Source organism: Nomascus leucogenys, chromosome 18 (assembly GCF_006542625.1).
Source record: "Nomascus leucogenys isolate Asia chromosome 18, Asia_NLE_v1, whole genome shotgun sequence".
NCBI lineage: Eukaryota > Metazoa > Chordata > Mammalia > Primates > Hylobatidae > Nomascus > Nomascus leucogenys.
The window spans coordinates 50390991-50661269 of NC_044398.1; the positions used below are offsets into that span (position 1 = coordinate 50390991).

At 36.1% G+C, this 270279-nt stretch overlaps 1 protein-coding gene across 18 annotated transcripts; it reads right to left on the reverse strand.

Annotated features, from left to right (window-relative positions):
• Window positions 1-10064: 10064 nt before the first annotated feature.
• Window positions 10065-226762, reverse strand: ZEB1 (zinc finger E-box binding homeobox 1). Of its 18 annotated transcripts, none has more exons than XM_030798920.1 (11): window positions 226638-226723; window positions 91440-91640; window positions 62669-62731; window positions 55770-55931; window positions 47359-47561; window positions 43510-43615; window positions 36293-38103; window positions 34102-34282; window positions 30970-31502; window positions 22456-22619; window positions 10065-10080 (listed from the first exon to the last, which is right to left on the reverse strand). In XM_030798920.1, the coding sequence occupies exons 1-10, from the start codon at window positions 226693-226695 to the stop codon at window positions 22605-22607; spliced, it is 3333 nt and encodes a 1110-aa protein (XP_030654780.1). In that variant the 5' UTR covers window positions 226696-226723; the 3' UTR covers window positions 10065-10080; window positions 22456-22604. The 18 variants fall into 18 exon arrangements, with proteins under 18 accessions (XP_030654780.1, XP_030654788.1, XP_030654785.1 ...); XM_030798928.1 differs by lacking the exons at window positions 10065-10080; window positions 22456-22619 and adding exons at window positions 158523-158665; window positions 172592-172747 and having other exon boundaries at window positions 28381-31502; window positions 62669-62728; window positions 226638-226732; XM_030798925.1 differs by lacking the exons at window positions 10065-10080; window positions 22456-22619 and adding exons at window positions 158523-158665; window positions 172592-172747 and having other exon boundaries at window positions 28381-31502; window positions 226638-226732.
• Between the last annotated feature and the right edge of the window lie 43517 nt (window positions 226763-270279).

Here is a 270279-nt window from a genome sequence, read left to right on the forward strand (position 1 = left end):
TTTATTCCTTTTCCTTTTTGCTCCTCTAAAGATAATTTCAAATGTTCTGTCTTTAAGCTCAGTGATACTTTCTTCTGCTTAATCAAGCCTGCTGTTGAAGCTTTCTATTGCATTTTTCAGTTGTGTCATTATATTCTTCATCTCTAAGATACCTACTTGTTTTATTGTTGTTTTTAGTTCTTTGTCAGACTTCTAATTTTGATCATGTATTGTTTTCCAAATGTTATTTGATTTTTTTTCTGTATATTCTTGTAGCTCAGCAAACTTCTTTAAGAAGATTATTCTGAATTCTTTGTAATTTCAAATATCTCCATTTCCTTAGGATCCATTGTTGGAGTTTTTTACATTTCTTTTGCAGGTGTCATAATTTCCTGAATATTTGTAATCCTTATGTTCTTGCATTGGTGTCTATGCATTTGAGAAGACAGCCACCTCTTCTGGCTTTTATAAGTGTCCTTTGGCAGGGGTAGACCTTCACTATTTAGTCTAACCTGTGATTCCGGATGGGCCAGCTGGTAATAACTGTGGGCAGCCAGATCTCGCTTTTGCATTCTCTAGATGGGTGGGCCACTGCCTTTTCTCTGAGTTCAGGTTGGGCAGCCAGCTGGGCTCTGCAGTCTGACAAGACCACTGACTGAAGTCTGCCATCAGGTAGATATACTTGTTGGGCACTGCAATCACTTCTGATCAGGCTAGGGCCTCAGGGTGTATTCCCTGGCCAGGTGATATGGCTGTCTGAGTTCTGCAGTTGGACAGGGTTGCAGAAGGGGCCCTGAGGTTAAGTGAAGTTGTTGCTCAGGGTGGAAAGCACCAGTTGCTATTTCAGTATAAATGCGTGGTTGAGGTTTGCCTCCATCCTTAGGTGAGAGGCTTGGGTGGGAATTGAAATATGAGCTGAGTGCTGTTTAAACTTCTGGATGTGGCAGAATTAGCCCCTGCACTTTACCAAAATGTGCTGTGGTGGTCATGTCTTTACACTAGCCCCTGTCTTTTACCAAAATGTGCTGTGGTGGTCATGCCTTTGTGTGGGGTCTTGCAGTGGGCTTTGAGGCCCCACTAAGGACTTTTTAAGCTACCATGTGTGGCAGACCTAGCCCCTGTTCATTGCCAAAATGCAGTGGCAGGCATCTTTCTCACTAGGTCAGGCTTTGGGGAAGAATCTGAGGCTGGGCCTGGAGGTTGGCTATCTAGGGATTCAAGTCAGGTAGAACTTCCCATCACTTCTGGAATGTCCAGCTTGGCTTTGCAGGTAGACTATGCTGTTAGCTAGTACCTCTGACTGGGCACCACCACTAGCAGGTGCAACATAGACCTACCACCAAGATCTACAAGCTGATTTTTGTGGCTCAAACTTCTTGCTTTGTTTCTACCTGACCCCAGGTTGTCTAGTCATGTTGTTACCCCCCGTATTTTCTGCAGTGTGAGACCAAAATGAGATTCCTAAGAAGTGTCTTGGAATGCCAGGGATGCCAAATGTCCACTTCTACTTCTCTTTTCCTACTGTATATACCATGAGCCCTGCGAAATCCTCTCTGTGTGGCACTGTGCAAACTTGAGGGAAGGAGAAGGGTGACGCAGTCAAAGTGAGACCATTTCATTTATCCTCCGAATGCAGTTTTTATTTAGTTCCTTGGTCCATGCAGGTGTCTCAGGCTTATTCCCAAGTTTAGAAATCTTCACCAAGACGTTCTTATACGTGGATAGTTGCTAGCTGGACTTGCTGTGAAGGGTAGTGAAGCCTGGGACCTCCTATTCCACCATCTTGCTCTGTTGCTATTAATATTTTGAACCAGCTGTCATCTGTTAGACCAATTAAGAGTAATACAATAATTTTTTTAAATTTTACTTTCACTTATTCTTTCTTCAATGTTCTCCCTTTCTTTATGTAGATCCAATTTCTGACCTATATTATTTTCCTTCTCTCTAAAAAACTTCTTTTAACATTTCTTGCTAGGCGGGTCTACTGGCAACAAATTATCTCAATTTTGGTTTGTCTGAGAAAGTCCATATTTCTCCTTCATCTTAGACAAATAATTTTCTGAGGCACATAATTCTACCTTGGTGTTTTTTCTCTTTCAACATTTAAAATATTTCATTCTACTGTCTTTTTATTTGCATGGCTTCTGAGGAGTTGGATATAATTCTTATTTTTGCTCTTCTGGAAGTATGGTGTTTTTCCTTTCTGGCTTGTTTTAGGACTTTTAATCTTAATTTTCTGTAGTTTGAAGAGGATATACCTAGGTCTAGGGTTTTAGAAAATATTTATTCTGCTTGGTGTTCTCTGAGCTTCCTGAATATGTAGTTTGGTGTCTGACATTAATTTGGGGGAATTCTTTGTCATTATTGTTTGAAGTATTTATTCAATTCCTTTCATTCTTGTTTTTCTAATATTTCCATTATGCATATATTTCATCTTTTGTAGTTACCCCACAATTCTTGGATATTCTTTTCTGTTTTTGTCTTTATCTCTTTACATTTCAGTTTTGGGGGTTTCTATTGAGATATCCTTATGAACAGATATTTTTTTTTCTCAGCCATGTCTAGTCTACAAATAAGCCCATCAAAGGCATTCTTCATATTTTTTACAGTAGTTTTGATCTATCGCACTTCTTTGTAGTTCTTTCTTAGGATTTCGATCTCTCTGCCTAATTAATCATCTTTTCTTGCATGTGGCCTACTTTATTCATTAAAGCTCTTAGCATATTAATCATAGTTGTTTTAAATTCCTAATCAGATAATTTCAACATCTGCGTCTGCCATGTTTGGTTCTGACTCTTGCTCTGTCTCTTCAAGCTATGTTTTTTGTTTGTTTGTTTGTTTGTTTTTGTTTTTTGAGACAGAGTCTTGCTGTGTCACCCAGGCTGGAGTGCAGTGGTGTAATCTCGGCTCACTGCAACTTCTGCCACCTGGGTTCAAGTGATTCTCTTGCCTCAGCCTCCTGAGTAGCTGGGACTACAAGCATGCCACCATGCACGGCTAATTTTTGTATTTTCAGTAGAGACAGGGTTTCACCATGTTGGTCAGGCTGGTCTCGAACTCCTGGCCTCAGGTGATCCACCCGCGTCAGCTTCCCAAAGTGCTGGGATTACAGACATGAGCCACCACACCAAACTAAGCTATGTTTTTACTTTTTATTATGCCTTGTAATTTTTCTCGATAGCTGAATTCTAATGTACTGGATGAAAAAGAAGTACTGTAAATAGGCTTTGTAATATGGTGGCAGAGGGAGAAGTATTTCATAGTCCTGTGACATGGTATGTCTTTTAGTGACCATATGTCACTGGACTTTGAAATTCACAAATGTTTCTTGGTTCTTTTTTCATCTACTTAAGATGGATAGAGTAGGCTGAGATTCGATATTTCCCTTCTCCTAGATTACTCATGCTCTGATAAAATCCCAGCAGGTTAGAATGTGGTTAACCACTTTCTCAGGAGGGCAGACCTTGTTAAGAAAAGAAGGTTCTGTTACATTTCAAAATGGTTCCTTTGCCCCTTCCCCTACTGGAAACACAAGGGGATCTTTCTCTGATATTCACCATGGGAACCTGGTCAAGCTCCTGGAAGTAAAACTCATAAAAGTGTGAGGGCCTTTCCGCGACCGGATCCCCTAGAGTGTTCAACTCTCTGACTTGCGCACACTGAGCCTCCAGCAATTCATCAATTGCAGTTCAGGTGTTCCTACCCTGGCACTGGTTCCCATGGAGGTTTCTGGTCTGGTATGTTATGATTCTCTGTATCTGTATACATGTCTCTCCAATTTTGGGGGAAGTGGTTTGCCCTCAAGAGTTATTAATAATAATCCATAAGAGTTATTGATTTTTCACCTTGTTCAACTTTTTACTTGTTGTTAGGATGAAGTGGTGACTTCTAAGCTCCTTACATGTGGAGCTGAAAACTGAAAGTTCTCTGTTGATTTTTCTATGTAGATTATCAAATCTGCAAATAAAGACAGTTTTATCTTTTTTCTTAAAATTCTTCTAGTTCTTATTTTGTTTTCTTGTCTCATAGTGATTGCCAGTACTTCCAGGTTTATATTAAGTAGTAATGGCAGTGGTAGCCATTTCCAATCATTAAGGAAATATTTGGGTTTTCCTATTAAATTTGATATTTTTGTTGACTAAGTATGTTGATTTTTTGGTATACAGTTTTTGTCACTATACAAAAATACTATTATATTTCTAGCTTTGAGATTTTTAGAAAATAAAAATCATCAATAGACATTGAATGTTATCTAGTACTTTTCTGTGTATGTTACCGTAATCCCATGTTTTTTTCCCCTTTTAGTCCTTTACTAAGAAGTTAATATGACTGCTTTGATGATGTTAAATTATGCTCGAATTTCCAGGATAAACCCTTCTTTATGATATAGCAATATTATCAATAACCACTGTTACTGTTTAGCTAATGTTTTGCTTGGGGGTCATAAGTAGAAAGAACTATGAATTTTTTTGTATTCTTATTTTCAGAGTTTGGTAGGATGCACCCATAAGACCCTTTGGGTCTGGGTACTTTTGGAAATTTTAATTTAATTCCTCTAATAATTGTTGTTCTATTTTGTATTTCTCTATCTTCCTGTGCCATTTTCTTGCATTATATATTTTTTCCAGAAATTGATTCATTTTGTATAGATTTTCTACATTACTTAAGTTCTTAATACTTCTATCATTGCTATATCTCCATTGTGTCATAGTTATTCCACCTTCTAATTCAGCATTTATTTCATTTGCATCATCTTTGATTTTCTTGTGCAGATGTGCCAGCAGTTTGTCTACTTAATTAGACAGATTTGTCTCACAATATATTTCCACTGGCCAAAGAGATCCAATGTTCTTTATTTTATTCATTTTTATTTATTTATTTTTTGAGACAGGGTCTTGCTCTGTCGCCCAGGCTGGAGTGCACCAGCATGATCTTGGCTCACTGCAACCTCTGCCTCCCGGGTTTAAGTAATTCTACTGCCTCAGCCTCCTGAGTAGCTGGGATTATAGGTGCCTACCACCACGACTGTACAATTTTTGTATTTTTAGTAGACATGGGGTTTCACCATGATGGCCAGGCTGGTCTGGAACTCCTGACCTCAAGTGATCAACCCACTTTGGCCTCCCAAAGTGCTCAGATTACAGGCGTGAGCCACCGTGCTCGGCCCATTGTTCTTTAAAAATCAGCAAAACTTGGCCAGGTGCGGTGGCTCACGCCTGTAATCCCAGCACTTTGGGAGGCCAAGGCTGGTGGATCACGAGGTCAGGAGATCGAGACCATCCTGGCTAACACGGTGAAACCCCCTTCTCTACTAAAAAAAAAATACAAAAAAAATTAGCCGGGCGTGGTGGCAGGCGCCTGTAGTCCAAACTACTCGGAGAGGCTGAGGCAGGAGAATGGCGTGAACCCGGGAGGCAGAGCTTGCAGTGAGCCAAGATAGCACCATTGCGCTCCAGCCTGGGTGACAGAGCAAGACTCCGCCAAAAAGAAAAAAAAAATCAGCAAAACTTTTCCATCTATTCGGTAGAGCTTGCTCTCTTTTCAGTTTTCTTTGGGAAATTTCTAAAGTAGACAACTTCTTGGGAATCCTATTAAAGCGGTTTAAGTATATATATATAAAATCTAATTTCATATACTATATTATAGTAAAGACAACCAGATTCATTATCTTAGGGAGATTAGAATCCAGAAGAAATCAGGCTACTATTAACCACACAAGCACAAAATTTGCAACTGTTATGCATTCTAAAAGTAAATGCAAAGAGAGATGATAAAAGAAGCACTGATTCCATTATGACAGGGAAGGTTTCTCTGAGTAAGTGATGGGAGTTAACCTGGTGAGGAGGAGAAGAAACAACGTCTTACATAGAGGAAAAAGAATGAACAAAGCTCCTGGGGTCAGGCAGCCAGCGTGACTGAGTGAAGAGAAAGTGAAAAAAAATACATTCAGGGATTCCTGTGGCCATGGGTTTCTCTTTGACATTAGTCTGACACAGTGGAGTTGGTTGTATGTTTAGATAGAGAATGGTTGGGGAAAAATCTTAGCTTATAAACTAAAAGAGATAAGCATTAACATTGGAAAAGCAAAATGTCAAATTGAAAGATATAAATCTTATTTGCATTCTAAGAAGAACAGTTGCAAAGACATATTTTAGTCATTGAAGATACTTTCAGGAAACACTCCTGTCTAACTCACCACAAGTGCCATAACAAATGTTGGCGTATTAGTCCATTTTGTGTTGCTATAAAGTACCCATACGATATGGTTTGGCTGTGCCCCCACCCAAATCTCATCTTGAATTCCCACATGTTGTGGGATAGACCTGGTAAGAGGTAATTGAATCATGGGGGCAGGTCTTTTCCATGCTGTTCTCGTGATAGTGAATAAGTCTCATGAGATCTGATGGTTTTAAAAAGCGGAGTTTCTCTGCACAAATTCTCTTCTCTTGTCTGCCACCATGTGAGACGTGCCTTTCACCTTCTGCTTTGATTGTGAGGCCTCCCTAGCCACATGGAACTGTAAGTTGATTAAACCTCTTTCTTTTGCAAATTGCCCAGCCTTGGGTAGGTCTCTATCAGCAGCATGAAAATAGACCAATACACCATACTTGAGAATGGGTAATTTATAAAGAAAAAAGGTTTATTTGGCTCATGGTTCTGTAGGATGTACAAGAAGCATGGTGCTGCCATCTGCTTGGCTTCAGGTGAGTCCTCAGGAAGCGTTTACCCATGGCAGAAGGCAAGGGGAGGCAGCATGTCACACGGCAAGGGGTGGGCACCAGGCTCTTTTAAACAACCAATTCTCACATGAACTAATAGAGCAAGAATTCACTCATTACTGTGGGGACGGCACCAAGCTGTTCATGAGAGACTCACCCCCATCACCCAAACACCTCTCACTTGGCCCCAACTCCAACACTGGAGATCAAATTTCAATATGGGATTTGGAGGGGACAAATATTCAAACCATATCAGTTGGCTTTGGACAGATAGAAAGTGCAGCCTGAGGAGGTAAATGCTTGACCTAACTCCAACCCAAAAGGGTCAATAAGCACCCGTGGATTTCAAACCCCAGCGCAGAGATGGACAGATAGAACTAGTTGACTTTGGAACAATTTGAAATTGTTCCTACTTTGATTTGAATAGTTTAAGCCCAAAATGTTGAAGTGCAAAATTAAAAATAATTTAAGTTTAAATTAATCCCTTGAGATCATATAATCCAAGGGAGAATCTGCAAACATGAGACTTGCTTAAAAGCACAAACTCAGCAGCAATGCATGCTGCTGCGACACTTTGATCTACTGAGGAAGTGATGGGCATGCACTGGCACTTGAATCTGCATTGTGCTATATATCAGCATTTTGGTTTCAAGATAACACCCACAAGCACTAAATATCTCTTGAAGTTAACAAAATTAAGGATTACTTAAAGTATATAAACTGTAGCTGTATAGTGTACAAGTGTACCAAAGATGTGACTGCAACTTACCAATTTGAGTCACAAAAGAACCAGGAATTTGAGGGGATGTGATTTACCACTTCTGTTCCTTAAAAGTTGATGCAAAAGAATTTGTTCATCCTTGGCCGGGTGCGGTGGATCATGCCTGTAATCCCAGCACTTTGGGAGGCCAAGGTGGTGGATCACCTGAGGTCAGGAGTTCAAAATCAGCCTGGACAACATGGTGAAAAGCCATCTCTACTAAAAATACAAAAATTAGCCAGGCGTGGTGGCAGGCACCTGTAGTCCCAGCTACTTAAGAGGCTGAGGCAGAAAATCAGCTGAACCCAGGAGGTTGTAGTGAGCCGAGATCATGCCACTGCACTCCAGCCTGGGTGACAGAGCGAGATTCCATCTCAAAAAAAAAAACAAAAAACAAAAAACAAAAAAAAGAATTTGTTCATCCTCGTAGGGTTTTAATAGATTCTTTCCATGACACCTATTGCAAACTAGAACATTAAGCATAACAGAAGCCTTATTATGACTATGGATTTAGTAATGTGACAAACAAATAGCCTTGGATATAAAACTTGAGATTGCTTCATTTGTTCTTGCAACATATGGAATTTTTCTTGCCAAGTCATTACACATGCAGTATGCCTTTCTAATTAAAACTAGTGATTCCCTTTGTCACCATTTATTCCACCATTTCCCGGTGCAAAAACCTTCATCGCATATGATAAAATGCCAATATCGTAGTCTGAATACAGCTCCTTCATGACCTTTGCTCTTGGCCTTGCTATCCTTCTGTCTCCTATAGAAACCTGGTAGATAAACAGTCTGCATGATCTTCCATGAATATGTCTTGTGCTTTCCTGCCTCTGTAGTGTAAGAAATGTTGCCTGGAAAGTCCTTCTGTTTCTTTCTTCAATCTTGAAATCCTTACAATTCAAGACTCAAGCGCCATGCCTCTGGAAGCTTTACCTGTCCTTCCTAATTACATGAACCCAAAATGGGTTCCACAGAACACCAAGCCTATGATCACACAAGGACTGTGCCTCCTGGAGTGTCACAAAACAGAAGTAGCACCTTAAATGCCCAGAGAATTCTTACAGTAGACACCTGTTAATTTTTGTTTGCTTCATCCGTTCCAAAATTTATTTGACTGTGGGATTCTGCTTTTTGTTTTTCTTCAAATAACACTCATTAATATCCCAGTAAGCACACTTTGAGAAATGTTTCCCTGCCTCACTGTGTTGCCTCATCTCACATCTTTATTTACCTACCCATTTAGTCAACAAATATTTATTGACATCTGCCAGATGTAGAGAAGAATAAAAAAATGATTCAGACTTAGAGCCTTGAGAGAAGCTTCTGGTCCAGTGGAGGAAATAAGACAGTACTGGCAGCTTAAGGTAGACTGTTATGTGTCATGAGAGAGGTGCTGAAGAGGCACTCTGGGGGCTCAGAGAGCAAAAGCATAATTTCAACCCAGGGGAGTGTGTTAGTATGGGTCCTTCAAGAAGCAGAGTCCGAGATAGAACTAAATGTGCAGGGATTCAATCAGGAGGTATAGCTGCAGAGAAATGGGGGGTGTATTAGTCCATTTTCACTCTGCTATAAAAAATACCTGAGACTGGGTAATTTATAAAGAAAAGAGGTTTAATTGGTTCATGGTTCTGTAGGCTGTACAAGAAGCAGGGTGGCATCTGCTTCTGGGGAGGCCTAAGGGAGCTTTTACTCATGGCAGAAGGCAAAGCCTGAGCAGGTGTCTTACATGGCATGAGCAGGACCAAAAGCTGGGGGGTGGGGGTAGGTGTTATACACCTTTAAAAAACCAGCTCTCATGAGAACTCTATCACAAGACAGTACCAAAGGAATGGTGGGCCAGAATAATTTCCTTTGACTTCATGTCTCACATCCAGGGTATGCTGATGAAAGAGGTGGGCTCCCAAAGCCTTAAGCCACTCTGGCTCTGTGGCTTTCCAGGGTTCAGCCCCTGTGGTTGCTTTCACAGGCTGGTGTTGAATCCTTATGGCTTTTCCAGGCATAGGGTGCAAGCTGTCAGTGGATCTACCATTCTGGGGTCTGGAGAACAGTGGCCCTCTTCTCACAGCTCCACTATCAGTGCCTCAATGGAGAACTTTGTGTGGGGGCTTCAAACCCACATTTTCCCTTCACGTTGCCCTAGTAGAGGTTCTCCATGAGTGCTCCGCCTCTGCAGCAGACTTCTGCCTGGACATTCAGGCTTTTCCATACATCCTTTGAAATCTAAGTGGAGGCTCCCAAGCCTCAACTTTTGCACTCTGCATAACCACAGGCTCCACATCATGTGGAAGCTGCCAAAGCTTACAGTTTGTATCCTCTGAAGGAGTGGCCAGAGCTGCATCTGGGCACCTTTGAGCCAAAGCTGGAGCTGGAGTGGCTGGGATGCAGGGAGCATGTCCTGAGGCTGCATAGGGTAGCAGGGCCCTGGGCCTGTTCCACAAAACCATTCTTTCCTCCTAGGACTCTGGGCCTGTGATGGGAGGAGCTGCTGCAAAGGTCTCTGAAATGCCTTCAAGGTCTTTTCCCCATTGTCTTAGATTGATATGGTTTGGCTCTGTGCCCCCATCCAAATCTCACCTTGTAGCTCCAATAATTCCCACGTGTTGTAGGAGGAACCTGGTGGGACATAATTGAATCATGGGGGTGGGTCTTTCTTGTGCTGTTCTTTTGACAGTGAATAAGTCTCACAAAATCTGATGGTTTTAAAAAATGGGAGTTTCCCTGCAAAAACTCTTCTCTTGTCTGCTGCCGTGTGCCCAGTTCTTGTATCCCCATTGTATCTTGGAAGTAACTAACTTGTTTTTTATTTTACAGACTCATAGGTGGAAGGGGCTTGCCCTGTCTTAGATGAGATTTTGGACTTTTGAGTTAATCCTGGAATCAGTTAAGACTTTGGGGAACTATTGAGAAGGGAGGATTGTATTTTGCAATTTCACCTTCTGCCATGATTGTGTGGCCTCCCCAGCCAGGTGGAACTGTAAGTCCACCTTTCTTTTGTAAATTGCCCAGTGTTGAGTTTGACTTTATCAGCAGCATGAAAATGGACTAATACAATAAATTGGTACCAGCGAAGTGGGGCATTGCTGAAAAGATACCCAAAAATGTAGAAGCGACTTTGGAGGTGGGTAACAGGCAGAGGTTGGAACAGTTTGGAGGGCTCAGAAGAAGACAGGAAAATGTGGGAAAGTTTGGTACTTCCTAGAGACTTGTTGAATGGCTTTGACAAAAATGCTGATACTGATATGAACAATAAGGTCCAAGCTGAGGTGGTTTCAGATGGAGATGAGGAACTAGTTGGGAACCGAAGCAAAGGTGACTCTTGTTATGCTTTAGTAAACAGACTGGCAGCATTTTGCCCCTGCCCTACAGACTTGTGAAACTTTGAACTTGACGGAGATGATTTAGGGTATCTGGTGGAAGAAATTTCTAAGCAGCAGACCATTTAAGATGTGTCTTGGGTGCTGTTAAAAGCATTCAGTTTTAGAAGAGAAGCAGAGCATAAAAGTCCAGAACATTTGTAGCTGGACAGTATGATAGAAAAGAAAATCCCATATTCTGAGGAGAAATTCAAGCCAGTTGCAGAAATTTGCATAAGTAACAAGGAGCTGAATGTTACTTCCAAGACAATGGGGAAGATGTCTCTAGGGCATGTCAGACGTTTTCACGGCAGCCCCTCTCATCACAGGCCTGGAGGCCTAGGAGAAAATGGTTTCATGGGCTGGACCCAGGATTCCTGTTCTGTGTGCAGCCTAGGGACTTGGTTCCCTGGGTCCCAGCTGCTCCAGCCATGGCTAAAAGGGGCCAGTGTAGAGCTGGGGCCATGGCTTCAGAGGGTGCAAGCCCCAATCCTTGGCAGCCTCCATGTGGTGTTGAGCCTTGTGAGTGCACAGAAGTCAAGAATTAAGGCTTGGGAACCTCCATCTAGATTTCAGAGAATGTATGGAAATGCCTGGATGTCCAGGCAGAAGTTTGTTGCAGGGGTGGGGCTGTCATGGAGAACCTCTGCTAGGGCAGTGCAGAAGGAAAATGTGGGGCCAGATCCCCCACACAGAGTCCCTACTGGGGCACCACCTTCTGGAGCTGTGAGAAGAGAGTCACCATCCTCCACATCCCAGAATGGTAGATCCACTGACAACTTTCACTGTGCTCCTGGAAAAGCTGCAGACACTCAATGCCAGCCCTTGAAAGCAGCCAGGAGGGAGGCTGAACCCTGCAAGGCCACAGGGGTGGAGCTGCCCAATACCATAGGAACCTACCTCTTGCATCAGCATGATCTGGATGTGAGACATGGAGTCAAAGGAGATCATTTTGGAGCTTACAGATTTGACTGCCCCCCTGGATTTTGGACTTGCATGGGGCCTGTAGCCCCTTTGTTTGGCCAATTTCTCCCATTTGAAACGGCTGTATTTACCCAATGCCTGTATCTCTATTGTATCTAGGAAGTAACTAACTTGCTTTTGATTTTATAGGCTCATAGGTGGAAGGGACTTGCTTTGTCTCAGATGAGACTTTGGACTGTGGACTTTTGAGTTAATGCTGAAATGAGTTAAGACTTTGGGGGACGGTTGAGAAGGCATGATTGGTTTTGAAATATGAAGACATGATATTTGGGAGGGGCCAGGGTGGAATGATATGGTTTGGTTCTCTGTCCCCACCCAAATCTCATCTTGTAGCTCCCATGCTTCCCATGTGTTGTGGGAGGGACCTGATGGGAGATAATTGAATCATGGGGCAGGTCTTTCCAGTGCTGTTCTCCTGATAGTGAATAAGTCTCACTAAATATGATGGTTTTAAAAAATGGGAGTTTTAGGCCGGGCGCGGTGGCTCACGCTTGTAATCCCAGCATTTTGGGAGGCCGAGGCGGGCGGATCACGAGGTCAGGAGATTGAGACCACGGTGAAACCCCGTCTCTACTAAAAATACAAAAAATTAGCCAGGCGTGGTGGTGGGCACCTGTAGTCCCAGCTACTTGGAGAGGCTGAGGCAGGAGAATGGCGTGAACCCGGGAGGTGGAGCTTGCAGCGAGCCAAGATCGTGCCACTGCACTCCAGCCTGGGTGAGAGAGCGAGACTCCGTCTCAAAAAAAAAAAAAAAAAAAAATGGGAGTTTTCCTGCACGAGCTCTTCTCTTGCCTGTCGCCATGTGAGACATGCCTTTCACCTCCATGATCATGAGGCCTCCTCAGCCACGTGGGATTGTAAGTCCAATAAACCTCTTTCTTTTATAAACTGCCCAGTCTCAGGTATATCTTTATCAGCAATGTGAAAACAGATGAATACATGGATATTAGCACTTGGCTCCTCTTTATTTATGCAAATTTCTGTAGCTGGCTTAAATTCCTGTCTTGAAAATGAGATTTTCTTTTCTGCCACATGGGCAGGCTGCAATTTTCCAAACTTTTACTCTCTGCTTCCTTTTAAATGTAAATTCCAGTTTCAGGTCATGTTTTTACTCACATATGTAAGCATAGGCTGTTAGAAGTAGCCAGGCCACATCTTGAATGCCTTGCTGCTTAGAAATTTCTTCCACCAGATACCCTAAATCATCACTCTCAAGTTCAGAGTTCCACGGATCCTTAGGGCAGGGGCATAATGCCTCCAAATTCTTTGCTAAAGCATAACAAAAGTGACCTTTGCTCCATTTTCCAATAAGTTCCTGATTTCCATTTGAGACCTCCTCATCCTGGACTTTGCTGTCCATATCACTACCAGCATTTTGGTCAAAACCATTCCACAAGACTCTAGGAAGCTCCAAACCTCCCCTCATCTTCCTGCCTTCTGAGTCTTCCAAATATTTCCAGCCTTTACCTGTTACCCAGTTTGAAAGTTGCTTCCACATTTTCAGGTCTCTTTATAACAATGCCCCACTCCCAGTACCAATTTTCTGTATTAGTCCATTTTTGCACTGCTATAAAGAAATACCTGAGACTGGATAATTTGTAAAGATGAGAGGTTTAATTGGCTCATGGTTCTGCAGGATGTGCAGGAAGCATGGTGGCATCTGCTTCTGGGGGGGCCTCAGGGTACTTTTACTCATGGAAGAAGGCAAAGCAGGAGTGGGCATCTTACATGGCAGGAGCAAGATCAAAGCGGCGGGAGGGGCCACACACTTTTAAACAACCAGATCTCATGATAACTCTGTCACGAAACAGCACCAAGGGACGATGCTAAACCATTCATGAAGGATCCACCCCCATGATCCAATCACCTTGCACCAGGCCGCACCTCCAACATGGGAGATTATAATTTGAAATGAAATTTAGGTGAGACACAGATCTAAACCAGGCAGGAAGCTGAGAAAGCCTGGGACAGCCATAGAGCTACCATGCAAGCCTGACCCTGAGTGAAGGAAAGAGGAGGGGGTTAGGTGGAAGTGTGTGCAGCCCAAGGAAGACTTGGTAAGGCTATCAAGAGTTCCTGTGCCAAGTCAGTGTCCGAGTTGACTCGAACCTCCCAGTATTGAGCCTGCCTTAGTCTGTCACACTGGGAGCAGCCTGTGGGTAGCGTAGCCTCATTGCAAATACAGCAGTGAATTCGTGAGTGAAGCTGTGGGTCTGTCATGGCATGTAAATGAGGTGCATTACTTGGCCGTAGCACAGAATGGTGTAGAATTTGTGTAGAAGATGGCATTGGTGTTTGATCTTAATGTATCATGAGAACATAGGGATGAGAGAGAAGAGTGTTTCAGGAATTTTTATCAAGGCTTCACTACATAGGCATGATTGAGTATGTCATTGGCCACTGCTGATTGAACTCAATATCCAGACCCATTCCTCTCCCAGAAGGTCAGGGTGTGGGGCTGAAACTTCCAACCATCTAATTCTCTGCAGGATTATTCTGGCAGGGCCAGCTGCTCCCTCTGAGCATCTGAGGGGCCACCTTAAATCACCTTGTTAGCATAAACTCAGATATAGTTGAAAAGACCTCATTATGAATAACAAAAGACACTCCTTTAGTTCAGGAAATTCCAAGGGTTTTAGGATTCTGTGCAAAGACCAAATCTACAGTATATTTTTGTGATATTAAAAAATATATGCTTGGTTCTCATCCCAGTCTCCTGGCATACAACTCCTAAAATCCTTGGAATCTTTAAAGTGATAAGTGTCTTTTTGTATGCTAATGATTGACTGATGGTTGGCAGCCTCTAGTTAGTTAGCTCCTGGATGGGGGCTGGTCACCAGAAAGACTGAAGCATGATTAGAGGGTTGGGACTTCCAATCACACACTCATCCCACTCTCACCTTCAGGGAGTGGAGAAGCACTGAAGTGTAGCTGAAGTTGATCACCAATGGTCAACGATCTAATCAATCATGCCCATGTAATGAAGCCTTCATAAAACCCAAAAGAACAGGGTTCACATGAACTTTCGGACAGCTGAACATGTAGAGCTTCTTTGAGGGTGGCATCCCAGGGAGGGCCTAGAAACTCCAGGCTCTTTCTACTATACCTCACCCTACTCTTCTTTTCATCTGCACCCTTTTTAATATTCTTTATAATGAACTGGTAAGCATAAGTGTTTTCCTGAGCTCTATGAGCCACTCTAGCAAGTTAATCCAACCCAAAGAGAGGAGTTGTGGGAACCCCGATTTATAGCAGTTGGTCAGAAGCATGGGTGGTAATACAACCTTGTGATTGGCATCAGAAGTGGGGACAGTCTTGTGGACTGAGCCCTCAACCTGTGGGATCTGACACAATGTGCCCAATACTATCTTCAAATAATGTTAGAATTGAACTGAATTAGAGGACAATCAGCTGGTATCCACTGTGGATGTGTGTTGTAAGAGTATAGTAGAAGAAACTACAAAAAATTGTTTTCCTTGCAATTTTTCATTATATCACAGGCACCTATCTCAAAGAGTTGTTATGAGGATTAAAGAGTTCATAAGAGTGATACACTTAGCCCAGTGCCTGACAAAAGTGAGTGCTCAATAAATATTAGCCATTGTTAATAAAAATAATCAAATGCTGTAAAATATTTGAAGAGATTTATTCTGAGCCAAATATGAGTGACAAATGTCCTGTGACCAGCCCTCAGGAGGTCCTGAGAACATGTGCCTGTGGTGGTCGGCCTACAGTTTGGCTTTATACATTTTAGGGAGACATGAGACATCAATCAATACATGTAAGACGTACATTGGTTGGGTCCAGAAAGGCAGGATGACTTGAAGCAAGGGCTTCCAGGTCATAGGTAGATTCAAACATTCTCTGATTGGCAGTTGGTTGAAAGAGTTAAGTTATTGTCTAAAGACTTAGAACCAATAGAAAGAAATGTCTGGGTTAAGATAAGAGTTGTGAAGACCAAGGTTCTATCACTTAGCCTCCATCATAGCAGGTTTCAGAGAGAATAGATTGTAAATGTTTCTTATCAGACTTAAAGAGTCTGTTCTACCAGTCTTCACGTCTGTGTTGATGATAATGCTGGTCAACTTTTCCTGAATTCCAAAAGGAGGGTAAAATTAGGCATGTCTGACCCCCTCCCCAATCTTACTCCCATCATGGGCTGAACTAGTTTTTCAGGTTAAGTTTGGGGTGCCCTTGGCCAAGAGGACAAGTCCATTCAGATGGTCTGGGACTTAGAATTTTATTTTTAGTTTACATCATTAATATTATTATTGAAAATAAGGTGGAAATGCTGAGGAATTTAGATTCTACTCCATAGGCAGTGGTCAAACATGCTTGAGGAGCTGTAATCAAGTTGTCCTTACGGAAAAGTATTTGCACAGCACATAGAAGACAAATAGGGGAGGAAGCTTCTATTTATTGAATACCTACTGTATGTAGCACATGCTGAAATTATGCACACATTTTCTCATTTAATCTTCAAAAGGAACATATTAAGTACATTTTACAAATGAATCTGACAAGTGATTTCTTGCATTTCCAGGTTTAAACTTAGATCTATCTGACTGGAAGAAACCAGTGGGAGGTTTTTTGTGTGTGCGTGTGTGATAGGAAGACAGGTTACAAAGAGATTTGGTTGTGTGAAAGAGGAGAAAGACGCAAATGACGGAGAGGCAATGGGAAAGAAACTAGGGTGGTTTCCATGTGTTGCCCCATGTTACACGTCTTTTTTTTTTTTTTTTTTTTTTTGAGACAGAGTCTCCCTGTCGCCCAGGCTGGAGTGCAGTGGCGCAATCTCGGCTCACTGCAGGCTCCGCCCCCCGGGGTTCACGCCGTTCTCCTGCCTCAGCCTCCCGAGTAGCTGGGACTACAGGCGCCCGCCACCTCGCCCGGCTAATTTTTTTGTATTTTTAGTAGAGACGGGGTTTCACTGTGTTAGCCAGGATGGTCTCGATCTCCTGACCTCCTGATCCGCCCCCCTCGGCCTCCCAAAGTGCTGGGATTACAGGCGTGAGCCACCGCGCCCGGCTGCATGTCTTCTTTGTATGTGTGACAGTCTGCTTCAGTACACTAAGTTATTTTACACGTGAATCTTTCACGGTGCCTGCCTCATAATAGATAAAAACAGCTGGCATTCATTATCAACAATGTGCCCAACACTGCTCTAAGGGTTCAATCCATGAACTCATTGAATGATCACAACAGCCTTCCAAGTGGGTGCTATTAATATCATCTCCATTTTACTAGAGAGGAGACTAAGGCACTAAGGTGTTCAGTAGTGATCATTGTCCAAGCTAGGATGGGAACATGGCGGTTTGGTTCCCTATTCTGCATTTACTATGACATCCACTGCCTTCCAACTCCATTTCAACAAATACTCACTAAATTACATGATAGCTCTACTTTCTGATGTCTTGATTTTTACCTTGCTTAATATTTGTAACTAAAATAATGGAGCATATGGGAATCAGAAAAATCAAGATTGCTGTTTTCTCCTCTGAAAGGAAGAATAAGACAATCAGATCTCCTGAAGATATTCTGCAGGAAAGAGGCTCTCTCCTTCAGTGCCTGCTCCCTACTTTTAGGATTTGGCTTGAGTCCCTGGGTAGAAGGCACTGGTTTTTATTGGGATGGGGGATGGCTGGGAATACGTTGAGGGTAAGGGTGGGGAAGTCAAGAGTCAGTTTGGACCTGGTTAAGTTTCAGATGTCTTTTAGTCATCTAAGTGGACTTATTAAGTGGGTAGCCTGGAACTCAGGGGGCTAGAGATACACATTTGAGAGAATAGGCTGTTAATTAATCAGGCAACCTTAGAGGGCTTATAAGGGGGTCACGGATATTCCAGTATTTTGAGATAAGGTAGTGGTAGAGGGGCTGGCAGAGGAAACAAAAGAATATGTATGACTACTAGGTGAACATAGTAGGAAAATGAAGGTGTAAAGCAGCTAATGAAAACTGTATACAGTTTCAGTTTACAAACTTACGTATGTCCAGATGAGAAGATAAAGCAGCATTAGTTGATCAATATCAATAGAAAAGGTGACTGTCTCACAGCATCTTCCAATGTAGGAGAGAAGAACTATTGAGATATTACAATTGCCCTAAGTAATAATGAACCTGTATATAGTAAGAAACAATATATGAATAGAGTTAGCTAAATAAATACTCTGCTAAACTATTAGGCTGGGATCAAAACAAAACAAACAAATAAGGAAGCAAAGCTCCCAAACAGTTCATAACTGCTAGTCCTTCTTTGATGAAATTTAAGCCAAATTCACTCTGTGTCAGTTCTTTTTTTCTTTTACTGGGGGACTAGAAATATAAGACTTACAATGCAATAGAGCATAATCACCAACCCTTCAAAACAATATTAAAGAAGAAAGCTAATGTATGCTGGGCTTAATACCTAGGTGACGGGTTGATAGGTGCAGCAACCACCATGGCACATGTTTACCTATGTAACAAGCCTGCACATCCTGCACATGGATCCTGGAACTTAAAATAAAATAAAATAAAATAAAATAAAACAATATTCCAGGAGGAAAATATCCTTTTCAGATTTAAAATTTTGTGACTCATCTTGACCTAATATTTAGTAAAAGAGAAAGACCACCTACTGTAGGTTCTTGTCTTCAACACATTCTATATCTCCTTTTTCTTATTTTTGGAGCAAGAATGAATTTGAGAAGAGACATAAAGAAAGCCCAGAGGCCGGGCACGGTTTCTCACGCCTGTAATCCCAGCACTTTGGGAGGCTGAGGCGGGCAGATCACCTGAGGTCAGGAGTTCAAGACCAGCCTGACCAACATGGTGAAACCCCATCTCTATCAAAAATACAAAAATTAGCCAGGTGTGGTGGTGGGCACCTGTAATCCCAGCTACTCAGGAGACTGAGGCAGGAGAGTTGCAACCTGGGAGGCAGAGGTTGCAGTGAGCCAAGATCACACCATTGCACTCCAGCCTGGAGCAAGGATCTGTCTCAAAAAAAAAAAAAAAAAAAAAAAGCCCAGAAATGAATTCTTGTATAATGGTGAATGAATTTTCGAGATCAGATGAGATCAGACACGTTCGGGGTGGTATTGCCATAAATAAATGGATTTTCCACAAGGGTGTCCAGACTATGCAATGTCTTTTCAACGAATGTTCTGGGAAAAATATCCACATGCCAAAGAATGAACTTGAACTCTTACCGTACACCATATACAAAAAAAACCACAAAATGGACTATAAATGTAAGAGCTAAAACTGTGAAACTCTTAGATGAAAACTGATGAAAAGCTTTATGACATTGTATTTGGCAATGATTTATTGGATATGACACCAAAAGCACAGGCAACAACAACAACAAAAAAGCAGAAGCTAGGACTTCATCACAATTATAAATTTTGTGTATCAAAGGACACTATCAAGAGTGAAAAGACAACTCACAAAATGAGAGAAAATATTTGCAAATCATATATCTGATAATGGATTCATATTCAGAATATATAAAGAACCCCTACAACTTAACAGCAGAGAAAACTCAGACAACCCTATTCAAACATGGGCAAAGGACCTGAATGGACATTTCTCTAAAGAAGATATAAAAATGGTCAATAAACACATGAAAAGATGTTCAACACCACTAGTCAGAAGAAAAATGCAAATCAAAACTACAGTATCACTTCACACCTGTTAAAATGGCTCTTATCAACAAAACAACAGAAAATAACAAGTGTTGGTGAGGACGTGGAGAAATTGAAATTCTTGTGCATTACCGAAGGTCACGTAAAATGGTGCAGCCACTGTGGAAGACAGTTAGATAGTTCCTCAAAAAATTAAACTTAGAATTATCATATGATCTAGTAATTCCACTTCTGAGTACACATGCCCCAAAATTGAAAGCAGGGACTCAAACAGATACTTGCAAGCCATGTTCATAACAGCATTATTCACGGTAGTCAAAATGTGGAAACAATTTAATGACCATCAAAAAATAAATAAGGTGGCTCACACCTGTAATCCCAGTATTTTGGGAGGCAGAGTTGGGAGGCTTGCTTGAGGCCAGGAGTTCAAGACCAGCCTTGGCAGCATAGAGAGACTCTGTACAAAAACAAATAAAAAATTAGCTGGGTATGGTGGTGTGTACCTGTAGTCCCAGCTACTCAGGAGGCAGGGGCCGGAGGAGTCTGTAGCTGCAGTGAGCTATATAAATAGGTAAGCAAGATGTGGTGTATACAAAATGGATGGAAATTCTGACATATGCTACAATATAAGTGAAGCCTGAAAATATTATGTGAAGTGAAATAATCTAGAACCAAAAGGATATTGTATGATTCTGCTTATGTGAAATATCTGGAACAGGCAAATTAATGTGACAGAAAGTAAAATAGAGGTTACCAGAGCCTGGGGATAGAAGAGAAGGGGTAGTTAGTATTTCAAGGGTACAAAGCTCCAGTGTGGAATCATGAAAAAGTTCTGGAGATGGATGGGGGTGATGAATGCAGAACGCTGTGAATGTACTTAGTGCCAATGAAGTGTATACACTTAAAAATGGTTAACATGGTAAATTTTACCACAATAAAAAAAGAATACACAATCCCCAAAAAGAAATAATGGATTTGAGAATCTTTGATCACCGCTGGCCAGCAAGTCTCTTCTCTTTGTTCTGTTGGAGGGCTAGCTCTCTTCTGAACTTAGTGACTACCTCAACGAAGGGGAAAGACATCTATTACAACCTTCTTTGTTTGTCGGCCTTCCCTCAATAACATGTGCCAGAGTAAAGCAATCTTTACATTTAATCATAGTCCCCTCAGTGGCTTCTAGAGAGAGCCTTGCTCAAGCAGTCTGCTTTGTGAGTAGTTACTACCTGCAGAATTTGTGTTCCACTACCTTGTCCACTTCATAGGAACGTTGTAACTAATTCCTAACACAGCGATACCTACAGCATTCCAGTATTAACCTTGACACCTGATGAGGACTACATATTTCTACTTTTTTCAGCTTCTGTTTGTGCAGCTGAATCAAAGCCAAGATACGATTGTCCTCCTGGGATGGCTAGATGTCCTTATCACCTGTTAGTAGAGAACAATAAGTTGATGTATACTTGTGTATGTGTAAGCACATGTGTATATGTGTGCATAGAGACACACACAGGCACACACATGGTATTAGAGTTCTTCGTCTAATTTTCCAAGCGTACTTTCATAGATCTTGCCATGTATTTTAGTATATCTCTGAGAAGTAGGTTGGAGCAGAAAATTTCCCCTCATTTAAGTCTGTGAAAAATAAAATTACTGCTGAAAAATTACACGAGTTAATACTGACACAAGCTCTATGATTTGTTTACATTGGGAATCATGTTTGTCAGATGAAATTATTGTGCTTAATTCATAGGATTTCTGGTGATTTTATATGATGACCCTGAACATTTTCTAGTCATAATTCCTTATTTTGAAGATCTGGAAAGCAAAAACTTCTTGAGTTTCTAATATTAAAAATGAGTTGTATGCTATCATCCTCTAAAATTAACTATACTCTTGAGGAAAGCATTTTCTAAAACTCACTGTATTTCTAAAATCCTGTCTTTTTCAAATGCATAAGCATCTCAGGTGAATGTCAAGCCAGTATACATTGCCAGGCCTGCCTCAGCAGTCTGGGTGTTCAGATCTTGGCTTCCATTTGGGCCAATCTAGGGCAGGTCTGGAGAAGCTCCAGGACTTGTAAACTCAGTTAGCACCCTCAACCCCCCAGGAACGTTTGCTGTAGGAAACAGTTCTCGAACATGAACTGCTGGGTTTGGGTTCTGCCCCACCTCCTTCTCTTCCACCAGAACAGCTCCACTTGTACATGCTTCACACATTGGATTTCCATCTCCTTTTTCAAAAGTTTGAAAATTATTTCCCTAAAGTAAGCCAGGTTTGGACTAGCTCCAGAACTGACCTAATGCTCTGGACAATCTTTGGATCAGAGATGACATGAGGACAACATCACAGGTCTAGGTTTCAGCAATAGAAGAACACAGCATTTTCTGAAGATACAGATGATTAAAAACATATAACTTGTAATTTGCCTTGAAGATGCCTGTACTGAAGATATTTTCTCCCTTCCCACCTTCTAGTATTCTAAGACTGAAAGAAAAGCAAACCTAATCCAATAACAGAAATATGAGTTACTGAACAAAAAAGGCAACAAAGCTCAAAACGTATTATTAGAACATAAAAAGAGTGCTTACTATTACCCTTAGAATATAAAACAAGTACTTTTGGTCTGTTTTTAATTAATAAAGGAAGTGAGGGTTATGTGAAGTTGACATCTAAAAGGATAATCTGTCCTCCAAATTATAAATTATATACCTCTGTTATTCTGATGCACTATAACCTTTTCTATAATTTGGATATTACATAGAATTAAATCTACTTTAGCCAAAACAAAAAAACCCAACATCTAAAAGCGGGTGTCATTAGAATGTCTATCTTAGCCAAAGTAACATCCCAACAAGTTATACTCACAAATGCTTAGCTTTCAGAAAGGGATAGTTTTCAAAGGTAAGTTGTGAAATGTACAGCAAAGTCACTAAGTGAGATAATTCATTGTACGGAATTATTATTTATAAAGCAGATTAAAGTTAAAAATGTTTTTCCAAGACTTAACTTTAGAATAACATACCTACCTTCTTTTGAATAAAATCAGATGATTTTTATGTAAAAGTGCATTTGTATTTCTGTTTGAACTTGGAACTTTTGCTTTCTTATAGCTTCAGGGATTGAATTCATTTTTTGATTGTCTTAATACATTCTCCTGTGTGTTTAAAAATCAGCCCTATTGAGCTCCAACCTGCATGCAAAAAAACATGATTTTAAACACACTAATTTATTTAGTTTTGACAAATTTGTATACCTATATAACCACCACACCATCATGTTATACTTAGCATATCTGTTTTTGATATTCATCCATGTCGTTTGTTGTTATTTATTGTTATGGTATTCCGTTGCACGGATATAATGCAATTTGTTTATTCGTTCACTGGTTGATAGACATTTGAGCTATCTCCGGTTTGGCTATTATGACTAAAACTGCTAAAACTGCTATGAACATATTAATACAATACTTCAGGTGGATAGATGTTTTCATTTATCTTGGATGAATACCAAGGGGTGAGATTTTTGGGTTGTATATACGTTAAATATGTGGGTTTTTAATAAGAGACTGACAAACTATTTTACCATTTTAAATTCCTACCACCCATGTACAAAAGTTCCAGTTGCTCTATATCCTGGCCAACATTTGGTGTTTGTTACCGACAGTCTTTTAAATTTCAGCCATTCTATCAGTTGTGTAGTGATAGCACAGTGTTTTTTTTTTTTTTTTTTTTTTTTGTCTATTGGTTGTGTAGTGATAGCACAGTGCATTTATTTTTTTTTTGAGACGGAGTCTCGCTGTGTTGCCCAGGCTGGAATGCAATGGTGTGATCTTGGCTTACTGCAACCTCTGCCTCCTGGGTTCAAGCAGTTCTCTGCCTCAGCCTCCTGAGTAGCTGGGATTACAGGTGCCCGCCACCACACCCAGCTAATTTTTGTATTTTTAGTAGAGACGGGGTTTCGCCATGTTTGCCAGGCTGGTCTTGAACTCCTAACATCGTGATCCACCTGCCTCGGCCTCCCAAAGTGTTGGGATTACAGGCGTGAGCCACCGCGCCAGGGTCAGTGTATGTTTTGTCTTTTCCTAGTGACTAATGGTGTTGATCATCTCTTCATATGCTTATTTCTCTCTTGAATGTCTTTTGGTAAAGTGTCAGTTTAAAATTTTGCCCAATTAAAAAAGTGTTTTCTTCTTTTTATTTAGTTGTAAGAGTTTTCAGATATTCTTTATATATTCAACATGTATAAACACATATTTTAACAGCTTTATTAAGATACAGTTCACATACCATAGTTAACCCCTTAAAATATATAATTACATGGATTAGTATCCTCACAGAGTTGTGCAAATATCACCACAATCTAATTTAGAACACTTTCATCACCCCCAAAAGAAACTCATACCCATTAGTAGCCAGTCACTCCCCATTCTCTCCCCACCTCGAGCACTACGCAGCCACTCATCTACTTTCTGTCTATATCGATTTACCTATTTTGGACATTTCATATAAATGAATAATAGAATACGTACTCTTGTGACTGGTTTCTTTCACTTAGCATAATGTTTTCAGGATTCATCTATGTTGTAGCAGGTACAAGAATTTCATTCCTTTTTAAGGCTCCATAGTATTCCATTGTATGGATATACTACATTTTAACTATTCATCACTTGATGGATTTGGGTTGTTTACATTTTTTGGCTATTATAAGTAGTGCTGCAATGAACATTCATATATAGATTGTGTAGACATGTTTTAAACGTCTCTTGGGTATATGCACATCTGTTTTGCAAATACTTTCTCCCCATCTGCGTATCCCATTCTGATTTTCTTAACGGCATCTTCCTAACAGATTTACATTTTGATGAAGTCCAATCCAACAATTCTATGATTCATGCTTTTAGTGTCTTATCTAGGAAACCTTTGTCTAACTCAAGATCACAAAGAGCTTATTTCCTCTAGAAGTTTTATAATTTTAGCTCCTATATTTAGGTCTATAATCCATTTTGAAAAATTTTTGTATACGGTATAAGAATCAAGTTCATATGGATATCTAATATCATACAGATATCTAATATCAGCATTGCTTTTAGAAAGGACGATTGTGTCACCATTTATACCTTGAAACATTTGGCAAAAATCAATTATGTATATGTGGGTCTTTTTTCTACTGTTATTTGTTTTCTTGATCTATGTGTCTATTCTCACACCCAATATAACTTTGTCTTGATTACTGTAGCTTTATAAAAATGTCTCTAGAAATCAGGTAGTGTAAGTCCTCCAACTTTTTTTTTTTTTTCAAAATTGTTTTGCCTACTTGAAGTCTTTTGCATTTCCATGTAAGTGTAGAACCAGCCTGTCAATTTCTACAGATATGTTGCTGAGATTTTTAGTGCAATTGCACTGAGTCAATAAATCTTGGGGAGAATTGACATCTTAATGATATTGAGTCTTCTGATCGATGAACATACAGTATCTCTCAATTTTCGTTGCATCTTTAATTTCTTCCCAGCAACATTTTGTAGTTTTCAGTGTACAGGCTTTGCCCATATTTTATCAAATATAAGTATTTTATACTTTTGATATTTAAAACATTTCCATTCTTATCGCCAGATAGAATATGATTGACTTTTGCATAATGACTATGTATCTTGGAACTTTACATTCACCTTTTCTAGTTTTTTGCAAATTCCTGTTTTCCATTCTTATCACCAGATAGTATATGATTGATTTTTGCATAATGGCTGTGTATTTTGTAACCTTACATTTACCTTTTCTAGTTTTTTTTGCAAATTCTTGTTTTCTACACAGCCACACTATCTGCAAATAAAGTTTTACTTATTTTTTCCCCAATGTGTATTTCTTTCATTATTTTTGTCATGTTTCCCTGGGTGGGACCTCCAGTACAATGTTCAATAAAGGTGTGAGAGCAGATATTCTTGCCTTGTTCCTAATTTTAGGGGGAGAGCATTAGATCCTACACACTGAGTATGATGTTAACTGTAGGTTTTTTGTTGATGCTCTTTATTAGGTTGAGAAAACTCCCTTCAATTCCTGGATTGCTGAGAACATTAATGGCTTGGTGTTTAATTTTGTCAGATGCTTCTTCCACACCTATTGAGATGATTTTTTTTCTTTTTATGCCGTAAATACAGTGAATTACACTACAAACGGTCCTGCCTTATGATGACTTGACTTTGTATCTTTCATCTTTATGATGGTGCAAAAGCAATACATTCAATAGCAACCATATTTTGATCAAAATATTTTTTGATTAACCATAATTCTGATATTTTTTGGGCTAGCAATATGCAGTACAATACTCTTGTGATGTTGCAAAGCAGCAGTGAGCCACAGCTTCCAGTCAGCCACATGATCACGAGGGTAAACAACTGATACGCCACAGTGTACTGTGTTGCCAGCATTCAACACTTTCTTATAAAATAGGATTTGTGTGAAATGATTTTGCCCAACTGTGGGCTAATTAAGTGTTTTGAGCATGTTTAAGCTAGGTTAGGCTAGGCTATGATGTTCAGTAGGCATACTAAATGCATTTTTGACATGGTATTTTAAACTTATGATGGGTTTGTCGGGCTGTAACCCCTGGGAAGAAAAATCTGCAACTGATTTTTGAATGCTTAAAAAGCTTGCACTCCTAGGATAAATCTCATTTGGTCATGATCTATTTTCCTTTTGATATATGGTCCAAATTGATTTCCTAAATTTTGTTAAAAATTTTTGTATCCATGTTTACAAGCAACATCAATGTGTAGATTTGTTTCTTGTAACGTTATTGACTTGTTTTGGTATTACGTTAACGCTGGCTTTACAGGCTGAAGTGGGAAGTGTTTTCTCCTCTTCAATTTTATAGATAAGTTCGTGTAGAATGGGTACAGTTATCTTCCTTACATGTTTGGTAGAATTCACCAGTGAATTTGTTTGGGCTGGGAATTTTCTTTTTGGGAAGATTTTTAACTAGAAATGTAATTTCCGTTGATAATAAAAATTTAGGTTATCTATTTCTTCTTGAGTGGATGTTGGTAGTTTGAGTCAAGAAATATGTCATTTTCATCTAAGTTGCCAAATTTACTGGCATAAAGTTCATTAATATTTCCTTATCATTTCTTTATAGGCTCTGTAATGATGTGCCTCTCTCAGTCCTGGTATTAGTAATTTGTATCTCTTTTCTTCTGGTAGAGGTTTATCAATTTTACTAATCTTTAAAAAAAATTCTGATTTCATTGATTTACTCTATTTTGTTTTCTGTGCTATTGTTATTATTTCCTCTTTCCTGCTTGGTTTGGGTTTGTTTTAATTTCTTAAGATGGAAGCTTAGATAAGATTCAATCCTTTATTATTTTCTAATATAAGCATTTAATACTATACATTTTCTTATATTCACTGCTTTTGCTGCAAGCTACTAGTTTTGATATGTCGTATTTACTTTTAGCTCATATTTTATAATTTATTTTTAACCACATCTGGGCTAATGTATTGTCAATTTTCCAATAATTTGGGCGATTTTTCAGATACATTTGATTTACTGATTTCTAGTTTAATTCTTTTGTAGTCAAATAAAATACTTTATTTGCAATTCTTTTAAATCTGAGAGTTGACTTATGGCCCATAATATGGTCCCTCTTCATGAATGTCCCATGTGTTAGGAAAAAAGTGTGCATTCTGCTATTGTTGAATAGAATGTGAACTAGAGCAGAGGACAACATTCACATATTGAACGTCCTAATATATTCTTCCACTGATAGGACGAGATGAAATCTGCTTTACGTTTTCATGTCAACATAATCAGTGCACTTTAATAGTATCCTTTTCAAAGTTCTTTTTAAGTTTGCACACAGATTTGAAAAATCTCATTCCCCATCCATTCTTTTCCACCAGGCTATGAAATGTATATTGGTCTTATATTTTCTATCCATATACTTCAAGGCGAAGATTGAGATACTGTAAACTATTCTCATGAGATGTGATACAGGCTAGATAAGAGCATGGATTTCAGGCTGAACATGGTGGCTCACGCCTATAATCCCAGCACTTTGGGAGGCCAAGGCAGGAGGATTCCTCCAGCCCAGGAGTTCAAGACCAGCCTGGGAAACAGTGAGACTCCCTGACTCTCCAACAAACAAACGAACAAACCAACAAACAAACAACAAAAAGCCAGGTGTGGTGGTGTATGCCTGTTGTCCTAGCTACTCAGGAGGCTGAGGTGGGAGAATCACTTGAGCCCAGGAGGTTTGAGGCTGCAGTGAGTCATGTTCACACCACTGTACTTCAGCCCAGGCAATAGAGCAAGACTCTGCCTCAAAAAAATAAAAAAAAGAAGCATGGATTTTGGACTCAGATAAGCCTATGTTCATATCCCCATTCTGCTACTTAATATGTATGTGTTCATGGGCACATGGTCTTTATTTCTATTTTTTATGAGGCTTTTGTGAACATTTTGATAGTAGTGAAATACCTGTGCATGACATGAATAAATAATATATGGCTCTGCTATTATTTTTGTTGTATGTCGTATGAGGGAATACTGGGAAAGGTCCACGTACATTTTCTTTCTGAAAAGTTCTGGTAATGCCTAAATTCCTTTATTAGCCATTTATCCATACATATCAAGCACTGCCCTCATTGAGCTTTGTGGATACCCCCTAAGAAGAGTTTCTAATTCTTAGTTCCTAATCCTTTTCAGTGAATCTGTTTATTGGTAGCTGCTCTCAGTGACAGGGGAAATCAGGCAACATGGTAACGAGCACCTAGGAATGTGGGGTCCTAGAAAGGGAAGTGAATTCTACAAAAGGAGAGCCGACTAGGATTGGTCCTATCACTCCTATTGGAGGTAGTCATTTCCACAAGCCAGCAATACCTGTGCCATATACCATGAGGTTAAGCACCAGGAAGACACCTAGAAATACACTTTCAAAAAATCAAAATAGTAAGGCAATAGAAAAAGAAGGCATAATTTATTGTGTCTATTATGACTAGTGTTTAATAAGACTTATAAGAAAATAATCAAATTATTAGATCATTTAACATATATATTCTGGAATTAGAAGCAAAAAAAGTGAGAACATAGCTGAGCCCCATAAACATGCAAATTATATTTTTATTCAACAAATATCTGTTGTCCCAACTTATGCCAGGCACCCTGTTAGGCAGTGAGGAATGTGAGAGTGACTATGACAAACGTGGTTCCTGTCCTAGTGGGGAAGGAATATAAATAATAGTATCAGAGGTAGGATGACAGAAGTGCAGGAGCTGAGAGTCAGAAAGGCATCTAAACCCAGGCTTCCCTGAAATGACCTGAAGCATGAGATGTGGAGGATTAAGGATTTCAGGAAAGAAAGAGCAACCTATGAAGAGGTTTTGTCAACTCTGACCTCTCCAGAAACATTTAGCCACAAGAAAATCCATAATTTAGTGGAGAATGTCTAAAACATTTAGTGTTACCCAAATTCAGCTCAAGATGAATCAAATGCAGGATGACAATGTACCCCATTTCACAGTTTTCCGAAGAAAATACTGATAATGATGAAAAGAATGACAGCAGTTCAGGCTTGTTGATGCATTTTATTGTGAGATGGGGGGAGTCTGGTAAAAAACTAGAAAATGACCATGATGTAACAAGGAACTTAAAAATGAAGAGTCATCTGTAACTTACATACATGAATACAGGAACAAATTGGCACAAAATGTTAAACATTGTTCCCAACACTGTTTATAGAAGGTAATCCTAATTTGGCTTACTAAGGAAATGAGAGTTTTATGGTTAGGCTAATTTCTTAATAAAACTGCAGAGCATCATGCTATTAGTCACACAGTGAATTTCAAAATTTAAGTTTTATATTAAAAACTGGGTAAAGGTAAAATGACTTGATTGTAGTTGTAAAACTAGTACATTCCCATTTAAGTTCTGTTCTACAGTCCAAGGCAAGTATAAATGTTAACATAACACTGTTAAATCAAATCTCAATGCAGGAGAACCAATTGCATCTCTACTTTAAATCTTATCAACTTTCCAAATTTTCATACTAAAATATATTATTGTATTAATACAAACTACAGTATTATACACTACACTGTGTAATAAATAAAGAAATATAAAAATAAGACACATAAATATAAAAGTTTTCTAAAACTAAAAGTACATATGTCAGTAAGAAGGGTATTAATACTGCCAGGTTTGAAGACATACAGTACAAAAATGTTGCACAGATCTATAAACTAAAAGAAATAAAATAATACTGATAGGTAAAAATCAGCTAATGTTGTTAATAAATTGGGTCCATAATAACTAACATTTGGAAACAGTTATGAGCCAAATAACAATGGCATGTCCATGTCTGAAATGCAAGTACATGGATAAAGCAGATTAGAAAATTTCCCTTTCATTTCTGTAGAGAAATTCTGAAAATCAATTAACATAAAATCAATACCGAGGAATTGAAGGATGAAATGTCCCAGTGTTTCAGTTTCTCTGACAGAGTCAGTGGTTTTAAGTTTTATTTGGGAATTTTGACACAACAAACAAATCAACAAATGCTAGTTATTGTAGGCCACACATTGGATGAAGGCGGGTTAGAGCCTTGAAAATACTGAGAAATGGCACTTACAGCACACAGGTCTTGCTTAAGGCCAAAGGAGATACAAAGCTTCATGTCATATCCTTCATATGTTACCACATATTCAAACACAATCACAAACACTGATTCTGATGATTTTGCTGTCCTTATTAGATTAACATTGTTAGTCCCTGCAATCAGAACTCAATGGCAATCTTTTGAACTCCATTTTAAACCACATGAGTAAGAAACTTCAGTTCTTCTATCAGCTGCTTTCTTAAGGCTAACGATACACTTTAAATGATAATACGCTCTACTAAGACATCTAAATATTAGAAATTACTACCTTCTAGATTGAATTTATAAAAGGTAGTTAGCACGGGTTGGAACTACATTATACTTCTCTGTGAAGGGAATTTTGTAGTGCAGAAGTTCTCACATTTTAAAAAACATAATAAAATACTGAAGCGGATTTAGCATATGTTTACCAATAAAAAATTATAAAATTTCTCCCAATTGTACAGCTTAAGAATAAACCAACATAAGAGTGATAATTAATACTGATAAGATAAAACAATGCCAGATGCATATATAATTAATCAGCTTCCTTTAACCTCTTGTATCATTGCTCTCTGAGTCATTAGGTTTTCTAATCTGCTGCATGTTACAAACTTGTCCCTAACTTTGAAAACTGCATGAAAAATTACTAGGTCTGAGGTTCAGGCACACCCGGATTTATTGTGTGTGTGTGTGTGTTTGTGTGTGTGTGTGTGTGTTTGTATTTTGTATTTTTTAGTTTTTACTTTACACAGTAGTGAACAGGAATCACAGCATACAGGTTACTGTGTTTCCATGAAAAGCAAGGATAATATTGAACAAAATTCATTATCAATTAGAATTTATTTTCCTTCTAGAAAAACGATTAGGCTTCATTTGTCTTTTCTTCAGACACTTGCTCACTACTCTCACTTACTTTTTGTCCTAAGCTGCTTGCTTGACTTTCAGCCCTGTCATCCTTCATCAGACCTTCAGTTTTTGCTTCTTCTCCCTCATTCTCTGCCTCTTCTGCCTCTTCTTCCACTTCTTCTTCCTCCTCCTCCTCATCCCCTTGTGGTTTTTCACATTCTTTTTCTTCCTGCAATTCTTCTACCTCTTTATCCTCCTCCTCTTCCTCTTTTTCACTGTCTTCATCCTCTTCCCTTGTCAAACTCTCTCTCTCGTCCGAGTCACCCTGTGAGGGAGACGCCCTGGCACCCACGTGCTCATTCGAGAGGATTTCAGGCCCTGCCTCTTCCTGCTCTGTGCTGTCACGTTCTTCCGCTTCTCTCTTACAGTAGGAGTAGCGATGATTCATGTGTTGAGAGTAAGACCCAGAGTGTGAGAAGCGCTTTCCACATTTGTCACATTGATAGGGCTTTTCTCCAGAATGTAATCGCATGTGTTCAATCAAATGATGTTTGTGTTTAAATGCCTTTTTACAGATTCCACACTCATGAGGTCTTTTACCTGCAAAATAAGAATTCTGTTAAATAAAATGGTGGTATTCAGCAAATAAAATCCTTATACGGTTTTTGGGGTACTTCATGTTGTAGAAAGGGGAGGGTTATTAGTTTCATTTTTAAAACATTTCCAGGTCCCCAAACTCTTTGTAATATAACACTGCAATTTCGTTTGTTCTTTACATTAAAAAACGTAGTGCTCTACACTCTTGCTGTGCAGATGATTAGGTCAATGGGAGCTACATGAGATTGAAATGCCAAAAATACAAGCATCATGACAGCGAGGTGGAAAATGGGCCAAGTGCAGCTGGGAGGAGATGTCTGGTAGTGAGCGAGCACAGTGAGGGCAGGCAGAGACAGACGTGCTGCTCACCTTGTGTTCTTCATTATCACTACAAGGTCTCTTTTTAGTCATTTTGTTTTCCTAGTCACAGCTCTGCCCCCCAGTGAAATTTTAATGTTTACTATATACTTTTATACACGATAAAACTCATAAATATACAGTGTATATACGGAGCTTCTTTAGAAAACCACAGCCATTGTAGTATCTCAGATTTTTTTGCCCCCTAAGAAACAAGTTTTGGCCCATGAGGGCAATATTGCCCCTCCTGAGAACGCACAGGCTAGAGGAGTGCTGCTGCCCAGACATGAAAAGGACTGGCAACAACTGATCATAGTTAGGACTGATAATGTCCAATTTCAGAGCTATGAAGCAGTTAACACTAACAAATGCAGAAATGATTTTTAATTTCAGAAATAGTGTAGTTTTTCATATATATTTTTCACTTTGATATTTGCTAATATTTAACTTTGCCTGAAGAGGAAGGGGATTTTATAACTTTTCTTAGATCTCTGAAAACCAGAGGACTGAGTTACAAGGGGCTGATTTTGAGAGGTGTGACTTTCTCTTATGTAATACTAGTTTTTAGCTCCAAGAACCTTCCAAGTGTCACTGTATGAATCCACAGATTGAAGAAAGAAAAACAATTCTATCTTTTCTCACAAGAGTAAAAAATACACTGAAACAGTTAAGAATATGAAAGATAAATACGGATACTGTAGTCATAATGGCTGGTAGTGGGGGCAGGGAAGAGCAGGTAGGGGATTAAAGAGCTCAGGATGAATCCAGCCCCTTCTACAGCAACCCATGTTAGAGAGAGACACAGGAGTGTGCCGGAGCCAGTTTGTACTGGCTAGAGAGAGTCTACTGCTAAATTTTCAGGAATTCTGCAAGCTGACTGACATCACACTCAAGCTCGAAATCCACCATGATGGGAGTATTTATGCCACAAAAAGCTGCAAACACTACAAATCAGGGCTTCCCCACCCTTCAGAGAACCAGGTGTTAAAATTTATCAGTACTTCACTGATGGAAGGAATGAAATAGGCCAGGAGTTGGCAACTATTTTCTGTAAAGGGTAGTGAGTATTAAAGGCTTTGCAGGCCAAATGGTCTCTGTAGCAGCTTCTCAATCCTGTCATTGTAGAACAGCATGAAAGCTGACATAGACAAAATGTAAATGAATGGGCGATACTGTCTTCCAACTAATTTTATTTAGGGATGCTGATATTTGACTTTCACATAATTTTCATCAGTCACAAATATTCTTTTCATCTTTTTCAATCATTTAAAAATGTAAAAACAAAATCAAAAACTACCATTCTTACCTCATAGGCCTTAGAAAAACATGGGTATGCTCACATTTGGCCTGTGAGCTATAGTTTGCCATCCCTGAGTCAACCTAAGGAGGCATATTTTGTGGCAGAATTACAGGATCTTAGAATCTTCTAGTCCAACCTCTTAGGCAGAACTTCTTACTTAAAAGATCTTGATTTGCCAGGACAGCTTGCTGCATGCTTATGAAGCAGCTTTTTCTTTTATGAAGCAGCTTTTTCTTTTATGAAGCCAGATCTTGTCTCCCTATGACTTTAGCCTACTGGTCTCATATTTTTTATTAATGGGTACTATGTACTATGTTTTTATTAATATAGCATAAACTTGCATTAAATGAACGTGGACAGAATAAATGCTGTGTCAGCTTAAAGGAAACAAGTCATGAAAAAAACAAAAAAAACCCCAAAAAAACAGATGAAGCAAAAAACCAAAAGAAAGGCACAGACCTTAAGTACAAGGTAGAAGTGGGCAAACAGGTGAAAATGGCCAGATCAGAGAAGTAAAAAATAAGAAAATTAATTCTGGGTCGAGCGTGGTGGCTCATGCCTGTAATCCCATTAGTTTCTGAGGCCGAGGTGGGTAGATGGCTCGAGCTCATTAGTTCAAGACCAGCCTGGGCAACATGGCAAAACCTGTCTATATCAAAATTGGCCGAGTGTGGTGGTATGTGCCTATAGTCCCAGCTACTCAGGAGGCTGAGACGAAAGGATGGCTTGAGCCCGGGAGGCAGAGGTTGCAGTGAGCCGAGATCGAGATTGTGTGCCACTGCACTCCAGCCTGGGTGACTAGAGTCAGACCTCATCTCAAAACAAAATAAAAAAAAAAAAAAAAAAAGAAGAAGAAGAAAGAAAATTCTAAAACTTTAGTTTTTAATTTTGCATCTTCCAGTATATCATATCATGGACACTTTATGTTTGTGTTCACTGACATACCTGTGTGTTCATATTTATGTCTCAATAATGAACTACTCTTTTGGAATATCTTATCACACAAATCACAAGCATACATTCCATTTTCTGTCTTCCGCATTTTCTTTTTGGGCGGTGTAGAATCAGAGTCATTCTGATCCTCTACATTTGATACTCCTTCTGAGCTAGTATCTTGTCTTTCATCCTAGAGGGAGAAAGGTGTGAGAAAACTAATTTAACATTAAAAGATAAATAAGAGATATACATAAAAGCATGAGATAAAGAACTACTTTAACTTATATTTTTATACTTTCAAGGACTTGACCAAAGCAAGCACACTGATCTTCACTGCACATGCGCCCCAAGGGTGGGGCCAGATCACAGGTGGAGGTGACAAAGACAAGAGTGAGGTTGGGGATAACAGTCAAAACTATAGCAAAGACATATACTCAACTGGTACTGGAAAGAAAGCAAGGACACCCAAAAGAAAGCATGTAAAATATATAGTAACAGAGTTTACCTAGTTTCATGTGAATCATTATGAGAAATTTGCAGAAGGTTTTAACTTTTAGTTTGCTAATTAGTCACTCATTACTAACTGCATCGTTTGCCTTCATTTTTTTCATTCTGGGTTTCACTAAGCAAAAGCTAACATTCTGTTTTTAAAACCTGGTCTTTCAATTGTATCCTCCAGAACTTCAGGGTTCTTTAACCTCCACGGTCTCCTTGAAAAGAGAGAGGTGTGCTCTACCACTTGTCTAAGGAGCAAGATGGAAAAACAATGCAGGAGGGTCTATCTTTTTAACAGAAATAATTGCTAGTCAAAATGAACCTTTAGAATTCCAGGGTGATAAAAAGAAACTCCAGGCAGTCTCACGGAGATAATTTTGGGCAGCACACTCTTACGTAAGCCAAATAACCCTGCAGGGAGCCTGTTGTGGAACTGGGTCCCCTAAGATCTTTCTACCTTATCTAGAGTGTTCCATGCCATTGCCTCAAACCCACAGATTTTCTAAAAGTTGAAGGTTTTTCACAACATTTCTTATGGCTTTATGAGGCAAGAGAGGTGCAGCCATTTGTCCCTGTCATTTGTGAGTGGCCTTGGTGCTGAAGTAACTTGATTCTACTTTCACTGCTACTTGATCTAGTCACATGACACATGAGTCTATGAAATGCTAAGGATGGCTCTCTTTCTACTCAAAGGCATGCAAAGTGTTCTGTACACTAAAAATTTGGAGGAATTCAATGATCATGTCAGAAATTTTTTTCAAGAGTTATCACAATTACAGGAAACCCAATCAGTAGCAATATTTAAGGGAAAACAAAAACAGCAAATACAAGTTTGAGCAGGATATTGAAATTATTATACTTATAGAAAATATTTGCATAAAATATCAAATTTGTTTCTAGCATTCATTTGATTCCATCAGAAATTGATGGAAAAAATGGGAAAACATCAACATCAGTGACATGGAAAAAGTCTGGACAATGAGGCATACAATAGCTCTATCCAAAACTTGTGGATTTTGGGGGTAAGACCAGTTCAAGGGTTCTTCCTGGACTTAGAATAAACACTGTTCTGGTAAACACTAATGATAGTTAAGGAGGAAAATGCATATGTATTTTTAGGTTCACAGCCACACTTCCTCATATACATTACGACTGAACACTGTTTATGCACAGTTCATAAAATGATCAGTAAATTCACAAGATGCATTCTTTGTATACTTCATTCCTGTTTATTTAATTAAAACCTTTTATAAACAGATGTATTAGTATATAAAAGTGATAGATAAGTTTGCCTGGTATGAACCTGTGAATGGGAACATATTTCCATTTATTAATGACCATAATCAAGGCAGAAACTATTACTATTTTAGGAATTTAGCTATAAAAACAGAAACCCAATTAGCAAGTATTTCAATTTTGTTTTTTGATTTCTAACTTCAAACAGGTTTTTAGCTGAGACTTATAAATCATCTTTCACAGTAGAATAGCATTTCAAACTTTAAGTTGGTAACAATACCCTGGATTAGCAAACAACCAACTGAAGACATCATGCCAGAAAAGTTAAAGCAAACATTGATCCTTTTAAAAATGACAGTTTGTAATAATCTAGTTGGCTCTACAGGACTGATATTTATTAGACAAAGTTAATTGAAATTAGTCAAATAGCATATTAATAGCCAGGTTCAGGATGGGGGTTATTTTTTACCTGATTTCCATTTGGCTGGATCACTTTCAAGGGTGGTTCTTGGACTGCAGGGCTGACCGTAGTTGAGTATGTGTATGCCACCTGGGGAATCAGAATCGTTTGCTTATTGGCAGCTAGTGCTCGTAAGCATGGAACACTGTTCTGGTCAGCAATGGCCACGATTGTGGGTAACTGGGCAGTGACGGTAGGTATAGCGATATTTATGGGGTTGGCACTTGGTGGGATTACATTTACAACTGGTTCTGAGTCTGTAACACAACTGTCCTTTTGTGGCTCCTTTTTTGCGCAAGACAAGTTCAAGGGTTCTTCCTGGACAGAATAAACACTGTTCTGGTAAACACTAGTGATAGTTGACCTTTCTAATAATTCTCCCTGTTGCTTTGGTAGTGAAAGATCAAGAGGTTCTACTTGTGGCTCTTCTTGTGCACCCTCAGCTGTGTACAAGTAACCCTGTGTATTTCTGGATGAGGAAAGGTTTAGAGGTGATGGGGATGGTGTACTACTTCTGGAACCATTGGTGGTTGATCCCAGTGGTAAAACTGGGGAGTTAGTCATCTTCAAAGGACTTTGTAGATTTACTGTGCTGTCCTGGGGTTCATTTGCATTTGCAGATTGAGGATGATCATTGTTCTTGGCAGGGATATTTACTTTGCCTGGTTCAGGAGAAGATGGTTCAGAAGATTGCACTGAAATCTGTCCAGCTTGCATCTTTTCAAACCACTTTTTTACTACATCCAGTGGTAGGTTTACTGAATCGGCAATTTTTGAGAGCTCTTCTGCACTTGGTTGTGCATTCAAAGCATAATATGCTTTTAGGAGAGACAAGAGGTTCTTTAAAGGTGGCTGACTGGGAGACAAATTGCCATCTCCAGTAGCTGATGAAACAGAGGACTCAGGCTTCTCAGCTTCTGCTGCAGGGAGTGGAGGAGGCTGAGTAGGCTGCTTTAGGTCATAGTGCTTTAATTCTGGAAGTGCATTAATATCTCCTGGACAATCATCACACAGAAGACAAGTGCTATCATTCACCCCCCCTTCAAAGCTTTTGTCCTTCTCAGACTTAACAGTAAGATCTTCTGGTAACTTTTCACTTTTACAACTGCTTGTTGCGACTGGATTTTCTTTTTTTAAATTTTGAGGAACAACTTGAAGTTGGCTAGGCTGCTCAAGACTGTAGTTGATGATAATTTTGGTTGTTCCATCTTGATCAACCAAAGGAAGACTGATGGCTGAAATAACAGAATGGCCACCTTGTTGTATGGGTGAAGCATTGATTGTTTCTTGTTCTTTGGATGCAAGATTTGCTTGATTATTCTCCAACACTTGCCTTATTACATTACCATCTACTGCCACTTTAAGTACATTCTGAATATCACTTAAATTGATACTTATGGGAGACACCAAACCAACTGTTGGCAGAACAACAGCTTGCACCACGCCCTGAGGAGAACTGGTTGCCTGTAATGGGCCACCACCAGTGAAAACCCCATTTTGTAAAGGGGTTGAACAGTTGATTCCTGAAGCAACCACTATGGGTTTGAATTCATAATCCACAGGTTCAGTTTTAATTTGGTTAACAGAAAGTTGTTCTTGAAGGGGTTTATTCTCTATCTTTTGCCGTATCTGTGGTCGTGTGGGACTGCCTGGTGATGCTGAAAGAGACGGTGAAGAACACTGAGATGTCTTGAGTCCTGTTCTTGGTCGCCCATTCACAGGTATCAAGCTGATACATTTCTTACTGCTTATGTGTGAGCTATAGGAGCCAGAATGGGAAAAGCGTTTCTTGCAGTTTGGGCATTCATATGGCTTCTCTCCTAAACAAACAAACAAACAAATTATATTCACTGAATTATTACATATAAATTTTTATGTATCCTCATTTCCCTAAAACAAGCGGTATCAATTTTAAAAAGAAGACTGCCATGCGTGCTTGTGACAGAATTGTATTTAGAATAATCTTTTTAGCTTCAAAACCTATATAGATGTGATGAATGCTAGTAACTAAGTCTGAAGTACATGTTCTGCTAACCAATCACGGAATCTTCTCAGCATATGTGTATAATATTTCTGCCAATCTTTATAACTTCAAATAATTCTCAAGTACCAAAAGTAATTACATTCTACTCTTTCAAGTATGTTTTTTCTTATCCCGTTTCACCGACCTATATAATTTTCTATATTTTACTCTACTCAACCATCTGTAGGAGAAATATTAAAGAAAAGTAAGTAAAATGTCTCATATGACTTAACAAGTATGAATATCTATCTTTGATTAATAAAAATTCCTGTACCCATAGGGCTTTCTTGAAAATAGTTTTTCCCTAATGGGAGGAAAACTTTAAATATAAGATATTATATAAGCATTGGCTTATTTAACTGGAATGTATATACCCCCAGGATAAACACTGTAGTGGGTATCAAAGCAGCTTGGAGTTTCAATTTTAGTGACAGTGGATATGACAAAACATTATTTTTATATTAAAACAGAGAAAAACACATTTGTGTGACTTGCTAGGAAAAGCCACGCACTGTTAAAGTAGCCTTTAGCTTCCAGAGGCTTCCCTCAAGCTGCTTCCCTAGACTCTGTGGGGTACAAGGCATTTATTCTCCTTGGCTGTTGGGGATACTTCAGTAGAAAATTTTGAAAGCACCGAGCTAAATGGAGTATTTTCCTACAAACCTAATGTTTCCTTTGAGTTTTAAGTTATAGTTCACTAATTTATAATTTAAAGGTTACAGACTATAAGCTTCAGTAAGGCAGGAGCCTCTGAGGCTTCTTTGCCATTTATCCCTTGCACCTATCAAAGCACAGGTTGCAAGGATGCTCATTAAACCTTTTTTGGATGAATGAATGGCTAATTGTTGAATGATGAGATGTGATGACACTGATTTGTCTACTTAGTATCAAAATAAAACTCTCCATCTGCTGCTCTTTTTAAGAATTAAAATGAAAGCAGTTAGGAAGTCAATTTAAGCCCTATTAAAAATTGCTTCAATAGTAATTTCAATGCTATAGTTTAAAAATGTGAGTTATATTTTCTAATAAATATGATTATTTGAAGAATCATATGTAAGAATTGGAAGAGATTTAAGAAGCCCTGTAGTGCAGCCACCTTTTCAATGAAGAGTTCATTTCATATCATTCTTGACACCAGCTAATCTCTGCTTGAGCTTCTTTAATAAAAGGGGAGTTAGGACCTGCTGGACAGCCCTGCACAAGAGGGTCCTGTCTGGTTCTGCTGAGGTCCATGGATTTGGGTTCAAATCCTGGCTCTATCACATAGTATTTTCTTAACCTGTCCAAGCCTTAGTTTTTCAATGTGCAAATGCAGATACATTCTCATTGGACTGTTATAGGGGTCATATGAGATTATATAGCAAAACTCTTAGTATGCTCTCAACGAATGCTAGTCACTTTTTAAAAAGGGAATTCTACTAAGAGACAGGCTGAGTTTGAGCCAAAGTCGGCTTGCTATGATGCCTATTTCCCTATTCTAGTTTGTCCTGATGCCACACAGAACAAGTGTAACTTTTCTTCTCAAGTCAAACCTTCAAATGGATCAAGAGCTGCTATATGTATTCTTAAACTTCTCTTATGTAGGTTACATATACCTAGGTCCTTCAAACATTCTGCACAGGATGTGGTTTTTAGAACCCTTACCTGCTTGTTAACCCACCTCTGGAGATTCTCCAATTTATCAATATTTTTCCAATGCGATGCCTGGAATAGGATTCAATTCTCAAAATACATCAGACAAAAGTTTCCAGTGGGGGTAAAACAAGGAATATACTCTAGTATATCTCTATTTTAACACTTTTAATTACTTGATAACATTTTTACATGAATTACATGCTTATTTTCCTTCTAGAGACGCTAGAAAGATAAACATCTGTAATACGGACTATTTCATTTTTTAAAACGGGGGACAGAAACGGTAGGAAAGGGAATGACTTTGGGTCAGGATGACTACATCATAGCCCTAGCTTTGCCATGTACTACCTGAGTGACCCTGGACAAGTTAATCAAGCCCTCTGAGCCTCAATTTTCTCATCAGTAAAAAGAAGAAAATAATAAAACCTACTCCATAGGGTTATCCTGAGGACTATATGAATTAATGCATACAAATAACTAACATGTGGCTGTACATAGCTAAGGATCCAATAAGTGCTAGTTATCATTATTATTGTTAAAAATTATCTTGATATTTTATCATTGCCAGAAAGAAAGTTTACACAACAATTATTCTAAAGTCAAAGTCACTATATTTGTTAATTTAAAACTCCTTGTTTCTAGCTTCACAGCTTTATAGTTTATAGCTTAGGCATATCATTAATTTATCTATCGAGGTTAGGGTTTACAAGTAGTTTAGCCTGAAGGTTACATCAGGAAGTTTCACTACTCAAAGTTTGGTATACTATGTATACTGACTTTTTTTTTTTTTTTTTTTAATGGCCGAGGTGGGTGTTTGGCTGCATCTGATGTAAAAATTTTCCAGGCAAAAATTACTAAGACCATGGAAAATTATTTTTGGGGGTGGACCACAGCCATGTGCAGGTGTTCTTCTGTCTCTAATCTGAGTGGAGGTCTGGTGGCCTTTTCCTCATGATAGCTCAATTCCTACATGTAGAATCAACTAATTATTAACACACATGGTTCTACATAGGGTCATGATCAAAATTTTTTGGGTACCAGTATTTAGTAACAATATAGGTAATTTTAAAGGGTATAATTTTGGATCCTGATTCTCAACATCTTTTAAAAAGTCAGGTAAAAATAAAGTTATGGAGGTTTCCTAAAGTATATTCAGCTCTTCCGTTATTAGATACTCTAAGCAGAGCTTTTCAAACTACTTGTGATGAACGATCATTTGGCTTTGTTTGGTTCTTTTTTAAATTTCCAATCTACTGTGGACCAGTATTTTATAAAATACAGTAAAATGTCACAAAGTCTTGGTATAATAAATGCTAAATGCTTACTCTCAATTTCTGTACTTATCTCAGGAATGAGTAACACATGGTTTGCAGACTGGTACCAGTCCTGAGATGACACTTTGGGTAGGCTTTGCTCGAAAATATTCTCTTGTTATCAACCAGACCATCAGAGAGCTGTGTACTTAAACTGCATCTACGTGGCCACCCTGGAGCAATGCTTTTCCTAAATCGCACTTTGGTGAACTATGACTGGCTTCTATTGAATAATCTGATTTAAAAAAGAAACCCTATCAAATTCTCTGCTGTGTTATTTTAAGGATATTTCTGAGGATTATATAACCTCTGTTTTACTCTTTTCTCTTTATGTTGTTCCAAGGAATAACGTTTTCTGTGGACTTGGTATCAGGAAGGAAGAATAGTCCTTTCTCTAGCAACTATTTTTTTTTTTTTTTTTTTTACTTACAGACACCCTGGGTCTTGGTTACTGACTGTCATTTTCTTACTTCCTAAACCTTAGAGCTTAATTTGTGGTCCACTTCCAGCAAATGTATGGCATTTCACAGCATTCATTTTGTCCCCCCCACAATTTACTTCATGTTAGTCTTTCTTAATTTTTCTTACATATTTTTAAATTAAAATTACTTGCTATGTTAAAGGTATACAAGCATCACATTAGATGTTTTAAAAACAAGACAGAAATAAGTACATAATGAGTGGACAGTGCAGAGTACAGTGGGAGCTTTATGTTCCATGATCTGGCCTAAATTTGCATTTGCTTTTGAGCAGTAGCAGCATACAGTCAGCTCCTATTAAGCTCTGGGCCATTGAAATTTACCACTTGACTGAGACTGATTTTTAAATACCAATGCTTAACTTTCAACTTATTTCTAGACCAGTATTTCAATCCTTGTTCTGATTTATACTTTCCAACTTTGTATTATTTATAGATCTGATAAATCTTCCTCTATGACTGTAATATGACAAAATGAATATGACTCATTATATACATGAATCTTCCTGTTAGCTTTATTTTCCTTCCTCTGCCCTGATTTCAACATTTAAAAATCCCTCTTGAATTAGCTATATCTCTATTAACAACTTTAAATCATCTCTGGTAAGAAGGTAGGCTGTTAAAATATATTATTATTGATAAAAATTGTTCAATAGCATAGGAGCTAAGAAATAGGATATTGTGGCAGGCTGCAAAAGACAACCTCTACTTTTTAGAAACAATAATCAATGTGTGAAAATAAATGTTTTGGTAAGGATCTTGGTTTGAGCATTTTCAAGTGGTAACTTCAGTACATTTAACACTGAGGGTTAGCTTTAATGAGCAATACAGTAAAACTTCTAGAAACGCAGTTCCAAAATAAAACATAAATATCACCAACTACGCTTTACAAAGCTATCCAACTATACTTTTTTTGTAGGAAGATGTTTGTAAAATGTAAATGTCAATACATAATTTTCACAAAATAAGCAATGTGTGAAAACCCATAATTTCCCATTCATGGTTAATATTTTTTCATTAAAATTATTTAAATCTAAAATAACATATCAAAATTTATCAGGAGATGAACAGATTTCATATGGCATCGTGGGATGCTAGCAAGTTCTCCTTTTGCGCTTTTGTTCAAGCAGAGTCTCCAAAGAAATGCAAATATAGCTCTCTGTTTACTCTGAGTTCCTAAAATAGACACAACACTTTCATCACATAATAGTATTAACCTTGTAAGTAATAATTTAGAGAATGACATGGAATAGACAGGTGAAGATGGTGGGTGAGCACATTTTTCTTTTAGATTCTCATCAATGCTGTAATCCTTTCACCCCCTCTCATTGCCTCTACATCATCTCTCCAATATTTTCTAATCTTGAGTTCCATTTCAACTTTTCTCAAATAAAGGATATCTTCACTTCCCTATTCTCTTGTGCAAATCGTATCTCTATACTCTTTTTCCATTCCCCTGTTAATTGTGCAAAGGAGGCAATGACATTTACATTCATCAGAAAGCTAATATGTTTTCAGGTTGTACTTACTACAACATGCTGTATTATCTTCTGATTAGGAAATCTGGAGTATGTCATGCTATATTAATTCGATATACTTTAGTCAAAGGTTAAGACTCTAATAAAACATAAAATAAACATAAAATTTCTCCCAATTAGTGTATGCCAAAAGAAATGCAAGGAGTTTCTGATCATGTACGTAGATTACATGTTATGATATTTATTTATTACCACATATGCTATGATAATCAGGGTGTAGAAAGAAAAAAAATATTTACCACTGTGAATTCTTAAGTGCTCTTTTAGGTGATGTTTGTATTTGAAAGCTTTTCCACACTCAGTGCACTTGAATTTACGATTACACCCAGACTGCGTCACATGTCTCTGTAAGAAAAGAATTGGTATTTTATTTGTAGGCAAAAGATCTTTAGACTAAAGAACATCCAATCTGCTAAGAGTAACATTTTGGTGAGCCTGATGGTTGTTTTGTTTCATTTCTTAAAGACCTCAAATTGCAGCAGTCACAAAAATCTAACTCTTGAAATTATTAGCAGTTGTACCAGTCACAAAAATGTAACTCTTGAAATTATTACCAAAAAGGATAGTGATAGTGGGGACAGAATTTGATACAGAAAAATATCAACTTTCTAAATTATCAGAGTTCATCCTTTATTAAACAATATTCAAAATTAGTAAAAATAAAGTAATATATACTTTGCTAGGAACTAGAGGTTAACTTGTTTGAATTCCAATTTATAGATATAGAAACCGCATCCACAAATACTGAATAACCTGTCTAAAGCTTATTCAATAGAACAAGGTCCTGAATAGAAGAAAAAGACAGGCTTTTTCCTGTACTTTATCCTGTCTCTTCTATTTGATATTTCCAAAATGTACTTTAATCTGATGATTAAAAAAATACTTCCAGTTTTTTCAGCCAAATGTGGATTATTATAATAGCTTTCTGTATGGCTTATCAAATTCCCATTTTCACATATTTCAAATGTATTCTTCATACTTAGATTAATCTTACAAAAGCACTGCTTGAATTGCATTCTATCAACTCCTGCTCATAAACCTCTGAAGGATCCCCACTAACCCCTCAATAAAGATTCCAAGTCTACAGATTCCAAGATTATAGTCCCTGAGTTTCCAAGATGATTCTTCACCAGTTTTTTATGACAAGTCTATGCCTCAGTCATTTAGCGAGCCATGGTTTTCTGCACACACATTGCTCCTCTTTATCTTTTGGCTTTGGTTTACATAATTCCTTACTCCTTCACTGTGTTTTCCCATAATTTTGACTACTAAGATTCTACCCAGCCTTTAACGGCTTAACTCAACTACTGCTTCATGCTCTTCCAACTGGAATCTCCCTTCCTTTGCCTTTTATACAGGAAGGAAAGAGAATTAGTACTTACGCTGAAACAGGTCCTACTTCATTAAAACCCATGACTTAAAATACCAAATATATGGTGATAACTCCCAAATTTGTATCTCTAAACCTCTCCCCTTAATTCCAGACTTTTACAACCAACTGCTTCTTTGATATTGCCAGTTGGAAGGTGATAGAGATCTGAAACTTAACATGATTAACACCAAACCCTTAATTTCCCTCCTGCAAGCCAGCTCCGTCTTTAGTATTTCCTATCTCTGTGAATAGCACTCTCGTTTATTCGGTTATAGCTTAGGCCTTAAACTTTGGAGTTATTCTTGATTACCTCTTACTCGTGTACCCTCACCCAATCCATCAGCATGCATATGAACATATTCTGAAGCCAATAATCTTATTTATCTGTCTGCCACCAAAACCTCTGGCCTAGATTACAGCAAAAGCCTCTAAATGTTCTCCCTGCTTCCGTTCTTGTCTCTCTTACCTATCATCCAACAGTCAGTGTTCCCCTAAAAATAAAAATTAAAAATTCCAGGATCCTTGACAGGCATCCCCACTGCACTTTAGAATACAATGCAAAATCTTTATCTTGGCCTACAAAAGGGCCTATGATATGTAGCCCCCAACACCTCTCTGGCCTTACCTTTCTCCCTTTCACACTGGCCTCTGCTCTTCTCAGGGTGTGCCCGGCGGGTTCTGGCCTCAAGGCTTTCTTATGTTTCACTGTTTCCTCTGACTGGAATGCCCTTCTCCAATATTCCATGACTGGCTCCTTCACTGTATTCATATATCCCATTCTCAGAAAAGTCTCCCTTCTCTGTGAAACCTAGCAGCTTTCATCACTTTCTATCCTCTTATCCTGCTGTATTTTTCTTCATAGTACATATTATTTTATTTCTGTTTTATATAATCTACTAATGTATGGTCCCTACTATCAGGGACTTTCTTTTTCACTACTGTGCCTTTAACACCCAGAAGAGGGCCTCACATATAAAAGAAACACAAATGTTTGTTGAATAAACAAGTTAGTAAGACTTGAAAATGCTTATTTGTTAGTCACAGTATGATTCTCAAGGGCCAGCAAAATATACATTCTACCTTTTAGTTTGCTGCCTTGCAAACTAAATTGTTTCCAAGACTTCCCAGTTATATTTCCTCACATTACTGGTCCCCATATTTATCACAGCTCCTTCCTGACCTTAGTCTGACCCACGGTTTATATGTAAATCTTACTACATTAGCACCCACTGGAAAAATCTTCATAGAACTGTTTTTCATGCTCATCAAAGATTTTGGAGTTTGTTTTTATAATGGCATCTTCTGCTTTCACCACCAGTTCAATCTGTCCTCTCCTTTCACGATGGCCCTTGGAGTAGAGGGAATATGGTGGCAGCAGCTGCAGGATGGGTCTGCTTCCTGAATGTCACGTGAGTAGGCTCTTTCCCAAGCCTTGTCTACACTGTCACCACATCACAGTGCTAAGGTATAAAACATACTCTTCTGTTGGTCTGTCTCTAATAAGACTCATTAATAGGGGCACTTGGAAGGAGATGGCATTTGCCCTCCATCGTCCCTTCTCTGTATTAATTTCGTCCTTCTCTTGGAGATCTCACCTGTTTCAAGTGCTCCTTCATGGGATTATCGACCATTAACCTATAAAATCTTGGTTCTATTCTCCCTGATTGCCACCCTCTTCTTATTATCTTGTTATTTCATGAGTACTGTTGCCAAAGTACTAAGGAAATAGGTTGACTCTGCTCAGTCATTCTTTTTCTGTTACAATATTTTGTTGTTGTTTGTTTGGCCTAGCCATCACCTTAGCAAATGGTCTAATTTGTTCTCTATGGGATATGTGACACATATTAGGTACATCCATAGGGCAGAGTTCAGGTATGTAAATATACATCATTCTTTGATGTAAGAAACTGGAAATGTGGCCTAACCCCAACATGTACCCTCACAAACCCTGTGTGGTTGAAAATTTATTTAATTTTTAAAGTTAGAATTAAGGCAATATTAATTTCATTGTTGATGGTTGATAGCTGAGGACTTTATAAAAGAAGAACAACTGATAAAAGCTTTTTTGACTTTAATCCTAAATATAGAACCGGCAATTTAAATGTAACTTATAGTTACAAAACAGTCTTGGTTTATACTTCTCAAAACTGGGGCACAGTGACATAGAAGCAGAATAAACCATACAAAAATTGAGTCTTCAGAATAAAAAAATCTAAACTTTAGATTTTTAGAGGAGGCAACTCCCTTTACTATGGGGGAAAAACCACGTAGCTTATACTGAGAATAAATAGTAACTGGTTCAAAGAAAATTAAACTTTTTAATTTGACTTTCTTGTCAATTTGGTTAGTATAATGTGGTTTATATAGTCAGTATTTATTTTTCCTACACTGAACCTTTTAATAGAATGCAATTTAACACCTTCTAAACTTGAAGAATTATCTGTTATGGCATAAGTAAAATAATTAAGTCAAGATGGAAAGGGTCTTACCTGAAAAAAAAAAAGTTACCTCTAAAGTAACATTCATATGTGGTTTTTAATCTCAGGAATGACTAGGTAACTCAAATAAATAATCATTTTCACTTTTATAAGGCTGCAGATATGGCACTGTTTAGTACATTCTTTTAACTTTTAAATATATTAAAACCCTTGCCTTCCATTGAGGGCTGAGTTGTCAAAATCTGGAAAGTTAGTGAACTCTCAGTCATTGCACTTACTTGATCTCTTCCTGATTTATGTGATGTCATGTGACGTTCAAGTTGGGTTCTGTATGCAAAGGTGTAACTGCACAGGGAGCAACTAAAGTTATCTTCATTCTTTTCATGACGATATTTAATGTGTTCTTTCAGAGAGGTAAAGCGTTTATAGCCTCTATCACAATATGGACAGGTGAGTAATTGTGAAAATGCATCTGGTGTTCCTGTAAAAGAAAGATCATTTATTTTAAACTTAAAACATTCAGAAAATATTACCAAAGTTTCCACTGAGTCCCTATGCTATGTTCCAGATATCGTGCTACGATCCTCAAAACAATACAATGATACTCATCTCTATTTTATAAGAGAGAGAACAGTGGTGCCCAGGAAGGTTAAATAACTTAAAAGAAAAGTCACAGAGCCAGACAATGATGAAGTCAGGGTTCAAATATGGGCTGTCTGACCTTCAAGTCCCATCTTTTTCCCTAAACCATAATTCTTCCCTTTTGTCATGTGATTAGCTAGAAAAGAAAACAAAAGTAAAATTAGAACCTAGGTTGCCTTTGTAAGTGTATACAGATTAAAGGGGAATTGTGCTCTACAACAGAGTCTATTGGTAACAATGGTATGTATCATTATTTATTTAATGTTTATTCCTCTGACTTTGAAAATGAAACTACCAAGTCATTATCATCAAAGAGTAAACAGTACACACACTATGTTTCCAAGAGTCCCTTGCAGGTAGGTGTGGCCATAGGACTGAGTTCAGACCAAAAAGACAGTGTGTAAGGTGGGGAAGGAAAGACTGATGGGGGCCAGATCTAGACCTGTTACATAAACACATCCCATGCATGACCCTGCTTGTAATTTCCCCTATTGAAATACACTGGCAAATCTGCTATATAACTGTATATGTATGAATATATATAGCTTTTAGAAAACAAAGGCATTATGAATAAATTAGTTTACCAAATGGACTTTATTTTTACACTTGGAGCTGTCTAAGCCTGACAATCCTAAAATGTAATATTTTGCCAATTAATATGATTTAACGAAGAGTAGTTTTCCATATTTGACATTTCTTCAATGAAATAAGTTAAGTAATATCTTTTTGTAAATATCATCTCTATTTTCATTTTGAATTCACTATAGAAAAATGAACCACCAAAGATAATTTCATAAAATCTCCAAGTGCTTTCTAAACATATATTCCTTTATTCAAGTCCATATAAATCAAATGTCTTGGTCAAAGACCAGACTGCAAATAATAGACTGAGCACCTGAATGTTAAATAGTTGGTCAAATATGTTGAGAGAGGGGCTTCAAGATGGCCGAATAGAGGCATCTGGTACTCACCTCCTCTACAAGGAAAAACCAAAATAATGAGGTGATAATCACACTTCACATAGATCATCTAAGAGAGAAAACTGGAATTCAACAGAAAAGTAACAGGAAACACCTCAAATAAGGAAGAAGAAAGTGAAGCAACCTGCAAAGGCTCTCCAATGCAGGGAAAGAGTAAGTGAGAGACCCCCAGGGGTCCATATTCCCACCATGGACTCCTGCAGTCTTAGCCATGGGAGAACCCTTGGACCATCGTGGGCTCTGAGACTAACACGAGAGGTACGTGGAGACCACATGACAATGCTGCTCCAGAGAGGGAGCTTATGCTGAATCTGTACACCCCCTGAGTTCTAAGTAGCTACAGCACAGCACTATCTTGAGAGCCCAACCCCCAACAGACTACATCCTGTTGAGCCCCACTGACATACCTCCCTTCACAGTCACCACTGATGCTGGCTGTGGCTGCTAAGGCTGAAGTGCAAGCCATTGGCAGTGACCATACCTCCCCCCAGCAGAGGAGCTGCACACATTTTTACACACCCCAAGGACAGACTCCCCAACAGACTGCTGCCACTGTGGGCTTCCACTACTGGGGACAAAGTGCTAGCCATTGGCAGTGACCCCAATTTCCTCAGCAGCTGAGCTGCTGTGCATTTATAAGGGACCTGAGGACAGGCTACCCCATCCACAGCCGCTGTCTGGGGCTAAAGCACACATTTCCCAGCTCCCTCCCTATGGCTGCTGCCACCGAGAGCAACCTTGCCCTCCCCAGTAAGAAGGCCACAGTGCAACCACTGATGTCCTTACCTGAGCACTCTGCTGGTGGCCTGGGATCATCCTGCCCCTGCCATGATAGCCAATGCCTACATACACCACCAAGGGGCCTGAGGACAGGTCCATCTGGCCCAGCTTACCTCCTCCCCAGTTTCTGAGCATGCTATTCAGGGACGTGGGGATGACCCAGCCCAGTCCAACACTATTGTCACCTGAACGCTCCTCCTGGAGGCCTGAGGTTGGGTCCACCCAACCTGCTACTATCACCATAGCTGGCACCCTCCTGCATGCACCACCGGTAGGCCTGGGGACTGACTCACCTAGCCCATTGCAGTCACTGCCAACACCAGTGTGAATCACTAGGGAACCAGAGGGTGTCCTGCCACTGCTACTGCCATTGCCCAAGTGACATCCACTGCCCAGGAGCCTGAGAACCTGCCCACCTGCCCAGCTTACCACCGCCACTACGAGCACCCAAGCAAGCCACCTGGAGGTCCAAGGATCAGCCCAACTGGACCTGCTAACACAAGGTGTCAATGTGCCACCCTGTGGTCTAAGGACAGGTACCGTAAGCCCATTACTACCACCACTAGGGCCCAAGGAATGGTCCACCTGGCATCCCTGTCCCAGCCAAACTTCACCTCCACTAACAATTGCACCTAAGCCAACGAGGAAATCACAGACCCTACTCACACTATTTATAACCAAAGATTTCATACAGAAATTACACTACCACATGTACCCAGAATCAAAGCCAAAGTGCCCTACTCAACCAATGAAAGCAAATCCAAAAAACCAGAATAATTGACCATTACACAAGATGTGTAGATATCAACCTAAGAACACAAGAAACATGAAAAAGGAAGGAAATATGACACCTCCAAAAAATACAATAATTATCCAGCAACAGATTCCAATCAAAATAAATTTATGAAATCCTGGAAAGTGATTCAAAATAATGACTTATAAAAGCTAAGTGAGATACAAGAAAACACAGAAAAGCAACACAAAGGAACCAGAAAAACAAATCAGGATATGAATGAGAAATTTACCAAAGAGATAAGTATCATAAGAAAGAACTAAACAAATTCTGGAATTGAAGAATTCACTGAATCAAAGACGAAGGATAACTGAAAGCTTCAGCAATAGACTAGGTCAAGCAGAAGAAGAATTTTAGAACTTGAAGACAGGTCTTTTAAAATAACCTAGTAAGAGAAAAAAGAATAAAAAAACAATGAACAAAGCCTGCGTGACATATAAGAAACTATAAAGTAACCAAATATTTGAATTTTTGATGTGTTATAAGGCAAAGAGGAAAAAAAAGGGATAGAAAACCTATTTAATGAAATAATACCCAAAAATTTCCCAAGTCTAGCAAAGGATTTAGATATCCAGATACAGAAAGCTCAGCGAATCCCCAAATAGATACAATTCAAAAAGATCTTCTCCATGGTACCTTATATTCACTGTCAAAAGTAAAAGACAGAGATATTCTAAAAACAACAAGAGAAAAGTGTCCAATTACTTGTAAGGGAACCTCTATACGACTAATAGCAGTTTATCAGCAGAAACTTTATAGGCAAGGAGAGAAAGAAATGATATACTTATTCAAAGTATTGAAAGAAAAAAACCCTGCCAGCTAAGAATATCATACCCAGAAAAATTATCCTTCACAAATGAAAGAGAAATAAAGTCTTTCCTAAACAAGTAAAAGTTGAGAGCATTCATGACCACTAGATTGGCCCTAAGAAATGTTTAAGGGAGTCTTATCCCTGGAAGTGACAGGAAAATATCTACCACAATGAAAACACATGAAAATATAAAACCCACTGGTAGAGCAAGTACAAATAAGAAAGAGAAAGAACTCAAATATTACCACTACAGAAAACTACCAAACCACACTAAAAATCAGCAAGAAAGAAAGGAACAAATAATACACAAAACAACCAGAAATCAAAATGACAGAAATAGGCTCTAACATATCAATAATAATAACCTAAATAGATTAAACTTTCCACTTAAAAGATACAGATGGGCTGAATGGATAAAAACTATGACCCAGCTATGTGCTGCCTACAAGAAATTCATCTCACCTGTAAAGATCCATACAGATTCAAAGTAAAGGGACAGAAAAAGATGTCCATGCAAATGGAAACCATAGTGAGCAGGAGTAGCTATAATGAGATAAACTCTTAAATCCCGTAAACAAAATAGTACAAGCAGACAAAGAAGGTCATTAAATAATGACAAAGGAATCAATTCAGTAAGAGGATGTAACAATTCTTAACATATATGCACCCAAGACTGGAGCACCTGGTTATATAAAGGAAATATTATTAGATCTAGAGGGAGAGACAGATTCTAATACAGTAATAGTTAGGGACTTCAACACCCCTATCAGCATTAGACAGATCATGTAGAAAGACACTTAACAAAGAAACACTGAATTTAAACTGCATTTTATACCAAATGGATGTGAGACATTTACAGAATATTTTAACCAACTACTAAAGGACTACATATTCTTCTCATCAACACACAGAACATACTCTAGGATAGACTGTATGTTGGGACCCATGACAAGTCTCAAACAAATTTTTAAAAATCAAAACCAAGTACCTTTTAGACCACAAAGTAATACAACTATAGATTTTAATAATAAGAGGAACTTTGGAAACTCTACACACACATGAAAATTAAACAACATGCTTCTGAATAACCACTGGGTCAAGGAAGAAATAAGGAGGAAAATTTAAAATTTCTTTAAATGAAATTAAAATAAAAAATTTCTTTAAATGAAAATGAAAATCAAAACAGAACATACCAAAATCTATGAAATATAGAAAAAGCACTACTAAGAGGAAGTATATAGCAATAAATACCTACATCAAAAAACAGAAACATTTCAAATAAATAATCTAACAATGTGCCTCAAGAACCTAGAAAAGCAAGAACAAAACAAACCCTAAATTAGGATTTAAGAAGGAAAGAAATAATAACTATCAAAACAAAATAAATGAAATGAAGACTAAAAAACAACACAAATAACAAAACAAAAAGTTGGTTTTTTTTGAAAAGGTAACAAAACTGATAAACCACTAGCTAGACTAAGAAAAGAACAGAGAAGATGCAAATAAAAAATGAAAAAGAAGACTTACAAATGATACCACAGAAATACAAAAGAGACAATTATGAACAACTATACATGAAAAAACTGAAAAACCTAGAGGATATGGATAAATTCCTGGACACAGCCTACCAAGATTAAATTAGAAAGAAATAGAAAACCTGAACAGACCAATAATGAGTAATGAGATCGAATCCATAATGAATATTTCAAGTCCAGGACTGAAAGGGTTCACTGCTGAATTCTACCAAACTATCAAAGAAGAGCTAACACTAGTTCTCTTCAAACTATTCCAAAAAATTGAAGAGGAAGGAATTCTCCCTACTTCATTCTATAAGTTCATCACTATCTTGATACCCAAACCAGAGAAAGATGAAACAAAAAAAGGAAAACTATTCAGGTCAATATCCCTGATGACAATAGACACAAAATCCTCAACAAAATATTCACAAACTAAATCTAACAGCACGTCAAAAAGATAATGCAATATGATCAAGTGGGATTTATCCCAGGGATGCAAAGATGGTTCACCTCCATATAATAAAGGCCATGTACGACAGAACCACAGCATACTGCATGGAACAAGCTGACAGACTTCCCTCTAAGAAGTGTAATCAGAAAAGGATTTCCACTCCTTCACCACTCCTATTCAACATAGTATTGGAAGTCCTAGCCAGAGCAATTGGGCAAGAGAAAGAAATAAAAGCCATCCAATTTGGAAAAGAAGTCAAATAGTCTCTCTTTGCAGACTATATGATCTAATATCTAGAAAAACCTAAAGACACGACCGAAAAACTCCGCAATCTGCTAAATAAACTGAAAGTTGCAGGATACAAAAATCAACATAAAAATGAGCAGTGTTTCTGTACACCAATAATCAACTAGACAAGAAATAAATCAAGAAGACCATCTCATTTATAGTAGCTACAGAAAAGTAAAATACCTAGGGATAAATTTACCGAAGGAGGTGAAAGACCTCTCCAAGGAAAACTACAAAATATTGATGAAAGAAATTGAAGAAGACACAAGTAAATGGAAAGACATCCCATGCTCATGGGTCAGAAGAATTAACGTCATTAAAATGATCATATTGCCCAGAGCAATCTACAGATTCAATCCAATCCCTATCAAAATATCTATGTCATTTTTCACAGAAGCAGAAAAAACAATCCTTTTATGGAACCACAAAAGACCAATATAGCTAAAGCAATCCTGAGCAAAAAGCACAAAGCTGGAGACATCGCACTACCTGACTTCAAAATACAATAGAAGGTACAGTAAGCAAAACAGCATGGCATTAGTATAAAACAGACACACAAACCAGTGGAAGAGAATAGAGAACCCAGAATTAAATCCACATTATGAACAGCCATTTGATTTCGACAAGGCACCAAAAACATACACCAGGAAAAGGACACACTCTCCAATAAATGGTGCTGGGAAAACTGAATATTAACATGCAAAGAATGAAACTGGACTCCTATCTCTCACCACATACAAAAATCAACTCAAGATCAATGAAAGACTTAAACATAAGACACAACACCATAAAACTACTAGAAGAAAACATACAGAAAACACTCAGGACATTGGGGTAGGCAAAGACTTTATTGCTAAGACCTCCAAAGCACAGGTAGCAAAAACAAAAATAGACAAATGTGACTATATTAAACTAAAAAGCTTTTGCACAGCAAAGGAAACAACAGAGTGAATATCTGCAAACTACTCTTCTGACAAGGGACTAATATGAAGAATATACAAACTATTCAACAGATTTAAAAAACCCAAATAATCCTATTGAAAAGTGGGCAAAGGACATGAATAAACGTTTCCTAAGACATAAAAATGGCCACAGATATACAAAAAAATGCTCACCATCACTAATCAATAGAGAAATGCAAATCAAAATCACAATAATATATCATTTCATCCCAGTTAGAATTGCTATTAAAGACAAAAACTAATGAATGCTGGTGAAGACGTGGAGAAAAGGGAACTCTCATATATTCTTGGTGGGAATGAAAATTAGGACAGCCACTGTGAAAATACTATGGAGATTTCTCAAAAAAACTAAAAATAGAACTATTATATGATCCAGCAATTCCACTACTGGGTATTTATCCAAAGGAAGTCAGTATATCAAAGAGATGCCTGGATCTTCATGTTTATTACAGTACTATTCACAATAGCAAAGATATGCAATCAACCTCAGTGTACATCAATGGATGAAGAAAATGTGGCATATACACACAAATGAATACTATTTGGTTATAAAAAGGGATAAATATGTAAACAAATGTCGCTGATATGACAGAATACTTCAAAATGCTTTATTAGCATTTAATTAAATTACATTAAATATCTGAAAGTAATGAATAACAAAATCAACAACTTATTCTATAATTCAAACTAATTCAGAACGGTAGCTCCTCAATTTTTAGATTGTACTGTGTGGACTTGACAAACTTTAAAAGGTTTAACCTTTATTAGAACTACATAATGGATCATTTCTTTAGGTTTCATTGTTTCTTTTCAGTGAGGCTTTTTGAAAGCCTTTTGTCACATAAAAATTTTACATAAATACATATATATTTTTAAATTTTGTATTTCTCTTTCATTTCTTTGATAACCTAGTTTCTTCTGGTGAAACGATAACATAGTCTTTTCCTCCCAAATTGTAACACAGCCTATGTCTTCTCAGGAGAGTCTGAACACATTTTTATTGCATTTTCCACACTGTACACTGACTATTCACATCAGAGTCGACTAAGGCAGATCCAGAAAAACCACTGTTTCCAAATTAGTATGTTCTGGTATAAAGCAGACAACCATATTTTTATTTGTTAAAAGAATAGTGGGAAAGAATCCAAAGGGCAGTAAAGGTTATTCTAGTTCTCACTTCTACTGCCTACTACCATGTAAGTAAATGGAATTTGATGTCCCGACACTGTTCTAAGCATTTCACATGCAGTGGCATTACTACCACAATACATGAGCAGCTAATAATTTATTACTGCGTGGTCATCATAGTGTTCCATTAATAAAACAGATTACTCTCTATAGGCACCTGTAATAAAGTTTGGTCTTCAAGAATGTTCCCTATAGTAGAGCAGGTTCCCATAGTAGAACGGTAGAAACAAGAATCCTTTAAAGAGGGAAAGAAACACAACTGTTAAGATCCATTTACCATTTTCATCATGACCACTGGCTTCTGGTGTGCCCTGCCTCTGGTCCTCTTCAGGTGCCTCAGGAAAAATGACAGCAGTGTCTTGTTGTTGTAGAAACTCTTCAACATTAGGATCATGGTTTTGCTCATTTTCTGCATCTGACTCGCATTCATCATCTTTTACTAAAAAAAAATGCATACTTTTAAGACAGCAATCTCACCACTAAGTTAATTACAAAGGTTTTCTAAATAAGAAGTTATTTATCTTGAGAGAACATATGATTGTTCTTGAATCTTCAGAAAATATTTCTTGAAAATTAAAAATGAATTCCACTCATTTTGTTGTAATCTATTAAGATACATCTTTGCTTTATAAGTTTAAAGTATTACAAATGTGTGAAATTCTCACAGTATCCCTTTTAAATGTTAAAGTCATACTTCTATTGCATTTTACTAATAAAACACAGAGAAGGAAATATAGTTGACTGAATTCTTTCTCAATTAATGATAAAGCAAGAAAAAAACTTTAGTTCTCAAAGGTCACCTTCTTAGCAACCTATCATATCATAATATTTATTTAAAGTTGGACAATAGACAGCCCCTTATCTGTGGCTTCATTTTCCATGGTTTCAGTTACCTGTGGTCAACTACAATCTGAAATCAGGTGAACACAGTACAAGAAGAATAATTTGAGAGTGAGCGAGGGAGACCACATTCACATAACTTTATTACAGCATATTGTTATAACCGTATTTTATTATAGTTTTTGTTGCAACTCTGTATAAAATTTATTAATTAAACTTTATCATAGGTATGTATAGGAAACAGTATAGTATATATAAGTATTTATTTCAGACACTCAATGGGGGGGTTGTGGAATTTATCCCCCACAGATAATGGGGGGGGGGAGCTGCACTTTAAATCTGAATCATTCTCATATAAACCACTCTGACGTTCAGTTCAGTTATATGATTTCTCAGAAAATAGTTTTTAATAATAATCTATAGTTAGAAGGATTTCTAATAAGCATCAAAGGGTATCAAATCTATGAAAATTGTTTCTTAGCTACACTAGTATTCATATAAAACAAGGCTATTCTTTCTCTATTTCTGCCTCGGTAAATGTTTAACTGTGGGATTAAGGCAGAGGCAACTTTTCTTGAATTAGAAAGGCTTATGCTTTGAGAAGGTAGCCCAGAGTGCTGCCAAGTTTCTAAAGCAGTATTGCTGCACTATGGTTTTCCTCCATTTCCTCCACTGGCTCCAGAGGAGGGCCTCTACTCCATGCTGGTAACTGCAATGCCTTAGTATGGCTCCCGAATGCCTCAGGGATGACTTCTTTATAGACTCTGACTGAACTGTCAGGTCTAAATTTTAAAACAGCATTTCCCAGCAGGCTGAAGTTTGGCCAAATTAAAATGGGGATGTATGGGCATCTGTTTGTTTGATGGTTATTAAAACAATCTTGCTACATCTCCTGCACGGTAGTGGTAACCGAACTCATCAGGGTGACTGCTGTTTAAAACCTGAGAACTAATGACAGTAACAAATGGTGATCCTAATTTTTTTCCCCACTTTTCAATAACTATCGATTATTTAGCATTTGCTATATACTAAGAACTGCATTATTCAGTTCATGTCAGTAGTTACCAAACTGGGATTATTGGATCCAGAGGTAAGTGAAGACTTTTAAAAGGTAAGCTGGACTGTTGGTTTTAAAGGAATCAACTCCCAGATCCTCAACTTCCATGTAAACTATTTTCTAGCATCCTTGAAAATTCTTCTCCCTGCTCTCCCTTTTACACAGTATACCTTGTTCTCTCTTTCTTAAAAGAAAAAAAGAGAAAAGGCATATTCCTCTATCCATCCATGACATGATTATGGTACACTGCTTTGAGTGTAAAGTCCTCCAGGGTGCCAAAGGAGTAAAGTTCAAAATACTGATTAGAGAAAGCCTTCTTTACTGACAAATCAAGGCAACATAGAATCACTATAGGTTTTCTGGTCTTTCCTGTTTACATGAATTTCTATTAGGCATAAAGCACAACTGAAATGGGGGTATGCTGGTCCTGGTTGGGAAGCTGAAATTAACTATATAATATGGCCAGAGGGAGTGAGGGTAATTTTCCCTTAATGACCTCCCTAACTATTATTTAAAAATTCATTGCTTTTCAGGAGACTGATAAGAGTAAAGCAAATAATATTCTCAAACATCATTCCTAGGATTTGTCATTAGGTAGAACAATAAGCATTTCTGAAGAGCTAAAGCAGAACAAATCAATGGCATTCTTTTCAAAGCAACTTCAATTTTTCAATTTAAACTAGATAAAAGTCAAAAATGAAATTAATATTTTATGTGATATCTTACAGATTCCATGTAGAGTTGCTAAGATAGTTAAAATTATTTTTATCAAATTATATTATAAAATATTTCAATTAAGCAAGTTCCATCTTATATTTTCTATATCCTAATAAAAATTATAAGTGTGCTAGCTGTTGGAATAATGTTTTTAAATAGTATACACTTTTCAGAATTGCATGATCTGTATTTTATATATGAATTTTGCTACTTCAATAAATTCTAGCTTTCCTATACATTGATTAGGTCTAAATGTACACATTTGGAGATAAAGATTTTTTTAACATACAAATTAGATTAGATCTACATAATCTTAATCTTGACTTTACTACTTAGTATTATTATAAGATGTATTTACTTATACTTTATGTTTTCTTCATTATTGATAATTTCTTTTTTTTTTTTGAGACTGAGTTTCACTCTTGTCGCCCAGGCTGGAGTGCAATGGCGCGATCTCGGCTCACTGCAACCTCCACCTCCTGGGTCCAAGTGATTCTCCCACCTTAGCCTCCCGAGTAGCTGGGATTACAAGCATGCACCACCACGCCTGGTTAACTTTTGTATTTTAAATATATCCTTCATACACTTCCTTATTGATGAGATTTTATTGAATTCCTCAAAATACGTATTGACACACTGAGTTCAAAAAATGAAAAAATGCTTTTTTTCCTGACAGAAAGTAAGTCTGACTTGGCTGGCTGCTGTGATGTTGATAACTGGCTTTGCTGGGTAGGTTATTGGAAATTTTCCAGAAATTGGGTGAGCCAATAAGGTATTGCTCAAAATACAGTCCATGTAATAAAAGTGTTTTTCATGAAAAATATACTGATAAAAGATACGAAATTAACCATATTTCAGTTTCCTCAATCATTTCTGAATACATTAAACAAAGTGACTGTGAGAAAAAAAAAATTTAAAGCCCAAAACAGTATCATTAGTCCTTTGATAAATAACTATTGGTAAAGTCTTTCTGGTATATGTCCCAGAAAATGAGGGAATAGATGATTGTAATGACTGGGAAACAAATCTTTTTGCAAATTAGATGGCTTTAAATTTTTGTTTTCAACGAAATTGAAGAAATACTTAAAGTATAAGCTGACAGGACATTAAAATATTTTCATTGACAAATAACTTTTGACATTGTATCTGAAGATGCATAAAAACTGAGCAACTCAGTTATAACATAAAATTTTATTTCATCTTTTTATTTGAGAATAAAGGTACCTCAATGCAAAAAAAAATAGAAACTGAATGATGAACACTTTTCCTTCTAGAAGTAATATTAAGCTATTACAATTAATTACTATTTATGAATTAAAAAATTTAGCTCCTTTAATCTCATTTCTAGTAATGTTTTTAATAATTAAAATTTAAAATATGTTGTGATCAACTATGAACTACTAATAATTAAATGGTAAATCCCTGAATTTTCTAAAAAACTAAGATCCTTGTGGTCCCTGGAAATTAAAAAGAAATTTTAATTTATACATATGTTTTTCTTGTAAAGAAATATGACAGTTGATCAAAAATACCTTCAAACAGGAAATATATGTTTACATAAAATTCTATAGTGTATACAGAATGGAAATATGAGCTCAAAAAGTAAACATTATGACATAACATTTCTTACTCTTAAAAGAGCATTTTCATATTTAAAAAAATGATAATAGGTATTAATATACTATGGATTTCATATGTAATAGTGATGTTAAAATGTCAATGTTTCATTATGCCAGAAATTAAATTGTAACTACTGACATTTAAAATGAAAAATTTTATATGTCCATTAAGAAATCTGTGAGGCAGTATATAATCAGTTTACATCCTATAAAATTTATATAACAGTACCTCTTAGGGTTGTTGTAAGAATTAAATTAATTAATACAGTAATGTACTTATTAGTAGGGTACCTGGTATGTAGTAAGTACTACGTAATTGTTAGCTATTTACACCTTAAAGAAGTCCTGAAAGGTGAACATCATAATTTTATAATTAAAATTTTTCCTCAATAAAAAAATTAGGGTCAGAAAAGCTTTTCTGAGATCACAGACAGAAAATATATTACTATTAGAGCAGACAAATTGGTATTAGGTGTCAGGTATAAAATCTGAGCTCTTTCCATTAATCTACACTCTATCTTCACGAACCCACATTTACCAGGCCCAATTTCAAACTGAGACCAGAATTTCTGCAGTTTTTTAAAATTTAAAGTGTTGGGAAATGCACATCTTGAAAAGGTCAATTATAAAGCAAATATCCTGGTCTTTAGATGATAAACTTATATATTTAAATATTAGGGAGATGAGCAAATATACAGAGCATAAAAGGTAATTGGATTTTCTTTAAATATGACAAAACTCAAAATTGACAATCAAAGTATAGAATTAAATGACTATATACATGTATTTGAGAGAGCAAATATTTAATATAAACACTGAATATTTTTAAATCTATCTATCTATCTATCTATCTAATTTTTCCATCCTGAATAAAGTATCCTCAGGCTTCCTCTTATCTTTATCCTCCATGTTTGAAACTTCCTAAAATTATCAACTATATAAACAAAAAAAGGGATGCTCAGAAGGAACAAAGGATGTTTTCAATGAATTTTTTACTCTGATTACTAAGTTCAGACTATAGTTCCTTAACTGCACGAGCTGCAAAAGGAAGTCTGCTATAAAAAAGATCTGACAACATTTTGAACTAATGATGGTGACTGCTGTACAATGCTTTTGCTCATTTTGTCAGCATATTATTCCCTAGAAGTCAAGGAAGTAACAAAAGCAAAGGCAGGACATAATTTTACAGTTTAACTGCTCAAAAGTCTCAAAAGTTAAATTTCCTTTTAAAGTTACACTCACTAGAGCTTTAATGGAAGTTTGCTTACTCCTAACTCCCCATGTTCCAGGCGAATAATGCAGCAGGGATCATCATCGTGTACGTGGGGGAGATTTTACATTTCAGCAGCAACTTTTGTTAAACACAAATTTGAGAAGGTTACTCTGCCTTCCAGAGGCAATTTTTTTGAGGAAATTTACATACTATTCAGTACTTCAAACTGAAAGAATTCATTTATTTTTATACTGAAGAGCAGCATGACAGATAAAATACTGTAAACCTGTGAGTATCTTTTTGGATAGCATTTTACCTAGAAAGGCAAGTTGTCTTCTGTAACTCTGGTAATATAAGTCATCAAGGTTTAATGATTCTAGGTAAAAGTAAATAGCATACACTTATGTTTATTAACCCTACTGTATTACTACTAACAAATGTCCAGCTTAAATATTTTACATATTCTATAGCTTAGCATGGCAAATATTTGGTAACAAGCATATCTGAATACATTATTCACGCAAGTTACACAGAACCAAGTTAGGGGCAAAACATAAAATCGTAGGCTATAGGCACCACGAATTATCACATACTCCATTATTATTTAATTAATTTGGAATTCACTTTTAATAACAGCACAAAGATTTACTCTGTTTTACAGAAATGACTGACGAGTATAGGAGTGCTATTGTTTATATTACAGATAAAAATCTAATCTTGACACTTATTAGCCATGAACCATACCTCATCTTACCTAATGAAAGATAATTTGTAAGCCTTTATGGAATATTCCTAAAATGCACAGCAAAGTAAAAAAACAAATCTATAAATGATAACTCATAGAAGAGAAGGAAAAAGAAAATGTAATGAAAACTGTATGACAGAAATATCTAATTTATGGTTGAATATACAAGGTACAATTACACTACGTTTAAGTATAATATTTTGAGGAAATGTTTTAAAAATCTGGAATGTATTTTTGAAGTTTACATTTTAACAGTTCTGGCTCTCTTAGGGAACACAATAAAAAGTGACTGGCATTACTATACATAAGATCTGATTTAATTTTTCCACCTACTCTTTTGCTTCTTAAATCTGATCTGAAGCCATTACAGAGGAATAGCCTTAAGTTTCAGGGAATATGTACTTTTTAGTCACCTAAAAGCAAATTTCCTTGTTTATTAGAATTCAACTTCATTTTACCCTTTTTCAGTCACAGAAAATTTAAGAAAAATTTTTGATTCTCGTTTGCTGTGACATGTTCACTCAACTCATTAATATTCATGATTCTCATCTGATTTATAGATAAATCCATGCTTTTTCTATTTTCTTCTGCTTTTTGTCTTGTGGGCAATTCAAAGCAGACCCAGGTAACTAATAACAAAACTCAAAAGTTAGATCTGCATTTCTCTAACTTTGCTCAAAAACTTGATAGAAGTTCAAATCATCATTTAAACACTTATTTTTTGGATTATCTGTAGGTTATACTTGTCATTCTTATAGAATGGAGAAATCTGCTATGTAATATGAATCTGTAAGTTACTCTGTATTTAAGGAATATTTACTTCTTTTTATGTAGTGCACCATACGCCTCAGTACTTAAACATTTAAGGAAGGTAAGATAAAAGAGAAGGAAATGGACTAAATTCAGGACTCACAAATGCGAAATCAGTGACATAAAAGACCTTCTTTTAAAGGCTATGGTATGAAAGAAAGTCACAGCAGAGTACCTGTACATCCTGCTTCATCTGCCTGAGCTTCAGGCCCCAGGATTTCTTGCCCTTCCTTTCCTGCTGAAATCAAAGAAGAAGAAATTAAAATAGATCTATAGTGTTCCTAATACAAATGAAAGACAAATGTTTAAAGTTTTGGATATCCCAATTACTCTGATCTGATCATTACACATTGTATACATGTATCAAAATATCACATGTACTCCCCAAATATATACAGCTATTATATATCAATAAAAGATTAAAAAAAGCAAATCCAGGTGTCACAAACATTTTAACTTCCAGAAATCTGAAAAGGAAACTTTCAGTACAGATTATATTTAATTTGGATTTTTTCCTTTTATGAATATGGTAATGTGTCTTTGAAAAGTAAAGCTGTTTAAAGAAATTAAGTGGACAGTCTTATCAAACTCACAAAGATATGTTAGTGAAGTAAAAGCAGTATAGATTTAGATATTCCGGAATTATATATATTTTAGGATTATAAGCAAACTGGAATTTTAGTACTATTTTGGGAAAAGAGCTCTACTTATAGATGGTAGAATTATATATTTTTATTTCTTCTCTAAAGCACAAATTCTATGTTCTAGGCACTGTGCTAGTAACTTACTTCTTTTAAGCTTTGTAACAACATATTTTATAAGTTAAAATACTTGAGGCTTGGAGAAGTTAAATAACTTGCCCAAAGACATGCAGCTATTAGGTGGTACAAATGAAATATAAATGCAGGTCTGATTGACTCCAAAGCCCACTTTCCATCACACTGTTGCTCATTTAACTAGGGTACCAGAAAACTAGAAAGATGACTGGACCAAATGTTACTGTGCCCAAAGTAAACACCTAAGGCATTATGCTTTTTCTTTCACTTTATTCATTATTCTAACTACTTATATGTAGTAATCAACAATATAGTGCTACTAACAAATATTTTTAAGATATCTGTCATCTTCCCTTGCTACCTCTACATTTACAGTGGGCTATCATACAGCATAGGTTCAGAATAAATATTTTGTATTATAAATAAATGCATACTTTTTGAACAAGCAAAAAGTATGTTTTATATTTTCAGGTACACTTTATTTATTATAATAGTGTATTAAGAACATGTGCATATATGAAAGGCATGAAGAAGTTAAAAACTGTTCTTTTTCTAACTAGTAGCAGAGTATATGTCATAATTATGATCAGAATACTTATACAGTCACACCGAAATACTATAGTTATCTGCACCCTAATCAAATTGCACTGAATATTTTAGTCAAAAGTCTTGATTTAGATTTCTCTTAGGTTTGATTGTTAAATTGAGAAATAGAGCACTAATCAAGTAAAATCTTTGCATCACATTATAGCATGTATTTCTTTTAAGTGCCTTGGATTATCAGGTGGATTTATTCAGCAGATTTTCTTTACTCATTAACTTTCATACTAGTACTTAAAGATGATCATATAGGAAAAACAGTTAAAATATGCACAAACCTCTTAGATCAATGTAAAAAACACTTTTTTAAGTAGATGATGAGATTAACTTCTGCTTAAGTCTCATTTTACACTTTCCATCAGTAAAATGACAGTTTAAAAATTCTTGGTAAAGTGTTTACAAAGCTGTAGGATAAATACAAGTGTTTGCTAAGTGTCTGCAAACCTCTAGCACCCCCTTTTTCTCACTTCAATGTGTCTCCTTAAACTACGATAATAAACAGGATGCCAACCGGGTAATTATATGATGGTAATATAGTTACTGATTATTGTAAACCTATGTTCCTTATTTTTCTAAAATGAAAATCCAAACAGCCAGAGTTACTACCTGGTAAGATGGAATATGACATTGATATTAAAGGTTAAAATGACATTTTTGGACATTGCTAGTTTTTCTACTTATAACTATTTTAGGAACTGCAATTTGATTAATTTATTTGTTTCTTCATTTCTTCGTCCCCCCTTGGGATAAATTCTAGGCTCTTTAGATGAGTATTTAACATACTTCAGAATCTGCTCCCAGGCCTATTTCCCACAATTTAAAAACTAGAAGTATATTTTTTTCCCTCATTATTGAGGCTGGAGTTTTGGTTGAACAACTAAGACCATGGTGCCTAATGAAAATAGACAACATTCTAATGTTGGCCTTTAGCACTGCAAAAAAATGCTGCCTCGGGATAGGCTCCTTTCTGCATCATCCGTGGACTAGCATGAGTGTGTCTGCAAACAGGCTGTGCTAAGTATTTTTCAAGCAGCAGTATCTCTCATGTGTTCTGATGTGTTCTGGATTTAGGAATTAAAACGGGAGTAAAGTAATAAAATCTACTTGTACATATTTTTTTCCTGTAAGACGTAATAATGTCAACAGATTGACTGGTTAACCTAAATGCAATTTTAAAAAGAACACTAGAATGCTCCTAAGGTTTTTGTTTTTAGTATAAATCCTAAAGCAAATATATAAGTGAGAAAAATGCCTGAGTAATAAGACTTTGTTTTTTCAAAATGAAAAATAATGGAAAAAGGTGGCCTAAAAAATGTCATGAAATACTACTCAGCAATAAAAAAGAACAAACTATTGATACAAGCAACAGCTCAGATGAATTTCCAAGGATTTATAGAGAATGAAAAAGCCAGTCTAAAAGGTTACATACTGTATGATTTCATTTATGTAACTTTCTTCAAATAACACAATTGTAAAGATGGAGATTAGTGGTTGCCAGGGGTAAGGAATGCCACAAGGTAGAGGGACAGGGGTGAACATGTAATGAGAAATGAGAGTCTGTTAGTGACAGAACTGCTCTGTATCTTGACTGTATCAATGTCAATATGCTTGTTGTGACATTATATTATGTTACCACTGGAGGAAACTGGGTAAAGGGTACATAGGATTTTTCTGTATCTGTATTATTTGTGAATCTATTATTATGTCAAAATAAAAAGTTTAATTTAAAAATAAGTCAAAGGCAAATATTGCAAATTTAGACCAAAAGAGCTTATGGCTTGTTCTTTTTAGTCATAAGATGAAATTCCTAGTAAATAAAAACAAGGATGGAAAATGTGATTCATTCTAATAAAACTCCAGAAGACTTACTATCATTTGCAGGATAGCACAGTTTAAGCTGAAGGACTGATTATTTAGCATATGTGTTAAATTCAAAAACTTGTATTTTTTGAAATTCACACCCATGTGTCTCTAACCATTTCAAATATGTTCATGGGAATATCTTATTGCAACCTCTAAGAAGGCACAGTAAATGCTTAACTGAATCAGATTTCCCTTTCCTGGTTTGTCTACTCCTCTTTGACACACATTCACACACGCCATGCACATTTATACCTGTATAGATACTCCTTGACTCATGATGAGGTTAGATATTGATAAACCCCGTTATAAATGCAAAATATCATGTCAAAATGCATTTAATACACTGGTCCTACTGAACAACACAGTTCAGCCTAGTCTACCTTAATGCTCAGGACAATTACAGTATCCTACAGTTGGGCAAAGTCATCTAACATGAAGCCCATTTTATAATAAAGTATTAAAATCTCATATAATTTATTGAACACTATATTGAAAATGAGAAACGATTACACAGGTCCTTGGAGTGTGGTTTCTATTGAATACATATTTCTTTCACACCACTGTAAAGTTCAAAAGTCTTAAGTCAATGTCGTAAGTTGGGGACCTTCTCTATACCTTTTCTGAAGTTGTTCCCTCTGCCTAGAAAGCCGTTACCCAGTCCAAATGAGTAACTTCCACAGATTTTTAAAAGGCCAATTCACATCTCTCTCATTCTGTAAGTCATCGCTGAGCCAGCTTTCTGCTATTCCTGCTAAGGGAAAACTATCAAAAAAGCGAATGCCAACAGATTCCTGAATTCAAACCTAAATGTGTTCAAACTTTAGAGATGAAATGTTTCACTGTATACTTTTCCTGATAGTTTCATTTTCCCACTCTTGTATCTTCCAATTTATAATATGTATGTGAATATTTGGGGTATAACTGTCTAGCAAAGTTAAAACAAATATAACTCACAACCTCCATGAATACCCATTAACTTAGATAATGATTAAAAATATATACCTGAGGTCAGATCCAGTTAAGATGGAGAATCCACAAACTGTTTATGTCTGCTACTGAATCTAGCTAATAAAACTTGAGGAGAATGAAGAGAACAGTTACTTAAAGACTCTAAAGGGTAAGTCACAGCAGGTGGACTGGAGAAGATGACATGACAAGAATTCAGAGTAGCACAGAGTGATTCCCCTTACCTTTTTCTTTCTTCTTCTTTTTTTAAAAGGTACCCCTGGCCTGGATTCAAGGGAGCTTAAAACCTGAAAGTGGGCCCTGGGGCATAGCAGTGAAGGCTCTAGGAGAATCCTTCTAGTTTAGGCTCAAGGAGCAGGAAAAGGCTTAAAGAAGAGAAAAATTGCCCTTTTCTCCCTTATTCTCTTGCATCCTAGCTTTCAAGGTAGTAGCAGAGATAATGATAACTGCAAGAATTTAAAACTTTGAGGGAGGGAAAACTTCCTCTCCAGTAGGAGGAGCTGTGGCCCTAACAGTATAATATAAACTCCACTGAGCTCTTTCTCTCTCTGTCTTCTTTCAGCTCTTCTACAGGCATAGATTCAGGAAGTATGTAGCAAAGTAGGGTAAATAAAGTCCCAGAGTTTTGGCTAGAGGACTGAAAAGCAGAGTCTCCAGGAACTCAAAGTACTGAGATCATGAAAGAGAGAGGCTCAAGAAAGTGACTTCATAAGGCTGTTTATGAACTCTTGGGTTTATGCTCAAACTTTTCATGTGTGAATCTGATCACAGACTGTGAGAAACTAAGTATAGACAGACAATTACCCATGTTCTAGATTGGACCCTGGGTGGTACATGAAGGACAGATCTGAACAGCATTTCAAAGGCTTTGAACCAGTTGTGGAATCACAACCTATATACTGGCTGGAGACTGCATCCCAAATACAACTGGATAAATTGCCTGTTAAGCAAAAAATATCAAAATTCTCAATAGGATTTAAATAAGATGAAGTATTAGTCTTATTTAACTTATTAATCTCATAACATAAAACTTGAAATATCCAGGATATAATCTCAAATTACTTGGCATGTGAAGAATCAGAAAAAGTCTCAAGTCACACAGGAAATGATGATCAAAAAATGGCAACATTGGGGAAAAAAAAGATGTTAGAATTATTAAACTAAGACATTAAGACAACTATTATAAAAATGCTCCAAGAAGTAAGGGTAAACACTGTTGAAAAGAATGGAAAGATAGAATGTCTCAGCAAATGGAAGATATTTAAATAAAAACTAAAAGAAAATTTTAGAACTAAACATACAGTAACCAAAGTTTAAAAATCACTGGATGGGCTTAATAGTAAAATGGAGATGACAGAGCAAAGACTGGTGAACTTGACAGTACATCAATGGAAACTATCCACTTTGAACAAGACAGAGTAAAAATATTTATTAAAAAATAAAGAGTCTCAGGATATGCAGGACAATAATAAAATATCTAACTTTCATGTCACTGGAGTCCCAGAAGGAAAAGAAAGCTGTAGTGCAGAAAAAAAACTAAATAATGTTTAAAAATTTCCCAAATTTAGTGAAAGACATAAACCAACAGATTTAAGAACTGAACCTCAAATAGTAACCTCCTAACCCCCCAAATCTAGGCTCAAATCCATTAATCAAACACTAGGCTCAAATCCATCAATCAAACCAGTTTAAAAAAATACTAAAAAGAGTCAGAGGAAATAATATATAATTATAGGGGATCAATGATTTAAAAGACTACAGAGTTATAATCAGAAATCATAGATTCCATAAGAAAGTGGAACATGTTTAAAACAAAAAATATCTGTCAGCTCAAAATTCTAAATTCAATGAGAATATCCTTTAAAAAATGAAGGTAAAATAAAGACATTCTCAGATAAAAAGTATAGTTCATTGCTGGCAGATCTGTTCTAAAAGAATTACTAAAGGAAGACTGTCATAAAGAAGGTGAAATGAGGGACACTAGGAATGTCGGGAATAAAAGAAGAAGAGAAATGATGTAGTACATATAAAAACTAAAATAAAGGAGGGAGAATAAGAAGACTTACAAGAAAGATTTATACAATCCACTTGGCACGGTAAAAGATCGATTCTAAATAGACTGTGAAAAGGATGTACATTCTAATCCATAGAGCAACCACTAAAAGAAATCTATACAAAGATAGTCAAAACTAAAATAAATTAAAATGGAATATTAAAAAATATTCAAATGATCCAAAACAAGACAGAAAAAGAGGACCAGAAGAGTGAAAATACAGAGAGAAAAACAAAAAACAAATAATAAAATGATAAACCCAAATCCAAACATCAAACATTTTATGAAATATAAATGGCCTAAACAAACCAATTAAGGGCAGAGATTATCAGAATAGACCAAAAATAATAAAAACAATCTCCATTAATATCCTATCTACAAAAATTACTTCAATTATAATGACATAGTTTAAAAGTAAAAGGATAAAAAATTGTATCATGAAAAATTATATCATTAACCAGAAGAAAGCTAGCGTGATTACAGTAATATCAGACAAAGTAGACTTCAGTGATAAGAAAATTATCAGAGATCAAGAAAAACATTGCATAATGATAAGAGGGTCAATTTGCCAAGAAAACAGAGCGATCTTAAATGTGTATGCCTTTAACAACAGAGCTTTAAAATAAGCAAAGCAAAAATGAACAGAACAAAAAGTAGAGACAAATCTACAATATTCTTGCAGACTTCTAAGACTCCTCTTGCATTAACTGACAGAACAAGTAGACAAAAAATTAGCAAGGATATAGAAGAACAAGGCAACATTAACAACTAGATCCAAATAACATTTATAGAACACTCACTCCAATGACGGAATTCACATTCTTTTCAAATGTACACAAAATATTCATGTAGACATACCACTTCCAAGATCATAAAACAAATTTTAAAGGATTGAAATTCTATAAAGTATGTTCTATGATCATAATGACCAGATGTCAATAGGAAAAGGATAAGAAAATCTCCAAACATTGGAAATTAATAAACCAATTTAGAGAGAATCTATGGATCAAAAAGGGAAATAAAAAACACATCAAAATTTGTGGAATGTCCCTAAAACAGTGTATAGAGGGGAATTTATAGCATTAAATGCTTGTGCTCACGCCTGTAATCCCAGCACTTTGGGAGGCCGAGGCGGATGGATCATGAGGTCAGGAAATCGAGACCATCCTGGCTAACATGGTGAAACCCCGTCTCTACTACAAAATACAAAAAAAATTAGCCAGGCATGGTGGTGGGCGCCTGTAGTCCCAGCTACTTGGGAGGCTGAGGCAGGAGAATGGTGTGAACCCAGGAGGCGGAGCTTGCAGTGAGCCGAGTTCACGCCACTGCACTCCAGCCTGGGCGACAGAGCGAGACTCCGTCTCAAAAAAAAATAAAATAAAATAAAAAAATAAAAGAAAGGTCTCAGATCAAAATTCTGAATTGTGTATTAAAAGAACAGTAAACGAGGAGCAAAATAAACCCAAACCAAGCAGAAAGAAGTAATAAAAATCAGAAAGCAATAAAATTAAAAAGAAAAACAAAACGGTGAGACAAAAAGCTGGTTCTTTGTAAAGATCAATGCAACGGACAAAGCTTTAGTAGGATTGGTAAGCAAAAAAAGAAGCCACAAATTGCTACTATCAGGAATGAAAAGAGGATACCACTGTAGAACCAGCAGATATTAGAAGGGTATAAAGGAATGCTCTGAACAACTGTGTAAACATAAACCTAAAGAAGTGAAATAAGTAAATTCCTTGAAAATCAGACACTAAACACATCCAAGATGAATACAAAACCTGAATATTCCTGTAAATATTTTAAAATTGAATTTAAAAAACCTTCCTCCCAAGCAAAACAAAACTCCAGGCCCAACTTGTTTCACTTGCAAATTTTATCAGATATTTAAAGAAGAAATAACACCAATTTAAATATTTTGTTTAAGGCCAGGATTACTCTAATACCAAAACCATAGGACAATAGTACAAAGAAAATAAAAGAAAAAGAAAAAAATTATAGACTAACATCCCTTATAACATTGACACAAAAATCTTCAACAAAATATTAGCAATACACAAAAAGAAAATGATCAAGTGAGGCTTTTCAGAGAATAAAGCCTGATTTAATATTTGAAATTGATTAGTGCATTCCTCCATATTCACAGATTAAAGAAGTAAAACCGTATGATCATTTCAATTGATGCAGAAAAAGCATTTGAAAAAAAGCAACATTTATTCATGATGAAAACTTACAGCGAACCAGGAATAGAAGGGAAGTTACTCAATTTGATAAAGCATATCTACAAGAAACCTACAGTTAACATTATACTTAAAGGAGAAAGACTATGCTTTCTCCTCAAGATTAAGAAAAAGCCAAGAATGTCCATTATCACCACTCTTGATGTCTTGCAATAAGTCAATAAAAGAATTATAGGCATACGCATTAGAAAGGAAGAAATAAAAATGTCCCTATTTGCAGAAAACAAGACTGTCTACATAGGCAATGAACTGGAAACCAAATTAAAAGAAAAAAACTTCAAGCCATTCACAGTTCTTACCTCCAAAAAAGAAATACGTAGGTGTAAATTTAACAAACTATGTACATGATCTGTATTCTGAAATTATGAAACACTGACGTAAGAAAAAGAAAACCCAAATAAATGTAAACACGCACCATGTTCATTAATTGGAAGACTCCTCAACATTTTAAGGAAGATGTCAGTTCTCTCCAAATTGATCTGCATATTTAACACAAATCAAATCAAAATTTCAGCATGATTATTTTTTAATATAAATAAGATTATCTAAAATTTATATGAAAAGGCAAAGGAACTATAATAGCCAAAATGATTTTGAAAAATAAAATTAGAGAAATAACGTCCTCCAATTTTAAGACTTACTATCAAGCTACAGTAATCAGGATTACGTGGTATTGGCAAAAGGATGGATGTACAGATCAACAGAACAGAACAAAGTCCAGAAACTGATCCACATAAATACAGACAATTAATTTCTGACAAAAATGCAAAATATATTCAATAGAGAAAGAACAGTCTTTTCAACAAGCAGTATTGGAACAATTGGACATCCATATTGAAGAAATGAAACTTCACCTCAATCTAACATCTTACAAAAAAAATTAGGTCAAAATAGAACAAGCCCTAATAAAAAGGTGAAGAAAACAAAGAGAAAATCCTGATGATCTGGAGTTAAGCAGAGTTCTTGCACATGACACCAAGCATGATGAAAATCATGATCCATAAAAAGAAAAAGTGATAAACTAAATCTCAATTAAAACTTTTGTTCTGTGAAAGACAAGGATAAGAGAATGAAAAGACAAGCTACAGTAGTCTTTACTACAACTCTAAAGAACTCTCAAAATTTAATAAAATAAGTAACTCAACTAGAAAATACATGTATACATATGTAACAAACCTGCACATTGTGAACATGCACCCTAGAACTTAAAGTATAATGAAAAAAAGAAGAAAAACACTACAGAAAAAAAAGAAAAGAAAATACACAAAAGGTGTTAAGCAGACACTTCACTGAAGAGGACATAGTGTAACAAACACATGATAAAATGTTTAACTTCATTAGCCATTAGGGAAATGCAAATGAAAACCAAACCTATTATGAAAACACACCTATTAGAATGGCTAAAGTAAAAAATATGATAAAATAAAATGCCTGTGGCCATGTAGAGAAAGTGGATCATCTCTTATTTATTACTGGTGGGATGGTACAACCACTCTGGAAAAGTTTGGCAGTTTCTTGAAACATTAAACATATACAACATATTATGCAACAATCACACTTCTAAATATTTACCCTAGAGAAATGAAAACTTAACTTCACCCCCCAAAACCTGTATACTAATGTTTATAGCAACTTTACTCATAATCTCTGTAAATTGGAAACAACCCAAATGTCCTTTCACTAGTGAATGGATAAACTGTGGCACACCCATACAATGAAATACTACTCATTAATAAAAAGGATCAAACTATTGATACATGCAACAACTTGAATACATCTGAGCGAAATAGAAATGTTTCATATTGCATGCTGAGTGAAACAGATTATGTTCCATGTTGTATGATTTCATTTTTATAACATTTTCAAGAAGAGAAAATGATAGCAAAAGATCACGGTTGCCAGAGTTTGTGGTGGAATGAAAATGTGACTAAAAAGGGGTAGCATGATAGTGCTCTGATGATAGAACTGTTCTGTGCCCTGATTGTCATGGTTGCTACATGAATACACTTATGTGTGTGTGTGTGTGTGTGTGTGTGTATTAAAGCTCAAATAAATATCAAGTCAATTTTATAGTATGTTAATTAAAAAATATTTCCTGAGATCTTAACGCTCAGAAAAAAAAGAAACTTACTTTTCTAGTTCTAGGTGCTAATTCTGTAAGTAGAAATCCAGAAGAATAGGAGTGTTTACAGATTTTTAAAACTATTTTAATGTTTTGGTCTCAGTTATTTGAAAGACTAACATAATAATACACAATAATGTTTTTCTATTTAATCAATCCACAAGTAGTACAGAAATCAGATCCAGAAATCTTATGAGTAGTTTTATTTTAGGAATAAAAAGAAATGAGGCAGTGGATAAGGGCAAAAGCTTTAGAGTCAATTATTCCTAGGTGAAGACATTGGCTCTACTGGGTCTGTGAGTAGACTCTGGGGAGTGATACAACTCAGTTAGTCCTTAGTTTCCACATGTATACGACTAGAGCATTACATCATAGGACTGTTGTGAATACTGAACTCTCGTTTAGCCCAATGCCTAGCAGAGTGCAAATGGCCATTATTAGGGATTCTATAAATATACAAATTGTTTTGAGACTCTTAAAATTATCTTTATTACATGTAGAATTTGAAGATCATCTTGTCCAAAAGATTTTCACCTGAAATTAATTCATTAAATTTTAAGAGCAGGGTATAAATGGATTGACAATTATAGGAATGATTTAATTAATTAACTAATCCATTCATCCAATTCAGTATTTGAGGACCCATGAGCCAGAAATTCTGTAGATGTTGAAATACAAAATTGGAGAAACCACTAACATCAAAGAACAAAGGTTGGGGGAGAGAGAGACAGAGAATTATAACATCATTGCAAGTGCTGCAACAGAGATGTATAACATTGGATTACATGATAACCTAATTACCATATTTTTTTTCTCTAAGCTGTTCTGAAGGAACTTATTTAACAAACAGTGACATATTCTTATACAACAGTGATAATGAGTAAAATAATCTAAGGAAATAACATTCAATTTCAGTCATCCGTGTACCCTCATTATCATTCCTTTTCTCTCAGCCAGCAAGAAAAAAATATTCATTTACCAAAAAAACTAAGAATAACCAGCCCATATACAGTACAGGCTTGCTAAACATTTTGACCCTAATTAGTTAAGTAAAATATCCAAAGTTCTGAATCATCTGAGTGACTTATGATAGTACAGAAGTTAATGGCATAGTTTATAGACTCAGACCACCTGGTTGAAATTACAGATGATACTATCAGTGACTCTGGTAAATTACCTAATGTCTTTTGTACTTATTTTTTCTCATCTATAAAATGGGGCTAAGTAACCTGCCTCATTACAGTATTGCAAGGATTAGACTAATATATAAAACACAATTTAGAACATTACTTGACACAAACTGCTCAGTAAAGTTAGTTATGATTATTAATATTAGCCAGTGGTTTATGAATTTGTGTGATTTTTTTTTTACATTGTGGTCTGCAGAATAAGGGATCCACAAAGATGTCCACATCTTAGTACTCTGACTCTGTGACTATATTACTTTAAATGGTGAAATGGACTTTGCAGATGTGATTAAAATTATGGACCTCAAGGTGGGGAGATTATCCTGGATTATTTGGGTGGGCCAGTTAATCACATGAGCTCTTAAAAGTGAAAGAGAGGGAGGCAGGAGTGGAGACACGATATGAAAGAAACTTGATCTGTTTTCCTGGCTTTAAAGTTAGAGAAAAGAAGTCACAAGCCAAGGAATGCAGGTAACTTCTAGAAGCTGGGAATGGCCTTCAGCCAGCAAGGAAATGGGGTCCTTGTATGACCAAAAGGATCTGACCACACCACCATCTGAGGAAGAAAATCAATCTTCCCCATGAACTTACAGAAAGGAATACAACACTTAGATTTCAGCCTAGTGAGACCTGGGATAGACTCACAACCCACAGAGCCGAAAGAAAATAAATTGGTGTCGTTTAAATCGTAAGTGTGTTGTCATTTGTTATGGCAGCAACAGAAAACCAATACAGGTGGTTAAATATTTATAGAACAGAGAGAAGAATGAAGGTAACAGCAATCTGCCAGCTAGCTACACATAAGATTGCTCTGTAGAGGTCAATATTGTTTTCTTTTTGCTGTTTTAGTTTCATCAGATACTATGAATCTGAAAATCAACAGTAATGTAGTAATTACTGGATTCTAGCCTTATTGGAGGCCATGGGAAAGTAAAAAGAATATATGATATGGTAACTTCTCTTAAGATGTTTCTATATGGATGGGCATTGATACTGACAGAATTAACTCTGCACTGCTCTATTATATGTATGGATGTCATATTTAATGTATATGTATTTTTCTGTTGGACCTATAAGAAAACAAGAATAGCATGCTTTGGAATCAAATAGACCTGGGTTTGAATCTTGGCTTTCCATTACTTAATGTACCATCTTGGCAAGATATTTAACCTTTCTGAGCCTCATTTTCCTTATTTTTAAAAAGGGGCCAACATCTATCTCACAGAGCTATTCTAAGTATGAAGATAAATAATATTTGGGAAAGCAATTAGCATTAGGTCTGTACAGGTACACTCAGTATTATTTTTCTTACCAAATATGTGAAATGTGGGATTGCCACTGATTGTTAATTTATTGTGTCAGCCTTCCCAGTCCTCCAGTGTTTTAGAGAAGAGGCATATTCTCTCAAACCCCAACCAGGCCTGAACAGAAAAGCCTAATGAAAGCAGAATTAGCCTGATTTATCCTTGCCCCCGAAGTTCAAGGTATTGCAACCAGGTCTGAAATGGGCGGAAGTAAGCTGGCACTCTGCAACATGGAGGCAGATCAGGAAAAGTATAAAAAACTTTCCTTTGGGGCAAGATATCTGACATTCTATTAGGCTAAGGAATGGGACAAGAGTCAGAGATCTAGGAATGATCCTCTGACCTACCATGCATTTTGTAAGCTGAATTATTACTATATTCCAATATTTTTCCTTTTATTTTATTACTGCTTATTAAAATATGTTTGAAAATTCCAACTTTTTTCAGATAATATATACTAACAAAGCCCAAGGAAAGGGTTTTGCTTCATTTTGATCAGAAATTTTCAAAGTATCTCAATTTGAAAAATTTCAGACTTACAGAAAAGCTGTAAAAAATTAGAGTTCTTGTATACCCTTTAACCAGTATCCCCTAAAGAGAACATGACATAATCACAGCAGTGTTATGAAAGATATAAAATTAACATTATACAATGCTATTAACTTATCTAGGGACCTTATTTGCCCTTTTCCAGTTTCCCCACTAATAATCCCTTTTTTTTTTTCTGGCCCAGGAGCCAATTTAGTATGCTACATTGTATCATGTGTCCATAATCTCCTGTAACCTCTACCAAAATTTGATAATCCAATCTGTTTGTCTTTGACAAGTTGCTTCTGTCTTTATTTGTATTTTATGACCTTGACATTGACACTTTCGAAGAGTACTGGGCACTTATTTTGTCGTATGCCCCTCAACTTGGATTTCTCTGATGTTTTCTAATTATTAGATTGAGGTGATGCATTTTGAGCAAAAATATGACTAAAGCAATAGGTGTCCTTGTCAATATACCACACTAGTGGCACATGTATGTCACTATGTCTTATTGCTGGTGATATTATCACCTGTAATTGATCATCTGGTTAAGGTGATGCCTGCCAGGTTTTTTTTTTCCACACCAGTTATGATGTTTCTCTCAGCAATTATTAATTATCTTCTGGGAAAATACTTCAAAATTATGCAAAAAATCTTCTTTCTCGTTACACTTTCACCCACTTATTTTAATATCCATTGATATTAAAAGTTCTTTTAAACAATTATTACCATGATATTTGCCTAATGGTGAGTCTCCATTTCCATATTTACTTATTAATTTATAATTGGATTTCTACTATAAGGAAGACCTGTCCTTTCTCTCCCAGGTGTTTAAGTATTTATATCAATAGAGATGGATAGATATTTCTTTTATTTTCTGGATTATAATAATGCTATCATTATTTATCTTGCTGCTAAAATTTTTCCAGAATTGGCTATTGGGAACTCCTTCAAGTTGGCTCCTGTGTTTTTTTGACATGCTCTCATCATTCATTCATTTAGTCATTCATTTTTTGAGATGGAGTCTTGCTAAGTTGCCCAGGTTGGTCTCAAACTCTTGGTCTCAAGCAATCCTCCTGCCTCAGCCTCCTGAGTAGTTGGGATTACAAAGCCTCCTGAGTAGCAGGGATTGCAGGTGCATGCCACTGCACCTGTAATTTATTTATTTTTTTACTTATTTATGTGTACTTACTATTCCAGGCTCATCTTCCATTTTCCCTGCCCTAGATATAGAATCAGCCATTTCTCCAAGGAGGCCTAGTACCTTCTACTGGAGAATGGTATTTGAATCCTAGATCTGGGTATTATCTATGTTCACTACTACCGGGTGTCACTGCTTTCATGTCTTGTTAGTAGGCAGGGTTTGGAAATATATGTATGTACACTAACATATCCCATCGATATTTTCATATTTATCTGTTTTTATATATATTCAGAACTGTAAGTTCATACTGATACCTCCAATTCCAACTGAACACCATAGCCCTGAACACACTAGCCTTTTATCTTACAGTGAGAAACCTGGGTCTTATTATCTTAAACATATTTACTTACTTGTTATATCCCAGTATACACTTAAATAGTTTCAGAACAACCCAAATCTCTATGACAAATTTAATAACTGCAAGGAGAATGGAAACAGGGTAGTAGGCATAGGGGGAGGAGTGACACTTCCCTGAGCACACCTTTTTGTAGAGCTTATTTATATAACTATGGCAATGTTTCCTATTCCCCCCCAAAATAAATAATTTAAATCATCCAGCAGACAGGGAGAATGAAAAATACAATACCAACAGTAATAAAACTATTATGAATGAGGTATGGAAAACAAGAAATTACCTAAGTAACTTTGGAAAATATTTTAAATGACTACCTATTATAAGGCTAATGACCAAAAGACCTATACACACCGTACTCTAGATAGCAAATTTGTTTGACTGGTTTTTTAAAGAAGACAGAATGTACACCAAGGTTCAACATTGTAGGGAAAGCCTACACTCCTTCATTAGTGCCACCTCTGAATACTCAGATACCCAGAAATACTTAAATATTCATACAGTACATTTAGTGCAAATGGAAGTGTTCCCTTGTAAGTAGAGCTAAAAAATAAAACAACACTCAGGGGTCATCTGGCCCATTGCTTTCATTTTACATATGTACAAGTGGAACTCAAGAGACGGTACAGCGAAGACTAGAAGCCATGTGCTCAACCTTTTCTAAATCATACACCACCTCTGGTTGAAAATGATTCCAAAGAGTAGGTTCAACTCAATCTTGAAGGATGAATACAATTTGTTTCAAGGCTTAGATAGTGACTGATACATTCTTTACATTGCTTATAGTATTTTATTATAATTTATGCCCAAGAAAGCGTTATTACTATGTGCTATATGATCAGAGTTTTAAACATTTTTAACATAAAGAAGTTTAATTGTCTTGGCAGTTTTGTAAACATGTAAATTTCTAGAGAGCTTTAAAAACTACATGTGAGAAAAATGTTTTTAAATCACTGTTAATGGGACAGTTTTAAAACTCATCAACTGCAAAATATTAAGAAATAGCTAACATGTTAAACAATATTTCACATTATCAGATTAGTTTTATACATGTTTTAAAAACTGAAAGCATAAGGAAGCCTTTAAGACAGGTGTTTCAAAAGTTATACTTAAAAAGTTTAACTGACACAAGCATGAGAATTTTTGGCTGAACCACAAGATCTTGTAAGATTAATACAGACATGTTGGAACATTGCCAACTTACACTTTCTTCTCTACAGAGAATAAAGTTGATAGTATTTTAAGTCAATAGCACTTACTGTATAAATTTTATTTTTAATAACAAATGTGTCCTAGTTTAATATTTACAATAAAATACTCCTTTTTCCATATAATTCTTCTTTTAAGAACTTAATCCTAATTTGGAGTTTCATTCACAGATAATAGCTTTTTAAAGGTACTTACTACATACTTACAATTTCAATAGCATATTATATTTCCCAATATAATTTAGATCTTTGACATTATGTTACAGATCAGTGAATATCAGAATATTAATGTGTTATGTCACATTTTTATCTGCATAGGTTAAACCATTCTTGCATCCCAGGAGTAAGTCCCAGTTGATCATGGTGTATGATATTTTAAATTTCCTACTGAATTCAATTTGCTATTATCTTGTTGAGGATTTTTGCATTTACCTTCACCAGAGATGCTGGCCTATAATTTTCTTGTGTTCTTATTTGAATTTGATATCATAACAATGCTGGTCTTACAGAATGAGTTTGGCAGTATTCTTTTATCTTCAAATTTCTAGAAGAATTTGAGAAGAACTGATTCTACAAGTTGATCACTTGTCATTAATTCTTCCTTAAATGATTAGTACAATTAACCAATGAAGCCATCTCATCTTGACTTTTCTTTGTTGGGAGATTTTTGATTACAGCTTCAATCTCCTTCCTTGGTCTGTTAATATTTTCTGTTTCTTCATGGTATATCTTGGTAGGTTGTACGTTTCTATTCATTTATCCATTTCTTCACGATTATCCAATTTGTTAGTGTATAACTGTTCATAATAGTCTCCTATCATTCTCTGTCTTTGTTTAGTATCAGTTGTTGTGTACTCTTTTCCTTTTAAATATCTTTTTTTTTAATTTTATATTTGGGGGGCACACGTGCAGGTTTATCACATGGATATATTACATAATAGTGAGCTTTGGGCTTCTAATGTACCCATAATCCAAACACAGAACAGCTGTACCAAATAGGTAATTGTAAAAATCCGAATTCCCCTTTTACCTTCCCCCTTTTTGGAGTCTCCAACGTCTGATATTTACATCTTTACATCTATATGTACCCACTGTTTAGCTCCCACTTACAAGTGAGAATGTGCAGTATTTGCTTTTCTGTTACTGAGTTATTTCACTTAGTATAGTGGCCTCCAGCTCCATCCATGTTTCTACAAAGGATATAATTTCATTTGTTTTTATGACTGCATAGTACTTCATGGTATATATGAACCACATTTTCTTTATCCAATTATCCACTGATATACACTTAGGTTGATTCCATGACTCTACTATTGTGAGGAGTTCTGCGATAAACATACAAAAAGGTGTCTTTCTCATACAATGATTTCTTTTCCTTTGGGTAGATGCCCAGTAGTGGCATTGCTGAATTGAATGGTAGTTCCATTTTTAGTTCTTTCAGGAATCTCCAAACTGTTTTCCATAGCGGTTGTACTAATTTGCATTCCCACCAACAGTGGGATCCATGCCAACATCTGTTGTTTTCTGACTTTTAATCATAGCCGTTCTGACTAGTATAAGATAATATCTCATTGTGGCTTCAATTTGCACTTCTCTGATGATTAGTGATATTAAGCATTTTTAAAATGTTTGTTGGTAACTTTATGTCTTCTTTTAAGAAATGTCTGTCAATGTCCTTTGACCAATATTTAATGGGGTTGTTTTTCTCTTGCTGAGTTATTTGGGTTCATTGTAGATTCTGGATATTTGTTCTTTGTTGGAGGTATGACTTGCAAATGTTTTCTCTCATTCTGTAGGTTGTCTGCTTACTCTGTTATTTCTTTTGCTGTGAACAGGCTTTTTGGTTTAATTAAGTCCCACTTGTGTACTTTTGTTCTTGTTTTATTTTCTTTTGGGGTCTTAGTCATAAATTCTTTGCCTATGCCAATGTCCAGAATAGTTTTTCCTAGGTTTTCTTTCAGGATTTTAAGTTTCACATCTTACATTTATGGGTCTTTAATCCATCTTGAGTTAATTTTTGCATATGATGAGACACAGAGGTCCAGTTTCATTCTTCTGCATGTGGTTAGCCAATTTCCCAGCACCACTTACTGAATAGGATGTCCTTTCCCCATTGTTTATTTTTGTTGAATCTGTTGAAAGTCAGTTGGTTGTAGGTATGTCCCTTTATGAGTTCTTTGTTCTACTCCTCTGATCTACGTGTCCATCTTTATCATGGTATCATGATATCAGTATCATGCTGTTCAGCCTTGTAGTATAATCTGAAGTTAGGTAATGTGATGTCTCTGGCTTTGTTCTTTTTGCTTAAGATTGCTTTGGCTATTCAGGCTCTTTTTTTGGTCCATATGAACTTCAGGATTGTTTTTTCTAATTCTGTGAAGAATGACATTGGTAATTAGGGATTGCTTTGAATCTGCAGATTCCTTTGGGCATTATGGTCATTTTTAACAATATTGAGTCTTCCAATCCATGAGCATGAGATATTTTTCCATTTGTGTAATCTTCCTGTAGAGATCTTTCACCTCTTTGGTTCAACGTATTCCTAGTTATTTTATTTTTGTGTGTGACTACTGTAAATGGGATGGAGTTCATGATTTGGTTCTCAGATTCAGTAACAGTATACAGAAATGCTACTGGTTTATGTACATTCATTCTATATCCTAAAACTTTACTGAAGTTGTTTATCAAGTCTAGGAGTCTTTAGGATTTTCTAGGTATGGGGGGCATGTCATCAGCAACCAGAGATAATTTGATTTCCTCTTTTCCAATTTGGATGCCTTTTGTTTCTTTCTCTTGCCCAACTGCTCTGTCTAGGACTTCCAGTACTATGTTGAATAGAAGTGGTGTGAGTAAGCATCCTTGTCTTGTTCCAGTTCTTAGGGTGAATGCTTTCAACATTTCCCCATTCAATATGATGTTGGCTGTGACTTTGTCATATATGATTCTTATTATTTTTAGGTATGTTCCTTCAATGCCTAGTTTTTGAGGGTTTTTAACATAAAGGGATATTGAATTTTACCAACAGCCTCTTCTGCATCTATTGATTGACATGATCATATCATTTTTCTCTTTAATTCTGCATATATGGTGAATCACATTTACTGACTTGCAAATGTTGAACCATCTTTGCATCCCTGGAATAAAACACACTTGATTGTGATACATTTTGTTTTTGATGTGCTGATATATCTGGTTTGCTAGTATTTTGTTGAGGATTTTTACATTTATATTCATCAGGGAGATAACAAGTATCACAGAAAGAGTTAGGGAGGTATCCTTCCTGCCTTGGTATTTTGTAATAGTTTCTGTAAGACTGGTACCTGCTCTCCTTTGTAGATATGGCAAAACTGTCCTGTAAATCTCTCTGGTCCTGGGCTTTTTTGTTGTTGGAAGGTTTTTTTACTATTGATTCAATTTCCTTACTCATAATTTGTCTGTTCAGGATTTCTATTTCTTCCTGATTCAATTTCAGGAAGTTGTGTGTTCCAGGAATTTACATATTTCTTCTAGGTTATCTAGTTTGTGCACACAGAGATGCTCATAGCAACCCCTGATGAGCTTTTGTATTTCTGTTGTATCAGCAATACTGTCACCTTTATCATTTCTGATTGTGCTTATTTGAATTTTCTCCCATTTTTCTTCATTAAACTAGCTAGTGGTCTACCAATTTTGTTTATCCATTCAAAGAACAAACTCTTCATTATGTTGATCCTTTTCATCACTTTTTTTGGTCTCAATCTCATTTAGTTCTGCTCTTTGTTATTTCTCTTCTTCTGCTAGTCCCTTTACTTTGAGTCTGTAGTTGTCTTTTGCCACTAGGTGGGTCTCTGGTAGGCAGCAGATGGTTGAGTCCTGCTTCTTTTATCCAATTTGCTAGTGTTTATCTTTTAAATGGAATATTTAGGCCATTTATGTTGAAGGTTAATATTAATATGTGTGTTTTTTTCTCATCATAGTTTTGTTAGCTAGGTGTCTTGGAGTCTCAGTTGTGTAACTGCTTTATTGGATCTTTGAGGTTTCTACTTACCTGTGCTTTTATGATGGTGAGTATTATCCTTTCATTGCCATGTTCTGAACTCCTTTGAGCATTTCTTGTAAGATGGTGTAATGGTGATGAATTCTCTTTATGTGTGCTTATCTGGGAAAGACTATTTCTCCTTCAATTATGAAGCTTAGTTTGGCAGGATATAAAATTCTTGGCTGACATTTTTTCAGGGTGGCTAAAAATAGGCCTCTAATCTCTTCTGTTTTACAAGGTTTCTGCTGAGATGTCTACCATTAGGCTGATGAGCTTCCTTCATAGGTGATTTGACACTTGTCTCTAGCTGCCTTTAAGATTTTTCTTTCATACTGACCTTGAATAGCCTATTACTATATGCCTTGGTCATGTTAATGTTGTACAGTATTTCTCAGGTGCTCTCTGAATTTCTTATATGTTGATGTCTACATCTCTAGAAGATTGGGAGATTTTCCTAAATTATTTCCTCAAATATCTTTCCAAGCTTTTTACTTTTTCCTCTTCTCCATCAAGAATGCCTGTAAGTCGTAGGTTTGGTAGCTTTAAATAATCCCATATTTCTTGAAGGCTTTGTTCATTTAAAAAAATTATTTTTTCTTTGTCTGATTCGGTTAATTTGAAAGACTAGTCTTCAAGCTCTGAAATCTTTCTTCTGGTTGGTTTAGTCTATTGTTAAGGCTTTCAACAGTGTTTTGACGTTCCTTCAGCAAATTTATCATTTTCAGAGATTCCATTTGTTTTTTAAAAAATATATCTATGTTGTCTTTCATCTCTTAGATTGTTTCTCTAGTTGCTTTGGTTTTCAACTTTCTCTTGGATCTCACTAGGCTTCTTTACAGTCCATATCTTAAATTCTTCATCTGTCACTTCAAAGTTTTCATTTTCATTAGGATTCATTGCTAGAGAGCTAATGTGGTCCTTTAGGGGTGTCACAACATTCTATTTCTTTCTGGTGTTGGAGCTCTTGTGCTGGTTCCTTCTTATGTGTAGAAGTTGGCACTTTTTATTTTTGGATTTATCTTAATTTGGGTGGGATTATTTTTCTTTGCCCCTTGAGGGTGTGACTCTTGCATATGTTGGGTTGTGTCCTTTGGCTTTGCTTCTATGTGCTTTTAGGGGGCCAAGGCTCTGTATAAATTCCTTGGTTACAGATAGCCTTAGTGTAGTCGTTTTCCCAAATGTTAATTGTTTGTAGTTTGTAGTAGTGGTATGCTGTATATGTGGTAAGGCTCACTGTCTCCTATAGAGATGCAAAGTTGGAGGTCTTTTGGGGGAAGCTTATCTCATTCCTTAGCGCTGTGTACTTGTCAGCAGGAATTATACTGGGTTGTGCAGTTCACCCTACAGGCCAGCCGGTGATGCCTGCAGGTAAGAGCCGTCTGAGTGCTGTGCAATGATATCAACAGTTGCTGCAACAGGCCATGCAGTTTGACCTCCTGGCCAGTAGGTGATGCTGGCAGGTGAGAGGCAGCTGCAGTGATGACAGTGGGATTTTTGTTTGGCATTTGTTGATAAGAAATACAAGAGTGTCCCTGGTGATGGGTGGGGGGTGTGGAGCTCTCAGTGGTCCCATCCCATGCTCTGCTCCCAAGGCTGGCTAGAGGGGGCAAAGCTGGGTGGGACTGGGTCTCATGAGCCCGTGATCAGGCTCTCTGAGGCAGATGTGACCTTGGTAGGGCTGTAGGGGCAGTTCTCAGGCAGCTGGAACAACACTCTAGGGAGGGGTGGAGGCACCTCTTCTGTGCCACAAGAGCTGGTTCAGGGTAAGAGGGCTAGCCCTGCGTTTTCATTCCAGCAGATGGCCATGAGGCCCACCCAGCTTCTACACCCCTGACTGGTGGGTCTCCCTCCAGTGTCCACCCTGGCAGCCGGCCCAATTAGTTATGCAAATCCCAAACCACCTGTTCCCAGACTGCCTTGCCATCCCAGGCATTCCAGAATGCAAGACTCCCTGCAGCAGAAACCAAGGCTATGAGGGAACACCCTTCCTAGTCTATTCTCATGAAGGGAGGGGGTGCCCAGCTTCTGTACCACCTGAAAAACCTGCACCACACTCTTCTCTGTGTTCTGACACTGGGGGTTCCTCCCCTGCTTGAGATCAGGCCACAGATCTCATCCCCATATTCCTGGGTGGTATGCTTGAGTCCTGGCAAACTGAGACCAGGCCAGTGGATTTGTCCTCTGGCTCCTTAGGATCAACCACTGGCGGTGATAGGAGGAGTGAAGTGTTCCCAGGTAGCCAATAAACCACTCAGGTGGGGGCAGTGGAGGCTATGCTGTGGGTCTCACTCCACAGCAATAGCCAGGCAGGCAATCTTAGGAGGGACTGGCAGGCATGGTTGTGTGTGGTTTAGATTCACCTCAGTCCTGCAGGAATGGTGGTGGATCCTGAATTGGGCATGTGAGCATGCATGGGCCCCACTCTATCCTGGTGTGGCACACAGCAGATGTAGCCGCTCAGATGCAGGACACTGGGGGGTGGGTGCCCAGAGTCATGTTTTGCTGCAGCTGCCTAGCACACTGAAGCCTTTTGGGCTCCTTGTGGCTTCAAGTAGTGCCTCTGTATGGTCTCCAGGCAGCTTCTCCTACCAGTCCAAATGTATTCAGGGTTTGTGGGAACTCCTCTAGAATTTCAGAGGTCGACAGTGGGAAAGTGTTCCCGGGTTTCTTCACTCACACCTTCCTTGGGTCCATTCTGGTCCCAAGGTGCCTGGCAATACTGAACCAGCAGCGTTGCTTCCTACTTCTTCAATCATGTTGTCTGTCATGGCCTATATATTAAATTTCAGTGTTTTCTCTCAAAAGATCTGTTCAAAGTGTGAAGGTTTACTCAATATTTTGGTTCCTCTCTGTGGAAGAGGTGCATCCCAGATCCACCTAGTCGGCCATCTTTAATCCCTCTCCTCATTTTTCATTTATTATTCTATTTGGATATTCCCTCTTTTTTTTTAATTCTAGCTAAATGTTTGTTGATTTTATCTTCTCAAAAAACTAACTCAGTTTTGTTGATCTTTTGTATTGTTTTTCTACTCTTTATCTCATTTATTTGTGCTCTAATCTTTATTATTTCATTCCTTTTTCTAACTTTCGTTTTACTTTGTTCTTATTTTTCTAGTTACATGAGGTGCAATATTACGTTGTTTATTTAAGATCATTCCTTATTCTTAATGTAGGCATTTATTGCTATAAAATTCTCTTTTAGAACTGCTTTTGCTGCATTCCATGTTTTGGTATGTTTCCATTTTTGTTTGTTTCACGATATTTTTTACTTCCCCTTTGATTTCTTCTTTGACCTTTGGTTGTTCAGGAGTGTGTTGCTTAATTTCCACATATTTGTGAATTTTCCAATTTTCCTCCTGTTACGGATTTATGGTTTCATGCCACTGTTGACAGAAAAGATACCTGATATAATTTTAATCTTAAATTTGTTAAAACTTATTTTGTGGCCTAACAAATGATCTGTCCTGGAGAATGTTACATGTTTGAGTGAGAAGAATGTGTGTATTCCGCTACTGTTGAATGGAATGTTCTGTATATGTATATCAGGTCCATTTTGTCTAGTGTTGTTCAAATCCACTGTTTCTTTATTGATTTTCTGTCTAGATGATTTGTCCATTATTGAAAGCACTGAAGAACCGTATGATTACTGTACTGCTATTTCTCCCTTCAGTTATATTAATATTTTCTTTACATATTTATGTGCTCCAAAATTGGTGGCAAATATATTTAGAATTGTATCATCTTGATAAATTGACCTCTTTATCATTATACAATGACCTTCATTGCCTCTTGTGACAATTTTTTACTTAAAATTTATTTTGCCTGGCATAAATATGGCCACCACTGCTCTCTTTTGGTTCCACTTACATGGAACATATTTTCCCAACCTTCCTCTTTCATCTTATCTGTATCTTTAAAGGTAAAGTAAGGCTCATGTAGGCAGCTTGTAGTTGGGTCAGTTTTAAAAAATGCATTTAAAGCCTGAGCAACATAGCAAGATCCCATCTTTCCATAAAAGTTTCTTTTCTTTTTTTTTAAATTAGCCACATGTGGTGGCATATGCCTGTAGTCCTAGCTACTCAGGAGGCTAAAGTAAGAAGATTGCTTGAGCCCAGGAGGTTGAAGTTACAGTGGGCTGTGATTGCATCACTGCATTCTACCCTGGTGACAGAGCAAGGCCCTATCTCTGTATAAAAATATGCATAGTAACAAGTATTTTGATTATTGAGTTTAATCTATTTGCATTTAAAGTAATTATTGATACGTAAAAACTACTGACATTTTATTGTTTTCTGAAAAGTTTTAAGTGCCTTTGTTTCTTCTGCTGCTTCCATTGATATTTTATATATATATATATATATATTTTTTTTTTTTTGCAATGGTATGGTTTGATTTATCTTTTGTGTATCTAACACAGTTTTTTAAATTATCCAAAAGGCTTACAAAAACCATTTTATAGTCATAACAATCTATTTTAAACTGATAAGAACTTAATTTCCATCACATATAAAAACTACACTTTTACGTCTCCCCTCCCACATTCTGTGTTAATTTATACCACAATTTACATACTTGTATATTGTATATCTATTAAAAATTATTGTAGCTATATTTTAATACCTTGTTTTTTATTTTTATATTAGAGTTACAAGACATTTACACAACATCATTATAGTATCACAGCATCCTGAATTTATTTCTTTTTTAACTATCCCCTCAGGTATTTATCCTTTGAGTTACAAACAATCCAATTACACTCTTTTAAGTTATTTGAAAATGTAAAATTAAATTATTATTGACTGCAGTCACCCTATTGTGCTATCAAATAGTAGGTCTTATTCATTCTTTCTCACTATATAGAATAGTATTTATAGTTTTGAACTTCTTTACTAGTGAGTTTTATTCTTTCATGTTTTCATGTTGCTAATTAGTGTTCTTTTGTTTCAACTTGAAAAACTGCCTTCGGCTTTTCTTACAAAGCAGGTTTAACAGTGACAAAATCCCTCAGCTTTTGTTTTTGGGAAAGTATTTCTTCATTTCTGAAGTATAACTTTGCTGGGTATAGTATGCTTGGTCAGCAGTGTTTTTCTTTTGGCACTTTGAATATATCATCCCACTTTCTCCTTGCTTGACAGGTTTCTGCACAGAAATCTGCCTACAGTCTTATGGGGTTTGCAACTTTTCTTTTGCTGCTTTCAAAATTGTCGTTGACTTTTCATAATTTGATTGTAATGTGCCTTGGTGAAGACCTTTTTATGTTCAATCTATTGGACTTCTTTGATCTTTACAGATCTGAATGTCCATTTGGGCTTTTTGAATCTGTAGTATGGTGTTTTTCACTGATTATAAATAAAAACCTCAGCCATTATTTCTTCAACTATGGCTGCTGCCCTAGTATCTTTTCTCCTGACATAAGATGTATTGGATCTTCATGTATCTTAAACTGTTTTTCATATCTTTTCTTTTTTCTTTTTTTTTTGGAGATGGAGTCTTGCTCTGTCGCTCAGGCTGGAGTCCAGTGGTGCCATCTCAGCTCACCACAAGCTCCGCCTCCCGGGTTCATGCCATTCTCCTGCCTCAGCCTCCCGAGTAGCTGGGACTACAGGCGCCTGTTTTTCATATTTTTTCTATGTGTCTCTCTGAGTTCCATTTAGTGTAATTTTTCTCTATCTTCCAAATTATTAATTTTTCTTTAACCCTGTTTAATTTGCTGTTAAATGTATCCTCTGCATTTCAAATTCCTACTATTCAATTTTTTATTTTTAGTTCTATTAGATTATTCTTAAAACACACTGGTTATATTTTATCATATCATAGCAGATAATCATCTGATTTTTCTTTAAACAAGACACTAGTCATTTTATAAATCTGTATCACATAACTCTAGTAATTAGCCTTTATGGGTCAGTTTCTGCTTCCTTTTGTTTCTGGTAATTCTCACTCATGTTTCTACCTTCTTGCTAAATTATTTGGGAGACTTCTATAGTACTAGGATGAAGGTATATTTCTCCAAAAGACTTGTGTTTACTTCTGCGTGGTGCCAATAGATATTTGTAGCAGTTCACTTTAAACTCAAATATGGCTTGAGATTTTTCAGGCTACACAGCAATGTAAATTTGGACTTCAAATCAGTGTGAGACAGCTTGTGGTTACTACTTCTCAAAGACAATCCTCCATGCCCTGAATACCTAACCAGGGAAACTTTGCTTGCTCACTCTCAAGGATGGTAGAGATGGTGAATAGTTTGCTTTTACTTCATCCTCACAGTCGAGACATAATCCATACTGCTACTAAACTATCTTTGGTGGTCTTGGGCTTTGTTTCCTCTCAGAAGCCTGAAAATCACCTTACATTTCCCTGGCTAGGCAAATGTATTCAGGACCAAAGTGTCTTCTATGATCTGCTCTGATTACTTCTATGGGTTCCTTTTTTCACTTAGATTTTGACAAGGTGATGTCTTACTTAGCTCTTTAGAACTGCTAAGAAGTTTTTTGTTTTTGTTTTTAATCTAGCACCATTAGTTGTTTTCAGTAAAAAGGGTTAGTTCAAATAATCGAACCCAACATATTCTCAGAAGCAGAACCTGTTCACTGATTTTTTCACCTTTCTTTCTCCCTTCATCTACCTTATTCTTCTTATTGCCCCCTTTTTTCCCCAGACAGATCATTTCCTTCTTGATTACCTATTAAGACTCTGGATCAACTACATAATTCAGGCCACAGATAAGAAATACATAAGAAACCCTTGCTCCAAAAATGTTTGAGCTTAGTGTTAACAGTAACAGGTTCATAGCTCTACCATTAACCAGCTGTCATAAGTGAGCAAGTCAACTTCTCTGAGTCTCAATTTCTAGAAACCTGGGACTATATCTAAAAACAGCCCTTTCCAATTCTTATATATTCTATTTCCTTTCTGTCTTTCAATTATCTCCCTTCTATTCCCACCCCATGGGCAACTACTTTAACCCAAAAACCCTTAACACTGCCTATTATAGCCTCCTCATTGAAGACACTACCTCAGCCTCCCTCCCTCTAAAATTCTTTTTCCATATTACACCAGACTTATTTATATATTACATTAATGATGTTCCTCTCATAGTTTCCATGATAAGGTTCAAATTCCTTGACATAGTACACAAATCACTTCATATTTTTTCCCTTATTTACTTCTCTGATCTCATTTTCTGTGAACACTTTGCTCAAGCCTCTGTGGCTTCATGTATGTTGCCTCTTTTACCTGAAACACCTTATATTCACTCTACTTTGTCTAATTAATCTCCATCGGTCCTTAAAAACTAAAGACCAACTCTGTTTCACTCAGAACTCTTCTAGGACTTCTCCTTCCTTCTCTAATTCGGATGCTCCTCCTTGATGCTGCCACATAATGTATACCTAAATAAAACTATAATGTATTTGTGACTTATTTATCTCTCTTCTCCATTAAGCCATATAAACACCATTCATGCAGAGAGTCTTATCCACAGTTGCAACCAATTTCTACAGAGGTTGCTGAATGGACAAATGAACAGCACTATAAAATGAAAGGGCTGATTACATTATTTCAAAAGTCCCTTGTTAACCATTAGATTTGTCATATTGTAGAAATCTTAACTTCTGCCAATCTGTGCCTATTATCTGAGCTTTTATCTACACTTCCATATTTCATTATCCAGATAATATTCTGACCTGCATGCCTGACCCACTTTTCCAGATTTTAGTTTTGATATCTTGTCTAGACGACCTCTTTGAACTTGAACTCTTGCTGGGAAGCTTCTCCTTTGACTGGTCTTGGATTTGATTTATTGCATGCACTTGTTTACCTTTTCTGATGCCCTTGTTTCTGATCCCCAGCCTCTCTAATTAATACTATGCCACTTCCATATCCTATTTTTATATCATTGGTGCTTAACCTGGCAAGACAGGCTAAATAATTTAATTAGTTTATTAGGAAAAGTAGAAAGAAGAAATTTTAGAGCTAGAATAAAAGACTAAGTCCAATTTCTCCATTTGACAGATGAGGAAGAAGATTAAACTTTCAGTGTTTACTCACTGAAAGTGCAGCAAGTAGAGGGTCTCCTTACTTTCACCGCTCCTTCCACTCAGCCACACTTTGAGTAAAAGTAAAAATTTAAAGTGAAAAAAACCACCTTACTTAAAGGATTCTGATGTATGTATAGAGAGGTTTACAAGCACTAAAAATACCTTTATGATTTATATGTGTTTGGGATTTTTGCACATTGAATTATAATTTCACTGTATCTATATAATATTTATTGGTTTCTAAGTAGAGTATTCATTTGGGGTTACAATAAAAATTAAAGGTAGGTTCAATTATATCAACAATATTTGGAAAACTTGATCCTGGTTAATAAGTTCTACTAAATGTCAATACCTTATATGCATTGTAAATGATTGATAACCAAATTTACTATTGATTTCAAACTTTTCATCCAATTTATCTTTTCAGTTAATATATATTTTAAAAAGCGAATCATGAGAATATTACAAAAAAAAAATCAGACTTACTGTCATCCTCCCAGCAGTTCTTAGCATTCCCTTCTCTTTCACTGCTCCTCCCTGGTAACACTGTCTGGTCTGTTGGCAGGTCATCCTCTGGTACACCTTCACAATCAGCTGCATCTGTAACACTTTCTTCTTCCACAATATGGAGTTTGTCTTCATCATCTGAATCTGAGTTTGTTTCTACCACAGTATTATAATTTGTAACTGTAATACAAACAAGAAACAAATAATCAAAACCAACTAGTAAAAAAAAATCAGTTTTTACATCTCAGAAAAATAAAAGTAAAAAAGATGCTTAAAACAGATTGTAATTTGATAATGTTTTCTTTTAAATAATATGTAAACAACTAATTTATCTGACAACACACATATGTAACACTAGGTATTACATGACCAAAATGACAAATAGTAGCTACCCTTATTGAACACTATATACAGACCTGCTTTATAAATACTAACCCATTAAATTCTTACAGCAATCTTATAACAGCCTTATGAAATAAGAGTTCTACCACTTACTACTTATATCCTTGTTTTACACGTAAGAAAATCAAGGCAGAGAGAGAATAACTCGTCTAAGATCACAGCTAGGAAGTGGCAGAGCCAGGATTTTAACACTAATGGTCTGATTCCATATTTTGTGCTCTTAAACTCTATATTAAACTTCCCCTCCAATGATAATGAGCCTACAGCATACGATATTGCTTATGTACAATTAGGGCTTTGAATCCTTAAAGGATTGCAACTTAAGAAAAGAGGTCATCTTGCCTAACAAAATAGCATTACATCATCAAGTTTACCACAAGTATTTTTAAGTTGTCAATAGACCCATGCATTACATTATTAATCCCACACTGACTTTAGAAAGAATCAACCAATTTAGTCAATTTCTATGTAATTAAGTTTGTCATTCTGAATAACCGACATTTGGAAGTTTTCAAATGAGCACCTTTTTCTATAATTTTAATGAATTTCAATAAAATATAACATCAGCATTTTATTATTTTGAGTGAGTTCTATAGTTCATAGAACCAGGAGTATAAGCTGAGACTAAAATTCTATAAAATAAATAATCTAGTATAATCAATGTTTTCCTTTAGAGTCCTTGTAATAATCACTCTAACAGGATGAATATTTAGTACTTCACTGGGTATGGTCACTAGAATATCTCTTTTCAACTACTTTCAGGGTGATTCTTATTTGCTAAGAAAAGATTCGGAAGAAGACAGAAAAAGAAGCTTCACTTTATTTAGATAACTAGGCAGTAATTACTATCAGTTATTCTTTCCATTACTTCCTTAAATTTTCCAACAATTCTTGAAAAATAATCACCTAAATGCTTAAATAATATGTATACATATCCCTCTACACACACACACACACACACACACACACACACACACACACACACTCACTCCTGAGAACACGAAGGAAGAAATACAATTAAAAATACAGGTAGATATTTAAAGGTGAAAACAAATAACCAAAACTCCAAAGCTGCTTTTATAGACTTTAGGAAGACTCCTTGTCCAAAAGAGTACCAGAGGTCACCACTGTGCTCACATATTAGGAGTTCTTCAATATCTTGTGTCAGAAGAAAAATGTCAAGTTTCGTCATGTCAGTAATATTTTAGTGTGAATATGCTTTTCCAGATCTTTTCCCAAGAGTAAATGGTTTTCTCTTATTTTATTATAAAAGTAATGCATGTAAAATCAGTCAATGCAAAACATGTAAAGACAGCCCTATTTTTCCTTCCTCAATCCACTCCATAAAGGTGAAAATAATGGCAAATTTTATTAATTATTTCAATGCACTAAGTAGGCATGATGTAACTCATTTTATATACCTTTTCTTAGTTGTAACACAAACCTCATCTTATATTTAATATAAATCCAGCATCACCTATATACAAATGTGTATATATATAATTCAAAATACACATGATCACATCATACTGCTTTGCCACTTTTATTTTGCCTCTTTATAACATGTTTTGGAAGCCTTTCTATGTCAGTACAGACAGTCCCTGACTAACTATGGCTTGATTTACAATGTTTTGACTTTATGATGGTGTAACACCATTCTGTTTTTCACCCTCGGTACAGTATTCAATAAATGACAAGAGATATTTAACATCATATTAAAACATAGGCTTCATGTTATGATTTGCCCAACTGTAAGCTATAAGTGTTCCAGGCATATTTAAGGCAGGCTAAGCTCAGCTATGATGTTTGATAGGTTAAGTATATTAAATCCATTTTCAATTTCACAGTATTTTCAACTTATGATGAATTTATCGGGACATAACACCATCATAATTCATAAGTTGAGCGGCATCTGTATACATAAAGCTTTCTTATCTCCCTCCGGATAGCTACACAGCATTCTATTGTACAGATATACTTCAACCTATGATCCATTGATAATTTTTTTGCCTCTGTTAAGCACTAGCCAACAATGCCATAATTTTTCTTGTAAATATGTATAATTTTGGCCATTCCTTAAATATACTTATCAGATGAGTAGGGGTGAACTCTTGAGTAAAAGGGAAGACTTATGAAGTAGATACTGTTAAACTGCCTTTCGGAATGGTTTTATGTTTCCATAAATATTATCTGAGGTCTATTCAGTATATCAATATAATAAAGAAAAAAGTCACTTTAATATAGTAATGAGAAAATATGTGTCAAGATGGCAAAACAGCCACACTATGAGCAGCCACACTATAAGCAGAGTGAAGTCTGTGTGTGGGTAAGGGGAATGACTTCAAAAGGCTGTTTCACAGCTGACTATAAGCTTAAGTTTCCTGACTATAAGAGTTTCCTGATGGGCCCTTAACTCATAGCAAGAGGCAAATACACACACACACACACACACACACACACACACACACACACACGCACACACTTGGAGTGGAGATGCTTACTGGCAAATGATGCACAATGCTATTAACTTTCATTTTTACTTTCAGTACTTACTAGCAACCTACTTGTTAAAGTCATTTTAAGTTGGCATTTATATATGACAAGCTAAAATTAGAACATGGTAAGTATTTGCTGAGGATTAATCAATTCTATACTCCACTAAGATCTGGCTATCATGTAAGGTCTGGCTCACTGCAAGGCTCTCAAATATGCTTGACCAGTGAAACTGCATGCCTAGATAGCTGACATTCCTGCTGTTTCACAAAGGGAGGCTTCCGGACATCTCTGGTATCTTGAGTTGGCCATGGTTTTATGCTGGTGCCATTCTTACCTTTTAATGATGCAATATTGCAGCTTGGCATTATATTATCAATTTTGTTAGCCGTAGGTTCTCTGGTTGACCTTGGATTGCACATTTAACACATTTATATCTAGAGTATTTTGGGCTTGAAAACTTCCCCCAAATTAGGCTTTAAGACATATATGCATTCTGGTTCAAATGCTTGCTCGCATGGTTCATATTTTTTTACTGAGTTCTTTTTAACCAGAGATACTGGGTGTTCTATTCTGCCCGAGTCAACCATAGCTCAAAGCACTCTTAAAGACTGCCTATTACTTTCTGGGACTCTAGCAAAATTCCTTCCTCTCCCCTGTATAAGCTGCCATTGTAAGATAGAAGATTGTCATAAACCCAAAACACAGAGATTGTATATATTTTATAACTATCTTGTGAATTTTCCCAGAGCATGTTTGATATGTGTCATAAAATGGGAAAAATCTAAAAAATCAATGTATTTTATCTGCTGAGATGGAAAAAAAGACCAATAACTATTTTCCAAGATTTTTACTGTCTTTTGCTTCTGTCACTTAGCTGAGAGAAAAAAAAAACAGTGAAAACTGCTGATATTAATGACTGAAACTTAAATTAATAGTCAAGCTTACTTGTATTTCTGAATCTATCATTTTGTTTGTGGATCTACGCAGCTTATTTAAAAAATGGCCTACCACCAAAAGCATACAGAGTAATGCAGGCCCTTGATAAATTCTAGTAGTCAATGAGGGCTTCAGTTATCTAAATGTTCTGTCCAATGATCTCTATACCCCTGAACTGTTTAACCTGTGGCTGAAAATATAGTATAGTTTATCTGAAGATAACAATCATAGGTGATCATCACATCTTGATTCTGATTTTAATTAAAATATCAAGAAAGCAAGGGTAAAAAATACAGTAAACAGTTTTAAAAATCTTTAAACATGACTTAAGATAGATAATATGAATTTAAACTTCAATAGAAGATGGTAGTAACACTTTCAATGCATTCTTATTGTCATCAGAATGTAGTTAAAGACATGTTGACTTCTTGATGGTGGTAGTTGTTGGTATTATTTGCTAATATTTAATGCCAGACACAACAGTACCCACTGCATACAGTGGTTGTGAAGATATAATGATTTTTAAATGTACTGTGCTTAGATCAGTGTCTGGTACACAGTAAAGACTAGAGAAGTGTTTTCTGCTACTACTATTAGCTTGGTAAATCTTTACAGCAGCTCCTAAGAAGTAGGTATTATTATATATCCCTCTGACAGACAAAAAAAAATAGCATACCTAAGTAGCCTGTCTGAGGTTATGTAGCTACTAAGTAGAAGAGTGAAAGCCAGGTTGTCTAGATTCCACAGCCTACATACTTCATTATGTGCAAAGGCTCCTGACTGAAAATCGTTGCACTGATGAAAAATATTCTTAAACTTTTGAGTGTATACTTATTTTGGGGTACTGAAATTCCATACTTAACAATTTACCACTGCAGATATTTTCAAATGACTAAACAATTTTAACCATTAGAATCTCATAATATGTGAACAGTATATTGCAGCATAATATCATCCTTACAGTCAATAAATCTTTTTATTATTATACTTTAAGTTCTGGGGTACATCGCAGAACGTGCAGGTTACATAGGTATACACATGCCATGGTGATGTGCTGCTCCATCAACCCGTCACCTACATTAGGTATTTCTTCTAATGCTGTTCTCCCCTAGACCCCCACCCTGCCAAAAGGCCCTGGTGTGTGATGCTGTCCTTCCTATGTCCATGTGTTCTTATTGTTCAACTCCCACCTATGAGTGAGAACAAGCGGTGTTTGGTTTTCTGTTCTTGTGATAGTTTGCTGAGAATGATGGTTTCCAGCTTCATCCATATCCCTGCAAAGGAGAGGAACTCATCCTTTTTTAGGGCTGCATAGTATTTCATGGTGTATATGTGCCACATTTTCTTTATCCAGTCTATTACTGATGGACATCTGGGTTGGTTCCAACTCTTTGCTATTGTAAATAGTGCTGCAATAAACGTACATGTGCATGTGTCTTTATAACAGCATGATTTATAATCCTTTGGGTATATACCCAGTAATGGGATGGCTGGGTCAAACGGTATTTCTAGTTCTAGATCCTTGAGGAATTGCCACACTGTCTTCCACAATGGTTGAACTAATTTACACTCTCACCAACAGTGTAAAAGTGTTCCTATTTCTCCACATCCTCTCTAGCACCTGTTGTTTCCTGACTTTTTAATGACCACCATTCTAACTGGCGTGAGATGGTATCTCATTGTGGTTTTGATTTGCATTTCTCTAATGACCAGTGATGATGAGCGTTTTTTCATATGCCTGTTGGCTGCATAAATGTCTTCTTTTGAGAAGTGTCTGTTCATATCCTTTGCCCACTTTTTGATGGGGTTGTTTTTTTCTTGTAAATTTGTTTAAGTTCTTTGTAGATTCTGGATATTAGCCCTTTGTCAGATGGATAGATTGCAAAAATTTTCTCCCATTCTGTAGGTTGCCTATTCATTCTGATGATAGTTTCTTCTGCTGTGCAGAAGCTCTTTAGTTTAATTAGATCCCATTTGTCAATTTTGGCTTTTGTTGCCATTGCTTTTGGTGTTTTAGATGTGAAGTCTTTGACCACGCCTATGACCTGAATGGTATTGCCCAGGTTTTCTTCTAGGGTTTTCATGGTTTTAGGTCTTACGTTTCAGTCTTTGATCCATCTTGAGTTGATTTTTGTATAAAGTGTAAGGAAGGGGTCCAGTTTCAGTTTTCTGCATACGGCTAGCCAGTTTTCCCAACAACATTTATTAAACAGGGAATCTTTTCCCCATTTCTTGTTTATGTGAGGTTTGTCAAAGATCAGATGGTTGTAGATGTGTGGTGTCACTTCTGAGGACTCTGTTCTGTTCCATTGGTCTATATATCTATTTTGATACCAGTACCATGCTGTTTTGGTTACCGTAGCCGGGTAGTATTTGAAGTCAGGTAGTGTGATGCCTCCAGCTTTGTTCTTCTTGCCCAGGATTGTCTTGGCTATGTGGGCTCTTTTTTGGTTCCATATGATGTTTAAAGTAGTTTTTTCCAATTCTGTGAAGAAAGTCAGTGGTAGCTTGATGGGGATAGCATAGAATCTATAAATTACTTTGGGCAGTACGGCCATTTTCACGATATTGATTCTTCTTATCCATGAGCATGGAATGTTTTTCCATTTGTTGTGTCCTCTCTTATTTCCTTGAGAAGTGGTTTGTAGTTCTCCTTGAAGAGGTCCTTCACATCCCTTGTAAGTTGTATTCCTAGGTACTTTATTCTCTTAATAGTAATTGTGAATGGGAGTTCACTCCTGATTTGGCTCTCTGTCTGTTATTGGTGTATAGGAATGCTTGTGATTTTTGCACATTGATTTTGTATCCTGAGACTTTGCTGAAGTTGTTTAATAGCTTAAGGAGATTTTGGGCTGAGACAATGGGGTTTTCTAAATATACAATCACGTTATCTGCAAACAGAGACAATTTGACTTCCTCTCTTCCTATTTGAATACCCTTTATTTCTTTCTCCTGCCTGATTGCCCTGGCCAGAACTTCCAATACTATGTTGAATAGGAGTGGTGAGAGAGGGCATCCTTGTCTTGTGCTAGTTTTCAAAGGGAATGCTTGCAGTTTTTGCCCATTCAGTAAGATATTGGCTGTGGGTTTGTCATAAATAGCTTTTATTATTTTGAGATATGTTCCATCAATACCTAGAGCTCGTGGAGAGTTTTTAGCATGAAGGGGTGTTGAATTTTATCAAAGGCTTTTTCTGCATCTATTGAGATAATAATGTGGTTTTTGTGATTGGTTCTGTTTATACAATGGATTACGTTTATTGATTTGCGTATGTTGAACTAGCCTTGCATCCCAGGTATGAAGCTGATTTGATCGTGGTGGATAAGCTTTTTGATGTCCTGCTGGATAAGCTTTTTGATGTCCTGCTGGATTTGGTTTGCCAGTATTTTATTGAGGATTTTCACATCGATGTTCATCAGGGATATTGGCCTGAAATTTTCTTTTTTTGTTGTGTCTCTGCCAGGTTTTGGTATCAGGATGATGCTGGCCTCATAAAATGAGTTAGGGAGGATTCCCTCTTTTTCTATTGTTTGGAATAGTTTCAGAAGGAATGATACTAGCTCCTCTTTGTACCTCTGGTAGAATTCGGCTGTGAATCCGTCTGGTCCTGGACATTTTTTTTTATTGGGAGGCTATTAATTACTGCTTCAATTTCAGAACTTGTTATTGGTCTATTCAGGGATTCGACTTCTTCTGAGTTTAGACTTGGGAGGGTGTATGTGTCCAGGAATTTATCCATTTCTTCTAGATTTTCTAGTTTATTTGCAAGGTCAAGAAATCTTTACAAGAACTTTCACATATTATTTTTAGCACATGATCACATGCAGCACTGTATCAACTATAGTAATTAAAGTCTCATGTAAATATCTGTTTCTTAAGTAATGTACAATCATAAAGAAAGCATTAGATAACTTGTATGAGTATGGTTCCAAAACAAACCAATACATTCTCAATTTTTTATTCATTGGTATGAAAGCAAGATCACCTAAATGCTTCATAAAGAATCTCACTATCATCATTTACTCTGACTTGGAATAGCAGGATAGGCCCATGTAGAGGAAGAAACTTAGGGAAGTGGGGAAGGAGGATGGAAAAGATTAACTTTGAGGTCTTCACTTCTTATCCGATGATAACTGTGGCATGTATTGATTAAAGCCACAGGCGAAGGCCACATTTTTACCTATTTTTGGTTGTGCAAAGGCTTTTCTTTCCAGTGGACACTCTTATTATGTTATGCCTTTAATATGTGCTTAACTATATCCCATTCATTGCCACCATGCCCCTAAGCATGCACTCATTCACATGTTAGAAAAGAAAGAGAAAATCTTTCTTAGAAAAGAAGACTAATCCTTAAAAACTAACAGACTACTTTTAGCAAGCTGGTTCCACATATATCAGATTAGCATATTGTCATAATTTAAGAAAGACCTAGAAAAATACATACACTTTGAGTTGGTTCTACAGAGCCAACAGACTGTACTCATATTAAGTATTAGAATATTTTACACGTTAGCACAATGCTGAGAACACCACAGATTTAGGCATGAATGCTGAGTGATGCAAAGATACGGTGGAGACACTGACCAAGTGTTTCCATCCATTATTCTTTAACATCGATTGGGACTACAATAACATCACACACACACACACACACACACACACACACACACACACACACACACACACATTTTATCCTGAATACAGTCACTGGCATACTGCCTTCTACATAGTAGGTATAGAATTATTTGCTGAATTGAATATGGGACCACACTTTTTTCTTTTCTCAGTGAAGAAACAAGTCAATATACTTAAGTGTTAGCAATAATTCAGGAAAATAAAAACAAAACTGCAGTCATAACCAGACCAGGCAAACAGGCACACAAAATGGAAAGGAGAGGTCATGTGATAATTCATAGGATCAGAGAAAACTTCTGCATATAATATTACTCCAGGAAAGAGCAGCTTAAGTTGTCTATAAATACTAAGCATGTACTGTAAATTTTAGTTAATCTGGCTTTTGACCGAACTGATAATGTTAGCTTACTGTCTCTATATATTTTACTGTATAATGAAGGATATAATGTAATATACAAATGTAAATTTATATAATAATGTACAATGTGTATATTATCTAATTTTAAGTACTCGAAAAACAGGTATTGTAATGGTTTTAGAGTACCCCAAATACCATGAACATGTTAGATTTTAGTAATTCTAATGATTCAGTAAATTTTGGGTGAAATTTTTAAATCCTTCTCTAGGTAAAATCTTCATAAACTCTTTTTATATTTTCAAAATATCTTTTAAAACATAACTCCAATAAAAGTCAATTATTCTAAATTTTACCCCTGCAAAAGGGTTGGTGGTTTTTAATATCTTCAGATACACGCTATTAATTGAATGAAAACTGATAGGCAAAGGCAGGGAAAGGGTTGCCATTGCTCACAGAATCCTAGTTCTTATTTTCTCCTGTCTCTCATTACATGAAAGTTACTAAGGATTTGTAGGATTTCTTTGTTACTCTCTCAGTTCTTGTTCTGGCCTTTCTCTCTTCCTCCACAGATCCTGTATCTATCTGCCCCCAACAAGAGCCATCCTCCCAAATTACCTTCCCCTTTTCTTGCCTTATCTAAACTGCTATCCACTCAATAAGCTAATTTCAGCCAGTGTTCGTACAACTCACAGATAGATGAAACAGTGAAAAAGCAAAGTCCTCAGGAGATTAAATTAAATTCAGTCCCCAAAAAGATGATTCCTTTTTGTGTTGAGGAAAGTATTTGGATTAAAATAATTCACACTAAATTACCTATAACTAATATTTCCTTCATAAGTAAAGTCCGCATTTATGAAAGGATGCTTTTCAATTCATAGAAACTGTTACTTATGGAAGATAGGTAGTATGACAAAATCTAAGAAAAGTGTGAAGACAAAATCAAAAATACAAATGCGGAAAGTACTTAGTCAAAAAACAGAGAAGCCATGTAATTGATATATCATTCCAAAAGCCCAAACTTTAAAGAGTCAAGAAAACAGATAAATCACCAGCCTACTTAATCCTAAAGAAAAAAATTAAGCGGCAGGAATGTTCAATATTAAAATGCAAATGGAGTTAACTGCAACTATAAAGAAATTTAGGAAACTTACTTTTAAAATATTTTGTCCAAACCTAAGCAAATAAATTTGAAAACCTAGATGAAAACCCTTTCTAGGAAAATGTAAATAATTATCACTATATTATAGAACTTGGAAAATTATTTAAGAGACATAGACAGACACATAATAGAATAAATTTAGGAAGATACTAGTTAACCACCTAAAACTGCCAGGTGTTTTCACAGGTAAATTTCTTCAGATCTTTAAAGGACTGATAATTTTGCAACTTTTTAGAGAGAGAGGAAAATGAAAAGTCTAAATTCTAGGAAGTCAACATAATAATAATTAAAATCTGAGAAAGGATACACATGCATGTGCACACACACACAGGCACATGCGCACACACACACACACACACACACACGCTCAGTCCTAAATAAAATATGCAATGGTCCTAAATAAAATATTAAATTAAAAGAATGAAACAAACATTACTTAACATTAGAAAATATATGAGCTTTTACTATATTAACATAAAGGACAAACGACATCTATAGATACAGAAAGGCATTTGAAAAAAATTCACCATTCCCTTGCTGATACTTTTGCATGAAAAGAAAACTGAAGTTAGTATCATAATAAATGATTATGAATGAGAGGCATTTGTAAGATAAAGATGCTTAGTTTCATCATTAGTTAACAATGTTTCAAAAGAATAAACCAATTTTTAAAAAGAATAAAAGAGAAAGTATAAATATTAGAAAGGAGAAGCAAAATTATTTGCAGAGTAACATTTATAGAAAATTCAGGAAAAATCAAGTAAAAAACTACTAGCAGTAAGAACATTTGGCAAATGGTTAATCACAAATTTAAAAGAAAAAAAATCAATATCTTTCCAACAGAAAGAAATCAACAGCTTTCCAATATATCAACAATAACCAGCTAGCTAAAAACAAGAAAGAGGAAAAAATTCTATTACTAGCAACACAAATGAAACACATGAAGGAAAAAGCTTAAAATAAAACATGGAGGACCTACATGAAGAAAACTAGCATTCTATGTAAAAGTCATCAAATATTTGAATAAATGGAAAGCTATATCTTGGTTTTGAATAGAATGATTTTGTATCATAAATATGTCAATTCTACCTAAAATTTTCTATAAATTCAATGCAGTTTTGATCCAAATGCTACACATGGTATCTTGGATTCTAAATCTAAATGACTTAGATCAATACGTCTACAGTTTATATAGAGAAGTAGGAGCATGGTCTCTGGAACCTAACTGCCTGGCTCAAATCACAGCTTCACTGCTTACTAGCCTTGTCACCTTGGGCACGTTATATATTCTTCTAATGTCTCGGTTTCCTCATTGCCAAGATTGAAATAATAATAGTATATCCCTGACATGGTTGTCACAATGATGAAAATAGGTATATATGCAAAACACCTAGTAATACTGCACATATATTCTTGATACGTACTGTTGGTATTATTATCTGAGAAAATAAACACATTAAAACATTCATGAAAATTCAGAAAAATAATAGTAATGGTGGTGGTAGGAGAACATGAACTAGATATACTAGAGAGTAAACTTTATCTTGAAGCTACAGAAATGGAAATAGATTTGTACTATTACAGGGATGGGCAATCAATGGACTTGAACATAATACAAAATAGACCCTAAACAAATAGGAGTCTTGCAAATTAGTGGGGGGAAAGATGCATTATTTAATAAAAATCATTTGGAAAAAAATTAGATCCCCACCCCATGACTTTCACCAAAATGAAACCCACACGAATCAAAGACTTTAACTTAGAAAAAAAAACTGAAACCATAGAAGTATTAGAAGAAAATATAGGCAAATCCTTTTACAAACCTGGAATAAGAAGGCCGTTATAAGCATGACATGATACCCATAACTATACACAGAAAAAAATCAAGTCAAAAGACAAACGACAAATTGTGAAAAATATGTGCAACACATATGACTAAAGGCGGACATCTTTATTATACAGAGAATTCTTAAACACTCATAAGATGAACCACCCAGTAAGAATATGCACAAGCAATTCACACACACAAAAATGAATGCCCAATAAACATGTAAAAAGATGCTCAACCTCAGTAACAGAAGAAATATCCATTTTAATCCTATATTTTTATAATCACTTCTCACATAAACTCTCAACTTTCTTGCTCTCTCTGGCTTCAAAATCTCTATTCTGGCTAACTTCTTACCTTGATTAAACTCCAGCACTCCTAATTCAATATCTCAGTCTCTCTATACTTCAAAGCTTTTTGGAAAAGTTGCCTACATGTGTCTCTAATCTGTTTCTTCCTATTTTATCTTAAATTACTCCAATGACAACACTCCACCAACATTGTTCTTGTCATGACTGTGAGCACTGCTAAATGCAACGACAATTATCAGTCCTCATTTGACTTGATCTTTTAGCAGCATTCGACATAATTCATTACTCTCTCCTTTTCAAAACAATCTCTTCTCTTGACTCTATCAGTTTTCCTCTTAACTCACCAACTGCTTCTTTTTCATTTCTTTCCTCCACTTCCTCAATCTGTCTCATGGCTCTAAGTACCATTTGTTGACTCCCAGTTTTATATCCCAGGTGACTTCTCCTATGAATCCCAGACTTACATAGCAAATTGTCTACTTGATATCTCCACTTTGATTTCTTTTTTTTTTTATTATTATTATACTTTAAGTTCTAGGGTACATGTGCACAACGTGCAACTTTGTTACATATGTATACATGTGCCATGTTGGTATGCTGCACCCATTAACCCATCATTTACATTAGGTATATCTCCTAACGCTATCCCTCCCCGCTTCCCCCACACCACGACAGGCCCCGGTATGTGATGTTCCCCACCCTGTGTCCAAGTGTTCTCATTGTTCAGTTCCCACCTATGAGTGAGAACATGCGGTGTTTGTTTTTTTTGTCCTTGCGACAGTTTGCTGAGAATGATGGTTTCCAACTTCATCCATGTCCCTACAAAGGACGTGAACTCATCATTTTTTGTGGCTGCATAGTATTCCATGGTGTATATGTGCCACACTTTCTTAATCCAGTCTATCACTGATGGACATTTGGGTTGGTTCCAAGTCTTTGCTATTGTGAATAGTGCCACAGTAAACATATGTGTGCATGTGTCTTTATAGCAGCATGATTCATAATCCTTTGGGTATATACCCAGTAATGGGATGGCTGGGTCAAATGGTATTTCTAGTTCTAGATCCTTGAGGAATCACCACACTGTCTTCCACAATGGTTGAACTAGTTTACAGTCCCACCAACAGTGTAAAAGTGTTCCTATTTCTCCAAATCCTCTCTAGCACCTGTTGTTTCCTGACTTTTTAAATGACTGCCATTCTAACTGGTGTGAGATGGTATCTCATTGTGGTTTTGATTTGCATTTCTCTGATGGCCAGTGATGATGAGCATTTTTTCATGTGTTTTTTGGCTTCATAAATGTCTTTTGAGAAGTGTCTGTTCATGTCTTTTGCCCACTTTTTGATGGGGTTGTTTTTTTCTTGTAAATTTGAGTTCTTTGTTAGCCCTTTGTCGGATCAGTAGATTGCAAAAATTTTTTCCCATTTTGTAGGTTGCCTGTTCACTCTGATGGTAGTTTCTTTTGCTGTGCAGAAGCTCTTTAGTTTAATTAGATCCCATTTGTCAATTTTGGCTTTTGTTGCCATGGCTTTTGGTGTTTTAGATATGAAGTCCTTGCCCATGCCTATGTCCTGAATGGTACTACGTTTTCTTCTAGGGTTTTTATGGTTTTAGGTCTAACATTTAGGTCTTTAATCCATCTTGAATTAATTTTTGTATAAGGTGGAAGGAAGGGATCCAGTTTCAGCTTTCTACATATGGCTAGCCAGTTTTCCCAGCACCATTTATTAAATAGGGAATCCTTTCCCCATTTCTTGTTTTTCTCAGGTTTGTCAAAGATCAGATAGTTGTAGATGTGTGGCATTATTTCTGAGGGCTCTGTTCTGTTCCATCGATCTATGTCTCTGTTGTGGTACCAGTACCATGCTGTTTTGGTTACTGTAGCCTTGTAGTATAGTTTGAAGTCAGGTAGCATGATGCTTCCAGCTTTGTTCTTTTGGCTTAGGATTGTCTTGGCAATGTGGGCTCTTTTTTGGTTCCATATGAACTTTAAATTAGTTTTTTCCAATTCTGTGAAGAAAGTCATGGGTAGCTTGATGGGGATGGCATTGAATCTATAAATTACCTTGGGCAGTATGGCCATTTTCATGATATTGATTCTTCCTATCCATGAGCATGGAATGTTCTTCCATTTGTTTGTATCCTCTTTTATTTTGCTGAGCAGTGGTTTGTAGTTCTCCTGTAAAAGGTCCTTCACATCCCTTGTAAGTTGGATTCCTAGGTATTTTATTCTCTTTGAAGCAACTGTGAATGGGAGTTCACTCATGATTTAGCTCTCTGTCTGTTATTGGTGTATAAGAATGCTTGTGATTTTGCACATAGATTTTGTATCCTGAGACTTTGCTGAAGTTGCTTATCAGCTTAAGGAGATTTGGGGCTGAGACAATGGGATTTTCTAAATACACAATCATGTTATCTGCAAACAGGGACAATTTGACTTCCTCTTTTCCTAATTGAATACACTTTATTTCTTTCTCCTGCCTGATTGCCCTGGCCAGAATTTCCAACAATATGTTGAATAGGAGTGGTGAGAAAGGGCATCCCGGTCTTGCGCCAGTTTTCAAAGGGAATGCTTCCAATTTTTGCCCATTCAGTATGATATTGGCTGTGGATTTGTCATAAATAGCTCTTATTATTTTGAGATACGTCCCATCGATACCTAATTTATTGAGAGTTTTTAGCATGAAGGGCTGTTGAATTTTGTCAAAGGCCTTTTCTGCATCTATTGAGATAATCACGTGGCTTTTGTCTTTGGTGATATCACCACTTGGATTTCTAATGGGAAATTTTTTACCATAGCTAAATCCAATTCCTGGTCTCTCAGTCTTCTCTATTTCAGTAAACAGCAATTCCATTCCTCCAGTTGTTCAGGCCAAAAGTCTCAGTGATAGTTTTGACTCCTCTTTTTCTCTCATATCCCATGCATCTAATCTGGAAGGAAATACCTATAAAAATATATTCAAGATCTGACCACTCACTACCAATTCCCTGCCACTAGCTACCTGGTGGTACCATCATCTCTCACTTCAAATACTGTCAGTGGCTCCTATCTGGTCTCCGTGCTGCCACCCTTGTCTTCCTGTAGTCAGTTCTCAACACAGCAGACAAAGAAAACCTTCTAAAGCATCAATGGAATCTTGTCAAACCATCTAACGACTTCCCATCCTGTTCACTGTAATCCAAGGCCCTTCATGGGCTGACTCTCCTCACCTGTCTCTCTCAGACTTTGCCTTCTACTTTAACCCTGGCTCCCTGCACTCCAGGTACACTGGCCTCTTGCTCCCAGGCTTTTGGGCTTCATATCACTCTGCCTGTAATATTCTTTATCAATTGCCCAATTCCACCTCCTCAGGGAGGTCTCCTACGACTGCTCTATTTAAATACCACCCCCTGCCCCCATTGCACTCCCTACTCTCTCCCTCAATTTATTTCTTTTAAAAATACTTGTCACTATAATATCTTATTGATTGTCTACTACACTACAATGCAAGTTCCATTTGGACAGGAATTTTTTCTGTTTTGATCACCACTCTTCCCCTCATCTAGAGCACTGGCTGTAGATACTAATCCCTAGATAAATGATGTTTAGTAAATTGGCAAAAAAGTCCCAGTAATGCCTGACATATGCAAGGTTTAAATAAAAGAGTACACTCTTATATGCTGTGTTACTTTGGCAATATTTATCAAAATTTAAAATGCTGACCTGTTGATCTAACAATTTCTTGGCACCCTACAAATTAACACATGTATGCAAATATGCATACACATGTTTATCTGAAAACTTGTTTTTAACTATAAAAAAACTTAATAGTCATCTAAGATATATTGTTTGGTACTGATACAGAAAGTCTTCCACAATAGTTTGATTCCATCCTTGAAGAAAATACAGTGGATGCAGTATAGTATCCATACTATACATGTACATTAACATCAATTCATGATGTCTAGGACATACAAATGAGGAAATCAGGTACCAAAAGAGCGACTTGTTTTTCTGCCTTATTCCTTTGATATTATTTGAATGTTTATATTACTTTAAAAAAATTTAAAGATGTATTTTAAATGTGCAAAGAAAAAGCCAAATAATTTTCAGCATAATGTTGCTAGTGGCAAACTTTAGAAAACTGAACTGGGATTGGGCAAAACATTTGCTTCCTCTCTATGTAGGTATGTATGTACGTATGTATATGTGTATATTTCTATATACGTATGTATATTTTAGACACGAGGTCTCTGTCACCCAGGCTGGAGTGCAGTGGCATGATCGTAGCTCACTGCATCTGTGTACGGCTAGGCTCAAGCGATCCTCTGTGCCTTAGTCTCTCAAGTAGCTGGGACTAAAGGTCTGTGCCACCACACCCAGGTAATTTAAGGAATTTTTTTTTTTTTTTTTTTTTTTTTTTTTTATAGAGACAGGGTCTCACTATGTTGCCCATGGTGGCCTTGAGGCCCTGGCCTCAAGCAATCCTCCGGCCTCAAGCAATCCTCCGGCCTGGCCTTCCAAAGTGTTAGGATTACTGGTATGTGCCACTGCACCCAGCTCTCTTCCTTAACATTTTTATGTTATTTGAATTTGTTATCACAGTGAATAGGAGGTATAATTAAAAACACTAATCAGGATACTGTAATAAAATCTAAAGAATAATGAAAGGTAAAAAGGACATTTATTAGTTGATGAATACTATGTTGTAAATACGTATCTGTGGATTTTGAAATAAAAGGATTTTTATTTTATGGTTTTATGAGACAATAATAAGATCTATTTTCTTATTTTTGAAAGACAGTAGTCTATTTAAAGTATGAAAAACATTTACCTTTCCTATTCATGGCCACATAACGTTATATAATACTTGCTGAACACCAAGACAAGTGACTTCTCCTTCCAGCTAGTGCTGAGGGAAGCTGCTCTCTTACTGCACAGATGCCAGGAGGGAGACCTCGTGGAGAGCGCATGCTTTCACTTGTCAAGGGCAATGAGCATCCCCAAAGTACAGGTTATAGTATCTCACATACACCCAAACACACAGTTAATTATTTAAATAGTTTAAACCACAGGAATTGGCATGATTTTCAGTTTTTCTCATTTTATGAAAAAATTTTAAGAAATATTTTGACATTTACTAATCCCAGAAGGTAATTTTCCTTTGACTGGCTTTGAGGCTCATCGATTAGTAGCAGAACTGGTTGTGAAAAATAAGATAAAGGAAGAGGACAAGAATTATATTCTAATTCATTTCATTTGGTTCTCCAAGATTCCTTCAAACTAGTAATTCTTTATGTGTAATTTAAAACTCCTGACCATGGGAAGAGAAATCAAAGGAAAAGTGAAAAGAAAAAGATCATGAACCCCAAGGATGTAGTTTGAGGACGGATCCTCCCTTACTTCCATGGGAATGACAACACATAGTAATCTAAGTAAGGCTTATTGGTTGCCAACTAGGAGACTTCCTTTCTGGGAGCTTTCCTGAGAGCCAAATTTCAACATGGGGTACTAATTCCCTGAGTCTAGCTTTGTAAAGAAAGTCTTTCTACTCTTTCATTGGAAAGACATGAAAGAACAAGGGGGATAATTAACGAAATTTTAATTGGAATTTATTTCCTGATGAAGTATTAAAAACAAACAATTTATAGGTAACCAGAGTTTAGTTTTACTGAGCTCTTCTAAGCATTATAATATGTTACAAGCTTGTGAGTTGTCAAATTAGAACGAATAATTTAGTTCCTCTGACTTAAGTGCTTCAGAAGATAGGAGAATGAAGACATTTAATTTCTAGTCTCCACCTCTGAGATACATGTAATCTTTGCAAATATGAGTAATATACATGAAGTATTATATAGAGAAATGTCACAGTACACAATTAAATGCTAAATTAAAAGTGATGCAGAAAATAAATACTATGAGTCCTTACCTAATTACATTAATCTCTCTTTTATGCCTTGCTAATGTGCCACAGAGGTAAAATTGAGTATTTTCTTTTTGATTTGAAATATGTTGTTGGGAAGTTAAATAAATTTGAACTGTAGTACCAAAAAATCCTGATGTTTTGTTTTACCTAAGTTACCTGAGTAGCAGTGTGAATTATAATAATCTCTGGACATGACTTATTCCAGAAAATAAATAATATCCAATAAAGCAGAAGATCATGCAAACTAACTACTCATTTTCTTATATAAACTTTTTGGAGAATAAGTGGGCTTTGTGTGAAAGAAGTGGACATTCTTGGAAAATGCACATAAATAGCAAACTTAATACCATATATAAAAATGAAGTGGGAAATAGGTATTTTAAATGTACCTTAAAGAAATTATGACCTGTCACATTTCTACTACTGATAAATAGAAAAGCTTACAACCAATGCTCCTCGTGTACTTCTGCACCCTGCTCCAACCTTGATCCACAAAGTGTTTATTACATATTCAGTGCTTTATATGCACTGAATCCATTAATCCTTACAGGAGCCACTTGAAGTAAGAATTATTATTATCCTTATTTTATAGATAATGAAACTAAGACTTAGATTACATAACTTGCCAAAGGTTGACCAGTTAGTACTGGTAGCCAGGATTGTACCCTAGGCCATGTGGCTCCAGACATGCTCTGAACAGGTTACTGTGCTGTCTCTCCAAAGACAGAAGAAGCGTAGAGCCCATAAATGAAAAAAAAAAAGCCTTACAAAAAAACAAAACAGAATAAAAGTGTGGTTCCCAATGAATTATTAAAGACTTCATTGACAAGTACTTAATCAAATCTTTCTGAACTTCTCAGAATCTAAGATGATAAAATTTAAAGCACCCTTATTATTCTCCTTTACTTCAGAATGAAAATGAAGGACATACATAATAATCACAAAACTTCAGGTCAAGAGATTGTTTTGTTCTCTTGATTCTAAATTTCAGATGGCTATCCATTGCATATGCCATAAATTCCAAACTCCCATGCATGGCAAATAAAGGTCTCCTGACTGCATACATTATCGCTTAAACAATCCCTTCATCTTCACTTGCTATTGTTCTGCAGAGTATATTCAATTTCCCAGACATCCTGAACTTTCGTGCTTCTGCTATGTATTCTTCCTCTTCTCTAGGGCCAAATTCCTACTCATCTTCTGGAACTCATATCCCGTCTATCATCAACAATCCTCTCCAGGCACCAATGCCACTAATTTGTTTCCACCTGTAAACTTCCTCCTCTGGACTACAGTACCATGTCATTGGTCCTTTGTTTCCATTTACCACACAGCAGCCGGGGTGATCTTTCAAAAATGTGAAGCAAAATGTATCACTCTCCTTCTTAAAACCTTTCAATGGCTTTCCATTGTTCCATCATTCCTGCAAGGCTCCACATTTTTGGGCCTGCACCTTTTCCACTATTCTATTCATTCTCGCTAAATGACCTGTTTGTGTTCTTTATAAATGGCAAGCCTTCTCTACTCCATGCCCTTGCACTTGCCTTTCCCTCTGCCTGGGATTCTGTTTCCAACTCCACATGGCTGGGTCTTTCTTTTCCACTCCAGTGTCATGGTTCCAAAGAAGACTTCCATGATCACCTAAACTAACATGCTCTATACTTTACTCTTTCACATCATCCTATTTATTTCCTTCAAAGCATCCATCGCAGTCTGTAATTATCTTGTTTAGTTACTTGTTTACTTTCTTTTACTCTGTATTAGTTTTCTATTGTTGATGTAACAAATTAACATACCCCTAAGAGGCTTAAAATAGCATACATTTATTATTTCACAATTAGATGCCCAATATGGGTCTCACTGGACTAAAATCAAGGTGTTGGCAGAACTGTGTTCTTTCTGGAGACTCTAGGGGAAAATCCACTTTCCTGCCTTTTCCAGCTTGTAGAGGCTGCTGCATTCCTTGGCACATGGCCCCTTCCATCTTCAAAGCCAGAAATGGCCAGTTGAAACTTTCTCACGTCGCATCATTCTGACACTGACCCTTCTTCAAACTCCAGCTTCCACTTTTAACATTGCATTTTGCCTAGCCACGTAACCCGAAGTAATCTCCCTATTCCTTTGCTACTTAATAATCCTTTGTTAAGTAATGTAACATATTCACAGGTTTTAGGGATTAGGACATAGACATATTTGGGAGGCCACTATCCTACCTACCACACTCCCCCACCAAAATGTAAGCTCCATGAGGGCAAGGACATCATTTTGTTCCCCCCGTAGTCTAAATTCCAAGCTTTATAGTGCATAACAAGGGAATATAAGACATCTGTTGAACTAATGAACAAACTAAAACACTGCTGCTTTATTGATGCTCTTCTTGACCTTTCCTGACTCTTGTTCTTTGTGCTTTTGTATTATTTTTTATTCCGCTACAATAGTGACTGTATCCCATCATGTTTACATTATCTTCCCATCTATCATTAGGTCTTTGGTCAAGTGTTCAGTGTTCTGATCATGTGTCAGTAAAGGATTAAGTGCTATGAAAAATGTATTGACTTAATGAATTTTAAAATGAAAGGGACATAAAGTTTCAAAAAGTTTATGTTAATGATTTGGTAATTGTTTTTATGGCTTCCTAATCAAATTTGGAGTATTCTGATAATGTGTCAATAAAGGGTTATCCTGCTGTGAAATATGTGTTTATTTAATGAATTTTAAGCCTGGTAAGCATCTGAAGATATGTCTCAGCTTCGTATTTTAAACTTGAGAAAACTGAAACCCAAAGAAGCTAAGTAATTTATCTAGTTATACAAAAATTGTGAGCCGGCACTAATTCCAGTTAACTTTGTATAAAACCTACCTCTTAAGGTTACCATGAAGATTCCGTGAATGCATTTAAAAGCACATAAACACAGTGCCCAGCACATAGCAGTGCTCTATAGTGGGGGCACAGATGCTTTATTGGCATGATCATTATTCTAAACATTACATATTGCCCACTTATCAACAACAAAATGCAAAATAGTTAATAATTGCTGAATCAAAGAATGATTTTAAAAGTAACATGGCTAAATAATTTTTAACATGCGAATTGCTTTCCTACTTTTATTTTTATAGAAAAAAGTAGGTAAAGAAAAATAAAGTAGGGCATGCATATTACACTGATCTTTATCATGGAGTCTTCTTTAACTTATTTGAACTAAAAGCAATTTCTTGCCTCCATTATTGTCTTTCCAGCAAGGTCAAAACCATTTTTATAATAATACTAAGGCAATACTTGCCCTTTTCACTTCTTTGGCATTTGCACTGATGATACAAAGACAATGGTAGGTCAAACTGTTGGCATCTTAGCACTTACCAAGGCAGCAGCAGCAAACTATATCCTTGCAGCCCTCACTGCCACTCATTTCCAGTTAAAAAATTTGCCAGTTTCACTGAAGTACATCCTTGATGAAGTAGTGAAAATTATTTTAATAAGTTTTGACCCTGTAGTGTATGTCTCTTTAGTGTTCTGTACAACAAAATGGGATGTATACACAAAACACTTCTGCTGGACATCAAAGTATAACAGATGTCTTATGGAAAATCACTCCTGGAATTGTTTAAGTTGCTACCGAACTAGCTGCTTTTTTCATGGTACATCGATTTAACTTGAAAGAATAACCAACTGACAAACAATCGTTATTCAGGTTTGAGTATTTGGCAGATATTTTCTCAAAAATAAACCAAATAAGCCTGTCATTTAAGGAAAACAAATTGGCCAAATTTGTTGCCAATAAAATTTGAGCTTTCAGATGTAAATGAGAATTTTGGAAAACATGTTAACTGCAGCTGAGTTGAATTTTGCAATTTCCTGATTTTGAAGACTCTTCTGAAGAGACTGGTGCTGTTATTAGTGATTTTTTGATTGGGTAAAATGGAATGTGTCAACATTTGGAAGATCTGGACAATTCAGTGAACCAATATCTTCCAAATAACTAATGCATGATGTTGCAAATTAATAAGTGGGTAAAAGGCACACTCAAAGTTCAAGAGAGCAGTGATTTTTTAATGTAACAAACTATAAAATTCATTGATATGGTTTCATATTTTACATCACAACTAAACTTTAAGAAACTGCTACTTGGTGAGTTTTGGTATAGTAATCAAAGAATATCCACAATTATCTACAAAGGCTAATTCCAACTACGTATCTATGTGAGGTTAGGTTTTAATACAGTTCAACACATTGCAACAGCTAGAATGTAGAAGCAGATACGAGAATTCAACTGCCTTCTATTAACCCACACATTAAAGAGATTTGTAAATATGTAAAACAATGCCACTCTTTTTAAAAAATACAGTTGTTCCCCAAAGATATTTTATGTTAGCATGTAGTAACTTTATTATTAAGAATAAATATTTAAAATTTTTCTATTTTTAATGCTGTAAATATCAATAAATACAACCCACATAGTCAAAAGCACTCTGGGGCCGTAAATCACTTTTAAATGAAGGGTTCCTGAGACAAGCATCTTTCGAGAATTGTAGAATTTAATAAGGTTAGCCACTAATCAAATGTATCTATTCACACTGAATTAAAAAAAAATTGAGACAGGGTATTGTGCTCTGTTGCTCACACTGCAGTGCAGTGGCATGATCACAGCTCATTGCAGCCTCAACCTTCCAGGCTCAAGTGATCCTTCTTCCTCAGCTTCCTGTGTAGCTAGGACCACAGGCACACAACACCACACCTGGCTAATTTTTAAATTTTCTGTAGAGACAGGGTTTTGCCATGTTGCCCAGGCTAGTCTCAAACTCCTGGGCTTAAGCAATCCACCTGCCTTGGCCTCCCAAACTGCTAGGATTATAGGTGTGAGCCACCATGTCTATCCTTAAATTAGTTAATTAAATTTCTAAATAAAATATAAAATTAAATTCCTCATTCATACATCATACATTTCAAGTGCTCAAATAACCACAGGTAGCCAGTGGCTATTAGATAAAATAGAGAACATGTCTTTCATCCAAGAAAGTTTTACTGGACAGTGTTGGTCTATAGTATATTCTGAAGGTCGTTATTAGCACTTACTAAGTATCACTGGTATTATTCTTTCAGTATTTTATCATATCTGTGTTAACTCCTTAAAAAGAACATATGCTTTTTGAGGGCAGGAACCAGAATACTGATATCTGTATCCACATACACACGATATTTCAATATATTCCTTTCTAAATTTACAACCACCGAGTCTCCACCTTTTCTGTTCTTATGTGTTTAAAATAAACTATTTTGTCAACAAATTAGTGTTTATGTTGCTTCATTTCATGTTTTCATAAAGATTTAAAGACAAACCTTTTATCTGTTAGTTATACTACGTAGGTCTTACAGTTATAATTAAGAATTTTCAAGTTTTCCTATGAGTTCTGTACACCTGTTGAAAGTAATGTTTTCATTAAAGTATTAAAATTATTCCATTAGATTATATCCATAAATAATAAAATGATTAAATTTATCTTGAATTAGTAGCACCTAGGTTCAGAGGATTTTATTTTCTGTATGGCCTTTGTAGAGTTTCTAACTTTTTGAAGTGTGATTTGATAATCCTTATATCCCACTAAAAGTAGGATGTGGAGTTTAAAAAAGCTTATTAAAACTAAAATTTAAAATAAATTTTGTTTATGCTTCTGAGATTTTTACATACTAGGATCCCTGCGACATACTCCGGGATGTCAAAATACTAGGCATGTCCTGTAGTGATATATCTGCCCTCTATTACTCCTCATACAATAGGGATTTATAATATAATGAATGATTGCTTCTTGGCCTTTTGGCTAAGATCAAGTGTACAGTATAATGAATGCTGCTTCTTATTTCCAGTTTAGTTTAAGGCAATGCTCCCTGGCAGGCAAGGCCACATTTATAGGAAGGAAAATAACAGGAGAGGTATGTGGACTTCTGGTCAGGCACTTTTCTGGTCAACAACCAAGATATGTACCTGGAACTCGGTGGGAGATAAGCTGCTTATATACACACCCAAGCTCTCTGCCAATTTAGGGTTGTGGATCAACCCCTCCACATACCCCAATGGATTCCTTTTGGAAACAAGAAAATTTTTCCTTTTAAATTTTTGTTCTGGGTGAAAGAACCAGAAACATGATCCATAAAACAAATACACTCTTTGTACTGATTTAAGCAGTACTGATTTGGGCCTTACAAAATCATCGCTCCATGCAAAAAGACTGTATACTGTAAGCTGAATCATAGGATTTTATTTCTTTAATGAAAGTAAATAAAAATAACTGCTATTTGGAGATATACCTAATGCTAAATGACGAGTTAATGGGTGCAGGAAATCAACATGGCACATGGATACATATGTAACAAACCTGCACATTGTGCACATGTACCCTAAAACCTAAAGTATAATAAAAAAAAAACTGCTATTTAAATGAAGTAATTTTTGTAAATTGTAAACTTTATATTACACTAGCTTCTAAAGCCTGTTTTCAATTTTGTCTTGCTATGTAAGTTCATTCTAAACAATTTTGTTTCTGTAGCTAAAAAGGCTTATAATCTAAATATATTTCCATAGACTGATTGATTTCCTATATAAATTATGTGTGTAAATGTGTAGCAATTTATTTCCAAAGTAACATTAATCTTAAGCTAAGCCTAAAAATTTTACATTATATTAGCAGTGGTAGAAATTGTTTTTGTTAAAGTAAATTCAAAGTTCATAGTTCAAATAGGTTTACATTTTAACATGGCAAAATCAGGAAATTTAGATAAGGGCCATATTACTAAGTAACTATTAAACTGAAAAAAGACAATACTTAATAAGTTCTAGTCATGTCTGCAGGTAGTAGCAGTCTAAGATGCTAAGTTTAAAGGCAGTGTTTGGTTTGCAAAAGGAAGCAGTTTCTCGTATTTTCCTCACATATAATGAGAGAATAATAACTATTTATAAGATTTTTTAAAGACTGAATGAGCAATTTATATAAACTGCCTATCTCAGTAACTAATTAACAGATGACCCTATAAACCACCCCCACACATAGTTTCCCCAGTACACAAACACACACAGTTTACCCTGAATTCATTCTAACAGTCTATACCTTAACCAGTATTAAATCTTAAACTGCATACGATTACAAACATCATTTAGAAGTTTAATAAGAAATTTAAAAGATTTATATTTCAAAATCATATGCAATTACATACAAAGAACATAAAAAACAGAATGTCAGAATCTTATATCAATCCTTCCCTCAAGTAAAAGTTCTGCCTATGGCTGGGCGTGGTGGCTCACGCATAATCCCACCACTTTGGGAGGCCAAGGCAGGTGGATCACCTGAGGTCAGGAGTTCAAGACCAGCCTGTCCAACATGGTGAAACCCTGTCTCTGCTAGAAATACAAAAATTATCCAGGCATGGTGGCAGGCTCCTGTAATCCCAGCTACTCGGGAGACTGAGGCAGGAGAATCGCTTGAACCCGGGAGGCGGAGGTTGCAGTCAGCCGAGATCATGCCACTCCAGCCTGGGGGACAAGAGTGAGACTTCGTCTCAAAAAAAAGTTCTGCCTGTAAGTATTCACAACAGATTCACTGGCCATTTTTTTTTTAACTTTTAAATTCAGGGGTACAAGTGCAGGTTTGTTACATAGTTAAACTTGTGTCATGAGGGTTTGTTGTGCAGATTATTTCATCACCCAGATATTAGGCCCAGTAACCATTAGTTATTTTTTCTGATCCTCTCCTTCCACCCTCCACCACTGGTAGGCCCCAGTGTCTGTTGTTCCCCTCTGTGTGCCCATGTGTTCTCATCATTTAGTTCCTACTTACATGTGAGAACATGCAGTATGCCTGTGTTAGTTTGCTAAGGATAATGGCCTCCGAAACCCTACAAGCCAGAAGAGATTGGGAGTCAATATTCGACACTCTTAAATAAATTCTAACCCAGAATTTCATATTTAGCCAAACTAAGCTTCATAAGTGAAGGAGAAATAAGATCCTTTTCAGACAAGCAAATGCTGAATTTGTTACCACCGCATCTGCCTTACAAGAGCTCCTAAAGGAAACATTAAATAGGGAAAGGAAAGACCGTTACCAGATACTACAAAATCATACTGAAGTACACAGACCATTGGCACTATAAAGTCAACTACATAAACAAGTCTGCAAAGTAACCAGCTAACATCATTATGACAGCACCAAATCCACACATATCACTATTAACCTTAAATGTAAATGGGCTCAATGACCCAATTAAAAGACACAGGATGGCAAATTGGATAAAGAACCAAGAACCATTGGTATGCTGTATTCAAGGGATCCATCTCACATGCAGTGACACACATAGGCTCAAAATAAAGGGAATGAGGAAAATCTACCAAGCAAATGGAAAACAAAACAAAACAAAAAGCAGGGGTTGCAATTCTAGTTTCTGACAAAACAGACTTTCAATCAAACAAAGATTTAAAAAAGACAAAGATGGGCATTATACAATGGCAAACATTTACATTCAACAAGATCAAACTATCCTAAATATGTATGTACCCAACACAGGAGCACCCAGATTCATAAAGTAACTTCTTAAGAGACCTTCAAAGAGACTGAGACTCTCACACAATAATAGTGGGAAACTTAACACTCTACTCACAATATGAGATCACTGAGACAGAAAATTAACGAAGATATTCAGGACCTGAACTCAACACTGGATCAAATGGACCTGATAGATATTTACAGAACTGTCCACCCAAAAACAACAGAATGTACATTCTTTTCATTGCCACATGGCCCTTTCTCTCTAAAACTGCTCACATAATTGGAAGTAAAACCCTCCTCAGCAAATGTAAAAGAACTGAAATCTTAACAGTCTCTTGGACCACAGTGCAATCAAATTCAAAAACAAGACTAAGAAATTCACTCACTCATACAATTACATGGAAACTGAATAACTTACTCCTGAATGACTTTTGGGTAAATAATGAAATTAAGGATGAAATCAGAAAGTTCTTTAAAACTAATGGGAACAAAGAGACAATGTACCAGAATCTCTGGGATGCAGCTAAGGCAGTGTTAAGAGGGAGATTTATAGCAACAAATGCCCACATCAAAAAGAGAGAGAGATCTCAATTTAGCAACCTGACATCACAACTAAAATAACTAGATAATCAAGAGAAAACAAATCTCAAAGCTAGCAAAAGATAAGAAATAACCAAAATCAGAGCTGAACTGAAGGAGACAGAGACAAGAAAAACCATTCAAAAGATCAACGAATCCAGGAGCTAGTTTTTTTGAAAAAAATTAATAAAACAGACAGCTAGCTAGACAAATAAAGAAGAAAAGACCAAAAATTCAAATAAACACAATCAGAAACAACAACAAGGGGGATATTACCACTGACCCCACAGAAATACAATCAATCATTAGAGATTCATTGCCTTTTTTTTTCTGAGATGGAGTCTTGCTCAGTTGCCCAGGCTGGAGTGCAGTGGCGCAATCTCGGCTCACTGCAAGCCCCACCTCCTGGGTTCATGCCATTCTCCTGCCTCAGCCTCCCAAGCAGCTGAGACTAAAGGCGCCTGCCAACACATCCAGCTAATTTTTTTGTTTGTATTTTTAGTAGAGACGGGGTTTCACCATGTTAGCCAGGATGGTCTGGATCTCCTGACCTCGTGATCCACCCACCTCGGCCTCCCAAAGTGCTGGGATTACAGGCGTGAGCCACCGTGCCCGTCCAAGATTCATTGCCTTTTAAAGCAATCAGTATGTCTTAGACGGAGGAAAGGGAAGAAGAAATACAAGGGAGGTGGGGGGAGAGAAACAGAGTGAGTCATAATATAGTTTGAGCCCTGGTATCAACCAGGGCTCACTGAAGCTATCATTTTTTATACTTTTCAGTCCTTCCCTTTTTTGGCTTATACCTACTAACTGAGTTGGAGTTCCAAAACAAATGATTAATTTTGAATAATTCACAAATTATGGCTAAGAATACGGCAATTAGAAGAAAGGTTTTATTTCCACCATGCCTGGTAGAATTCTTTAGTAAGTGGTGGCTTTAGCATTTATACCCAGGATACTGACTCTAGAGCTTGTGCCCTTTATCACAATGCTGTAGTAAATGCTAGCACTATTACACGTCTTTGAAATGTAACAATGGATTTTTTTTCTGAATTATGACAAGCTTGCACACACCTATATGCATCTGGGTTTTTTTTTAACATATTTTGATATCTTGTAAAGAGAACCCAAGAAGTAAGAGAGACTACAATGATGCAAATGGTATATTCCTATTCTTAATAATTTAGATAAAAAAAAAATTTAAGAAGAAATTATTTCTTTTCCTACAAAGCTGTCTTCTATATTCATGGGAAGAGGTATACAACTCAAAATCTACTGCTTCAGTTATACAGAAAAACAACACCCTGAAATTGTATTTTACATATGTCTCTGATCCAGATCAATGGGAGTACCATCCAAAGCATGACTATGGAAACAGAACTAGGGATCTATGTTATATAATCTTGCCTTTTTGAGAATAGAGGCTCACCTATGAGAGGTGTTTGTTTAGGTAGAGGGTAGATCAACTCAAACTACAGATTTCTGTTGTAGAAGGCACTATACAATCTGGCACTAGATTTTCCAGGCATCCATCCAATTACTCACAAACAGGATATGGGTGGGATTAGCTTGTGTACTAGGAACAGTCAGATCACAGGATGTCCCCAGTTGGAAAACCTAAACAACATGAGAGTTCTCTGTACTACTCCAGGGTTATAAAGTTAGACTGACTCTATAATCAGAATGTCCTATTATTCTACAGACTTTAGAGTGAAGTTACCGATACAAAACCGTCTTTTGAGAAAAGTGTCTGAGAAGACCAAAATGAACTACGAGTCAATGAATATCTACAGAAGTTCTCTAAACTGTCCTCTTTTCCCCAAGTATCTCTTAACTAAGAATAGCTGGCAACCTGAGTCATGGGGGTGGGATGAGGGTAGGGGGCAGAGTAATGTCTTCTCTAGGTCACATACTTTGTATTCAGCTTATAGCTTGAATCTTCAGATTGGCAACAAGTGCAACATTGGCAAATCTTACAATTCCCTCGCAATTTGCAAGTTACAAAGCACTTTAACCAGAACATCCTTAGAACAATATACTATAACATTGGTAGAGTTGGTATTATCATCACTTTTTAAGGAAAAGATACAGGAAGCTTAGTAAAGTTAAGCAAACTATTCAAATTCACACAGAGAGTAATTAGAAGAAAAGGATTAAAAACAGGTCTCTAGAGTTCTCTCCAAGGTACCATGGTACTCCAGAAATAAATTATTGCAGAGTTCTTTGAATATATCATCACACTTCATTTTTATAAAACATTTGGGCCATTTATATGTATGCATATACAACTGATACTTTCAACAATTATACCATCCTTTCATAAACACTTGTACTCCAACTTTTTAATAAATGAGGTCAGGTCTAGAAAAATATACCCTTAAGTTCTACCAAAATATAGACGGCTACACAATAATTTCTCAGACTTGAAAAATAAAACAAGAGGAAATCAAGAGAAAAATTAGGTTTCAAGCCAGATAGTTTAAAAACTTAAAAATGGGTGTAATTTACATAATTCAAAATTTGTGGGTGACTAATGCTACAGATCACAACTGAGTAAATGGGTCCAGTGATGAATTAGTCTAGGAAGTTTTTCATGTTGAGAAATGTGGTTAATTTTGGATTTTTTAATAAAGAACTTCTCGGGTTTATTGTAGAATATATACATAGTAATTTTTACTTTTATTTCTCTAAACTTTATTGTCTATGAGGCCTGATTTTCTCTGCCACAGTTTTCCCAACCACATTCTTTTTAGAAACATTACCTCCTGGCTGGTTAGGGAAAACTGAATTGCGATTATTAAGATGCATCTTAGTAAATCTTGAGAATACTTGAGAGTCCTACCAAATGACAATGCTCTGAATCCATGAGAACTAACAGTGGAAACTCATTAAGTAATGGTTTACTCAAAATTTTAAAAATGCTTTCCTAGATTTCTTTTTATTCTCAAATAAAAAGGCTGTCTAACTCAAATTCAATTGATTCAAATTCGTGGTTTTCTGGTCTTTGTATTTAAAATTAGTAAAGATTTAATGAAATACCAAATACGCACCTCTTCTTTTTATGGATATATTGGCTATCCCAAATTTCTTCAGGAGTTCTAACATTCTTCCCAGAGTAACAACTGCTGAATGTTAACCTACCAAATGTTTTCAAATTTTCTGTAAGAAAAGAGTTTTTTTCCCATTTAAAAAAACCTTGATTGTGTTTATTTTATAGGATAGCTTGAAATGGAAGGCTGATGCTCCACTTAAGGATCGTACTCTGTCTATACTGACTGTTTTGTTTATAGCCTGTACCAAGGTTATTCTTATTAAGCATAAAATGCTGATTCATCAGGCTGAAAATGTAAAATAAGGCAATAAAATATCAAGATTTGGTAAACCACTTAAAAGAGAAAAACCTATGCAATATATTATATCAACAAACCACACGTCAGAAATTCTCACCTAAGGAAAATAAGGTACATCTGAGCAGCATAAATGTTCTAACACTAGTTTAGCAAACTATGAGCTGTCAAGTTCCAATAACCTATTATTCACACCTCTTCAATCACTTCCACAGAGTTGATTATAAATAGCCTCATACATTTTTAAATAAGGTCATTCTGAAATGAAACAAAGAAGGTAGTAAACATTTTTGTACATAAGGGACTCAAATCCTAACGTACAACAGAACTGTGTACTACTCAAATATTCAATATAAAGAAAAGTAACAAAACCTTTTCTTAACTATGTCAAGTATGCACTATATGTAGATTCAATGGAATACCTAAATTGCAGCACCATTTAAATATAGCAGCTTAAATAAAATATCATCCCCAGTAAGTTTCACTCATATTACTAAGCCTTTGGGCATTATTCATGATATAGTAAAATATAATAATCAATTTGTTGATCTAGCTGGAACAATGTTATGCAAAGTCATGATGAAAAGACTAGTCTACAAAAAAAAATTTATAGTCTCACTGATGATGGCACTGGTTTGCAATAACTCCATAAAGCTGATGGTATAAATGCATTTCTTCAAAGTGAATTTACATAAACACATATTAGAGAAAATGTAAAATGTTGTAATGAAATGGAAGAACATTTTTCAAAACAATTAAGTTAAAATTGAGTATAATTGGGTAAAGTACCATTTAGTAGGCAAGGGTCAAAAACAAGCTGAAATCAACCAAACAAAAGAAAAACAACAACAAAAAGCAAATATTTGGCTTTGTATGAAGTGTACTTTCTAAAAATTGATCAATACAGAATCTCTAAGAAACATATAAACTATCCTTATTATTCTGGAGTTGTTTTCTATCATGACAGCATATCTGTTGAAATTAGAGTAGCATACTCCTAAAATTTCTCTTTTAAGAACTAGGCCTGAAGAACAACTGATAACAAGTAGCTACAATTACAGCTGCTTTTAACTATTTAAAAATTTCTAATGAAGGTTTCAAACTAAAAACCCTGAAGTTTTCCAGATGAATAAACTTGCTATATAGCCAACTTTTCTCATTTTTTCCTACAACTGGCTGCTTATAGATAACTCAAGAGATAATACGTTACATTTGGGAAGAGGTAAATTAGAGGTTTTGACTAATTGCTTAAACACTGATCCTCATGCATTTACATTATATAGTAACACCTTTTGGGAGTATACCTATTGCATAAACCTTTGTTACTGGAATTTGAAAATAGAAAAGAAGTTGGACACATGCATGATATTAACAAGTTTCACAATCCTTTAAAAAATTACATGCAAGTCCCAATTTCTACTTAATCATTTCCTTCACCTGGTTGTAGAAATGTTTACTTAAAAACATTTACTGCACACAAAAAATTAGTCACCTCTGTTCTGTTTTCCATAAGACATACTTTTTAAACAAAAGCTTTTAGTTAATTGTGGTAAATTAAATATCTTCTGACAAGGTGAGTATAACAGAAAATGGTTGACCATAGAGAAAACCATGAGACTAATTTGCCCACATTCCAGAAGAGCTGCATGAAGATTTCTGAAATGTGGGCGTTGTTATCCATAACAAGCACTTCTAATTTTACACTCCTATGCCACAGTCATCAATATTTTATTGGAAGAATTCTCACATGAAACAGTACATTTATATATACATTTATACATGTACATGTATACACACACACACACACACACACACCGTGAAATGCTACGCAGCCATAAAAAAGAATGAAATCATGTCCTTTGCAGCAGCATGGATGCAACTGGAGTCCGTTATCCTAAGCAAATTAACACTGGCACAGAAAACCAAATACTACATGCTTTCACTTCTAAGTGGGAGCTAAGCATTGGGCACACATAGACATAAAGATCGGAACAGACACTGGGGACAACCAAAGGGGGAACAAAAGAAAAGGAGTAAGGGCTGGAAAGGTATCTATTGGGTACTATGCTCAGTATTTGAGTGACAGGATCATTTGCACCCAAAACCTTAGCATCACACAATATATCCACATAGCAAACCTACACATGTACCCCCAACTCTAAAATGAAAGCTGAGATTATAAAATTATTAAAAAGGAAATATAGATTTTTTGAAAAGTACATTTCTGATATGAAAGCTATGTTCTTCCAAGGCCATACATCTAATGATGCTACTGCACCATCTTTAATGCTGTTTAATTCAACAGTTTAATTTTCTTGTTTAATTCAACAGTAAAACCAGGTAAGGGTCTTTGGGGGAGATGATAATCTGAAGATACTGTCTCTAACTTAGTTCTCTTTTAAGAATGAATATAAAATTCTCCTTAGAGCCAATATTCTACAACCTTAAACATGTACTGCACATTTCACAATATGAAGATTCCTGAACATTTTCTTTGGTCCACATATCAAAACTAAGGTAACTGAGATGATAATTCCTACTTTCTATTTCATAGCTTCAGAACTTTACTCAAATGTGAAGAACTATAATTAAGATCCTCTGCTACTACCGCACCCTATGCCAAGCACTTTGCTTTTCCCATACCCTCTGGAGTGACTTACAGGGCTTCAAGACAAAAAGGCTTTGCCCCATTCAAAACATCTATTTGAAAGACTGGTCTTCTGACTTTAAAACATGCTGGTCAGTGGGGAGAAAAAGAATAAAGAACTGTAGGCCAGAGTAACAAAACCCCCTCTGGAAAGGACGGCCAGTAGTTCAAATGTGTATCTATGGATCAAAGCAAACACAGGTTTAATCAGGGTCAATGTTTGTGTCTAAGGGGATCAGAGGTGGTCACTTGAAATCAGCGGGAACGGGGGGAATACTGTGATTTGAGTTGGTGCAGTGATTGATTTACTCAAAACATGTATTGAGCTTTTGTCACATGTCAGGCACTTTATAGTTAAGAAAATTAATAAATCAGTTTCTATCCCCAAGGATCTCACTAGTAGGGGAGACAGACATGTAAATAAATTATAATAAAATATGGTAGTTTTAATTGACAGAAACAACTTCAATCCAGGTAGAGAACAAAGAGAGAAAAGAAGGATTGACTTTCTCAAGAATGGACACTGGAGATAGGTTTCTAGAAATGGAAAGGCTTTAGCAGGGAGGCAATGTCTAAGCTTTCTTTTTCCTAAGCTGGGTTTTAACGGATAAACCAATCAGATAAAAAGAGAGATGAAGGTCATTTCAGAAAGAGAAAAGAGAACTGCTCCCTCCATGCAAATTCCACCAAGCTATCCTTAAATTAGCAGCAGAAGCCTGACAGCCTTAAGTTTGCAAGATACTGAATTTTGCTAGATAGCAGATGATTGAACTCAGGTGTAAAGGCTACACTTAAATTGTAAGAATGTATCTGTTTTATCAATACAACTTGAAACCATTGGTAGATTAATACCACATGGTTGTCCCAACCCATGCATGTGTAGCCCCTCTCATAAGTCACAAGCCACACCCATACTCTTCTAAGGTACCCTGGCATAAAAGGACAATACTCCTCCATGCTATGGAGGGTGCATCTGCTAGAACTCACTGACACAACTGCCTGTCCCCCATCTAGTAAGGTTCTCCCAATCATCCATGCACAGTTTTCCCTACCTGGAGTGGCTGGAGCTAAAACCAGTCATTTTCCCCTAGGCTTCTCCCTAAATTGGTACAAGGCTGGCAAGAAATAGCATTTGTTTTATTATCTGATGAGTTTATGTTTTTCAGCAAATGACTGGAGGAAAAAGTGCCTGCTCTTAGCTTTATTTTTAGAACAAGAAAATTGGTCCTCAGCCAATGAAAAATAAGAGGTACAGGGTCAAGAAACAGGCTGGATTGTTGATGAGGTGTTTTGAGAAATCTCAATATCTACGGAATGAAGGAAGAGAAAGAATGGTGAAGAATCATCAAAGATATGATGAGACTGAGACAAGCATCACTTGTGGGAAACTAAAAGATGTGAGAGTTTTTACAAAAAAGCAAGTGAGGTGGCCAGAATTCTAAGATGACTGACCTCCAATGACCCATGGTCTTCTATCATCCCCCTACCCTTGAGTATAGGTAGGATCTGAGAATATGATGGAATATTACTGTTGTGATTATGTTATCTGGCAAATGTGAAGTGATTCTGCATATGTAATTAAGGTATCCAAACAGCTATTTGTGTTTATCAAAGGAGATTATCCCGGGAGAGCCTGATTTAATCAGGTGAACCCTTAAAAGAGGAGTTAGGCCTTCCCTGAATTCAGAGAGGCAAAGCAGTAGACTCTCTCTATTCTGCCACTTTTGAAAAGGTGAAGAGCCATATTGTGAACTGTCTGTGGAGAGACGCAACCTTCCTACAAGTGCAAGGGAACGAATTCTGTCAAGAACCTGAATGAGCTTGGAAGAGGACCCTGAGCTAGATATGAGAATGTAGCCTGGCTGGTACCTTGATTGCTGCCTTAAGCAAAAGAGCCAGCTAAGCAGTACCTGGACTCCTGACCCATGGAAACATGAGATAATAAATACGTGTTGTTTAAATCACTAAATTTGTTGTCATTTGTTATGCAGCAATAGAAGGTTAATCCATTAAGAAGGTCCCAGCTTTTCTAAGAGTAAAGAAGAATTAGGACTTAATTTTTAGGTTGTCAGGTCCTGGGCACATGTGTTATAGGACTTAAGAGTGGCTTATTTTCAGCAAAGGTCATCAAAGTAGAAATTTAGTAGTATACATTAGAACAAAGAGGAGGTAGGAGAAAATGTAATTAAATTGTTAAGAGATCTCATCTTCATCTAGGATATTTCAGATACTGAGGCTGAGACAACAGACTGGCTAATTCCACACATACTACTTCGGAGGTATGAGGCCAATGTACTGCCTGCTCTACTCAGCTCTGGTTACCCAGACTACAAGCCACTTGATGGCAGATATCATGCCTAACTTACTCATTCAGTCTGTATCCTCAGCTCTCAGCCAGTACCTGACACAGCTTAAGCACTTCTCGAATGAATGAATAAATGCCTTGTTTTCGCCCTGGGCAAGATGAAGCAGCAGTTCAAAATATCTAAAGTTTTATGAGGAAAAATTAGTACAAATCAGCAACACTTCATGATTCCTCAAAAATATCCAACTTAACTCATGGCTAAAGCACAAATAATTTGAGATGTTACAACAGAGGCAGTGATCTAGTCATCATCCAGCTAACCGCAAAACAGTGAATGAGTGCCCACTATGTGGCAGATATAATATGACTCCTGTAACTGATGTCCCCGTACTCACTCATTCTACCTGTTCTCTTAGCCAATCTCCATACATTAGCCATAGTAATTAATATTTTAATAAAACAAGTCATCTTATATTATTCCACTATTCAAAACCTTTTGATGATTTTTTCATTACACTGAGGATAAAATCCAAATCCTTAACTTGGCTGTCCATAATCTGGGTTCTACCTCCCTCTCCAGCTTTACTGCTGCCACAAACCTTATCACCCCAGGGCATTCATGCATGTTACAGCCCCTGCCTACAGCACTGTCTATCACCAGCTCATTGTTCAGCTCTCCACTTAAGTTTCTATCTAAATGTCATTTCTTTACAGATCTCTCAATGTAAGTGACCTCTTCTGTACAGCATTTATCTCACAGCTTATAGTTACAGGATTACTTTTTAATATCCATCTCTGGCATTATACTGGAAACTCCATGAGGTCAGGGATTGTATCTATTTTGCTCAGAGAGTTGAGCATACCTTATCCAAAATCCTTGAGAAAAGAAGTGTTTGGATATCAGATTTTTTTTTGGAATATGTACATTATACTTACTGGTTCAGCATCCCTAGTCTGAAAATCTGAAATCTAAAAATGTTCCACTGAGCATTTCCTTTGAGCATCATATTGGCACTCAAAAAGTTTCAGATTTTGGAGCATTTCAGATTTGGGACGCTCAACCGGTATACACATTTTTGTTGAACAGATGAAAGTAAAGGCCTAGGAGACTACTCAATCATAAAGGATGAAACCTATTGTTACCACCAGTCAGAACACAGAGCCCCAGTTAGTAACATGATGGGACTCTAGAACACAATTCCTAACCTCAGGAGAGTACAGAGAAAAGCAAGCAACCAAGGAAACTAACACCTCTACCACCCCACCAAAACACACAACAAAATAAACCTTAAACAACATCAAAACCAAAGTAGTTCTGTTTTTATTATTTTTTAAATATTGAGCTGAAGTTAAAATTTCAAAATTTTTAAGAATTCTACTGTTAAGAAAATAAAAGTTTTAAAAAATCACTGATTTAAAATCCTTTATGACCTGGCTCCTGCCTTCTTCTGCAGCTCAATAACTGTGCCTATATGCCCCCATCCACTCCGTCCAACCAAATCTACATTCTGGCCTTGGAAAATGACTTCTTCCAACTCACCTTGGTGTTTTGTTTTGTTTTTGCCACTGGGCATTTGTTCATATTCCCCTTGCAGGAACCTCCTACTCTTGTCTGCTGCTTGCCTCTGTTTAGCCATCCCTTCCTCTCAGAGGTGGCGCTGGCATTCCTACATGGGAAGGTTTAGGGTGGCACTCTTTAGGGAGTGCATGCTGGATATTTGACTTCCAGGTGTATTCCCATAGCAAACACACACTGTTACTTTGTTTCATTTGGTATAATTTAGGAGACTGAAGGAGATAATCAGACACTAAAATTTCCTAATTCCCTCCTTGGTGCAGAGGCTGCTTCTACTAAAAAAGTTTGCTTGACACCCCTAGAAGAGACTAGGTACCCTATACTCTTGTATTTACCTGTATTCAAGGACTTATACTATATTAGGGCTGTCAACCTATCTTTCCCACTAGACTATAAGCAGGCTGAGAGAACAGACTGTCTTTTCATGATTGTAGTCCAGAAATCCAGCAAAATGCCTGGAACATAGTAGATGTTCAATATTTTTTTGACTGAATCAAGCACTTTATGAAACCCTATTATGTTCAAAGTACCATATTAGGTGTTCAGAATGAGGAACAGAGATACTGCCTGGTTAAAAATATGAAATGCAAAATATTTAAAATAGCTTAAAATAAACAAAACATCAGAAAATATGGAAGACAGTAAATATTAGAAACTTCTATTAACCAGCATTCTTACAAATCTAAATTTCTAAGTAGAACACCTTATATATCACCAAAGAAGCACTAAATACATTATAATATATTTTCTTATGCTGTGAACTTTTACTGAATAAAGAGTGCTTAGTGTTGTTAAGACAGTATGTGATAAGCCACTCATTAACCAGAATACACAATTTCCTCTAGATACTCTCAGGATCCAGAATAGAAAGAATGATCCAAATCAGATGACTACACCAACCTAAACCTCACACCTCACAGGGCAGTTTTAGCTGTGATTTTTAAAATTTTAAGGAGGAGAAGGAGTACATCCTTGACGAGGAAAGATGATACACTAGGACAAGAAGTGGGAACAGACACACATTGTGCTAAGAATGAATGTTACCATGAGGAGACAGGCATGAAAGAACAAGAATAAGTGAGATTCGGAGAACTCTAAATTTTTAGGCTGAGTTTAGTTTAGATTTGATAACCAACTGGGGACTATAAGTCCTAGCCTGGGATGGAAAATATACAAATATTGTTTAAATAAATTGTTGGCACATTGTAGGTCCTCAAAGATCTGCTGAATAAATAAGTTCATGACTAAATGTATTTGAGTAGTGCAAGACTGAGGCATGGTTCTCAGCATGGATGCTGATGTGGTAAACCAGGTATAAAAAGATGAGAGCCAGGGACTAGGGTAGCAGCTATAGAACTGGACAATAATGGTTTTGTGAGTATTCTAACAGCCCAAGTTTTTGCACTGAAGCTCATTTCATTGATCAGAGCAATGCTACCAATAAAAACTTTGGGGGCTTTTATGGTATAGTCAAGAAGATGTTTGATGAAAGTATTTAATTTGGTTAAGTATGTGCCCATGTTGTTGAGTCATTGGATTAAATACAAAATGTGCAACTGAATTTATTCCTTCCATGCACTTCTATTTTTCTCTCTGGTGCTCTAAAACAAGACTTAGGTACATTATAATATCTTTATAAGGCACTTTGATATCTTTAGTCAAATGGCATATTTTAAAATTTGCTTCAATATCTAATAGGAAGAATGACTAAAGAGTTGAGGATTCACATTCCACATTTTACACAAAAACCTACATAATAGTCTTGCACCACACTAATTAAAATGGAAGACCAGAAATGTTGTCTTCCATTTAATCGTTTGGTTCAAGACCATTATGTAGGTAATTGTGAGCTTATGACAAGACTGGAAAATATACATCAGCACAACATCATCCGAGGGTAAGAAACAAATTAGTATTCTATTCCACTTTGCATTAAAGTAGTAAGCCATAAAAAATGAAAATGCTTAACATTCAATTATATCAATTTTAACTTAGAAGTCTACAGCACACAAAAAATTAGGAACTCACTTATAAATATATTTAGAACTAAATCGTCTTTCCTAAAATATGAAGTATTAAATCATAATCAAGAACACCAAAAATAGTCATGATAGTCTTTGTAACTATATGTTAGTATTAAACAATACTTCATATTTGAAATCTGAAAAAAAATCACTTCTTAATCACACGTCTACACAGGGCATAACTGTAACTGAGAAAATAATTTCAAATGTTTCAACCATTTTTATACCAGCAAAGATAAGAAGACTAATAAGACATTAGTATTTACATCTAAGATTATTAGAAATAATTCTAGTCTCAATTAACAATTAGATATCCCGTGTTCTAATGCTCTCTTAAATTTTTAGATGTCAACCTGGACAGCTCTTAAAACACTGGAGAAATTCTGGTAACTTTTTTGTTATTGTTTACAATGAAAGAGAAATCAACCATTTTTGCCAAGAATCAACTATAAATTATTATGAAACAAAATAACCAATTCTAGATTACCCTTTAGAAGGCAAAAAGACAACAATATCCCAAATACAGATTTTGCTTTCAAATGAAATTTTCCCTTTATATATATTTAGAACAATCCTTTCAAACTGTATTTATAAAACTGATAAAGGTATGTTAAAGCAGAGCAAATGGTAAAAGTCTAGGTATGCCAGAAACCAATTACATAACTGAAAAATATCTGATAATTTAAACAAGTCCAATAAGATGTTATTTTTTAAATTATAATTTTTTTAAAAGTATAGAAGAATCTTTTACTTGAGAAAAATTAGAAAACGAACATGGTCGAAAAGACTTTAAAATATATGTGATCCCACCACCCATAGATAATGGCTTCTCCTAAAAACTTACCACCACACACACAGGATCAAAGATATATTTTTCTATACTCGTGATTAGTAGAAGTATTAGTAGCAATAGTTGCAGCAGCATCAACAGCAGCAGCTAGAATTCTTAGGGTATCATCCTTGCTTAATGTATACAGTAAAGGGGCCTATATATTTTACTAGCACTGTACTATCGTTGCACAGAAATCCTGTTCTTTCTCTGTTGAACAGTTAATTCTATTGAAAACATAGACTTTATATTCCAAAGGGAAACCTTAAAGGCATGGCATTCTACCATCAGCAGTGCCTAGCAGATCAAAGTTCTTTGTAACGTAAGGAAGATGGAGGTGGGCAAAGTGGATTGTGAAATGATTTTGAACAAGAAACAATGTACGACTGATAATTTGAATTGAATGAAATCTATGATTCCTGGTTCTCAATAATCTTCTGTGAATGAGTCTGATCCCTTCATGTTGTTTCAGTTTCAATCTCTAATCAATGATTTTTACAAAGTATGAACAATGCTTTTATCATTCTTTGAGATTTGTGTGCTTTATTTAAATCAAAAATATGGTTTATAATGCTATTTATAACCAAGTGAGGACTGAATTTGACTTTGCTGAGGGAATTTGCAAAACAGAAAGGAGACAGTTATGACAGGTAAAGGGTTTAGCAGAAATATCATGAAGTGTCCACTATGATGCTACACAGAACAGGATATCATGATCAGACATTCTGTAATGAGTTATCATAGGTAGAAATGTGAAAATATCAACTCACAACCTCTAAAATCACTGAGTCATCAATGCAGATACAGAATTAGAGATTTTGCCTTAGTTGAGAAATAAATTTCATAACTAAAATTAGAACTATAACCAGTTGCATGTAGTAGCCCCTCTAATTTTCAAATTTATTTTAAAGTATTTATGTTTTTATAGGAGCTACATAGGATAGTGATGCATTTGTTATGCTCCAATTAACCTTTTAACAAAACAACTAAAGTAAAGAGAAAACACCTGACAATCTCATGAGGACAAATTTATAAAACTGTAATCCAGTGTATACACACAAACCAAAAATTTTGGCAAACACCACAATGTATTTAATTTTTTTCATTAAATTACTACCTTTTCAGTAGAGTTATTACCAGTTGAGAAGAGAGAAAAAACAAGTAACATGCACAGTTAAAGCTCAACTATTATGTGCCATGCACTATGTTGGGTGCTTTTACACATTAATTCATTGAATTCTGAAAATGACAAAATTGTTTTATTAACTCCATGTTATATATGAAAAAACTAAGGTCAGAGAGATTAAGCAACTTGCAAAAGATTGTACCTAGGATTAAAAAGGGTAAAAGGAAACGATAAGTCAAAAATGATTCCGAATTTGCTAGTGCTTGGATGTACCATCAAGAGGAGAAGGCAATTTGGAAGGGGCAGTCTTTGCAGGGCTGATAGGAAAAGAGGCGCTTGTGGCCATGGACAAGCTCTAATGCAAGAGCAGGAAACCAACAGAGTTGTTTAGGGTCAGTTAGAAACACAGATTGGCAGAAAGACCAAGAAATTTTACCTTTTTTAAGAATATCAAGTTAATCGCTATGAAATTATAAAAATGTTCAGCCTATAAACAAAATTAAATTGTACTAAATCGCAGTCTTAAAGATAGACTGTATCTATATTCTTAATAGTCAATATTTTTTATAAGTAGTGCTATTTAGAGATCATATTTTTCTCTTTCAAACATTTTGCCCTGAAGGAAAACCACTAAATGCCTCTTGGTGGACTCTGCTATCAGTGAGCTCACCAGCCTGTATCAGCTTACTCCTTATTTTTCATACTTGTTTGTCCCATTCCTTTTTCTTTTGACAAATCTGTTCAGTTCCTTTGTCCAATAGGTTTTGCTTTCTATTTCTACACCACTACCAGTCTATGACCAACTACCAGTGTTTCTCTCCCTCTCTATCTGCAATGACACATTCCCTTCCTTTTTCACTGAAGCTTATCAAAAGCAATTTCTCCCATCATCTACACAATACCTAAAACTCCATCACCTGTGAAAAGTTTCCCTAGGCTAAAGAAAAAAATGCATTTTTTGCTAGACTATTCTGGCAGATACAAGGGCTTATTACCTAAGAAGCCCAAAATGCACTTACCACTTTATCAGTATAATCTTTGATTTACACTACTTGTTTAGTTGCTTGCAGATCCTTCTATATGTCTATACTAATGTTGTATGTTTTAGGCATCTGGTGAACAGATATTATATTTACTTCATTTTTACAGTTAATACCTTGTAATAATGTCACGCAAATGAGGTGTAGAAATAATGCTTCTTTTTTTTATTTTATTATTATACTTTAGGTTTTAGGGTACATGTGCACAATGTGCAGGTTTGTTACATATGTATCCATGTGCCATGTTGGTTTGCTGCACCCATTAACTCGTCATTTAGCATTAGGTATATCTCCTAATGCTGTCCCTCCCCCCTCCCCCACCCCACAACAGTCCCTGGAGTGTGATGTTCCCCTTCCTGTGTCCATGAGTTCTCATTGTTCAATTCCCACCTATGAGTGAGAACATGCGGTGTTTGGGTTTTTGTCCTTGTGATACTTTACTGAGAATGATGGTTTCCAGTTTCATCCATGTCCCTACAAAGGACATGAACTCATCATTTTTGATGGCTGCATAGTATTCCATGGTGTATATGTGCCACATTTTCTTAATCCAGTCTATCGTTGTTGGACATTTGGGTTGGTTCCAAGTCTTTGCTATTGTCAATAGTGCCGCAATTAACATACATATGCATGTGTCTTTATAGCAGCATGATTTATAGTCCTTTGGGTATATACCCAGTAATGGGATGGCTGGGTCAAATGGTATTTCTAGCTCTAGATCCCTCAGGAATCGCCACACTGACTTCCACAATGGTTGAAGTAGTTTACAGTCCCACCAACAGCGTAAAAGTGATCCTATTTCTCCACATCCTCTCCAGCACCTGTTGTTTCCTGACTTTTTAATGATGGCCATTCTAACTGGTGTGAGATGGTATCTCATTGTGGTTTTGATTTGCATTTCTCTGATGGCCAGTGATGATGAGCATTTTTTCATGTGTTTTTTGGCTGCATAAATGTCTTTTGAGAAGTGTCTGTTCATGTCCTTTGCCCACTTTTTGATGGGGTTGTTTTTTTCTTGTAAATTTGTTTGAGTTCATTGTAGATTCTGGATATTAGCCCTTTGTCAGATGAGTAGGTTGCAAAAATTTTCTCCCATTCTGTAGGTTGCCTGTTCACTCTGATGGTAGTTTCTTTTGCTGTGCAGAAGCTCTTTAGTTTAATTAGATCCCATTTGTCAATTTTGGCTTTTGTTGCCATTGCTTTTGGTGTTTTAGACATGAAGTCCTTGCCCACGCCTATGTCCTGAATGGTATTGCCTAGGTTTTCTTCTAGGGTTTTTATGGTTTTAGGTCTAACATGTAAGTCTTTAATCCATCTTGAATTAATTTTTGTATAAGGTGTAAGGAAGGGATCCAGTTTCAGCTTTCTACATATGGCTAGCCAGTTTTCCCAGCACCATTTATTAAATAGGGAATCCTTTCCCCATTGCTTGTTTTTGTCAGGTTTGTCAAAGATCAGATAGTTGTAGATATGTGGCATTAAGAAATAATGCTTCTAATGCTGATTTTCCATATAACCTAAGTATATAATCAATCTTGTGACTCTGGATTAAGATAAATGAAAATCATTTTGTCCATAGATTCTATGGCATTTAAAAATTCCTAAATATATGAGTCTTTAAAAATTGTCTGTTTGCCAGACAAGCAATTGCAGGGTAAGTCAGCTGGCTTTATATAGGGCCTCTCTCTCTCAGTTAGTTATACTTCCAGGATACAGGAGAGTTTTACCACCTTCGCTGGATGAATAGCAATACTCCCTGCTTAAACCTTCAGCCAGATGCTTTCTGATATCTGTTGGTATTCTTTACACATCCAGGAGAAACTTTCTGAAAAGCTTATTACACTTTGTACTGAAACCAAGGAAATAAAAAACCAAGCCAATGAGTCCACAGCATTCTATAAGCAGTCTTAAAGAGGTGTGTTTTATCCCATCAATGATAGACTGGATTAAGAAAATGTGGCACATATACACCATGGAATACTATGCAGCCATAAAAAAGGATGAGTTCATGGCCTTTGTAGGGACATGGATGAAGCTGGACACCATCATTCTCAGCAAACTATTGCGAGGACAGGAAACCAAACACCGCATGTTCTCACTCATAGGTAGGAATTGAACAATGAGAACACTTGGACACAGGAAGGGGAACATCACACACCAGGGCCTGTCATGGTGTAGGGGGAGTGGGGAGGGATAGCATCAGGAGATATACCTAATGTAAACGATGGGTTAATGGGTGCAGCACACCAACATGGCCATTTATGCATATGTAACAAACCTGCATGTTGTACACATGTACCCTAGAACTTAAAGTATAATAATAAAAAAAGAGGTGTATTTTATCAATTTTAAAACAAATTCTACAAGTGACATCATAATTTAAAAATTAGTATTCCCTTCTTATTTAGTTTTTAAAAGTTAGTTCTCTATTATATGTGTAAAAAAGAGAGGAAAATAAGACATTTTGTAAAAGTAGGACATACTTTCACTAAATCTGCAAAGAAATAAGTAATGTTGTAAATATTTATCCCCATCCTTTTTACAACTGTGCTCCTGAAAAAATGTTTTAGTCTATATCAGGTGGTTTAAACATAATGAATTCTGGTTGAGATCGTGAAATGGAATTACGAATTTTCAAAAAATAATCTGACATCGACACATTCAAGTTTGCAAGAATCCTTATGAACTTAAGCAATTCCCTCCCCAACCCCAGTTATTCCACAGTTTATTAGCATAAAAGGTAACTCTCATATGAAATGATGTAAAAAATCTGGTTTTAGTTGGATTGTGCAGTAAATAAAATAAGCGAAACTTTAGCAAGAAAGAGACCTAGAAAAAGAGCCTAGGTTAGGGTGTCGATTTTAGTTCTTTCCTGCTTTCTCTTGAGGGCATTTAGTGCTATAAATTTCTCTCCTAACACTGCTTTAACTGTGTCCCAGAGATTCTGGTATGGTGTATCTTTGTTCTCATTGGTTTCAAAGAACTTATTCATTTCTGCCTTAATTTAATTATTTACCCAGTAGTCATTCAGGAGCAGGTGGTTCAGCTTCCATGCAGTTGTGAGGTTTTGAGTGAGTTTCTTAATCCTGAGTTCTAATTTGATTGCACCGTGGTCTGATAGACTGTTATGATTTCCATTATTTTGCATTTGCTGAGAAGTGTTTTACTTCCAACTATGTGGTTGATTTTAGAATAAGTGCATCACAATTAAAAGAACTAGAGAAGCAAGAGCAAACAAATTCAAAAGCTAGCAGAAGACAAGAAATAACTAAGAACAGAGCAGAACTGAAAAAGATAGACACGAAAAACCCTTTAAAATAATCAATGAATCCAGGAGCTGGTTTTTTGAAAAGATTAACAAAATAGACCGCTAGCCAGGCTAATAAAGAGAGAAGAATCAAACAGACACAATAAAAAATGATTAAGGGGATATCACCACTGATCCCACAGAAATACAAACTACCATCAGAGAATACTATAAACACCTCTATGCAAATAAACTAGAAAATCTAGAAAAAAATGAATAAATTCCTGGACACATATACCCTCCAAGACTAAACCAGGAAGATGTCAAATCCCTGAATAGACCAATAACAAGTTCTGAAATTGAGGCAGTAACTAATAGCCTACCAACCAAAACAAGCCCAGGACCAGATGGATTCACAGCTGAATTCTACCAGAGGTACAAAAAGGAGCTGCTACCATTCTTTCTGAAACTATCTCAAACAACAGAATAAGAGGGACTCCTCCCTAACCCATTTTATGAGGCCAGCATAATCCTGATACCAAAACCTGGCAGATACACAACAAAAAAAGAGAATTTCAGGCCAATATCCCTGATGAACACTGGGGCAAAAATCCTCAATAAAATATTGGCAAACTGAATCCAGCAGCATATCAAAAAGCTTATCCACCACAATTAGGTCGGCTTCATACCTGGGATGCAAGGCTGGTTCAACATATGCAAATCAATCAACATAATCCATCACATAAACAGAACCAATGACAAAAACGACATACTTATCTCAACAGATGCAGAAAAGGCTTTTGATAAAATTCAACACCCCTTCATGCCAAAAACTCTCCACAAACTAGGTATTGATGGAACGTATCTCAAAATAATAAGAGCCATTTATAACAAACCCACAGCCAATATCATGCTGAATGGGCAAAAGCTGGAAGCATTCCCTTTGAAAACTAGCACAAGACAAGGATGCCCTCTCTCACCACTCCTATTCGACATAGTATTGGAAGTCTGGCTTGGGCAATCAGGCAAGAGAAAGAAAGAAATAAAAGGTATTCAAAAAGGAAGAGAGGAAGTCAAATTGTCCCTGTTTGCAGATGACATGATTGCATATTTAGAAAACCTCATTGTCTCAGCCCCAAATCTCCTTAAGCTGATAAGCAACTTCAGCAAAGTGTCAGGATACAAAATCAATGTGCAAAAATCACAAGCATTCCTACACACTAATAATAAACAGAGAGCCAAATCATGAGTGAACTCCCATTCACAACTGCTACAAAGAGAATAAAGTACCTAGGAATACAACTTACAAGGGATGTGAAGGACCTCTTCAAGGAGAACTACAAACCAGTGCTCAAGGAAATAAGAGAGGACACAAATAAATGGAAAAACATTCCATGCTCATGGATAGGAAGAATGAATATCGTGAAAATGGCCAAACTGCCCAAAGTAATTTACAAATTGAATGTTATCCCCATCAAGCTACCATTGACTTTCTTCACAGAATTAGAAAAAACCACTTTAAATTTTATACGGAACCAAAAAAGAGCCTGTACAGCCAAGACAATCCTCAGCCAAAAGAACAAAGCTGAAGGCATCATGCTACCTAACTTCAAACTATACTACAAGGCTACAGTAACCAAAACAGCATGGTACTGGTATCAAAACATATAGACGAATGGAACAGAACAGAGGCCTCGGAAATAACACCACACATCTACAACCATCTGATCTTTGACAAACCTGACAAAAAACAAGCAATGGGGAAAGGATTCCCTATTTAATAAATGTTGTTGGGAAAACTGGCTAGCCATATGCAGGAAACTGAAACTGGACCCCTTCCTTACACCTCATACAAAAATTAACTCAAGATGGATTAAACACTTAAACATAAGACCTAAAACCATAAAAAACTCTAGAAGAAAAACTAGGCAATACCATTCAGGACACAGACATGAGCAAACACTTCATGAACAAAACACCAAAAGCAATGGCAACAAAAGCCAAAATTGAATCTAATTAAACTGAAGAGCTTCTGCACAGCAAAAGAAACTATCATCAGAGTGAAAAGGCAACTGAGAGAATGGGAGAAGATTTTTGCAACCTATCCATCTGACAAAAGGCTAATATCTAGAATCTACAAGGAGCTTAAACAAATTTACAAGAAAAAAACAACTCCATCAAAAAGTGGGCAAAGGATATGAACAGACACTTCTCAAAAGAAGACATTTATGTGGCCAACAAATGAAAAAAAAAAACTCATCATCACTGGTCATTAGACAAATGCAAACTCATCAAAAAAAAACTCATCATCACTGGTCATTAGAGAAATGCACATCAAAGCCACAATGAGATATCATCTCATGCTAGTTAGAATGGCGATCATTAAAAAGTCAGGAAACAACAGATGCTGGAGAGGATGTGCAGAACTAGGAATACTTTTACACTGTTGGTGGGAGTGTAAATTAGTTCAACCATTATGGAAGACAGTGTGGCAATTCTTCAAGGATCTAGAACTAGAAATACCATTTGACCCTGAAATCCCATTATTGAGTATATACCCAAAAGATTATAAACCATTCTACTTATAAAGACACATGCATACGTATGTTTACTGTTCACTGAGCAGCACTGTTCACAATAGCAAAAACTTGGAACCAATCCAAATGTCCATCAATGATAGACTGGATAAAGAAAATGTGGCACATATACACCATGGAATACTATGCAGCAATAAAAAGGATGAGTTCATGTCCTTTGCAGGGACATGGATGAAGTTGGAAACTATCATTCTCAGCAAACTAACTCAGGAAAAGAAAACCAAACACTGCATGTTCTCACTCATAAGTGGGAGTTGAACAATGAGAACACATGGACACAGGGAGGGGAACATCACACACTGGGGCCTGTTGAGGTGTGGGAGGCTAGGTGGGGGATAGCATCAGGAGAAATTCCTAATGTAGACAACGGGTTGATGGGTGCAACAAACCACCATGACACATGTATACCTATGTAACAAACTGCAGATGTATCCCAGAACTTAAAAAAAAAAAAAAAAAAAGAGCCTAGGTGTAATAGAAACACCTTCCACTTTAAATAGGTGCGTATTAGATAGCTATCAAATAAAACTAGTAAACTGACAGGCCTGTGTAAAAACCACAATGTTTGGGCTTATAAATTTCTAAATTTTAATTTCCAAAATCTTTAAAAAATAAAGTTTACAAGCACTATAAAGGCAAGAAACAATTACCACTTTAGAAATAATACTAGGAAGGAATAATTACTAAATAATAAAGTACTGTACTGAATATAAAGCATCAGGCTTTATGTGTAAAGAAACACTTTTCTGGGTAAAGCCCAGCACGTAGTAGGTAATTCAGACATACAATTCTGTAATACAAATTGTTTTTACTTCTCAAACTATGTATATTACATATTGACTTGGTAAAGTCTATTGGAAGTTTGACCACCTTTGACACTTCTATAAGGAAATTTTAACAAGCTCCTTTTTCCCCTCTCCAATACTTGGGTAAATTACTAAATAACATACATACACACACAACTGCTTTCAAATTAGGTTAATTTTCCACATTTTTTTAATGTCCATAAATCATCATTTAAAAAATAATTCCCATTTTGGCTAATCTGGGAAAAGGAATTAATAACCAAAGAAACAAGAAATTTCTGCTTCCTGTTATTTCTCATCTGCAGAACTGGCTAGATAATTTGTGAGACTCAGTGCAAAATAAAAATTCAGAGCCTCTTGTGTGAAATTTATTAAGAATTTCAAAATAGCAATAGCAGAACATTAAAAAAGCTGAGCCCTGTGTAACTGTACAGGTTGCACACCCATGAAGCCAGCCTGCTCTTTTTCTCCCTGTGACCTTGACTTTGGTTCACACCATCACCCAGTCCATTCTCCTGTCAAACACTTATTTCCTCTGAAGTCATCCATCTCTGCCTTCTCTATCTTAGCCACCACATGGCTTACATTCATGCTCTAAGCATGCTACTATCTTCAGATTGAAAAAAATAAAAGGAGCGATGCAGTTTGAACAAGACAAAAGGCAAGATCCAACCCACAGTTTAATGCAGTACCTCCCAATGATCTTTGAATTATTTTAATTGTAACCTAATCTTTACAAGAAAAGGAGATATAAAATGCATACAAAGATGAACTTGCTAGAAAACTATATAAAGTGATTACTATGTCAAAATAAGTAGTGTTTAAAATACAACTAAATATGTATTTTTTTCAGTAAAGGTGAAAACAAATTCCTTCAAGTAGAAGGTATGCATTTTGCTTCTAACCAGAGTATTCAAGTCAGTTAACATATTTTTAAAATGATTTCAAGGCTACAAAGTTGGTAACTTTTTCAGTAAATGAATACTTGCATAGGCAAGTGCTACGTACGGTCAGGTAAAGAATGTATAAAGCAGGTAAGCAGAGGCCTACATTAATTATTAACAAAAAACTATTCATTTATTCTTTTAGAAACAAGAAAAAGAATCACTGTAGTAGAGCACAGACTTTAAGAGTTAAAAAAAAAACGGCTGTAGAAAAGGGTACACAGCAATCAGAGAAGCAAGGGATTATACTGATATATAATCTTCAACTCTAATTGCAATCATAAATTTGTTGCTTCAAGTACATTGTTCCTGCTCTTAAAAAGAATGTGTTTTACTATTTTTTAAATTTCCAAAAGGATAATATACTGAATCATTATAACTTGGTGAAAATTTAATATAGTAAATATAGACTAGTCTGTTCACAGTCAACACGTACATAGTTTATTCCTTAAAGACTATGTGAATTTCCAGCAGCAATCTACCTTTCACATTTTCTGCATCTGTTTTAAAATGTATTTTTATTATTTCAGAAATAAAACATGACTTCTGCAGACCTAACAGTTTTACCATATAATTAGCATTATCAATGTGTTTTTATTTAAGGCAAAAGTATAAGAGATGTTAAGAAGTACCTAGTTTGAAACTATTTCTTGGAAATGTTTAAAATCAATTTATAAAAGGAAAGCTGAATATATAATATACATAATATACTAGTAATCACTTTTTAATATCCACAATATTGGGCATCTTTTAAAGGAGGCAGTGTAAACCAAAATCTGTAAGAATGTTGATTCTATTACTTTGTCTGAGCTAGCAGATAATTAGGATGAAGATTCTTACTTTTAAAAATGAACTTTTTACATACTAGTCTCATCTCTTTAAAGATCATTATTCCATCTAAGAATTGAATATGTTGACACTCTAAATATTTTTAAAATAACTCTTTAGTTTTGTCAAATGTTTTAATCTGCCAGAAAACTGAGTATTACAGAACCCATCATTACACACATGCACACGAGATTCTGATTACAAGAAGAGAATGTAGGGTAAGTGTTTAATACAGGTAAGAATTTGAAAAATTTTTTACGAAGTCCTCATACTACAACAATAACTATTACCTGGTAACTGATAAAGGTTACTGTTTATTAAGTATCAGGTTGTGTACTCAGTTCTTTACAAACATTCTCTCTAATCCTCACAACAATTCTGAAACTTAGTATTACTATTTCCATTTTACACAGAAAGAAATAAAATCCTCCTCCAAAATAAAGCTTTTCATTTCTGTTTACCTAAGGTTACACAGCTAGTAGAGAAATAAAACTAATATTTGAATTCAAGCTAATTCCAAAGCCTGCACCTTTTCTATGGTAAGCCTCTCCTAGATTATATTTGCTATATACATGTACTTCTATAACATTATTATATTTGTACTGAATTTCTTTCCGAATAATTTATTGGGATTTCTGACAGCTAATAACAAATAGAGCCCCAAAAGATTGTATTAAGAAAAATTGCAGAATGCTTTTTCCAAGTTTGGCTTTATACATCCAATTCTCCTTGCTCCCAATTTTGATCTACAAGAAGCTTCCTTTGGCAGAAAAAAGATAAAGTGAGATGGCAGTTGTGGCACTTCCGGTGTCAAGTCAAGCATTTCAGGAGTCGGGAGAGTTTAATCTCCAACAGACTCAGGACTGAGCATTTTATCCTTGTTTCATTATAAACCAAAGTCTTCATAAAAGGTCACTAGACAGCAATCATGAAGAAACAGTAATAAAGTTCAAATAAAAAAAAACACACAGCAATTGTTTCAAAGCTGGAAGAAACTTCAGCCGTCACAAGTAGTTCAATACTTATTTTACACGTGAGAAAACTGAAAGCCAGAGAAGTATACTACTGTCCAGGGCTCCACCAGTAATTAATCAAAAATTTTCTTAATGCTCAATCAGGGGCTGCGTCCACTCAGTCAGGCTTCCTTTCCAACTAATCATTTCAGGAATACCTTCTCCTCCCACTCATACAGCTCTTCTTCCTGATCACCAATTTTTTTTTCTAGGATTGCTATCCTTTAGCCACTCAGGATAATACTTTGGAGTAATCTTAGACAAACATTTATTTTACATCTTCTTTATCATTTAATCAGGAGGTAAATACTACTGCTAACAAAACCCTTACATTTATACTTTCTTTTCTGTTCTTATTGGATGGTAACCATACCATCTCCTACCCACACTTTTCCTATGTCCTCCTCCTTTCTTCCTTATCTGGTCTTTCATCTTTCCTGTTAACAACAACAACAACAACAACAACAGCAGCAACAAAATACTGACTTTTGGTTGCCTTCTGAAAGTTGAAACTTTAATCTGGTATTCAAGGCACTGCTCTACCTAGGTACAAACTCCCTTTGCAGGTTTTAGGGTTTTTTTTTCTCCTTCTTCTTCGTCTATTTTCTCTAACCTCTATTCTGGCTTCAGTCATTCTTGGAAGAAACCTGTCCTCCATTTTTTCTTGTCTCTGTGCAATTAACCAAGCTTTATTATTATTTTAAAATAACATCTCTACTGCCTATTATGGTTGGAGTTATATCTGTAAGACTGCACCAAACTGTATTCTAAAGGCATTTGGTTAAAAATATATCAGAAAAATTACCAAATAAAAGCTTAAAAACCTAGCACGATGTTAAAATTGCAGTAAAATTGGTGGGATAACAAATTAGTGTAGTCTCTTCTGCCATAACACTAATTTTGAAAATGCAAATTTGTTTCAGTGCAGTTGGTTTATTAGAGAACTACGTGAGCATGAAGAGAATTTCACCTTTGCTTATGCATGATTTTATCTGCGAGAAACACCAAGTGAACACAGAAAATTGCTGCCAGCTTAACTAAGTCACATAAGAATAAACAAAAAGCACACCTGCACACATCTCAAGTTACCAGCCACTTCAGTTCACTGTGCTTCTGTTACGAGCCACACCCATCACATGCAATGTTACAACTTGCCTTCTGCTTTCAGATAATCTTCCTTCTACCACTTCACATTAACTTGGAGATAACAATCCCATACCTACTTCCACAAGCAAACATCAGGGTTTGTTCAAGGTAAAGTGTCACATGTGTAATAGTGATTATGTATTTCTTAACCATTTATGTACCATATGTAAAACTGTGCTGCACTTGTTATTAGTTTTCTGTCTTTTTAAAAATGTGTCACTGACAAAATTATTGTGGGCTGCACTCCAACCCCATTTTCCTCATAAGCTCTATGATTTTTATTGCCCAATCTAATTCTGGGTAATTAGCTAAAGGAAATAATTCAGGCAAATGCAAGAAGTTACATGCACAAATATATCACCTACCATATTATTAATAACAGTAAAACAAAACAGCCTTAAGATGTCCAACAGGAAGAAAATAACTTATTAATAATGATACATCAGCAAGACGGTCTATTATTAGTCATTTAAAAAGACTATAGTGAAACATGAAGAAATGTATGTCATAATTGAGAAAATTTGGATTATGACTCTAAATCAGTTATGCATACAGTCAAGACAAAATTCATATGAAATTTGAAAATAATTATTTGGTAGTTTTATGTATTGAAAAATTATTTTAAAAAGCAGTTACTTCAACAAAAGCTATGTTGGTAGGCTGAATTAGTATTTGTTCCATGCTTTTTGAAGATGTAAACTTATAAGACACAGAACAAGGATCCTGAAAAGTTCAGTCTCTGTATTGCCTTTGAAACTCTTCTGGAAATTTAAATTATTTTATAAGTTTTTTTGTAAAGAAAATTCCTACTGTACTAAATGACTACTTTTAATGATAAAAGATTCTTTTAAAAAGTATCCACATCATAGCATACTCAAATAGTAATCATATTTAAGTTCAAATAACATTTTTTGAGTATTCCATACTTTAAAAATAGAATAAATGGTCAAAGCTAAGGATCTGTGCAAAAAAGCAAGTTCTACATATATAATGATATCAATGTATACAGTCATATTTCTAATACCTTTAGCTCCATGCATGTCATTTACTGGAATATTTGAATGCTTATTCAATGATCCCAGGAGCTCTCAAAAATCCCTGAACTATGTTAAAATTTTGTGTTGGCTATTTTTAAATTCCACTTATTTATTAATTATTCATCAATATTAACTAAGTGTATAACGTGGGCCAAACACTATATTTGTATGTGCTGAGGACAGACCAGTGAACAAAGGAAACAAAAAGCCTTTATATTCTAGCGGAAGAAGATAAAAAATAAATGAAAAAAGTAGGTAAAATATATGGGATGGTAGATGGTAATAGGTCTTCAAGAAAAGAAACATAAAGCAGGAAGGAAAATTGGGGTGAAGTAGGAGAAATCTGCAATTTTACATCACGTGGCTAAAGAAAGCTTCATTAAATTGACATTTGAGTAAAAATCGCAAGTAATGAGAGAATGATCCCTGTAGATATACAGGGAAAGAGTATACAGAGAAGAGCTAGTGCAAAGGCTCTAAAGCAAGAACTTGCCCGGCATGTTCTAAGAACAGCAAAGAAGCCAGTGTGGATGACTAGAGCAAAGTGGGTGTGAGCAGGCAGGAGTGGTTGGCAGTGGCTGTCTGGGAATGACAGCCCAGAGCACAGAGCCTGGTAGGCTATTTTAAGAACTTTAGTTTTTATTCTGGTTGAGATGAAAAGTCAATGGAGGATTTTCATCAAAAGAGTGACATAATATGGCTTATATTTAAATATAACTACTTTACCTGCTATATTAAGAATGGACTGAAGTAAGTCAACAGGAAGAAACAGGAAGAACAATTACAGGAGGCTTTTTGCATCAATACAGGTAAGAGATGAAGGTGATTTGGATCAGGGTTGCAGGAGTAGAGATGGTGAGCAATAACTGAATCTCAGAAATATTTTTGGGACAGAAGCAAGACAGTATTTTGGTAACAGAAATGTGAAGAATTATCATACGTGGAATGAAAGGAGGACAGGCATCCTTGGTGACACCAAGGCTGATTAAAAGACAGCAGGTGCTGTTACGCAGATGGGAAAAACTGCCGGAGGAGGTTTTGGTGGGGGAAAGACGAGGAATTCAGTTTACTATATTACATTCTAAGAAGACTAAAGGGGCCGGGCACAGTGGCTCACACCTGTAATCCCAGCACTTTGGGAGGCCGTGGCAGGCAGATCACCTGAGGTCAGGAGTTCAAAACCAGCCTGGCCAACATGGTGAAACCCCATTCCTACTAAAATTACAAAAATTAGCTGGGTGTGCTGGCACATGCCTGTAATCCCCACTACACGGGAGGCTGAGGCAGGAGAATCGCTTGAACCCAGGAGGAGGAGGTTGCAGTGAGCCGAGATCGTGCCACTGCACTCACTCCAGCCTGGGAGACAGAGCAAAACTCCATATCCAAAAAAAAAAAAAAAAAAAAAAAGACTAAAGGACTTCTGATCATTAGCAAATGGATGATGATATAAAGCCATGGTATTATATGAAGTCACTAAGGGAGTGAACGTGCAGTTTTAAAGGCCTCAAAATTCCAAATGTTGAAGCATTCCCAATTTAGAGATGGGGGAGGCAAGAAGAAATCAGCAAGAGACTGAAAAAGCAGCAGCCAGAGGGGTAGGAGAAAAAAAAAACAGGAGAGTGTAGTATAGTATCTAAAAGGCCAAACAAGGAGTGTTTAACACCATTGCCAGGTCAAGTAAGAGGAAGACTGAGACGACCATCTGATTGGCAGCATGGTAGTCATTAAGAAGTGCAGTTCTGGTGAAATGGCAGGGGTTATAGGAACTGAATTCAGACAGCACAGGCAACTACATACTTCAGAGATACTGGCTTTAAATGAAAGACGTGGGGTAGTAACTAAAGGAGGAATTGGGAGTAAGATTTTTTTTTTAAGATGGGGAAAAAACCCAACATTATTTGTATGTTGGTGGACAAGATCCAGTAGTGAAGGAAAAATAATGATACAGAGAGAGAAGGCAGAATTGCCCCAATTTTTTGAGACTCACTAATTATGACATATCCCCCATTAAAAATAATTTCAATATTTATCCAAAATTTAGAGTCATAGTATCTCATACAATAATATTACTAAAATATAATACAAAGAAGCCAATATATGTAATGGTTCTAAAAATAAGTATAAATGTTGAATAAACCAATGAATAGTAAAATGTTTAATAGCTGCCCTTTCCAACACATTAACAGGTACACGTTTTCTTTTGCCTTATTTGCCTTAAGTGGTGTCTTCTAAAACAAAGATTATATTTTAATATTTTTTACTTGATCTGAATTGTGGTTGTTGTGTAATATATTCATGAAAAACAAAATCTACTTTCATATTCACATAGTTCTTTGAAGTAGATTACTAAGTCCACATTTTGTTCATACACTTTCAAATCCAGACTTTAGAAAGCTAAACCATTAGCTGAATATTCAGTATAGAAAACAGGTTATCTTATTCAGTCAACTTTGCTAAAATTATATAAATATACTCCCAACTTCAAAAATAGTATCTATCCACAAGCATTGTATCTGCTTGTAGAATAACAGATGCATCTAGGAGAACTTAAAAACTGTACTTTAAACCATGGATTGGCATTTAAAAAAAGGGCCAGTTAGTAAACACCACAGACTTTGAGGGCCACATAAAATCTCTGTTGCATATTCTCCTTTTTATAATCCTAATCCCTTACAGTCCTTTTTTAAATTTAACAATTTTAAAATGTAAAAACAATTCTTAGGTCACAGGCCATACAAAAACAGGTTGAGGGCTGGATTTGGCCCATGGGCTATAATTTGTTGACTCCTACTTTAAACAGTTGTACAAAAGATTAAATATGATCCAGGTGAGTCAAATTTCAGGACTGAAGCTGGACACATTGAAAATTCTTTACATTCTGCAGAAAGTAGATATATGCCTGTCTAAAAATAGGAAGGAATTTCTACTCGAAATAGCATATTCAGAAACATTCTGTATCTAAAAAGGCAATTGAGCTGTCCTTTTACTGAAAGCCGCTGAACTGATAAAATAGCCACTATCTCTGGTTATATAATCAACCCAACTGATATACTTTTCAGGATTCTCTCTTAAATACTGTATCAGTAAATAGTGAAATAAAGGAAAAGCATCTAACGTGTTTTAATTTCCCCATTTTAATTGACTGCATTAAAAAAACCCCAAGATGTTGTGTACATGCACCCTAGAACTTAAAGTATAATAATAATAATAATAATAATAATAATAAACCCAAGATGAAGCTTCTTGGGAGGCTGAGGCAGGAGAATTGCTTGAACCCGGGAGGTGGCGGTTGCAGTGAGCCGAGATCACACCACTGCACTCCAGCTTGGGTGACAGAGTGAGACTCCATCTCTACAAAAAATAATAATAATAATAATAAATAAAAAAGTTTTAAGTTAGGAGAGCTCGAGCTATTTTATTAACTTCTTCTGGACTGTTACATACTCATAAAGGCAATGGATCCTTCCTCCAGAAAAAGAAATACATCCAAACTTTTGCTTTAATTTCAGAGAGATCCAGAGTCCCTGAAGCCTATCCATGGATCCTGAGTGAAGATACTCTTAATTTTTTTTTTTTTTGAGACAGTGTCTCACTCTGTTGCCCCGGCTAGAGTACAGTGGTGCAATCTCAGCTCACTGCAACCTCCGCCTCCCGGGTTCAAGCGATTCTCCTGCTTCAGCCTCCTGAGTAGCTGGGACTACAGGCATGCACCACCACGCCCGGCCAATTTTTGTATTTATAGTACAGATGGGGTTTCACCATATTGGCCAGGCTGGTCTCGAACTCCTGACCTTGTGATCCGCCCAACTCAGCCTCCCAAAGTGCTGGGATTACAGGCATGAGCCACCGCACCCGGCTGAAGATACTCTTAACTTAAAACCACACTGACTTCATTCCTTCAGGTAATTTCATATCAGGTTTCTAAAAAGATAAAAATCTACATAATTATCACATGGTAGTGAGTAAAGTAAAATTACATTTATAGATAATCTAAACAGCAAGACAATAATCCATGCTCTTATGACTGGTGAATTTTTCAGTAATTCAAAGCTTCCTTAATGAAGGTTTTCTCTCTCTCCTCACACCAGCTTGTGATTTCTGTCCGGCCAGTTTCTCACTCTGCCAATATATGCTATATTTTTTTCTGCATCAATTCTCATGAGATGTTACCCTTGCCTGCAGTGTTCTTGCCATACATGTTCAAATCCTATTTGTCAGGACCCAAATTTAATTCTACCACTTCCATCATTTCTTTTTTGATATTGTAGCCCATAGTTTATTTTTCTGGGATTCACTGCTTTTGTAAACACTATTAAAACAGCGAGTCATATAATAATTTGTGTTATCACACTGTTTTTGTTTGTTCTGAGTATCGCCACCATCATGCCAGTAACAAAAGTAGGAATACTTCTCACCATCATCATCTTAGGCTATAGCACTATTATACATGACATATTTCATAAGTAATTATTAAATAAATGAATTAACTTCAATGGCTTCTGAAAATACTGATTTGGTTGCTCAACGTAAACCTGAATTAGAGGCAAAAATTTAAAAGAAAAAACAACTCAATGTATATTTACAACGTTGTGCAACAACGACAAAAAACCTCAGTGAAATGAAATTGAGCATTTAATTTTTAAAACTGCATTGTCTGTTAAGTGACAATGCCCAAAGCTAGAGAAAACTATAAACTGAAGTGCATGATCATGATTACTTAATTGTTCCTCTCCACCCCATGGACACGATGGGATAAGAATAAACTGCCTTGATTTTAGTTCAAATTTTGTGGTCTAAATATAGCACTGAATCATAACTGGCTGGCATAAAAGTCTATTTAATGTTCCAGTAGGTCTCAGGCATTTGTTTCATTCAGTGCTAGACTTATTAGTTATCTTCACATAAAATTTTCCAGAAGTGTAACTAGTCCCAGGCAGCACTGAAAAGAGGTGAAGTCCCTCCTTTACAACTCCTACGTCACTCTTTTGGCATCATCTTCCTTTAAAATCAGGTGCATTCAACCTGCTCTCTGATGCTCAGGGTTCCCCCTGTGGCACCCTGCTTAGGTTTGTGCTCAGGTCAGACCTCATTCCTATCTTTCTTTTCTTTCCCCTGCCCAAATCTCATGAATATTTACTTCAGTCCATTAAAGTCTTACTAAATAAGTAGGTTATTTCCTATAACAAACTCATTTTAAGGTGTCTTTATTGTGCTAAAGGAAAGACCATAATGTTGGAAAAACAATGTTTTTAAGTACGAAGGCATTTCACCAATGCCTTTCATATCATATACCTAGGAAGTGCTGCTCTTCTTGCAAATAGTACTAGTTTAGAGGAAGTATATTCTATAAATAAAAAGAAAAAAAAGCATGAGATGCAACAAAACCACTCTTAACACAATTAGGAAAAGAGTATCTCATGAGATTCAGAGGTGAAGAACAGTGAGAATAGACAAGATTTGCAGTTTCCCATATGTAGAACTATTTGTTAGCACACTGGTATTAATGAAGGTAAAGTTATTCATTAATTCAGTTAATAAAACAGTTAATTAGTTGTATAAAGCAGATGTGTGCAATGTTTCACAGATGCCTTAACTGTATCAGAAATTGAATTTGTTAATCCCCCGTATCACTAAAGCATGAGCAACAACCCACTTCCTCTCCAGTATTTGGATTTAATGAAGGGCACTGCCATTAACCCCTGCCCAAGTCAGGACCCAGGAGTTATCTCTGGTGTATCTGATTCTTCATCCCCTTATCCAATTAAGTTCTAACTTGTAAATATCTCTCTATATACCCACCTCTCTTCATCCTCATTGTCACCACACTAGCTCAAGCCCCAGTATCTCTTTCCTAGATTTACTGTGAAGCTTACTAAATTCACACCCTTCCATCCTTCATAATGCAGATTCAGCAATCTCAGAAAAATGCAAATCTGTGGTACATGCATACGACGGAACATTATACAGCTATGAGAACAATTAGCAACCATAGTCAACAATATGGATAAATCTCATAATCATAATGCTTCTTTCACCCAAGTGAATACACATTGTATGCCCCTATTTATATAAAGTACAATGTAGGCAATACCCTCCATATACAGTGAGAAGTCAGGCAAAAGGTCTCCCTTGGTGGGCAAGAGGCAGGACTGACTGGGAGGAAAATGAAGGGGAACTTTTAGGATGCTGATATTGTTATTTTTCTTCATCTAGGTGTGTTAAGTCTGTGAAAATTCATGAGGCAGTATGCTCACGCTTCTATATGTATTAGGCATTAATAAAAAATTTTAGAAAAAATACAAATCTGATCGTCAATGTCTTCCCACTGTGCTCAAGCTAAAGCCCAAAGGCTAGTATCTAATATTGACTTGCAAGATATTTCACCATACAGTGTCATCTTTCCCTCTCTCCGTGTCTTTTATCTTGTATGTGTTTTGTTCTTCCTTTATGACTCTCACATCTGCTGTGCCCTCAGCTCAAAACACCACCTTGCCTTCTCATTTGGTTTGATTAAATCTAATGTCCCTCAGATTCAGTTAACATTTCATTTGTGCAACCTGAAATAGATTGTAGTTTTGTTTTCTGACCCCAGATTGGGTTCTGATCACTTCCATTTTCCCACCATCACTCCTCTTTAGCTGTGAGGGCAGGCAATGTGTTTTGTTTACCACTCTATTCTCACAGTTCTCTATAGATTTGATGACTGAATATATTTACTTATATCCTATACAAGGAGATGGCAGGTAGCTGTGGCAAAGTTTCAAAGTCTAAGTACTCCAGTATAAATGATGAGATTGCTAAGAGTGTTTGATATGCAAACGTAAAGGAAATAAAATTTAAACGTTAAATTGTTTATACACAAAAAGATATAAGCTATGCATGTATCTTTCAAGCACAGGGAGAAGTCACTTTTAATCGTTCTTAAATGTATTTGAAAGTTCTATTTTAAACAATAATCTATGGTAATAAAACTCTGAAACAAAATCATAAAGTTTTAGTCATTGTCTACACACAGATGTTGAATTATTTTTAATGTCACAAAAACTAGGAACCCAGCACTGTTTTAATGAATTGAGTGAGGTCAACTAATTGCTTCAGTTTCTTTTGATGAGAAGTCACAAAAATATTTAATATCTACCTCAACTTTTTTGAAAAAAGCTATTTACAAATATTTGCAAACATTCCTAAGAAGAATTTAAGCTTTTCTAAATTAAACATAAAATAATTTGATGAATACAAAGTAAAAATATAACTTTGTTAGAAATACCCATGGAAAATAACACAGGTGGCCTATCAAGTGGCATTCACAAACTGTTCTTCCTGGATAAAAAAGCAAAATCTGGTCACTTTTTATAACAGCAGAAAAGCATGAGTGATAATTACCTTAAGTGAAAATGTCCAAAGGAATAAAAACAAAACCAAAACTATGTTTCAGAATTCAATACCATTTTCTATAATGAGCTTTATACTATACATTTTAGAATCTTTAAGCATAATTTAATTTAAATAAAAAATATAAATAGTTCAGCTGGGCATGGTGGCTCATGCCTGATAGTCCCAGCTCTTTGGGAGACCAAGGTGGGAGGACTGCTTGAGCTCAGGAGTTTGAGACCAGCCTGGGCAACATGATGAGACCCCCATCTCAACAAAAAACGCAGAAAGATTAGCTCAGCATCTTGGTGCACACCTGTAGTTCCAGCTACTTGGGAGGCTGAGACAGGAGGATGGCTTGAGCCTCAGAGGTCAAGGCTCCAGTGAGCTGTAGTTGTGCCACTGCACTCTAGGCTGGGTGACAGAGTGAGACCTTGTCTCAAAATATATATATATATATATATATATATATATATATATATATATATATATATATGGATATATATCATCTATATAAAAGTATATTAATATATTTTACTTCTATATATATGTAGTGTTCCAAGTTGCCTTGTTTTCTACTCCTTTCAGAAAATACTTGTCTTTTATATATCATCCTCTATATTTTTTTCATTCTAATATTCAGTTTATGGTATAAATGCACTAGATCTTAAACTAGGCAGACTTTACTGGTTAGTACCAAGAAAAGAAAAAGAAAAAATAATATTTCCTTTATTTTGAGAAAAAGGTATTAGTTTCCCTAATTAATACAGAACTTGCTTACTTACCATTTTAAAGTCCTACTATAACATTAAAAGCATTCTATGATCAAAAAGACCTTAAAATGCCCTTATCACTGAAAAACAACAGGAAGTATATATAGGCTACTGAAGAATTACTTTAACTAGGGTTCAGAACCTAAAACTGTCCCAATAATGCCCAGTGTAATGTTTATTAAGGCAATTACCTACTTTTTTAATATTCTGGAAATACAAAAATAACATTATTCACCTATTTTCTTGAGTTTTAGTTTTGGAGACAGAATGTGAAAAGAGAAAAAGGGATTTAAATTATAATGGATAATTCATTTTCTTTTTCATCTATCTTCAAGAACTTATCACATAGTCTCATACTTTACTGGAAGGCCATTTTAGTGTTAACTAGTAGAGTCCACTCAAAGGGCAGAACAGAAGAAACCATTAGCAAACTAAGTGCTCCCATTTAGGCTGGTATTTTCAAGTTTAATTAATTGAAGTTAAATGTATTTTTCTTTTAAAAATCAGTATGAATTTTAAAGAAATAAACTTTAATTTTCACAAGTATTAAATTTCAAATGAATGAAGATAAGTTAAATTCTTTCAACTTCAGTTTATCAGTAAAATGATCACATTAGACTAGATCACAGTGGTTGTTGACCAAATTTTTTGTTATGAAATCCTCTGAGAATATGATGAAAATTATGGACATTCTCCCCAGTAAAAACACATATATACAAAATATGACTGTAATTTTAGGGGATTCACAGAATCTCTGAAATCCAAGGATCCCCAGGTGAAAAGGATACTAGATTGTATTTCAGGTCTTTTGTATCTTTAAATTATGGTTTCAGAAATAAGGCAAAAGCCTTTAAACAAAAGGAAGTCAGTCTTCAGAATAAAAGTGAAAATGCAGACACAACTCATTAGTTTAATCGTTGCTGTTGAAAACATCAGCTAAGCAAGGCTGAACACCTTACTCATATATAGATGTGTTAATCTGACAAAATAATTCATACCTGAGACATTAGAGGTTAGGCAAAATCAGATTCTTACATAAACCCAGGATATTTCTAGACATGAAAATGTGTGACATTCACAGCTTTCAAATGACAGTAAATTGTCTCCCTCATCCCAACTCCACCATCACCACCAACTCCAATACCTTCCTTCTTAGAGTGAGGAAGAAAAATATTATATACTGAAAGCTATATTTGAGACCTTTCAGGTGACTGTTTTGGGGGAGGGGCAATATTTTCAGATTCTGAAATTTCTTATTTAAAAATAGTTATTGGATCACACACACACACACAAAAAAAAACTTACCTGTGGTTCTTGTTCTCTGAAGGAAATGCAGTAATTGAAAACATCCCCACACTCTTGGGTACACTCTCCTAAGTGTGAATGGATTTGGAATGCACCATAGCTTAACTTTGGAACTGCTAACTTACGCCACCCTGCACTGGCAGTTGGCATCCACCTGCCTACATAAATAATAATGTAAGCCTGTCACCGAGAGTCATGCACCTTGTGAAGGAAAAGTACTCTCTGGAGGGAGGTGGTGCAATGACTGTCTTTCGAGACAAATAGTCTCTTCTATAGTGCTTAAGGAGGGTAGATCCACACTACTAAACAGGTGATTGTATGCTTCAAAAATGTACTAAAATAAATACATTAAAAATGTTAAAGAATGAAAACGGAAAGATGTTCCTCTGTAAAAGAGGCTCTTAGGAGACTGATTGCTGAACTGGTCAGGATCCAATGGTCAACACCAGAACTAAGGATTACAAGTACTTAAATACTTGTAATGAAGTAAGCCTAATCCCGGCATTCAGTAGCCTTGTATTTTGTGTTCTTGCTTGACTACCAGAGGTTTAAGTGACAGATGCAATGGAAACCAATGGTAGGAAAATACCTTGAAATGGCCAAGACCCTGAAAACTGCTGTGGTTACTGTCAAAGGAGAATTATTTCTCAAGAGAAATGATAGCAGCAATGTGCTGTTAGATGATCTACATTTTATAAATTCAAGTAATCATTCAAATTGTAAAATTTCGTAAACCTTATACCTTAATGTAATAATTTAGATTTAAAATGTTTAAATATGTATGGACTAAATCCTTGCCATTTGAGCCCCTCTTCTGTCTTAAACGTACTAGGTCATTAGGAAGAAATGGGCTAGAGATATTTTCTAGTTTACAGGCTGATTTTTGGAGGATTATTAAAATCCTGCGCAGAGGAAGAGATGCTCTATTTTCCAGTCCTCCAAGATTCCAGGCAGCCTGATGTCTTCTTCTCAAGTTAAACCAGAGAAGGGTTGTCAGATAAAATATAGGACACCCAGTCAAATTTGAATTTTGAATAAGCAGTAACTTTTTTGGTAAAAGTTTGCCCCAAATATAGCATGGGACATAATTACACTAAACCATTATTCGTTATTTACTTGAAATTCAAATTACACTGGACATCCTGTTTTGTTTTGTTTTTTCCTTCTGCTAAATTTGGAAACTCTAAACAAGGGGAGTTTGCAGGGTCATCTAGTGGATTTTAGCATGTATGAGGCTAAAATGAGAATTCCACTCATTGTCTAGATCTGAACTGTGGAATATGGTAGCTACTAGCCACGTGTGGCTATTCAGCACTTGAACTGTGGCTAGTCCAATATAAGATGTGCTGTGAGTATAAAATACACAGATTTTGAATGCTGAGTATGAAAAAAATCTCATAAAACATTCTATTAATTATATGTTGGAATAACATTTTTGTATATATTGGGTTAAATAAAATGTAATGAAAACTAATTTTGCCACTTTATTTTCTTAATATGGCCATTAAGAACTTGAAATTACATATGTAGCTTCTATTTAGGCTCGAATTATCTTTGTACCATATAGTGCTGGTCTAGATGCCTCTAAAGGCTAGAATTTCTTTGTTGTCCCATCTCTAAAAAAAAATCAGTATTGGTAAACACATAAGACTGCTTCTCTCACCTCCCTCCAGCTATCAGAGTAGGTAAAGAGCATGATCACGCCAGGGAAACAAAATTTCTATTAGGGACTAGCATGAACTGGCTAGGAACACTTCAAAAACAAAAACAAAATGTGGCATACTGATACAGATGAAAGACAAATCAGAAACCTGATCTTTGACAAATCATTCTTACATGATTAGAAAAAAGAAATAAACACTAATATGGGTATGTGTATATGTACACATGAAAATCAAATCTTCTCCCAGATATTAGTTTCAATGGAAGAAGCCCTCGGTACCATTATTTTGGGTTTTCCCTCCTACATATGATCAAAATCATAGAACAATAGTTGATTTTGTCACCTACTATGAATTGAGATGGATAAGCTATTAATAATAATTGTTAGGAAATGATCTTATTTTTGATACTGTAGATACAGACGGCAAGATCTCATAGGTCCCCATTTTATTTATACATCCTACAAAACTGATCTGAAATTAGAACACGAGTTCTAGGATAGTGAAATAAACTTTTCTTTTCTAAAATATGTTGCTAAAATATGTACTATCATAAAACAAAGCTCACTTTAAAAAAGATGTATGTTTAGGGAGACTTCTTAGATTACAAGTATTTTAGTTAGAATAAACCTTTAGTTTGGTTAAGAAATAATAACCTGTTATTTCTATAACCCACCTTATAATTTTCATTAGATTGGAGATTTAATTCAAAGTGTTTTCTCAACTGGCAAAACGAGATAACACATTTGTCCATTCTATTCTACGCTATTATAAAGGCTAAGATATTTAGCATGCTCCTGCAAATAAAAATTAAAAAAAAACTGTGTACATATATATAGGTTATCTCCATACACCCAATAATCTATATTTCTTTTCTAATAAAACCTACATGATATCTGTTTTGAAGATTTAAATCTTTTAAGTTTACCTGCAGTTATAATAAGCAAGACTAGTTCTAACTCCTCGACCATTTACATACAAAAAAAGTAAATTGGTTCTCAAGGTTTTTCAAAAAGGTCCAATTTGTATTTTTTCCTCATTCAAACAGCAAACACACAAGTATTTTTCCTCTTTATCTTTTATTATACAGATATAGGAAGAACAGTGGTTTTGAAAAGACAAAAAATTTATCCTGCATCAGAGGTAGGGTTGCTAGACAAAAATCAGCAGATTACTCCCCACTTTAATGGTCCATAAGAAGTTCACATTTTGTAGAACTAAAGTCTTCAGGATCACTTTAAGAGCTTTAAGAAAAGATGAATGAAATGAAATGGACAAATTTAATTTCTTCACCAGTACTTTAAGTCCTCATTGTTAATACTACAGAATACTGGGAATTACAATCTAAAATGTTTTACTAGACATTTAGTCTCTTGTTATTCAAAGTATTCTTGTCTAAGACTGACTTAATCCTAATACTAATGACACTTTCGAAATCAGCATGCTTCTGCTCTTCTCCATAGTCAATTAATGATATCCAAATGACATTTTAATTTAAGACTGGTCATTCTGAGAGACATCTATAGATTATATAAGTGAACAATAAGGTTTTCTGATGTTAGAATTTGGAAGTAAGGCACAGACATTAATTTATCCTTCATAAGGTTTCCCTGATGGAACCAACATATTTATTCTTCATTTCCTGAAGACAGGAAGAAGTTGTAAGACGAAAAAGAAATTGCCAATTTTAAGTAATTTTTTCAAGTTTTAAGTAATATTTTTCAATTAAGATCTGACATAAAAATTTTATGATTACATACCTTTTAAAGATTAGATGACCTTTGCTTCCACACTTTCTGAAGTGTAATACAGAATACAAAATGGTTTGAGGGGCTTTCCCTGAAGTAAAGATAAGATACAGCTTCAAAAAGATCCATGAGAAGTAATTCTTCATAGCTGGTTCTATCAACTGAAGCTATTATGTCACTAGATTGCCTAAATGGTGTCGTTGTTTCAAAATTCTTAATCCATATCTCAAGACATACAAGAAAAATTCTTGATTAACCCCAGCAGTTATTAATTGAATAAATGCAGACTAAACTGGAAGGTTTTACGATGACTGGGATTTTTTTTTAAAGTAAAACAAAACAAAAATATCCATACATCCCCCGGACATGCTTTACTTCTAAATAATGAAAAGCACCTCTTGATGAATGTGTGATGTCCTACCCACAGGTAGCTGTCTGGGCCTCCCTTCTGTGAGAACGTCTGAAGGTCTCACACCCTCGATGGAGCATTCCAAAACCAGTCTTAGGTTAGGAGCCTGGGCCCACGAGTGTGCACTCACTATACAGTGCTTACCTTTAGAGAACAAGGTGGCTGACACAAACTGATCAAGTTCTCACACCCCACACCTCCAAGAACACTGAAAAAGATCTGCAGATCTTTCTTGGTGCAGGAGGGACCTCTTTATATTCCTCTTGTGGTGGAAGTTTAAGGTTGTCCTGAGGGAGGAGAGAAGAGTAAAAGATTATACTGAGATCATACTATTTGGATCAAGCTTATCTTTCTATATTACAAAATGAAGTTTTGAGAACAGAAATTAGATAAAATCATGAGTATTCTTAAAATCACATTCTCTTCATTCACAAAAAGTATCTCCTCTAAATACTGCATGTTTCAAATATTACTCCTTAGACCCAAAACCTTAAGTGACTAGTTCAACATCTACCCCCATTACTGGGAAGTTGAGAAGTTGAAAAAAATACAGAAAAACTGTAGGTTGCCAAATGATCATAGTTATAAATTCCATTTAAAAATATATACATAGCTAAACTCATTAAAAAGTAATGAGTTAGAGCCAGCGGAAATTCTGTCCTCCCTTTGTATTTCCAAGATAATGGCATATGCTATTTCCTAACAACTAACAGAAAAGTAGCCCTTTGAATTGTGTTAAATGCCACAGAATCAATAAATTAATCTACTATAATTAATAAATTAATTTAGTATGAATCAACAGTAGAATCAATCTACTAGAATGTAAAACTCCATGAGGAAAGGAATTTTGGTTTTGTTTTTTGACACACTGATTATCTGTAGTACCTTAAATAGGTCCTGGTACATAGTAAGCATTTAAAAAAGTTTTGATGATTAAGAAGAATATTAACCAATTAGTCAATATTCTTAAGGTGAAACTTACATAAAATTAAACAAAAACCTACAAATGTTCTGAGGAGTTTGAAAATATGTTATATAAAATAATACTAATATAGATATTTAATTATATATTAAATGTTAGGAATACAATATTTTAAGATGCCATATCCTAAAATATTAATGAGAAAATACAGTAACTATATTATAATCCAAATTCCTTGAAAGGAATGGAATGCTTTAAGATCAGGAAATCATGCAGAGTACTTTAAAATATATTATTAAGTATCAAATATCAGAAGAAGAATATTAATACAGATGAAAAGTAATATACCTTCTTAATGCTTTAGTATTAACTGTTTTCCTCCATATGGAGTAGATCAATATAAATCAAGTGATAAAATAGTTGTCTATAGCTATAATTCTGCCTAAGTAAATCATTACCATAATATTAAATTGAAATCAGAAGACACCATTCTATAAGTATATTTCCTTATGTATTTTAATATGTACATTTTGTCTGACTGTAATAAACAGAATATTATTCATTTGTTTTCCTTTAACTTTTAAACTATTATTAAAAACACAGAGACTTATTTCCTTTAAATGTTTTCCAACTGTTTCTAAATTTGATAAATTAGAGAGAAAAAGAAGAAACGCTGGCCGGGTGTGGTGGCTCATGCCTGTAATTCCAGCACTTTGAGAGGCCGAGGCGGGTGGATTACGAGGTCAGGAGTTCGAGACCAGCCTGGCCAACATGGTGAAACCCTATCTCTACTAAAAATACAAAAATTAGCTGGACGTGGTGGCAAGCGCCTGTAATCCCAGTTACTTGGGAGGCTAAGGCAGGAGAACTGCTTGAACCTGGGAGGCGGAGGTTGCAGTGAGCTGAGACTGTGCCACTGCACTCCAGCCTGGGTGCCAGAGCAAGACTCCGTCTCAAAAAAAAAAAAAAAAAAAGAAAAGAAAAAAGAAAAAAAAATGAAGAAATGCTAAAATCAACATTAGATTAATGGTATGGATAAAGGACTGAATGTGTATACTTTAAAAAGTCTAATATGTAAGGCCAGTAGAATCAGAAGAAACTTTATTTATAAAGTACTTGATTCCATTTGACCCCAAAATCTGAAAATGTAGAATTAAAACTCAAAACATACCGGACAATGTGTATGGTGCATTTTACTTCAGAGTATAAAATACCATTTGCTGTATGGTCAAAATCACAGTAAGAAAACAGGTAGTAAACTTGGGATGTATGTCCACCCTTCATCACTAAAATAATGCTTTAATGGACAGATTATGCTTCGATTACAGGCAGTAAAAACCTTTCCACATTTCACAAATCAATTTTATATCTTGTCTCGGGGAATCAGGTTTAAATGTGAAAAAGAGATTTAAAACAAAACTTTAGACTAAAGAAATAAGTGTACACAAAAACTCAATTTAAAAACAATTTTCCTATTTTCAACATGCTGTAAGCCTTTGAACTAACTTTGGGGGGAAGGGGTGAAAACAGTTACAAAGTACTAAGTGCAGATAATATGACAAAAAGAGCTAAAAAGGGGTAAAGGCCAACACAAAGTTGGAAATCTTACTGAAAGGAAGACTGCTAGCTGGTTGAATCTCCCAGGCCAACAAGGGCAAAACGGGAAAACAAACTCCCTAGACAGAGGAACTGACTAGAAACTTACTCATGCTGTGGATAATGGATCCCTTGCCTCATTTCCACCTGCAGAAGATGAAGTCTAAGTTTACCACATTCAGAGATTTAGGGCTGAATTTTTCATTTCACCTGCAAATACAGATTACTAAGCCATACTAACATCTCATTTTAAGTTCCCTACAAAACTTCCCTGAGCAATCTACTTTCCTTCTTTAATGCTGGCCAATGTTTCTCATGCAATCTGTAGTGAAGGATTGTTTTCTCCCTATTGGGGATCCATGTTCATGGACTACCATCATGACTATACTCAGCTCACTCTACATAAAACTTTCCAGGCAACTGCATTAAAACTATCGGCCTGAACTTCAACCAGGGAGACAGGTGATGTGACACAAATATCACATGACTATAATAGTTTCTAAACCAATACAGAAATTGAGAGTAAGCATTTAGTCATGGATTGATTAACAAACCAGCACCAGTTCATAGCCCATTCTTCAAGGAGCACTGGTATAGGTCAGGTGCAGTGGCTCAAGCCTGTAATCCTAGCACTTTGGGAGGCCAAGGCAAGTGAATTACTTGAGCTCAGGAATTCCAGACCAGCCTGGGAAACATGGAGAAACCCTGTCTCTACTAAAAGTACAAAAATTAGTCAGGAGTGATGGAACATGCCTGTAATTCCAGCTACTTGGGTAGCTGAGGCAGGACAATCACTTAAATATAGGAGGTGGTGAGGCTGCAGTGAGCTGAAATCACACTACTACACTCCAGCCCGGGCAACAGAGTGAGACTCTATCTCAAAAAAAAAAAAAAAAAAAAAAAAAAGGAGCACTAATCTAGGTTACAGGAATAGGATCTTATGATACTCTTCCTTCATATACTTTTTACTGAATCCAATTTCCAGTTTTAATTCTCATGTGCCCTTAGAAACTACTGACAAACTATCAGTGACTTCTTCCAGTATATTCCTTTTACCAGTTCTTTCTACAATACTGTACGACAGAACTTTTGGCAATGGCAAAAATGTTCTATAGCTTCATTGTTCGAAAAGGTAAACATTAGCCATATATGACTACTGCCCATTTGGAATGTGGCTAGTGTGATTAAGGTACTGAATTTTTAATTTTACTTAAACAGATGTTAAGTTTAAATTGCACATCAGGCTGGTGGCTACCATACTGAACAGTACCAGTACAGGGCTGAAGTGTTACATTATTGTCATGTAACCTAGCATTTAAAAACAATTACCTATTTCCTTCAATCCTAACACAAATATTTTAATTGTGACTATCACTTTCCATATGTACATTTAGTTATGTACATACTTGTAATCATGGCATATAAATTTACTACTTTATTTTCACTTATACCAAACATTTCTCCTTATTTCTGGAACTACACTATCTAAAATTGTGGCCGCTAGCCCCATTTATCTATTTAAATTTAAATAATTAACATTAAATTAAAAATTCAGTTTCTCAGTTGCCCTAGCCACATTTTAAGGGCTCAGTAGCCACATGTGCCAAATGGCTACATATTGGACAGTGCAATCACAGGATATTTCTATCACCACAAAGTTCTCCTGAACAGTGTTGTTCTACAGTCTCCAAAAATAATCATTTAAATGCAATATTTTATGTTGCTGTTCTATAATTAGTTTTTAAGCTGGGCATGTTCTATATATATATATGATTGATAATGAGCATAGTGTTTCCTAATATGTTATTATGAAATTTCTAAACATTATTGTGACTCTCAGCATGTATTCCTGCATTATTTCCCAAAAGGGTCTGTTAGCACTGCTTACTTGCAAATATTAGATTTCTCTTTTTAAAAATTTATGTCCTTTGATACAATGAAAAAAACCTCATATTATTCATGTCTTTACTTTCATATTCTTAATCTGTCCTATTCATTTCTCATTTATGTATTATAATCTTGATATCTAAACTTGCATATTTACAACAATATATAACTTATAGCTATTATCACTTTCCTTACAATTTTTAATGTAGTTTCCACAATTTTCTATTATCCTTTTAATCATAATACTTTGGTCCAACAAAAATTTTTAATATTCAAGTATCTTCTGGGTGAGTTCTACTAATTCTTCAAATATGAGATGTAAAGGTATTCTCTCTGCTACCTTTTCTTTTTTATTCCTATGGTTGTGTAATATACAGATGATTTTTGTCTAATTAGTTTTGAGCTATATCACTGAATAGTACTATCCAACACCACTGAACAAATATCCTTTAAGTGCCCCTCTCTTAGGAAAGAATATTTTGTCATACATTTAGTTATTGTATATGTTAATAGATGGGACAAATTTTGTATTCCTCATAGTGCTCCAGTAATCTATGTTTTACAAAATGAAAACAAGCTTATTTGTTCAGTATTCCTCTTAAGAAAACAACTGTATTAATTCAGGGAAGTATGAGTAGAAGAAAAGAATGAAAGTAGATAGCATGTTCCATTCAAAAATTAAGAAAATCATTTGCTGGTCTATCACCTATTCAGGATTTCTTAACTCACAAAATGTTAAATGTTTGAAACTAGTAAAGTGGCTGGTTTCACATATGTATCGACACTGGCAGAAACCAAGGTGGCATGCAAGCAGAGGCAGAGAAACTGAGGTCTGAGTCAGCCACAGGGATTTGTGTAAGTCACGGGATGCAGGCCATGTCTCTTGACTCTCACCAGCCATAAAGTCGGGCTTCAAGGGAAATTTACTTTTTTTTTTTTGAGACAGTCTCACTGTCGCCCAGTCTGGAGTGCAGTGGCACAATCTCATCTCACTGCAACCCCTGCCACCTGGGGTCAAGTGACTCTTCTGCCTTAGCCTCCCGAGTAGCTGAGACTACAGGCATGCACCACCACACCCAGCTAATTTCTCTATTTTTAGTAGAGATGGGGTTTTACCATGTTGGTCAGGCTGGCCTTGAACTCCTGTTCTCAAATGATCTGACCTCCTTGGCCTCCCAAAGTGCTGGGATTACAAGCGTGAGCCACTGGGCCTGGCCAGAAAATTTATACTTAAATCTCCAACAGACAGAGAAGTCTCTTCTGGTATCTGGGTAAGACACCTATTCTTACATCATTATCACTGTTTTAGACCTCTTGCTTTAAAACCTTTTGATATTTAGTAGGACAAGACTTCTCATTACAGAATCACTATAAAATAAATCACTAGAAATTTTAGAAGTTAGAGGTTAAACTCAAAAATCTATAGATTACTTTTAGTCAAATAATTTGCCAATATTCTTGATTTAGAAACAGTTTCTCTGCTTTTATTTGAATCTTAAAATTGTTTCAAATACACTGGATGTTAATTTATTTTCCAAAGATCTAACATCTCCCTCAAATGTATTGCTAGATATTACATTTTGTTTGTTGCAATTCTGAATGGGATATTTTCCCAGAATGATTTTCACATGGTATAAAGATATAGTATATCTGGTACTTTATTAAATTTTTATTATTTAATAAATGATTTTAGAGCTGATTGCTATAGATTTTTCTAGGTAATTAATCATGTCATCTACAAATGAAATATTTTAGTTTTATTTCTTCTTCAGGTTTTGTTCATTACCAGTTTTAAATAAAAATGGGGTTAGTGATGACGGGTGGATAAATTTGTAACAAAAATGGTGATTGTTTCATTCCTGAATTTAAGTTTATTGCCATTTATTCTACAGCTTTGGTTAGATGATACTGTTCAGCTTGTTGATTTAATGAAGTATCATGCTCTTTGAGGCTCAACTCATCACTCACAGTTATTTCATCACAAAATAATGTATTTGAACAAATAAAACTGGGAAAAGGTCTCCAACTTCCATAGGACCAACACTGTATACATGTTGATTATATAAAATTATCCTGATACTGACAATTTTCATTAAAATAAAATAATAAATATCTTTATTCTGTGAAAGTCCTCAGAGTCACATGTAAAATAGGTACTCAGGGTGCTAAGCGGTCCTTGCAGTATCTCAAGTTACCTTTGGAATGTTACACTAGGTATTAACAGATGATATTTAAGACACCAGGCTTCTTTCCAGTATACATTGTTTCAGATAAATCAAAAAGGTGTAATTTATGAAGGAAATTTCTTCTTATAGAAGAATTTCCACTAATAAATGTGTAAGGGGTGGCAGATTCAAAAATCCATTGTCTTGCAAACCCTAATGACAGAATTGATTCAAAGAACAGTCAGCAACTTTTCCCACGGGAGGAAAGATTGGTAGAAAACTCTCAATAGAGAGATTGGGCTGGCACTACTGCCCAATTTTAGCATTGATAAGAGTATGACAAGCAGACATTATATGCTCCTTGAAGTGATGCAGTATGAAGAAACAGTTCCATGTGCGAAGTATTCCTGCATGCCTTCCATCCTCAACACCAAAACCAAAGCTGAACCTGAAACTAATTAAGTCTTTCAAGCCAACTTTTAATTCGCAGGAAATTCAGAGGCTACAGGAACAAGTTAGAAGGCAACAGAGAAATCCAGAATGGAGGATATTCTACAGGATAGTTTACCCAGTTTTGTCATTAACACATGAAAGGGAAAAGGGGAGGGAAGGAGGAAGGAGGGGGTTTGGGGGTGAGTGAGGTAAACAAGTGGTGGGAAAGAAAAGACCTTTTAATTATACAGCAGTCCTAACAACCAAATGCTATACAGATCTTGGTTGGATTCTGAAAGAACAATCTAAACGTAAAAATGACATTTTTCAGTCAAAAGCAGAGAAACTGAATACAGAGAGAATATGAGGTGGTTAGTAGTTATTGTTAATTTTGTTGGGTGTAATAAAGGTATTGTGGTTATATAAGAAAAATTCCTTCTTTTAAAGAAATGCATATGAAAGGATGTAGGAATGAAAAGACTTGAAGTCTGGGATCTACTTTAAAAACAGTTGAGGAAAAAGAAGAGAGTAGATGAAGCAAACGTGGCAAAATTTTGCTGATTGTTAAATCTAGGCCATGGGGTTTATTACACTAGTCTCTCGTAAGTGTATGCCTGAAATTTTTTACACTAAGGTTTTTTTTTTATTCAAGGCTTTGGAACATCATCTATTAAGCCAGATATATTCTAGTACAAGTAAAAATGGAATTACCTACCCTACTATATAACAAACATTCACAACCAATACAAAGCAAGGATGCAAAAGATATGACAGACTGCCCTGTGTGTGACTGGCACGGATTCACCCACGCTTTAAAAGATTCATTTTAAAATTAAATTTGACTTGCAAATACTGTTACTGTATATGTATAGAAAGAATACATAGGTGTATATATATGTGTGTGTGTGTATATATAGATATACATATATATATACACAGAGAGAGAGAGAGAGAGAGACAGACAGACAGAGACAGAAAAAGAGGAGAATTTGTTAAGTTTCAGTCCAACAATACTTTAGGAAAGAGAATATCAGAAAATGTAATAATTTGTACCCTCAAAACAAACAAAAAAAGAGATGACAGTTTATGGGGTACACTGAACCAATACAAAGTAGGTTATTTTATGTTGTTACCTTCCTACCTCCATTTCTCAACAAAAGCATGCTGCCTTCTGATTTTATTAGAGCATATTACTTGGGTCTGCATTCTCACAAATTATCTCATGATTCAAATGAGTCCTTTTGTAACTAACTGATACTCCCTTCTCTAAGAGACCAAATGGTCTCAGCTACATAATAGGAGTGTAAACTGTTACAGCCTCACTGTGCTAAACATAAAATAACGGGGTATTTTATACTTAGTAGGTACTCAGGTATTTAAGTGAATGACAGGTATATATATCAACAGAAATATTTGAAAGATTTATATGCTCCTCTTAAAAATGTAAATGCATTTCTACTGGGTAAAGTACATGGTAGAAATACATTTGAACTAGAAAGACTTTCTTATACCCCTTGTGTATCTACCACCTGCACATCCACCACTGTTCTAGCGGTTATCATGTATCCCCTCTTATACAAAGTATGTTACAGCGTAAGATGGGATTGTCTATTTGTCACCTTATTTTCAAAACAATTAGGTTATTTTTGCTGGTCCTTGACTTTACTTTTACCATGTTAATGATTACTTAATGATATATAAGATTTTTTCCCCAATACACCACAGTAAGCAAATCCTCCCAAGAAAAAAGTTTTTCTTTATGCTAATTGAATTTTCTTATAAACTTCAGTCTTCTTTCATATCATTGCATGTTAATATTTAATATTACATATTTAATATTATATAATTGTATCCTTTCCCTAAAAATGTTTGCATTCAAAACCCTTGAAAATATTTTAACATTTAAAATACAGTAATTCAAAATATAGGTAGTCTTAAATCTTCTACTAAGCCTATAAAGGGCATCTATTTTAACTCTCATTTTTATCGGAAAAATTATTCTAATTATGACTATGTTAGCATCTAGTAGTTCAATAAGCACAGCAACTAACTTCTGATGAGTATGTATGTATGTATGTATGTATGTATGAGTATATACATATACATTTTTTACTCAATGTTCACTTGATGCTAAACCTATCAGAGCACAGGCCTCCATGACACTAATAAACAACTGGATAGATAATATAGTGGTGCTTCAATGAGCAGATCGCAAATACTCCCCCCTTTTTAGGAGTAGTGATTCAGTGAGAACATTTGGTAAAGCAGATGTGTGTATACATACATCCAATATATATGTATTATCCATATATTATATAATGTATATATTATACATGGATATTTATATTATCCATGTATAATATATACATAGTATGTGTGTATATATATGTATGTATAATATATGTATCATGCTTGTTTTAGTTCCTTTCCCTTAAAATGCTAGTCTGCTGTTCAATGAATTGGTAAATTATTCTGAGAACTCATGACACTGTCTGAAGAACTAGAAATGCCCTCCAGTGTTGCCAACAGCAGAGTTTGTAATGACTGCTGTCATTATTTAAAATTCATTTATAAAAAGTTAATTCAAAGGTAAAAAAATTATTTAGTACATGTTGAAACTTTATTTAAAAAAGGAATTTTAATCAACGAGAAAATGTCTGAAAATGAGGCACACTAAAGGAATTTCATGTTTCCCTTGTGAAGTTAAAAAACATTACACTTGACATTAATGAAAAGATCACAAAGTGATGCAGAAACACTAGATAATTTGTATGGGAATATCTGAGAAGCCTTGAAATAGTGCAGGTAAATTGAAGGCATTATACAAAATAATTTTTTAGAACAGAATTCTTTTACTCAGTAAATTTGGAAATTAAAACAACCCTAATGAATTCCTCTCATTTCAATTTGGAAAAGGAATATTGGATGGCCGTGTGTGTATATACACGATATATATAATAAGAATACTGAGATGCTAAGATGGCCTCATAATTTTAACAGGTTCATATATCTAAGATACCTCTGTTTATTAGTGGCAGAGCAGGAACTAGGTCTCAGATTTTGTGCTTTAAATATTCTTTACATGGCTCTTGTCTCCCTAGAGCCTAAGTAGAAGGATAGCATAATTCTTTTAGGCTACCATGACACTATATTAATAGCTAGTGGTTTTCAATAGACTACTGTTGACTGGTTACATTAGAACTAATTGTGGTCATGGGAAACCATACTTTTAGTATTGAAATAATTTTCTCTCATTCAGCATCTTACAATAAAAAAAAATTCTGTATTGCAAAAAAAAAAAAAAAAAGATACTAGGTTATAAAGTATCTCTAGATGGCATCTCTAGAAAGCCTTTGAGTGACTGCTGAAATTCAGCTAAAGAGGCCCCGAAGCTTTAGATGAGAATTTCACAGACTTTTTTTTGTTTAGCAGTAATAATAAAAGCTCTTTACATACCACTCTGAAATATATATTGTATGTATTTTAAGCATCATCTGCAATTATTTCCATTGGCACAACTTTATGAATGAAGCAGCATATTTTTAAGATGAAGAAATTATCATTATTGTTATTATTAACTAAAACAACATATGGAGCCCTTTCTATGCACTTTCCATATGCTAGATACTCTTCTAGCATCTTCATATATCAAATAATATATTTTTCCACAAGATATATACTCTTATTATCCCCATTTTACAGGTGAGGAAACTGAAGCACAGTAGAGTTATGCAGCTTTCCTAAGATTGCAAAGCTGGTAAGTGTCAAGAGTTAATACTCACACCCAACCAGTATGACTCTGGAGCCCAACTTCTTAACTACTACAACTTGGTAGTTTTAAATATAAAACTACTTCATATAATTGTCTTAAATGACATTTATAATGTATATAACATGCATATGTTTGTTCTGCTCATATTCACATTTCTTGGTATCTCAGAAACCTGCAGCTCTTTCCACAGCAGTTTCTCATTTTAAATAAGTTATGGAAATAATAAGACCTTTTTCAGTCTCTACTAACTGTAAAGAAGATCAGTCTAATTTTTACATCAAAATGAACAACCTCATTTCATGAGGAATATGAACGGATTAAAATTAATATACTACAGATCAATTTCAAGGTATCCTTAAGAAAGGACCGCTTTGTTTTTTATAATATCATAAGCCACTATACTTTATTGTAATTACTTGCTTAATGTCTATATTCCCTGCAAGACCTATGGGATCACATCAGTCTTATTTATGACTATGCCATACCTAGTGCAATGACTGACATATAGCAGGTTGTTGGTAAGAATATATTGAATAAATAAATGTGATTTGCTATTCTATCGTTAAATTTATTTAATAATGATCTCACTATAAATAGTAGCTCAATATTTTTAGTAATAACTATTTCACATAAAGTTTTACATATTTGTAATTATCAATATCATGATTTTACAAGATGTGACATAAATTTCCTTCAAATAATCCTTGTGACTTATATCAGCAGGAACTCCTTCTTTTTAACTTCATAACTTCTGCCAAATTCTTAAGAATGGATGTAGAAGGCACCCCATTTTATTTTCTACATTTAAAAGGTTCTTTCTCATATTGAACTAAAAACATTATTTTCCTTTCCATATCTATAAACAATAACTTTTATTTAAATTTTTCCCATTCGAACTTCCAATTCATTTCTTCTAACACCACTGTAATTCGCAACTCATTTCTTCTGACAGTAGAAACTCCCAAATTCAAAACAAAAGCCATTACACTCCAACATACACAGCCAATCAGACACTAATTATTTCCTATATTGAGAAGTTACATAATTAAAAACTGATGACTATTGGTGAATTTTATTTTAGAAAGAAGTCATTTCAAATTCATTTCGATAAAAGAAATGCTATGTATCATCCTCCATCTGCAATATTTACATAATTATGTGTCTTAAATATCTTTTTGTGGCTAAATACCAAATTCTCCACTGGGCATCATGAACCTATCAAAGCCAACTAAACAGAACCAAAAGGAGCTGTCAAAGAAAAATGAATATCATGTACATTCCACAGCACGTTACCCAGGAAGGAATATTTCTTCAAGGCACTCTTTCTGGAAGGTATGGGAAGGACATCTTTCTCCTAGCACTGACAACGGGGACTGCCTAGATCTCTAAGTTGAGATCTTCAAATCAGAATACTTGAACTCAGGTTGATGACTCTGAGTATATCCAGAAAAAAAGTAAATTTAGAAGTCACTGCAGAGATGAAGCATAAACATTCAGACATCCAAATGCTCTTTGGATTTTATTTTCCAAAACGTAATCGACATGTATGCTTCTGTGTGTGTGTGTGTGTGTGTGTGTATGAAAAACATAAATGTCACATTCCCTTCTTTAAAAAGATATAAAGTTGACTTGATTAAGGAAAATCATACTACCTTTAAAAATGTCTGCATGTAACAATTTTAAATTCAGTTGAGGAAATCAGTGTCCCTCTTCAGGGCTTTCCTTCTTGAAATCCTGTAAGAACTCTCCCATAAGTGAAATTCTCACGTAAGAATGCTGCTTTGACAGGGCTTTGTTGTAAATTCTTAAGAAATCTAAGAAAACAGAATAGCAGCATAAAAAATGTATTTTTCTATGGTTGGAATTTAGTCTTTCTGATGCCTAGCTTAGCAGATATTAATAGAATTAACTTTAAAAGTTCAAAAGCAAGTTATCAATTCACTCAAATAAAAGTCTAGGTTCTGTGCTTTATTTTAAAACTAACTTTATTGTTCCTACTCTTATAGGAACTTATGCCATTTTATAGTATTGGTTCCAGTTGCAGTGTGTAATTATATCTACACTGTAATTACCATTGGCACTAGAAGTTCAACAACAGGGAATATCTGTTTTTAACCTCACCATTTTATTCTCAGCACCTACCTAAATGGGTGACACATAGTAGATAGACTACACAAATATGAATTACTAGACAGAGGGACTAAAGTATGAATGTTGCCATCTCAAGTACTTAGTTGACTGTAAACACTGGAATGATTACATAATGACAGATGCTGTACTGGGTGCTTGTCACAAGAGCTCTTCCTGATATGTTTATTAAGCTCTAGAAAACAGCTAAGAACACGGCCAGATTCAATTAACAGAATTTTGACATCTCTATTTGGGCATGAAAAATTACTCAAACTATGTGAATCGCAAAAATGACATATTTGACAATAGAATGGTTAACAGAATTATAATCTATTATTAATATGCTAATCTTCATCAGCCATTATCTTGTTATCACAAAACTACTATGTCCATGGACACGCTGGAATAATCTCAGATAAAGATCAATCTTCAAGATTTCAAACTTGCTAAGATCCTACCTCCATTCTTGTCCAAAGCTAACGTGACTAATCATGGATCCAATTGGACACAGATGCCCAAAAAAAGGGATACACAGGAATCAAATATATTCAGGAGAAAAATATAAATTTAAGGTCATTTGAAGTATATGAAAATGTAACCAAATTTAGAAATTATTTTCTCAGTGGGAGTATGCATAAGCCAGGAGAGAGATGTCTGATTTTATCACCAAAATTTGATTCTGCGCCATATTATGAACAGCTACTCCACTTTGTTTTGGGTATACAGTATAAATGTCTTATCTTACAAATTTAATAGTTTCCGCCAAAGTATAGTAGCAATTATACATTTTTAAAGAATTAATGTTAAACCAAATGGATTTTGTCACATATTATACTTTTTTCTTTCCTATTTTACAATGAAAATAAAAAACAAAACAGCATTCAACAGACTACCACAAAATTTGTCTACTTTAAGAAGCACTTATGAAACTGAACAGAAAAACTCAGTTTAGTATAAATTTTTTAGAAGTTAAACTTCGGTTAAGCAATATTTATAATATACTATTTTAAATAACTACAATAAAACTATAAAAATTGAATTTTGAAACAAGACATGAACTATATAATTGATTTTCCATACTTTTATACTATTTATCAACATTAAGTATGTAAAATCTCTTATCTATAAAACCATTCTTCACATATATTTTATTAAAATATAAGTGACAGACATATAAAATTCAAACACTTGTCATTATGTCCTAGATTTTAAAAATTCTAAAATTTTAATTCAAATATAATAAATTGGTAGGCTTTACACACACACACACACACACACACACACACACAATTTAAATGAAAACTCTTACCATTGACTTCCTTTTGATAGTCACTCCATTAGTCTTTCTTGATAGTGCTTTCCTATGTCAAGCAGACAGTAGCCAAATCACAAAATGACATTTGGATGATCATGTCTTCAGATGGGAGTTTTCGGCCAATTGCCAGTTGAGAATTTAAACTGAAAACTAAATTACCCAAACTTTATTAAGTTGTTCCCACACCCACCAACTGATAAGAGCAGTAACTCTAAACTGGAAAATAAGGTGAATATGATTTACCTCCTGTTCAGGCAGTCCTAATATTGTATTTGAGAAGACATGCTATAATAAAAGAATCCCATAAAATTCTAGTATCTTCTGAAAATGCTTTTAAGAAGATTTCAATCCCTCACCAAAAAGTTACCCCAATTATCCTATAACCCAAATTAATACAAGATAAAGATGGTATTAGATGATATAATAAATTATGGAGTCACAAACTTAGGTTCTGTCAAGCACTGCCTTCACCTAAAAGCTAACTGTAATGTCTGGAAACACTCTGACAGTATCATCCATATTTATATTTATTAAATCATCAACTACTTGTAATAGTACATACCACAAGAAGTTAGAGGTTACACTTTAGCATAACCCTGCCTGATCATGATACTTTGTGTATTGGGAAGACAAAATTTATGGTTACCAACTTCTAATTATAATACAAAAATTACTCAGCTCCTTTTCTGTACCAGTGTAGGCTCTTTTTCTCTTGATTCTTATGGCTACTCTTCACAGGGCCTGTCAATTATATACGATTTTTGACCATAGGCTTCATGATTATTGGGTTGTACAGTCTGTTTTGATCCTTCTCAAATATTAGACACATTAAATTATTCCCAAATGTTAAGATATATCTCAGTGCCCTAACATACTTTGTGCTCAGCTATAAGTTGGCCCATTTCAATAGTTATTGACAATTTAAGTCTTTAGCAAAAATACAATCAAATAAAGCTAAACTGAAAACATGAAGGAAAGAAAATCACATCCTTATTTTCCTTAAAAAATGTTTCTGAATTTCAACTATAAAAGGTCCAAAATTAAGTGTACATAACTAGATAGCTATGTAAGACTCAGCTGAGTTATAAGCATTACACACACCTCAAATTCTCATACATTCTATGTGTAATCCTTCTCTCTCTCTCTCTCACATATATGTGCATGTGTACACATGCATGCATATCTATCCAACCTATTCCTGATGTTTACCTATCAATAACCTGATACCAAGGCATTATATAAGAGAATATAAAGTGAATAATCCACTTATGATTAAGAGAAACTGACTTCAGAAACAAAGCCTAGAGCTTAATAAAACTGCTATGTCTTTGAGTTAATAACACCGACCCCCAGTTAGATATACTAGAAATAGCATTATTCTATTCATTCCAATAATTTAAATCCAAAATTCTCAATAGCAATAACATTTATAAACTATTCAGAGACTAACAAAGTTCTTTCCTGGGTGCTATGAGATATAAAGGAAAGGAGCTTATAACCTAAAATATGATAGGGGAGAGTGAGTGGTACATAAAGACACAGAAATGGACAGATTTCCAAGAGAGAAGCAAGCACATTGGGGCAGTTTAATAGTTTCAATAGGTTTATCACATGTGGGACTGATCTGAGAAGACTTTATATCAAGAAGCATTTTTTAAAGCAGAAAATACGTAACTATGTTTTTTTTATTTAGCCTAATGAAACCCACAAAGCAAACTGTGATTAATACGGAATATAACTATGGAAGTATTCATGTCCTCACTCTGAAAGAAGACCAAAGATAAATTCCTTAGTCAAATGAAATTAAAGAACATAGAGATATCTCCTCCATCACCCCCCACCAAAAAATAAGGATTTCTGTATTGCAGAAACAATTCTAAATTGCTCATTTCAACTCTTCCCAATGATTCCAATCATAATGGCCGTGATGTAATTATAAATCAGGAGACATAATGAAAAGTCACTATCAGATTATAAAATCATGAATTAAAAACCACAGAATGATCCTCTTGGTGTGAATAACATTACTGATAACACATCTACACAAGAAAGCTGGTTTCATGTTCCAGCAGATGATGAACATGAAGTGATTTGTGTTTTTATATAATCTTAAATATATTCTACTCATCTATTATAAGAATCTTACAATTTGGCCAGGCATGGAGGCTCATGCCTATAATCCGAGCAGTTTGTGAGGTCAAGATGGGGAAGACTACTTGAAACCAGGAGTTCAGACCAGCCTTGGCAACAAAGCAAGACCCAGTCTCCACAAAAAATTTTTTAAAAACAGTCTTAGAATTTAACACACACACAATTTTACAAATAAAGAAACAGGTCCAGTCATATGACATTATTTACCCAAAGTCACACAACTAGCTGGCAGCAAAATCAAGACCTCTTAAGAACTACAGATGCTCCTTTTACTATAATCAAAGAAATAGTTACACCTTAGAAAGAGATACAATTTTATTAGGAAAATTTCAACTTTTTAACCTACATACTCAATTTCAGACATTCACCTCATTAGCTCCAGAAATTGCAAAAAATCAATTCATAAAGTTAGGGAAAGAAAGTTGTATGATTAACTTAAATTTTATACTTCTCTTTTTATACTATTAGCTTTAAGACACACATTCGACCTTATTCCCAACTCTTCAGACTAAGAATATGAGTTTTAAAAATATGTAAAAATTGTTATCAAAACTCTCTCTAAAAAAGATAATTCCCTAGAACGTTTCATGGCATCACATCTATTTTTTGATCTCCTGACCTCGTGATCCACCTGCCTCGGCCTCCCAAAGTGCTGGGATTACAGGCGTGAACCACTGCGCCCGGTCATCACATCTATTTTTCTTTTACATCCTGGCACCCTTTTTCATTGGATTGGGTAACAAAGTAAGCCTGCCACATGGATAGGAGTAGAAACAGTCTTATCTTGACTGCTTCAGGTGACATAACTCATCCCAACTCTATATAAATGAGCAGCAAGAGAAGTTTAGAAAATTTGTAAACAGGAAATATAAAAAGAAATATCTGCAAATCATACATTTAATAAGGGGTTAATATCTAAAATATTTAAGTAACTCAAACAACAAATTACCCAATTTTTAAAAATGGGCAAAGAACCTGAACAGGCATTTCTCAGAAGACACACGAATGGCCAACTGGTACAAGAAAAAATGCTCAGCATCACTAATTACTAGAGAATTACAAATTAAAACCACAATGCGGTATTACTTTACACCTGTTAGAGTAGCTTTTATCAAAAAGATGAAAGGTGGATGTTGGACAGGGTGTGGAGAAATGATAACTCTTATACAGTACATTGTTGGTGGGAATGCAAATTAGTTCACCCATTATGGAAAATAGTATGGAAGTTTCCCCAAAAAAACTAAAAATAGAACTACTATATGATCCAGTGATCCCACTTCTGGTTATATAGCCAAAGGAACTGGAGTCAATATGTCAAAGGGGTATCTGCACTCCTATGTTCATTGTTGCATTATTTACAATAGCCAGGATATGGAAACACCTAAGTGTCTATCAATGGATGAATCAAGGAAATGTGGTATATACACACAATGGAATACTATTCAGCATTTAAAAAGGGGAAAATCTGGTCACTTGCAACAACATGGATGAATCTGGAGGATATTACGCTAAGTGAAATAAATCAGGCAGAGAAAAACAAATGCCATATGATTTCACTTGTATGTGGAATCTAATAAGGTTAAATTCATAGAAGTAGAGAATAGAACAATGGTTACCAGAGGCTAGGGTAGGCGGGTGATGGGGGGAGTTGATCAAGGGGTACGAAGTTTCAGGTAGAGAGGAAGAATAAGTTTGAGATCTATTCCGTAGCAAGTTGACAAGAGTCAATAATAATGTATTAAGTATTTCAAAATAATAAAAGTAAATTTCCAATGTCTCAATATAAAATATTATAGGTGAGGTGACAGATATGTTAATTAGCATAAGCACATCACACTGTATACATATATCAAAACATCACATTGTACCCTATAAATGTATGCAATTATGATTGGTCAATCAAAAATATTAATTTTACAAGAAAAATAAACAGGAGATTAAAAAAAGAAATAGTTGAAACACTTTAGATTTAATTGTAAAGATATGTCCTCCACTAACTCAATTTAGATTCCACTGTCTTTTCAAAGTCAGAACTTACAAGATGTTTCTAGTAAAGCACAACATGCTTGTTAGTTCAACTGGTTTCAAAAGTCAGAGCACTTATTAGACAACACCTAAAATCATTCATCAAAATTATTTTGGACAGGCAGTGATGTTAAACAAATTGCTTCCACCATACCACAGCCACCACTTTCACTCCCTACTCCACTTCCCATAGTCTATGAACTAAAAGGGAATAAAATATTCTTATCATTTATTATTAAAAAGATAAAATATTTTAACATATAAAACCAAGATTTATCTTATGCTACTAAAACAGAAAATAAATGCTTAACGAGTTTTACTTGAATTACCTTAAATCACAAAGTAACATCACAATACACACACACACAATGTTCAGGAAAAAAAAATTAAAAAACAACAAAACAAAAAACAATACAAATAAAAATCAATATAACAGCTATTTACATAGCATTTGTATTGTATTAGGTATTATAAGTAAGCTAGAGATGATTTAACGTATACAAGAGGATGCGTGGGTGCAGTGGCTCACGCCTGTAATCCCAACACTTTGAGAGGTCAAGGTGGGAGGATCGCTTGAGCCCAGGAGTTTAAGACCCTCCTGGGCGACACAATGAAACTCTATCTCTACAAAAAAGTTCAAAAGTTAGCTGGGCATGGTGGTGCGTGCCTGTGGTCCCAGCTACTTGGGAGGCTGAAGTGGGGGGATCGATTGAGCCCAGGAGGTCGAGGCTGCAGTGAGCCATGATTGTACCAGTGCACTCAAGCCTGTGTGACAGAGCAAGACCATGTCTCAATAAATAAATAAATAAATAAATAAATAAAGTACATGAGAGGATATGCACAGCTTATATGCAAATACTATGGCACAGTATTTGGATTTTGGTATCTGAGGGTGTCCTGGCACCAACCACCTGAGGATACTGAGGAATGACTGTATACATATACAGACACACACCCAGATAGAGTAAATATATATGCATTTACATGTGTGTATGTCTATGTATATATACATACATAGTATATAATAAAGCACTCTTCCTAAAATCATGTATTTTAGAAAGTGTAATTATTTAAAAATTTTCCTCAATGTTCTAAGTTTTTGGGTGCATGCCTACTTTTTCACCAAGAATTGTGACAGGCTTTCTAAAAGCAAGAGCAAGTATCTATATTTAGGTCTAGTTGTTGAAGTATTCTATATAGAGTCAACATATTGATATTTCAATTTATATAAGAACCAGTTTACATTCATATTATTCACATTACTTAAAGCAATCCTTCAGAAAGTAAGTTTAAAAACTGTCAACCAAAAAAATATGCCTCATCCTTTTCACGGATTCTTGACCTATTTATAGGTCGTTTTGGCGACAAGTTACTTAATTTATATCTGCCACAGTTTCTCCATTTGTATAATGAAGATAATAACATATTACCACATAGGCTTGCTGTGAACATTAGGTTAATAGTTGCAAACTGCCTAGAAAAGTGCAGTAAGTACATCATAAGCCTTCGAAAGCAGAGCTATTACAATCATCATCATCATCATCACTACCATTATCACTACTACCACCACCTTCATAGGCATCTCAACTGATTCTTAGTAAAAGTGTAGAGTCCTAGGCCACGCTCCCAGAGATTCTAATTCAGTATCACACCAAAGTTCGAGAATATTGTGTTAAAGAGAAAGGGGAATAGATAAATAGCCAAGACACTACGTATACCAGTATCATCTTATAAATACAGTAATGGGAAGCAAAATACTTTAAAACAGAAAAAGCTTCAGTTTTAAAAGTCCAGTAACACCTTTACTTCCTCCTCTAAAATACAAACAACTTATCCCCACACCCAGTGGTTGCTTTCCGATGACCCTACAACTCAAGAGTAGATAGGATACAGAAATAAGTAAGAGGCCCCGGGCTCAACAAACAGTTGAAGAAGCTTATATACTTCATTACTTCTTGGATAGAGAATAGCTGGCAATTTCACACAAAAAAATTTGTGAGTAGAGAAATTATCAAATATTTGAGCACTAACTGTATATGGAACACTAAAGGGGACTGAATTATAAGACATTAAACTTTCCTGGAATCTCATTGGGAAAATAACCTCCCACTTTCTTCCAAGGATCACTGAAGTCTTGCTCCAGCTCAAGCAGTATAAGCTGGGAACTCAGAGAAGAGATTTTAGTTAGGGTCGATAGGAAGGCTTCATAGAAGAAAAAGATCTTTGCTAGACCTTATAATGACTAAGATTTTTATAGATAGAAATTGCATTTCAGGTCAAAGAAAACAGTGTGAGCACAAAGCAGAAACTTGGAAGTACTACAGGTATTTCAGGACAGTACGTTGAGTATTTGCCAACGCTGGAAAGGATGGTTTTATTCTCTGCTCAAACATCTAATTAGTACTTCAGGAAGATTGTTTTAGCAACAGTATGCATCATGGGGTATGTTATGATAGTGTAACCCTGGCTTTGAAAATGGACAGAGACAGGAATCTAAAGGATTATTTAAATTATGGCCAGGCGCAGTGGCTCACGCCTTCTAATCCGAGCACTTTGAGAGGCTGAGGTGGGAGCATCACTTGAGTCCAGGCATTTGAGAGGAGCCTGCATGACACAGCAAGACCCTGTCTTTACAAAATTAAATAAAACAAAAAATAAAAAATAAATTAATTGGCAGTGAGGACAAATTAGGTATCAAAGATGATTTAAGTATTATGTCTGTTTTTTTCTGGAACTTCCCAGTCTGTCCTGGTATATTCACGATGAAGGAGATGGTAGACAGTGGTAGCTATAAAAAGTAAGCTCAGGGCTAGTCAGAGAGAGTTTAGATTCGGGGGAAAGGACTAACCTGTGGTAGCAAAGGTAGAGAGCAGTTTGAGCAAAGACTTGGAAGCAGGAAAGGGCAAACATTATCCTGCTCTGATATTAGCTCTGATTTGCTAGAGCCAGCAGCTCGCAACTGCCTTTTCTTTCCAATGCATCAAAAGGCCCTAAAGGTGTTACTGAGGAAGAAAGAAGAGGCAAAACAGTTTAATGCATAGAATGCCTATAAATGATGGTAATCTGGAGTTTAAATTAAATATTAAATTATGTTCCCTATATTCAGTAGAGCATACAAATGTATTTCGATATAGCTGATCATGTAAAATGTTCACAAATTTGGCCTGGCCAACAACAAAAATCAACAATAAAGCTTTGCTATATTCAATCTCACCCCCACTTTTTCAAAAAATTTTAATAGGCAATTTTTGTGGAATTCATTATATTACACATATGGATCTTCTCAATCAAATGATTCATATATATGACTGTTAAACAGCTCCTTAAAGATAGAGGCCATGCTTTTCTTCTTTTTTCCCTCTGGTACTATCAAAACTCAATAGTATAAGGTATGGATTTAGTATACTTATTAAATGACAGATATCCTATAATATGACCTGTGAATGGATTAAATAAAAGGTATGAACAGTTATAAAATTTCATAATAACAGACATGCAATTTATTAGAGCATCCATGCAGTACTGTTTCAGGTTACTGCAGCTCACTGTAACGCCACTACTGTGGCACTAGTAAATGCAAAATGGCCTTGAGAACTCTGTGAGATTTTACTTTAAGTGTATATATGGTTTCTAGGTATTTAACTTTGCATTTAAAAAAATCATTCACTAATTTACGAACTCTCTGGGGATATTCATAAAATATTTCAACATGATTTGACTCAGATAAAAAAATTGTTTTCCATGTTTATTTAAAATACATTTCTTGCATCTAAATTTATATTTTCAGTCTCCAAAATATTTCAGCACATTTTATTCATCTGATCCACCAAATTAACCAATAATATCTTGTCACATACCATTCATTTCTGAATAATTAAAGAGATCTTAACAGCTATCATATTTTAGGGATACTGACCCTTTAAACCTTATAGCATCATACTAAAATAGGCAAATACCATTTCCAAAGTAAGTGGGTCATTTATCTTAAAGTATAAGGAAAGGAACTAGCATTTGTTAAAATACCTCCTAAACTATATCCATTATATTTAATCCTTACAACCCTGAGAGATAGTATATGCAAACCCATTTTACAGCTGTGAACTTGCTTAAGGTCCCACAGCTATTAAATTATCCTGTTTTAATTCCCTTCATGGTTGTCTAGCTCCAAGTCTAAGCTCATCCTTCTTACAATAACTACCTGGAACACTGCCAAGTACCATGTTAAAAAAGAGGCTAGGGCATAAAGGGGCAGGGGCAGGGGTACAGGGCAAGACTTAGTGAAGTAAAAGCAAACATTGTAAAGTCCAAGTACTTTATTCATTGAAGTGCTCTTCAAATCTATTATGAACATTCTTTCTCTTACTTTATTCACAGACACCCTTCTCTGTACACTAGTAGCTATAAGAATTAATACCAAGCTTTGAAAAAACAGACACTATAAAAACGCAAAGCAACAATAGCTACTGAGAATTATTTCTGAAAGGACAAATGGCCCTATGACATACCTCATTAGCCCTGAGGCAGTGTCTTCCTGAAGACACTGTCTTAAGAAATTTTCATCAACAATCCAGAGTCACTATGATATTTTATAATAAGAAGGGTTGAGATTAACTATTCTAGCAATCAAAGAAGATAGGTGTTTGTTATCTGGAAAATTTACTAACTGAATGTCCAATGATGCTATGAATAAAGATGAATAAAATTTTGATTTTTCTAAAAAAATTCAGGAAGTATCTATGGTATCATTTTGTACTTTCCAAACAGAATAGAGTGTACAAATTATAAATATAGTTAATATCATCAGTTAGTAATAAACATAATTAAAAGCATTATCAACATAGAGAAAAATATTAAAAATTCCAAAAGGTATAAGGTTCTTAATTTTAAGAATAGAAAAACTACAGTTCCTGTGTTAACAGAAGCTGGCAGTAAACATATCCCTTTCAAAGTTATCAGAATGGAGTTTTAGAGCCTACAGCACTTTATAAATGAAGGTGGAATTTTTGTTACTCCAATGCACTCCTTTCTTCTTTCCCTCTCTTTCCCTGCCCTTACCTCTATATCATAACACGTAAGAGTTTAAGAAAAATGTTATCTCATCTAGTATAAAAAGGTGAGACAACGTTGCATTTTAAATTAACATAGAGTCTTTAGGAGTTTTGAGGATTTCAATACCAAAATGCATACAGGTTGGATCCTTAAAAACTGTTATAGTAGAAGTGCCAAAACACAGTCTCTCTAGCATTTTGAACAAGGTTTCACAATAATTAGCACTGCAGTAGGTAATTTAACATGTGTGACCTTTTGTATAGTAACAATTCTAAATAACAGCCAAGAGCCCAGTCATTTATTTGTTTGTTACCTTGATTTGGGGCAAAATGACACAAGAAGACCAGTTCTACACAAAGAATTAACACAGTACTGTGCTAATATAAGTAAATAAAGTTTAGTTCAAAGAGAAACAAATAATAAAAAGTCAAAGACAGAACTAAGCTGGCAACTGAGAAGCATAAACCATTTTGGCCTAGATTTGTTTGTAATGACTATGTGACCCAGATACTAAAATATTTGGCTAACATTCAGAAATCTAGCAACTGAAAGAAATAAGATATATGGTTGGCTGGTTAAATATTTTAGCCAAAATAACAGATTCTTAAAATCATGCATTATTATAGTATTTTCTACACAGAAAATTTTTAAACTTTAAAAATACGTATTTCATTTTTGGTTTGTAAATTATCCCATAAATTATACTTCACCTTTATAATCAGACAATAAAGATGACACTATTTACTACAGAGGTTATGATACAAAACTCCTTTGGAGAGAAGAGCTGAGAGAAAATATACTTTTTAAAAGTAATTTATTTAAGAAACTGTATTTTCCTAAACTATCTTTGTTCCATTTATGGCCCGCATAGTTTACTCTACAGACAGGTGTTATTAAATGAGAAGAGAATTTTTGGGAAAAAAAATTCTTCAACTCCGAAGCCACATAAGCTCTGCTAATGAGGGTGCTTGAAACACAGGAGACAGAGAGTAGATTCACTAGGGTCTTGACTTCATACTTACAGGCTTAATGGGGGAAGGTGGTGTTTCACGTAAGTAAAAAACATAATACACAATCCTTAATGCACCCGTGGTGGACCATGCTGAGTGCCTATCCAACGCTTCCTTCTTCCTAATGATCCATGATTGGATTTCTATATCCACATCTCTCCCAGTAGTCAATGCGCCTCAGGGTAAGCTGACTGTCCTGAGCTGCAAGGGTAGACCACAATTAATCTAATCCATTATGGTAAGCTCATCCCTTTTGGCAATGATTAGTTTAGGCATATTTAGAATTAAGCTAATTTAGGACAATAAGGAGCAAGTTGGGGGCAGGAGTGCATGAGGACTTCTCAGGGAAAAGAACCTATATTGCCCATGAGAACGCCAAGAGAAGTGTATTCTCTCTTTGGATCTGAAGGAGGAAACACACAATCCTGATTGCAGCCAGCAGCCATTTGGCAACTACAGTGCTGGGATAAAGGAAATATTGTGGATAAAGAGTAGAGTAGACGACAAACTGAGTCCTTGAAAAAAATCACTGAGCCACTGACATAACTAATCCTAATATACATACTTTCTTATGTGAGCTAACCAATATTCTTTTTATTTAAGTCAAATTAGACTAATTTGGAAACTAATTAGCTATTAGGAAACTAACAATTGCCAAGTTCTATTTTCATTACTTTTAGAAAACCTTAGAATTTTACCCATTCCTAGCTTTAAAAAAAACCATATGCTACTTTTTGTATATTTTCCTAATTTCCTACAGTGATTGTGTACTACATGTGCTATTGGAAGCGGAGTTATTCAATCTTAGTGTACCAATATGACCTCTTCTTGATCATCAGTATAAAAAATTATGCTTTTAGTCTAGTAATGCTTTCGGGGCCCATGATGTACTCAGATCGCTATGTTCTTATAGCCTGATTTTGCTCCAATATCAACTGTCTCTTGTTCCTGCTGTACTCTGCTCACAACAGTTTCAGAGAACCACTACACTCTCATCTACAGTTCATTGGCTCTCTATGGCCTGTGCATTCTCATCCTACTCTTGAGTTCCCAGTTGTACACACGCAGATGGCTGAAGTTGCCAGAATTATGTTCTGAAGCATATGAAAATTATTCTCAGGACAGTGAATTTCTTTTTGAACTTAGTTTAAAAATATAACCTAGATAACTAGTTTTGTACTTCTTTTAAAAAGTATCTCATTTATGCCTTCCCTTCCTTCCTTCTTTTGGCATTCACTTTACCTAGAAATACTTTTGACCTCTTACTTTTAAATAGATATTGAAGATTTCTATACGATCAAGGCTATAGAACAACAGCCTATGGGCCAAATATATTTAACAGGTCGATTTTGCCCTGTAGAGTTATTGTCACAGAGTATCTTAAAAACACCTGAATTAGTTACCAACTAATTTACATAAAAATCTGTATTTTAGGATCCTTTGGAAAAACTGAAATATTGGGTAACAATCACCTGAATACTCCCATGATCACCATCAGATGGAGCAGAATGTTAGCTGTCCCTCTACCCAGTTAGATGAGCACAAATTCTCTAAAGCCCCAGTCTCATTATTATTTCCCTAAATGGCCTAATTCTTTATAGTTAAGGCCCTTATAGGTACTTGACTATGGTATCCCTGATACAACAGGCTAGTAACAGCCATAGATACATCAAAGAAATAAGATTGGTTAAGAAAGTACAGAAGTTCATAAGGAATTCTGTAAAGTCTGTTTCCAAAATGTTTCCTCCGGCATCTTTTAATTTAACCAGCAGTCTATTTCTAGAGTCAATGATCCAGCAATAAATTCTCTGAATAATCATGAAAAAAGTGTTTCTTAATAGAAAGCTATTTGAAACAAAAGGGTTAAATTCTTCATGTAAGTTTCAATCAATCAACCAATAGGAAAATCCTAAAGAGTCACCTTCCAAATCTGATATTCATTAATAAGTGGTGTAACAAGATGACCTGCACTATATATATATATACACATCATATATGTACAAAATTACTTATGTGTTTTATGTATAAATTAGGAAGTCAAATTGTCTTTTAAAACTAAGTTCTCCCTATACTCCCTATATTAGTTAATGAAGTCAAACAATAACAAGAATTAGCACAATTCAAAAATTATTTTTTAAGGAACGACGTTTTCTACATTGTATTTATAATATAGTCACTTCCTCCTAACGTTAAGTACAAGTTACCTGAAAGTATTTTAGAGATAATCTTACAATCAAATTCTATAGGTGGAACAATAACAATACAATTAATATTTTTACATTTCTGTCAAATACAAGGCTTTGTCCACATACCAAATTTCAAATCTATTCCCTTCTCTCCAGCTCCACTGCTGTAACCATCATCTCCTACCTGGCCTACAGAAATTGCATCTAACAACACTGCTTCTACATATACCATAGTCAGACTCATGATTTTCAAATGAAAAATTTAATCATGGTATACGCCGATGCTTAAAACCTTTCCATGGTTTCCCAATATCCCTTAGGATATAGGTCAAAAAATCCTGGAGAACGCATAATCTCTTTCCTACATTCTTCTCTACATTTACTCATCCTTCTTTTCAATGCTCACACTGGAATCCTTTTAGTTCTTCCTTTTACTTTTGTAGATGCTATTTCTGTTGCCTGCAATGTTCCATCCTAACCCTTCTCCTAATTCCTAGACTTAAGCTAACTCATGCTGATTCTTCCAATCTCAGCCCAAAAGTTATTTCTCATGTCCTACCCTCAGTTCACATTCAACACTCCCCGACCATCCCAGAGCAGGTGAAGTCGGCCTGTTATATTCTTTCCTATCATCTTACGATTTCTCCCTTAATGCTCATCTTAGTTATAATTATTTGTTTAGTTCCAAAGCTGCTGGTTTCGTGAGGACATGGAAAGATATCTGTCTTGTTTACTGTATTACACTATCATTTAACACAATGACTGGAGATAATAGCATTTAATAAATATTTGTTGAATAAATGAGTCTCATTAAATTGGATTTAACCCACAGATAAATGAATTATTGTTGAAAATGCAGTATAGTAGACAGCACAAATATCTGGAAGTCCTGAAGACCTGGTTCATAATTCCAGGTGGACTACTTGCTGCGTGACTTTAGGTCTCAAACACCCAGATTCTTTACCTTAATAAGAATATTACCCAATGCCTGCTCTGTCTTCCTTGAACAGCTGCTGTGAGAAAAAAAGGAATAATTTACTTTCTCAACTCTTAAAGCACATTTTTTTCACATTAACATTTTTCAAATCAGTAGGAGTCTTACCGAAGATATCAAAAGAACTTTTAATAACAACAAAAGAGATATTACACAAAATACTATAATGCTTTGTATTATACCCAAGTGTATTACTGTATCTCTGTGTGAACTTAGACATGACTAAGAATTTACCTTCTGTCACTTATCAGCATCAACAGAACTATGCACAGCTAAATTTTAACTTAATTTTAAATCCCTAAATTACCTCTTAAAATGTCTTTTAAAGATCACTATAATGCAGCATTGAAACAAAAAGTTATTATATATGCAGAACTTTCTGTGACATGTGGCTGAATTATGTTTAACGAAGGCTTCACAAGTGATAATTCTGAGCAGATACCAGGTACCTGGCTGTTAAAGTCTTCTGGATGACTTTCAAGAGAAGTTATTTAACTTCTAGTGAAATGTAATATAACTAGTAAAAAAAATTTTTTAATTAAATAGGAAATGGAAACCTCGCCAAAGTAATTCCTGGACATGGCTCAGAATGACACTATCAATCCTAAAAGTGTTAAAGATCAGGAAGAGCAGCATTTGCTACAGTGCCTACGGCCCAAAGGAATTCAGAATAATCCTTAGATAAATGCTCCTCCTCCCCCAAGAAAAGTGTTCTATTTTTCTAAAAATAGACATTAAAAAGTTGTTATTAAATCAAAGAATGTGCCTTACAATTGATGAGCTCTTAGAATCGAGAAAATATAGTAATACGCATGAACATATTCTTTAAATTAACTGCTATACAAGTTGGTAATTTTAAAGGTGCCCACTTTGTGCTAGGTACAAAAAAAGTGCTTTATATAAAACTTAAAAGCTTCTCCCAGTCACTTACAAAGTCAGTGTTTGAAAATGAAATGATGAAATGGGATTCCAATATTGTTTCAGAAGAAATAAAATGTTCCCCCTAACTCCGAATAGACAGACTTGACAAAACTAAATCCACTTCTTTTGCTCTGTTCCCACTTTAAGCACTGCCCACATAATTCATAACACTGTCATTTGTTAAATTCTTTAAAATATTCTCCTGAGAAACTTATTCTAATATCTAATCACTAGCATCCAAAAGTTCTTCTTTATGTCTATCCCCATTCTTTCAATTGTTATATTTAATGTAATATTTCACTTGATTTTGTATTTTGCTGATACTGGTTTTTTTTTTGTTCGTTTTTTTTTTAATTATACTTTAGGTTTTAGGGTACATGTGCACAATGTGCAGGTTTGTTACATATGTATCCATGTGCCATGTTGATTTCCTGCACCCATTAACTCGTCATTTAGCATTAGGTATATCTCCTAATGCTGCCCCTCCCCCCTCCCCCAACCCCACAACAGTCCCCAGAGTGTGATGTTCCCCTTCCTGTGTCCATGAGTTCTCATTGTTCAATTCCCACCTATGAGTGAGAACAGGCGGTGTTTGTTTTTTTGTCCTTGCGATAGTTTACTGAGAATGATGGTTTCCAGTTTCATCCATGTCCCTACAAAGGATATGAACTCACCCTTTTTTATGGCTGCATAGTATTCCATGGTGTATATGTGCCACATTTTCTTAATCCAGTCTATCGTTGTTGGACATTTGGGTTGGTTCCAACTCTTTGCTATTGTGAATAGTGCCGCAATAAACATACGTGTGCATGTGTCTTTATAGCAGCATGATTTATAGTCCTTTGGGTATATACCCAGTAATGGGATGGCTGGGTCAAATGGTATTTCTAGTTCTAGATCCCTGAGGAATCACCACACTGACTTCCACAATGGTTGAACTAGTTTACAGTCCCACCAACAGTGTAAAAGTGTTCCTATTTCTCCACATCCTCTCCAGCACCTGTTGTTTCCTGATTTTTTAATGATGGCCATTCTAACTGGTGTGAGATGGTATCTCACTGTGGTTTTGATTTGCATTTCTCTGATGGCCAGTGATGATGAGCATTTCTTCATGTGTTTTTTGGCTGCATAAATGTCTTCTTTTGAGAAGTGTCTGTTCATGTCCTTTGCCCACTTTTTGATGGGGTTGTTTGTTTTTTTCTTGTAAATATGTTTGAGTTCATTGTAGATTCTGGATATTAGCCCTTTGTCAGATGAGTAGGTTGCAAAAATTTTCTCCCATTCTGTAGGTTGCCTGTTCACTCTGATGGTAGTTTCTTTTGCTGTGCAGAAGCTCTTTAGTTTAATTAGATCCCATTTGTCAATTTTGGCTTTTGTTGCCATTGCTTTTGGTGTTTTAGACATGAAGTCCTTGCCCACGCCTATGTCCTGAATGGTATTGCCTAGGTTTTCTTGTAGAATTTTAATGGTTTTAGGTCTAACATTTAAGTCTTTAATCCATCTTGAATTAATTTTTGTATAAGGTGTAAGGAAGGGATCCAGTTTCAGCTTTCTACCTATGGCTAGCCAGTATCGTGAAAATGGCCATACTGCCCAAGGTAATTTATAGATTCAATGCCATCCCCATCAAGCTACCAATGACTTTCTTCACAGAATTGGAAAAAACTACTTTAAAGTTCATATGGAACCAAAAAAGAGCCCGCATCACCAAGTCAATCCTAAGCCAAAAGAACAAAGCTGGAGGCATCACCCTACCTGACTTCAAACTATACTACAAGGCTACAGTAACCAAAACAGCATGGTACTGGTACCACAACAGAGACATAGATCAATGGAACAGAACAGAGCCCTCAGAAATGATGCTGCATATCTACAACTATCTGATCTTTGACAAACCTGACAAAAACAAGAAATGGGGAAAGGATTCCCTATTTAATAAATGGTGCTGGGAAAACTGGCTGATACTGTTTTAAGCAATATTCACCTCAGTCTTATCTTCAAGAACAAATCAGGACAGGTGCTTTCAGTTAGTTTTCTGTAAGTAGTAGTACTGGTTTTCTATGACTCCTTCACCTGGTGACCAAAACTATGTACTGCCAATATGACAGGTTGGTGGTGCTGGTGACTAATGAGACTAAAACCAACAAAGCTGACTCATAATCAAACCTTTGACTGTGGCTATTTAGTACTTGTTTTAAAATATTTTATCTCTATTCCTTCTTTAGAAATGATCATTGGAAAATTATCTCTTTAAACTTCTTTCTCTGATTCAATATCTTAATCTCTTTGGCTAGGGACTTGTCAATTTGATCATAAACAAATTCTGGAATTGACCTAAAAAGATGGCTTAGGAAAGTTGTAAGATTTTTCTGCAAAATAGAAGGTAGAATAGAATGTAGAACTATGGCAAATAGCCACTTGTTTGTTTCTACCAATTAGTAACTCACTACATTGTCAGTAGCCTATATACAGTGGTTTATAAAGAATTCTAGCATTAGACAGATGCTTGTATTAGAAGATTTATAAATTATGTTAATGTTATAAACTTTATTCAGATTGGAACTACTGAACTATCTTGGTAAGACAGACTTTAGACAAATTATGACTTATCTTTAAAACATACCTTTAAGTATTATAATCACAAATATAAAAATTAATCAAACATGAGGGACATGGGAAAAGAAACAGGATGGGAGTAATGGAATTTCCAGCACTATGCTGTGTACTTCCAAATTATCTCACTTAACTGTCAATCCTGTGAGGTTGAGACTACTACTGTCATACAGATGAGAAGATAGTGGCTGAGAGCTCTTAAGTGACCCTAGTGTAAATCCAGTGCTCAAATCCATGTGTGCCTGACTATACCAGTTTCTGAAATGTGGTAATGGCAAATACCCATGCTCAGCAAAAACTGCACTTCCTTGTGGTAGTTTGCATTTCCATAGATGGCTGCAACAATATATCCCATCCCATTTGCTCTTCTACAGTGTAATCTTGCTACTCCATCTTTAACAAATGAAGCCTATTTCTCTTCCTGTTGATCTGGGCTGGCCTTGTGACTTGTTCTGATCAACAGAATGGGCAGAAGTAATGCTAAGTAACTTCTAAATATGGCCCTTTAAAAGGCTGCAGCTTCTTTGCCTTTGGAACATTCCTTTTTGGAATCCAGCTACCACGTTGTAAGGAAGCCCAACTAACTTCACAGAGAGGCACACTTAAGGAGAGCTGAGGCACCCAGGCCACCCCCAACTGTGCTCCACGCCAGCAGCCTGCATCCACTGCCAGCCATGTAAGTGAGGCCACTGTGGACTGCCCTCTTTCCTAGCACCCCAGCCAAGACCACACAAAGCAGAAGACTCACTCAGTAAACTCTCAAAATTATGAGAAATAATGAATTACTGTTGTTTTAAGCCATTAAACTTTGGGGTGGCTTGCCATGCAGCTATTAGTAAAGTGAAACACTCACCATATTCCTTAGAAATGTATTTCAACAGTTTCAGCTTTCTACATATGGCTAGCCAGTTTTCCCAGCACCATTTATTAAATAGGGAATTCTTTCCCCATTTCTTGTTTTTCTCAGGTTTGTCAAAGATCAGATAGTTGTAGATATGTGGCATTATTTCTGAGGGCTCTGCTCTGTTCCATTGATCTATGTCTCTGTTGTGGTACCAGTACCATGCTGTTTTGGTTACTGTAGCCTTGTAGTATAGTTTGAAGTCAGGTAGCGTGATGCCTCCAGCTTTGTTCTTTTGGCTTAGGATTGACTTGGCGATGTGGGCTCTTTTTTGGTTCCATATGAACTTTAAAGTAGTTTTTTCCAATTCTGTGAAGAAAGTCATTCGTAGCTTGATGGGGATGGCACTGAATCGATAAATTACCTTGGGCAGTATGGCCATTTTCACGATATTGATTCTTCTAACCCATGAGCATGGAATGTTCTTCCATTTGTTTGTATCCTCTTTTATTTCATTGAACAGTGGTTTGTAGTTCTCCTTGAAGAGGTCCTTCACATCCCTTGTAAGTTGGATTCCTAGGTATTTTATTCTCTTTGAAGCAATTGTGAATGGGAGTTCACTCATGATTTGGCTCTCTGTCTGTGATTGGTGTACAGGAATGCTTGTGATTTTTGTACATTGATTTTGTATCCTGAGACTTTGCTGAAGTTGCTAATCAGCTTAAGGAGATTTTAGGCTGGGACAGTGGGGTTTTCTAGATATACAATCATGTCATCTGCAAACAGGGACAATTTGACTTCCTTGTTTCCTAACTGAATACCCTTTATTTCCTTCTCCTGCCTGATTGCCCTGGCCAGAACTTCCAGCACTATGTTGAATAGGAGTGGTGAGAGAGGGCATCCCTGTCTTATACAAAAATTAATTCAAGATGGATTAAAGACTTAAATGTTAGACCTAAAACCATTAAAATCCTACAAGAAAACCTAGGCAATACCATTCAGGACATAGGCGTGGGCAAGGACTTCACGTCTAAAACACCAAAAGCAATGGCAACGAAAGCCAAAATTGACAAATGGGATCTAATTAAACTAAAGAGCTTCTGCACAGCAAAAGAAACTACCATCAGAGTGAACAGGCAACCTACAGAATGGGAGAAAATTTTTGCAACCTACTCATCTGACAAAGGGCTAATATCCAGAATCTACAATCAACTCAAACAAATTTACAAGAAAAAAACAAACAACCCCATCAAAAAGTGGGTGAAGGACATGAACAGACACTTCTCAAAAGAAGACATTTATGAAGCCAAAAAACATATGAAAAAATGCTCATCATCACTGGCCATCAGAGAAATGCAAATCAAAACCACAGTGAGATATCATCTCACACCAGTTAGAATGGCCATCATTAAAAAGTCAGGAAACAACAGGTGCTGGAAAGGATGTGGAGAAATAGGAACACTTTTACATTGTTGGTGGGACTGTAAACTAGTTCAACCATTGTGGAAGTCAGTGTGGTGATTCCTCAGGGATCTAGAACTAGAAATACCATTTGACCCAGCCATCCCATTACTGGGTATATACCCAAAGGACTATAAATCATGCTGCTATAAAGACACATGCACACGTATGTTTATTGTGGCACTATTCACAATAGCAAAGACTTGGAACCAACCCAAATGTCCAACAACGATAGACTGGATTAAGAAAATGTGGCACATATACACCATGGAATACATAAAAAATGATGAGTTCATGTCCTTTGTAGGGACATGGATGAAGCTGGAAACCATCATTCTCAGTAAACTATCGCAAGGACAAAAAACCAAACACCGCCTGTTCTCACTCATAGGTGGGAATTGAACAATGAGAACTCGTGGACACAGGAAGGGGAACATCATACTCCGGGGACTGTTGTGGGGTTGGGGGAGAGGGAACGGACAGCATTAGGAGATATACCTAATGCTGAATGACGAGTTAATGGGTGCAGCAAAACAACATGGCACATGGATACATATGTAACAAACCTGCACATTGTGCACATGTACCCTAAAACCTAAAGTATAATAAAAAAAAAAAGAAATGTATTTCAACAACGCCAGTGTTGGCACTAAAAGGGCCAATAAGAACCCAAATTTTTGTTTTTTTGTGACTACCGAAATAGAATTATGAAAAATCACAGTAAAGCTGAAATTTCAATAATTACTAAAAGTTACACTAATTTTACATCGAAAAACAACATGGTTCAGCACTTAAAATCACAATGTTTCATAAAATCACAATGACTATGGATAAAGTTAATACTGACTGAAACACTAAGTCTTATGAAAATAAGGGCAACACTTAAAGTTTGAAAAAGAAAGGCAAATAGGTAACAGAATAAAGTCTGATTAGATCAAAATAAAGCTCATATATTTGATTTGTATCCCATGTATTATAAATTATATGCTTTACATGTATTATATAGCCTATGTATTATGATTATGGGCTATATAAAGAATTAGTATACAGTAAAACATACCACATTGAATTTTACTAAACATAACGTTTTGTCTTATTTAGAAACTTCTTTAAAGATAAACATTGTATTTCGTGAAGTATCAGTATACCAGCAAAATACTACTTCATAAAAATTTCCAGTTGACAGAAGTCTGGATTACAGTCCATTGCCTTATTTTAAATTTCTGTTATACAACTGTAAAAGTCTTGTTATGCCATGAAATGTGCTTAATACATGCAGACTTAAAGGAATGTTTTTAGATAACCTCTAAAGGATATCAGATAATTTATTACAAAATAAGGATGTAGTTAATTTATGAAGGATAAACATAATTTCCAGTAGTGACATTATCAAAGAAGATTATTGTGTTAGAAAGACAATTGCCCTGACCCAATAAAAGAGTCTCTTATGATTTAAACAGCAGAGAGAAAATAATCTAGTATTATTCCAACTTTGGTGCTATAGTAAAAGGTAGAAAAAAAGGAAGTCCACATAAATACCTAATACAGTCTTCATAATTCTTAGAAAATAAAGAATTCTAAAATAGCAAGTAAAGAATTTTTAAAATTCTATGCTTATCAGGCTGATGCTGAAAAGTCATTTAGTCTAGTAAAAAAGAGTTTCTGAAAAAAATAGAAAAAATTAAATGATTTACTCAATTTTAAAACTTAATTTTGTTTTGAGGCAGATACTACGAAAGATTCTATATCCAGAAATAAAATTCTATTTTGCTAAAAAGAGATTTCCAGGGCAACTGTACCATAAAGGTAAGGTCTAGCAATTTATAACTACTATATTTCTTTTCAGTTGCTACTGGAAAATATACATTCAAGACAGATTCTTAATTCTCTTCCATGACTCCAGATACTCAGCTAACACAGAGGTTGAAACTATGCCCAAGTCCCTGCACATTCACACAAGGTTGCTATTTGGCTGTAAAGGAGCCTTTTAAAAGAGAGAAAGTGAACATAATGGGGGAGAAGGGAACTGAAGAGAAAGAAAAAGCTGCTTTTGTGCCATATGAATTATTTATTCAGTCAAGCAATGAACTCACTACTTCTAACTCTTAACAATTTATCGGAGAACTCTAAATAGTGAACTCAAAGGCTAAGTTTGAAAATTATCACTATTCAGCCAAGTTGTAATTTTTCCCACTTGAAAATGTTTTTAAAACGTAAATTGTATTTTATCCAATTTATAAATTTTATAATCAGACCCAAAGTGTCAATTTTTAAAACAGACCCCAAAAAACCCCAGATAATAACTTTCATCACAGGCTATTAGGAATTAACAAACTACTCATTTTTTGTTATTCTTAGTTTAGGAAGCTAATTACAGACATGTCAATTCATGAAACTTTAAATTATTAATATTTGTGTTCAACTGATAACCAAGTATCTTAAACTAGTTCAAAAAAACCTTTCTTCATCTGGTGAGTGCTGTTGAGATTTATTTTACCAAAGTCTCCATGAGGTAGTCCTGGTTCTTGATCAGTATAGACAGACTAGAGTCAGATTTCTCTTACAATCAGTAATGATGTTTGGTTGCCTAAATTATTAATAGAGATTAAATCACTTTGGAATAAGAATAGAGATAAGGTACTTGCTTCTTGAAAAGAGAAATAATCAGGTCCAATCTGTGCCCAAATGGCCTTTTCTTACATATCAAAGATGATGCAGAATTTTTGCCACCTTTCTCATCACAAAATAATTTACTTAAAAAATATGAATATAATAGAGAGACCACACATTTATGGTCAATTAATTTTCAATAAAGATGCCAAGAACACACAATGGGGAAAAAACAGTCTCCTCAATAAATGGTGTTGGGGAAACGGAATGTCCCCATGCAGAAGAATGAAATTAGACCCTCATCCGACATCATTTATGAAAATCAACTCAAAATTGATTAAATACTTAAACATGAAACCCGACACTATAAAACTCCTAGAAGAAAACATAGGGAAAAAGCTCTCTGACACTGGTATGGGCAATGACTTTCTAAATATGACCCTAAAAGTATAGGCAACAAAAACAAAAATAGACAAATAGGATTACATCAAACTAAAAATTTCTGCTCAGCAAAGAAAACAATCAAGAGTGAAGAGACAACCTGTAGAATGGGAGAAAATATTTGAAAACACACCATACAGCTGATAAGAAATTAGTATCCAAAATATGTAAAAAGCTAAAACAACTAAATAGCAAGAAAATAAATAAACCTAATTAAAAAAAAAAACAGGCAAAGGGCGTAGACATTTCATAAGAGATGACATACAAATTGCCAACAGGTATATGAAATAATGCTCAACATGACTAATCATCAGGGAAATGCAAATTAAACCCAATGAGAGACTACCTCGCACCTGTTAGAATGGTGATTATCAAAAAGATGAAACAGAGCAAGTGCTGATGAGGATGTAGAGAGAAGGAAACCCCTATATGCTGTCACGCTGTTGCTGGGAATGTAAATTAGTACAGCCACTATGGAAAACAGTATGGAGGGTCCTCAAAAACTAACACTGGAGCTATCATATGATCCAGCAGTCTCATCGCTAGTTATAAATACAAAAGAAATGAAATCAGTATGTTGATGAGGTATCTGTACTCCCATGTTCATTTCAGCATTATTTATAATAGCCAGGATACGGAATCAACCTAAGTATCCATCAACAGATGAACTGATAGAGAAAATGTAGTACACGCACACAACAGAATACTATTCAGCCTTCAAAGAGAAGAAAATCCTGTCAGCTGCAACGACACGGATGAACCTGGAGGACATTATAATAAGTGAAACAAGCTAAGGCACAGAAAGAGAAATGCCAATGATCTCACTTATACGTGGAATCTAAAAAAGTCTAAATCATGGAAGCAGAGAGTAGAATGGTGGTAACCAGAGCCTGGGGTGTAGAAGGGCTGGGGAAATGTTGGTCAAAGGATACAAAATTTCATCTAAACAGGAGGAATAAATTCAAGAGATCTATGGTACATCATAGGCCTACAGTTAATATACTGTACACCTGAAAGTTGCGAAGAGTAGATTTTAGGTGTTCTCACAACAAAAAGTATGTGAGGTAATGCATATGTTAATTAGCTTGATTTAGCCATTCCACAATGTGTACATGTATCAAAAAATAAAGTTATACAACATAAATATAATTTTATCAATTTAAACAAATTAACAGAGAATGAAAATATTTTGCATTTTGTGTAAATGAATGAATAACATACTTTTTTTTTTTGGCTTAACTTGAGTCATTCTGTAACCTAAAACTGACACAGAACACAACTTCTTTTGGAAAGTTACACACTTGTCTCCTTACACTTTCATTTTCTATTTGAAATGGTTTGAAAATCCCTAAGTCTCAGGAGGAGTGTCTATCTGACATAATTTTACGGGACTCTATTTTTTATTTTTATTTTTTGAGACAGAGTCTCACTCTGTCACCCAGGCTGGAATACAATGGCGCAATCTCAGCTCATTGCAACCTCCACCTCCCAGGTTCAAGCGATTCTCCTGTCTCAGCCTCCTGAGTAGCTGGGATTACAGGAGCCCGCCACCACACCTGGCTAATTTTTGTATTTTTAGTAGAGATGGGGTTTCACTGTGTTGGCAAGGCTGGTCTCAGACTCCTGACCTCAAGTGATCCACCCACCTCAGCCTCCCAAAGTGCTGGGATTACAGGTGTGAGCCACTGCACCCAGCCTAGACTCTATTCTTAAAAAAACCAGAAGAGCAAATCATGTTTTGTGCATTTCCCCTAACTTGCTCCTTTTTCTAGGTACATCTGACATTCCCTGCTTCTGCTTTTTTCCCAGACAAATCACTTGGTAATATATAGGCACTGATTCTCCTTGATTATACTCATATTTTACAGAATGAGAAGGCCGGTAGAGGAGTTAAAATTCACCTGAGTTATGGTGCGGAAAGTAAGGCTCACACAATCTATGTTACTAACCCAGATATCTACAACTAGTATGTGGCACAGCAAAGATTAAAAAACTTGTTTCCCGACACCATCTGTTGCTCTTTGCAAAATGTCCCCACGAATTCTCCTGAAGGGCCCTGGAATTCATATCTGGGAGTCTATATAACTGATAAAATCTTTGCAACACACTTTAGTAATAATTTACTGTGAGGCTTAAAAGGGTATGCCCAATAATTCTACTCCTGGGATTCTATCCTATCATAAAAATCCAACTTGTCAGACAAGCTTCATATATAATTATTTCTGTCTAGTATTTATGATAAAAATTGTTTTACATTTTTTTAAATTTTTCAAAATGTCCAATAAGGGGAGATGCTATTTCCACTATAATGAAGAAATTTAAAATGTTTATGTTAAAGTTCTACGAAAGTGTTAAAAGAGGCACTTTCCTATGCCTAGTGACCTGTCAGGAGGCAACAAGTTATAAAAATACATGAATGTATGCTAAATAAGTGTTTTCAATCAAATAAATCACTAGATCTTACCCAGGCATGGTGGCTTATGCCTGTAGTCCCAGCTACCTAGGAGGCCAAGACAGGAGGATCACTTGAGCCCAGGAGTTCAAGGCCAGCCTGGGCAAAATAGCTAGACCTCATCTCTAAAAACTTTAAAATTAAAATAACACAGATGTATGCTAAACAAATGTTTTCAATAAAATAAATCCATAGATCTTCGCTGAGTGAGATTCTATCACATTAAGACTGACAGAGGCAAGACTGGAATCTTATTTTAAACAAGTGGCAGTTACACAGGGAGAGAGAATCATCTACTTTATCTAAGAAATACATTGCTTTAGTTTCTTTAAACTGGCATTGCACAATTTATTTTCTTCCTCATAGGGAAGAAAAACCTGCCTCAATAATCACTTGAAGGTAGTTAAAAAACGAGTTTCCTAACACCTCCCCACCACATAAAAAAACCTCAAGGTCCTTATTATTAAAGCTGAGCTTTATCTTACTTTGGAAAACTGTAATAAATATCTTCCAAGTGTTTTTGAGAGACTAAACGAAAGTCCTCCTTTAAAGCACCACATCTCACTTATCAAAGCTTTAAACCATCCTCAGTAGTTACAGGCCTTAAACTTAAAAATCTGTAAATCTTGTCTTATCTTAACCCCAAGGAAAAGATTGAATTAGCAAAAGTACAGTCTGAAGATGATAACTGACTTAATTGAGCATGCATGGTTATACTTTTAAGACAGAAATGGGACTTACAATGTATGTAATTTGACAAGATTTAAGTTCCTTTCACACAATAAGAACAACCAGACTAAAGGCAGTGAAAAAACGGTGGTATTTTTCCTAACAGGATGTTTTTCTATTTTAGATGATATTTCTTTTTTTTTTCAATAAGTGGTCTGCTCTTGACTTATCAAGACATGATAGAGAAGGACATTAGATGGCTTTATCTACCTCAAAAAGAAAAAAAAACTCTACATGCAAAAGTTTCACTTATATATTTATTTTTTGCTAAAAGCAGTATTTTTACTCCCAAAGCCATCTAATTTAAAAATAAATCATTAAGGGCAACTACTAAAACACCTCAAAAAGGTACTATTTCATTCAAATTTGTAAGCACTAAACTCACATCATCCTATCTTTATTTTGGGTCTAAAGTTTCCATGTATCAACAACTCATATTCTTTTACTAGTTTCTGTAACTAGAATTCTGAAAACCAACTATCCAGTTACTTAAAATAACCCTGAAGTAGCTGAAACATCCAAGTTAGCAAGAAATTTCCTATAGTTCTGTTCATAGGGAGGTAAGAGTTTTCCACACAAGACATAGAATTTTTCTTCTGAAACAAAGCAGATGAGGTACAGTGAACAAATTGTAAATTAACTAGTAGTTGTCATAAGCTTCCCTATAAACTCCTTACATTTTAATGATGACTATTCATACTTCTAACCAACTGGACCCAGTAAGAAAATTGTAGCTTCTGCTTCAAACTAGCTCTTGTGATGTACACCAAATTACATAACTTTCTGAGGTTCTCAGTTCTATCTATAAAATGAACCAGACCAGATGGATTTTTAAGGTCCCTTTCCACTTTAAGAATCTGTATTTCATTTTCTCTGAGACTTTTAAAAATCTTTTTCAAAGGTGGTAAGGCATCTTTGGAAAAAGGAAAAAAAATTCTTTCTTTTTACAGTAAAAGAAAATGTTTTCATCTTTTTCTGACAATCTGCAGAGAAAAGTTTTCTAGGCTCTCTGCTAGCATTTTCAATACCCCCTTGGGATCTAGGGAAGCTGATTTCCCTTTTAACAAGATCATCTCTATAAATGAATGAGGCTGTTTCTGCTAATGGCCTCCTGTTCACCATTCTCCTTTTAGAGTATCAGCTACTAATTCCAACTGGGCAGGTTTACCTAGATGTCCTGCTTAGTCAAGGTGGGCCTCATAACCCACACAAGTTGATCTCCCATAAAAGGTGTTAGCGGTTGATTTGGTTTTGTCTTTAGCTCTTTATGGGAACATCAAGGCTTCTGGGAAGTAGTTTTATAAAGGTGGACAACTCATAACATTTAGGATCTACATTACCCACATAAAATGCCACAAACCTACAGAACAAAATGAATTTTAGTTACCAGTTTACTTTCCTGTCATTAACAAAACTCTAAAACGTAAAATTAATGTTTCTACTTTAAAAGGTTTAATAGGATTTATTACATTATATAATACAACCCCTGCCCCCGCCAATCTGTTTTCTTCTATCACAGTGTATACTTTAATCTTCAGGTAAATGGAGTAACTGACAAATGGAGTGATTCAAGGGCACTATAAATGAAAAGACTAGTCAACAAAAATGCTAAATACATAAATGGTTTAGTGAAATGTCTGTGAATCTGGATATTCAACATGCTAATTTGGGCTTGACCACCTCCCCAACTCCCTTCTGCCTCTCCCAAATTGTAAAATCCAAACAAATTCTTCCAGGAGAAAACTTCTAGTCAAACATGAACATCTGGATAAATTTTTAAATATTTTTATTTTCTGTATTTTCCCATATCAAAATATCAGACATCTCCTCTGGTAATATTTTCCATTAATTTAAATTTCAAGTTAAGATTTCTTTTTCATTAAATCTATTAAAATAATCTTAAGCTTTAATCACTAAACTGCTGATTCAGAAAAAAAAAACATGAATTAGTTCTCAACTATTCCAGGAGTCCACCTTAATATGTTCAAAATAACCCAGAACAAGTTAAAATGTCCAAGATAGCGAGAAAATTCCCACAATTGGAGTCTAAAAGGAGGTAAGGATCTTTTCACTCAAGGCACTGAATAGAGCTTTTCTTCTAACACAAAGTGTATGAGGTACAGCGAACAAACTGTAAAGGTAACTAGTTCTTTTGTCATATGGTCCTCTACAACCTTCTTATATTTTAACAATTAATGACTATTGGCAGCTTCTAACCAGTAAGGATATAATAGTTTCTGCTGTGGAAATTGAAGTGAGCCTAAGCATATTACTAATTTTCTAACAGATTATCAGAACTCAAATCAGAAAATTTAAATGAGTAACATTCAATAATTTTGTTTCATTACTGTAAAGACATTAAATCTTAAATACTTATTTAAGTATATTTATATGTAAGTATTTTATACTTGAGTTGACAAACTGTCAAAATTACCAAATTAATGTAAAAAATACACAAATAATCTTTTAATATATACTACATATATCCATCAACATATGAAAAACTTAATTACTGGGAGACAATCTGATCTAATTATTGATTTTAAAAAGTGAGATTTTAAAAAGCCCATGGCTATATATTTACTTAATATAATTCGTCAGTTAATGTGCCTATTACATAACCAAAGACACCGGATCAAATGGTAACCAAAAATACCAACCAGCAACCCATCTAGTCTGCTGTGCATTTATGTATGATATCACCAGGATCCAATGAGGCTGTCAGAAAAAGTATGGAGAAGACAGAAAGTCCACCTACACTTAGCCTGTACCTTTTCCTCAGAAAGAAATGTCACCCCTTCCCCAAGAAACCTCTATAATAGAAAAAGAAAAACAGGGATTATGCCAAATTGACCCCAAGCTTTATTCTCCTCCTCAAGGCACATTCAGTAAAAACATCTAAACACATATCTGATTTGACAGGCATTTGAGTTTACAAAGAACGTCGTAAAATGAAATCATACTTGGAGCATTCATGGGTTCTGTGTCAAAGGTCACTTAGTAGTATTTTGTCTGCTGCCTACTAAGATTTAAAGCGGGCAGAGAATAAAGAGCCACCAAACCATAGCACACCTGCTCTAAATGGCACCTGCAGAATCATCTCCTCCAACCTTTTCATTACACAAACACATTTTATAACATATTTGATTAACTCTGAATTTCCTAAGAGCTATGATAGAATGATACTAATTTGTGTGAAAGACATACACACACAGAAACAAAGATAAGCAGGCACAACCACAAAATGAAAAATTCTATAAATCAAAGGCCATGCTTTAAATGTGTATGATAAAAAATAAAATAAAAATAAAGAAATGAATGTGTATGATAAATAATGACATCTCAGGCTTAATACAATACTATAATAGATTACTGGATTTTTATATTTATCTGAAGAGAAACATTCAGGATACAAATTACAATGCTATGGAAATAGATGAAAAAAAATTAGAGACTTTAAAAGCAAATGAAATATCAGATTGAATCATCTCTAAAAATGAAACAGGATTGCTTATCAGAACATTCTAAAAATGATTAACTTAAAATGTTAACTACAGTTTAGTGCTAAAATGAATTAACTTTTTCCTGTGCCACAATATAACATAGAAAGCTCTCAAGAGCTTCGTGAAACAAAACCATTCAAAAAGAAAAATGGGGGAGGGGAAGGGTAAAAGGATCGGCAAGGAAACTGAGAATAAATGCAATCCACTAGCCAGTGGCTAAAGATTTAGGAGAGCAAGTGCATTTTGTTTTTACCGTCCTTGGAATGTGTACCCAAGAGCTATGAAACAGAGGTGACATGTGCTGCCACAAACACAAACAAAAATTTTGTTCTACTACTATATAAAAAGGAGGAGGTAGCTTTTCTTGCAGGGGAGAGATACGAGATTTAGAATTCATACCTTAAGTAGAGCTGGCGTGTCAGGTAAAATTTGAAACTTTTGTATTTATATTCTGAATATTTCTGGAGCTTTCCAACAAGCTTATCCATATGGGGGAAATAAATTATATGCAGCAAGCCCAATTTATTCGTCTTTTCAGCAAACCAGATCTAACCTCAATCTATGTTTAAAAAGCTAGAATTGAAATAAGAAAGCTTATCTATTCCACTCTCTGCTGCTTCTTATCTAAAGATCTCCAACTGTATCACTTCATTTATGAGGATGGTATCATAATATTCCTCTCTATTCAAACTTCTAGTATAACCTTAGGAGCCTTCAACATCAACATAGACGCGTACAGAGATTCAATAATAAACATCTTTACTCCACTGCTAAGACTTGACCCTTTGTCATAACACTGAACAACCCTATCTCAAAAAATCATAACCTCCACCATTTTACTCTCTGATGATAACTTTCTCCCCTTCTACATCTCTCATGCCTTCATTTCCACTATCCTCAGAGAGATCTCCAGACCTAAAATTTCTGTATTTTCCATCAGCCTAATCCTGGGCTCCATTCCTTTCCTACTGGCTCTACCACTAAATAGTTGTGTATGTAAGTTACTTAATCTCTTCTTACCCAGTTTCCATCTCTGTAAAATGGGAATAATAGTATGTATCTCATATTTTCTCATTCATTCAACAAGTATTTGAGCCTATTCTGTATGTCAGGCACTGACAATAGCACAGACAACAAAGCATACCCACCTTGCTCTTATCGAACTTACATTCTAGAATCTTCTGTAACAACTATGGTTGTGGTGAGGGTTAAGAGTTAATATACGTAAAGAACAATGTACAGCACATAATTTGCAATATTTGGCACAGCTGATCATCTAAACTGCTCTAACTTCAACAACTTGGTTTCCCTAAACTCACAACTTTTACTGTACCATCTGGTAAAACCTCAATCCTAGATTAATGTTACATTCTGATCTCCCTCACTAATTTAAGGCTTCTAAGGAAATTGCAATGATATAGATTTGTTCCATTAAAAATGTGTGGTTTCTAGTCTGGCTTGGATCTTCAGGTTGGCCCAATGATTATTTCATTTTTTTCAGTTCCTTTTCTTATCTTTGTGGGGCTTCTTTTTCTCTACTTGACTCTGAAACACTTTTGTTCCCCAGGCTCCTGTCTTCTGACCTTTTTTTCTCTTCAACCCACCTACCTTCCCTTGATGGTCTTATGCTTTCAATCACCTCCTGCAAACTGATGAACTCTTCAAGCTGAATTTCCAGCCCAGGACCCCCATCTATATCCCACAGCATCAAGTTCAAAGGTCAACTGCCTTGTTAGCCTTCCTCCACTAGTGATGTCACAACCATCTCAAACTCGAAATATCCAAAACTGACTTCCGTATTGTCTCCTCAACTGATTATTCATATATTCACTCTTTGTTTGGTGTCATCACTATCCCTGGAATCACCTCAGCTAGAAACTTTGGAGTTAATCTTGTCTATTTTTTCCTCCCACTGGTCATTTCCAAGCATCGAGTCCTACTAAATTTACTATTTATCAACAAAAAAAAAGTACAGACTCTGAAATCTACTCCCTCTTCTCTATTTCTATTAACAGTGTCAGTTTAAGCCCTCGTCACCTCTTATCAAGCTAACTACTTCCCAAACGGCCTCTCTGCCTCCAATCTTTTTCCCTTCAAATTTATCCTTCACAACAGCTATCAGAGTACTCTACTAAACCTGAATACAATCAGATTGGGCCCCTACTTAAAACCCTTCAATGACTGTCCAACTCACAAAAAGATGAAGTTCAAGCTCCTAAACATGGCATTTAAAAAGCTTCCATGATTTGGTTCCGTATCTCTCCAGACTCAACTCCAATCACTCTCTCACCCTTATCTCGTACTCCTGCCAACAGAGATCTGCTTGTATGTCCAGAACATTCCATGTTGTTTCTCACCCATGTGCCTTTGCTCCTGTTCTCCTTTAGGCTATTCCTCTCTTCCTATTCCCCTGTGCCCTCTCATCTCAATGCTCATACACCCACAATCAATACCTACCCTTCCTTGTCTCTCCCAGTGACCTCCCTTTAGTATTCAGTTCAGGCATTATCTTTTCAAGTAAGCTTTCTCTGGCCATTCTTTCCGTTTCTCTGTATTATAGTGACCACACTTTCTACAAGTGTCGGTTTTGTGACTGTATCCTTCATTTGACTGTGAACTCCCTAAGTATAGACCACAGCTTTACCTACCATTCCATCTCTAGCACTTAGCACAGTGCCTAGAACATGGTAGGCAAACATCACATGTTTGTAACATCACAGTATCCAGTCTCATACCAATACCAAGTCATCAAGTACCAAATTGTAAAGTTACATAAAACTGAAGATCAGAAGCTGGATGATTTGTTTTTCTTTTCTGAATGTGAAGTGCTACTACTAAAATGTTATCAATGGGTCTTAAAGATTAGCTGCTACTCCATTCAACAAAAAACAGATTTCTATATTGCTAGAGTTTCCCCTCTAAATGATTTCAAGTCTGTCCTAAAAAAGTAAGTTAGTAATTCATAAAATGTATCCCTAGGTGTTTTGACATCTGAAAAAAATATATCCTGTACCAAAAGCAGGATATGCTTATGGAAAGGGAGAAACAACACTTGATGCTACAAACAATGCAATCATCCTAGATAATTCATTTAACCCAATTTTTAAAAGAAAAAATTTAATATGAATACACATGAACCTTACAGTAATGCACACAAATAAATTATAGAGTAACGTAACAATTTTGCATTAATTTTAAAGATACAATCAAGAAATATTTCTCACTTTCTGAGAAACATTTCACGAAGTTTATACCCCAAAATCTACCAGGGGTATAATTTGTTCTCCTGTGCTGTGTTGATATGGATTTATCTAAAATAACATAAAAATACCATATATTATATGACCTCCTCTCCCTAGTAGAGAAATGAAGCAAAACAAATACGAGATGTGGGTGGTACACTGTCATAATTACCGAGAGCTCTTTGTGAACATCCCAAATTATCTGACTTGAAGGTCACAGCTATAAACTGCTATAAACTATTTTATATAGGTTCTTTTTTTTTTTTTAAATTTGAGACTGAGTCTCACTCTGTTGCTGGAGTGAGTGGTGCAATCTCAGTTCACCGCAACCTCTGCCTCCCCGGTTCAAGTGATTCCCCTGTCTCAGCCTCCGGAGTAGCTGAGATTACAGGTGTGCACCACCACACCTGGCTAAGTTTTTTGTATTTTTTAGTAGAGAAGGGGTTTCAGCACATTGGTCAGGCTGGTCTCGAACTCCTGACCTTGTGATCCACCCACCTCAGCCTCCCAAAGTACTGGGATTACAGACGTGAGCCACGGAGCCTGGCCTTATATAGGTTCTTAACAAAATAAATGTCTACTTCACTGCAAGAGCTTTCCTTTTTATTTAAAAGTAAGTAAGTCCTTACAATATGCCACACATGTGCAAAGAGACAGGAAATACTCTTAGAAGAATCTCTAAAAGTGAATTTAGGCCATATAAACCATTTCTGCTCTAAAGAAAAATCATTAACAGTCATGTGTTTTGCCTGTTAAAACCATGTGTCACTGAAAGTTAAGCTATTTAAAGTAGCTAACAAAAAGCACAAAGAGAAGCTAAAATTCTTAGAGATGTTTTATATCTATATATATAGTAAGCATATATGGCTATAGGATGAGATCTCTCTCTCAAGAACTTCTACAGTAAATGCTCTAAATGGAGTGTGGGTCTGAATCGGTAAAGAACTATTACTCTAAAGGATTTGTCTGATTCTTCTCTCTTTGCCTGGTGCCTCACTTTAGACTACTACTACTAGTTTCTTCACAAATTACTTAGAATTTTCTCTATTGACAGTCTAACTGTATTTTACTATGAGAATTTCCCAAAGGTATCATGTCAACATCCCTGAATCAAATATCACTCTCCCATAAATGATTTATACATAATCTATGATGTATAAATATCATATTTATACATGCTACTGTTAAACTTTCTTATTTTAAATAATGACTCCATTAACCCACCTTTGGAAGAAGAAAGTACACTATCACCATTTGTGCATTACGGGTAGATCTACAATCAGACTAACAGGTACTTTTGCCTATCTATTTTTCTCATCTCATCAACATATGGACACAAAATTCATTGAAGAGTAAATCTAAGCAATGTCCAGCAGTGTGTAATTTACCAATATTGCTTTTTACATTCTCAGATCAAACAAAGGGAATAATTATTTCATCATAATCTGACAATATTCTGGCACCGCTCAAAAATAGTACCCTATTTATTAAAAGAACATTGAAATAGATGACATACTCCTCTTAGAGATCTACTTCATATGGTCTTTTACAGCTTAGTGGTTAAGTGCACAGACTGTGGAACCAGACTGCCTAGGTTTGAACACAGGCTCCACTTACTAGCTAAGTGACCTTACCCAACACTTTCTGTGCCTCAGTTTCCCTTGACCTATCAAAGATAGCAGTATCTTTCTCACAGGGTTGCAATGAATACTAAATGAATTAATATTTTAACAATATTGAGAATAGTGCCTGATACAAAAATGCTATTGTTTGATAAACAAAATAAAATGTAACCGTTCTAAAATGAAATGTTATATCCACAAGTGCAATAGTAAGAATACACATATTTTAAGTTAGAAAAAAATATGATAGTCCTTTGGGTATATACCCAGTAATGGGATGGCTGGGTCAAATGGTATTTCTAGTTCTAGATCCCTGAGGAATCGCCACACTGACTTCCACAATGGTTGAACTAGTTTACAGTCCCACCAACACTGTAAAAGTGTTCCTATTTCTCCACATCCTCTCCAGCACCTGTTGTTTCCTGATTTTTTAATGATGGCCATTCTAACTGGTGTGAGATGGTATCTCACTGTGGTTTTGATTTGCATTTCTCTGATGGCCAGTGATGATGAGCATTTCTTCATGTGTTTTTTGGCTGCATAAATGTCTTCTTTTGAGAAGTGTCTGTTCATGTCCTTTGCCCACTTTTTGATGGGGTTGTTTGTTTTTTTCTTGTAAATTTGTTTGAGTTCATGGAATACTATGCAGCCATAAAAAATGATGAGTTCATGTCCTTTGTAGGGACATGGATAAAACTGGAAAACATCATTCTCAGTAAACTATCACAAGGACAAAAAACCAAACACTGCATGTTCTCACTCATAGGTGGGAATTGAACAATGAGAACTCATGGACACAGGAAGGGGAACATCACACTCTGGGGACTGTTGTGGGGTTGGGGGAGGGGGGAGGGACAGCATTAGGAGATATACCTAATGCTAAATGACGAGTTAATGGGTGCAGGAAATCAACATGGCACATGGATACATATGTAACAAACCTGCACATTGTGCACATGTACCCTAAAACCTAAAGTATAATAAAAAAAAAAGAAAAAAATATGATAAGGTAATATCTTTCTCAAACTTCCTAAAAGGTGGTCAATAAACAGAAAATATGTAAAGATAGAAGCCATGTAAATTTAGTGATTAGAAAAATATGAAAGAATTAAAAATGCCTATACCCCTAAAAATAAATGAATACATTTTGGAGTATCACACAACCAGGATTAGAAATTATTATGCTTAGGCCCAGCGCAGTGTCTCATGCCTGTAATCCCAACACTATGGGAGGCCAAGGCAGGTGGATCACGAGGTCAGGAGTTCAAGACCAGCCTGGCCAAGATGGTGAAACCCTGTCTCTACTAAAAATACATAAATTAGCCAGCATGGTGGTGGATGCCTGTAATCCCAGCTACTGGGGAGGCTGAGGCAGGAGAATCGCTTGACCGGGGAGACGGGGGCAGCAGTGAGCCAAGATTGTGCCACTGCACTCCAGCCTGGGAGACAGAGCAAGACTCCATCAAAAAAAAAAAAAAAAAAAAAAAGAAATTATTATGCTTTATCTGCTAGATACAAAGATAGTACAAAATATTAAAGATACTCAAAAGAAATTGATTACATTTGAGAACTCACAAAAATTAAACATACGGACATAGGAAATACATGGCAAATGCTGAGTTCTCCCAAAAATCATTCACTTTTTTCAGTTACTATTTTAGATTAAATGTTGATTATCAGTAGCCATAAATTACTATCAGTAATTATTAATATCAAACATTAAAGAATTCTATAAAATAAATTTAAGGTATAATGAGTAATACAATAAATATCTGAGTTTCACCATCTTTTTTTTAAACACACATTATCCTGACCTGTGATATCTACTCTGTGTCCAAACTCACTCATTCCTAAATTTTATGTTTATCATAGACTTGTATTATGTGTATTGGTATTCTTAAACAATATATTACTTAATTTTGCATGTTCTTGGATTTTATATAAATGGAATCACACTATATTCTTCAGTGACTTGTTTTGTTCAAATATTATTTTCCTAGGATAATCCAAGTTGTTGAGCACAGGTGTGATTCATTCATTTTTCAGTATTGTGTTGCATTCCATTGTATAAATATACTACAATTTACTTATCCTATTATTGATATTTATTTTTTGTTATTATGATATGTAGTTGTATGTTGATATGTAGTTGTACTGTATAAACAACTACATACATCAACTGGTATGTCTGTATACAGAGTTCTCTAAGACATATACTTAGGAATACTGGGTCATAGTGTTATGTGTATCTTCAACTTTAATAATGTGAAATTATTTCCCAAAGTGAATGTACCTACTTACATTAGCATCTGCAATGCCTTAAGTGTTCAGTTGTTCCATGTCTATACCAACAGTAGTATTAGCTGGCTTCTAAGTTTTGAGAATCTAGGAGACGTGAAATGCCTTCTTAATGTGGTTTTAATTTGCATTTCCCTGATTCCTAATGAGGTTGAATATCTTATAATATACTCCTTGGCCAAACGACTTTATTCTTTTGTGAAGTGCCTATTCAAGCCCAGTTTTCTATCAGATTGTTCATCTTTATTTCCCTGGGTGGTAGATTTTGATATGTGCTAAATACGGGATTAGGCACTCTACAGTATCTATTAGTGAAACAAAATTCTTAATTTTGATGTAGTCATATTTGCCAATCTTTTGCTCTGTGTTTTATGCCTTTTTATTTTTACTCAAAGTCATAGAGATATTCTAGCCTATCATCTTTAGAAAGTGTTACCATTTTACTTTACCTATACCTTTACCTTACCTATAGATTTAGATCTATAATCCATCCACTGGTTTCTCTAAATAGTGTGAGGCAGCAGTCCAACCCCAATTTTTTCCATTTAATTAACCAACAACCCCAATTATTGAAAGGGTCATCCTGTTTCACTCATTGGCAATCCCAGTGCCATCACAGATCCATTCATGAATGAGTATCTTTGCTATTATCTCTTGGCTCTTCCATATAAGTTTTTGGATTGGCGTGTCAAATTCAACAAAAACCTGTCGATATTTTGATCAGATGGCACAGAATCTACAGATAAAATTGGGGAGAACTGGCACCATTACAATGTTCAAGTCTCCTTCTATAAACATGGTACATTATGCTATTTAATTAGATCTTTATGTCTGCCAATGTTTTATAATTTCTCCATAAAGATATTGAGCACATTGTTAGATTTACTCAGTTTTATACTTTTATAACGATATAATGCTACCTTTTAATTGCATTTCTATGCCAGCAAAATGTCTGAAAAGTAATTGAATTTGCATCATAATTCTGCATCCAAATTTAAACTTTGAGTAATTCATCTGTGAATTTTTCTGGGTTACACAGATAATCATATAATCTGCAAATAATAATAGTTTTTTCTTTCTAATCATTGTATCTTTGTTTTTTGACTTACTGTACTAGCTATACTTCTAGTACAATGTTGACTAAAAGTGGCATTAGCAGGCACACTTGTCCTTTGATATCAAAGGGAACCAATGCCTTCAATACTTTACCATTAAGTGGAAAGAAGGTAGGGCTGGAAATTTTCTTTGGGAAAAAATGCCTTTATCAGGTTAAGAAAGGGGCCTTCTCATTCACTGACTTGCTAAGAGTTTTATCACAGATGGATCTATTGAGATGCTCACATGATTATTTTCCTTTAAACAGATGATGTGGTAAATTCTATTAAGTGACTTTCTAATATAAAACCAACTTTGAAATTCTAGAGTAAACCCAACTTGGTTATGATGGGTTACTTTCTTATACATTATTGGTCAAGTACAGTAATTTCCCTTTATCAACAGGGAATACGTTTCAAGACCCCCTGAGGATGCTTGAAACCATGGATAGCACGGAAGCCCTATAAATACTATGGTTTTTTTTTTTTTTTGATCTGATAACCAAGACGGCTACTAACGGTAACTAATGGGCAGGTAGCATATACAGTGTGGATACACTGGACAAAGGGAGGATCCACATCCTGGGTGTACAATTTAAAACATATGAATTTTTATTTATTGAATTTTCCATTTAATATTTTTGGACTGTGGTTGAGCATAGGTAACTGAAATAATGGATAAAGGGGTACTACCATGTGATGATATCTAATCTATGAATTTTTGTACATAGGTCTGAGTTAAAGAAAATCATCATTTTTTATACTTGGAGCTTCGTAAAAAAAGTTAGGGACAGTCATTTCTTTTTCCAAACCGTGAAATACTCTCTGTATAACTGGAATTATTGTTCCTTGAATGTTTTGTAGAATTTGCCAGTAAACCTGTCTAGAATTGGTATTTTTTTCTTTGTAAGAATATTTTTCCTTTATGTTTTAAGGCGACTCCATTTTCTATTACTTCTTGGGCCAGCATGAGCTACATTTTTTCAGGAATTGGTCCACTTAATCTTTCAAATGCATTAAAATAAAGTTGATCATTCATGAAACACCTGTAGTAACATTCCCATTTTCATTCCAGATACTGCTTTGTGACTTCTTTCCTCACCTATTAAACTTGCCAGTGGTTTGCTAATTTTGTTACTCTTCTCAAATAATCTATTTTTAGTTGCATTGTTTCCTCTTTGAATTACTTTTACTTTCTCTAGTTGATTAATTATTCCCTTGTTATTTCAATCGGGGAGAATGCTTTTTTTCTAATTCTTAAAATTGCATGTTTATTATTCCTCAACCTTCAGTCCCGTAATATAAGCATTAAAATCTATAAATTCCCATTTTAGCTATACATAAGTTGTCATGTACAATAATTTACTGCTATTGTTACATTTTTCTTTGACCTACAAGTTATTTTGAAATAAACATGTTAATTTCCAAAACACACACACAAAAAATTTCTATTTAAGTTAATGGCATTGTAAACAGAAAGTGTAATGTGATGCCAATCCACTGAAATTTGTTAAAACTGGCTGTATTTGACCAGAATGTGATCAGTTTTTCTAAGTGTTCCTCCTCTACTTTAGTTGTGGGGCACAATGTTCCATACATGTCCATTACAGCAGGCTTGTAAGTCCTGTTATTAAAATCATCTATATTTTTGTTAATTTTTTTCTGCTTGTTCTCACATTAACAGAGATTATTTTAAATAAGCTATAATAATGATAAATTTACCTATTTCTTCTGCAGTCCTAGTTTCTGCTTAATGTATTTTGAAAGTGTATTATCAGGTAGTCACTTATTTAAAATTATACCTTCCTTTTGTAAGTATTTAGTGACCCTCACTCTCTTGGACAGGTTTTCTGCCTCAAAGTCAACTTTACATGATATTAATACAGGCATACAACATTTCTATTGGTTAGTAGTGTCAGGAATATCTTTTTAAATCCTTTTTACTTTCAAGCGAGAATATGCTTTATAAGGTATTGCTTGTAAACAGCATATAAATGTATTTTGTTATTTTACCCCATCTAATAACCAGTTTCTGTTAAGTGGAGGACTTTTTCAACTCATATGCACTGTAATTACTAATATATTTGCACTTACTGCTGCTATATACTTTTGTGCTTTCTACTTGTCTTCTCTTTTCCATGTTTTCTTTCTTCAGCTTCTTTACCTTTTTTCAGATTGAATATTTTTTCTTGTTCTACTGCCCTTCTCTACTAGTTTGGAAGGTACACATACCTTCTAGATTTTTATTCCTTATCTTAGAAATTTTAACATGCATGTGTTAACTTACCAAGCCTACCTGCAGCTAATCAATAATTTTACCCTCCTCCCAAGTTTTATACAATGTCTGTCTGAACCTAAACATATTTACCACTTCTTGTGTTTTTTATCCTTTTTATATTTCAGACCTTCCATCTACAACTACTTTCCTTAGCTGTGAGAATGTGGTGATCAGAAACTCAGAGAATGTAATGGTGAAGTATGATCCAATACTGTTGCTTGCACTGCTGACTTTACACTAAAGACTTATAGCAATTCCCAGGCTCTATACAACTCAGGTGAAAATGAACAAGATGGAAGTGTTGCTGTGAAACCTTAAAATAGCTAACATCTTGCTTTCCTCTCCACATGCTTAATATACTGTCAAAGAATAGACTGTGAAGATCTGCCTTACTGCTTTATACCGTTTTTGAAATTAGTACAGTAAAACTCCTTTATCTATTAGCAACAAGAGGAAGATGATGTTCCCCACCAACAAAGTCAGCTTAACCTGATAAAATTATATAGTATTTTATAACCATTCAGTTTCATTACTGTCACAGATAATACATAGGCAGGTTAAGCATGTAAACAAGGTATAGTAAAGTATAAACAAATACTAATGAAATTGGGTTAATTTTTAAAGTTTTGGTTAAAAAATACACTATATAATAACATAGAACAAAAAAGTCCCTGAATTAATATACAAAGTAGATCACATGTGAAATGTTTAGAAAATTGATGCATAAATCAGGCACTAACTTTTACATGAGAATTATTAAACTTAAGAAGTTGAAACATGATAAAGTTATTTCCTCAGCAGTTGTTCTAAAAAAAGGCACTGGTTTTAGTCTATCTTGTAGTACACGGCATAACTTCCAAAAAAAACAGTGAACTGTTTCTATTCAAATAAAAACATATACCAGGCCTGAATTACAGCTATTTTGAATGAGAAACATTCAAGTAAATAAAGTTTTATTTTATTTATTAAATATCTATGACACAGAACTGATATCACAGTACAATAACAGGTTCACAAGGTGGAGCTCTATGCAGAACCGTTAATAAATGCCAGAAATAATCCAGAAAATTATCTAGTAATAGTGAATGAAGAGTATTTTATGTCTTTGGAGAGCCATAATTGATAGAAGTAAAAACATTTTATTCCATAGGTTTGCAAATCCACAACACATTTGTTTGCACTGATTTACTGATTTGAGAAAAGGAAAAAAAATAAAAATATAATTCCCCCTAACAGTGCAGGGACTAGAAATGCACAGCCTAACTTGGTGCATAGATACTAGCCACTCTAACGTAAGGCTGCTTATGCTTCTAGTAGCATAAGTCTTCCACTGATTTATGGTGGTGGTAGAAGTGGTAGTGGCAGCACCATTTCGAAGCAATTACTATGCAAATCTATTAGTATTATCAGGATAAGCAAAAACTCACGAAAGCAGGATACATCAGGTTTTACAACTTTTTTCACTTTTAGTAAAGCAAGCATATTCTTAAATTTTTAATCATATTAACATTGAGTATATAAAGAAACAATATTATGAATTACTGTATATAAATGTAATCACGTCACTCTTTGCTTCAAGACCTGTGGTAATTTCCCATCATGTCCAAGATAAAATCTAAATTCAGGAAAGCAATATAAAGCATTTTTTCTTCATTTGCTTACTGTCCAATTCTCGAGCCTCATCTCTAGCCATTCTTCCACTCACCCTACACAGTTTTACCAAACGTGACTTGAGTCCCACAATATGTGTGTGCATGTGTGTTATGCCTTTGCACATACTATTCCCCCTGTATGGAATATTATTTTCCACTAGGATATTTTACTAGGATAACCCACACACATACTTTAAGACTTGGTTTACGCACCATCCCCTCTATGCATATAAGACAGAATATCACATCAGTTACCAAACTGTATTCTAAAGGTTTCTTTTCTCATTTTTCTTCCCTACCACACTATAATCTCCTTAAGGCAAGGTACTGTATCTCTCATCTTCAGAGTCTCATTACCTTGCATACAATAATCCATCATATTCATTCCACAGATGAACAAACATAGGCCCAGATAAATGGAATTATTTTCTCAATTTCGAGGCCAAATAATGGCAGATTCAATATTAGAATTTAACACTTCAGGCCAGGCGTGGTGGCTCACGCCTGTAATCCCAGCACTTTGGGAGGCTGAGGTGGGCAGATCACAACGTCAGGAGATGGAGACCATCCTGGCTAACACGGTGAAACCCCATCTCTACTAAAAATACAAAAAATTAGCCGGGCATGGTGGCACGCGCCAGTAATCCCAGCTACTCGGGAGGCTGAGGCAGGAGAATCACTTGAACCCAGGAGGCGGAGGTTGCAGTGAGCCGAGATGCCACTGCATTCCAGCCTGGGCAACACAGCAAGACTCCGTCTCAAAAAAAAAAAGAAAAGAAAGAAAGAAAGAAGAAAAGAAAATGAAATTTAAGACTCCTTCCCAGTTCAATGCTTTTTCTATAAATGCACCTAAGGATACCAGCTCAGAAGGAATTATGCATTAATATATAGAACGTTCAAGACAGACACGGAGCTAAAAGCAGCATTAAAAAGCGAGATCTTTAAAAACAAAAATAAGGCATAGGTTACTTATAATGAATTTTCAAGGAATAGGAATAGGTGATAAAATAAAATAGAAAAGTTAAACTTAAAAAACTATCTTAAAATAAGAATTACATAGGAATACGTAACATCTATATTTTCTAAGAAATGAAAGAAATAAATGTAATAAACGCATCTGTAATCAACTTATCAAAGTTAAAAGTAACTCAAAACTTTTTCTTTAGCTACAACAAAGTGAGAAGGTAAAATATGTAGCCAAAAATCAGTAATATCAAGCATTTATCTCAAGGAGAAAACTACATCCCTTAAAAACTCAAGATAAATGTTAGGTTTAAACAAACTCCCCATCTAAAGATAAAAGGTATAGAACATGAAAGTGAATTGGTATAGTGCTAAATTCCTTAAAACCTTGTAGGAAATAAGAAACCTTGAAGACAACACTCACACTCCCCTAATTAGGGCCACTCTCCTTAGGCATCTTTCTCTGAAACTGTATCCTCAATAAATTATATTTCAGTGAATTAAAATGTGTCAAGGACATGAAGAATCTTGAAAACCTTGACTAGGCACAATGTACTCACTCTCAGTTAAAAATGTTCAAAACCAGGGAAGTAGGACTTGTGTTCCTCTATAATCCTGAGCTTTGGGTCTTAGTTGGGCCCTGAGAAACATTTTTAAAAATTTCAAATAAAAATTCTTATGCCAAGTTCTGGAGAGTTAAGACCAAACATTAACCTGAAATGGATTACAGACCTAAATGGTAAAGCTGTAAGCTTCTAAAAATACATAGGAGAAATCCTGAAGATCTGGAATAGGCAAAGATTTCTCAGAAAGGACACAAAGCTTAAATGACTAAAATTATGAATTAAACTCCATCAAAATTTAAAGCTTTGGCACTTCAATGGTACCATTAAGAAAACTGATAAGCCAACAGAAAGAGAGAAATATATTTAATACTTGTATCCAACAAAAAATTTTGGTCCATAACATACAAAGAACTCTTACAACTAAATAATAAAAAGACAAACAATCCAATTAAAAATGGACAAATTATTTGAACAGACAGTTCACAAAAGAAAATATACAAGTGGCCAATACATACACCAAAAGATCTTCAAACATCATTAGTCACCAGTGAAATCCAATCAAAACCAAAATGATACTACCACTCATCTACTAGAATGGTTAAAACATGGACAATTGTTTGCAAGGATGTGGAACAACTAGAACTCTCATACATGGCTGGTGGAAATGTAAAAATGTTTGTTACAAGCAGTTTGCAATTTTGCAGTTTCTTACCAAGTTAAACATACACTTACTATATGTACTTAGGAGTACAGTTACCTGTACTATAACTGTACTCCTAAGTATTGACTCAAGAAAAATGTAAGATATATATGCATACAAATTTTTATGTAAATGTTCACAGTAGCTTTATTCATTAGAGCAAAAAACCAGAAACAACCCAAGTTAGCAGTTCCATCGCAGGTGAATGGCGATACAAATTGTGTATTTGGCGGCATAATAGTCATACAATGGAATACTACTCAGCAATACAAAAGGAATGAACTGATACTTATTAATTTTGATAATATCCTGTGCAAAAGAAGGCGCACAGAAAGTACATACTGCATGATTCGGTTTATATGAAACTCTAGAAACATTAAATCTAACCTCTAGTGACCAAAAGCAGACCATTGCTAGAGGGCAATAGGTGGGGAAGATTGGCTGAGATGGAGTACACAAGAACTCTTTAGGATGATGGAAATAACGTTCTACTACATCTTGATTGTGGTAGCAGTTACACATGTATATAAGTATGTCAAAACTCTATCAAAATGTACATGCATAGTGGTATATCTTATGGTATATAAATTATACCTCAATTAAGTTCACATGCACATACACACACACACACCAGGGTATGGTTTTAACTTTTGGCTTAGAATAGTCCTGATCTATACCATAGGAACATAGTAAGACAGCCATCTTCTTAAATATATTCCCAGCCAAATGGATGTATGAGAAGGTGCAGACTCCACGTTGCTTAGACTATTTAAATATAGAATACACAGCTTTTATTCCTTGGACTTGTATTCTTTGATTTACGTAACAGAATAACAATGGGACATTATCCTTGAAGTTCATGTCAATGTTATACATAAAAGTGATATGGTAAGGTCTCTCTCAATATAATGGCCCTTAAAAAGAGTCCAAGGAATCCTTCCTAAAGCTGAAAGACATACCAAAAGTAGCATTAAGATGAAGCTTCAGTGTCTAGTGATCATTTAACAGCTTTGTCCAAGGTCTGAACTAAGCAATGTTAAATGTCAAAGCTACACAAACAATGAACAAATTTTACAGCAACTCCCTTTCAGATGGTAGTTACATTGGCTGAATACTGGACAAAAGGATAAAAAATTGTCAGTTGATCCAAGACATATTTAAAATAAATTAATAAGTAAAATTTTAAATGAACATGTGTTGAAAACTTAAAACATGTATTAGGCACAATGCCTCATATGCTTCATTTAAACTTTCCCAATTCTGAGATTGTCATGTCCAATTTACATGCAGAGAAACTCAAGCATAAAAAGACTAAGTAACCTGGCCAGGGTGATAGGCAGTAAGCTACAGGATCAACCCAAACTCTTAACTGCTATATTTGTTCCTCTTAAGAAAGGCTGTATTCAAAAGGTGAACTCCTGATGCATTAGACATATAAATAAGAAAAACACAACTATGAAACTAATAGAAGAAAATCCAGGAAAATATCTTTATAATCTATAGATTAGGAAGGACTTCTTATTACCCACAAAGTCAAAATTTTGACATTAAAATTAAGGATTCCTGTACCAAAGTCAAATGACTGAAACGTTGGGGATTATCATCTCAAATACACAAGAGAAATGGAAATCTATCCAAAAAGAGGGGTAAAGTGTATGAATAGGCCAGACATGGAAAGGGAAACCCAAACAGCTAGCAAGGATATAAAGAAATGATCAACGTCCTTGATAAACAGAGAAACATAAATTAAAGCAACTATTAGATTATATTTAGCAACTGAAAAATTAGCAAAATGTAGAATGTTGTACAATACTGAAGGCTGGCAAAAACGTGAGAGAATAGTTCTTTCACATTGTTGGTGAGCGTAAAAAATGGTGTTGCTGTTTTTAAAATGATCTGACAGAATTTAGTAATTATTAAATATGTGATTGACCTATACTCAGCAATACTATGTCTGGACAATACCATGTCCCTAGATATGGTAGTGCTGAGAAACTCTTCCACAGCCATTAGCAACATGTAGGAGGATGTTTATTACAGAATTATTGGTATCCAAGAATTGGAGTCAATATGGGAATCTGCCATTAGGGGAATTGATAAGTAATTTGTGCTTACTACGCAAATGAACTACTGCAAGGTTGAAAGCAATGAACTAGCTGTACATATAGCAACATATTTAGCTCTCAAACAATGCTAATTAAAGAAAGTAAATTATATGTCAGGTGCAGTGGCTCACACCTGTAATCCCAGCACTTTGGGAGCCTGAGGCAGATGGATCACCCAAGGTCAGGAGTTTGAGACCAGCCTGGCTAACATGGTGAAATGCCATCTTTACTAAAAATACAAAAATTAGCCAGGCATGGTGGTGTGTGCCTGTAATCCCAGCTACTTGGGAGGCTGAAGTGGGACAATGGCTTGAACCTGGGAGACAGAGGTTGCAGTGAGCTGATATTGCGCAATTACACTCCAGCTTGGGTGACAAGAGTCAAACTGTCTCAAAAAAAAAAAAAAAAAAAAAAGAAAGTAAATGATATAGCAAAGTAGCACTTATAGCACTTACGTAAATACAAAACACAGGCCAGGCGTGGTGGCTCACGCTTGTAATCCCAGCACTTTGGGAGGCCGAGGTGGGCGGATCACGAGGTCAGGAGATCGAGACCACGGTGAAACCCCGTCTCTACTAAAAATACAAAAAAATTAGCCGGGCGTGGTGGCGGGTGCCTGTAGTCCCAGCTACTCGGAGAGGCTGAGGCAGGAGAATGGCGTGAACCTGGGAGGCGGAGCTTGCAGTGAGCTGAGATTGCGCCACTGCACTCCAGCCTGGGCGACACAGCGAGACTCTGTCTCAAAAAAAAAAAAAAAAAAAACACACACACACACAAAAGAGGTACAAAATTTTACAAGGCTAGCTACAAAACCAACAGCATATATAAAACATATTAGATTGGGTCCAAGGTAGGAAGGATAGAGTGAATGGGAGCTGAAATTGGGAATAATGACCAAAAGTATAATCCAAATGAAAGAATGCCTCTAAATAATACTAACGCTCTGCATCTGAAATATTTTAAGTGATATAACTACATCAACTACTAAATTTGACAGATGTATGCATATGTATTAGAACTCGCCTTTTTTTGAGATGATGAAGCATTCTACACATTTTGGTTTTAACTATAATAAATTTGAAAATTCATGGTATCTAGTTCTTGCTTGTTACCATCTTAGATAAATATGCTCAAATGACCTAATGAAAAGAATACCGAACTAGGAACCCAAAAAGCTGTGACCTAGTCTAAGCTAACTAGTAACGTAAACTTGGCAAAGTCATTTTATCTCTTTGATTGTTTGCTTTACTGCAAAATGGCTTTGGATGATTCTCCCAAATCTCTCCAGTCCAAAATTATTCCACTTCATTTTCTTAATGAATATTTATTCATATAAACTCATTTTCTGTCTACTCCAATTCCTCCTTCCTTTACTTTCTCCCTCCCAAATAAAGCAAAAGCCAAGAGTATCAAAAGAGATTCAGAAAAGTGATGTAGCAATAGGAGCGAATAGCAACTTAATTTTAGGGTAGAAAGGAGAAAATATTAAAGAGATACAGTGATTTTGACAGCCTTTTCAAGTATTCAAGGCAGAGCAAGTTAACCTGAGCCCAGGTTCAGAAAATCTACTCCTTGAAGGATTTCACTATATGCTATTCCATATGTCACTCTATCTGCCTGGCATTACCCCTTCTTAAAACACACATTAAAGTCTCTTCTAGAGTTTCTACTTAAAGGCCCTAAATTTCAGCTTATCTGTGTCAGTTTTCAGATAAAAAGTTATTTTGGAAAAGATGAATCTTCCATATTAAAAATATATGATTCCAAGAAAATGAGTTTTTTCATCAGCAAACTAGTTACATTCAGCACTATCTACTTAAAAAAAAAAAACCCAAAACCAAACACTCTGCCAGAATTGTGGATTAAATGAATACAAAGACCTTAAGAGTAAGGAAAATCAGAATATATTTTAGGCGGTGAGCATAAATAGTAACGGGTATCTAAATAATGGTGTCACATTTTATTAAAAGAAAATTGAAATCAGAATACTTAAAATATCTTAAACATTTAAAATCAGAATATTTAAAAAGAGAAAACAGAGGACTTTCAATATAGAATAAAACAATTAAAAGAAATTGACATAATTTATAAATTTATCTTCCATTCACATTTAATTTTAAATCTGAATGGGGGAGGGGAAGGGAGAAGGAGGGAATTAAGAGATCACAAAACATCTGTTATGAATAATTTCAGCCCAGATGTAGTTGTTACTGCAAAAGAGATGAAGGTTTTCCCAGGTTGCCATACTGTAAGGTTTTCTACAAACAGCCATAGTTCATACCTCAACCTCCATGTACCAAGTCTCAATAAATACATAATGTTGATTAGGAGGAGAAATGTGCATATGGACAGATAAATGCAATCCCTATGTATAGAGGGAACATGTATTAAACAACAGGGAGCTGTTTGAAGAAATAGAGAAAAGTAACTTCATAGAGAATGAAAAAAGCTTAAAGTTTCACAGCTATAATACAAATAGACACTTGAATTCAACTTTTTGCTTTTCCTTTCATAATCTTTCCATTTATCTACATCCATATTATATAATCCAAAAATATGCTTTAACAAAATTAATGAAGTTCTAAAAATTAAGTTTTCTCTGAAAACAATCATAAAGCAAATTTTACTTATTAGAGAGCGTTTTGCTCCTTAAGTACTGTATTATATTGCCATCTTTTTAAGTAACCCAGTTTTAGGTTAACAAACAGTGTAACCCACCTCCATCAAGGCTAAAATCCAGACATGCTCATAACGTACTGAAATTTTTATTAGTAAAACTGATGTCCTAAAGATGTTTCCTTTAGTGATACAATACTCAAAACACTGCCCCATGCAAAAGAATGATTAGTTTATATGGCAATGCCTACATAATAGATCAAATTTAATTTTAACTAGGGTTGCTACAAAACTTTCTCTACTACATATATTTCAATTTGCTTTCTACTTTTAGTTCGTACCTGGTTGAATGATTTTAGCCAGTAATATGTAGATGTTGTACTTTTAAAAAGTAGTTTAAAAAATCATTTAATCATATTTCCTAATCAGGACACTTTTTCTAGTTTAAAATTTTTGAGTTTTCTTTCAACAATGCACTTTTATTTTAGCTTATATCTCAATTAGAAATAAAGAGCATGCATTTCCACATAAATTAGTGACCGTACTGCAAAGAAACCTTTTTCAATCCTATTTCTACAGCTTCAAGTTTTCTAACCTCTCGGTGTACTCTTGCACACTAATGCATATCTTCTTCCAACATCTGCATGATTTTTCTCCTCCTCCACTGCAATTCAATACAGGTAGTTAAGAGTAGCTAACAATATAATTCCACGATACTGCATCTGTGTTTACATCTGGCTCTAACCACATGCTTAAAAGTGATTTATACAGGTAAATCCAAAAGAGGAAAAAGCAAAATAAAAACATGACTATGAGAAATCATTATGCTGTTATTTTAAAAATATCATTCTCAATTTAACAGAAGTTTCTCAGCACATGCTTCAAAAGCTACTACATAGGAGGTATGCCATTTCAAACATATAGAGACTAGAGAAAGGAAGAAAACAGTATTAAACAAATATTTCACATGCTTTTTATATCAGGGTCATCTTCATAAATGATTAATACTTTCAATTTATAAGATACTTTAAGTTTTGCTCCATGCTACAATGTATCTCGTGACTTTGTGGCAGTTTCTGAGTTCGTAAACATTTAAGTGAATCACACCTATTCACTACTGAGCCCTCAGGAATTAGAATACTAAATTCAAGAAATACCTGTCAGGAAATGAAAAACTACACACACACACACACACACACACACACACACACACACACACACACAAAGAACCATGACATCCTAAAAGAAGAAATTAACACAGGCTTACCTGGCAATTCAATACCTACTTAGTTCAAGATAAACAGTATGGCTATTCCATTATGGTACTGATTATTGATGCATTTACAGAACCACCACTAAAAATAATTAAGGAAATAAATACTTCTAATGTTCTACCTAATGAGAGGCTTAAAATTTACAGTTATATTAATATACCTATAAGGACACAAAATGAAAAGACATAACTAAATACACTGTCTCATGCAATTATTTATATGCAATTTATATAGTTTGTTGAAAGGAATTATTTTAATACAAGCATACAGCAACGTACGAACTACAGACTTTTTACTGCATGTAAGATCTCAAAGCAAACTTATATTCCTTAATTACAAGTGACAAATTTAAAACGTATGCCCTCACTGATTCTTAACTAAAGAGGTGGGGGAGGGCTATCAGTAGGAAAAGACCTGAAGGGGAAGGAAAAGATAAAATCTAAAAATCGCTAACATCTGAGTGACTGCTAGTTACCACCTCCTTTAGTAGTTCTCTGCCAACCCATCCATAGTCTAAGTCTACATAAGTTATATAAAAATAATTACACAGTATTATCACTTGTAATTTTCCTTACTACTCTTAAACTTTTACCATTTTGGATGTATTTTAACATCTAAAATATATATTTTAAGGGATCTTACTATGAATTTTAAAAAGGGGTGATTAAAAAGTATTCTAAATATGCAAAATAAATATGGGTCAATTATTACATATTCTTCTCCAAACCTAAGAACATAAAACAAAATCTTTTTAAAATAAGGAGTAATACAACTGCTCTAAAACAAGAATGAATTAATAGCAATCTCAATTAGAGACTTAAATAACTCAAATTTATAAAATTATTCAAGTTAAAACAGTACTGCTTCTTTCTAGTTTTGGCAAACTAGAAAATGCTTATGCCTAATTTAACCAAGGCTAGTTTTAAGTAACAATAAGACTTAGAATTATACTGAAGGTCCCAATCAGCACAGTCGATAGAGAGACTTATGATACTACTACACCAATAATCATTTTTGTTAGCATCCTCTACTGGTGATTTCCAATGACAGCAAGGGGAAATGGTGCTGATGACAGAAGGATATGTACCTGCTATTCCATCTAAAGAGAATTAATCAGCATGTGGTCATTAGTAGAGTCCATCTCTCTCTCTCAAAAAAAAAGGAAGAACAAGAAGAAAACCACTTAGAAGAAAGCAGAAAAAGAGAAAAGACAGATTTTTAAGATGCAACAAACCATGAAATTATAAATGGTAAAAACTAATTCAAGCAATTCTAATGTCACTCCTTTATGGATGACTGACATCATTAAGTTACCACACAAGGTTTGATGCTTTAGCCAAACCTTACTCAATTGGTTTACCCCTGTCAGTTACATTACCTGATACTCCCTTTAATATCCTACCTTCAGACATATTCCAGAAAGGAAATTAAAATATTTTACAGAAGGCTTAGCAGCAAAATCCACGTATCTTATTTCAAAATGAATAAAACATTATTTACATAGATATAACAACATAAACTATCTCTACGACAATCTTCCACTGTATACATCACATATTTCTTCATTAAAAAGATTTTAGAGTTAACATTTTGCCAGGCAATTCTCTCCAATAAACATCTGCAACTTAAATATGACTGCACTGCTAAGAAATATTAACCAGCACATATACTGAGGTTTCACAACACAATGGAATATAACTTCATTTTTAATTTGCAAAATATAAGGCTAAATCAAATAGCATGGCTATAATCACCAGCAATGGATGAAACGCATTTGAGAACAAAAATACAAGGACAGAGCCAAAAGTGATGAAAATGGAAGATACCTGTAGTAGTACAGTGCTATCTTAAACACCTTTTGTTTTCTGAGAGTAATGCATACTGCAGACAAGACATTTTGTGCTAAACAGACGCAAATCTGTTTTTCTAATATTAAACACAAAGGAAAAACACTGACAGCAAGCATGGTAAATAAATCCCTCCCTTGAGAATGAAAGCAGCAGACAGGAGGGGGCTGACATACATGCAGGAGAAAACTAAACACCATCTTTTTTTCTACCTGCACAAGTTGCCATTTGCTGCAGCGATCAAGAACCTCTCTTTCCTGCTGATTTCAAGTACCTTTCGGGATCGCTTTTCCCCCCTTAAGTCATCTGTTGATATGCCTTACGAGTGTAATATTCATATCACAGGATCTCAAGGAGAAAAATCCATTCTTTCCTGTTCAGGTAAACATGTTTACAGCAGCTGCACAGACACTGGGTGGTTCAGACTCACATGTCACACACATGTCGTCAGCAACAAGAAAAGCCCCTTTCTCTGGCGATCAACATTTTAAATAAGGTAAAAAGCGAACAGCTCTTTCCGAACCAACTTACCTTTCATAAAGCCACATCAGCAACAGCGGCAACAGCTCAATATAGAACACACACTATTTGACGCTAAAACAGGAAATTAAAATTGCAATAGCCTATGCTCCACTTCTTCCTATAACAAGTCATCTCTCCACAATGAGGATACCAAAATACCTTTCGATTATAATCAACAGACGTCTTTAAAATGCAAGTGTTTATTTGAATAATTAAAATCACTCACGAAAGCAGTGATTTTAATGATGACTCGAATATATTAAAAATATAATTATGGATTGGAAGGAAACATCTTGAAACAGCTTAAAAATCTTCGTATCTGCTTCTAGACAGGAAATCCCACACAAAATCTAAAATTGCCAGTAAAGGTTACAAAACCTCGCGTTTCGCATCCCAGAGGGGAGGGAGAAAGGGAGCCCAGGCGCGGGGGGTGGGGCGGGGGGAGCACGAGAGAGTTTTCTCCTAAACACGTATTTACTCGTTTTCTCGACGCTGCAGCGGTCCCATTATAGGAGCATTTATTGCCCCTCTCTTAAAAGTCGTTTTAAAAATAACGCAGTAACCAAAGCGAGCCCCTCGGTCCGAAATGTACGTGTAATTCCTTATATAGCCTGGGCTGCGGCCGGCGGCAGGGCCGTTGCCGCCCATTATTATACAAACAGGTACCGGGGCGGCGCGGGCGGGGGCTGCTTTCCCCGCGCTCCCGCCGCCCCCGGGCGGACAAGTCTCGCCCCTCTCGCCACAGGAACTGTCCAGACAATAACAATCAGCAGACATTTCGCTGCTGCACAAGAGGGAGAGAAAGCACAGCATCGCCCCGAGATAACCAGAAATACAATCAACTTACAACGTCTCTCCAAACTGGAAAAGGCGACTGTGCAACCACCACCACATGTTCAGGTCTCGATCCCTCGGGCTGTCTCTTTTTTTTTTTTTTTTTTTTTAACTCTCACGCCAGGCAAAGGGGTGTGTGTTTCCCCTGGCACAGCAGCACAAATCAATAAACACTGCAGCTGCCGCGCGAGTAGCAGCCCCGCGCGTCCGTCGGTCCGTCCGCCCCCTCCCCCACCCTCCTTCCACCCGAGACCCAGAGCGCCATCCAAGCCCCATTATCCGGCTTCAGCGCTCCGTGCGTCCGGCCCAGGTAACAACTTCCCCAAAAACCGAAAGAGAAAAGCGCGAGGCGCACGCACACCGGCCCATCCCGGCGCAGAGACCGCGTCTGCCCCGGGAGGGGGATCTGTCTGTGGTGCTTCCCGGTCTCTAAGCCCAGGTAACAACTCCGCAAACACACCCGCCGCCCAGCTCGCCCCCATCCGCGCGGCTCCCGGCAGTGTTAAGTGGGTGCCTTTCCTGCCCTGTTCCCCGCGCCGCCCCGCCGCGCCCCGCCAAACGTGGACCCCACTCGCGGGGCTCGCCGCGGAATCCCCAGGCCGGGGCTCTGGGCCGGGCGGCGGGAGGCGCCAGGGAGGAGGGGCGCTTAAGGACCCGCGCCCCCGCGCCTCCGCGCCTCTAATCCCCGTTCCGCGAGCGCGCCCGGCCCGCGGGTCCCAACTTTACCGCCGCCGGCCGAGCCCTGTCCGCCCGCGGCGCGCACCGCTGGCGCCCGCGCACACGCGCGCACAGACCCCACGCAACCCGCGGCCGCCCCGTCCCGCCGCCGCCCGCCCGCCGCCGCCGCCGCCCGCCGCGCGCCCACAGCCCGGCCCGAGTCGCGGGGCCCGAGCGACGGCGCCGGCCGGGGCCGCGGCGCGCGGAAGCCACTTTGCACGGTCAGCGCCAGGCACAAGTTTGTTCCGCGGCTCCCGGGAGCCTGGGCGCTGAGGGAGAATCCCGCTGAAGGGACCAGGAGGAGGAGGAGAGGGAAGCGCCGAAGGGCACAAGAGTGGGGAAAAGTGCGGAAAGAAGCAACAGCCGCTCCACCCGGGACAAGAAAAGTGGTCAGCGCGTCCCGGCCGACCGCCCTGCGCAGGGGATGCGGCGGCGCCGGCGGCGGCTAACGGTCCAGGGAGGCGGCAGGGGCGGCGGGAGCCGCTAGGCGGAGAGAGACCAGGTAAGAGACATAACGGTTCAGGGAGAGCGAGCGGCCGCGGCGCGGCTCCGGCAGCGGCGGCAGCGGAGGGGGGCAGAGAGCACTACTTTCTACTTTCCCACTCCACTTTGCCGTCCCTGCCCCGGTCGCCCCCAGCCCGGCTCGCCCCCCTCACCCCCGGGGGCGCCCCGGCTGCCCAGCTCCCCCTGATTCCGCCGCTCCCCGGTCCCCTCCGCCACTCACCGTTATTGCGCCGCGGGTTCGCCTGCTTTCTGCGCTTACACCTGGGGCCATCCGCCATGATCCTCTCGCTTGTGTCTAAATGCTCGAGTCACCTCCTCCCCCTCCCTCCCTCCCCCTTTCCCCCCCCACCCCTCCGCCTCCACCCCTCCCCCTCCCCACCGCACCTGGTTTACGACACTCCCGGCTTTACGACATCACCTTCCTTACACCTAGAGGCGCTCGCTCTACGGCCGGAACCTTGTTGCTAGGGACCGGGCGGTTTGCGGCAACCGTGGGCACTGCTGAATTTGAATTGAGGGGCGAGGGAAAAGTTTTCCTCAGGTGTGGTGGGGTCAGGGAGGCGGGTGCTGGGAAACGGTGGGGACGTGGTCAGAAAGGCGACGGGCTGTCGGAGTTGGAAAGGTAATGTTGGAGGCTCAGCGGCGTCCTGCCTCCGCGCTGGCCACACCCGCCGCGGCTGCCCGGGACAGGGAGGGATCTGGCTGATTTCTCTCTCTACCCTATGCCCTCGGAGCTGCCCCTCCGGCGCCCAGAGGTCCCCGCCTGCCTGCTTCCTGGAGGCAGGGCTACCATCAGTCCCACGCCTCGCGTGTCCGCCCCGCGCACCCCGGGGCTAAGGAAAGGGATCGCAGTCTAGACTCCCCAGGGCGTTCCCTTGATGAGGGGAAGGGCAGGTTTGGGGACGGCGAGGACACGCGGCGACTGGAGAGAGGCTACCTGACCCGCGCAGCCCGGACTCCCTTCCCTTCCCTTCCAGGGACGCCTGGTTCCCCCCCAGACGAACCGGGATGGGAAGTGACTTCAATGAGATTGAACTTCAGCTGGACTGAAACAGAGGCTAGAAGTTCCGCTTGCCAGCAGCCTCGTTAGTAGAGCGGAATGAGTAATACCCACACGGTGCTTGTCTCACTTCCCCATCCGCACCCGGCCCTCACCTGCTGTCACCTCGGCCTCCCCCACCCTGTCCGCGTTCCCCGCCCTCCTCCTCGCGTAGACCTGTGGGATCCTAGGCGGCAGGACTCAGAGCTAAGGTATCTACAGGCCATGCATTCCTTCCTAAATGAGCGGTCATCGCCGTGCAGGACCTTAAGGCAAGAAGCATCAGCTGACAGATGTGATCTCTGAACCTGATAGATTGCTAATTTTATCTTATTTTATCCTTGACTTGGTACAAGTTTGGGGATTTCTGAAAAGACCATACAGATAACCACAAATATCAAGAAAGTCGTCTTCAGTATTAAGTAGAATTTAGATTTAGATTTCCTTCCTGCTTCCCACCTCCTTCGAATAAGGAAACGTCTTTGGGACCAACTTTATGGAATAAATAAGCTGAGCTGTATTTCAAGTAATATAGTTATAAATTAACGATGTAGGAGTTATTGATAGAGAAATTGAGAAAACTGAAACGTGACCGGAGTATTGGAAATAACGTAGTACATCACCTAGCACAATGACACATAGTAGGTGCTCAATAAATTTATGCTTATAATTTTTGTCACTTCTATGGCAGGATTTTTTTATTAGGTTAAAATTATCTTTTAAACACCTTCCGGAATTTTAGAATATTCATTAATAATGTCTTCAAACCTTTCAACTGAAATAAATTTACAGCTGAAGTCTGGTGATTTAAAGTTAGAAGGTTTAATCTTGAATATAGATGAACATTTTCTCTCCCACATTTTCTTGGGCATTTTGAGAAGTAAATGCATTATTTATTGGTCCATGAAATGTGACTGTAAATATTCTTTGCTATACATTATGTCTATATATCTGCATTCATCCCCAATGCCAAAACTAGAATCATTAGTCTTAATGATCATTTTAAGTACAGGCAGTCCTCGCTTTCCTCGATACCATGTTAACCGAAACTTGTGCATGTCAACATGGTGTCCTTGCTTTGCTTGGTTAAGTGTGAGCTCTTCCTCCCTTTTTTTAAGAGTTGTACAATGTTTTTCAGTCGCCTACCGAATCAGGTCATAGACTATGGAATTGCCCCCACTCCACCAACATTTTTACAGCTACCCTAATTTCTGACCAGAAAGGAAAAAAAAACTTTCCAGCTCTATCACACATTTTACCTACTCTTAAACTTACGAAGTATTACAAATAGCATTTTCTCATGTTCTCCTTCTGACCTGTACCTCCCCCCTAAGCTTCCTTCAGTGTTCATCCTCACCTCATAAAGAGATGAAGTGAAGAGACACACAGAAGTCATTTTCTTCCTTACTTTAGTGGTTTCTGCTTTAGTTAGTTTGCGCCAAACTGTGTGGACAAGTACCTTTTCAGGTAACTTTTTTTTCTTATTTCTATGTCCTCAACACCTAGTGGAGTACGTAGCCAATAGTAGATGCTTAATAAACATTTCTTAAATTAATATCGTTGACCTTTTCTGACCCTGTTCTTGACAGTAAGATACATAATCTGCCTTCATCCCTTTAGTCTTTAGGAACAGATAAAATCATGGATGTGAAAGTGATTACTGTCATTAATATCCAGATTAAAATTGCTCTTAATTTTAGTTTCTCCATAATCATTTTCCCTAAACAATGAACTCTGTTCACCTTTTTTTTTTAAAATATGCACAGTGAATATTACTGGTAGCCTAAATCTTCTAACATAAAATTTCCGTTTTGTAAAAGCTTCTGATAAGCATATATGTTATGAATTGAATGTTTGATTATTATACTTTAATGTTCTTGAAAATATTGTTATCTGGACTGGAAAGAAAATAGACAAAAGTAAATCTCAGAATAAATTACTGCTTTAAACATGATGCATGTGTGACGGTTGCTTCTTATCTCTTAAATATAACTAAAGAATAGGGGAAAAATCTTTAGAATCAATTTATAAAAGAAGATTATTAAAATTTAGGTTTATTCAAATCAAACGGTAGGGGATACTAATATATGAGCTTAACATGTATCCTGCATTCTTGGTTTTAGTAATTGTAGTGCTGTCATACAGCATACATTCAATATATATGCTTATTTTTAATATGTCAATGAAATGTTAACACTCTGCTTCTACTGAGCACTGGGATTATATATGCTGAAAGGAAGATATTCTAAAAATGAATTTCTATACTATTCCAAATTTATAGGGAAAAATGTAAATGGATAAAATAGTTCCAATACTGAGTTGTTTCTATAAATTTTTCATAAACCCTTTGCACCTATTTGCTTTTCATATATGATTCATGTATAAATTAGGATAAAATTCGATATAAAATTATCTTAAGTTTAAAATGTAGAGATTTCACGGTGTTCCACATGAAGCATATCATTCTCACATACCTCTTCCAAAACACGTTGGAAAGTGCAATGTATAATTCTCTAGTCTTCATCAAAATTTAAAGTTGGTTAATTTCATGGAAGGATAGCATGTAAATGCAACTCTTGAATTCAATACCTAATTTTAATCTTAGAGTTTTTGAAGGAAAAAGAATGTGATACATGTTATCCCTCAAAGTACAGAATTTAGAGGTCCCATACAGCCGCTACTCAATTCTTGGCTCTGACCATGTCTCCTGACCTACAGTAATTCTGGATTTGCGGTTCACCATGGAACAAAGAAGGGCAATGGTCATTTCACTGTTGCAGTCTCACCAAATTCTGCAGTCATTGAGTCAGGAAGGAAACATGACTACAGGGTGATGCAGAACCCACAGTTGGCCACAGGACCCATGCCAGCCCTTCGAATACAGCCTCCCAGGAGGTATCACAGGGACAAATGTTTTCTCCATACTTCCATGTGATTTTGTTACATAGTATACCACAAAATGGTTCTTACCCCTCTGGGGAATGAGGCTCCTATTTTTAATGTAAGTCAATGAAATGTTAACACATGAAGTTTCTTATTTACGAGGCGATTTTTCAGGAACGTGTCTAATACAGAGATAGATATAAGTACAAATATATGGAGAAAGATGTTTGCAGAATGTCAGTGAACATCCAAAAAGTAAAACTAGTATTTTCCATGAAGTCACAATAAAAAGAATTTCTTTCAAAGGCTGCCTCCATAGAAGTTAGATTGTAGTTTCTATTACTAATATTACTTATGAATATGAATAACATTTAATTTTTTCTACACTTAATTATACGTAGGTAACTTGAGAGGAAGCAACACACATTTTTGATTTAAGTGAATTTTAAGTATTTACAATGATATCAGTGGTCCGATAGCTGGTTTCTACTGCTGTTTTTTCTCTTTTGTCTCCACGTATTTCTTTTTTCTGTCATCTTGACTTCTTTTAGCAGCTGATTGATTCTGTTACAGAATATGGCTGTTTCTTTGACCTACAGTGCTGGTGTTCTGTAAACCACAGATCCTCAGTTACAGTCGTTGCCTCTGTTTAATCCTTGGTGTACATGGATTTAAAATGTTTGCAGTCAGTAACAGGTTTTAGATGTTCTACCATTGTATTAAACTCACATGAGAAAGTTGGTGATAAATACCCTGCGTCCAATTATATCCACAACTTGAAGATCCCTGGTCACACCCTTCTCATTCTCTTCAGACATCATGCCTCTATTTCTTTTCTCTCTCTCTTTATTCTACTTACATAAATAGATCAGACGTTGTGCCCCTCCCCGCCGTTTTACTTTGTAATCATTCCCTTCCTCTGTCTTTCTTTGTCCCCACTCTGTTTGGATCATTTCCCTTTCTCTTTTTGTTTAAAATTTTCTGAATCGTTCCAACTCTGTGAAATGCTTTGCTTTTTCATATTATCCTTGTTACGCTCTGTCCTTCAAAGTCCATTCTCTGCCTTTCCATGCTCTGTGAGGCTGACTTCTGTGGAAGTCACATCACCCAGGCTTCTTTGCCCTCTGGTTCCTATTTGGTTTCAGCCAATTTGGAGGCTTTGGCAAATGATCAGAGAAAGGAAAAAGAGAGAGGTGAGGATATTTATTCTATTCCCTGCTGCCTGGCTGTGGCTCTAGCTTCATTCCTCTACCTGAGGTCCCTGGCTCATGTCGGACACCCTCATCCCATGGCCACAGGTCTTGCCAAGTTCCAGAAACTGCTTCTTCTCTTTGTGTCTTCAGGCCCAGGGTGGTAATGGTTGATTGCTTCGTCACTTCTTCCCTTAAAACCTGTCCACACCTCTGTAAATAGTCTCTTCATTAAACTCTCTTCAGTGTATCCTTTGAATGTGCCATATGCTTCCTGCCAGGACCCTGAGTAATATGCATATAGAAATAAAGCATTTTAACCTTATTTCTTACCAACCAATAATTCTGTTATTTCCATTAATTACAATACTAATGTTAAATGTGATATAAATGTCTTATGTCATTTGTTGAACAAGTATATACTCATGTTCTAATGTACGTACTTGAAAAATCTGGCAAATACTATCACATAGTAATTATTCAATAACCTATTTGTGGAATGATGGCCTGCCTCTGCCTTAATCTAAAATCTAGGCGAGACAACTTTTACATATTTAAAACAATGAGAGAAAAAAATCATACCACAGTATTAAGATAGAGAGCTAATTGTCCCTAATATGTTTCTTCCTCTTTTAAAATGATAGAACTGTCCATTTTTATCACACTTGAAATAATTCTTAGCTGGGTGTGGTGGTTCATGCCTATAATCCCAGTGCTTTGGGAAGCCAAGGCAGGAGGATTGCTTAAGGCCAGGTGTTGGAGCCCAGCCTGGGCAACATAGCAAGATCTACTCTCTACAAAAAATTTTAAAATTTGCTAGGCATCGTAAAGCACACCTACGGTCCCAGCTACTCAAGAAGCTGAGGCAGGAGGATCACTTGAGCCCAGGAGTTTAAGGGTGAAGTGAGCTCTGATCACACAACTGCACTTCAGCCAGGGCAGCAGAGTGAGACCTGCCTCTAGGAAAAAAAAAAGGGGGGGTCTGTTTCTCTTCTTATATGTATCTAGGTCTCACTATGCTACTTAGTTCTGGCCAAAGAGATGTAAGTGGTGTGCACAACATTGACGAAGATCTTCAAAAAGATCTTTCATTCATATAATTTGTGAAGATCAAATCAGTGTACTTGGGATATCCATCACCTTAATTATCTGTCTTTTCTTTATGCTAGAACCATTCAAATTGGAAGTTTACTTATTGTGTAGACAGTTCCTTAAATAATAGAGCTAATGTAAGCTAACAGTTATTCTAGACAACATAATATTCCAACTAATGTTAAACAAACAGCATGTTAATATCTCTTCTTTTTTTTATTATACTTTAAGTTCTAGGGTACATGTGTACAACGTGCAGGTACTGCTAGATTTTCTCAACTTGGGCAGAGCTGTCTAGAGCTCCTTAAGTTATGCAGAGCAAAAAGACTGAAGGAGCCTGAGTCCTTGACACTGTGGAACACCATTACCAGCCCTGGACTTCCTCCTCCAGATTTCTCTTTCTCTTAGAAAGAAACAAATGTACGTCTTGCTTCAGCTGCCATTCTCTTAGGTTTTCTGTCATATGCAGCCAAAGTTAATCCTGTTCCATGTGGGAATGTGTATTTGTTTCCTATTGCTGCTGTTAAAAATTACCAAAAACTTTGTGGATTGAAACAACATAAATCGGCCAGGCTCAGTGGCTCACACCTTTAATCCCAGCACTTTGGGAGGCCGAGGTTGGCAGATCGCTTGAGCTCAATAGTTCAAAACCAGCCAGGCAACATGGCGAAACCCTGTCTCTACAAAAGATACAAAAATTAGCTGAGCAGGGTGGCACAGGCCTGTAATTCCAGCTACTTGGGAGGCTGAGGTGGGAAGATGACTTGAGCCCAGGAGGTGGAGGCTGCAGTGAGCCATGTTTGCACCACTGCATTCCAGTTTGGGCAACGGAGACCCTGTCTCCAAAAAAAAATTGTTTTAATTAAAAGAAAAGTAAATGTATTATTATCTTACTCTTTTGGAAGTGAGAAGTCCAAAGCAGGTCTCACAAGACTCAAATCAAGGTTTTGGTGGAATTGAGTTCCTTCAGAAGGGCCTAAGGGAGACTCCATTTCCTGGTCTGCTTCAGCTTCTAGATGCTGCTCACATTCCTTGGTTTTGAGCCTCTTCCTCCGTCCTCAAAGTCAGCAACATCCGACAGAGTCCTTTGCATCTTGCCGGCTCACTCGTTCCTCTATTCTGCCTCTCTCTTCCAGTTATAAGGGTCTTAGTGACTAAACTGGGCCCACCCAGATAATTCAAAATATCTCTTCATTTAAAGGTCAGCTGATTAGCATGCTTAATTCCATCTACAATGTAAATTCCCCTTTGCCATATAACCAAACCTTTTCCCAGGTTTGGGGGATTAGGACGTGGACATCGTTGGGAGCCACTATTCCACAACTCACAGTATGCAAGTTTTGTATTTCATGATTGAGATATATGTTTTATTTGTTCATCTTTAATTTGCAGATTTATAACATTATGCTAATTGGTCATTACTTTGTATATAACATTAGCATTGTGCCATGTAGAAGTTTTAATTGTTCATTGTTCATTTATTCAACTAATATCTTTTTTTTTTTTTTTTTGAGACAGAGTCTTCCTCTGTCACCCAGGCTGGAGTGCAGTGGCAGGATCTCGACTCACTGCAACCTCTGCCTTCTGGGTTCAAGCGATTCTCCTGCCTCAGTCTTCTGAGTAGCTGGGATTACAGGCATGCACCACCATGCTCAGCCAACTTTTTGTATTTTTGGTAGAGACGGGGTTTTACCGTATTGGCCCAGCTGGTCTCGAACTCCTGACCTCAGGTGATCCACCCACCTTGGCCTCTCAAAGTGCTGGAATTAAAGGTCTAACATTCTTGAGCATATTCTATGTGGCAGACACTGCATGGAACTGTAAATGCTTAATATGGTCCCTGACCACAAGAAGCTTACAGGTTTGTGGGAGAAACATATATTAAAAGGCTGATACACAAATGTCAAGGAAATATGGTTTACCTAAGAGAAAGATCTAAACAAACCCAGAGTCAAGGAAATCTTTCTTGGAGAAGTAATAGTGTTGTCAGAAGAGTAGGAGAAGAGAGTATTAAAGGCAGAAGTCACAGCATATGCAGAAATCTCAAAATGAAAGTATAGTGCTTTGTGGTACAAATCCAATAGCATTAAAGCATTGAATAAAATGGACTCATAGTTCCAGATGAGGCCTCAGAGGTCAGTAAGCAGGAGCCAAGCCGTACAAAGGTGCTAAGGACGTGGGATATTACATTGAAAGCACCTGTAGGCCATGAAGGGCCTTGAAGTTAATAGCATCTACCGTATAGAAGATGTGAATTAGTGTTCTGTGAGGGAAACGAAAAACTGAGCCGGACAGCATCAAGAGAACTTAACTTTTTAAAAAATTTCAGTTGTTATTTTAGACACAGGGGATACATGTGCAGGTTTGTTACATGGATATATTGCACCCAGGTAGTCAGCATAGTACCTAGTAGGTGGTTTTTCAACCCACGCCCCTCCCTCCCTCTAGTAGTCTGCAGTACCTGTTGTTCCCATGTTTATGTCCACATGTACTCCATGCTTAGTTCCTATTTGTGAGTGAGAACATGTGGTATTTGTATTTTTCTGTTCCTGCGTTAATTCTGAATAATCACGTAAGAAGGAATTCTGCAAGGAAAAGTAACACAAAAATAAGATGTGACTTTGCAAATTAAGCACACGTGAACAATAATATTTGCAGATTATCTGTTTTTTTTTTTTTTTTTGAGACGGGGTCCTGCTCTGTTGCCCAGGCTGCAGTGCAGTGGTGCAATCATGACTCACTGAAGCCTCGACCTAGGCTTGAGCGATCTTCCCATCTCATCCTCCCAAGTACCTGGGCTGGTAATGGTGTTCCACAGTGTCAAGGACTCAGGCTCCTTCAGTCTTTTTGCTCTGCATAACTTAAGGAGCTCTAGACAGCTCTGCCCAAGTTGAGAAAATCTAGCAGTACCTGCACGTTGTGCACATGTACCCTAGAACTTAAAGTATAATAAAAAATAGAAGAGATATTAACATGCTGTTTGTTTAACATTAGTTGGAATATTATGTTGTCTAGAATAACTGTTAGCTTACATTAGATCTATTATTTAAGGAACTGTCTACACAATAAGTAAACTTCCAATTTGAATGGTTCTAGCATAAAGAAAAGACAGATAATTAAGGTGATGGATATCCCAAGTACACTGATTTGATCTTTACAAATTATATGAATGTATTAAATTATCACATGTTCCTCAAAACTGTGCACATCTATTCTGCATCAGTAAAAAATAAGTAAACTTTTTACCTTAGGATAAATTAACAATATTTGCAATGCAGTTAGAGGGCATAGGATTCTTGCCATTCTTACACAATTCTTTTTAAAAGTACAAGTTGCTGGGCACGGTGGCTCATGCCTGTAATCCCAGCACTTTGGGAAGTCAAGCCAGGAGGATTGCTTTGAGTCCAGGAGTTTGAGACCAGCCTAGGCAACATAGTGAAACCTTGTCTCTACAAAAAATCAGCCAGGCATGGTGGTACATACCTGTAGTCCCAGCTACTAGGCAGGCTGAAGCAGGGGGATCCCTTGAACACAGGAGGTCGAGGCTGCAGTGAGCTGAGATTGTGCCATTGTACTCCAACCTGGACAACAAGTGAGGCCCTGTCTCAAAAAAAAAAAAAAAAAAAAGCACAAGTTAAAGACTATAATAGAAATATTAAAACTTAGTCTTGTTTCTTGGTTTGTACCAGTTCAAACTGGTCCAAGCCAAATGATAGGAATTTATAATAAGGATATAAGAGTTTTTGTTTTTGTTTTTTTCACAGACCCTGAGAGTAGACATGCAGGCAGGTCGCACAAGTGAAGAATCGGAACACCTTTAGATAGGCAAGCAGCACCCCTCTATTTCTTGCCTCTGCGTCTGTCTGTGCTTCTGTTTTGTTTTCTTTCAGGGCCTACTGCTGTGCATGAAGGTGGTATGGACTCAGAACTCTGAAGTCTGAGGAGACAAATACATGCCCACCACCACATCACCACACAATACCTAGAGTCAAAACAGTTACCCCATTCCTACCCCCAACTGAGTTATTCAATAAAGCCTGCATTATTGAATCTGTTTTCCCATGTATAGTTTATATAGTTACATAATAATTAGTTTTTCCCATATACTTAGGATAACTACATGTAATTTAGTATTATGCTGTTTTCACTTATATATCACCTACATTTTCCTGATACAGGTACATAGCCTTTATATTTGTCCTTTTTCTCTTGACTGCTATGTTTCTCAAATGGATATACTGTCATTTCCTAAGCCAGTTATATACTGTTGAACATTTAAATTACTCCCTTTTTTGTTTTGCAAATAAACATCATTATGATATAGTTTTTGTTTGGTTGGTTTTTGATCATTTCCTGGGAAAATATTCTCAAAACTGAAATTACTGAATCAGTGGGAGTGAACACGGTTGTGTCTTTTAAAATATTTTGTTAGCTTCCTCTCAAGAAGGCTTGTACCAATGTGTGTTAACCACTAGAAGTATATGAGTTTGTCTCACCATGCTTCTAAATTTTTCAAAACTGGTAGCTTATTCACACTGGAACATGAATTGTTCAACATTTTAGAATATATACATATATAGGAAAACACAAATGAACTAGTCACAATCATATGTAAATATGTAATAAATTCCAGCACTGATTAAGCCAGTGATCCTGTTAGCTCAGTATCTTGAGACCTAGTTAAGGTCTTTTGTGTTAAATTCACCAATAGCGTTTCAAAAAAAAAGTGTTACTTTTTATTTCTGAAGGCTTTTGCAAAGGAATGGCTTTGGTTTTATGACCAGTTTTGTGTTTGAAATTATCTGTCCAGACTTTGACCAAGGTGTTCTATTAATTGTCAAATGTGATTGAATTTGATCACATGTTTCTTTCTAGGTTACTTTATAAGGTGTTCCTGCACATCGTAAAAAATGCCTACAAGGGGCCAAATTACTTTATTCCTAGATTTGATACTGTTTTATATTATTGCTATATAGGCTTAGATAAGTATGTTGTTTTACCTTCAGAAGCCATATTTTAGCTACAGGTAAAGCCATTCTTAATTAGAATAGTATATAAAACATACACATGGGAAACCAACATTATTCAGCATGTTTTGCTATTACTAACAACAATTTATGTTATTTTAATATTGTAAATAGTTCTGGAATTTTCTTATTTTCCGTATATTGAATTACATTAAATAAGTAACTTTTCTTGGCCGGGCGCGGTAGCTGACACCTGTAATCCCAGCACTTTGGGAGGCCGAGGCAGGCTGATCACAAGGTCAGGAGATCGAGACCATCCTGGCTAACACAGTGAAACCCTGTTTCTACTAAAAATACAAAAAATTAGCCGGGCGTGGTGGCGGGCGCCTATAGTCCCAGCTACCTGAGAGGCTGAGGCAGGATAGTGTTGTGAACCCGGGAGATGGAGCTTGCAGTGAGCCGAGATCGCACCACTGCACTCCAGCCTGGGCGACAGAGTGAGACTCCGTCTCAAACAAACAAACAAACAAAAAAGTAACTTTTCTCTTTAGTAGCTTATTTCCTGAATCTGCCCATTTGATATCATGCTATTGATTGGTAAGCACCAATCAATATCTATGTTAATTTGTAAAAAATAATGTCATAAAAGTATGGAAGATTTTCTGGTAGACATTTTCATTAGCCAACTGGTGACATTTTTAGTAAATGCCAAAAAGTAATATATGAATATATGAAACATCAAATGTTTAGCATAAACTTTATAAATAACAGAAATGGCTAGTGGAAGAAAGTATACAGATATTGTCTGCTAAAATAAAGATTTATAAATTGACTATGAAAAAATATAATTAGTCTCTTGAACTGAACAAATTGATTATAGTTCTGGTCTTGTTTTCTGTGTCTGTGGAAGTCATAGTAAATCAAGAAAACGTACAGCTTGAATTCTGCTGGTTTTTTCCTTAGTACCTAGTTTGCTTACATTTTTTTGTCCTCCCTTGAACTCACTTTCTCCAGACTTTGGGTATGTCATGGGCATAAATCAAACCACTCAGATCCACTTTTGGAGGTTGGTGCTGCTTTTAAAACATGTCCTTGTATCTCTTCTCCTTCCACTGCTAGTCATTACAGAACTGACCAAAAGCTATCAACCAGACAAAAGCTTCTGATGCAAAGAATTTGACAACCCATTAGCTAGAAAACTATTCCCTGAATAATCCAAAATCGATTGAAGCCTTTCCCCCACATATAACATTATTCTGCCATTCCATTCATTTCTGCATTCCTCCTTTGTATAGTCTTGGGAAACATAGATCTGTGATGTAGCTGCGAAAGACATCGTGATACCAAATAGGAAACAAGGATTTGGAAGACACTTTGGACCTCTTAATTTCCAGGCCACTTGATAGCAGATACAGTTCATTACACAAGAAAATTGCTTCATCTTGGGAAAAGAGGATACTGGAGGTGAGGGAAAATGAGTTAGTCACCAAGACGGTTCACCTTGCAATTCAATCACTTAGATCTAACTGGAGAATGATTGCTGCCATGTTCCAGAAAAAGAATGAAAGCCTCATTTCACAATAAGATGGTGAATTGTACATCTTCTGTGTTTAGATTCTAGAAGAAAGGAAGATTCTTTATTCCCCACCCTCCTCCCCTCCCCATCTACCCATTATTCTTCATAACTACAAATCCCATGGTTAAATTCTGTTGTACTCAATAAACATAAACTCAGAGCTCTGCCAGGACAATATTCTAAAGCTTAAAGTGTAAATATTCAGAAAAAAATATGAGAAGTATTTTAGTGGATATTTGGTTATATGTTCAGTATTTATATAAATGTTTCCATAATATACACAATTTTGAATGACATAATTCTTTCTGTACGTCCTCTTCTCTAGTTGGGCAGTTCTGTGAACACAAAACATCTCCTTCTCTGACGTTTCACTTATCAGGAAGATCCTGTCATTTCCCACCCTTTACCCCTCCCCATCTGTCCCTTATTCTTTTTTGATTCCCCTGGTCTCTGACCACCTACCTCAAATTTCTACCATATTTGTGTTATAATCAATTGTTCCATGCCTTATGCTATAAACACTTTTATGATAGACACCATAACTAATAACTTCTGTTATAGTGATGAGCACATCTGAAAAACATATTTTAAAAATAGATATACCATCTATGGCTGGTATGGGACAAGGGTTCTAATTGGAAACTGATATAAAAGGAGATCACAGTTTGTCTCAGAGGAGTTAATAACCTGAACCTAACCTAATAAGAAGCACAAAGGCTGAAAAAGTGATAACTCTTTTTAAATGAGCTACCACGGATTAACCATTATATTTTAGAACCATTGCATATGGTATTTGTATATTGTATATCTGAATCCTGTGAGCTAAGGAAAAAAATTGATTTTTGGAGCAGGCATCTTTACCATGACTAGGCAAAATCAAAAAAGGAAATAGCAGTCAGAAGTTGATAGATGTCCACTATCAAAAACAACTTAAACTCTGAATTAGAGTTTAATAGCTCTGGAATAAAAATGGATCTAGATTGCCCATGAATGTAAGGACACATAACAATACATCTCTGGAGTTGTGGAGACAGAAAAGGTCAAGAGTATATCTTCTCGAGAGTATACCTTTCATGGAGACAACTAAGCTGGGAGAAAAGCTAATATTCCATTGCTGGTAGCGTAACCCACAAATATCATTAAAAATTCTTTTGGAACATAAAATTTTATGTTAAGGTAGTATATGGAACCAAGAGGTAATAACTATAGTAGTTCCTTTTGGATCAAAATAAATTGCCAACCACGTATATAATTAATTTTCAGAACTCTCAAGATATTACGTCTTCAATATGCACCTTCTAAATTAGTTAAATAGAGGAATCAAGAAATGGTAGAAAGAGGGGTTGAAGGAAAGAAAATTTTTTAAAGATATCACAAGACATAGTTGTCATAGGAAGAAATTTAAACAGCAGGGCAACCTTTCTCAAAAAGATGTATCACAAGATTACCTCTAGTCAAAAATGACTGCAGAGTAGAAAGAAATCTCAGAAGCCTACCAAAAAGGTAATTTAGGCAAAGGGAAGGAAGGAAGGGAGGGAGGGAAGAAGGGAGGATAGGAGGGAGGGAGGGAGGGAGAAAAAAGAAAAGAATTCCCTACCACCACATTAAAAAAAAAGTTTTAGGACACTTTAGAGTCATTGTGTCTCAGACCCCCAAAATTGATTTCCATAAGAATAAAGATAGTTTTAGTTTTACACAGAGACACATACACATACACACGATGTAGTGACTGAGAATCTTAAAGAGTAAAATGAAACAAAATGTGTATTAACTGAATATCTCAGAAAAATGATTATGATAAAAAGATAAGGGCCTAGCGACATTATCCAAAGGGGAAAAATAAACTGGAAAGAATGTAAATATAAACACAACTAACACAATTTTTCCAGAAAGAAATGTCAACAGAGAATACCTTTTAAAAGTTGTTCCAGTGCTGGGAAACCTAGATACCCACTTGCAGAATGAAATTAGAACCTTATATCATACAAAAATCAACTCAAAATGGGTTAAAGACTTAAACATAAGATCTGAAACTGTGAAACTACTCAAAAAAAAAACATAGGGAAACAGCTCTATGACATTGGTCTGGGCAATGATTGTTTTGGATATGATGACAAAAACACAGGCAACAAAAGCAAACATATAAGATAAATGGGATTACATCAAAAGAAAAAGCTCTGCATAGCAGGGGAAACAATCCACAGAGTAAAGAGATAACCAATGGAATGGGAGAAATATTTGCAAAGCATTCATCTGATAAGGGGTTAATATCCAAAATATATAAGGTACTCAAACAACTCAGTAGGAAGAAAACAACTCAAATAAAAAATGAACAAAGTACCTGAATAGACATTTCTCTAAAGATGAAATACAAATGGCCAATAGATACATGAAAAAATGCTCAACATCACCAATCACAAAACCACAATGAGTTATTACCTCCTACTTGTTAGAATGGTGATTAACAAAAATGAAAGAGAACAAGTGCTGGCAAGGATGTGGAGAAAAGGGGACCCTTGTACACTGTTGGTGGGAACGTAAATTAGTACAGCCACTGTGAGAAACAATATGGAAGTTTCTCAAAAATAGAACTGCCATATGATCCAGCAATCCTGCCACTGCCATATATATCTGAAGGAAATGAAATCAATATGTTGAAGAGATATCTGCACTACCATGTTCACTTCAACATTATTCGCAATAGCCAAGATATTGAACCAACCTGAGTTTCCATCAGAGGATGAATAGATAAGGAAAATGTGGTATATGCACACAATAGAGTACTATTCAGCCCTAAAGCAGGAAATCCTGTCATTTGTGAAAATGTCCTGAAGGGCATTATATTAAGTGAAATAAGTCAGGCACAGAAAGAGAAATAATGCATGATTTCACTTACATGTGGAATCTAAAAAGTTGAGCTCATAGATGCAGGGAGTAGAATGGTGGTTACCAGTGGCTAGAGAGTGGAGGAGTTGGGCAAATGTTGGTCAGAGGATACAAAATTTCTGTTAGAAGGAATAAATTCAAGAGATCTGTTGTACATCATGGTGCCTATAGTTAATATAGTATATATTTGAAAATTGCTAAGAGAGTAGACTTTAAGTTTTGTCAACACAAAAAGTATATGAGGTGATGCACATGTTAATTAGCTTGGCTTAGCCTATTCGTAATGTATTTATTTATCAAAAGATGTTCTACATCATAATTATATACAATTTCGCCAATTTAAAAAAAGTCAAGTCATTAACAATGGTCTTAGAAAAAAGAAATCACAGTGAAATAAAATGATTATTTAAGGGATTCTGAGTAGAGTTAACTATTGGTTTCAGGCATCGTAATTATTGTTTGTTTAGTTGAGAGGAAGGTCAATGTGGTAGGTCATTACAGAAAATACTGCTAGAATGTTTTTAGAAAACTGGATAGAGCTGCATACCTATGAAGGATAAAATATTAAGAGACCAAATATTAAGCCAAATATGTCAAAACGTGCCATTTAACTTTCTAACCCTAGTTTGGATCCAAGGGAAAGTGCCTAATCTTTTTTGAAGAGAGATACTTAAGAAGAATTCCTTTATTCATTTATCTGACAAATATTTATTGACCTGCTTCTGCATACCCAAGCACTATTCTAAATTCTTAAGATACATTAAGGAATCAGATAGACAAAAATCTCTGCCTAGCAGAATTTATATTATAGTAAATGAGACACGTAACATGCAACAAATGCAATAAATAGGTAAATTATATAATGTGTTTGAAGAGGATTAAATGCTATGAAAAAATAGAGCTGGGTAAGAGTGATTGGAGTTGCAGAGGAATTGTGATTTCCTCTTTTAAGTTACAAGACATGAAAACTTGAGTACCTCTACAACATGTTTTCAGAAAGGTGCCCACCAGGTATATCAAGGGGGATGTCTCTGGAGCCAGGCATATCGAGGGCGGGGGGTGTCCAGTAAATGAGTGTTTGCTTTTTAACTATTTAATAATTATTGATTGGTTCAAAGCAGTTGTTATAGCAGAAAGTAAGTTGTAGAATTCTCATAATAGAAATACATAGTTTTTCATGAGTTCTATAATAAACAAAATCTGTGATGTCTCCCATTAATTGAATCCCTAACACCTGTTCTCCTAATTTACCTTACTTTTGTTTTTCATTTTGTCAAATACCATTTCACTACTGTTTTAAAACAAAATAATTGAACATATGTGCAGTTTTAGTCACAAAACATTTACATTTTTTCCATCAATGTTAATGATAATATAATTGTCTATGTTTGTATGTTTTTGAAAAGAGGAATAATTTAACTACCACAGATAAATATGCGCAACTCCTGTGTTTGAGCAGGGACTGAAGAATATGAAGAGATTTACTAACTTAGTGATAGGCTAGGGCCCTTTGGCTTGGCTTCATGTATCTTTTGCTTAGCTTTTTTAATTTTATGCACCTATGTTACTGCAGTAATAGTCTCAGTAGGGGTTATTGTTAATGACACTCAAATTCAAGACCATGTAGATATTGGAACCTCTGCTTTTTTTTTCTCAACCCTTGAAAAAACATTAGAATTAAGAAAGTAATGTATTATTATTAAACTACAGTAATAATAGTTCTAAAGAGCTTTACCCTCTTTACCAGTTAAAATCTCACTTAATCCTCATAATAACATTATGATGTCAGGATGTCAGTGTTCCTTGGAACCTGAGAATTAAAGAGGTGGCTTTATCAAGGTCACCAAACTAGTGGGGTTAGTTAGGGGCTGGGTCAAGAAGAATACTACACAGTAACAAACAAACAGCAACACCTAAGTTATTTCTGTTTAAGGGACTTGGTTTTGTTGTAAAACCTGAAAAAGTATTTAATAGAGTTTACCAAATCTAGATTTAGCCTTGTTTAAGTCAGTGCCCGTCATTACATGACTAAGCATCTTTCCTTTCACTCCACTGTTCTGTTTCCTGTCCCAGCCAGCAGCTCTGCTCACCTCATCTCACCTTTCCTTTTTATCTCAGGAGGGTAGGAACAGAACTGTTATAATCTCCAGCAAGGGAAGCAACCAAGTATGTAAAAAGAATTGTAGTTGGCTTATTTTTAATCTTATGCTCACTTAGTGTATGAACTGTGAACTTTTTAAAAGGTGAAATACAACTGTTACCAGGCTCTACTTTTTCATAGCATTTAATCCTCTTCACATACATTATATAATTTATCTATTTATTGCATTTATTGCATGTTACATGTCTCATTTACTGTAATATAAATTCTACTAGGCAGAGATTTTTGTCTCTTCTATATCATCTCTTCTATAATAATTCTTAATCATAATTTTTAAGCTTGAAAAATTCTAAATTCTCAAATGATATTGTAAAAATTAATATTTCAAAGCCAGTTTTTAAACACTCTCTCAATAATTTATGAATGAAACCAAAATTTTAGAGTTTAAATTTGTGAAATATTCCAGTCCCAATTATTACAGATGTAGAATTGCTAAACACTGGGTCATTTTAGTCTTCTATCAGTTAATGGGTTTCTAGAACATTAATTGCCATAGGCTTTGCCTCAGGTCTCTCTTTCCTAAGTCTGGTCATTAACTAGACTTGCAAAAGAATAACCTACCGCATTTTGTTTTATGAAACAGCAGCAACAAAAGTTACTATTCTTGAAATCGAAAGGATTTTTTTCTTGCAGTTCAAAAATTTTAGAGTCTTTTAAGACTCTTTATTTTGCACTCTACTAAGAAATTGGTAAACAAATTTAATTACATATTGAATAATGAGATGAAATTTAGCATTATCCAACAGGAATGACCCACCCACCCACTCCCAGATGAAAGCATCATATTATTTATTGAGTGTCTCTAAAGACTAAAATAACTTCCCAGGTAAGGATACTTAACAGTCTCATTCCAGATCTTTACAGGATTATTAGGATAGTCTTCCTTATTGTTCAAGTAGGTACTACTTTTGGATTTGGGGATTTTCTGCCTGGTTTTCTTCTTAACTAGAAAGAAGGGAAGTCCCTCTCCTTGAATATGGAATTCCATTGCCTCTCATCTACTCAAGGACTTTGATCCTGAACTTAACCTTCTTTCTGCTGCATCGGTATCCCCCTCAGTAGTACAACGTGCCGTAATATTGTTACATCCAGTGGTTGGTTCTCTGTCCTCGTGCTCCTTCCTGTGGCAAATCCTCACAGTTGGTCCTGTATCCTCCTTGAAATACTTCCTGCACTTGGCCTGTAGGACACCATGCTGTACTCTCCTGGTTTCCCTAATGCTTTTCTAGATACTCCTTTCGGGCCCCCTTACTTGTTGGTCCTCCTCTCCCCAAACTATCAACATTAGACTGCCAAGGCCCAGTCCTTGCATGTCTTTCCTTCTCTGTCCACATACCTTCTCTAAGCGATAAATATTCTTAGCTTTATGCCAATCATCTATATGCCAGTGGCTCCCAAATAAATATCTCCAGTCTGAATCAATTAACTCCAGGCTTAATTGGCCTCTTTATTTGGATGGCTAATAGACACTGCAAACTTAAAACTTCCCCAGACTGAGCTTCTGATACCAACCCCACTCACCAAATCTGTTACTTCTGCAATCTCAAACCCCACTCACCAAATCTGTTCCTTCTGCAGTCTCGATCTTTTATTTCACACAGTAGTAATTCCATCCTTTGAAAAGCTTGGGCCAAAACCTTGGGGTTAAACTTGACTATTCTTTTTCTTAAAGCCCTTGTTTAATTCTTAAGAAAACTCATATGTTCTTTTTTCAAAATACATCCAGAATTTGACTATTTTAAATCAGTTCCCCTCCCACTACCTGGGCTTAGCCACCGTCATCACTCACCTGCTGGCAGGTGTTATTACCTCCCCCGCTGGCATTTCTTGTTTCTGCCTTTGTCATATTTCAGCCTGTTTCAATAGAGCAGCCAAAGTAATTCTGTGAAAACATAAGTAGATCATGGTTTTTGTTCAAAACTTCCAATGACTTCACCTCTTAGTAAATTATAGCCAACATTCTTACAATGGTCTTCAAGGTCTGCATGGTCTGTCCACACCGAACTCTCCAACGTTACGTCCTGCAGTCTCCATCCTTCACTATTCTAGCCACATCATCTCCTCAATGCTCCTTGAATATACCAGGTATGTTCCTGCCTTAGAGCAGGGGTTAGAACCAAGGCTTTTCAGATTCCAAAGACTATTCTAAATCTAAATAATTTAATAGAGACTCTCCAGAAATCCTAATGAGAATATTCTCATAAAATGTACTACTACCTTAATCATATACTCATTTTTAAATGCCCTTATTAAAAGGAATTCTAAACAGAGTACTTCATTCTCCTGGGTTATTTCCAAAAATCTGATATAAACAATTATGAGACTAACTAGAAAAATATCTAACAGAGTTACTTGACATCTGATATGTACATACTATGAGTGATTCAACTAAAAGCGTCTAAATACGGTCAGCAAATGTTTGTTTAGCATCTATTAAGTGCTACCATCTACTCTAAACTCATAGATTTCAGGTCCTGTGTTTGGGGGATACAGTGGTAAAACATACATACACACACATATATATACATATACATATACACACATGCATGTACATGCACACACATATATACACACACACATATATATATATATAGAGAGAGAGAGAGAGAAAGAGAATAAGAGAGAAACTGGAGAAGGCCCAAGTGATTCTGAAAAAGGGACTATTAAGTGCCTTTGTCCAAAAGGAAATATATGGTTATTAAATGAATCCAAGAATGCAAGTTTTGTTCAACATCATAATATCAGTTAATGAATTAATCATATTAACAAAATAAAAATTATCTCAATTTTGATAATTTTAAGATTACCTTGATTATCTCTATCTCAAATTTGCATAAAACATCTCTGATATATTCAACATTCATTAATGATATAAAGAAAGCTCTTTAAAAACTAGGAATAGAAGGAAATTTATTTAATCTGACAAAGAGTACCTGAAAAAACCTTATATCAAACATAGTATCTCTCACTAGGATCCAAGTGAAATAATGATGTCTAATTGGTATTATAATGGATGGTCTAGCCAGTGCAATAAGGCAAGAAAAAGATATAAAATGCATAAGGATCAGAATGTAAGAAATAAAATTAATCATTCAGTGGTGATATGATTGAGTCACAGAAAACCCAAAAGAATCTTCAGATAAAGTTTTAGAATGAAAAAGAACATTTAGCAAGAATGCTAAGTACAAAATCAATACACAAAAATTGGTTGTAGTTCTCCATACCAGAAATAAACATCATCTAGAAAAAAAATTAAAGATATCATATAGAACAGTTCTTCAAAGCATCAAATACCTAGGAGTAAGCCTAATAAAAAATGTACACCTCTATACAGAACACCATAAAACATTTTCAAAAGCATAGAAGACCTTAATAAATATGTATGCATTGGACGATGTTAGTTCTCCCTACATTCATTGGGTTTAATGTAATGAATATATTCAAACAAATTCAATAAAAGTTCCAGTAGGTTTTTATGAAAACTGACAAGCTGATTCTAAAATTTACATGGAAATGCGTAGGGCCCAAAATAGCTAAGAGTCTTGAAGAAGAAAAGGAATTACAGAGAAATTATAAAACAAAGCAATTAAGAGTTTGGATTTTAAAAAAAGGCTAATGAACCAGAAAGGAGAGTTCAAAAACTAATTTATGTATATTTATAGACTCTTGATTTGTGACAGGTGGCATCTTTTCAATAAATGGTATTGAGTCAATTGGCTATCCATATGGTAAAAATGAAACTTGACCCTGAATTAATATCATACACAAAAATCCATACAAATAAATTGTAGTGATTGTATATAAATATGAAATTTCAAACATTAAGCCTTCCAGAAAATAAAATACAGTATTATTTTCAGGTTCTTAGGAGAGGCCAAGTTTTGTTAGAATTAAAAAAGCATTATCTAAAAAGAAAAAGATTGATAAATTAGACTGTATTAAAATTAGGAACTCCCATCATTTAAAGACATCAAGAACGTAAAATTGAAAACCACAGAGTAAAAGACCACGACATTTGCAGCCTGTATAACCAACAAAGAGCTCATACCGAGAGTATGGAAGAACTACAGATGAGTAAGAAATTTACAAATAACCAAATAGAAAAACAAGCAGAAGACTTCAACAGAGCTCCACAAAGCAGGATATCCAAATGGCCAATAAAGCTATGGAAAGGGGCATCATTACTCTTCAGGGGAACGGAAGACAGAACCATAAAAGAGATGTCACTTCAAATCCACCAGAATGGATAAAACAGAAAAGCCTGGCAGGGCTCTGTGGAGAGGATGTAGAGCAGTGGACACACATATATTGCATATATTGCTGGTAGGAATGTAAACTGGTACTGGCAGTTTAGAAAACTATTTTGTGTTATATACTAAAGCTGGCCAGACTCATGCCTTATGACCCAGCAAAATTCGACTCCTAGGTGTAACTGCATACCTATGTGCACCTGCATACATAAGTGCAAAGACATGTACATGCATGTCCACAGCAGCACATCTATAAATAGCGGTGTAAAATGTCCCTTCAAACAATGGGCATTCAAAACACTAACCATTGTGTTTCCATTTATATAAAGTTCAAAAATAGACAAAACTAATCTATGGTGATAAAAATCAGAATATTGGTTACTTCTCAGAAAGTGAGAGGGTTTAGATATGGAGAGGGACCAAGAGGAGGATTTTGGAATGTTAGTGTTACTGACATTCTATTTTTTGACCTGGGTAGTGGTTATAAAAATGTTCACTTTGTGTTAATTTGCTGAGATAGACACTTATGATTTATACTTTAATATGTCTCTATTATACTACAATATTTCTTAAAAGATTTCTTAAAATCCCCATTACAATATAGGAACTAAATAGGTACCATGTTTACCTGTTTTCCCAATTGATTTGTTTCTGTTTCAGTGTGCTACAATTGTTGGAAAAGGCATTATGTGAACTAATAAATATAGTAGAACCTCAGGAAAACATACCCTTGGCCATACCTATTACTGTATGTTTTCCTGGATATTTTGGGTTCACAAGCATGGGAAAACAATGTTTTAACAGGCGCTTAATCAAAAAAATACTTTTTAAAATAATATTTTTATTCCAAATGAATACATTCTTCTGTGGTCCAGACATTAGTCTATGCCTGCATTTTCAATACACGTAAAATATATTTTTTAAAAAAATGAAGTGTGATAATACCTTACATATTTTGTGACTTATTTTACACCTCAAATATGTTTGAAATCTATTTATAAAAACAAATGTCTGTCTACCTAATATATTTTTATAAAATGTTAAGATATTAAAACTCATAAGACAATAGAAAATAAACTCCCTTTTACCTCTGCCCTCCCACATTACTAATTCCCAGAATCAAGCATGTTAAAAGATTCTCCATGTGTATGCCATTGTGGGTTTTTGTTTTCGTTTTTGTGTTTTGTTTTTTTTTACAGAGTTTGAGATCATACTCTTCCAACTTTTTTTTCACAAATATAGTTTCAGCACTCTACCTATCAGTGCATAAATATCTACATCTATTCTACATCAGTCCTTTAAATATAGATAATATCTGTATCATTCTTTTTAATGGCTGTATAATATTCCAACATAGAGAAATTTCATAATTTATTTAGCCTTTCTTCTCTAATAGTCTTTTTCCAGTTTTTTTCTTTACAAAAATGATACAACAAACATCTGTGTACAAGTGTGTGTGCCTACATGTGTGTGTATCTTCATGTATTTCAGAAAATACAAGAACTGCTGGGTTAAGAGTATAAATATTTTTAAATACTAAAAATAACTCAAACCATACTTCTGTGAGTAGTCATTGCTATTGGATACAACATCACAGCAAAACAAATGTAATCAAGAATTTAAGTAAGGCACCAACATGGGAACCAATGTGTCTCTTAAGGCAAGAAGACTATTAAAGGTTGATGTGAGATTTAGTGGAAAGGAATACATATGGGAGATAATTTACTGCTGCCCCAAGCTTATAGCCATATCACCCATTTTTTCCTTAGTAGTTAATAAAAACTAATGTCAAATATAAAGTGGACAAACAAAACTATAAGCCAACATTGATAGATAGAAATTATAATACAATATAATTAAGTGATCAATTTAAAATACTTATAGTCAAGTAAAATATTTCACTTAGATTCCTTAAAATTAGAAATTGTCTTCTCAGGATTAGGCCACATTTTCTCTGAAAAGCCATCATCCTTGAGTCATGCTGTTCTAAGGATGAGTTTTTCTTCTAATGGACAATTGTTGATCATTTAAATCTGTACCTACTGCTGACAGTGGGTTTTAGTTTAACCCCAGGACATGAAGACATCAGAATCTCTTAGCGATAAAGTAGTGGATATTATATGTATTAATGTGCTCTAAAGATAGTTAAATTTAGACGGGAGCAAATAAAACTTTTTCTTTACAGCCAGCAAATTAGTACTGTGGCTCCTTGTCATTTACCTCCTCCATGCGTCAGAATAAAATCTTTCCTTGACGTAACACAAGATCACTAATAGTAAGGGAACAGGAGATGTAGTGGAAATCTAGATCACTGAATGACTTTGAGCCTTTCTGCATAATAGTGGCAGATATTTGAGTGTTTGTTATGTGCAAGGTGCACTTGTAAGTGCCTAATTTGTATTATTCCATTTACTCATTATAACAACCCTATGAGGTAGATGGAAAAGAAGCACTAACAGACTGGTAATAGATGCATAGAAAAGCTAAGCCAAGTCAACAACTGGTATGTAGCAGAGCCAGTATTCATATCCAGGTACTGTGGCTGCAGAGCCCCTACCCTTAACAATGTCACTAAAGCTGAAGATTCATTTGGTTTAAATTTGACCCCTAGGCTCAACCTCTTTTCCCCTGTACCTCACTTTGAAGCCCACAGAATCTCAGTGAGTCATAAAATATCCCTTTGCCATTGGGAAGAGGAGCTAAGCAGGGCAGATGTCTCTACAGATGTGTTATTGGGAAGTTGGGTGTCGTAACCTTGTCTTGCCATTTAACTTACTTTGTGATTTTTTGCTGAAAGCCAGATGTGATGTCTCTGGCAATAGGAACTAAGGTAATCAGGCTTTTAGTGTGAGATATTTTGTTAATCTGGCTAGGAGCTGAGCTACATTTAATTTGTTGTAGCTGTGCCAGAGGCTTATGTTTCCTCTAGGTTTTGGCTTTTGGTTTCTGGTATGTTTTTTTTTCCTTCCCTGTTATCTTTGAGCTTCCCTAAGAACTCCTTCTCAAATAGAGTCTGTAATGAGCTCTCTCAACCGTAGTCCACTGCTATTATTGTGAAGCCCTGTTGATGCAATGGTAACGTATTGGGGAGGGGAAGTGTGTTCTAAGCTTACGATTCAATCTCGGGGGTTGTTTTAGTGGGCCTGATTCTCTGGACTGTGACTTTCAAAAGCATTTGTTAGCCTTTTTTACCCTTCTCATTGTGTGAGAAGGTTAGGGAGAGCTCAGTTTGTCTAATTGCCCTTACTTAGGTCAGATAAGGCTCTGGTAAAGGAGTTTTCCTTGAAGTCAGGTCTTTGCTGAAGAAAACAGAACATTCTGGATGTATCTAAAAATGGTTACTTATCCCATGGATGTACTGAAAAATTGTTACTTTTCCCCTCTCCCTGCCTAAAGAAGAAAGGAATTTTTCTCTGATCTTTATAGTGAGAACCTGATGAAGCTTCTGGAGTTAAATTCAGGAAAGTGTGGGCCCCAGGGGTTTCAAGCTAGTTCACCCTTAGCCTCTGGAAATTTATCAATTACTGTTTAAGTGTTCCTGCTAGTTATTTATTTCAGTAACTTCTGCTTCTGATAAGCTGTGATTCTTTGTATTTATCTGCCTTTCCATTTTCGGAGGCAGCTGTTTGTCCTGTGACTTCAATTTTCTGATGGATCTAAGAAGAGTTGTTGATTTTCAGTTTATTTAGCTTTTTTCTTGTAAGGAAGCTAGGTGACAACTTCCAACAACTTCCAAGCTCTTCACATGAAGGAGTGTGGTGAGGGAGAACAAATAATCTCACAAAACTTAGGTAGTGTCTTAATTCATTTGGCCCACTGTAACAAAATACTGCATAATTTAAGAATAATAGAAATTTATTTCCCACACTTCTAGAGTCCAAGATCAAGGCACCAGCAGATCTGGTGTCTGGTGAGGGCTCACTCTCTGCTTTGTAGATGGTATCTCTTGCTGTGTCCTCACATGGCAGAAGGGCCGAGAAGCTTCCTTCAACTTTTTCTATCAAGGCATTAATTCCATTCACGAAGACAGAGCCCTCATGACTTAATCACATCCCAAAAGGCTCCACCTATTAATACCACCACAATGGGGATAGGTTTCAACATGAATTTTGGAGGGACACATTCAGACCATAACACATAGTATCTCTCAACTTTTCCTAATTTTTTAAAAATGTAAATCTTCTCATTTCAATGACAATACACAGAAAATGTCACCATCAAATGGTAGTTCTTAAATTCTGCCAGCACATTTGGAGGTTTTGTTTTGTTTGACTTGTAATACCAGTGCTTGGGCCCTTCTCCAGGCCAACTGAGTCAGAATTTTTAGGGTTAGGCTTGAATATCCACCCTCTGCTCCCACCCAGCCTTTTAGAGCAATAGTTCTCAAACTGAAGTGTGCATCTTAGAATCACCTCGAAGATTTGAAATTCAGATTGCAGGGCTCCACCCCCCAGAATTTCTGACTCAGTGGGTGTGGGATGGAGCCCAAGAATTTGCATGTCTAACAAGTTACAGACAATGCTGATGTCGCTGGCGCTGGACCACATTTAGCAAACCACTATCACAGCAGATCCTAAAAAGAAATCACATTTGACATCCATGATCTGCTTATACCTCTTGCAAAATGAGACACCATAACTTTGCATTTTTCCTGTGAATTCTCTGGTTGATTAGGTTAAAATGCTCAGTTTGGGTTCTTTTTTTTTTTACTTTTGGTATATTAAATTTTTCTGTTTTTCAGGGTTCTGTCTATGGCCAGCTTCTCTTTACATGCCACCTAACTTTCCTTCTGGGTGATCTTATAGATTTATATAGTTTATTTCATCTAAATGCTTATTATTCAAAAATCTATTTGTCCAGTTGGATTTCTCTCCTGAGTTTCACATCTGTATATTCAGTTGGTTACTTGACATATCCATGCAGATGTTTCCCAGAAAGCTACAGTCAGTGTGTCTACATCTGAGATATATTTCAGCCTCAGGGTCCCCTTTCTTTGTGAATGACACCAAGATGTATCCTATTTTTTCAAGCCAGAAACCTGCATGTTGACTTTGCTTTCTCTTCCTTATCCCTCTCTCAAAATGGTCCCCAAAGCCTACAGATACTATCTCCTTAATATCTCTCAAGTCCATTTCACTCCATTTATGCCACTGTGTATTTTATATTATTTGGTTGGTGCAAAAGTAATTGCAGTTTTTGCCATTACTTTCAATGGCAACACCGCAATTACTTTTGCACCAACCTAAACCTCTGACTGAATGCTTCAATGAGATGATCTCATTTTATAAAATCTAAAGCTGGAACTGTATCATTGGTGAGAAGGAATACAAACTAATTTATGACGGATACCTTTTATACCACCCTTGAACCAGCACTCTCCAGCATGCTAGTGTGAGAGAGATTCCTAATTTGAGCTAGTGTGTCCTACACTGGAATGCTGGCTCTTTGGGGAAAGGCTAGAGTAGGTACAACAGAGGTCTATTTGCATGAATGGCCAAGGAAGCTTCTGGGAAAGAATTCACTGGAAGAGAAGAGAATCTGAACGAGAGAGTCATATAGGGAAGTTGCCTCAGCAACCAAAACTCAGTTATTGAGAAAAGGAAACTATTAAATGTAGCAGATGATTTGTTACTCTCCACCTCACACCTCTGTGAACTTAAGTCCTCTGTAGGTGTTAGATCCGCAAGTAAATAAACTAAATGAACCATATGCCAGTTGTTAAGCACCAAAGCCTCTTCTAACCTCTGCTTTGTGATGCTGTGGCTGGGACCCTGCAGACCTCAGTTCAGCTTTGCCAGCTGGCGTCCTTCTAGGCTCTGCCAGTACCAGCGGTGGGGGTCAGCTGCTATAGGGAACCTGGAAGGGTGGAAGGCTGGTATAATAAAATACCATAAACTAGATACCTTACAAACAACAGACATCTATTTTTCACAGTTCTGGAGGCTGAGAAGTCCATGATCAAGGGACCAGCAGATTCATTGTCTGGGGAGGACCTGCCTTCTGGTTCACAGATGACAACTTCTCACTGTGTTTCACATGGCAGAAGGGACGCAGCAGCTCTCTGGGGCTTCTTTCATAAAAGGGCCTTAATCCCATACATAAGGGCTCTACCCTGATGACCAAATCATCTCCCAATGACCCATCTCCCAATAACATCACATTGGTGATTAGCTTTAATATATAACTCTTGAGGGGAAGCAGACATTCCAACCATAGCAACAGTCCTTTATGTTAAATTCTCTTTGTTCAAATAACTGGAACAGGTGTTGTCTCCTGATTGGACCCCAACTGACTCAAACCATTTCACTAACATTGCTATAAAATATTGGGACACAAAAAGTGCTTATTTGGTTCCCTTCAATGATACTGTAGTACACAATAGGAAAAAGGCATTCTGTATCTCATCTCATGGAAAACCATGCAACTGTATTCTGTAGATGAAATAGTAACCGAGTGAAGAGACAGTAGTGTCCAGCTATGCACATATAATGTGGTGCTGTCTTATGTGCCTGGTGGGCCTGGCCTGGATATGCCCAGGGGACACAGCAGTGCCTTCTGGATGTGGTGATAACTAGTGGAGGGACACACAGAACAAAAAGGGATTAAAACCATTTATGATGGTGAATTCTCTTCTTCTACTCTGACTTTCTTGGTGAAAAGTAACCAGATTTGTTAGTGAGCTCATTTAAGACAGCCTTTGGGAACTCCTAGGAACACTTGGGGCAGGTTCGTAGAAAACTAGGAAACAGTATTAGCAAGTGACAGAAAGACCCACTGAAATCAGGATTACCCTAGTTAGCTATACATATGTTTTAAATTTTAGTATTAAAAAGCATAGCCTTTAAAATAGGAGCTATTAAATGTTCTTATTTTTGTCTCTCTAGTTTTGCCATTTTAATATCCTTATTTGCCATTATTCTAGTTCTTTGACTAAAACACAAATCTACAAGGTGGTTGTTATCTTGATTCAGAGCTCTGATCCGCATATGAGCCAGTGTAGAAGAGAACCAAGGACTTGGAGTTTCAAATGCAAGCACAGGAACTTTTAGCATCTTTCAAAGCTCTTGGCTCAGAGGGTAGCAAGCAAGATAGAGTGCTTATCATCTCTTTTCTGCCCCTTCCCTGAGCCCATTCTTCTTCCACATTCTATGGTCTTGTTAGAGATTATGGATGTTCAAGATGAAATATTGACAAATGGTGTCTGCAACTATACTTTCTTAGCTTCTCCTTTATGAAAGTTTATATCCTTTCTTCCTGAATAATTGGTTTGATTTTTTTTTATGGTTGTTGACTTGGGAAGTCTGTGGATATGTGTGGCTGCCTCCCATTCAGCCATTACCCCTTACACTTTCCAAATTATGCACTGAAGTGTTCTGGGGCACCACAGAGAATTCAGAGAAGGACTGTGGAATATTTTTAAATTTTAAGAGAAACATTGTGACATTCATTGGACACTGCATGAACTACTATTATTGAGTTGTTTGAATGTTACTACTTAATAAAAGGAAGAAGAAAGGACCTGTTTGATGTTTCTTTTGATTCATGGGCACTATGAAAAAAATCACTGAGGCACTAAGGGCACTGGGAAGAAAGGAAGTTTGGGAACCTCCGCATTACCCTCTTCCCAACAACTCATGTCTCTTTAGGGGTTCCATATAGATATGGGACCTTTTTTGCCCCCACATTCAGGAGATGGAGCATAGGATCAAACTCAATTAATCCGTTCAATCTACCCTCCTGGCTTTATTAAGAAGTGAACTAATTAAGGGTGAACATATGATCCAAATCAGCCAGATTAGAGTAAAACTCAGGTTACTTGCTTGAAATGCTGTAACAATCTCAACATCTCTTTCTTCTTCTTTTCTCTCAATGCCCAGCCTGTTGAGACATTTTTAATGACCCATAATATTGTTGAATTTGGTAAATACTTCATGTACATTTGGAAATAATATGAATTCTCCTTTTTAGATATGTTATTTAAACCAAGTTGTTGTGTTGTTTCGATTTTTATAATCTTAACAAAGTTTGATTTGCTTGCTCTGTCACTATTAGACAAGTGTGTTAAAATTCCTCTGTAATTGGCTGGGTGCGGTGGCTCACGCCTGTAATTCCCAGAACTTTGGGAGGTGGAGGCGGGTGGATCATGAGGTCAGGAGATCGAGACCATCCTGGCTAATATGGTGAAACCCCATCTCTACTAAAAATACAAAAAATTAGCTGGGCATGGTGGCGGGCACCTGTAGTCCCAGCTACTCAGGAGGCTGAGGCAGGAGAATGGCGTGAACCCGGGAGGTGGAGCTTGCAGTGAGCCGAGATCGTGCCACTGCACTCTAGCCTGGATGACAGAGCGAAACTCTGTCTCAAAAAAAAAAAAAATTCCTCTGTAATTATAATTTGGTCGATTTATCCTTTTGGTACTATTAATTTCTGAGGTATACATATTGAATCTTTGAGTGCATACAAATTTAAAATTTTTATATTTCCTGGTGGATTGAATCCTTTATCATTATGAAAAGTTCTTCATTATCTCTTATAATGCCTCTTGTCTTAGTATAACTAAAACAACTATTTTTTCATACTTACACATTTAACCTGTGTCCTTATATTTAAATATGTCTCTTGTAAAAGGAATATAGTTAGATTTTTTTGTTTGTTTGTTTTTCTTTGTTTTCCTCTAGTCTGAAAATCTTAGTCTTTTACTTGGAATATTTTATTCACTTACATTTATTGTAATTATTGACATTGTTGGGTTTAAATGTTCCCTCTTTCTTTTTTTTCCTATTTAACCCACTTGTTTTGTTTTTTTCTTCTCCCGTCTTGTCCACTTTTGTATTAATCATTTGATTATTTTGTTTCAACTGTTATCTTGTTATTTATTCTTTAACTCTTCTTTAGTAACTACCCTAGAGATTACAATTCACATTTTTGACTTATTATAAGCTAATATAGATTGTTACTTTTAACACTTCCCAGATAATGCTAAGACCTAATAACTTTTAGATTCAGTTTATCCCTGCCCACTTTTAAACTTATTCTTACTTGCCTTTTAATTCTTTATGTAGTTTAAACTCTGTAAAGACCCAGCATTATCATTATCATCTTATTCAGACAATATTCAATTATTAATATATTTATCAAAAATTTTTAATTTTTCTATTGCTTTTTATAACTTACTGATATTTTTGTCTATGATCATTTTCTTTCTCTCTGAAGAACTCATGTATTTCTTGAACTGCTTGTCTACTGGCAACAAATTATCTAAGTGTCAGTTTTTGTATTCCTGGAACGTCTTTACATCACTAAATTTTTGAAGGACTTTGGGGATTACAGTTTTTGATCAGCAGTTACGATCTTTAAGCACTCTTAGCTCTGTCATACTATGGATTTTTGTTTTCCATTATTACTGTTGAAAAGTCATCAACTAATCAGTTCTGATGTTTTGAAAGTAAAGTTTCTCTCTGGCTGCTTTTAAAATTTTCTTTTTGTCTATGTGTTTTTTAAAGCAGTTTTATTCTAGTGTGCCAGGAATATTTATCCTTTTTTGTATTTTTCCTTTTAAGGCTTTCAGAGCTTAATGATTTGTGTTTGATGTCTTTCATCTTCTGGAATAGTCATTTTTATCTCTTCAAATATTGCTTCAGTTACATTCTCTCTTCCAGTTCCTTCTGAGACTTTAATTACATGTTTCTTGGACATTTTCACTATGTTTCACATGTATTATTTCATACTCTTTTCTTTGTCTTACACTTTTTTTTTTTAGCTCTGTTCTTCAGTGTTGAATTGGCCTCCTTTGGGTTTCCTTATGCTTTTAATCTCACATATATAATCTGTTGTTAAATCCGTATGCTGAGTTTCTAATTTCAATTCTTGCCCTTTTTAGTATCTTAGTATATTTTTGTCCTTTTCTTCTATTTCATTGAACATGTTAATTATAATTATTTCAAAGTCCTTGTCTGCTAAATCCCATCACCAAATCATATAGGGATCTTTTTTATCTACTGATTCTTGATTTTATGATCTTTTTCTTGGCATGTTAAGTAATTTTAAAAAGTGAATTCTGGACACTGTACATTAAAAAATCATAGAGGTTCCAGATCACATAATCTTCTCCAGAGAAGTTTCATCTTTCCTTTCTGAGTAGATAGAATGAAGACTGATAACAAATACAACCAGGGACTAAGCTTTATTCACACAGGTAAAGACTCTATTTACCTCTCTAGAGTGTGGCTCTCTAAGGCTTCCACATGGAAATCTATACTGTACACTGGAGCTTCTCTTGGCTAGTTCTTAGCTTTATTATTATTATTGTCCTGAATCAGAAATGCAGACTTTTTCTGGGGGTTTGTTCTTAGTTTCTTATTCTTCCATCTCATGCAGCTTCAGAATTCAGCACATATCGTGGGGGAAACTTTCTTGTGCCGACTCTAGTGCTTCACTCATTCCTTTCAATCAAACACTAGCCCTTCATATCTCTAGTTTTCTAGCCCCAGTACTGCAAGACCACCAAAAACTCTCCCAGTGTCCTTCTTTCCCAGTAGCCCTCTGTCCAGGCAATTCTCAGATTTTAGAATCCAAAATTGGCAAATTTACCCGTGGTAAAAGCAGCTGCAGATTCCAAGCTAGTCTCTCCACTGTTGGCTCTTCTCCAGAATCTTCACGATCTTGGGCGCCCTTATTCCTGGTTGCTTCAGGAAGCAAACCGTTGATGCACTGGAACAGATATTTTGTGTATCTTATTAGCTTTTTCTGTGTTTTCTCCGTGGGTGCACTGGTGTATGCTAAGCTCCTCCATTATATCCTAAAATGGAAGTTGATTTTTCACATTACACTTTGCAATTAAGCCATGTTTTACGAAACCCAGTTTTCCATGTATTGCTGAGTAAGGTCAGTAACACTATTAAATACTAAGCACTTTCTGTCAGATATGTTATATGTAATTTAGAAGAATTCTAGAAGTGATGCTTAAAGAGAGATTATAATATTGTTAATGTTTGCAATTGTAACAAGGCCTTTTGAGAAAAGTCTGTGAAATTATAAACAAGGTAAGAAAGTCTATGTTACAGGAAGGAGGTGCTACTCAATATACAGAAAACACGTTATCTCTTTTCCTCCATGTGATACTTCCTAGGATTAGGGACAGGGAAACATCGGACCAGTTCCAGAAAGATAAGGAATTCTGCTGACTCATAGAGTTAGCCATATTTCTAATGACCAGCATAGGAAAAGCAATGAGAATTTGCTGTCCTTAGAAAAGGAAAGCCAAGGAAATAAAAATCCGCTCTCAGTGAACACCAAATTGGCAGTGAAGATAAGCTACTGGGATATAGATACCACATTAAATTTATGTGTAAGTGATAAAGTTATGATAAGCTGTTTTTAGTACATGTAAACAGCAAGAGAAATACAGAGGAGATTTCCAATTTGCCATGAAGGTTATCTTTCTAAGTGCAATAGAGTCCTGTGCCTCATATCACTGCTATTTTTTTTTTTTTTTTTTGAGATGGAGTTTTGCTATTGTGGCCCAGGCTGGAGTGCAATGGCTCCATCTCGACTCACTGCAACCTCCACCTCCCAGGTTCAAACGATTCTCCTGCCACAACCTCCCAAGTAACTGGGATTATAGACATGCACCACCACACCTAACTAATTTTGTGTTTTTAGTCGAGACGGGGTTTCTCCATGTTGGTCATGCTGGTCTCAAACTCCCGACCTCAGGTGATCCACCGGCCTCAGCCTCCCAAAGTGCTGGGATTACAGGCGTGAGCCACTGCGCCCGGTCCATCACTGCTATTCTTAATATTCCCAAACACACATGTATAAAGTGAAGGTAGTGGCCGGGAGCTGTGGCTCACGCCTGTAATCCCAGCACTTTGTGAGTCCAAGGCACGTGAATCACCTGAGGTCGGGAGTTCGAGACCAGCCTGGCTAACATGGTAAAACGTCGTCTCTACTAAAAACACAAAAATTAGCCGGGTGTGGTGACACATGACTGTAATTCCACCTACTTGGGAGGCTGAGGCAGGAGAATCATCTGAACCCAGGAGGCAAATTTACAGTGAGCCGAGACTGTGCTGCTGCACTCCAACCTGGGCCACAGAGCGAGACTCTGTTTCAAAAAATAAAAATAAATAAATAAATAAAGTCAAGGCACTATAAGGCTCTAGGAGCAATCCTGGACCTGTTAGCAGAAAAGAAGGATTTGAGTTTGGTAAATCATCAACTTAATGTCCAGTCAGTGAATTCTAGTCCCACTGACTTCTATGGACAGGCCCCATCACCCACTCCTGCTTGCGTCTCCTGATCACTGATCCTCCCTTAACATTTAGAAACCCTTACTAGTGACTTTTCTGGTCCTATCCTCCTCCTGCTCCACCACTGGTTTTGGTACGGTAGCCATACTAGACTACTTGCAATTCCACAAATATGCTCTGTATTTTTCATACCTGCAAGCCTTAGTCTATTTGATCTCTCTCTCTGGAATATATGATCCCATTTTATCCAACCCCTCTGTTCTTCTCTTCGCTACCTCTCTGCCTATGGTAATCTTATTTTTTAATACTTTCTCCCATGCCTCTTTATTAAATATTTTCATTCCCAGCCAGATGTGACCTGTTCTTCCTTAAAATGTTACAACACTTTGCGTATGTCTCTCCTAGGACTTTTAGTGTAATTTGCCTTGAAGAAAAATTGTTTGTGTTCTTATGTTATCCTTCTTAGTAGATAGTCAGCGTTTTGAGGAAAAGAACTGTGAACTTTTTTTTAACTCCACAGCTGGGCCCAACAGCATCTTGCAAACACTAGTCAGTTAATAAATACTTGGTCAGTTAAATATAGGTGACATGTGGCTCCCCAAGGCAGTTCACAACATGGATATTTATTTTCTTCCAAGCCAGCTGGATTGGCCTCTGACTTGTCACCTTTGTTTAAAGGCTCACATAATTAGGTAAGACCCAACCAGGATAATCTCTCTTTCGATTATGCAAAGTCAACTTATTATTAACCTAATTGTGGTAGTGATATGCCATCATGTTTACAGGGATGCTTCCCCGTGCTCAAGGGGAAGGATACACAGATAACAGGGATCATCATAGAATTCTGCCTATCACCTCCTCCTCCCTTTTTTTTCCATCTTTTTTTGTATATCTACTCACCCAAATGGTTGTCAAAATATGATCCCTCAACTGTCAGTACCAGCATCACCTGGAAATTGTTAGAAAAACAAATTCTCAGGCCCCACACCCGATCTACTGCATCAGAAACTCTGGGGGCCCAACCATCTGTGTTTTAACAAGCCCTCTGGGTGATTCTGATGCACACCAAAATTTAAAAGCCACTGCCTCACCCATGGGTCTTTTATTTTAGTACCATACTATAAGTAACTTCCTCTATTCTCTGCCTTGGTTAAAACAAACACAATAAAAAAAATAGCCTAACCGTATTCCACTAGCTGTCTTAATCCTTAGTTGATGAGCAACTCAGGAGGAACATAGTTTTCGAAACTTGTCATGCTGGGGGCTCTCCCATATTGACTGTGACTCCCTGGCAGCCCCTGCTTCCACCTTCTTATCCTGGTTGCCATTTGCCTTACAAGAAGAGGCACAGTAGTAATGCTGTGTATAACATGTCAACTGAATTAATTGGGTAGTTTTTCACCCATCTTTTCCCACATCTTTGCCCCATTTAAAAAATCGAAATGATTATTCTGACTCCTCCAGGTTTATTGTTCTATTTCTTGCTATTATCACTGCTGCTGTGTGGGAAAAGTAGAGGATTTTCATGTACTAAGTATAACACCTCCTTAGGCTGATAGTAGTTGATTAATCTCAGACATTAGCACTGAAATTATATAAAACCCATGTTACAGAAACAGAGATCTTGCTACATCTAAGTAGAACCATGTTACAATATAAGAATTGGGATACAGCACTTTATTTGTAGGTTCTGCATGGTATAAGAAGTTAAATGTAAACACTGCATGTGTTTGCACTAGAATCAAATCTATAGTATAGTTGAGTTGCTGAATAACAGGATTTTATTATACTTCAATAAAATTTTAACCATAAAAGTTAACCAATCTCTAACCAGAAGTTTTCTAAATCAAGAAATATTTTACTTAGCAAATATCTGTATACATTTTTGACATTTTATGAGAAGCATCTTACAAATTGGCTCGCCGGGACATTTCTATAAAAGGAAATCTGCTTTGCCATCAACTCTCCTTCTCATGTCATCTTCCACTCCAAGGTAGGTTTCAGGAGGGTAGGGCTTTCTGTACATTTTGGCTTCTTACTGAATCCTCAGCACCTTGAAGATGGTGCTCACAAATATTTGTTGAATGAATATGCTTTTTCTATCATTTTATTAGTGAAGTCTTCCTATGTATAAATGATAAAATGGACCAAATTGCCTGAGCATCCTCTATGACAAGTGAGGACCACCGCCTGTTTTTGTAAAAACCAGTTGTCTGTTAAACATGGCCTGGGTCTTATTCATGACTCAACAATGTAGATTACATGCTAAACTGAATTTACAAAATTTAATCCAAGCTTCTTTACTTGGAACCAGAGGTTTTCTAATGCAGAAGTGTATACCACAGAGTATGTGCATGTATGGGTGTGTATATAAAGGAAATACATTTTATACACTTTCTGTGTTCACGTTTATTTTCAATCACATTAAACTAAAATTAGTGGTCAGGTGGGGTGGCTCATCCCTGTAATCCCAGCACATTGGGAGGCCAACAGGGGAGGATTACTTGAGGCTGGAAGTTCAAGAGCAGCCTGGACAACATAGCAAGACCAAATATCTAAAAAAAATTTTTTTTAATTGGGCATAATGGTGAATGCCTGTAGTCCCCGCTACTCAGGAGGCTAAGACAAGAGGATCCCTTGAGTCCAGGAGGTTGAAGCTGCAGCAAGCTGTGATCGCACCACCGCATTCCAGCTTGGGTCATGGAGCAAGACCCTGTTTCTTACAAAAAATAGTTAATTTATGTGGTACCCTTTGCAGTGGTTAGCCCCAGCAGGACATTGGAAGAGATGAGCCAACAGAGCCAGCTGACTGGTAAAAAGCAATGGTAAGACAAGCTGGGTGAGGAGAACTTTAGGAAAGACTCATGCCTTGCTCTTCCACTTCAGAGGACAGAAGCTGAAACCCAGACTTAGAACTTAAGAAAATATAATACTGTAGAGCAGGGCTCCTTTATTCCTAGAATTCTTGTTAATATAATTAGAAATGATTAAAAAATAAATGGCTGTATAAATTGTGGAATAAAGAGTCAGTGTCTATATTTGTCTTACAGAAAAGCTAGTGTATTGTTCTTCTTTTCTCATGGTTGAAGGGACTTCAAACTTCTGGTACCATAAATAATGGTGATATCAAAATGGCAACCATTGCTTCAGAACAATCTACCTGTGACCCATAGTTTCCACAGTGGTGCACGAGCCTTCAAATTTCACAATGCATTGGACAAATGGAAATGAGGCTTTAAATATCATTTTACCCAGAGACTCAGAACGCTTGGAAACATATGTAGCACAAATAGTTATTAAAGTATAGAAGAAGGAAAGGAGTATTAATTCAGAGACAAACCTGTCTCCAATTAGGAAAGAAGGAACCCTACATTTTTCTTTCTCCATGTTCTTCATTTGCCCTAAATCCTCCCCTGTCCCAAAGAAGACAACAGACCCCCAGCCTGTGAGTCCCTGTTATGCACACCAGGAAGAGCTTTCAGCCTGTTTGGAAATGTTCTGTTTCCTCCTCAAAACATATTAGTTCTTTCCTCTCTTTTAGGCGCATGTTTTCATGGGTTTCCTTTCTAAGGCTCAAAGAGAAAGAATAAGTCTTTTTAGGAACTCATTTCAAATCAGTAACCAGTAATTTTTTAAAAAATGATTTGTTATTTGCTGCCTTAAATATTTCCCTTCCCATTGCTTTATTTATTTATTTATGAGACGGAGTCTCACTCTGTCACCCAGGATAGAGTACAGTGGCGCGATCTCAGCTCACTGCAACCTCTGCCTCCAGGTTCAAGCAATTCTCACTCTGTAGTCCTCAGCCTCCCCAGTAGCTGGGATTATAAGTGCATGCCACCATGCCAGGCTAATTTTTGTATTTTTAGTAGAAGTGGGGTTTCACCATATTGGCCAAGCTAGTCTTGAACTCCTGATCTCAAGTGATCCTCCAACCTTGGCTTCCCAAAGTGCTGGGATTACAGGCATGAGCTACTGAATCTGGCCTGTACATATTTTAAAATTAAAAAATCTAAAAGCCTTATTGTTGAAAACCAGCAGTCGTCCTCCTATCCCTCTTTACTTCCCAGACAGACTACCCAGCAGCAGCCATGTTCAGTTATTTCAGCTGTTTCTCCACATTTTAGGTAATACTTACAGTATAGTGTCTTGATTTATGAATTTTAGACAATGTAAGCTTCATATTATGGTAGGTGAGGCTGCCATTGTCTTATGCCCTACCTTCCACATCCCATCTGCCCAATAGAGTTAGATTTTAGTTTCTGGCAAAAACAGCAGTCATTGTTTATGTTAGTAAGGCTAGGTAAATATTTTTTATTCTCCTTCAGTTAGTATACTTCGATTGTTTACTTTTTGTATAATTTTTATTCTTCCTAGAATTAATAATTGCTTTCTTTATATTTTTATTTGCTTAGTTTCTTTGTATCTATCAGTATATATTTTTTTCTAATGCTGTAACATTAAACAACTGTCAAACAACTAAAAATAACTTTCCCCAAACCTAAAGACAGCAGATCAATCAGTTCCATTTTCCCCCTCTCTGGAGATTTCTTTCCTACAGCTTTTGCCCCACTTGGTCAAATATGAATGTGCTATCTAGGGTGGCTGCACAGCTGTCATTCTGGAACATTCCTTCACTATCTCCTGGGAATTTTCTTAGTTTGCTACATATTCTATTTCCTGTATCTCAAGTATTCCTGTTTCTTCATTTACTTCCTCTTTTTTTCTGGAGCACATTCTCCAATATTTTTCTAAGAGAGGGTATAGGAGGTAAAATTTTGAGCCTTTGAATATCCTATAACAATCAAGATTAACTGATAATTTATCCAGTTTTAATATTGTAAGTTGGAAATAATTTTGCCTCAAAAATTCAAAGACATTTCTCCATTTTCTTTTAATTTCCTTTTGGGGAGTTTAATGCTATTTGACATCTCTTTGTATGTAAGCAGCTTTTCTTGGCTTGTTTATCCCTTTTGGGAAGATTCTGGGATCTTGTCTGCTTTTTGGTGTACCTAAATTTCCTTGATGCTGTGACTTGGGATGGGTCTTTTCTTGTTTGGTGTGCTAGTCCCTTTCAATCTGGAGAAAGACACATGGGGTAAAAATTCAAGTGTAAATCTAAAGAATGACGTGTCTTTCTCCTACTCAGTATTTTTTCATATAAATCTTGCTTTTATAATATTTTTAAGTGAAGAAATTCCTGTTAGTTTTACTTCCTTTCATTGTTAGCTGTCAATGCTGTCACAACAATATTAGCACCATCATGATAATTGATCATAATGGCTCCCTTTATGGCTATTACTGTGCTGCAGGTTCTTCAGGATCATGATAGAACCTATCTCTTAGTGTGGTTGAGAATATTAAGTGAGTTATAACACATAAAGTGCTGGGGCCAAATACTCTATATAGTAAGTGCTCAATAAATAATAGCTAGTTGTATCACTATTCATGATCCAGTTAAACAGGCTAGTATTATCCTCACTTTACAGATGAGGAAACTGAGGTCAAAGAGGTTACATTACTTGGACAAGGTGACACAGCCAGCAAGTAAGGGCCAGGGTTGGAACCTGCTTTGCCTGGCTTTCAGTCCATGGTCTTTCTGTTCTGCCACACTGCCAGAGAAGATGATATGGTTTGGTTGTGTCCCCACCCAAGTGTCATCTTGAATAGTAGCTCCCATAATTCCCGTGTGTTGTGGGAGGGACCCAGTGGGAGTTAATAAAGTCATAGGTTTCCCAGATACTGTTCTCATGGTAGTAAATAAGTCTAACGAGATTTGATGGTTTTATAAGAGGTTTCCCTTTCACTTGGCTTTCATTGTCTCTTGCCTGCCACCATGTAAGATGTGCCTTTTGCCTTCCACCATGATAGTGAGGCCTCTCCAGCTAGGTGAAACTGTGAGTCCACTAAGCCTCTTTTTCTTTATAAATTACCCTGTCTCTGGTATGTCTTTATCAGCAGCGTGGAAACAGACTAATACAAAAGGCATTGCTGTCTTTCTTTCCATGTCTCTTTTTTCTACCCATGTACACAACTCACTCTAGCACAATATAAATCACAATAGTGTGCAAGGTCAACGTCAGATCACAAACACTGGAGATCATGGACTTCCTTGAAGATACTCAAGTCATGCATAAAAAATACTCTGCCCTGAGTAAGTTAAATCCTCCTGTGTGAAGGCGGGAACTGGAACAATGCGTTTTCCACATGTGATATTCCATGACATCATGGAAAGTCTAGGGTTGGTTCAAATTAAGGCTGCGGTGATGTTCAGTTAGTGGTGAAATAAGAGCTTTGCTAACTGATACATGCAGCGTGTGTTAAAATAAGCAAGACACGTTGTCCTGTCCAGAAGAGGTTAACAGATTTGCTGTCTGTATTATTTATGACACTTTCCCAAAAGAACAGGTTTCATGTGTGATTGTGCAGGCAGAACATTTTCCCAGTCAGTCACACAAAGTTCAGTCCTTTGCAGCACTCTTGAAATATCCCCACACCGTGCCAAGAGCTGTGGGGGCTGAACACCTTACAGATCCTCAGACCTCGCCTGGATGGAGCCAACTCCTTCCTCCACTGAGGAGTGTGGAATGTTCAGCAGAGCTGGGTACAACAGGTTTCACCTCTAATTTTGGAGCTGGAAAGTGTTCCTTTTTGACAAACATGGACACCCTTTTCAACAGGTCTATTGCACTAGACAAACGTTGAACTAGGAATAATGACAGAAATTGGCTTGAGTAGAAAAAGACCATTGCCTTTCTCATCATCCAACATCAACTACAATTTTTGATAAATTGAAAATAAGAACAAGCACTGGAGGAGGTGGTGGGCTGTGTTATTCTTGTGGCCCCAAGCATATGTCATAGAAAGGAAACCACCCAGAACAAACATTGTAAGATTTTTGAGGCTATGGAAATAGATGAAATGAAAATATACAATGAAATTTTACATGCTGGTCAATTTGTTTCCTTATTCTACATCATCCCTTTCTCATTGCAAACTAGGATAAGGATACACAAGCAGTCATAAGGAACTAGGTTCCATATATGTGTGTGTGTGTGTGTGTGCATGCATGTGTGTGTTATATATATCTATATTTATACTTCCATATATATCTATATTTATATTTCCATATATATATTACTTCCATATATAATATATAAATATATATATTTCCACATATATTTAAATATACTTCCATATATATTTATATATATATATACACTTCCATATATATATGGAAGTATAAATATAGATTAGATAGATAGATATTGAGATGGGGTCTCATTCTGTAGCCCAAGCTGGAGTGCAGTGGTGTAATCATAGCTCACTGCAGCTTCAAACTCCTGGGCTCAAACAATTCTCCTTGCCTCAGCCTCCCAAGTAACTGGTATTATAGGTGTGTGCCACCATGCCTGGCTAATTTTTTTCTAACTTTTTGTAGAGACAGGAGGTCATGCTTTGTTGCCCAGCCTGATCTTGAACTCCCAGTCTCCAGTGATACTCTCACCTCGGCCTCCCAAAACACTGAGATTAGAGGTGGGAGCCACTGTACCCGGCCAATAATCTCATTTTTAATATGACTGGTTACTATGTACATTTATTCATAAGAAAAGATACCCGTTTCAAAGAATTTCCAAGCTGGTAAATGTGAGCAGGTCTCAGCAAGGCAGCACTACTACAGTGGAAGCTGTGAAAACAAGAAATAAATAAATAAAGGGCCCCTGGAGCGCCCCATTTATGAGGACCTGCTGTAGTGGTGCTGTGAGATTTTACCCTCCCAACTGCAAGAACATTTTGAACAAAATCCCCCTGGCTTGATTGATTTATTTCATTATAACATTGATTATAACACACCTCAGTGAATAATTCTGAAGCCATTTGGTGGCTGTAATCTCTACACATCATCTTTTCATGGGCCTGAAGATCTCTCTGTCTCACCTGCTTTCTGGCCTAGGGGAGGGACTATAAAGAGGGAAGGAGGTAGGAGACTTGGGGAAGGGGAAATGAATGCTCAAAGGTCCAGAATGGCTGGGCACAGTGGCTCACTCTTGTAAACCCTGTAAACCCAGCACTTTGGGAGGCCGAGGTGGGTGGATCACTTGAGGTCAGGAGTTTGAGACCAGCCTGGCCAACAAGGTGAAACCCCATCTCTACCAAAAATACAAAAATTAGCCAGGCGTGGTGGCGTCCGCCTGTAATCCCAGCTACTTGGGAGGCTGAGGCAGGAGAATTGCTTGAACCCGGGAGGTGGAGGTTGCAGTGAGCTGAGATTGTGCCATTGCATTTCAGCCTGGGCAACAGAGTGAGAGTCCGTCTCAATAAAAGCAAAACAAAACAAAGTCCACAACAACCTTCCTAAGAAGGCCAGAGCCAGGGATCAAAAAATGCCATGCTTATGTGTCCCTCTCACCTCCCCAGCCAGCTGCTCTCGGCATGAATAGAGAAGTAGCACTGGGCCTGAGGATTGGGACCACATCATGCACATCCTGTCGCACACAGAGATATGGGCGAGGTGTCCTGACACTTGGACCCACAGCTCAGCTGCTGCCTCTCTATGAGATCGAAGCAAGTCACGTGAATGTTCGGGCTTCCAAACGCCAGGGCAGCAACATCCACAGTGCCTTTCGCTTCTCACAGCCTCTGTCTCTGTTTTAGGATTTTTTTGCTCCTTAGGCCTGGAATTAATCTGGCCAATCCAAGAAATCATCTGGTTCTACAAAGATATACAGGCAAGAGTCTGAGAGCCAAGAGCCACCTATCATTGCTCTGAATCCCTTTTGTCAGTTCCAGGTGGTGTGTCCTACCCCTGAGATGATCTGTCCCTCTCAGGCCGCTCCAGAGCAGCCCTGGCTTGGAGGACAGGGAAGATGGATGTTTTCACCTTGATGTCACACCTCCCTTCCCGGCATATCTTCTTCATTCCCATTCTTTCCAACTTTTACTCCTCTTCCTCTTCCCCATCCAAGGGGCAGTAGAATCAAAAGCAAATCAAGACAGATTCTCTGGCAAATCCTTTCCTACTGTGATTTATTAAATTACACAATTGTTTTCCAAGTCCCTGTGACCCAGTCAGGAAAACTGGCTGAGTCCCTCACAGGAAAATAAAATACTAAGAAAAATGCAATCCCAAAGGTAGGCAAGGGGGGGATAAAAAAAACTTTCCATTTTCAATTCTAAATGTCAAATGGCCATTCTAGTTTTTATTGTAGGGCAAATAATTGTTATTTGTTGAAATTCTTCTGCAAATAACAGTATGTAAAGGCTTTTTAAGAGAAATTGTTTGGGGAATGTATTTAACTCACTGTACCTAAAATTTACACTAGACCAACTACTTTAAGTACAATGAAATGCCATTTTCATAATTTCATATAATATTTTTGTGATGGATAGCTACTTTAAATTTGCATGCCAGCTATGTAAATGGCTGGAGTGATTTTTCATTATCCTAAGTGGTAAGTAGTTTGAAATATCAATGTAAGTGCAATGCAGGCATCCCATTCATACTTTATTAAACTAAAAGGTTGCTAATTAGTTATTATATTGAAAATAATACCCACTGGGGAAGGA

What these genes read in the sequence shown, in the direction of transcription:
- ZEB1 (XM_030798917.1), bottom strand. Translation starts at nt 226,695, where the DNA reads ATGGCGGATGGCCCCAGGTGTAAGCGCAGAAAGCAGGCGAACCCGCGG. An exon ending in GAACCCGCGGCGCAATAACG is followed by an intron (nt 91,641 to 226,637) that starts GTGAGTGGCGGA and finishes TTTGTATTACAG; the next exon opens with TTACAAATTATAATACTGTG. An exon ending in ATAAATCAGGAAGAGATCAA is followed by an intron (nt 43,616 to 47,358) that starts GTAAGTGCAATG and finishes CTTTTCTTACAG; the next exon opens with AGACATGTGACGCAGTCTGG.